The sequence below is a fragment of the Pteronotus mesoamericanus genome, unplaced genomic scaffold, assembly GCF_021234165.1.
Source record: "Pteronotus mesoamericanus isolate MK-2021 breed Mesoamerican mustached bat unplaced genomic scaffold, CSHL_Meso_final contig_90, whole genome shotgun sequence".
NCBI classification, from domain to species: domain Eukaryota; kingdom Metazoa; phylum Chordata; class Mammalia; order Chiroptera; family Mormoopidae; genus Pteronotus; species Pteronotus mesoamericanus.
The window spans coordinates 3,224,252-3,512,609 of record NW_026555277.1 but is presented as its reverse complement, the minus strand read 5'-3'; positions in this window follow the sequence as shown (position 1 = coordinate 3,512,609).

Below are 288,358 nucleotides of genomic sequence, written 5' to 3'. Positions count from 1 at the left end.
AAGAGATTAGAGTGAAGGTGAGGGGAAGCCCTGTGCGCTCCAGACCTTGTGTTAGATGCGTTAGTATTATCTTATCTCCACCTTAGAAAGCAGAGGGGAGGATGAAGCTCGGAGAGTCTAGCACCAGGGATCAACACAGCCTTTCTGGCCAAAAAGCTTGTGCTCTTTATATTTCAACATCAGTTTGAAATAGGTGTTAATATCATCACTTATCAATTAAGGAAGCCAGCAGTCCGGGCATATAGATAACATTAGTGAGTGTCTGATTTTTAACCTGGGGCTTTTTTTTTATATTACAAATAGTCCAAAATGTGTGGTCTTCATATTCATTTTTACCTTTGACTATGGTGTGTGTGTGTGTGTGTGTGTGTGTGTGTGTGTGTGTGAGAGAGAGAGAGAGAGAGAGAGAGAAAAGTAGGAGGAGAAGAAGGGGGATGAAGAGGAAAAGAAGAAAAGAGAATATTGGCATCTTTTTGGTTTGAAATTTTTAAATAACATTTAGTATTCTTATCGCTTTCTTTAGTTGGAAGAGTCATTAGGATATTATTCTAGCTTCCCTATCAATTAAGTTTTTACTGGAGTTAAAAGGAATAGAAAATGTACATGATGTACATGTAGTCAATGTTAAAGAACTGTGCAAACCAAGGTAAGGTTGCATACCCACTGCCAGCCGCTCTTAACAAATCAAATGCAAAACAGCTAAAGGAATCCGGGAAAGTGCACCATAGCTAATTATTTGGGCATCTTAACTGGAAGTTTAAATGATCAGCTATGTGTTTTCATTTTACTGTTTTCATTTACCTACAGCTCATCAGAAAATTAAATGGTCACATTTGTTCTACACAAGTTTTTTTTGTTTGTTTTGTTTTTTGTTTTTAAATAATCAGTGGCTGTGGTTTAGGGTGATTTCTTTGCTCTAACTGTGTCCTTTAGATTGCAGTGGAGTGAACCAGCGCCCACACACACACTTCCCTGACTACAGAGTGGGTAAACAACATCACTGTTAACAGTAGAGCCTCCAAAACCATAGAGCGGACGTTTGGCTGGTTCTCTTAGGTTATCTTTATCCTTAAAGAGACAATGCATTTAGAATAACATTTATTTCTCCAGGTTTGGGATGTAGCTGGAAATCACATTTCCATAATTTTATATTTTGACTGGCTGGCTTCATGATGAAGTCAAGTTAAAAAAAAAAACGCAGTGGAAAACCATGGGTGGTTTCTCTCTAACACATTCTCAGAGTGGGCGGAAGCATTCACTTCCTCTCAGTACAGTGACAAGTTCTTTTTCATGTGGTCATTTTTTTCTTGCTATAAATCCAGGGTTTGATTTGAACTTTGCACATTGTTTTTCTATTGCTCAAGATTTTTGTGCTTTCAAATGTTATGTGTATTTAGGAGAGGGAAAAAGTAAATTGAGTAAGCTGAGTAGGGATTTTTTTTAAATTGCAAATTTCCTAAATGATTTCAGGGTTATTATTTCTTGTCCACATTACATAATGAGAATGTTACTGGCCATCTCTTAATGCTGGCTGCTGTATGGGTTAGTCTTGAACATTCAAAGGTCCTATTTATCTGTTGTCCATGTGATTGGTTTTCAATGAACTTTATGGCAATGAATATACATAACAAACATAAATATCTGAAGCTTTGGATTACTTTCACCAACACTTATTTCCCTTTACTTCATGTTTTATTTATGACACACCTGTATGAATTAGCATGGGTGACTGTTTTCTACTTTATTATTATATAAAATATTTCTTACAGAAGACTTTGTTGTACAAATTAGAATTATCAGTAACAGAAGAACCAAAAAATATGTTAAAATGTATAGATTTAGAATAAAAAGGCTCAGCCTTTAAATGAACTGACATTAAATATTTGCAATAATCAAAGCACCAATTTGCCTTTTTTGTAAATGCAACCAGAAAAGTGTTATAACTTTTTAAGTGGACGGATGCCTGAAGGGTTGGTCCCTCGTGGTGAAGACTCCTCAATGCTTTCTAGCTTTTAATTTTAGATGAAAAGTCACTGCCTGTAACCAAAGTCCCCATATCTCAGCTTCCTATACATACTAGATGTGGCCTCTGGCCAATTTATGGCCATAAGATATAGAGGTTATATATATATACACACTTTCCAAAGGGAGAAACAGTCCCCTTCTTTGTTCTTCCTTTCATCCTATGGCTTGGAATGCAAATATGATGGCTAGAGCTCTGACAGACACCTTGGATGACGAGACAAGCTGGTCATCTACCCTGTTGGAAGATGCGCAGGCTATGCTGACATTGGATTACTTGCTTCTTTTACAAGAAAGTGAAATAAAGTTCATCTTATTTAGTGTAGTCATTTTCTTTTCTTTTAAATGGTATGAACACAAACCTAATCCTAACTTTAAAAACACCGCATATACCTATAATTAGAAGTAATGATAATTATAATAACTAACGTTTATTTTCACTGTGTCAATGTGTTAATTTACATTAATTAAATTGATCTTCACAGCAACCTAATAAGCTAGATAATTCTTTTTAATTCTTTTTTAATAGATGAGAAAACGGAAGCTCAGGAGATTCAACCAGCAGGCAGAGGACTGAGATCCCCGACAGAGGTGACCTGACGCTAGAGCATCGGTTCCTCCCTCTAGGCCACGTGCCAGCCTTGGCACCTCAGTGCCGGTCAGTTAGTCACCAGAGGCCAAACGTCACACACACAGCATGTCATCCCATAGCCGGCCGCCTGCCCTGCTCATGACCCCTGCAGCCCTGAGATGCATATGCAGATCGAGGAAAATAAACACTTACTGATACAGTCCTGTGATAGACATATCATATATTTTCATTTAATTTTAATCATTATTCTGTGGAGGAACATAATAAAACATAAAAGAAGTACCCAGGACCTCCACTTACTAGTGACCTTCTCCAGATTATATGATTTTTTGGCCTCAGTTTTCTCATTTGTATAATGTGGGAAATAATAATATTTGTATCATAAGAGTTTTAGGAACTAAAATAGTTATTCCTTGAAAAGTGCTTAGGACAGAGCTCAGCACATAGTAACCACTCAATGCAACTGAGTCATAATATCCCTTTTACACTACAGACGAGGCTCTGAGGCTGGATAAGTCAAGGAAGGAGCTGCTGTGGTCTCGTTCTAGTTCTCTTGGAAACGGACTGAGGCAGACATTTGGGTGCAGAGAGTATATTGGTATATTGGTTACAACACCTGTGGCAGAGCGAGTAGTGAGGAGGGCAGCTTGAATGGAGGGAGTTTATCTGTAATGCACATGCATTTCTACCAAAGTCTCCGCTGATGTTACAGGGAGCTCCGAGCTGGGATGGCCCTTTCAGGCTGTCTCCATGCCTTTGTACCTGTGTTTCGACCAGTCATGGGATGAGAGAAGCTGCAGTAACAGGCATAATACAGGGCGAGGCAGCCCTCTCTGGTGGAGGGTGGTTTCCAGAGAGCCCTCCTCTGAGAGCCCACAGCAGCCCTCTCTTTCAGCCGGTTGGAGAACCAGTAGTTGGGGTTGTATCTGGCATCACAAAACTGCACCCAACGCACCAGCACAGGTTCCCAAAGTCATAAGCGAGAGAGCTGAGTGTAAGTCAGATCCTTACGGCTTGGCTTGTCTACTTCCTCTTTGTGCTGTAGTAGGAAATCTCTCCTACAACCTGTGGAAGAAGGCTGTTGAAAAGTAACCCCAGAATGGCACTGGAGGGAACCCTCATGAAACAACCCTCCTAGAATGTAACGAAAGGCAAAGGAAATTGGCAGAACTTATGTCGTCATTTGGCATTATTTATCTTTTCTCCTTTGTTTTGGATGGAGATTTGCCCTTAGACTGTGTTCCCTAGAGATGCAGAGATAGAATGGAAGAACCATAAGAAAAGCTGCTGTGATGAATGGGAGAATTAAATAATTGTGTAAGTCTCGGCTTATGTTTTCCTATTTTATTTTTCCCAAAACAAAGTCTTAGTTATCTGTGCCATACTCTGAGTCTAAGGCAAATGAACTATCGGTGTTTACGTATGCATGGCTAAAGATCCCATCGGCTAAGTTGTGGAGGCAGCATTCTGAGACGGACAGCCTTGAGCCCGGGCACTAGGGCCTGCTGCACACGTGACACTGCTCTGCCCTTTGCATAGCTCCATCCTGCCTGAGGAGGCACTTCTACATAGACTCTTGGGGGGAAATAGTTTGAATATCTCCCTGCGTGAGACAGTCATTCTGGAGAGAGATAATGTGCACACTAGTGTTTGCTAAAGAATCTCGCTACCTTTGTTTAACACAACTCTGGGACTTGCCATATTATTTCATTCTTTCACATAGAAATGTCCTAAAGAATGCATGTAGCAAAAGGCGGCCCTGTGCTCCACGTCTGTCCATGGCCTTCTCCACTCCTGTTTCATTTTGTCACTCAATGTCTGGGCATCTGGACAGGCTGCTTCTCTGGGTCTAGGCCCATCCCAGTTCCTACGTCAATTATTACTGTTTCTGAAGGCCCCAGAAGCTCCAACTGTAAGAGAACCCAGACTCACACAACATTGTAAACCCTCCTTGAGATCTGATGTAGGAGGAGTGAGTCTGTTCCTTGATGTCCCTCTCTCCCCTCTGCCACAGTGTTGTCTCAGGGGTCTGGGGTTCTGCATTGATCCCAGTGCAGAGCACCTGTTCCACTGTTCACCCTGAAACCTCACTTTGCTCTATTGCTTCCCTGACCCACAGCCTAGTTCATCTCTGTCTCCTTCCTGGGAAGCCAGAACCAGAAACTTGCAAGGAGTACCTTCTACCTTCTTCAGTATATGCAAGGCCTACCTCTTCATCCCTTCATCCCTCATGGTGTCTCACCTTGTTCACCAACTAGGACCACTTTGTACTGCACTTGCCTGAGCCATGCTTCATCTTGCCCTGGATCCCCTCTCCAGGATCAGACTAGACAGATGTATGGCTTTCTCTCAGCCCTGTGCTGAAGCAAGCTCAGGAGATACAAAGGAAGAACTGCACTTCTAGCCAGAACTGCTTCTAGCTTCCTCTGTCCCTACTGTCTGCATATCCCAGCACAGCTCAGGCCAGAGCTTCTCCTTCACGGTAGGAGCTAGAAGGATGATTCAAGATGAATTTGTTTCTTTGATACCTGGGCAATTTGTACTTAATCTGGCCTTGCTAGGTACTGTTAAACACTGTGTCCTGTAATGAATGGAGAAGACACTGTGATGCTGTCCATTGTCTAGTACTGGATGTTTTACTAACAATGCTCTAAGTGCCATGCCAAACACTGGAGATGTAAAAAGAAGCAAGGTGATGCCTACCTCCCAGAGCCTTGCAATCTTGCTGGGAGATAGTATATTATGTATACAATCTGTATCGAGAAGAGGGAACATTGTGATGAGGCCGAGGATTGTGGTCAGCAACACCGGCAGTCAATCAGAGGAGAGGTGTTCACTCCCTCTGCTTTGACTTAGGAAGAACTCATGGTAGAGGAAAGACCTGAGCCTGCTTTTGAAAATAATAGTGAACAAGGTGAGAATTCCAAGTTATTAGACTATTTTTTTGAACAACTAATTCCAGGGGCCTGTTTTGGTCTTTGAGAGAAAACTCCTGAGAAATATTAGTGAATGATAAATCTAACATATGACACGGATTACAAGTGCTGTGAAGTGTAGGAACGGGGAAATCTAAGAGGGCTAAAGAGGTCATGCAAGTATTACTGCAACAGAATAAAACAATGTCTTAAAATATGGGAGGGTGCTGGGTAATGGAAGGGTATCCAGAGGGTGAATGATGGGCTAACAAAAGAGACTCACACCAGGGCAGCCACAGGTCTTTGTTGTTCTGGAAATAGAACGTAATTATTAATAGCACCAAATTTCACCTGCCAAAGCATTTCAGTTTGGATGATAAACAAGGTGGTCACTGACTTTTGGAGGACTTTTCTATAATCCCTTTCAATGAACATCTCATTAATGCTACTACTGGAGAGCTCTATCTTTGAAGATGCCTGCATTTCCTTGGTTTCTGTTTTAGGCATTTAAAATGTTTGCTCATTTTGTGGCATTTCTAATACAACTTTTTGAGTGAGAATGGAACGTTCAGCACAAGCCATTTGTCTCTGGCCTACAAGACTTCATTGCATACATTATATATAATGTTTCCTACAGAAGATGATAGAGCTCAGGAAGCTAGTTTTTGTGGATCTGATTTCACTGTTTCCCCCAATGGATTCGTGGCACCACATAACCCCAGACAGATCTAGTTCTATCATTTCGAGTTCCAAACTCCAAAAATAAGCTTGATGAAAGAGCTGTTCATTAGAAAAAGTTGAAAGTTGATTCAAAAGATGTTTCTTTCTTGCAATACATGCTTCTTTGTTTCATAATAAACCTGTTAAGCATAGTTCACAGCTGTGTGTCTGCTAAAACACGAAAGAGATTAATAGGTACAAAAGGTCCAAAGGGGTAGAGATTTCATACTCCTTTGGTGAGTTGAAGCTTATTAGAAATACACATGTTTTATAATGATGAAAAATCACAAATTTAATTTGTTTCTGTTTCAGGGGTAAAATAAATGGGTAATGATACTAAAGAAAATAAGCAATTTGAAATTCATGGAGTTCAATTTGGAATATAATGTGTTATAGTCCAAGTCTTATGATTTACGGGAAACTAAAATAACAGTTATGTCTGCTGGAATTAAAAAAAAATCTTTTTCCAGATCTGAAAATCTTTGACCTTCTCATCCTATTTTTTTTTTGCCTGCATATAAATTTCTCTACTCTCAAACTCCAAAAATGTCAGCTGTACAGTGAGATTACTGGCCAGTTTAAACCTCAGATCAGTTCTTTTTAAAAAAAAAAGCAAATTTTCAGAGATTGTTACACAAGATTTTTATTAGTATTATTCTGTCTGGGTCTCTTCCTCTGTCTTTGTCTCCCTTGTCATCTGGTGAATTTGGCAGTGGCTCTCAAGAGTGCTGGCTACTTCGTGAGCTATCTGGCGCTCACTGGATCATTTGCACTCCCGGCTGGGAATACTGAGGAATCAACCTCTGGACTTTAAATTCAGCCAAAACTTAGAGTGAAAAGTAAAGAGAAAAGAAACGACTGGGTAACCTTAGGTGGGAAATATCATTTGGTTTGTTATTTTAGACACATCAGTCTTTATACCAGGTGGACTCCAGAAAAGCTGAGAACTGCCACTTTATTTGGCTCTTTTGAAACTCACCCTTTGTGGATTTGGGAAAGGAAAACAGGTAACAAGGTATTTCAAATGTATAATCTATTGCTTTACTGTCCTATATGGTAGCCACTAGCCATAGGTATCTATTTAAATTTATGTTTAAAAAATTGAAAGATAATTTTGTCATTTGCACTAGCCACACTTCAAGTGATCAACAGCCACATGTGGCTGTTGGCTACCATATTGGACAAAGAAGAATTTAAAGAAATAAAGCATTTTTATTGGAGATAATAAAAATAAAGCATTCTATTTCAGAATGTTCCTTAGATAGCATTGATCTTTAGTAGCTGCAATTAGAATGTGTAATAAAATGTACGTTATGTTCAGTGTGACTCTAACATGTTTACTGGAAAAAGAGAATAACATGACGTGTGGCTAATGGCATGGTAATTTCAGAAAAGTAAACTCTTTGGTAGGTGAAAAAATTGGACTCGTATAGCAAGAAAAGAAGATTTTGCTATAATCACTACCATGATTCATACTAAGAAGTCTTTCTCTCCCTTCTTCCTATAGATTCTATAAATATCTAGTCCCAAGATTTATAAATTTGTACATTGTTTAAATTTAAGAAAAATATAAGGTTACAAAATGCTAAAACTTGATGATTTAGAGAAATCATCTTTTCACTTATATAAAATCATTGTATTAAAAAATCATATTATATGAGGCTAACAGTCTATTTTGATATATCAAAATACACAAAATTTTCAAAAAGGAGAAAATTCAAAAAAGGTGATTCCTATCTCCTTTTCTGATTTTGTGTGTAACTTCTGACGATTTATCTTTTCTTATTTCATTTTCACCACACCAAAACTTATAATGACTCCTACTTAGAGGAATTTTGTGGTCAATAAGTATTAAGGCAAAATGTGATTGACAGTTTATCCCAGATATTTCTATCCTAATGTGAATTCCTATGGTAATATTTTAGCTGACAATACAAATATAATGCAAGTAATAACGAAGCAAAGTTTTATTAATTGAAACAAATCTAGATTCAAAATTAAATAGATCAGTTGAGATGAAATTACAATGTTTCTTTTATGTCCTGTAGTAATCCCTATGCCTTAAATGTCATGATTGATATCACGTGCCTGTAACTAAAAATTATTTGTAAAAAGTTGTCCTAAAGCTAAAAAATAAATTCTAAATTATATTGAGTTTTAACATGCTCATTTTTTTCTAATATTTAGCAATTTACGTTAAACAAATATTTAGTAGGCTTCCATATAGCCTTGGCACTATGGTAGGTATTGGGAGTAGAGCCTTGAATGAGGGAAGCCAGGTCCCTGCCTCCTGGACCTCGCGACTTGTGTTCTAAAAGAGGAAAAATGACTGTAACCATGTATATTCAACAGTAATAAGTGTGATACAGACAAGAAAATAATTAACACAGTTGAGAACAAGTTGGCTGAATGCGAACAGAGGAGTCAGAGAAATCTTCTTATTGATGGACAAGATTTCAGGATGGAGGGAGCTAGTATAAGAAATCCTTGGAGTGAATTTTACATGTGTTGATTTTACAGTATGTCTGTTCACAGCTTTACTCAGATGTCATTAGTCTAGCGGTAGAAGCGTTAACAAACACATAAAATAGGTCACACTTGAAGATTAAAGCTTAATGATGTTTATTTTATTTATTCAACAACTATTTAGTAAGTGCTTATAATACTTTATGCTGTGGGCTAGAGGCTGGATACCCAATTCTAAGCAAAACATCCTTCTCAGTTACCTCTGAGAGCAGCCTTTGAGGATCGTTGGCCCTTAGGAATGGAGAGTGTGGTTCAGTGATGAGTACCATCTTATAAAAAGGCAGAAGTTAAAAAGAAAAAACACAAAAATAACAAAAGTGAGAGAGGAGAGGCCTTAAAATTATATGACACTCAAAGGCCTTCCTTTTTGGTTAGACATTTCAGTTTCATCACCTGCCCGAACAACCTCTATGATTGATAGTGTCATATTTATAGATCCAGGATAAAAAATAAAAAGTCTTCTCTTTAATTAGATGTTTGCAAAAATTATGAATGGTCAGTGTAAAAGGAGATAGAGCCAGAGACTGATTTTGTTTTTGTTTGTCATTCCTCCACCTGCTCTTTAAAGGCTGTAGTTTGTTACCCACTAATTGTCCCTGGCATGGAGTTGGCAAGCTTATCTGCGAGCCTTTCTCTATTGTGGTCTAGGTCAGCTTCACCCCATGGGAGAAAAGCAGGATCCGGTTCGTTGAATCAAAGACCTAAAAAAGTCACTGAGGAAGTTTTCCTATAATCTTGAAGTTTATTTTGTAAACAAGTCTTCTTTAATCATAGCTTTCAAGCTATTCTGTCTCACTTCAAAGTACTTCCACACTAGCCCCAAGTCACATTTTTGGAGCACAGGCAACGGCCGGGCCTGTCAAAGGCGGCCATCATTACCATTCTCTGCTCGACATTTTCAAAAGCCCAGGGAGCGGCTGCCAGATCTCTAAGTGATTACTACAAATAGCGTTCAAGAAGAATTAACCTAATCGATGCATTCATTTCAAGGTCTGCCCTTAAAAAGCAATTGGGGACAGGGTCCTATACGTGAAAAGGGGGTGCAAAATGACAAAAAGGTGATCTTTTTCCTCAAAGAATCTTCAGTTGCTCAAAGTAGCATGAGGGCCAAGGAGGGCACTGTGGTAAGTGATGACTCAGTACTGAGGCGTCCGTTCTTGGGGGGTGCGACCCCACATGATCCCGTGTCTATGATACTGATTCAGTAGAGGTTGTCTTTTTAAAATCTCAGATTTTATGGAAATAAAATGTCCACAATAACAGCTGCTGATTCTGACATATAGCATCCTGTGGGCCAAATCCTTTTCTAAACTCTTCATGTTGATTAACGCATGTAACCCTGATAGTGCTGCTGGGCTTATTATAGATATTCTTTCTTTTTTTTAAAAAAAGATTTTATTTATTTTATTTTTAGACAGAGGGGAAGAGGAGAAAGAGGGAGAGAAATATCAGTGTGTGGTTGCCTGTCGCGTGCCCCCTACTTGGGACCTGGTCCGCAACCCAGGCACATGCTCCAACTGGAAATCGAACTTGGTTCGCAGGCTGGCACTCAATCCACTGAGCCACACCAGCCAAGGCTGCAGATATTCTTATTGGGACCCTCATTTTCTTGAAGGGGAAACTGGAGTAAGGGGAGTTTAAGCGACATGCAAGATTGCAGAGAGGGTTGGTGGTAAAGCAGATATTTAATCTTGCTGCTTGGAAACCATCCTCAGCACCTAAGCACATTTGCCTTTTGGTAAGTTCTCCATGGAGTAGGCACTACTCATATAAATATTCACTCATTTTATTATATGATTCTGTCAATAATGGACTGAATATCTTATATGACTATAGAGGCTTCCAGAATGCATGTCCTTTCACTAAAAGACACAAATGAAAACTGCCTAACATTTATTCAAGTGAAAGTGTATAATGGTGTCTTGCAACTGCATGCCTTGTTGGATATGAGTGTCAACAAGGAATTATGAGAGTAGCCTTCAAATCAGCAAAAAGCAAGGACTTGGTGTCCCAGAGTAGCTATCTGCTGGGCAGTATGCAAGGTTCTTGTAAGATAAGCATGCACTCCCCAAAGAGAGAAACCATGACAACTCGGAGCGCTCTAAGAATGAAAGATCTTGGTGAATGCAGTTCGCATATATGTGTGTTGGAACATGGGACCTCTTACAGACTGTATGCTTGTGTCTCCCACCCCCAATTTCATATGCTGAAACCCTGACCTCCAGTAAGATGGTATTCGGAGGTGGGGTCTTCAGTAGGTAACTAGGTATAAGCAAGGTCATGAAGGTGGAGCTTCTATGATGGGGTTAGTGTCCTTATAAGAACAGGAAGAGACACTAGAGCGTCCACTATCGTGATGTGAGGATATAGTGAACAGGCAGCCGTCTCCAAGCCAACGAGAAGGCTCCCACTGTGACCCTAATTGGCCAGCACCTATATTTGGGACTTCCCAGACCCTAGAACTGTGAGAAAGAAATGTCTGTTGTTTAAGTGACTCAGTCTATGGTATTTTTTAATGGCAGCCCTAGCAAACTAAGACTCAGTGCCTGGACTCTGAGAAAACTGTTGCTCTGAAAGGATAGAAATGCATTGGCATTGCCAGGAGGTGAAACCAGAGAACAAAACCAAGTGTATTAATTTCTTGTGGCTGTTCTAACAAGTGACCACAAATTGGGTGGCTTCAAACAAGAGACATTTATTCTCACAGTTCTGGAGGCCAGAAGCCCGGCTTCGGTGTTGGCGGGGCTGCCCTCCCTCTGGAGTCTCTCGGGGAGAATCCACGCTTTGCCTCGTCCAGTTTCTGGGAGTTGTTGGCCCTCCTTGACTTGTGGCCGTGTCACTCTGATCTCCCCCTCTGTGGTCACAGTGCCTCCTCCCCTTCTGTCTGTGTCTTCTCCCTTTGTGTCTGACTCAAAGCTCCCTCTGCCTTTTTCTCTTAAGGTCACTTGTAATTTGACTTAGGACCACACAGATAACCCAGAACAAGCTCTCATCTCAAGATCCTTAAACTGATTATACTCGCAGAAGCCTTTCTTCCAACTCAAATTACATTCACAGGCTCCAAGAATTAATAGGTGGACCTAATCTTTTTTGGGGTCACCATTCAATCTACTATACCAAAAAGTGACAAGATCACCCAGAGGAAAACTCCTCTGGGGAAGTTTGCCTTGTGAGGCTACTGCCATTACAAATGTCTCCTTCACAAGCTTGGGATTTGTGCTAAAAAACTGGAAGGAGAGTTTGTTTTAACTGAATGTATGTACACAGCGTACGTAGCATTGGGGTGACTCCTGGTTTGCTGGAGTCAAGTCCTCAAATTGCAATACTATGTGAGTAATAATTAGATCAACTTTCCTGTTTAGTTTTACAACAATTCCATGCTAGGTTTGGTGAGTGAAAATAAATAAAATATGACTGCTATCCTTGATGGATTTAGATGTGAAATGGGAATGTGGTAATAGATTAATTCCGGATGAAGGTACTGAAGGTTTGCATTCTACAGTATGTGATATTGCTGTCTGTGAAAGTATTCCTTGTCCTCCAAGACCACGAATTCCTTGTCTTCTGTCATTTCTGTAGCATCAGTATCTGTCACAGACCTGAAAGTATTTAGTGTTATAAGCTGGAACAGCAAATTTGTTGTGTGAACGAGTGGATGTTTGCCATAGTGATGGTGCTTCTACCTGGAAATCAGCAAGTCCATCTATTCAGAGCACAAAGTCAGAATAAGGGATGTAGTTTAAAAACAGTGACCCAGCATCTAAGTTACATGTTACACTTGAGAGTTCTTATTGCCTAAATCCCCATAACTAGGCAAGCTTCCGAACTTTCATTAGTTCCTGGTTATTCTTCATGACTTTTCACTTTGGACAATTTATTTCCCTTCTTCTAGGGAACACACTCCTTCCCTTTGGATCAAGGAAGCTGGTGTGTTTACAGAGCAACATGTTCCTGTGTATCACGGAGCAAAGATATTGAAGTGATAAAGTGATTTAGGGACAGGGCATTGGAGTCCCCAAGGGACCATGGCTTCAGTAACAGTGTTGTGTTATTACCTCATATTTTGGACAAACATATTTGGGGAGTTGAAGAAAACATAAAATTTGAAGTGAGGAAGCCCACATTTCAGGTCTGACTCTCTCAACAGCTGTCTCTGTGGTCGTGGACATGTCCCTTCAGCTCTCTGAGCCTCAGATCCTAATTTATAGGATGGCAATAATGACACATGCAGCTTTTTAGATAGTATAAGTGAAAAACAATTAAAACAAAGAAATGTCAGCCATTTCTCTTCATATCCCAAAGATCACTCTGATTAATAAAATCCTGTCTCTGAGTATAACTTTGTCTTACAGCAGAGTGTGGTCTTGAATGGGGCCGGATAAGCCATTGGGGAAAGCAGATCCTAGCAACAACATACTCTCTGTCTCTCGGTAATGCAGACTGCCATCAGCCAGGGTACAAGGAGCAAAACCAGGCTCACATACTAGGGGCTGATACCATCCTCCATATCACACTGTATCTCTTACCTCTACCTCTAATTGCTTACTTTCCACATACCCACAGATGCCCTTAAAAGAAAGATGCTACAAAGGCTCCACTTGGTTTAATTCTTAGATTCCAGAAGAGACTTTCATTCCCTTTGCTCTTTCAAGAGAGTTGACTTACTTATATCCCTACAAATCACCCCCTGGTTTATGCTGTTTATAAGTTTATGCTGTTGATTTTGTTTATTGGTTCACGTCTCTGCTGCCTACTTTTTGAAATAGATTTGAGGCAGCTGACACACGCTTTTTGGGAAACAGAAGCAAAACAATTTCTAATGCAAAGCACCTCTGAGTAGTACGTTGCTGTAGCCCTGGCTTATTCATCTTTAGGACATAAAACAAACTTGCCTTATTAATTGCCCTGCCAAAAGGAAGAGGCACTATGAAATATACTGTATTGAGTTGCTCTCCGTCCAACTAAATATTTTAACGAATGACTCTATTGTGTTTATACCCTGAAGCTTTTTAAAGCTAAGGGCATATTGAAAAAAATAAGAAGGAAAAGGAATCTTGTGAATGTAATTAGCTGCCTATGAGTGGTGGGAGTGGGCTACCACAAAGGTCACCCTTGCTAAGAGAAGTGGGATCACCCCTGGCTTGGGCACAGCCAGCCCCTGTCCTGGGGCTAAGTAATCTGCAATTCTAGGACCACCCAGCGGCTTATTCTCCCAGAGAAATTTGTTATATACAGTCATATCAAAGGGCTTCTTCCTTCTGAGTATCACCGAGTGCTTCCTGAGGATTAACATTCTCTGTCATGTGATCCTTCTTGCTGCCCTTTGCTCTTCCCTCCCTCCCTTCCTTCCTCAAGGGACAATGAATAAGTGATGCCTACTCTGCTCACCTTCTAGCATTCCTACTCTATTTAGGATAACCAGGCCTTATGCTCTTAATTTTCTGTAATGACAAAAAATAAATTCATATGCAAAGAAGCATTTTTATTTACACGACAGCAAAAGAATTTTTCCTAGAGGATTATGCACAATAAAGAACAACATGGTAAATACGTAAGTGATCTTAGTCCATGCAGGTGTTTAAAAAAGGACAGATTCAGAAGCAAAAATGGGCTGAAGATATGTTTTATTGAGCTTTATGTACTTAAGTTTGAACTCAATAATGTAAAGATTAAGTGTACAAATCAGATATTCAGAAGCTTGTGGAAATGTTAGAAGAGGCAACAGTAGGCCACACTCTGACACAGCTAAAAATAGCCTTCCCTTCCCAAATATGACTAGAGTCTATGACACTCATAACACCGAGGCATAAGATTTTAGTCATGATCACGTCATTAATCAATGATATATGCATCCACATTTGGGATCGCCACATAACTTGCTCTATGGACACCAAATGACATCTGTATATGAGGTGTTTTCATCGCTGGTGCTTTTCTCTACGGCTCCCATGATATGCATCTATAAGTAACATAATGCTTACAGGAAGGAAGTTCTATTACCATTATAAAGCCATCTCTTGTCTTTAACCACAAGAAAGCATAGGGCAAAAATTGTCTTTCCTAGTACTTGGTACAGTTGACTAACTTACCATTCTTATGAATTAAGCAAGGGTGTTGGTTTTATTTAAACCAAAGCTGATATCATAATCAGTGGTGTCATTCGGTTTTCTTAAGTAGCATTTAGAGCCTAGTTTTTAACAAACTATGTTATCCATTGTCTGGTGGCATATCCCTTATATTTAGCTGAAGTGTTACTTCATGAGCTCACTGACTAATATTAAGGATAAATATATCACAAAGTACTTCATTACTAGATTATATACATTGGTCACTAAATCAAATCCCAAAGAATTGAAATGTCTTTAGATAATTGGAGTGGTAGGATGAATTCCTGGTCATGCAGAACACACACACACACACACACACACACACACACACACACATGCATACACACATATGTATAATACAAGTATAGTAATGAAGAGATACATGCATTTTAATGAGAGGGCTTTTAAAGACATAACAAAGCCATGTTGCCCAGGGCAGTATTAGAACAGTATACTTATAATGATTATGATACACAGGTATTATACTCAGGTTAGTTTCACTATGAAATGCATTATCCTATCCAAAGATCAAAGTGTGCCTTTGTGAATCTCCCACCACACACACATTATGTCTCCTCAGAAACACAAAGATCTGTAAGTACTTTGCTTAGGTGGAATGTGAAAGTCCACAGTTAACGAACAAGGAACTATTTCTAACATAACAGGAAGGGAGGATGCCAGTGATTTCTTGGATTCAGAGGAGTAAAAAGATACCAACTGAAATGAAAAAGAAAGTCTGCTAGGAAAACAAGCAGGGGAAGATCCAGTTTTATTTTTCACATTAAAGTTTAGAATTCATTCATCATTATCTAAAAAGAACACTTCTAATTTTTGGATCTGATTTTGCTCAATTTTTACCATAGAAACTGAATTGCCTCAGAGTAGTGTCAAATCCCAGAACTTAAGTAAGATCTGCAGTTGCTGTAACCGTTTTTAAGTATGTTTATTAAAATTATTATTGGACTTTCTCTTACCATTGTTGATCTTCAGAAAGGATTTTATTTTCATTAAAATGGAGTAAGGAAAGTATTCTTTGAATTTTTCACAATATGTTGTTTTAACCTCTGGAACTAGTTGAGTACCTCCTAATTTGCCAAAAATATAAAATGATTTTTTTCTGCTTTTCCTGGCAGTGGAAAAAAGTATTTTAAATGCCCCCAGTGTGAACAGTTTACAATGGTTCACTTTAAGTAGCTATTCTGAGGCACATACTTTCTTACTAGCATAAAACCAGCTAGTGCTTTGAGACAAAAGACACTGCATATATTCTATGATATGCAAATATTCAGCTTTGTGTATGAATTTTTTCTTTCTCTTTGAAATGGAATGATGAAGCCAAACCAGACAGATGCACATTGTGTATGGTCTGAAACTTTGGACTTAGCTGTAAACCTCCAAGGCCCATAACAGTGAAAGTGAATTCTATTTTATAGCTTAAAGAGTCTCATATTAATATCTATCTTGTTAGTAATTACAGCAATTGGATGTGTTTCAGGAAATAGGATTACATTTTTAAAATCCAAATTCCTTTCATATGTATCTAAGGACCATTAATTAAAAGACCCTGTTGTACTTTTATAAAATAAAGATCTGGATTTAATCATTGCTTTATAAATCAATTTATATTTTTTTTCCTTAAAATCTTTAAGCTTTAAATAAGTGAAATTTCTAATGAAATAGGCAGAGGCTTCATATGGATTACAGAGTTTGTGAGCATAGGCTTTTATGGTTTGATTATTGAATATTTTATTTAGACAGACTATTAAGAGTTTGATTGCCCCTCTCTCCATCAAAGCAGTTCCTAAACCACTCCATTTTCCCCATCTGTTGTTGTCCTTGAACTTAGCACTTTTCCTAAAATAGAGGTTAGTAGATGTTAAACCATCAAAGTCAAAATATCATATATTTATGTCATAGAGGAAAGAGCTGCCAAAGAAGCATAAACATTCATCAACAGCAGTTTGAACAGAAAATGCACTTCCTATGATTTGTCTGCTTAAGCAGCTGCAGACCATCTACCTGGGTCCAGTCTTCCTTGTAGGGGTAGAGGGCCTTTAATACTACTTCTATAGCTAGTGAAGTAAATGCAATCATTTCCTCTAAAATTTCATTCTCAATTTAAAAAAAAACAGTTTTAACTTCAGAACGGTTTTAGATGTATAGGAAAGCAGAGAGGATAGCATAGGGAGTTCCCATATACCTGACATTCAGTTCCCCCATTATTAACATCTTAGATTATTATGAGACATTCATCAAAACTAATGAACCAGTATTAATATATCATTATTAACTAAAGTTCATCATTTATTCAAATTTTCTTAGTTTTCATCTATTTTTCTGTTCTAGGATTCCAGCGAGGATATATTACTGCCCTTGGCTGTGACAACTTCTAGATTTTTCTTGTTCTGATGACCAAAATCAAGATCACATATATTTTCTCATTTGAATTCTTCTGGAAGTTTAGTAGTTTAGATCTATGATCCATTTTAAGTTCAGTTTTATATAAGAGCTCTGTCTAGGTTCTTCTTTTTTATTTTTTATTTGTATTTTTTATTTTTTTGATATATAGACATTCCAGATAGCACAGTTTGTTGAAGATTATCCTTTCTCAATTAAATTGCCTTCACACCTTTGTCAAATCAGTGGTTTATATAAGTGAGTTTATTTCTGGGTTCTCTATTCTATGTGTCATTGATCTATGTTTCTATTTTGTTACCAATACCATGCCTCTTGAAGTAGGTTTAGTAAATCTTAGGAGAGAGAATTTATGGAATTGTGCCACGTAATTATGGAGACTGGCAAGTCCCAAGATCTACGCAGGGTGAGTCGCAAGCTGGAGACTCAGGCAAGTCAATGTTCTAGTTCCAGTTTGACTCTGACCTGAGGATTGGAAGAGCCAATGGTGTACTTCCTATCTGAGAGGCAGAAGATTCAAGACCCAGGAATAGCCTATGTTTCATTTAGAATCTGAAGGCGGGAGATGTCAATGTCCCAGTTGAAGTCCTCAGACAGGAAGAATTCTCTTGTCCTCAGGGGAGGGTCAACATTTTAGTTCTAGTCAGGTTTTCAACTGCTTGGATTACACCCACTGCTGTTAGGAAGCATAATCTGTTGAATTTAGGCTATCAATTTAAATGTTAATTTTGTCCAAACACACCCTCGGAGAAACAAGCAGAATAACACTTGATCAAATATCGGGCATTCCATGGCCCCGTCATGATGACACACAAAAAAGTGTGATTAGCCACCTCACTTTTCTTGTCTCCTCCACTGCCGAGGCCTTCCAGTGCAATGGTAACTTGGTCTGGTGTAACTGGATGTTTTTGCTCTGTCATGCCATTTTAGGAAGAAAGTGGTCAATCTCTAACTATTTAAGTATAATGGCAGCTGTAGGCTTTTTGTAAATGTTCTTTATCACTTGAGAAAGTTCTCCTCTATTCCTAAGTTTGCTAAGAGGGTTTTTGTTGGTATCCTTTATTTGTCATAAATGGGTATTAGTTTTTGTCAAACCCTTTTTCTGCACTTATAGATATGGCAGTATGATTTTTATTCTTTAGCATGTTGATGTGATGGATTATATTGGTAAGTGATTGAGTGTTGAACTCGACATGCATACCTAGAAGAAATTTCACTTATTCATGAGATATAATTCTTTTTACTATGTTTGCTAATATTTTGTTAAAGATTTTTTCATGTATATTCATGAGAGCTATCAGTCTATTGTTTTCATTGCTTATAATGTCTTTAGTTTTGATATTAAAGGTTTGGCCAGTGTCTACCTCATATATACTGATCCTCTTTTGTTTGATACATATCCATTTAGGATTATATGTCTTATTGGGAAATTAAATCTTTTATCATTATGTAATATCTCTCTTTATCCCTGATAATCTTCTTTATATAGGAATTTTTCTTTTCTAAATTTAACATCCTATTTCAGCTCTCTTTTTATTGGGTTTACCATGATGTATTTTTCTTTATCCTTTTATTTTCAACCTATATGTATCTTGATAATTGGATTGGATTTCTTATAGATAACATAGTGTTTTTTTATTTAGTTTTTAGAGAAATTTTTAGATTTTAAAACAACTTAGCAATATTTAAACTAATAGCATTTTTAACTTTCTAAAATACATCTAACACCTAGGTAAAAGCGATTGTGGCCAAAAATCAGGTAAGAATTATTTTGCTTATTATAATACATTTATAAATGCAGAAAGACCCCTTTGATCTTTTAAAATTCAAATTTACTCTGTTTTATGTTCATTTTAATTTCTCTCATGGTATTTGGGCTTCTTATAATTAGTTCTTAATATGTTTCCATGGATATTTGGGGTAAAATCAGAATTATAATTGTTTCTAGCTGACATAAAATTAAAAGAATTTATTGAAATAATTTCCTTTGAGGTTATATGGGAAATGTAGCCAGAGCTATAATGCATAATTTTATTAATTGTCTTCTATTATAGATAAATGAACAGATGTCTTTATAGCTCATGAGAGGTTAGTATACATTTAATGGGTACTAGCAACAGAATTTTTAATCAAGTAGGCAAAATTTCACATTCTTGCTCTGCCAAATACTAGATGACAATGAGCACTCTACCTAAACGTTCTGAGTGGCAAATATCAACTGACACAGGACTCGAAAACCTAACCTATGGACTCAGAGGAATGTAGCTTTTTACTGTGATCTGCCATTTATGAGGTATACCAGTTAGGTCCAGTTGCTTAATTTCCCTGAGTCTATTTTTTCATTTGTTAAAAGGGATATTACAATTTAGTGTTACAGTGATTTTTAATTAAATTAATTTGGTACTACCTTTATTAATAAAATATAAATTAGAAGATGCCTAAAAGTGCTTAACGTTTTATAGTCCCTAAATAAAAGATAAAAATTGTTTTTAATTCTGGAATTAGGAATTATTAAAACTAATACATCTTTTCAGTTTTTCTCAGCCTTTATAGTTTTCTGTTTCTTTCTTTATACTTAGGGTTTTTTTCCACAAATACCTCCATGAAAATCCCATTCTTTAAATTGTCATGAGCTTGGAAAACCAAAAACTAAACATGAGTGGGGAACTAAAATATCTCATTAAGGGCCAAATGCACGGACAATCACATGTGAATAGTGTGACTTCCGCTACAAGTATTCTGCTCTTCAAAGACTTGTAGGAATATAAGAATATTTTTACTTCTTGACCATGTTCTATACAAAAGTGCTTGTCACCGATCTGGCATTCCGGTAGGTGGGCTATTGTAGTAAATGACGAGAAGGAACTAAAGCCTTCGCCGCAGTAGTAGACAAGGGCATACAGATGTGACTTACAACCTTGCTCTGCTAGTTTTTCTGTCTCTGTGTCTCTGTCAAATACTCAGTTTGTGTTACAGTTTCCACTGATTGTACTCTCCAGGATTACTCTACCCTGAAAAAACTGTCATTTAGAATGAAAGGACAGATAAGAAGCTTCCCAGACAATATAAAGCAAAAGGAGTTCATTACCACCAAACCAGTACTACCAGAAGTGTTAAAGGGAGGGAGCAAGGGAAAGAGGTGGGGGGGAGGCAGAGACAAATGTATTTAAAAAGTAAATAAATTAAAAAAAAAGTGTCTTCTAGAAGGAGGAGGAGGAGGAGAAAAAAAAGAAGAAATTTAAATAAAAACATGGCAATAAATACATATCTATAACAATTACTTTCGATGCAAACAGATTAAATGCTCAAATCAAAAGATATAGGGTGACACAATGGATAAGAAAACATGACCCTTGTATATGCTGTGTACAAAACATTCACTTCAGATTGAAAGACACACACAGACTAAAAGTAAAGATATGGAAAAAATATTTTATAAAAAGGGAAACAAACACACAAAAAGCTGGGGAAGCAATACTTGTATCAGACAAAATAGACTTTAAATCAAAAGCTATAACAAGAGACAAAGAAGGACCCAGCAATTCTACTTCTGAGAATTTATCTGAAGAAACCCAAAACACTGAATTGAAAAAAAGATAGGTTTATTGCAGCATTATTTACAATAGCCAAGATATGGGAGCAACTTAAGTTTCCATCAATAAATGAATGGATAAAGAAGTGGTGCACATATATAATGGAATATAACTTATCTGTACGAAAGAATGAAGTCTTGCCATTTGCCACAGCACAGATGATCCTAAAGGGTATTGTGTTGAGTGAAATAAGTTAGAGAAAGAAAAATGCCCTATGATTTCACTTATATGTGGAATCTAAAAAAACAAACAAAATAAATGAGCAAGCAGAATAAAAAGACTCATAGATACAGAGAACATTTTGATGGTTGCCAGATGTGAGGGAGGCTGGGGAGATGGGTGAAAAAGGTGAATGTGTACAAACTGGTAGTTACAGAATAGTCATGGGGATATAAAGTACCCCATAGTGAATATAGTCGATAATATTGTAATAACCACATGTGGTGTCAAAAGAGTACTAGTTTATCAGGGTGATCATGTAAGTAAATGTCTAGTCACTGGGTTGTATACTTGAAACTAATATAATATTCTGTGTCAACTGTAATTAAAAATTAAAACTATTTAAAAATATTAAAAATATTTTAATTAAAATTAAAAAATATTTTAAAAAGAATAGCGATACTGGTAAATATGTGGATAAATAGAACAGATTTTGCTTTTCATCTCTTGCAAAGATAGTTGACTGTTTAAAGCAAGTATAATAATGTGTTATGGGTTTTATAAAATATGTTAAAGGGAGGGAGAAAATGGGGGTATACTCTAGTGCGGTGTTATACTATACATTAAGAGGGCTTATATTATTTAAGCATAGACTGGAATAAGTTAAAGATGTATATTGTAAACCTAGAGCAACTATAGAAAAACAAAATAAAGAGGTAGTGCTAATAAAGCTAAAGTCACAAATAATTGGGATAAAAGGCAGAGGCAGAGGGAAAATAATAAGGAATAAATGGAACAAATAGAAAACAGATATTACATTAGTAAGAACAATAAATGTAAATAGTCTAAATACTACAATAAAAGGGCAGAGGTTGTTCACATTGAGTAAAGTAGTAAGATCAAATTTTATGCTAACTGAAAGATGCTAGACACAAAATATTATATAATCTATGATTTAATTTTACTGATTTTTAGGGGGGGCGGGGAGAGAGAGAGATTGCTTTGTTGTTCCACTTATTTATGTATTCATTGGTTGTTTCTTGTATGTGCACTGACTGGGAATCAAGCCCATAACTTTGTCATATGGAGACGATGCTCTAACCAACTGATCTAGCTGGTGAGGGGTATGATTTAATTTGTATGAAGTTACATAAATGACAACATTTTAGTGACAGAAAACAGCAGTGTTCCCCAGGGGCTGAGGATGATGGAAGAAAATTGATTTCAATTGAGTTTTAAGGAACTTTTCTGTGTGAGGTAAATCTTTCATATCTTGATTGTGGGAGTGATTCCAAAATTATTCACCTGTTAAAACTCATCAAATGGAGCACTTAACATGGGAAATTTTATCAGATCTATTTATAATTTTAAAAGATGAATTAAAAAGAGTTTATAAGCATTTGTTTTTGGAAATGAGGAATGGTTTTCAAGGGGCCTTTATTTCTCTAAGTTTTCTTTTTTTGGTTTTCAGATTTTTATATTTAGTCATGAATTTTGCAGAGGAGGAAAGAATTATCAAAGTATTCAGGTTATATAGGTATTCAGTAAATTATTCTGAATAATCTGAATACCCAAAGAAGGCATATTTGTGGTGGAAGAGGGTCCAGTCACTATAGCACAGGTGTTTTCTTCACCTGTTCAGCTGACAGAAGAAAACCAATGGCAGCTCTATTCCAGAAAGTGGTCCCAGTGAGATTCAAAAATATTGCCTACTTGAAGAAGCTATTTCAAAGAGGCTTCTCCATATTATACAAGGCAATGACTTTCTCCTTCTATAGTCATTTTGTGGTTGTCTGAGAGGAAAGTAATTTCAGAAAGATCTCTCATAATCACCAGATTCTATTCTAATATTAGTAACCATAAATTTGTGGTTAGTTAATATGGTGTGTTAGCATCACTATTATACAAGTAATATCAATTTAAAAAAAATTGTTGATTGATTTGAGATGAAGAAAGAGAGAAAGAGAAACATTGATTTTTTGTTCCACTTATTCATTTGGTTGCTATTTATTTGTATGTGCTCTGACAGGGGATTGAATTTCACCCTTGGGGTATTGGGGTGATGCCCTAACTGACTGAGCTATTTGGCCAGGGCCATAAGTAATATCAATGTTTTTAAAAAAGAAATGAAACATATACAAACATAACAGATGGTTTTTTGAGCTAGTATTTGAGCAAAACATGAGAGAGTATTTTAATAACTTGGACCAAGGATCATCAATGTGTATAGAAGATAAAAATCAGATGCTTCCAGAAAATGAGTTTTACTGATGGGTGGAGCTATTCAATGACATGTCTTTTAGCTGTTTGCTGCTTATCGTGAAATTAGTAATGATGAGAAATTTCAATTAAATCCATTAAACAATCAGAAACAGAAAATGCAAGCAAATCTAGCAAGTGACTAGGTTCTCTGGTAATTTAAGGTCCTGGAATTCACTTAAACTAAAATAAATTGTCAGAAGTGTCCCCCTGGGTGTCTATTAGAGCTTTATGGCAGATTTAAGGACTTGGAATAGCCTCACTTCAGACCCAGGAGGCCCGAATGTCTCTTTGATCAATTATTGTACTTCCATTAAAATATTTTACTTCACTGTAGGGGCATCTTGATTACCCTGCATCTTGCTACAGCTGTCAGATCATCTATGTCTTTTACTTTCAAAGGTTATCACTCCTCTCTGCTAATTTGTCCAATGTTTAAGGAATTCAACACGTATCTGATGGAAATTTTTCCTGCCAGACTAAGAATCAAATTTGCCTTGCCGTGAGAGATGTTCACAATAAAATGCGCTAGTGAAATTCATGGGCTATCGTCTCAACAACCAGCTGATAGAGTAACAGAAATAGCAGGCTTGATGGCTCAGCTATGTTGACAACTTCCTGTGGTAATAGGAGTGCTTTCCATATGCTGTATCACTACATTGTGATTTTCTAGTGTCTCTTTGCATTTCCATGTTGAAGTGGAGAATCTGCTTGGAAAATGACTCTGCACCACAAAAACGAAGTAACTGTAAGTAGCAAATCTCTGTTCCGCACATATTCACTGAACCAGTTATTAAAAAGTCACCACTGTGCAATGAAGTGACTGCCTCCTTCTTCTCTACACTAAAGGGAAGTTATGAAAATTAATTAGAAAATACTTTGATCTCCTGAAATCTGCAATATATATGGTGTATTACTTTAATAATAGTATATTTGGTAATTGTTAAATGTAAGTTTAACAATTCTTAATTTCTTAACTAAGTTCTTAATTTAAAATATTTATACCTAGGCACATTTATGTAAGATGACTTGGTTTTTATTTTTTACAATTTTCTTTATCTTCATTGTTGACATACTTTTCCTTTTCCCCCACAACAATAAAGAAACATAGCCTTTCCTTGCACCTCTGCTGGAATAGGTATTGAGACTTTATAAATCTTCTAATATTAGGTTTTTAAAGCAATATTTTACTTCTTTAGTTTACATTTCCTCGTTGGTGGGTTTGATCATATTTTCATCCCTTTTGGGCATTTGGAATTATTTTCTGTTGTGATATATACCTTTTCCCTATCAATTCACATGAACCTTTGGGATTGTAAGTATCTCTCATCTTTATTAGCTTCTGCATTTTAAGATTTTTCTCAAAGTCTATCTTTTGCTAATTCACTTGTTACACAAAATTTTATAATTGTAAATAATCAAGTATAAGTGATCTTTTTATAGGTTCTGTGTTGATGATTTTGGTTGAGAAAACCTTCCCTGGGAGCAGTTAATTCCTCTGTTTCTTAGAGCCAATGTGTGGACACTGCTACTTGTCTTTAAAATTCTCTCTGTGCTTCTTTTTCATGGTAATAAACCTTCTAGATTTCTGTTGTGCCAACGACTTTCCAGATGAGGGTTCACTTGACAAGTTTCTATGTAGCCATATTATTCAACCCTGTTACACAGAATGTAAGCAGGATGCAGTCATGGTTTTAGAAGAGGTATGTATGTGGCCTCCTCCTCACTTTCTCCCTCCATACCTGCTGGGAGGCTTGTGAGTTTACTTCGGACCATGAGCATGGAGGCAATACCCAATGCCTGAAAAGTAACTGCATGGAAGGAGGGTTTGTTCTAGACCTCATAAAGCCACTGTACAAGCCCCAGATTCCTGTGGGAGAGAAGTAATCTATCTTGCTTAAGTCATTGTAAGTTGGGAACTCACTTATAGCAGCCACAACTCTATTCGAAATAACATAGCAAGCTAAGAATTCTCATGTGTTATATATTTAGAAAACAGTGTCAATTATCTGACAAAGGATGTTTGAAGAGAGTAGCATTATTTGGGAGTCCATTGACACGAAAAGATTGATTTGCCTGCATAATTGACTATTTAAAAAATAAGATTTGTCCCATTATTTTCCAGCATACTATTTAATGGTTCATTAATATCTCTGTATTTATTCAGGCACCTAGTAATTATTTTTCTGAAGCACTACTAACAGAGGGCCAAAGAAATCCAAATAATAACTTTGTGAATATGAGTTATAGGCTCAAAATTGAGTTTGACATTTTCAGTGGTGGGTATGAGATTTCCTGAGGCAGCAGGAACAACTGGGTGTTTAGCACCTGTTTGCTTTATTTAGTAACAACATGTACTATACTTAGCAAGAACAGCAGCTTTCAGCCCAAACTCTCTCAGCAAACATATCTCTGCACATTCTAAAAACAGAATTTGATCTAAAAATATAATTTTATTCTCTTAAGTAGTAATTTTTACCAATGCCATTCATATCCATATCTATCTTCTTTTATACTGATTTATTTAATTTGAAAAAAAGTTTAATTGGAACAATACAGTTCAGTATGGTCATGGTCAATATTTTTCTTTTTTCCCCTTTCACTAACATATTGACTCATCCTAACCTTTCAATGTTGGCTTTTTCCAGGGTAATTTCAGTTACCTTCTCACTTGCCCCTACATTTCCATTTAAGATAACTATCTTTTTCCACTCTTTCTAAGATCCGGAGCTGAATTTGTTTCTCCCCTGTACAAGAGGAGACTCTTTCCCCATTCTCTTCATATTTCAGGATCAGCCCATAAAAGAGAACTATTCTCTCACGATGCCAACTTTCTCACAAACTCTGGAGAAAAACCCTTCACCTTTACCCTCCCAGAGGGGATAGTTTGGCTTATTCATGGCTACCTCCCAGGCAAGACTGAGTCAACCTCTTTTTCTTTCTCTGGAGTGGCCTGTCTCATGGGCAGGTTGGATGGGTGACTGTTGGCCCCTCCTCCCTTTTGACTCACATGAGTGAAAGCTCAGAACATGTTTTTCTAAGGCAGGTGGGAGCCGTTCTGACTGTGTTCTTGGCCAAATCATGTACTCAGGTCCTCTGCTCAATATTTAATTGGATTGTATTTTTGATCATGAGTTGTATGAATTCTTTATATATTTTGGATATTAACCCCTTATCAAATATGTAACATGCAAATATTTTCTCCCATCGAGTAGGCTGTCTTTTCATTCTCTTGGTGGTTTCCTTTGCTGTGCAGAAGCTTTTCAGTTTGATGTGGTCTCACTAGTTTATTTTTGCTTTTGTTGCCTTTACTTTTGGTGTCAAATCCAAAATATTGTTGTTAATGTCAAGAAGCTTTCCCTCTGTTTTCTTTTAGTTTTATGGTTTCAGGTTTTACATTTAAGTCTGTAATCCATTTGAGCTGACTTTTCTCTATGGTGTAAGTAAAGGATCCAGTTTCATTCTTTTTCATGCGGATGTCCAGTTCTCTTAACACTGTTTATTGAAAAGACTATCCTGTCCCCACTGTGCATTCTTCATGTCATTGTCAAAAATTTGTTGACTTCATAAGCACAAGTTTATTTATGGGCTCTTGAGTCTGTTCTATTGGTCCATATGTCTGTTTTTATGCAAGTACAACACTGTTTTGATTACTATAGTTTTGTAATAGGATTCAAAATCTGGAAATGGGATGCCTCTATCTCTGTCCTTTTTACTCAAAACTGTTTTAGATACCTGGGGTATTTGTGGTTCCATAGTTATATTAAAAGATGTGCAACATTACTGATCGCCAGGGAAATGCAAATCCAAAGCACAAAAATATCATTTCACACCTGTTAGAATGGCTATCATACAAAAGATCAGAGAGAATAAGGTTGGGCAAGGATGTGAAGAAGAGAACATTATTACACTCTTGGAGGGAATGTAAATTGGTATAGCCATTATGGACAGTATAAACAGTCCTCAAGAAATTAAAAATGTTAACTGTCATGTGATCCAGAAATCCTACTTCTTGGTATAGCCAAGGGAAAAAAAAACACTACCTTGAGATGATATCTGATCCTGTGTTCTTACTGCAGCATTGTGGCATTTTTCACAGTAGCCAAGCTATGGGAAAATACTAAGTTGAGAAATATACATATAAGGAGCCGAAAGTACAGACACATACACTGGAATACAATTTGCCTTAAGAAAATGAAATCCCGATTTTTGCAACAACATGAATGAATTTGAAGAACATTATGGGAAATAAAGTACAGAAAGACATATCGCAAGATCTTGCTTACACATGAAATCTTAAAAAAGGGTCAAACTCACAGTAACAGTATGCAATGGTGGCTACTAGATGCTGGGAGTGGGGAAAAAAAGAGGAACTATTGATTAAAGGATACAAATTTTCAGTTATAAGATGCATAATTCCTGGAGATCTACTGTACTGTATTGTGACTATAATTAATAAAAATATATTCTGTAGGTGTACTTGGAACTTACTAAGAGAGTAGATCTCAAGTATTCTCATCACATGCATACACAACAATGATAACTAACGAGGTAATGGATATGTTATTTAACTTGATTATGATAATCATTTCAAATTCATGTTTGTTAGTAAAGTTAAGAGAGTGAGTAAGTTTTTGCAAGAGATGCTAAGGTTAACCCATATCCATTATTCCTGGCACCATAATTTAATATGACAGAGGCACAATTAATATGATTGGAAGGATAGTGAAGGCTGCTTGGGTTCAAACTGTGGCTCTATCACTTACAAGGTGTGTGAATGTGGACAATTTATTCCACTTTCCCAAATCTGAATTTCATCATCTGGAAAAAGGTGATAAATATTAAGTATAATATTCCATAGGGGTCCACTTCTTAATTGGCAACCAGTTTTCTCTATTTTCAAAACTATGTTTGTGGCATCTGTCGCATCAGTGCCACCATTAGCCATAGAATTAACTGTACCTCAAACATCAAACAAGACCAGTCACCTCTAGAACAGCCATTTGATTATCACTGAATATTTAAAGCTTTACCTGATCTGAAAAATATCTACTTAAATATTACCTAATATTTCCTGGCTCTGGAATAAGGTGGCCTGGATTCAAATCTGGTTTCTATGATTCACTATCTCATAACTCTGAGAGCATTACTCAAATGGTAGGTGATTCCAGAGAGATTTCTGATGATGGATGTTCACAGTAGTTTTCAAAAAACATCGTGACACCGATTCAATGTATATTAAAATTTGATATTGTTTTCCAGAGTAGAAGTTAGGTATGTTAAAAAGAGAGGGGCAGTGATGATAAACAGGATTATTAATCTAGCCAGGAATCTGAATAGAAAGCTGAGTCTTATCTAAATAAACATGAGTGGTTGCAGGCTGGAGCAGTTTCTAATCACAACCATCACCTTCAGAATAATACTAATTTCAAAGTACTTAAAAAATACAATCTGTTTTTCCAGAAGTTTTCATGAGAGTAAGTATGGATGAAAGTGGTAATAACACTTAAAAATTTTTTAAGATGCTTCCAGAAAACCTACTCATCTCTCCAGCTCTGAGTGAACACATGACCATAATACCACCATTTCCAAACATAGCAATAACCCTGCAAAAGTGCTGTTAGAAGCTACACAGAACATAAAAGTGAGTTTCTAGGAACCTCATTCAGGTTGGGTTGTTTATCTACAGCTACTAGCTACACCTGCTTTGGCCCTACTCTGTACAGACTGTGACAGAGGTTCTTGTGAAGAGGACCGATGGGGTACAAATTAAACAAGAAGGGACGCAAGGTAAAGATCCTTTTGTTTCCCCAAAAGTAAGAACTAAAGCAAATATTGAAATCCAGGTAGTTATTTGGAAGGAGATTCCAAAACTCACTAGGGAGGAAGTGGGGAAAGTGAGATGGAAAAAGCACAAGCCCAGTAGTGAATGCATCAAAGGCTTCTGAGTAACTGTGACTTGACACTTTAGTTGACCCTTTTGGGTAACAATGTAGAAACTTCAGAAGTGTCCCACAAAAAATGGAGAGATTCCAAGACATTTTGCCACAAGCTCCCATAACTGTACAGGTTGAAATTGCTCCCAGGAGTTTTAATTCTCCCATGTCGACCTCCATGTATGTGTTGTTCTTGGCTGAGTGGCCTTTCTAGGCATCAGAGAGCAAAACAGAGAACCCCTTAGCAGACAGCTGTAAACTGCAGAGAACCAGTGAGCACTGCTGTACTGAAATGATGGGGCAGAAGGGATAGAGTTTGGGGCATCACAGCATCAGTCTTATTATTCATTAAGCAGTAAACAGCCAGGCCTTGGTTAGAATGATACACTGGACGAATGAACGCTGCGGGGCTCTCCTCTCTCTCCACCGATAAATTCTCTTCTTCCTCCCCTCCCCCATTTCCATAGAGGCCTTTTTGAATCTTGCTGTCATCAGACACTCTATATACATTAGCAAAAATAATAAAGGGATGTTACTTGATAAGCTACATTTCACAGGCACAATTAAATGTATGAAAGCCTTCAGAGATGGAAAGGATTTATGGAACCGAGGAAATGAAGTTTTACACAGTACATCAATGATGAGGCTACTATTTTGAGGCAGGTTTTTATTCTGCCTAATTTCAACGGTGTCCCTAGCATTAACAAATAAAAATGAATATATCTAAGGAAAAAGTATTCATTAATTTATTCATTTATGTTTTTATTTACTCAATACTGATTTATAGAGGGCTTTGTATGTGACAGGCATGGTTTAAGATTACACAGATGTTGCAAAATGCACCTTAGAATAAGGCGAGAGAGGTCACAAAACTCAAGAAACTTTGGCCTAAAGAAGACATATGATTAACAATGTAACAACAAAATTTATAGGACCATCACCGATTCCCATAAGTGTTATGAAAGAAACCAATAGAGTTATGTTCCTGGATAAGGTAGGACCTGTAGAAGAGTTTTAGAAATGGTTGTGAGAAAAGATCTCTTTAAAGAGATAATACATACACTGAGTTCCTTGTAGTGGGGAATTAGGCCACCGTGTTGTATGTCTACCTGAGTGTCACCCTTGGAGGTGTGCTGCACGTGCGCATAGCTGTATATGATAGCCTTGATGAGAAAGAGAAAGATTTGGGAAGAAGCATTCTAGGCAAAAAAATAGTAAAAATAAAGGTTCTGAGTTGGAAAATCCTAAGTTTAGAGCTGGAGGCTAATATGTGTGAGAAAAATGGGTGGGGGGGAGTTAAAAAGGAAAGACAAGAGCCAATCATGCAGAATCTTATAGACCATGAGAAAGCATTAAGGTGAATGTGAGAAAAGGAGAGAAAGGAAGGAGGGAAAATAGGGAGAAAGGAGCTGGGGAAGAAGAAAAAATAGAAGAGGAGGAACAATTTACACAAAAGCAATACGAAGAAGTGAAGAGTAGTACGGCTGCTTAAAAGATAAAATTGAAGACTGGAATGATTTAGAAGAAACCATTAAGACCAAAAACAAAAATGGTAGAACTTGTTGGCATGTTACAGAATACCCTAAAAACCTTAGAGATATAATGAGTATCTTTCAGATACATAAAAACTGTATATAATCTGGAAGAGAAAACTGATGAAGAAATAGGAAATGTTTATTCTGCTCCACTGAGGTTTTATAGCCAAGTTCATCCAGAAATCCTTATGGAGACAGGTACGGGCAGTTGGTCTTATAGGATAAATAAAAAAGATTACAATCTCCTGTATTTTTTTTATTTATACCTTAGTAACCCCTGGAAACAGATTTTCCTAGCATGTTCTTATGTTGACTTAATTTCAAATGTGTTTCAAATAAAAAAAAGGAAGCAGTTATACAGCTTGACAGGCATAAACAGGTTTTGCTCTGCTACCCACATTATCTGTAAGATTTTCATTTTTTCATCTTTACACTTGGCATTCACAATGTATAACGCCAATTATGCATTTGTGGAGAAATTCTTGTGTTGTTTTGAACTGAGTTATAATCAGTTATAAAATTTGACATGCATGTAATTTAATGTCCAAAGACATTACAGCTCTTGGATATGTTTTCTACTTGTACTGGTGATAGGGGCAAGATGGGGATTTAATTTAGTTCTCACCCACCTGAAAGGTGTCAACCTTTGTTCTTCTTTCTTAAATTTCTTTGTGGATAAATATTAAGAAGAAATAACTTTGCCCGAAGTCTCGCCTGTTATCTCATTGTGTCTTTCATGTTTGATTTAGTGGACAGAGTATTAGATTAAGAACACCCAACATGGAGTGCCCAAGAACACATATGAAAACAGATCTCGTTGAGAGTCACTAGGCTTGACAATGGCTGTGTTGGTTATAAAGAGTTTAATACCTAAGAGCAAGTGTCTAGTATGTGAAGAATTAGGGCTTGTAAAAAGAGGATGGCCCAGCCCCATATATGCTATTTGTGTGAACAGAAGGGCGAGTGTGTCTGTGCTTAACACACACTTGATGCTCTATCCAGGTCAGTGCTAGCAATCTGAACCTGCTTCCTGGAGGAGCACTGTACATGGAATTAAAATTGGGAAGTGCCTTGGTGCTAAATTCTATTATTGCTTGGTCACATCAGAAAGTAAAGATCCAAATTCTAGAGAATTCCATATCCATAGTAGTACTGGGTTTTTTTTCCATTTATTCCATCCAGTCATTTACTCAACAAATATCTTCTACACACATGCTTTGTATTAGGCACCATGAGAATGACTGCAAAAGGAATGAGATTTCTAAGATCCCCTGGAGCAATGTTGCACTCCATCAAAGCAATCTGTTCCATAAGCTGCCCTATAGATATCTTGATCCATGGTTTCACATTATACAACAAAGCTACAATAATCTAAACAGTATGGTACTAGAAAAACAGACAAATAATTCAATAGAACAAAATGTAGAGCCCAGAAAATCTATATGGCTAGACCCTCACTTATATGGCTAATTAGTCTCTGACAAACGAGGTAAAAATATACACTGAAGTATTGTAACAGCAGTCTCTTTAATGAGTGGTGTTGGGAAAACTGGACAGATACATAAAAAAAATTGAAACTGGGCCACTCTCTTACACCATATTAAAAAATAAACTTAAAATGGTTAACAATGTCAATGTAAAGCCTGAAACCATAAAACTCCTGAAAAGCTTTTGAAGTAAACTATCTGACATCAGTCTGAGTAATACCTTTTTAGACATGCCCCCCTCAAGCAAAGGAAACAAAAGGAAAAAATAAACAAATGGTACTACATCAAACTAAAGAGCTTCTACAAAGCAAAGGAAATCAACAAAATAAAAAGGCAATCTACTGACTTGGAGAATATATTTGCAAATGATGTATCTGATAAGGGGTTGGTATCCAAAATGTGCAAGAAACTTACACAACTCAATAAGAAAAATAAACAAACAATTTGATTGTAAAAATGTGCAGAAGGCATGAAAAGACATTTCTCCAAAGAAGACACATAGATGGGCAACAGACACATGAAAAGGTGCTCAATATCACTAATCATCAGGGAAACATAAATCAAAACCAGAAGAGATACCACCTCACACATTCAGAATGGCTGTTATCAAAAAGTCAATAAGTAACATGTATTGGCGAGGATGTGGAGAAAAAAGGAACCAAACTGGTGCAACCCCTATAGAAAAGAGTAAGGAGATACTACAAAAACTAAAAGTAGATATAACATACAACCAGCAAGTTCACTTCTGGGTATTTACCCAAAGAAAATGAGGATATTAATTCAAAAAAATATATGCACTCCTATATTCACTGCAGCACTATTTACAATAGCCAGGATAAGTCCATTGATAAATAACTGAATAAAGGAGATGTGATTATATACATAAGTGTGTGTGTGAGTGTGTAGTGTAGAAAAATAGGTAGAAAAGCTTACATACATTGGTGGGCATTTGTGTTGTTTCCATATCTTCGCTATTGTAAATAATGCTGCAATTAACATACGTGTGCATATGTCTTATCAAAAGCCTGTTTTCATTCCCTTTGGGTATAGACCCTAAGGTGAAATTGCTGTATCATATAGTTGAGCTGTTTTTAATTTTTCAGGGAAACTCCGTATCATTTTTCATAGCGGTTGTACTAATGTACATTGTCACCAACAGTGTAGAAGCGTTCCTTTTCACCACATGCTCACCAGTGTGGCCTCTGGATGACAGCCATTCTAACAGATGAGAGGGGATATCTCGCTGTGGTTTGGATTTTCATTTCTCCAATTATTAGTGATATTGAGCATCTTCTCATGTGCCTGCTGGCCATTTCTGAATGTTCTCTTTGGAAACATTGTCTGTTTAGTTCTTCTGATCATTTTTATTCAGATTGTGTTTTTTGTTACTAAGTTGTGGTAATTATTTATATATTTTTGATATTAACCCTTTACATACTATGTAGTTTGCAAAATTTTTCTCCAGTTCTGTGGACTCCTGTTTCCTTCCTTCCTTTATTTTTTCCTTCCTTCTTTCTTTTCTTTTTTTTCCTTTTCTTTCTTTCTGCTATGCAGAAACTTTTGAATTTGATGTAATCCTGTTTGTTGATTTTTATTTTTGTCGTTTGTGCTTCTGGTGTCATGTCCAAAAAAATCATTGTTAAGAACAATATCAGTGAGTTTCTTACTTATGTGTTTTATGTGTCCTCTAGGGGTTTAATGGTACCAGGTCTCATGTTTGAGTCTTTGATCTGCTTTGAATTGATTTTTGTGAATGGTGTGAGATAGGAGTTCAATTTCATTATTCTGCATGAATTTCTCCAGTTTTCTCAGGACCACTTGTTGAAAAGACTGTAAGACTATCCTTCCCCCATTGGGTATTCTTGGCTCCCTTGTAAATATTAACTGTGAATATCAGGGTTTAATCCAGGGCTCTCTATTCTGTTACACTGGTCCATGTGTAACCTCTATTAAATGGATCTCTCCACTTGTAAAGGATGTATAAAAAAGGAATACAACCACAACTAGGTGACCAATTAGTGGGTATTGCAAGAAGCTGGAGGAGTGGACAGGTTCACGATATATCTTGGAGGTAGAATTAATAGGACTTGGTAAAATGTTAAAATGCTTTATTAAATTTGATATTCAATGTAGATTTATGAACCTCTTAAAAAATGGTAAGTTCTGACAATATTGGCCAATAATGAGCTGTGTGCTTTTTTCACCTTAATTTGAACAGGTAGCCTCTTTTGCTCCCCATTGCTGTCTATTATTTTATATGGTTCTTATTTTATCCCTTGACAATATGTACCAGGATTCTGTATGTCATGTATGTATGCATATAGGGTTTAATACAAAATAGCTTTTTTCCCTGTAATGTTATTACTGTTAAGAATAATTTTTATGGAGGAATGGAAAGAATAACGGGTTTTGAGCCAGAATCTCTGAGCACAATTAATGTGTCTCTAATTACCCTGTCATGCTGGCCCATTCTGGATCTCCTAATCTGTAACCACGAAGATAAACATATCTTTTCTATCTCCCACACAGGGCTGTTGTGAATATCTACTAGGGGCAATGACTCTCCCTGGGCCTAATGCTGTGTTGGTCCTGCACCTCACTTCATTCTGCCTTCTATTTTAATTTCTCACGTAGTCTACACGTTCTTCTTCTCTACAAGGTCATTAAGTTCTTGAGGACTAGTAATGTGCCTGATTCATCTTTGCCTCTTTCCCAGTTGAGTACAGAGTTTTGCACATAGTAAACCTAAATAAAATTTAGGTTCGCTAAGCAGTGTATATATTTTGTAACTTATAAGTGGATCCCAACATATACAAATTAACACATGACTGGGTCACTGTGTCCTGATTCTCTCACTGCTGGCTTATAATAGGATGATCTGAGCAATACAGGTAGGTCCACCTTCAACTTGAATCTACAGACAGGTCCTGATTGTAGTCGTTAATTGATTTTGTTGGCCAATTTTTTAAATTGGACTCAAAGTGACTTATAATCTAAAAGACTGAGATGCTCACAGGCAGGAAATGGTATTGATCAGGTACTGCTGATTCTCCTCTGGTTCTCGTGGCTGGGCTCTACTGTCTGTGACCTCTTTTATCTTGAACTGGGTTCCATGGCCATGAGATGATGTTCACAAAATGCTGCAGCAGTTTTAGGCCTCACCTGTGTTCACCTCACCATGTAAGAGAGAGAAAGTTTGTGTCCCAAAATTCGCAGAAAATGTCCTTATGTCAGTGCTGAGTGGACACTTAGGGTTTGGCTAAGGTCAAAGTTACCCGGAAATGTGGTAAGATGGGCTACATTACCCTGGTGATACTCATAATGGGTGTTGTTGACTTTTGGGGTGTGAAGAGTTTTTTTTATTGTGTGGAAACATGTATATTTTTTCTTGCTACCACTCAGTGTCAGTGGCACTCTCTATTCATTGTGATAATTGAAAATGCCCCCCTCTTATTGACTCTAGAGGGGGGCCTCAGTAGTAAAACTAATGAGGGCCCTTTCTAAAGCTGATGTGGAATCCAATGCCATTAGCCAAGGAAGAAATAGTGGGAATGTTGAGATTCAGTCACTACATCTGTTAATAAACTGAAAGTTCACCTCCCACCCCTGCCGAATTCATGCCTTGAAATCTCAATCCCCCGTGTGATGGTGTTCGGAGCTGGGACCTTTGTAGGTAATTAGGTTTAGATGAGGTCCTGAGGGTGGGGCCCTGTGCCTAGGTAAGTGCCTTTATAAGAAGAAAAAGAAACAAAATAGTCCTGGGGATGTAAAGTACAGCAGAGGGGATGTTGTCAATAATATTGTAATGCCTATACTGTGTCAGGTGGGTACTCAAAATATTAGGGGGACCACTTTGTAAAGTATATGACTCTCTAACCACTATGCTATACACTGGAAACTAATACAAAATAATATTGACTGTAAACTGTCATTGAAAAATAAAGGTTTGTTTTTTTCTTCACTAAGGACTTTTTCTTCATTGCTTTTTTTTTAAAAGGAGAGGAAGGAAGAGAAAGCGAGGGAGAGAGAGAGAGGGAGGGGGAGAGAGAGAGAGAGAATGATGCGAGTGAGAAACATTGATTGGGTGCCTCTGATAGGTGCCCTAACTGGGGACCTACCCTGCAACCTAGGTATGTGCACCAGCAGGGGATAGAACCCGTAACCTTTTGGTGTACAGGATGATGCTCCAACCAACTGAGCCACACCTTGAGCCAGGGTGAAAAATAAAGTTTAAAAAAATTGAATTAAGTTAAATTAAATTAAACATGGGGGGGGGCCAAAAAAAGAAACACTGGAACTGTCTTTCTCTGCCTACCTAGTGACGATATAATGGGAAGGTGAACATCTGCTAGCCAGGAAGAGAGCTTTCACGAGGACCTGACCCCCGAGGCACCTGGGACTGCCCAGCCTCCAGAACTGTGAGAGACACACTTCTGTTGTGAAAGCCACACTGTGGTATTTTGTTACTGCAGCCCGAGATGACTAAGACAACATCCAGTGCATTCTCAAGCAGCCCGAAACCCCAGGGAGACGAGTGGCCACTCACATAGTTTAGAATCACAACACAGTCACCAGGAAATACTTTTCTCCCTCCCATTCCATTAGGAAGAGAAATGACAATTGTTTACTGCCATTATGCTAGGTTCTTTATGACATCGTATCCAATGTAACATTCGCAACATCTCTGCAGTCAATATTAATATCCCCCAACAGATTTGGAGCTGAGCCTCGAGGGTCTTAGTAAACTACCTGGTACCACCCTCAGTAAGGGGCTATACCAGGTAAGCGTATTCTGTAAAGGGCCAGACAGTGAATATTTTTGGCTCTGTGGATGGCACAGTCCTTGTCACAAATACTGTCACAAAAGCAGCCATATGTGACATGTAAACAAATAGACACATGGCTGAGTTCCAATAAGACTTCATAGACAGCCACCACAATTTGAATTTCATGTAATTTTCATGTGTTATTAAATATTTCTTTTTTGGTCATTTTTTACCCACATCACACAAGCATAAGCCATTCTTAGCTCATAAGCTTATTAAAACAGGAGTTAGGCTGGGTTTGGCCCGTGGGTCACAGTGCGCTGGTTCCTGGGATACGCTGTATCGCCACCCCGGAAAGTCTCACCGGGCGGTAGAATGGAACTGGGAGAATTTCCACGTCCATCTGGGCATGGCGGTGCCCCTGTGATCCTCCCGCTCTGATGGGAAGTGCACTCTGTGCCCTCAGTGTAAGCGGCCCACGGTCTGGGGTCTGGAGGCTGACACAGTGGCGTCTTGCATTTCTTCATGATGCTGGGCCATGGGGTCAACCCTGCAACCTGGATTCCAGGCAGTATGGCTCCATGGGGGGTGTCCTGTGGACTGCTGGACTTTGTATCATGCCCAGATCCCACTGGCAACGTCACCTCTTTGTTGTGCCACCATTGTCTATCTAGAATACTAAATTCCTTATGAAAATGAGTGTGTAGGCCTGATATTGGCCTGTTAATTTTCCTCAGGGATGCTTTCATTTTGAGCACCAACAGTAAAAAGCTAGATTTGAGGAGCCAGTGTTTGACATCTCCTTTCTTTCTGTCTTCGTGAATTATCCCCCAATGAAGGCAATCAGGAACCAACACCTGTCGTTTAGCACCAGCTGAACTTGCTCATCAGCCATCCATCCTGGACCGAGGTCAGGACCAGCCTGAGGCAGAGGCAAGGGAGCAGCTGCCTGGGGGACTCAGCACCAACTTGAACAGGTGCCTAGAGGCTTAAATACTTCAAATACTTAAGGCGAGAGCTTTGACCGCAAGTAATTTTAAATGACATATTTATTTTTTGCTTTTACCTTCAAGATCGTTTTGTAAAAGCATTTCCATTTTATTATGTAGGTTTACTGCTCATTATAGAACATCTTCATGTATTTTCTTTTTCAAGGGTCAGTCAGTATATGGTCAATCACTCAGCTTAGTGATCTGTTTTATATACCCAGCTTGTTAGGGTATGGCTGCGTAGGAATGCAAGTCTTCAAACTAAGAAAATAAAAGCCTTCCTCTTATAAAATAGGTTCCCATAAAACTATAAGGTACATATCTATTTTGCCTTTAAGATTTAATTTAATTGAGTCCTGAATTCAAATTGTGAAAGTTGGAGTCACAGGCAAGAAGCAAGTGGCTTCCAGACATGGCCGCATGGGGCCCGTTTGTGAGAAGTCGTTGCACCGGGACCCCTTTGACTCCTAAATGCTATTCACAGTGAGACTTGGGTGTTTAAGATGCTTGGCAATTACTTGAGGAGATCTCTTTCACTTTCAGCTTCACAGTGGGGTCAGCCCCCACAGCATGTGGTTCTGGGAGTTGGTTCTCATGGCCGCCTGACAGAATCAAAGCTGCTGGAAGGGTGTCATTTAAACACCTTGCTCTGTGATTTTACTTGCCCTTTGTTGTTGTCGTTGCTCTTATTTTTTAGTTTATTTTTATTCGTTAACTTTTATTGACGGCTGGTTTCATTTTAAACACATTCTTAGGTGTGCAATTCCTGTAATTCACATTTTCATCTCCAAGGAAAAAGAAACAAGTTTAGTACATTGATAACTTCAGGATTTGTCAAATGCCTTTGAGCTTTCATTTTGTTTTCCCATTTGCACAAATTTGATTCTATTTGCACATTTCTTCTGGCTCACTTATGTTGCTATTATTCCGAGAGGATGCTATCATTATTATATAGTGTGCCTATTAATGAAGGCGCATTTACTATCACATGTTGTTGATAGAAATTTTATAGATATAGGGAAACTATTTACTCACTCTTTCATAAAAGTAAACTTTCCGAATTCCTCCCATGTGGCAGGCCCTCTGTGGGCCCTGATGCAACTACCAGTCTAATGAAAGAAATATAAAATAAATAAGAAATATCGGGATATGTTTCAGAACACAATCTCTTATTGAATGCAAATATCACCAAATACTAGCTCTGATAATGACAAATGTGCTAATCTACCCAGATACATAAGTGATTTGAAATTGAAAATATGGTCACTGGGTCTAGCTGAACACTGGGTGTGACAGGAGCTGAAGAATAAGTTGCTAAGTACATGTGTGCTGGAAATGTATTAATAAGGTATAGGACCACCAGAAATTGTTATATGCATCCTAGCAACAGTCATTGACTGTAGGTCAGTATCTGCAGTTCCAGGTTTTCAACTGAAGACGCTGAAGCTCAGAGAGTAGTAGCCCAGGAGATCTGCCCACTAAGTGGTTTGCTTAACAGGGACATCCAGCCTGCAGCCCGCAGGCCCCGTGCAGCCCAGGATGATGATGAATGTGGCCCAATGCAATATCGTAAATTTACTTAAAACCTTATGAGGCTTTTTTTTGTGATTACATGTTACAATATATTTAATGTGTGGCCCAAGACAACTCTTCTCCCAATGTGGCGCAGAGATGCCAAAAGGGTAGACACCCTCAGGGCCCTAAGATCTGGAGAGAAGGCCTCATGTTCATGGTGGTGAAGAGTACTTACTCCAACCGTAGTGCTTAGGTCCAGCCTCTGCCACTTACGGACTTTGTGAATTTAGGCATGTTGCTTAAGCTCTGTGTGCCTTGTTTCTTTATCTGTAAAATCGTTACATGAAGAGTACCTCCCTCATTTGAGAGACTGTAACAATTAGATTAGTTAATGTTAGCCAAGAGTTTGGAACTGTGCCTAGCACATAACTAGACCTACATGTATTTGCTAAATAAAATAACTTAAAATTATGAGTACCCATTCTGTCTGACTCCATAACCTGCCGACTTTACACTGTCCCCGGTGGACCCTGGGGTGTAGCTACATGTGCTATGTTCGTTCATCTTTCCTTCTCCATCCCATCAGCTGCAGCACTCTGAGTTCAGAAGAAGAGAGTCAGGGCTAGAGGAGAAGTAAGAAAACATAAATTCTCCATTCTGTCATTATGGCCTCCCTGCGGTTTCCAAAAATGGACCAAATTGAGATTGTTTTCAAGGCAGCTCAAACTTATTGTTACTCCCGAGCTTTCACGAAAGGAAAAAACAAACAGTAAAATCCTCTCCACTGGTTTTTTTTAATGCATGGCATTTCATAGAGGGAGAAGATTTCTTTCATCCTCAAAATGAGGTTTTAGATAAAACACTTGAGCTTGTATAAATAATCCTGACTTTCCTTCCCAGAGGATGTATTAATCAAGGTATTACTGCTGGGTAGAAGTTGAATTATTTAGCATCTTTTCAACAACACTTGAATAAACTCGTGGTTATTTATTTTATTATAAGTGTATTTAAATAAATACAAAATTTCTACCCATCAAGAACAAAATAAATGTCACTGTGATGATTTGGGATATATCTAGACTTATTTTACAATATAGGGCACAATTATATGTTTGCTTACAGAAATTCTGATGGAAAATAGTCTTATTTTTTCAACTACACATGGGAACTGTCAAATAAAATAATCAGTTGTATCTGCTTAGTTATTTATAACCTGTAATAAAATAGATAAATCAACTTAGACAGTATCTCCTTGAAGTCTAAAAATGCTATTTTCTAGATTTAGAAAAAGTATTTGCTTATCAACATACCAGAGAACAAATAAATCTTATGATTAATTCTTTGTATATAGTCTGATTCATACTATTCTTTGAGTGCAATTTAAATCAAGCTGTAAAAATGTTCCATCGACAATAAACAGGTTGATGTTTTATCAAATAATACTAAATATTCAAGAATTAGAAAGGTAACTCAGGCTGTATATATTTTATTTTACTCTTTTAAAGTTATAAAACCTCAATAGAGTAAAGTAACCACTCTAAATAAAATTATTTGAAGTTTTATATTAAATTGTTTTATAAAACCTATTTATGTGCTGGCCTCAATAAAACCATAACAAGTTTAATGGCAGCATTTAAAAGATGTGTGAACATATGTTTTTCAGGGGAAAATTCAAGTCTCCAGATTCATCTTTATAAGTGAATTAAATTGATTTTAAAATTTACTATTTCTCTGTTATTTGTCATCTTCTGGAAAAATTTAATTTCTTTAGCCTTTATGTTGACTACTTGTTTGTGGACACCAGGCCCTCAAATTACCGATTTTTTTGATACCTTAGTTTAATCCTCTCTGAAATGGAAAATAGTTGTACCTGTCTCATGGCACTGTGAGAATTAAATAGCATTCTATGTGTAAAACTATTCGGAAAAGTGCTTAGCACATATTAAACAGATATAAATTTTGGCATTATTGTTAATGCCAAAATAAAGAATGTATATTAAGGCTCCTTCCCTGGTATCAAGTAAGCCATTGAGAAATGTTTGTTTATTCTTTTCTTGAATTTTTTTGATAAAGTTTTTTTGTTGTTTTGTTTGTTTTTAAACTCTACTTCCAAGAGAAAGTTATGCTTTTAATTATTTTTTAAATTTCAGTACATAAAAATAAGACTCTTAAGTGAGAAGATGCTGGTTAATTTGTGCATACATTCAACAAATAGTGAACTTTTCTGTGGCAGAGACAATATTCATGTTAAGGGTATTCCTGGAAGGAGACTGCATGGACCATGTCTCCGTGCCCGGGAACCTCACGTCTTGGAGGAAGACAGGGGCCAACATGGTGTTACAACTTTTCCACTCATGACTAAAGTGTTATAATGGAACTAGTACCTGACAGCCCAGAACCTGAAACAAACTCAGTGAGTTTCAAAGCTAATGTTAAATGTATCTTAAGCATATTACGGATGTCATTTCCTGACAGTTCTGCATCGGTTGCTTACTTACACTCACTTACATAAGGACTGGGCTTTTGTTCCCTTTCTTCATAGTCCTAATAGTCTGACTGTTGAAATAAAGGCTTACAAACAGTAAAAATACAGCACTGAGAGTGAAATAGTAATACCAACCAATAACATAATTAATGTCAAGTGCAGTAACATAGGATTTCCTAGGAAGAAGAAGTCAATTATGGCAGAGGTTTCTGGAAAGACTTTTTGGTAGAAGAATGGGCTTTAATTGTCCCTTGACATAGAGAGAGGGCCTAAATACCTAGTGGTCACAGAAAGAAACATTTCTAGGCCTTTGTAAAGATTTTAGGCTCACAAAGGCACACACATAAAATGCAAATAGAGTGTACTCAGTTGTGGAGTTCAAGTGCTGCTCCTTGGCCAAGGTTTTATGGGAGATTCAAGGAACATGGGCATGGTTTGGGGGTTCCTTGATTACAGCGTCAGGGCATTTTCTTCTGTGAGCATAGAAGAGTTATAGTACCAGGTACATATTAGATACAAAATAAATAATTCAACATGAAAGATTATGTGTGTACTTGTATCTGTGTTTTCACAAAGTGTATTTTGAAAGTGTATATACTAAAGTAAGGACCCAGTTAGAAGTTTAGTTAATAATCCAATAGGAAACAAGAAACCCCTAAAAGTGCTGAATGTATAGGAAGTTGAAAAGGCCATAGTCAATGGTCTTATCCTAATAAATCACAGTATTCAAAATGCCTAAATTATAGAGGGTAACTTTACAATTAGCAGGACAATGAGCACTGGACTGTTGTCTCAGATCTCTGACAAATACTGTGCAAACAGGATGAACACATGAGGCTTTAATACCACAAATTGTTCTTTTCCGATTTTTAGTTATAGCAAACTGTTTGCTAAAAGCATTAAGACAGTACATCAATAAGGAACTGATTCCACTTGAATACTACTTGTTTTCACTTTCCTCTATTTTCCTTAAAGTCTTTATCTGTCTGTAAATCTCTTTTTTAAAAAAGTCTAATCATTAAGTGTCTGCATTTTGTAGTCTTCATTTTCACTAACTGCACTTCATATATTTTTCAAGTTGCTTCAGTGTTCGTAATTACAATTGTAATCGATATCTGATTTTTTTTATTTAATGTCCCATAATTTACTACCCTTCTATTGTGGGATATTTAGGTTGCTTCCATTTTTTTTCCACTGATAGAGTTAATGTGTTCATTAATAATTTTATGCATACAGTTGTGTTCCACCTTTGAATTATTTCCTTAGGATAAATTCTCAGGAGAGATATTACTGGGTCAAAAGGTATAAAGGTTTTTATAGCTTTTCAGACAGGTTGCCAAATTGCTTTCCGAAAGGATTTTACTACATCAATTTATAATACCCCAGGTGCCTCTCCTGATAATAATACATGTATTTCCACTTACTTTCTATCCCATACTATCCATTGCAGAATCTTCTATGAGTATCCAAGCTGTGGATCATGTGCATTATTATTATTTCATCTCTATTCTCTCAAAGATAATCATGTCTTCTTTTGTTGCTTTAATACAACGAAAGAACCCCTGTTTCCACTTATAGCACCCTGCAGAATCATTGACATCTAGACTTTTTCTTACTGCAAGCAGTGGATAATTGGACCTTTTGTCTCATTGAGGAAAAATTTTTTAAAAGACTTCACTATTGTTCATTATTCTTTAGGGAAGAATAATGGATTAAGGCAGAATCAGTGACACCAAGTATTTGTTAAAGTAACCGAGTGTTTCTGGTCTCCCGAGGATGTTAGTAGCCAATCTAGTCTTTATTTCAATACATTATTTTAATATCCATGATTACTCATGATTTTCCAGCCCCTCCAGTTCACGAAGGCATTACTGTGGTAGCATCACCCCCACAAACACATCAGGCACCAGGATCATAAGAGCTTTCGCTTGGCTCAAGACTGAGCCTCAGATTCTGATGCCATGACATAAAAACCACATGGTCATAAAAAGTGGTGTGAGTTCCCTGAGCTTCGAATACCTCATTTATTAAATGAAGATGGTCTTAACTTCCACATCATCTTGCTTGAAGACTGCATGAGACAACCCATGCAGAGTGTTTAGTAGAGTGCCTAAAACATGGCATACCCCAATAAACATTAAGTCTTACATGATCATAGCACAGATTGTGTTCTCTATTAAAGTTAATTAAAATAAACCAAGAATCCCAATGTAAGACGATCTAACAAACTGTTTCAAATATACTGAGAGCATTTCTGAAATATCTTTCTGTCCATAAGTGTATTTGAAAACTTGTTGAAAGCTATCAATCCTCTGTTCCTAAAAAAATACAAACTTGGCAACCTAGTCTTCCAAATTCTCTAAGCTGAGTCCACTAATCTCAGTTTAAAGCCCTGTATATATGTGTGTGTGTGTGAGTGTGTGTGCATGTGTGTGTGTAAATTTAAACTTTGAGGAAACTAAAATTCCAAGAACTGATACAGATTGTTTAATATTGCATAATTATCTCAAAGCATAAATCAGGTTGCCAAATGGGAGGCAGATGGGAGGGCTTGGCGTGTAAGGTGAAGGGATTAAGAAGTATCAATTAGCATTTGCAGAATAGTCAAGGGAATGTAAGGCATGGTATATGGAAAATAGTCATTAATAATATTGTAATAACCATGTGTGGTGCAGGCGGGCACTTGTCTTATCAAGAAGACCACTCCATAAGCTATGTCAATGTCTAACCACTATGCTGTAATCTGAAAGTAATGTAATATTGAATGTCAATTGTAACTGAAAAAAATTTAATTTTAAATTTTAATAAAACATAAAACAGGTCAACATAATTCTACCTTTTACTTTTTCTACAAATTTGTATTCAGAAATGTCCATTGGGAGCTGGGGTTCGTAACTACTACCTCCTCTAAAATGACATTCTTTTGTAAAAACAAAACAAAATGAAAACTATAAAACAAAAAGTTACATTGATTGAAAAATGGTCATTTGGTTTGCTTATTTTCTGCCAGGGCTAAGGATGACTCTGGCTAGACAATATAGAAAATGTACTTCTGTGTGTTTTTAAATTCACTTTTCTAGTGTATCGTTCCCACCGGGCCTGCGTTCCCTACCAGAAAGCATCAGCACAAGTCTCTGTGTGCTACTGATCTCTAAGATTACCGACTCAGAGGCAAGTCACAAAAGAGTGTTATTTTCACTAGAGTTTAGTTCTCTGTAGTGTCTAATTATGTATAAAGTTCTGTATATCTTAATGTTTTCAAAATTCAAAGAAAGACAAAAACAATAAAACTAGTTTTCCTCAAAATCAGGGGGGAGAGATCAACAGTCAAAAGAAGATGCCTGATCCACAAGTATTCAAGAGAGGCTTCCTTGCAAAATCTCATCAGACCAGCAAAGCAACACACAGCACTCATATGAGGCTGGAAACCTGTCTGGTGTAGGGAAGGTGGTATGTAAAAGTTAATAAAAAAAAATTAAAGCAAAAAAAACAAACTGGGATAATGTAATCTTCAAGCATATCATGAAAACCTACAAAAATGGAAATAATTACTTCCCTTTACAGGGGTGGGGGTCCACTTACATACAGAAAATTGCAAGAGACATCCACTCCCATCTGAAAAGCCATAACAATGTGGAGAAGGCTTCAAAGACAAATTTTTACAAACCTGTGACAGAGCAAAGAATGCAATGAAACCTTAGTAAATTAGCCCCGGCTGGTATGGCTGAGTGGATTGAGTGCCAGCCTGTGAACCAAAGGGTCACCAGTTCGATTCCAGGTCAGGGCACATGCCTGGGTTGCAGGCCATGCCCCCAGTAGGGGGTGCCCAAGAGGCAACCACACATTGATATTTCTCTCCCTCTCTTTCCCTCTCTCTAAAAATAAATAAATAAAATCCTTTTAAAAAACCTTAGTAAATGAAACTTCTAAAAATATGATAAGCTCCTCATAGGAGAGAAGAGATTCATTGCCATCCTCAGGGGAAGAACTCATCCTAGACAATTAGGAAGCATAAAATAGCCAAATTAATAGTTAACAAATTTGTAACAGCTGCTCATGGACTGGTGTGACAGATTAGAATTTGAAGAGCCCACCACTCACTGATGGTCCAATTCCTTTCCAAGAATCTTGTGCAAGGGTTACAGGACCGTACTCCAGACATTGGGGGTGAGGCAGGACGAACGAAACAAATACTCCTTCAGTACATGAGGCCTCCCCCAAGTGCAGGGCAACTGCTCCCTCAAAGGGGATAAAGGAGAGAGCAAGAGAGCCGAAAAGAAGCCATCTGAAGCACCCAACTACTGAGGGCTTAGAAGCATGGTAAGTTTATTGAGAGAAACCAATCTGAGGCGTTCCAGCTTTCATCTGACAAGGCTAGAAAAATGAAACAGCAGACCTGAGAAGACCACCTCTGAGGAACTGTGAACATTCAAGAACTGTGAGGCCACCTTCTCATTAAGGCCTGGGGCAAAATATTTAGGATGCTAAGCTGAAGAGGAAAGAGAACTCTTCAAAAACAACAAAAAAGCAGATTTCTTAGCTGTAAAGCACACAGAACTCTCTGGGATCTTGTCAGTGCTCATACACCAAGTTTTGCTAAAAGGAGATCCTGATCCTTCCCACAAATATTTGATGAATCTGGTGATGAAATGAGTCTAACTAAAGCTACAACAAATTCCTCACCCAACTCAAATAATTACCCTCTTGGTCCAGTAGCCTGATTTAAGATAAAGTATAACCTTTTATGGAACTAAATGATTTGACATACGGTCAAATGTTAAAAGAAGCAAGAAAATGTGAAACATGGTCATGAAAGAAAGCAGTCAACAGAAGCAGGCCCCAAGATTACTAACATGTTGGAATTTTCAGACAGGAACTATAACATAAATATCATGAAATTATTAAATGATATAGTGGAAAAGATAGATAGCCTTGGTGAAAAGATAAGAAAATCAAATGGAAAATATAAGATACAGAATAAATATATATATATATTAGATAGGCATGACAACACATTGGGCATGACACAGGAAAGCGTAAGCAAACTTGGAGATTGATTAATAGAAAACATCCAACTATAATTTCAGAACACGTCTACAAATTGTGTGATACTCCACCATCAAGAGGAGCCCTTGTGATTTCCTTGACAAACATAATGTGGTGAAGGTGACCCTTTTGTGACCTGTGGAAGTAGAGTACAAAAGGCATGGCCCTTCTGCTACTCTCTCCAAGAACACTCCCCCAAGGGATCCAGCCACTGAGTCGTGAGGAGGCTCCGGCCACCTGGAGAGGACACTCATGGCTATTCTGGTGCCAGCACACGCTGAAGTCCTGGCTGACAATCAGCTCCTCCAGAAGGTACATTAGAAAGCCTTTGAGATAAGTCTAGCTGATTTAAATTCAGTGAGAAACTGAGAACCAACTAGCTGTCCATGCCAAGTCCACGAGAGATAATAACACTAAAGGTTTATTTTTCACTCCACTAAGTTTGGAATTTTTTGATACACACCTGGCACCTGGAACAGAAGTAGAGTGACTGAAGCCTATGAAATAACACTAAATAACTTAATATGTTTTTATAATGGGGACCCAGAAAAAGGGAGCGATACATTGAAAAAAATGACTAAAAATTTCCAAAACCGATGAAAGACATCAACTCAGAAATACAAAGAAAAAAATAGCAAATTTAAAGCAACATAAATACAAAGAAAACACACCTGAGTGTGTGTGCATAAGGGACTTGTAAATGTAATTTTTATACTGAGCCCAGTATAAAATGAGTAAAAACTATATTGCTGGTAAAAATTTGAACCATTAGAGGTTCCCTCAAAATATTCTGCAATATATTTAGAATTAAAAGTACATACTCTTTTGGACAAGTAATTCTATCTTGGGATTTTGTTTGATAGATAAAACACACCAGACAATAGGAACATAGGAAAGCTGAGTAGAAATATAGCTGTGGTAAAAAAGGTCTTCGACAGGAAAATAGCTTTGTATGAGACATACATAGCCTGGAATGTTAGGCAGCTATTGAAGATAATTAATTAGAGCTATAGACACACTGCAGTGTACTAAGTAGATGCAGGGAGAGAAGGGCGACTCACCTGGATGAAAACAGTAAGGGGTTCATCGTCTGTAATGAATACACCCAATGAGCAGACACTGTGCTTTTTAGAATCTTTATATGCCCGTAATTGTAACAGTATCATTGATAATACACTGTTCCCCACCAGTCAAGATCCCTGTCACCACTGTGTCCTGATCTTGGTATTACACTGCGCAGTAAAGTTGGAGATCATTCCTTAGTAAAATAGGAAATAAGTTGGAGATCATTCCAACTTAATTAGTGGAGTGGCAAAAGGAAAATGCAAAATGGGTATATCATATAATTCCTTTTTTTAAAAGATCAGACCCCTATATCTATATGCATATTAATGTGAGCCTATATGTCACATATAGATATATTACATACAATGCATAAAATACATACATAGTCATGCGTATTATTAAAACAATTACCTGAGCATGAAAAACAAAGATGGTAGTTGACTTAATAGGTTGACATGGGCTCTGAGGAACTGGGAGAGGGTTGAGAAGAGGGAGGAGAAGAAGATATAAAGAAGATGGACAAAATAATTTTAAGTACCGTATTTAAAATGATTGTATGATTTGATAACCATACATATATTCATATATATGTATGGAAATATAAACTTAATTTTTAACATTTAAAAGACAAACACAAATTTTAAAATGTGTTGCTCTCAAGCTAAAAATGTGGGATCTAGTGTTCAGAACTCTGTATTGTGTGATGATGGATGTATCTGAAATCCTGTTTGAAAGGATGGGCTAAAATTCAGGCTTGAAAGAAAGTCAATAAATCCTACAATCCAAATTCCTACACGCAATCCCTACAATCCCTACAATCCAAAATTTACTCTACTGGAGAATCTTGTCATTTGCTTAAATTGTTAGTTCAGAGAACTGACTAATTTAGTACAATATGAATGTACATATAACCACCCATTATTTCAAGACAAATTAGTATTCAGAATAAAGGTTAACTTTTAAAGTATCATTTTTTTTTAGAATGAGCATAATTAAATGATTAATAGAAAGTCCAGTAACTTTGACTTAATTATTTCCCAGGTTGGTTTGCTCATTTGTTTAGTTATCCAGAAAAGTGTGACATCAATGACTTCAATTTTTACTCTAAACTTTATAAACTTGAAAGTGAAGCCTCTGCAAGTTCTAAGAAAGCACAGCAGGGTGAAGGCTGAGGGTGATGGTTTATACCTGACACAAAGTGAACATTTTAATTGTATCTAATCAGAAACAGATTTTATTTTGAATTCCAATGTCAAATCCAGCATTTTTCATTGAGGAATCTGCACAAGGGCAACAGATTTCTCCATTAGTCATTCAGGCTGCTTTGTTCATGTCACTGTGACCATGCAGAGAACACAGTGTCCTTAGAGACTTTAAAAATCATGCTCTAGATGAACCCCATAAAGTACATTAAGGTTATAATTCAACCCCATGCAAAAGACTGAGAATTTACTAAAAAGATAGTTTCAGTAATTTAGTGTTTTTTGGTAATCTGGATTAAAGTACACTTTAGAATACGGGAACTCTAGTACTTGTATCAAAGTCACTAGATTTATAGCATCTGCAACTTAGAAATAAAGAGGAACTGTTCAGTTATTTTTAAATAATTATTTTAATTTAGGCACAATGTAAAGAAGATATTGTGCCAAGATACTCATGAAAATATTGAAGTTTCTGATTTGAGATCTATTTTTTTTTTGTTTTCAATTACATTTCTCCCCATTTCCCCCCGTCACTCTCCCCCTGCCTTACCCACCCCTACATCCCACATTCAAGCCTCCCCTTCATTGTCTTCGTCCTTGGGTCTTCTCTACACGTTCCTTTATGACCCTTCCCCTTTTCTCCCCCAGTTATCCCTGTCCCTCCCCTCTGGTCACTGTCAGTTTGTTCTTATTTCCATGTCTCTGGTTCTGTTTTCCTCACTTGTTTGTTTTGTTGATTAGGTTCCGCTTACAGGTGAGATTATATGGTACTTGTCTTTCACTGCCTGGCTTATTTCACTTAGCGTAATGCTCTTCAGTTCCATCCATGCTGTTGTCAAGGGTAAGACTTCCTTCTTTCTTTCTGCTGCTCAGTGTTCCATTGTGTAAATGTACCATAGTTTTTGATCCACTCATTTACTGATGGGCACTTAAGTTTCTTCCAGCACTAGGCTATTGTAAATTGTGCTGCTATGAACGTCAGGGTGCATAGGTTCTTTTGAAATGGTGCTTCAGGATTCTTAGGGTACACTCCCAGCAGTGGAATTACTGGGTCAAAAGGCAGTTCCATTTTTAGTTTTCTGAGGAAATTCCATACTGTTTTCCATAGTGGCTGCACCAGTCTTCATTCCCACCAACAGTGGACTAGGGTTCCCTTTTCTCCAGAACCTCACCAGCACTTGTTGCTTGTTGATTTGTTTAATGATAGTCATTCTAATGGTGTGAGGTGGTATCTCATTGTGGTATTAATTCGTATCTCTTTGATGGCTAGTAATGCTGAACATCCTTCCATATGTCTCTGGGCCCTGTGTATGTCCTCCTTGGAGAAGTGTCTGTTCAGGTCCTTTGCCCATTTTTAAATTGGACTGTATGTCTGCCTGGTGTGGAGTCATGTGAGTTCTTTGTACAGTTTGGAGATCAAACCCTTGTCTGAGGTATCATTGGCAAATATATTCTCCCATATGGTTGGTTCTCTTTTCATTTTACTCATGTTTTCTTTAGCTCTGAAGAAGCTTTTTAATTTGATAAAGTTCCATTTGTTTATTCTCTCATTTATGTCCATTACTTCTATTCAACATAGTATTGGAAGTTCTAGCCAATACTATGATCAGACAAGAAAAAGAAATAAAAGACATTCGAATTGGAAAGGAGGAAGTAAAACTGTCATGGTTTGATTTGATACTGATTGACCAATTGATAGACTGATTGATATTTTTGTTCAATTATAGTTGTCCCCATTTTCTCCCAATTATCTACCTGCCCTACCCTCCTCTACCTCCCATACTCAATTCTCCCCCAATTGTCTTTGACCATACCACTCAATAACATTTTCCCCTCTTTTAGTTGACTTGAGATCTATTTAATTATTTTCGTTTCATCTTTTTGAAAATTCAGTACCCATGGTATAAATTTAAATAACAAAAACCAACATGGTTTATTTTTAATTTTTACACTCATTTACCTGAATAGTTGCCTTACCAATCTCTATCGGGATCTTTTAGTTAGATACAGAATTAGAAATAAGAATAAGAGAGGACTGAAAGCAGTTCTGAAACCACTAATTCTTAAGGATAAAATGTAATACTTTATATACAAATATAATATTTGGGAAAAAAGGATACTTTGTTCAGTTTGATATTTCAACTTTTTCACTTGTGGAGCTTACCTGTTAACATAAGTACTGACCTTAAATGCATAATTTAAAAATATAGAAAAAATTATGTGGACAAATACATTTAATAATCATTTGGGAAATAAATGGATCTGATTTAATTCCTTCTTGTTCAGCTAAACATAGATCACCTAGTTATAATAATGAGCATTTACTTCAAGTTTCAGTGTGTTAGAAATCCTACTGAGTTCTTTGTATGCACTAATTTAAGCCTCAGAAAACCTCTGTGTAGTGTATAACTGTATTAATTAAAAGAAAGCGGACTACTTTAACAGAAAAACCTCACAATTTCAGCCTCTTTATTAAAAAAAAACTGAGATTTGGTTTATTGTCACTCATTAAGTTCAATTAGTTTTAGTGCAGAGCCAGGGAAGGTGTCTTCTCCACAGTCATTCAGGGACCCAGGCTAAGGGAGGCTCTGCCATACACAAAACATGTGACTTCCAATGACCACATGGGCAACACAGTCCACCAATAAAATGGAATGCAAGAATGGTGGAGGATCTCTGGGAATGATTTTATTGGCCAGGCTTGAAAATGACATACATTGCAAAACTGTCACATACTCACATGCTACTGCAAAGGAGGTTGGGAAATGTCACCCAACTCCATGCTCGAAAGGAATGCAAAACTAGTAGACTAGGTAAATAGCTAGTCAGTCTCTATCATAGAACAAGTATGTATTCTACTTTAGTGCTAAAGTAAGTAAGGTTTAGTAAGCTTCAACTTGAGCCTATGATGGACTAGCATCTATTTATTACTATCAGTTTGTGAGTAGCTTAATTTATTTCCTGAATAAGTCATTTATATTCTGTATTTATATGCTGAATTAAAATCTATGCTTCCAAATGTAATATCTAGTTTGCATGTGATGAATGCCTAATAAGTAGTTTGATTGAAAAGTTTTCAAATTAAACTTTAATTTTATTTGGCAATTCGCTCAATTCTTGTAGGTTTCCAGTATCCAGATATGGCAAAAACTAACTGTGTGATAAGGCTAAGTAGTCAAAACAATCTTGGTTAGATAATGGACTCTATTTGGCAAGTCTAAACTGACTGACAAGAAGGCAATGAAATGGCAAGTTGATTTAATTATAAGATGTCTGTCATGTATCCAGAGCTGCATACAATCCTTTTTCCATTGCACGCACACCTGAAGGGCTACCAGTAAAGGTGGCCATGAACCCAACTAGCCAATGGGCTGTGAAGACCTCAGCTGGACATAGTATCTTCTCTGACGGTTTGAATCTTGATCTAAGCAATTCAAGGATGAAGATAAATGGATAAAATTGATTCTTCTCAAAATTGAAGATCTTAGCAGATTATCCATTAATTTCTGCTACTTGATCTTGGGTGAGATTTCAGCTCTTGTCCTCTCTGAGGCCCAATTGATTTTTTGCTATTCCTTTGATTCTGTGAGCCTTCCTCATATCTTTTTAATAAGTTTCTTGTTTTTGAAAAATTTAGCTAGAGTTTCTGTGTGTTCAAGTTTAAAAAAATAATAAATATCACATATATTACCAGGGTATTTTTAATTGTATCTTTAGCCTCAGTAGCAGGTGGAGATTAAATTGTTACAGTGTATAAGTCAATTTGGTCATTCAGGAAATAAAGTGAAAGAGAGTTGATTTTCTTTTTCAAAATGCAAACATCTTTGGCTATTTTCATGCCTAGCATAGCCAAGGCTTGTGGTCCCAAGATGCATCTGATACCTGTAGTACCTCCAAAGCCTTAGATGCTGGCTAAACTGACCAGTGTATTTATTCCTCATCCATCTGCTAGTCCCCACGATCTGCGAGAATGTCTCCCCTCATCGCTGTCCCAAGGAACAGACTTAAGTATGCCCTGCCAAGAGAGGAAATTAAGATCTGTATTCAGTGGTTCATTAAGATTGAGCAGATTGCTCTGGAGACTGACAAGATTGCTGAAGTCATCAAGTTTGGTCCTGGCAACCTGTGTATGGTGACTGGTGGTGCTAACCTGGGAAAAATTGGTGTGATCACCAACAGAGAGACATTTTGGTTCTTTTGATGTGGTTCTTGTGAAAGAGGGAAAGAGACACAGTGTTGCACCCAGCTCTTCAACTTTTTTTTTTTTTTAGTGGCAAAGGCAACAAATCATGGCATTTTATTCCCCTAGAAAAAGGCTTCCACCTCACAATTGATGAATAAAGAGGGCCTGGTAGCCAAATAGCAGTGGGTGAAGTGATCTCTAGGTGACATGATTAGAAGGGCTTTGTTCTTAATTGAAGATACTACCGCATGATTTAAATTTTTAAAAAAGGTGTCCAAGTGGTATAACAGTATAACATCTGGCTGTTGTTCAAAGTGACTCTTTTCTTAGACTCTGTGACCAAATTGCCAGTGAGAGAGAGACAGAGGAAATGTATGACCTATTTCCTATTTGTCATACTTGCTATCTATCTATCATCTATCTAATACATTCATTTTTTTCTGGTGTAGAATTGATTCTAAATTTCTGTGTGCTTTCAAAGGCTTAAACTTCACATGGCAATCTGTTCAAATATAAAAATTCTGAGCTACCAAAAAACAAACAAACAAACAAAAAAAAAAGAAAAATATATTCTTAAGAGGTCTGGGGGACAAAATCTAAGCAAATCTTTCTAAGTGCGAAAGTAACCTGGTCTAGTACTTTATTTTAAAACTTAATAGATATTTTTATACTCAGCTCTATAAAATGTCCATGTTTGGTTTTTTTGTTATTGCTTTTGCATTCCTACATGACTTCGGGCAATGTTCATGCTCTAGAACACATATAAGTTTATCATGTGATGTTGTGTAGAATTAGTACATGACCATATTCAAGGGGTGGGGGGAGGTCACCAACAGTATGCTTGTGAAGCAAGTCTCAGTGTTGCCACTGATGATAACTTCTAAGTTTTTGCCTTTGGGGATAGATTATTCCCATTATCATTTGTTATCACCAGTTGTACTACACTGTCATGTTTGAGTCATTTTTAGCACATATACAATCTCCATTCTAATATATGTGTGTCCATTCTAATATATGTGTGTGTGCTTATTTCTACTAGACATCATCAACATGTTGTAAAGAAATTAAATGGTGAGTTTATTCATTTATTAATGAATTTAAAGAGTATCTGTGAAGGGGGACTGTAATTGGGATTTAAGAGCCTATTCTAGAATTGATATTGGCTCCAGAAAGTCACAGTAGAGCTGCTCTGTAACTTAACAATGCTACAAGATCTATCCATATCATCTCAACAGAGCTCTTGGTAACAATATGGGCTTCTTTTGCTTTGTATATGCCATCTTCCCAACGCTGGCAGAGAAGATCATTCTAATCTATGATACTTATCTGCTGGCTTTATTGACAATAGACATGGAGTTGAGACCCCAGCCCCTGCCTGTCAAGATTTGGTCAATATCTGGAGATATAGCAAATGATAATTAAAGGACAAAAATCCTTTCACTGGGGTGTGGGCTGATATTGGTATGGCACCAAAAATATATTGCAATGGAGAAGAGACTTGATTTCTTCATATGTAAGCTGCTTCTCCTTCTCCCTCTTCTCCTCCTTCTTCTCCTTTTCCTTCTCCTTCTTCATCCTCTTCCTCTTTCTCTTCTTTTTATTCTCCCTTTCCTTCTCCTCCTTCACCTTCTTCTTCTTCTTCTTCTTCCTCCCCCTCTTCTTCTTCCTCCTTCTCACATCCTCCTCCTCTTTCTCTCTTCCCCTCCTTCTCCTCCTCCTCCTCTCTCTCCTTCTCCTAAGCAATTTCTAGAAGGTTATTTCCATGATCTGCTTCCCATGAAGCCCAGCTATGCAAAATAAAAACAGTAAAAACTAACTTTGTCACTGTCACACTGAACTCTTGCAATTTAACTTATCCCAGGACCCCAAAGGTCAACAGTTACTGAAAAAACTCGTGTTGGCATCTACCAGTGTTGATCTTGTATAACACACTGAAACATAAAATTGATCTTTTTATTTCTATATTTCTAGTTCAAAACTCATGTTTGAGTACGTCAAACTTGATGTGTTCAAACTGAGTTTGCATTGGGCTTTTCCCATGATCACTACCTGCTCTTCAAGTTTTACTATTTTTTCCTTAGTCAATGACCTATCGTTATCATGGGATAATCTTTTATCCACTTGTAGCTGCCTAGAAGTTCATTCTCTCATCCTCCTACTAAATACAAACATTCTTAATCTCCTTATTCTCTCCCCACAATTCCCTCTTCAATTGCACTCCATCCAAACTGCATCCACTCCTTTTCTTCTCTAATAATTCTTTATTTCCAGCAATTACCATTTCTAGATGGGGCTATTGAAATGGCTTTCAAGGTGTTTATCTTGGTGTTAGGCTTCATAATTCTCCAAAATGTCTTCCATTCTGCTCCAAGAACAGAAATCCTGAGGTAAATATATATATGTTTAAAACATCATTTAGCAAGTTGGGACATTCCAGGACGGAACTCAAGACTGTGACAAAAGTATGGAAATATATTACAAATGTATTAAATGCTCTGAAGAAGTTAGGGGAAAGGTGCTAAGAAGTTTTGGAAATAAATATAAACTGTAAAACAGTAACAAAAGGAACTGTATGTAAGTATTCATCTCTGTTTGGTAAATTGTTTCCCATGATGGTATCAGTTAATAATTTTGAAGCCACCTTATGTGTACATCAGAATTGAACAATTAACTAAATGGACATGGAGAGTAGGAATCAAGTTTCTCACATTGGATTGTTAGGTTATAGATTAACAAAGGGAGAAAGAAACTAGAATGAGCCATGCGGTTATGGATTAGAGCTGGAGGTATTAGCATAAATACATGTTTAGCTTAGTATAAAGACAGATATATACATATTAGAGATATTTATATATGTTTAAATACATATATTAGTATATACACATATATTTCCTTATTCTTTCAGCTAAAAGGGTCTAGAAGAAACTATATACCTGTAGCTATGGGCACACTTAGTGGCCATATCTTTGTTTCTAATATTATTCTCCAAAAAAAGGAACCAGAGACCCTTTGAGAAAGGGCTGATTCAAGGGCCAAGTCAAGAACCTACGAATGACTTTGCAGCATGTTGCAGCACCAAAGGTGTGAAGTGCTAAAAAAAAAAAAAAAGAAAAGAAAAGAAAAAAAAAACATTCAGCTAGGCTATGTCAAAGAGATAGAGAAGCTAATGGGAAGGGTTTCCAGTGACCAAAGCTGGAACAATTTTAGCAACAAAATGAATAATGCACTGTTGGATTATAATCAATGTAAAAATAAATAGCCATGAGTGTAGTCTGATTATTTAATTATAGGGTGAGGATAATTAATGGAAAAAATAAATAAGTCTCCTATGCAGAATTTTTCTAAACAATTTATGTAGATACTCTGCCTTAAAGGAGGCCCCCCTTACTTAATGCCTATTCCTTAAGTGTGGGCTTCACGTAGTACCCTCCTTCCAAAGACTATATTTTGGAAAGGAAATAAAAGCGTAATTTTACAGTGGAGAAATTCTGACAAACTCTACTCAGTCATGAGGTCACAGTTAACTCAACAGTGATAAATCAAGTTGATAGTGTGTACCCTTGGTGTGATATGTTGAGAATGACACCTTGTAGTTGTGATCTTATCCCCCAAAACATTGCAGCATAATTATGAGAACAACAGCAGGCAAATCCCAGTTGAGGGACATTCTAAAAAGTATCTGATCAGTATTCCCCAAACTGTCAGGTCATCAAAAACAACTGCTGCAATGAAAAAAATAACATAAGGAGACTTGATCATGATGACAAAATGTAATGTGGTATCTTGGGTGGGATTCTGTAATAAAAACAAAAACAAAGGTCAACACGAGGGAAATCTGAGTAAGTGAATAATCATGTAGTGACCAATGTGTAACACTAATGTGATGTGTTAACAACAGGGACAACTGGGTGGGGGTATGTGGGAACTCAGTACTCTATTTGCATTTTTTTTTTTTTTGGAAATCTGAAACTAGTCCTTAAATATTTTATTTAAAAAAAATTAATATCCTTTTCCCAAAACCTTAGCTGTATGAGGCTAAAAGGGGTTGCTATGTCTTCTGAACAGCTGGGATATTATTAACTGCACATGTGGTTACACAACAATTAAGAATCTCATCTATCTTTGCATTGTATATTCATATTTTTTCCATCAACATGTGACTTAGAACTCGCTGTTCTTTTTAGCAACTCACTGGCTTATGCAAACCTTGCTGTCACCTTCAACTTCTAGTTATTACTAATGTAAAGGTAAAGAGAAGTGCCTGGGCCAAGGATTTCTAGGAGGAAAGGAAAGAGAAATAGGAAAAAAGGGAAATGTGTAAATGTTAAGATACCGAAGTATAATCAACTCCTTAGAGGATAAATTAATTTCTGAGGCAATAATATCTCCCAGGTGGTAAGTTTGGAAATAAAATCTTCAGTGGTTCAAATTTACTATTTAATGTTATAAATATTCTTAGAAAAGGGATTTAAGAATCAATCATGTTAGTTTAGCACACTAAAAGCTGTCTTTACCTCTGTGCTCAGTATCCAGGCTGTGAGACCACCATATCTGTGAAATGGTTCTTAATCTTAACAGCCCTGACTTCGTAGTTTAGAAAAAGACTATTTTACTGCAACAAAGTATGTTTTGCATCATGGTTAGATTCAATTTATAACTTTAAGGATGTATTCATAGATCAGAAGCAATATGATAAAAGTCTCTGAAGATGATAACTGTACTTTAGTCAGCCTGGTTGTTTGAGTCTTCTTAAGGCAATGAAGGCCAAGGTCAAGACAGCATCATTCTCAGAAAACAGTAAAAAATCAATAGTAAGTGGTTACAATTCACTGTCCACAGTAAGATTTTATCTATATCTGTATCTATCTATCTCTCTACACTTTTTTTTTTGGATGCCAAGACATGGGGAACAACCAAGTTTAGTTTTCATGATGAGAGCACATCATTAAAGGAACACGAAACCAAAGTAAGATGCAACCTAATTAACTGAATTGTCACAGCACAGTTTAGAGTTAGAAAGTATGGATTGGTTTGGATTATATGGCATTGATGATATTTAAGAATTTTTGACAAAAAAACCCCAGAAACTTTGTATGGTTCAATCTAATGTATTCATACTTCCAAAGTGGTAGGAGGCAGAAGAGCAAGAAAGTTAACTATTAATTTTCTTAAGAAGGCAGATACTCTGGTTTTTGCTGATTACAGCAGCTACTTCTCTAACAATATGCATAAATGTAAAAAGACTATACATTAGGACATGTTACAAACTATCAGAACTGTTCTTCCAGAAAATTCCATCTCCTTTGCAACTTGGTCCTTGGTGGTAACACTTGAATCTATAGTTTGGCATCTTAAGGGAACTTGCCCATCCACAATAGCTTGAGAAGCTACCACCACTTCTGATTTTTAAGTCAGAATTGAATAATATTGTGTTAAAATGTAATTTAGAATCCTGGATTAATAACAAGTTTCTTGAGAAACTGGTTAAATGGGTCAATGCCTTTGAAGCTGATCAATTATACATTGTGCAGCCCTGTTTTCAAGGAACTGTGTTGGGCATTACGGTTAAAAATGTGGATTTGTAAAACCCAAAGGATTTATAAACCAGAGGAGATTAATATTGTATAGACACAACTAAGTTTACTTACAAGTTCAAAGGATTATATGAGTCTAGAAGAGAAAGTGACCCATTCTGAATATTGGAAATGAAGATAATATCCCAGAAGAAATGAAAGTGGAACTGGGCTTTAAACAGAGATTTAACACAAAGAGGACTGGTGACAGAATTGGTAAATTTGAGAATGTACACAACAATATCACATAATAAGGAAATATAGGATGTGTTTGTGGGGAGGGCATATTTTTGGTATGAAGATGTCTTAAGACTTATGACTAGAAAAGAGAAACATGGATTTTTGAATAGAATAAAAACATATTAAATACATTCTTACTATTTCTGTAGATCTACTGATCTATCACTTCTGCCTCCAAAAACAAACAAACAAACAAACAACCCTGGAGTAACCTTCTCCCATTGGTATTATCTCTCACTGTCAACAATAGCTTTCACTTTGGGAATGGGAAGTATATTGGAATGGAGGAAGGGCATTAACTATAACTGGTAATTGAAAACTTATTATGTCCTGTCAAGGTTCAGTGAAGTCCACCAGGAGCACTCCTAGAACCAAACAAAGTTAGGTTTGTGAATTGTACTACAGCAATAGAGAACACATCCCATTGGCAAGTTGCCACTAGTCTCTACATAGTCATTGTGTAGAGAGGTTAAGGAGACTTGGCATCATGTGTGGTGAGTTTAAGTAGGAATTGGGGAAGCCAGAGTAGGATCTGATTGGGACACTGTCAAGTGTCAGGGGCTAGTTTGTGACCAGGTATCTTATTAAGGTGTCCTTGAACTGTGAAGATTAAAGTAGGGCTAGAGAGGTCCTGGAAAAGAAGCAGTAATCCTCAGTGTTGGCCAGGAGAAGGGAAATGGTTAGTCGCGTCTGTGGTGCAGGCATGGTTTTGTCTGTGTTGGGGACTGAACACTGTGTTTCGATGGCAGTATTGCAATCTGGTCATCAGCAAGTCCTGTCCTTTTTCTTGACAGTTGTCAACAGGGCTGATTTTCACTTTTCAGTTAATTTGGTCCCTGGTCACCAACATTCTTCATTCTTGGTTGAGTATCTGCTGAGGGCTCATCAAAGCCATTTGTTGTTACTATTGTGGTTGTTGTTGGGGCAAGAAAGTAATATATTTATATAATTAAAAAATAATAACTATGCTTACATTATAAACAATGTTAAAAGAGGATTCTTGGAAGTCATGGAAACTAGTTAGAAGGGTCCCAAAAATGTAGGTAAATATCATGAGGGTCTTGACTTAGAAAGTGAGATTAGAAAAATTTTTTAAAAGTAAGCTTCTGTACTTGTAATAGCACACTTACAAGACTGTTATTGAAAATATGCAGACTGCTTATAATATGTGAGATTGGGTCATGTAAATAAAATGTTTTTATGCTCACAAAAAGAAGAGGCGTTCCACGGTAGAATCCATGACTCACCAGTGAATTCATGTGGGCCATCCAGGTATAGGTCTGAAAGTTTGCAGTAAGCATATTGGTTGGATGTGCATTTCTAATTAAGCACCTATTTCAAAACACTCATGATATTATATGCTTTTGTACATGTAATATGCTTATTGGCAATAATTAGAATATGAGTAAAATATAGTCTTTGACTTTGTACAGTTCACTGCCCAAGAGGTATGCAAATAGTTAAAATACAAAATGAATGAAAATAGGTGATACAGAGGAGGATTATATAAACCTATTTGTGGTGAATTAGGGACCTTCTCCAAGGAGATAGCCTGATATTTGAGACTTGAAGTATAAATAGAGAAGAAGAAAGAAGATGAGAAAATATCACAGACTAAAACCTGCAAATGATACCAAGATACAAATATAAAATACAGACATGAAGAGCTAGTCATAAGTAAGCAGGGATGCTAGGATAGAGTGGATAGATGCAGCTGGGGTCTTTTAGAAGCTTAGAAAAGTGAATTAGGATGTGAGGAAATGCTGAGGAAACATCATCATAAATTGTAGGCAACTGGGAACCATAAACAAGGTCAATGCAATGATCAAAAGTGGCTTATAATATACATTAATTTGTTTTTTACATTATTTATAATTAAATCTAAATATGCCATGGAAAAACTTATAATAGTCAACTAATTTATGGTCTACCTCATGCAGAGCCATACCTCTGCTCTCTTGGACATACGAAAATCTTTTCTGTTTCTAAAAACTTCCATTGGAACAAATTATGCCATGTCATTAGGAATGCAGTTCCAGTGTTAACCCACTTCATCGCCAGAGTCTTTTTTTTTTTTTCCCTTGCAGAAAGGTAGTTGCTTCCTTTAAAGGCTTGCCAGTTCCTGCCTCGTGCTTGCTGTGGGGCTGTGACTGCTGTTCTCTGAAGCCACCGTTTCTACCAGTCTCAGGCGTACTAGAGGCAGACAGTTTGATTTTCTTTAAACAAACTAGGGAAGTGCACATTGTGGACGCCTGTCCGAGCATCCCCTGCCATCGCGCTTCCGTGGTCCTTCCATTTCGATTTTCTGAAAAGCTCCTTGTCAGATTCTTCATGGGTAGAGAGATGATAAATAAACTGCCTCCATCACAGTGTGCTACATGTAGAGCTGCAGGGGAATTCTTCCACGGTGTTTGGAAATCCCGTCTAAAAAGCTAACAAGTCGCCAAGGCCTAGTAGGACTCACTGTCCCAGAATGGTGACAGATAAGAACATGGTAATTATCAAATCCGGATATAGCGCTCAGCTGGAAGAAATGCCACCGGCACCTGACACTCATGGAGAAAGGTCATTGTGTTCAGACAATTCCAACAAACACAGATCAGGCAGACTTCCAAAGTGAAGCCATTCTGGAGGCTCAGTGTCATCATTTTCAGTGATTTCTTCTGTGGAATTTTAAACATCTCTGTGTTTCTTCCCGTTTTCTTCCCACAGCTCTCCCTTCATACCTGCCTTGGGCACCTCTGCTACCCCACTGATTCCTGAGACCGCGTTTGTTTGCTAGAGTTAACGTAATTAGAATGTCCTCCATCTTCACCCCCGTGATGTCCTTCATTCATGTCTTTGGATGAACTTCCTTTACTTCAGGCCACTGATTTTGTAAAAAGAATGTCCTCTTCTAGTTTTTTTTCTAGTTAATCTATTTTATTTCTAGTTAACCACTTTACTAACTCAGGGTAATATGGTAGATTTACTTGACTTGGTCAAGCTATTCAAATATAAAACCTTATACTTTTTCCTTTACTTGTAGCTATTGTCACTGTCGCAATTTATCTTTTTGTGTGTGATTATTTGATTAATATCTAACTCCCCAACTAGTTGATAAGCTCCACTCTTGAATCTGTACACATTTATCCATCTCCTCCCCTGAAACATAGTAAGTTCTTGAAAAATATTCTTAAGTAAATAAGTGAATTAAGAAGGCAAGAAACCAAGCAATTTGAATAAAATGCAAAGGCCCATAACCTTGTAAATAGACAAACCATCATTGACCATAAGTAAGTAGTCTCAGGCATTTTGCAGAAGGTATATTGATGGAAGCAATACATCTCGACAATAAAATTGATACAGACTTTGTGACAGTGATTATGAATAGGTAAAGAATGAGATTACAGTTAACAAAACAGGGTAAATGTGCTGCTTGTAACATACAGGCTAAAATAAAAAACAGCTGGACAATGAAAGAGAGAGAGACTGACTTTGCTTTTCTGGATAATAGCTTACAGATCATTCTCTTAGCCACACCAGTTCGTAAAGGAGAGTTATTTAAAATTATGACACACACTCTTGTTTAATCTCATCCCCTTGAGTGTTGGCAAGACCTGTAACTTTTTTCTAACCAATAAAACATGACTAAAGTGAAGACATTTTGCAGATTTAATTAAGGTTCCTGCTCAGTAGACTTAGTTGATCAAAAGGAAGATTATCCTGGGTGAGCCTGACTTAATCAGACACGTCCTTTGAAAGATTTCCAGGTTGAATCTGGACAGAGTCAGAAATTCTCCTGCTGGTGTTTCAGAAGCAAACAATCATATAAACCCCTGTGGAGAGAGTCACGGGGCAGGCAACTGCAGGTGTCCCTGAATGCTGAGACTCTCAGCCCTTTAACCACAAAGAGTTAACTGAGTTGCATGAGGATTCTTTCAACTATGAGATTGCCATTATTTTATGTGTCAACCATCTGAAACTTCACATGGCACAACCTATACATTCAGTGCATTCTCAATAATATGAGTGGCGATCTGTATTAGTTATTGGTCTTTGCATAATAAATTAAAACACTTAGTGGCTTAATCTAGCACCCATTTATTATCTCATTTTTTCCTGTAGATTAGAAGCCAATGCACAGCCTACGGGATTCTCTGCTCAAGGTCTCAGAGGCTGAACTCAAGATATTGAGGGATCTGAATTCCTCTTCTGGAATTCAGCTTTCCCTTCCATTTTCCATGAACCTTTATATGATTACTATCCTAGTAACTTTTTATATTTTATTTATTTAAGTAGGTATTAACTTAAAGAAGTCCTTTAGTTAAGAGCATAGATAGAAAGAATTTTATATGATTACAACAGAAGCTCTCTTAGTCAGCCAACTAGTCCAGGTAAATAGCATCCATTAATGAACAATGCCATAAGATATATTCCAATAAAAATGAATTACGTTACTTAATTTCATTGGGCATTTAATAAAGATACTGAAAAAATAATGGGATCATTTTATAAAGTATATGAAATTTTCTTGGTATTGACTAAAAGGGTTAGCTATGTTAATATCTTTAGTGTTATCTGGAAGTAATTCTGATACATAAATATTAACAATTTAACCTCTCTATGCAAATATTCAAGTTTATTATATTTACAGATAGCTAAAAAAACTGAATTGAGGGCTATGTACCAAATGACATACGCTTCACAGATTATTTACACAGAGGCGATGTGTTTTTATGTAAACTTCTATGCCATGAGCACAGCTAATTGAAGTGTATGAGAATAAGAGTGTCTATAAGAAAGGATGTCTTAGTGGTTGCTTAACATCTGGCAGAAAAATACCAATAATTATGGTGTTTCAAGATAATTTACTTTTTTGAAATGTTCTTTGGCATGATGTAGAAAGAAACTGATTGCTTAGTAAGGGTAGCTGTATCTCAGCTATTGCTTAGTAATGATAGCTAACTCTCAACCAGAGAAGTAATTTTAATTTTGATTTCCTTTTAGGTGAGTATTCAGAAAGATATTCACATGTAAAAAAAATTAATTATAAAATAAAGGTATGGTAAATTGTTACAAAAAATAAAGATCATTAGTTTTCTGTGGAAACAAAATTTTCTCTTGTTCCAGAAATACATTCTAAAAACAAGATTCATCATTCCCTTTTATTTTTAGTTCATCTTTCTTCCTTCCTTCTTTCTTTCCTTTCTTCCTTCCCCCTTCCTTCCTTTCTTCCTCAAATATTTTTTGATCCTCTACTGTGTGCCAGGGTGCTGGGGAAAAGGTGAACAAAGCAGAAACAATCCCTCCTCTCTCGTGTAGTATATTGTCTATCGAGGAAGACAGACAACTGAAAACTGTCAGTATATACTATAATGTTGAAAACACAAACAGCTAAGGGGGCTTGGATGGTAGGGGCTGTTGCTTTAGATTCTGAAAAAGTTATCAGTTGGGACCTTCTGCGGATGAAGTGCAGGGCACTTTGATTTTTGTTTTGGTTTCGTAATACTGAGCACAGGAAAGGTCGTATCCTTCCTGGGGTCCCTCCGTCAGAGCTTTCCAGGCTTTCTTGGGCACTTGCTGACTAAGATACAGAGTCTTGGATTTGCAGAGGACCAAAATCAGGGCGGTAGCGCCAGTTAGCGTAGCTCTGAGTCCCTCCATGACTCGATGTGCCCCAGTAGAGAAGAAAGGCAGAAAGTTTCTTCACGGAATAAGGAAAGGCAAAGACAAGGCAAAGACAATGCGAAAAAGTGCGCTTTGCCAGAGGCACAGGAGTGTCTGGCAACAAGGACTGAGGAGGGGAGGGCATTTGGAGAGGGTGTTGGAGGAGAACTAGTGGGGAGAAAAGCGAAAAGATCTCAAAAGCTTGATTTTCCTACTTCGCACGAGAGCGCACTAGGGACAGCAGTCATTTCAATCTCTGAAAATTACCACAGGTTGCCGGATCTGCTATATATGAAGCCTTAAAGGGGTGCATACATGGATTTGTAAATGGCATTTAATTTTCAGGGGCGCAGTCCTCGTCCTATTTTGAAAATTTGAGCAGCATGGAAAGAACACTGGATGTTAGCTATAGGAAATGTGGTTTTCTTTCTTATTCTATAATTTATACAATCTGGGATCCAGGTAAAGTCATAGAAACCTCTAATTTTGATTTTATATCATTCAGCATTTAATGTGCAAAGCTGTTATATCTTCATTGTGGATTGTGTCTTTGACTACTATAGGCAAACACGTTTTGTGATTGGAGGTTTTTGCTCTCTAATTTTTTTATCAGGCTTTTTAAAAACATTTTTTCCTGTTTTTCTTTGACTGTGGGTCTTATTTATTTCATCATTATATTGGGATCATTTTGGATTGGCTCTACTTCTTATAAATAATTAACTGGGAGTTTTGCTTTGTGATTGAATTGGACTCTTTTAAACTTTTACTATGAATTTTAAATCAAAATAGTAAGGCTATTTAAAAGCAATGATATATAAACCTATAGTTTCATCTCATTCAGTTTTTGTTTTCTTGTTATTTACTTATTGTTCTTTCCTCTTTTTCTATTTTTACATCACTCAAATTCTAACTTTTGCTTTATTACCGTGTTAATCAAATTTAATTTATATTTCTGTCCTTAGTGTAGTGAGGATAGTATGATATTTTTGCAGGAAATAGGTTATTTTTCTGTTGGAGCCTTGTAGCAGTTGTATTTCCTACTTAAAAGGAACAGAATATGCTTAGATATTTAATTACCAAATACTCAATGTAAAATAATAGAAGTTTTGAACTTTAATCTTAAAGAATTCATATTATTAATTTGGTTACTTTAAAAATTTCAGACGTGGCAACCTTTGACTTACATATGAAGATGAATGCAGTCATGCCACAGGGATGTTGCGGGTTCAGTTCCAGACACCTCTGGTTGGAATTATGACAGAATAGAGTGAGTCATAATTTGTTGGTTGGCTTTTATTTGTAAAAAACCTGCAACATCTGTGAAGCATAATAAAGTGAAGCACAATAAAACGTGTGCCTGTAAAATATAAATTCCCATTAACATGTTTCCGCTGTCGTTTATAGCTTCTTCCACATTGTCTCTTGTATAATGCACAAAAAGAGTGTTTTTCCAATCTATTACAATTTTTTGTTGTCCTAAAAATTAGTAGATGAGACATTCATCTTTTTTCCCCGAACACTTGCCTTGTTTTTCATGTGGTTCCTTAAGAATGTGCTTTATTGCTTCCCAGACCTGTATTTTTAATTTACATGACCTTTCGGTGGTTGCCAAAAGGCGATATGGGGCAGGCATTAAAGAGATGATAAATTAGGTGCAGGTCATTGTGGATGTGTTCTTTTCCTCCTGACAGCTCAAAGGCATGAAAACAATTTTCTGAGGTTATAGAAATGGGTCCATTTAAAACTGGGACCGCCTTTTTCATTGGTGTCAGGGCTGGCCATGGAGTGTGACAGGCGGCTGCTCACTCTGGCAACTTGTCATGTACCAACTGTTTTGTCACAACTCAAAGGGCCCACAGGCAAATTTTGACCTGAAACAATGAAATGATAAAGAAACAGAAGCACATAAAAATAACATGAAACACCAGCAGACCTTCAAGTTTCAACAATCAATAAATAAGGTGAGTCCCCAAGGGCAAGTGTCCACCAAAAGAGAAATGGAGATCCCTTTACCTTCAGCATCTTCATCGAACAAAATCAAAGACTGTGCTTTTTCCATGGCACCCTCCAGATTTTATTTTGACAAAAGGCTAAGGCTAATCAATCCATTGTTCTTTTAAAATTCCAACCTGAGGACTACAGTACAGCACAATTCTTTCAAAGATATTTTTTTAAATAAAATTTCTCAGATTATCTAAATTATTATAGTCACAGTTTGTAACCTCTGCTGTTTAAGGATATTATGGTAAGCCCGTCAAAATTCTGCGCAGAACTGCAAGACAGCATATTTTCAGTGGAATTCATGTTCTAATGTATCACTTCAGAGAATATGGTGACTTTTGTCTAGTTCTTCCCCTTACTTAGGTTTTTGACACTAATGGACTCATCATTATTAGATGGGATATTCACCCCTAGTTGACACCCAATATACCTGGCTTGGGTTAAAAGATATGCTTAGCAGCTATAGGCAAGAGGGTCTGTCACAGATGGAGGAAATCTCCCACCTAAAATGGACTTCAAAGAGCCCTGGGACCCTTCCGGCTCTGTGACAGGATCAGACAGTGGTACCACCTTATTCCTCGTTGGGTGACCTCTGCTTCATAAACACTGTCATCGTTAATGTAACTCTTATGATTGTTGCAGTGATAGTCCTAGAACAGAGCCAGCAAGGCTGGGTTCCATCCTTTAGCGACCCCAGAACCCTGAACAGGGTGAGTGTGGGAAATACAAAGGGGAAGAAGTATGAGATCAAGACAAGGAGACGAGATGCATGGCATGACCCAGCTCAAGCCCTGGAGCTGTGTAAACCTGCATTCAAATCCTGATTCTTCTACCCCTGGCTGTGTGGCTATAGGCAAATGACTTAAGTACTCCAGGCTGCCGCTGCATTTGCCCTAAAATGAAGAAACTATACTTTTTCTTAATACCACTGTATTAAATTACTTGATCTTCCTAAGATGATTATTGTAACTTGTGAGTAATACCTTAGTACACATTCCTTGTTTTCACTGTTTCAGTTTCTGTTCTATGCATCATTGTCCTCATCATTGTTGTTTTTAATTTTGTGGCTTCAAACTTTACAAAACATGCTTCATTTTTTATTTCTTGCAGGATGTATTTTCTGATTTCCTTCCCTTACCATGTGGGACCTATTCCATCCTAAAGCCCATCCATATGTACTCTGCTTGCCTTATCTTCTGAGACAGTGCCCACTCACTGGGTGTAAATATTGAATTTCAATGGTCTACATGCCCCTATCATAAATAGCATGAGGCATCATATATACTAAGATTTGAGTACTGGTTGTGGAGTTGAAATGCTACCAGGTTTGGGTGTAATGTGTTATGACTTATGTAGTTACCAAACCAGTCAGTACTTGTAATTTGAAGTCTTTACAGATTCAAAACTTTGTTTATGGACCCTTAAAGGGGTCATTATGACTTAGACATTTTTTTTAAAAAAGGGATGAGAGAGCTTTCCCCTACATAATCTAAAAATCCCCAATTCTATTTTTCCCATAGAGAGCTACAAAAACTTTTTTCTTTCAATTACAAATCATTTTATTATAAAGTGTAATGATATTGCTAAAAATATACATTGAGAGACATCACCAAGTAACTTTTAAAGCATCCTATGAGCAAAATAAAAAATAATGTCTTTGATTGGCCCAGTATCTGATACCTCAGGTACCCGTTGGGTTGTTAGCATGACGAAGGAGGCCCTGGGAGCCTTGTTTGTTTCTTTGTTCATGATCCTACATTCTCAAGGTCTCAGGGCACCTTGACATGACTTCATGAAGATACAGCAGCTCTAAAGATTTGAGCATGATCTGGGGGACCCATCTGGACTAAACCTGATTCCCAATTTGGAGTGAAAATTGGTAAGAAATCCCTTATACCTCTCCCATGTGCTCAGGCTTTCCAGAATTAGGCCAAGTAGGAAAAATACATTTCAAGGAAAACTAGAACTCAAGTAGATCACTCCTTAGATGACCGGCCATGGTGAAGATACTGAAAAGCGTCTAAACAATTGCTGATTGAAACTGCAAAATGGAAAACTAAAGAATGACCCAAGCTGCAGCAGAAACGCTGTTGACAGGTGACAGTCTGTGAACGGCATAGGGACCTCCAGGGGGAGGCAGCAGCCTTTGAAGGCCTAGGCTCCAAGAACTTTTAAAATAGTAGTTCAAAGACATTGAAACGATATCAATGGACTTAACTTGTGAGCCCCAAAGCGGTTATTGTAGAGTGTTTTTGTCATCGAAAAAAGTTGCAATGCCATAGAAAGGAGCAGTTCTGAGCTGGGTACTAACACTGAGACACACATTTAAAATATAATCCCCAATAGATATAAACAATAATGCTCTTAACTAGAGCCTTAACCTATCAGATTATGTAGTCCTAGAACGCTGTATCTGGGTACCATCGAATTCAATCACGCCTCCTATTTTTTTTCTTTTTCTTTTTTAAACAGAGAAATAAGCATTGATTCAGAGTAAGTTGCTCACAATATCACATATTTCAAGTTGCAAATGTTGAAAGACCCAAAAAATCTTAATTACAACAACAAAATTATCTCAATAACTGAAAAGCCCAGGGGGAGGCTTGTCTTCATGAACACTTGCACTCAGGAGCTCAAACGTTTTCTCAAAGGACTTGATTCCCAACTTAGATGAGCACTCTCCCCCTCCCCATGATGGGTTTCATTCTCAAGCTCTAGGTAGGAACGGGGTGACCTACGGCAGCTCCTGCTTCATATCCTTTGAGGTCCAAGTCTAACAGGAAATATTAAATTATTCTTCCTTATTACCAACCACCTGTGGTTCCCACAGAAGCATGAAGTATTGCTTTAATTAGATCAACTCTGGGTTAAGTCCCTGCGTGTCATCCAATCATTGTGGCCAGAAGAGTAGGAAATAATCACTAACTTAGATCAGATGTATAATGGGTATTTCATTGCTAAAGATGGAGGTGGGAACCCAGATGCTACAGGCTGAGAATGGGGATTTAGAGCTCCCCACACAAAGAGGACTATTCAATACCAGCTGAGGAAGTAAACAACTGGTAAAACAATAATTAATCCAGATATGCTTCCAGGATCTTTCACTAAAATATTGCATCTCTTTTAGTCTTCATATGAAAGACATATAATCCATGTATGTGATAGGTTATATTTATTATTCACCCTTAACTTCTACCAACAAGAAGACTATACTCAAATAAAATCTTGGACTCACCTTGGGAGCAGATACAATGTGGCTACACTTCTAAGCAGAAGCAACAAGAGCCAACACATGGTCAACAAATTTGCTCTTCCTTCTGTCCTCACCTTCAGAGGTGCTTTAGGCCAAAGTCTTCCTTGTTAGCTGGTGCCCACAAGTGCAGATAAATCGGCTCAGAGCCATAGACAAAGCACAGAAGACACAGGGCATGAGGAAAATAGATCTTGTTGCAATGTTCTACAATTTTAGAATTGTTTGTTACCACAATATAAGTTAACTGAGACTGACAGACATAATCTCCTCAAAAGACTGACCCACTTCACTTTTCATGTGGCATTTGTAAGTCAAGAAATCTTCCCTCCTGCTTTTTCTAACCTCATTGCTCTGTAGCAAAGCTATGCAAGTCACTTTTAATCTGCTGTAATATTACTTTCTTTTGGAAAAATTAACTGATTTACATTTTCTCTATATCTATTCTGAAATTGGCCACATGCTAGTTTGGTGACCTTGGACAAGTCTCTTTATCTAATTAAATCAGCCTTATATTCTGTAACTCTGAAATATTGTGTTTGATCACTAGGTGACTTCCAAAGTTGCCTCTGTCAATATCTATCATTTTATGAGTTCATACACTTCTTCCCTCCATTGTACTTACTATAATTTGTAATTGCACATCTTTTTATTGTTGCTTTTTAAAGTCTTTATCTCTACACTGGACTATAAGCTGCATGAGGGCCGGCAGTATCTCTGCTGTTTTCCCCACTGTACACCCACGGTCTGCTAGAGGACTTCATATTATACATTCTAGGATACATGCTGTTGTTACTTGTTTTTTACAAATGTCATGTGTGCCTTTTGGTTTGAATAAAACATTACCTAGATTAACAGCTTTAAGCAGACGTTATTTTGTATTTGTCTGAGACAAGTGTTTACATGTATGTCCAGACGTAATGCATAACATCTCTTCTATAAGTACATATTTTCATTGAATCAGCAATATGCATCTTCTTTGGTGTTGACAGTATAAAAGCTTTATAAATCATTCTAGCAAATCATTGAAAATCCAAGAAAACTGTTAAACTCACAGGGCTGGCATGCTCAAAATCAATGCCTGTGAGGATTTATGAGTTGATATTTAGTGATGGGTACACAGACTGTTAGGGTTTTTTTTTTTTAACTCAACATTGATTTGAAGCAAAATACTAATGATGGTTTGATGCATAAGCAGTTCCCCCTTTTGCCTCTAGATGTCTCACCTGGAATTCCCATTGCAGAAGATATTCTGATGCAATACCACACTATAGGCTTGGCTGACAAGTCATCTTGGGAACTGAAAGAGCAAACCATGTGAACTGAACTGCAGTTGGGTCAAAACATTCCATCAGTATTTTTTTAACTTTCTGGAAAAATGCACATACCAGATGGTGGGAGAATACGCAGATTTATGAGAAAAATAGCTTTGTATTAGTCATTCTGATGAGCTACATCTCAAGGAGGCCCTGCCTTTTTGGCTGTGATGAACAGTTTCCAGGTGTAACCCTCGATGTGAGGAAAATGATATTTAAGACAATGGTCATCAGCCCGTCTTAACAGCTTTTTTTTCCACTTCAAAATAATTCATACCATGTAAATCCCAGTAGGTGAGGTATGGAATTAAGATACAATTTACAGAAAAATAATGATGATCTTAGCCTAGGAAAACTGATGATACGAGTTAAAACAGAAGCAAAATAACAGTTTCACTTCCAAAGAGAATGAGGTACATTTTGGCAATGGTCAAAAAAAGAGCTTATTAAGATTTTTGAACAAAAATAAGAAATAATTCTCTTACAAATATTTCTGTGAGTAAAAATGTTTCCAAGTACTATATTTTTTATTGATTAATATGTACTATATATACAAATACTATTATAATATTTAGTAGATAAAGGGAATGAAAAAGACAGATAATCTGAAACGGTTTAGAAATAATACTCCATTTCAGATGCTACTCAAACTACTCAAAAGTACAATAGAACATAGTGACTAGAGTGGGTTTAGATATACAGAGCTTCTACCACAAAATCTAGATTACTCTAAAGAGAGATAGAAAGGGGGATATTCTTCCCGTACCTAAAATAGGCTGACGAAAGCAAAAAAAAAAAAAAATCAATAATTTTTTGTTAAAAAAATCAGTGAAAGTTGAGTACGATTCAATTATTTTCTTGCTTATTTACTAAAGAAATGTTTTCTTTCCTTTGCAGATTTTCATTGTACTATACTTTATTTCCTGTGTCTTAAGTTTCTCCTGTTTGTTTTATGTTATTTTTGGCTCTGCAAATCTAAAAAAAGTTTAGAACTTCTGCCAACCCTGTGGATTTTTGTTCAAATTGGACACCAATAATGCTAGCAAAATGTATGGGTCTCAAAATACTTGGCATAACTATTTGCTTTGGTCGGATCCCCCCAGAAGAAAAAAATTCCAGTGTGCCCTATGTTCCATTCGCTTCTGTATCATTTTCATAAACTAACTTTTTTTTTTTCAGTTGATTTAGGTCAGTTTGGGTTATTTAAGTTACATCTTAAAATATGTCACTTCCACACTGAAAAGTATTTTCAAAGGCTTGTCACAAACTATCTAATTGTCTATGGAGTTTTGGGCATGGCCTGCGAGGCTCTCTCCCCAGCCTCGCTCCATCTGCTTATCCAACCTTCTCTTCTTCCAGCAGTTGTAAAGCAACAAGGTCTCCTCCCATATTTACCTATTGTTGTAAATTGTTCAGTTCAAACATCACTTAATTCATGATGCCTATTCTGGTTCACTAAGATAGATGTGGTCAAATGGGACCCTATTTACAGAAATTATTTATTTGCCTCAAGCTGTTGGTTTGCAACCTCAGGGCTTCCCCTGGTGAAATTTGAAGCTGCCCCCCACCCCCCTGCCCCTCATACAGGTGCAAGGAGAGAAGGAAAACAGAGGCAGGCCTAACAAGAAAGGACTCTTACATACGTGGCTAGTCTTGGGTATCCACAATCAAGTAGCTCTCCACCCCCTGAAAGAATCTTAAACCTTTATATAGAGGTTTTAACTGAGTTCAGCCACATATTAAGTTGATACAATCTCAACAGCACCCTGCTCTCTCAAGGCCGCTTCCTTGAAGCGGCTGCTATCCCAGGCATAGTAGTTGGGATGTACCTTCCAAGGAGCCTCCAGTTGTGTGGGACCAGTCGTGACAGAGTCTCAGTGCCTTTCTTCAACAGAAGCCTCTGTTCAGATTTCTCAACAAATTGTAATTTATTCTTAAGAACATTGCTTGAGCTTCAACAAAAGTTGGTTGAAATAAGTTGAATTCTACTGGTCAATTTACCAGTTAAATAAATTGATATGCTCAAAATTACCCCTGGACGAAAGGATGTTATGGCTCTGATAAGTTACTATTGGGGATTAAGACTTTTGTCTTTGAGAAAAGACAAAGAATGTACAGAGATAGAAAAGGAGAAATGGGAAAATGAGAAATAGAATGAGCAGCAAGAAAAATGAGCCTCTCTTTTACCCCAGAATGGTATCATTTGGAGGGATCTTCTCTCTTAGCTCCACCTCATCTTGAACCCCCCGTCTTACTTGATAGAAGTTGCCAGGGAATCAATCAGCTCTTAGTCTCTAGAAATCCAGCAGGGAGCCAGTGCTCTAGGCTCTGAGAAGGGAGGCAGATAAGGCAACTCGCTGGTCCCTGGTCTCTTCCCTTGTCCTAGTGACATTCTAGTTAGCTTCAAAGTTACTTTTTACCTGAGTGGCACCAAATTTTCAGTGGGAATTCCTGAAGAAGTCTTGCTTCAAAATCCAGAAGCTTGTGCTATAAAACCAGGAGGCTATAAAACCGGGAGGTGTTTAATTTTCAGATCAATTGTGTATTACTGGTAGATGACTCTCTTAGACTACTTTAGTCTCAATTTTCAAATTCTAAAGGGCAACTATTCTTGTAGAACTGTTCCAAGTATAAGATTCTATTATTTTATTCTGGAAATTAGAGTAGGGGTATTTAAATCTAATCCCCTAATCATAACAGCTCAATTAAATTTTTGTCTGTTACTAATGTAATAATAATTATAGATATACATATTTATATATCACATATATGATTTAATTTTAAAAGAAATATTACAGCATTTAAAGTAGTTATTGGGCTTGAAACTTCTTTATAAATTCAACACACAGATATTTATTTAAAAAATCTACCATCAGCCAACCTCTGACCTCTGCTTGGAGTTTGGATTACAGCAATGAAGAAGATATTTGTCTTCACACTTGAACAGACTGACAGGCTAGTTGGTCTAATTAAATTATGTATTTTGGAGATAGTTGGGTGTCACTGTTTTTACAATAATTATATGAATACAGCCATTTGTCTTTTTTTAACCAAAGCAATAAAATCTGCTTTCTAAAACCATTATAATGATGTTAACAATAGCAAATATATTTTCATTAGATTAATGTATTTCATTTGTAAATGCAGATAAGTTTTGATAAATTTAGGCAGGTTGTTCAGAATGTAGAAAAATCCATTGAAGCTGATGCAAAGTTTATTATTTGTTTTTAGAACTCCATAAGAAAATAGCTTAAACTTAATTCTAATAGTCATACATGTGCCATGTTAGAAGTGTGCTGTGACAGAAGTAGATGGTCTTTCAAATGATGTAGCTGAAGAGCTTTTAATAAAGATACTCTTGTCTTTACAAGTGGTGCAGGCAGGGCTTAGAGACACCAACAAGGGACAGGTCAGCATAATGGGACTTGCAGGCCTGGGGATCTGTTGTTACGACCCCTTCACCTAAAGTAGAGAAATGGGTTCCCAAGATGTTGGGGAAGGTAGGTGTACAGATAGGACTGCTTGAGAAACGTGATGGCCTTTGATTGAGCGACACAACCAAGTTGTGGCCACCAGCAAGGAGAGTTGCTGTGAAATAGACACTTGGGCCATGCTTGCTCCCTCCAATCTAATCTAGTCCCAGGGCTTTCCATTGGCCCGAAGCCCTGGGAACCAGAGGTCACAGCAACTCAATGATGTCACCCACAGGGGTCAACCCTGGACCAGAGCACGGACTGCATCTGGCAGTGTGGTCATTAGGACTTACTACAATTTTGTCTGGATCATTATTTTTCAGTTTAACATAAAAAAAACAACCATCATAATGGAAAAGATCATTAATATTGATTTTAGTTTGAAAGCAATTTTCAAAATTCACATTATTGTAATCACTTATTCCTGTAGAACATGAAAATATCTAAGCCCATCTTTCCAGACATTTTTAATACATCACAGGAATGATAGTGTTTTCTCAAATTTGAGTGAAAAACTTCACCTTGAGAATTATTTAATAGAAAGGAGGTGTTTCTCAAGCTTTGCATTGCCGAATGGCATAGACTAAGCACTTTAAAACTGAATAAAAGCATGAAGGAAGAAAAAGTATATTCCTGTACAATCATCATCATGAGTATTTTGATCTGGCTCATTTTTAGTCAGAGAAATAAGGACACTTTGATTTTTATAATACTAAAAGTGCACTCCCCCCAAAACTAAAATAAAACAAAACTATACATAGTGTTACTATATGGTCTTCATAATACTAACATCTAATGAATATTAGCAGAATCTGTGGCATGGATTTCTTTTCAGGAACATATGATTATTAGAATGTTATTTCTAAAATTTTGTTTCTGTTTGTACCTTTGTCATCTCCAAATTAAAATGGAGAAAAATTCTAAGTGTTCTGCAATTTTTAAAAAGTAACACCCTTGCTGGTAATACAGGGTAACAACTCATTTATAGTGAATCAATCACTATGTCTTTCTTTGCTTCTATTTAAATCCGAAGCTTAAACTAAAAGGACTTGAAAGAGCTTTCTAGTTTATTCATGTTTCTTAATATCAACACATGCACATACACTGTTATACATAATCTGGTTTAGATCAAGCTGCCTCCCGTAGAAAGGGCAATATATTTGACAAAAGGGATTTCTTGCAGTTCAACCTAATATATATTAAATATATATCCAATATTTTGCTTCAACTTGATGAATCCAGCACAACCGGCAAACATTTCAGGAGAAGGGCCACAATATCATATTGGCATGAAAATAGAACGCAGGCTGAGAAGTGGAAGAAAAATAAAAGTTCTCTTAAGGTCAAGGGCAACAGCTGAGCAGCAGCGGGGCTACCTGCTTCGAAGGATACACTGTCTTGTGTTTATAGATAAAATGTTGGTTTCTATGGGGGGAGGGCGGTCACAGAGACAAATATCCCTGACACCAAAACAAAATAATCCCAAATATAATGGATGATGTAGCTCATAGTAAAAAGGAGATAACTATTCATGGGAAAAAACGCATGAGCTCACTCTTTCAGAATACACAGTGACTCATCAGCGTTTCCCAGCTTTCTCCGCGGCTTGCTTTCAATCTCGCAGCTCTGCCCTTTCCACTTTTGCCCCCAAGGTTAGGTCGCCTAATTGAAGGTGCTGGGGCTTTGGGAAGGACAGTGAAATTTAAGGAAAGTCCATGGTTTGTGGAAGTATTTCTTGTCAAGAAGTTAGAAGCACTGCCTTTGCTGAAGACATACTTTTCTTAAGAGAACTAAATGTTATACTTGTTTTTCCTTTTTCTTTCCTTTTTTTTTTTTTTTTTTGTCTCAGAAAAGCTGTGTGTTAACTTAGTAGAAAAAGGAGTCTCTGTGACCATGAGGGCAACATTATGGGAATAATACATGGAAATATATTTATAAGCAGGAGGAGTCAGCTAAAAATATCATTACCAACAGGCTAAGTTATAATTTTAAATTTTGGCACATGCAAAAACGTTGAAATGCTATCAGTCCATCTACTTATGAAAAGGCACCCTAGTTTAATCAAGTAACTGTGAAACCACTGCCTCGAAATTGCAACCAAATTGTTTGTGCAGTGTTATGTATCTAGGGAAACCAATGTGGACTTCTAGAATTACATTATTAGTTTCTTTTGAGCCCTGTGCACTTCAAAGATTTTTCAGAAACTAGTAATGCCATGTTCCACAGAGACCGATTACTCGGTGGGTGTCCACACCAGGCCCCATGCTGGGCCCCTTCTCTCTTGCTTATTTCATGGTTTTTGGCTCCTGCCACGGGATGGGGGGAGAATAAATCTCTGTCTGGTTTGTTCTACCAGGCATCTACAATTGTATTAAACAGGAAATAAAATACGCTTGGTGAAAAGAAGGTTTTTGATCTATCTGCTGCTTTCAACTATACCCTACCAGTGATCCCAGCAACCTGGTGCCTGTTAAATGTAGCGTCCCAGACCCCACCTCCTGACACCCAGCAGAGTGGGACCTGAGTCTGGTAGTTTCTACTGGGAATCCCTGCAGTCTGAGGGCTATCTCGTTCAGGGTTACAGTTTTGAGAAACACACTACTTACTACATGTTCTGTGTTGGAGCCTGATCTTTAGATATTGGATCTGGAGAGTATTGTGCTAAGTGAAATAAGCCAGTCAGAGAGACATAATGTACAATTTCATTTATATGTGGAATCTAATAAACAAAGTAAAGTAACAAATAAAATAGAAACATCATAGATACAGAGAACAGACTGACAGCTGTCAGAGGGGAAGGGGCTGAGTAAAAAAGGTAACTGGATGGAGCAAAAATCACCAAAAACCAAAAACCCAAAAAACAACTCATAGGAAAGCAGGGGGGAAAGGGGAGAGTTGAAGAGGCTAAAGAGGGGACAAATGGTGATGGAAAGATAGTGGACATGGTGTGGCAAACGCACAACACAAAATATAAATGACATATTATAGACTTGTACACCTGAAACTTACATAATGTTATTAATCATTATCACCCCAATAAATTCAATTAAAAAAATAAAAAAATGAAGTCAGATCAAGCCAACGCATTTTCGTCTATGCTAGCTGAACAGTTTCTAGAAGAACCGTTTCGCTCTCTTCAGAAGCCAGGGATTCACTCTCATCAGAGAAGCAGGGACAACCCAGGCCCTCAGTAGTTTTAGGTAATCTCTCTAAATGCCCATTCACAAGTAGTGTTCTAAAGAGGGTTGTTAGGGCTACCTTAAAAATCAAATGTTAACATTGTCTCTTCATTTGGCTGCCTAATGGCTGCAATGCAGATGAAACCTCGCTTATGAGGATTCTCCACCCCCCACCCTGGGGCTGCGGCAAGTTGACAGACCTGGGTCAATCTTTCTCGTGCCGTGCCTTCACATCTCTCAACAACCCTAGGTGATGGGGTGGGGGTGCAGGAGTTCCCACAGCGCCACTTGCATTTCTGAGATGTCTGTGCATGTGAACACGGTCTGGGGGCCCCCATAACCTGTGCCCACCCACATGTCCGCTTGCCTCCAGGCGTCGGTGTTGCTGGTTGGGCAGAGAACTTTGTTTTCACACTGAGAGCTCTCCTTTCTGCTCCTTTGCACTTCTATCCTTCTGTAACCTGATGGCAAGCGCCGTCTGTCTCAGGCCTCCCCTCTCTGTCCTCAGCACTGTATTCATTCATACAAGTGGCATGAGTGTAAATATTCTTAGGTCTTTTTCCAAGATAGTTTGACCAACCAAATTGCATGTTATTCATTCTCAGGAGTCTGTTACTTTCTTAAGAAACTCAAACCTAGGATCACTCCAATAAGCCACTCAGGGTCACCAACCAATTCATTATTTAGGATTTAGTGACAATGATGCTTGTGTTTTATAATCAACTTTATTCTGTATATAATTTACATGCAATAAAATTTCCATGTCAAATGTACAGGTTGGCAAACTTTTTAAACTCTTCTTAAAATAGGTATAGACACACAGAATGTTGCAAAGACAGTACAGAGCATCCCATATACCATTCATCCTGGTTCCCTCAAGAGTTACATCTTACGGAATTAAAGTGTAATACCAAGACCAGAAAATTGATGTTAGTATGAAGTGCATGTATAGCTCTATGCCATTTTATCACATAATTATGAGATTATGAGGTTACAGAGATTTATGTAAGAACCGTCATGATCAATATATAGAACTCTTCTATTCCTGCATAGGTTTCACCCATGCTACCCCTTAATGGTCATAGCCAGTCCCTTACTTCGACCACCTTAGCCCCAGAAAATCACAGATCTCTTATTTATCTCTAGAGTTTTGTGATTTCCTGAATGTTCTATAAATGGAACCTTAAGCAATGTCACCTTTTGAGACTGCCTTTTATCATTCAACGTAATGCCCTGAAGATTCATCCAAGTTGTTGTGTGTTTGTTCTCTTTTATTGCTGACTAGCATTTCAATCTCAGCTTCTTTGTGTATTAAACTCATTTATATGCGATTCCTTCCTAGAAGGCTGTGAGGTGGCTTATATCAAGTTATGTAATAATGAAGCTAAGAAAACACAAATACAAAAGTGGGAGTAATGAAATTAGAAAGGCATGGTAAACTAAGCTTGGTGAACGACAGCATAGTCACTATGGTGACATTCCAGAACTGGCTTGGAAATTTCTGGCATCCAGGTTAAAAAACAGAATGTGATAAATGGCATAACTGTCATTATTGGAGAGGAGGGAGCCTGCCAGTTCTTAAATGCGGAGAGCTGTTCTAAAATAAATAACTCAGGAGAAGTTTTGCATATACCATGTTGATGCAATGAACAACATTCTTGGCAATATTTCTGTAGCAAATGCAAACATTGATTTACTTAACTGGCTACTTTGCATTGTGACTATCAGTTAGTTACAAGGCCAAAAGCAAATTAATGAAGTTTAGCTCCATAAAGCCAACCAAAAAGATTCATTAGGTGGCTACCACTTCAATACAGATTAAAGAAGGCTGCAGGGTGGGGAGGTTCCTATGCTCAGTATTAGTGTGACTCACCAGCTATTGCTGGGTTTTCTCCTTTTTTGTCTCTCTGTGAATGAATGTGGCCATGTGATCAGTTGTAGCCAATGAGTTGTGAGTATGGTAGATTGTATTTTTAAAAGAAGGCTCTTTCTAAAATATGTTATCAGTGTTTCTTTATCAAGAGGTTGGGTCTAGTCTTCCTCCTCTTAAACAGCTTAGGTGGACTCTACAGAAGTAATGCTGTTAGCTTCTGTGTGGCCCTCAATCTTTTCTCTTCCCTGGAATCTTATTGAGTTGTTATTATATAAAATATTTTCTGTGAAGCTAATTGCATCAGACATATAGTAGTAATTTACAACACAGAAATGAACCATTGTTCTTGAGATTTGTTTTTAAGTTGTAAATAATGAATATTCTGCAAAGAAACCACGAGGAATGGTCAATATAACTGATTTTTTTAGAACTTTTTCAATTTGAGCTACTTTAAAATTTACAAAGACCTCTATCAATACTGATATTTCTTTTATTCATCCAAAAAATGAAGTCTTGATTGTACTGTGCCTCTATAAATATGTTTCAAAAACAGATTGTGTACAATCAAAGACAAGGTAGGTTGGAGTAGATCTATGTTTAAAAAGGAAAGAACATGGCTGACATTGAACAGATGTCTGCATCCAACTTTGAAAGAGAAGTAATGATCAGAATCTTCATAGAACTGATACTAATTTTATCAGTGTTTTATTGGGGGCAGGGAAGAATGAAGTACACCTAGACCTAGTAGGACTACAGAAAATGAGGAAAAGAAAAAAAGATTATGATATGTATAAAATATCATCCTACACTTTATTCATTTATTCATTCATTCATTCATTATTGGCTAGCTAATTCATAATCTTTTACTGAGGATTTTATAACTATGTTAGAGATTATATTGGCTGCTGAGGTTATGAAAACTATTAACGGTTGACCCCTACCTCAAAGACTTTACGGTCTGAGTAAGCATATTATTTAATAATATAATGTGATAAATACTATCCTAACTGCATGATTACAGAGAGGAAGGATATCATATTGAAGGGATATGTTCAATGCCAGTAGATATCTAGTTAGCCAAAAAATGCAGTATGCACACTAGTAAGGACGGAGATGTGCAACTCCAAGCAGAGTGGCATGTGCACCCTTATGTAGGGTCGTGTGTGGTTGTCCAAGCCTGACGCTATTGAACATTGGAAACATCACATCGACTTTTTTTTTCCCCATAATTCCATGCTTATCAGTGCACCTTCCTTGTGTAGATCTGTTTACGGGAAAACAATGGTGCTGGCCTTACCAATGGAAATTTCCCAGTGCCCTTGACATTATATTTCTCATGGTAAATTTGCATTCTTGTGTAAGTTTATTCCCAGGGAATTGGATTACTGTGCATGCCCCTCCCCTGCTCCTTCCCAGAGATGCATCCCTTCTTTGTCTGCTGAATATATCAGGCTTCTTAGGTGAAAGCAGTGTGTCAGACCCTGGACCTTGGAAAATTAATCAAAGCAAATGCCACCTTGTTTCCCTGATGACATCTCTGATCGCACAGCATGTCCTTCTTTCTCAGACATCTACAGTTACATGTGATTGTCATGAATATTTTACTCACAGCTCTTTTACACTCACTATGAGGTTGTGATTGAAGTTAGCAGACGCTGAGAGCATACTTGACCAAGAACAGGTCTTCCCAGTGTGACTGGCTCCTTGCGTCTCTCTGAACTGGCCCCATCTCAAGTGTGAATCCAAAGTCAGTCCTTTCCACTAGTACCATGAAGGAGCCGCTTACAGCAAAGTCACCTTCAAGCAATATAGAGTTTAGCAAAATCTCCTGCATGGAGGCGGGAAAGTCTGCATGCAAACCACCCAGAAAAACCACATACTTTTGACTTGTTCCTTATTTTTGTACCTCTCCAGCCTCTACTTTTGCTGTGTCCAAAGATGCCTTGACGTCTTTATACCTTCTGATGGGATGCAGTCCTCACAATGCTCTGCCTTCTGAAAGACATCATTCCTGACCCTTCAGCGGCTCCCACTTCCCTGAGAAGGTGCGTCCAGTCCTCTCCCTACACTGATCCTCCTTCCAGACCCTTGAGTATTGTCTAGACCAAGCGTCATTGCGGTGAATGAAACCCTCTCTCACCCATTTTCCTTTTCAATCTCTCCCTCACACCTGGTTTTGCTTGTATGACTCTGGATATCTCAAACTTAGAATAAACTGCACACCTACCTCCTACAAGGAGAGGTATTTTTAGTTTTTATTGCTGCAGGACAAATTGCCACAAACATGGCAGCTTAAACTAACACAAATTTACTATCCTGCCATTTCAGTAGGTCTGAAATTTGGGCATGGCACGGCTGGATGCTCTGCTCAGGATCCCACTCAGATAAACTGAAGGGGTCAGTTAAGACCGCAGCTCACCCAGGCTCAGGGTCCCATTCCCAGATTATTGATGTTCACAGAATTTATTTCTCTGAAGCTCCAGATTGGAGGTTCCATGTTCTTTCATTCTGGTAGCAAGTGACAGTCCCCAGCAACAGGAGGCTACCTGCAGTTCCCTGCCACATGGCCCCCATAGATGGTTTATAACCTGTGTTTGCTTTCTGCCAGGTCAGACAATACATATCTCCGTGACTTTCTCTTCTGTGACCTCCCAGAGAAAAGTTGAGGCTTTTAAAAGGCCTACGTAATGATGTCAGGTGGACCCAGATAACCCACCTATCTCAAGGCCTACTGGTTGAAGGCCTTATTTATATCGGCAAAAACCCTCTCACTCTGGTACCTGGGCTAGGAACTAATTAAATGAGAGAGGGTGTGTACATTCCTGGAGAGGAATCTTGGAAGGGCCATCTTAGATTCCTGCCCCCCACAAACAAGATTACAGTGAAATGAATAAGCTTCAAGGTCCCTTGTTTGCATAGATTTTTCCAGAGCTTTAGGAGAAGCTTCACTGTGTGTTCGCATGGTTTGCACTTACACAATGGCATGTTAATTATGTTTAATAATACTTTGTAAAAGCAATATTATTTTTGTCCACTTTAAATTAAAGCAACTTTCACTTTCCACTTTAAAGTCTCTGTTCTTGTTTCATCATGACGTTTTGAAGATCCAGCTAAAGAGAAGATGAATTAAAGCTACTTTTAATTTCAGCAAGTCGGGCATATTTGTGTGGTGCCCAGTCACTGCTGCGTACTAGCTTGGAATAGCTTCTGGGAGAGCTCTACTCCTCACCTCCCCACACACCTGTTGACGTAACACAAGGGTATGTAGTCAGGGCTGTGTTACATTATGAATGGAATCCATTACTGGAAATATATGAGAAGACAAGGGAGAAAAGTATTTTCAAAAGGTATGGAGCTGGAAGCTAAAGTGTGGAAAACATGCCACAAAATTAGAATTGTAGAATTACAAGAGGAGAATTTGTCACCAAAGCCTAGTTGAGAGAACAGGTTTCTACTTTTAAGAATATTCTTGGTAAGGCAATACATTCACTTAAAAAGCCACAATATAATTTTAATAGAAATGAAATAGTTAATAAAGCTTCAACACCATTTAATTTCCAATTGGGAAAGATGTTTAATAAAACTTAATGGAGAAATTACAGACATTTGGCTCAAATATGTCTCTTTTTGGTCGAATTTAAATTTAAAGTTTAAAAAGTTGAAATAAACTTTGGATAAAAATTAATAAAGTAGGGAAAATGAGATAAAGATAAACAAATCAACAGAAATGATTCTTATATTGGAACCAAATTATAGCTAAAACATATACATATTATACCAAAAGAGCAATTCATTAAAAGGAAGAGATAAATGTTCATAGAATTAGTTAATAGTTTCTTCTGATTTTTGATAACCTAATTAATGAAAAGAAGTGATTCATGTATAAATAATGGGCGAAGAATTTAAAGTTCTTGCTGATTTTAAAAAATTTTCTGCCATGAATAAAGGATACTATAACAAGCACAAAAACAATTAACATTGGACCCTGCACAGGGGAACTTGCAAATCTCTGAACACCCACAGAAATGACAGAAACTCGACAGAGGTTCGTCAAAATATAACAACAATTTTAGAATTGCATGACATTAATAACTCAAAATAAAAGCAAAATTTGACCATCCATGAACATTTCTGGATTTTCTTTCTATTTTCTTTTTAGAAAATGATATTTCAAATCTGTCTTATGAAGAGGTGATCAAAGTGCAGGCAGCCAAATCAGCAAAACACTGAACAAAGTCTCCATTAGACATTTCAGTTTATTCCAACATCCCTCTGATGACTGGAGATGCTTCCTCTCTTTTGAACTCCTGCGCTGGCCTCCTAGGTTTGTCCTCAGGATCACCTGCCTTCCCAGAGCTCTAATGGAGGTAGATATACCTCAATGTTTTATATCATCCCCTGGAAAGAGTGGTCATGTGGATTCTCTTTAATGTTCCCTTTTCTCTCCTATGAAGAGGAGTATCAGTGGATTTTTCCCCAGCTTTCCCAGAATTCCAGCAAATTGCATATTTTCCTTACTGTCAAACATGTATCCAGTGTGATTAATTTCATCTTACCTCCCCACCCCCCTCACCACACACACAAATCCAAAATTAGTATACCTTCAGCAATTCTTTCTAGGATCCACAAATTGTTCTCTCCTGTGTTGCCCTAGATGAAATTAAACTTCTATATATTTTAAAAGCTTTACTATGTCATTGAATTTTAAAAGGGTTATTTTTGATCCCATAAAACCACAGGCTCAAATATTATATTCAGCTTTCTAGGGGGACTTCCTTATATAAATTTCAGCAATTTTCATCAGTTGGGGAATGTTTTCTGGAGTATCTACATATTTATATCTGAATCTCTAGATATTTAATTTTTCTAGAGGAGTGGGTTATTTTAAGAATTATTTTTTCATATCAACAGACATGTAATCAAAAGGTCTTACATATGCTTAGGGTAAGAAGGTAAGAGTACGGGAGAACAAGAATGATGAGAAAAAATAACCAACTTAATTATACCCAGCACTTAAGAATATTTATTTATTTATTACTAAAATTCACCTTCCCCCCTTTTTTGGTTTCTAAAAAGTATTACTCCCTGTGATAGTTTGCCACGATCAAGAATCAGAACCTTGCTTGACTGAGCTGCCACTACCTACCTTGGTATGCCACCATCCAGAATCAAAACACAGTTCAAGTGTGCAGACTTCCCACTGTTGCTGAAACAACTTTCTTGTTAACCATGGCAAAATGTCCAGCTTTGAAAATACTCTTCTGAGAACCCCCATGAACTCACTGTGACTCCAGCATGATGCACGTTTAGAAGGATTGCTGTGAGTCTTTTAGAATGTGTGGTTTATCACAAATTGCCAAAAAAAGTTGCCTGCAGTGCTGTTTATCAACACTAACTTACTTCAAGCATTCTTCCTGTTACAGCTTTTAATGCTCTGTGTGACTCCTTATGCTAATGTTATATTTATCGCTGGTATTTCTGCTCCCACAAAACAAAACACATTCATAAAATCTGGATTTTGCACAAAGGTTGCTTTTCCTTCAACATTGCATTTAAATTGATTCATTCTAAGTATTTCCTCTATGTTCCTATAAATCTGATATGGAGACTGTTTGGATGGATCAGTCACTGCAATGAATCAGATAATGCGTTACACATTAAGGCAAAGTAAATTTAACCTACCACTAGTAAAAAATGGATTTAGATGTGTGTGGTTTTTGTACAACATGCAATCTGTTGTGTTTGATCTCCTCTTTGGAGGTGGGGGTAGATGCCGTCTATGCACAAACACACTAAATGAGTATGTGTTTATTCAGGCAAATCAATGATCCTTTTCTCTTTTAGCTGGCTCCTAAATCGCCCCTCCCAATTTCAAGCAATGCCATGAGCTGTAGGTGGAGTTCACTTACACTACAAGGTATAGCCCTTCTACATAAAATTCTAGAAGAGGTATTTACTCTATAATTTGATTTGAGAGAAACATGCACCATTGATTTCTAGTCATACTAAGGTCCATCATGTGGGGAGATTGTGAATTCAAATAAATGATATAGGATACTTTTGAAGACTAAATGCATAGTTCTTTCAAATTTTAAGTATATCCTCCATAGAAGCTATATTACTAATTATGCAAGTCTTGTTAAATATTTAATTGGGGAATTGTATCTAGGTTAAAATGAATAGATGGCTGAATAAGTTGGATTGACTAAAGAGATTTGTCCACTTAAATAGTTGAACTAGTCCAAAGAAAGTCCCAAACAAAGGAGTTGTTGACCGTTAAGCTGGTCAAAGTTGTTGAACTGTTTATTATGTATGTGAACATGTACTATTCATGGAGCCAAAAGCAGAATGACCATGAGAATTAAATCCTGGCATCTTGATTGTACTGTTTTGGGCCCACTGCTTTACATACCCCATAAAATTCATTCATAAAGTTTTTCTATACATGCATATTTAAAGACAGGGATGAGCTCTGAGAAATATGTCATCAGAAATGTGACGATTTCATCATTGTGCAGTCTTCAAAGAGTGTACTTACATAAACCCAAATGAGAGAGCCTATTATATACCTAGGTGATATGGTAGCTCATCACTCATAGGCTACAAACCTCTACAACATGTTCCCGTACTGAATATCTTAAACAATTCTAACACAATGGTATTTGCTTATCTAAAAATACATAAACATATATAAACAATAAAAACAGTTATCTGCACTTTTTAAGAACAAAACATGCCTAAGGCAAACTTCATTTTATATTCCTCTGAAGCTAGCTATATCTCTTTGGGTAAAGGATGTCCCCGCTTCTTGCTCATGCTTTTATGGCTGTTTTTATCAAACTACCTCTCATGAAATGCATAGAAACCTATACAAATCTATGAAACAAATGCAAACCTATGAAACACAGACCATAATAACTGTATAAAACTGGCAAATCGAATGATATTTATAATGATCAGTTGTGAAACTGGATCCACTCTTTTAATCATATTAACCTGATATCACTGTGTTTATTTTCCTACAATGAGCTAAACTCCAGTAAATGGTCTATAGAAAAGAAAAGAAAATAGATCAGGGAGCACATGGATAGCATCTTAAAAATTGTTGTTAATGTTCAATTTTTCTCTAATCTCTACCCCAACTTGATTTTACATACTGAAACTTGTTGATAACAGTTTCCAAAGGACGCACTTTTATCATGTCAACAGCTAGCTATTCAACGCCTCTCAGACATTCAGTGTGCTTACTCAGTGCAAGCCACTTCAAAGGCACAGGGAATGAGCCAACACAAGGCCTTCCGTCATGCAGCTTGGAGTCCAAAGAAAGGCCGCACAAACCCGATTCATGGAAAAGAAAAGGTGAGAGGACAGTAGTTGGTACAATCTTGTAGTTTTGTGAATGCTACAAAATTGTTTTCATAGCTTAATACAAATCAGGCAAAATACTTAGAAGTTTAATATTACTTCTCAGTTAATCCCTAAATACTCAATGTGACCTGATATAGACCATGTTTCTGTGTAGGCAGGTGAGAGTAAAGTAACTTAATACAACTTGGTTGAGATTTTTTTTTTGAAGAGATATTATTAAAGTTTAAGTTCAGTTATGTAGATAGTGACAATAGGCTATAAAAAGAGGGAAAATATTAAGAAATATTCTTAGTATTGCACAGGAAACCATTACTCAGAGTAAAAATATGACTCAGATCTACTTATCACATTTTTTATTTTATTTTATGTACGGCAATGAGTCTAAAAGTAGTACTGGTAATTTTTTAAAAAATTAACTTAATGGAATATACACATCAAAATGAACTATAATAACTACAAAACAGTCATGTTTGTCTGTATACCTAAGTTTGATGCTAATGTGAAAAACCTCCTGGAAACTTATTTTTGGGAGGGTGTTCAGAATCTGCAGCATGCTCTTTTAAGGACTCCTGATGATGGCAAGAGAAACCAGCTGACTGTTGGTGAAACCCACAAAACACGGATTTGATAACCAAAGGTAAGCTTGGTCTGCTCTCACATGGACAAGGGAGGGTTGAGTACTGATTGTGAGTCTGTCACAACAGGCTTTTGGCTCACAAAGTGAAGGTCCCAAGGTTTATACGTTTCAGTGGTCCTGGAGCATTTCTTGGTATAGAGTAGAATTACCATGAATGATTGTTGAATTCCATGCTCTTAATTAAAGTCATAGTTGATGGTCTTAATGATTTGAAATGACCCAAAAGTGGTTCTTTGGCTATTTGCAAATATGTATATATTTTTTCTAATGAATGCATGCCATCTCCATATATAATATGTATGCAGAATGTACTATAACTTTTGGCAGAAGACTATTTTCTGACTCCATCCTCTCCTTGCAGTGCATTAGCCTTATGGGGATTATTCATGATTGATAGTTGGATTCATTTTCCAACTAAGCACCTGGATCCAAATGAATGCTTTAATATTTTACCCCCTTAAAAATGTAATGAAAAACTTATCATGGGTAATAAGTTGCAATGAAGTGCTTGAACACCTTAAATGACAGGCTCTCTGTGATTTCAAATTCCAGTTCTTCTGGATTTGAGGTATACAGTTAACTAAGCTAAAGGTGGTGCATGTTAAAAAAAAGTAATAATCTTAATAAATATCATAATCAACATGAACAACTAAACCATCACTTTGTTTTATGTTAAAATACTAAAGTATTTTATCAAGAATTGTACACTAGAATTGAGGAGGTACAATCTACAGCTTCCTTCTATTAGCTGATTTCTTACCTCTGCTTATTAGCTTATTTGCATTGTTTTTTGTTGATTCAACTTTTTACTTATTCTCTTATGTATTAACCAAAAATAATATATTTTGAACAAACCTAGATTGTTAGAGCAAAATAACTCAATAATCTTTATAATCAATTAATTAGTTTTGGTGATCCTAAAAATGTAAAATTAGCAACCATAAAAGTTGCTTGCTTTTTCTTTAGCATATTTGAGATTTAAAGAATTAGAATACTTTCCTAGATGTAACCCAGAATCAAAAGTTCTATTACACTGATAAATGTGATTTTCCACTTCAGAAAAGTTCCCTTTTCTAGTCTGTGTTTTATGTGGCTGTTTGTTACTAAGACAAACAGAATGGTTAAATCAATACAAATGGCCCTCGAGGCCTAGAGAGACCACAAGAAAGTGTAGCATCATTAAACTAAATTACAGACAAGCACTTAAGGAGACAAATAAGTGTTTTGTTACCATAACTTCTGATTTTTTTATGGTGAGAATGATTGAAAATGTTTACAAAACATGCATGGTACCAGGAACAAGGCTTCTGTGGTAGTATAATAATAGTTAGGTATAACTTACTTTCTATGGTGATTTTAATCAGATAGAGAAGTATAATCAAGGAGCACAACTCTGACAGTGTTTCTCTGAACCCCAATCTTTGCCTGGTATTAGTAAAAATGTAATAAATATAACTCAGGAGAGGTGATAATCAGCAAGATGAGAATTAGATGTCAATGGAGAATAGTTAGAGGGCATGGATATAACCTTCTTCCTCTGTACACATGAGCTGAGCTGGAGAAGACAGACACCAAATGGGGTGAAAAGAAAATCATACTAGAATACAGTCTCAATAGGGGTTTCTCCTGCTCTCTAGAAGATACTCTCTGATGCACAGATTTATTTCACAAACTTTCCTAGAGCAGGTGAAAACAAAGACAGGGGAACTAAGCTCAATATTATACAAATTGCATACAGTCTCAAGAGACAGAACCAAGGAAATAATTTTTTTAACATTTATTTTAGAGAAAGAGGAATGGGGGTGGGGGGAGAAAGAGAGAAACATCTCCCCTATGCACCCCAGCTGGGGATTAAACCCTCAACTTTTTGGTGTAAGGATGACACTCCAACCAACTGAGACACTTGGCCGGTGCAGGAAATGATCTTGAAAAAAAATAAAGTTGTGGGAAAATATATGTCAAGAGGGAGAAGAACATACCGTCTAGGATATTTTCAACTCAGAAGAGCTCAGGGCATAAATGACCTGTGGTCCTGAGCAATACTGCATGTAGGACATACACAGCCAGGCCTCAACACTGTTTTGCTCAATGCTGTTTCATTACAGCATGGATGAAATGTTGTAGGAAGTTAACGCTGTTTATGCCAATTAGCCTATGGTAAAACTGAGTTAATTACATAATGTTTTGCTGGAGTTCAAGAACCTATTGATGATGTAAAGTGAAGACTTGCTAAAAATGTATACTCCATACTCAGCAGTTAGGATCAGTGGATACAGAGTAGACTGAAATTGTTCCTGAACCAAAATGAAATAACTTAGCTTAATTAACCTTCTTCTATGAGATATTTGTCTAATATTAGAAAAAAACTCACTGGCATTATAAAAGAATGATGGTGTTTGAGGTCCTCTACGCAGAGCCTAATGTAAGAGATGTTTTATACAAAATGTTTTAATATAAATAACTTCCAAGGCACAGATACACAGATTTGAATTTTAACATAAACCCTCTCTGAAAAATTCAAATTCTTTATAGCCCTTGTGAAAGAAAGGATTCAGCAAAAGATTATTCTTGCTTGTCCATAATTTTGAGTCATAATTTTGTAAGAATTATTGTATATATAATATATATTATTTGTCACTACCAATTGTTATTTTGATAAATGGAAATTGAATATACAAGATTTTACCTCATTAAATCAAAACCTTTTTTTTATCAGTTATAAATGACATTGAGCTACACATCTGCAAAGCATGTAAGAGTAGTTTGCAATTTTTTGAGAAAAAAATATTCCACAGGCTTACTGAAAATTTGTCTTCAACATAACAATACTTTTACATGTAAACAAAGATAAATTTTAAAGAACCTAAACATAGATAAATAATTTTCATTTATCCTTTGACAACTGTAGTATTCTAGTGCTTACACATATACATTTCTACATTCTTTGCAAGTTTCTGGAAGGATTAGTCTTTGTTATGTTGCCACTAGGCATCATTATGCAACTGGTTCTGGTCAAAAAGTTGTGACCGGAAGTCTCATGGGTCACTTATTGCTCATATGAATTGCTCCAGCATTCTTTCCCTCTTCTATAATGTCATGGAAAAGAAGACTCATATTCTAATGGTGAAAACACAATTTGAAGAATCATGGATCAACAAATCACTAATTGGCAGACAGTTGTCTGAGAGAGTTACCTGGATGCATGGGGGAATTTAGCATGAGCACAAAATAAATCTCTGTAGTTTTAAGTCACTGAGATTTTTCAGTCGCTATTTCAGCACAATCTAGAATGTTGTTAACAAAAATCCAATTTTACACGGCCCTTTTCGCTTCATGGTATTTCCATGTAGAGTCTAATATAAAAGTATTTGTGTTTTGAAGCGCTATTAAGTTGAATTTCCCAAAGCTCATTAGAAGCTGAGGTAAAACTAAAGAGTAAGAGTGAACAACGTGACCAAAATTAGTCAAAAGAGAAGTCTTGTCTTGATGCCACAGCTTGGACTATAAAAGGACAGTGCCAGCCAGTGCTTCAAATATCATGTTGGCAGTTATCTTTCTCTTAGAAAAGAATCTCCTACTCACCAAAGCAGGACTTTTGTGAGGAGTGTGTTTTATTATGTCAATAACCCATAGCAGCCAGCATCTCTGATTTACAGGGTATTATAGTTGGCAGAGAGATAGGAAGAGAAACCCTGAGGGTTATGGCGGGTGTCATTTCTGGAGTGCAGGAAGTGACAGGTACAGCCAAGGGAAACTCACCCCATGCCAGCCATCCCTGGGGACTGTAGTGAAACTCATTTTTTTTAAATAATAATAATAATAATGGTATTATTACTTTTTAGTGCATTTAAAATAGTTATTTCTGAAAAATCAGTTTTCCTTTCCTAAGAATGAAATATTTTTCAGAATGGAGTTTTTGTGGAATTTGTCTTCATTTGGAAGCATTTACATTTGTGAGAATGACAGGGAAATTTGGGAAGTTTCAAAAGCTATGAGAGATCTGAATTTTGAAAACCAAACTTGCTTGGTATTCGAAACATATTTGGTTGACTTTCTTAATATCTTTGAAAACTGGTTTTTCAGAACGTCCCGAGGCGAGGACACAACCGGCCCTTCTCACTAGGATCACATCAGTGTCCTCACTGCCTATGTCCGTGGTCTGGGGGTCCTCCCTTTCATCAGCTGTGGCGGGTGGGAACACGGACATTCTGAAATTGACTAACTAAAAACATGGGGAATATTTTTTACCTGGTTTTACATTTTTTTAAGGTTACTTTTTTCATGTTCATATGTAGGTGTAGCTGTGGTACTACATGCTTAGAGAAGAGAAACATTTTTAAAATTATCTGTTGAGGTAGGCACAATAACACTCTTAAAGGTGTCTATGTCCTAAACCTTAGAAGCTGTGACTATATTCTCTTACATGGCCAAGTGGAATTAAGGTCTCTTACTGACCTTAAAATAGGGGAGATTCTACTGGATTCTCTGGATGGCCCTAAGGAATTCACAAAGGTTCTTAATTGTAGACAGGGAGGACAGAAAAGAGTTACTGTCAGACTGCTATGATGTGAGAAAAACTCCACCTGCAACTGATGGCTTTCAAGATGAAAGAAAGGGGCCATACGCCAAGCAATGCAAATGGGTTTCAGAAGCTGAAAAAAAATGCAATGAAATAGAGTTACTGTGAGAGGCTCCAGAAAAGAATGCAGCCCTGCTAACACATGATTTTAGTATAGTGAGACCCCTGATAATTTCTCACATAACTGTAGGATAATAAATTTGTGTTTTAAGTTGGTACCTTTGCTGTAATCTCCCACAAATGCAATAGAAAAGTAATTAATAGCCCTAAAAACTGCTGTTCCTTACATTGTTAAGAAAGCACTGAGTACAGTAATCAACTGTTCATTATTTCAACCAACAAATATCAGTAAAACAAAAAACTATAAACAACTTGAATGAAAGCACATGCAAATTTTATTGGAAATGAGTCTGATTCTCCAAAATGGTTTGGGAAGTGGAATCTAATTCTTGAAAGAAGTCGAAGAAGCTAGCTGTCCTCTATGCTCAGGTTTGCTCAGGTGCAATTTCACTGGTAAAGAAAAATGAACTAGATTCTCTTATGAAGTCCTTCTTAGCTCACAAGTCTATGGTTGAAGGATAAATCATAACAAGCCAGGATCTTAAAAGGTCAAGCTGAAGTTGGACTGGGTTACAAGCTGAGAATGTTATTTAATACTGAGGCAGATTGTAAATTTGCCAATCCAATCAGATTCCACTTTGATGTTATGCTGCTTGATTTGTAGGTTCTGGTTTATGGCTGTTTATATTTATTTTCAGATATATTTTCCTTTCTTCCTTTTTATATAATTCTTGGAATCGCTACTTCTGCATCCTGCTTAAGCAAGTTATTCAAGTGATCCAATCTGCAAGCTTCCGCCATCACTTGGTTCCAATTTCAACTCCATTATTGTATAAAATTTCATGTTTACAACATTCTAACCCTGTGTTAAGAATAACAGCCTCAGTCATCAAGGCTTATGGGTCCTTCAACATTTCCAAGTATGACGAACACTTGTAAAAAAGACATGCACATTTTAAAAATTTATTTTGTGGCACAGTAACATTTGTCTAACTGAAGATGGGAACTTTTTACAGAGGCCATTGCAGTGAACCCCACATGCTTAGGAAGGACCATGAAGATAGACTCTTTCCAAGACACTTAAAAACCTGGTGGAAAAGAAAATTAAACAAGGCAAAAATATTTGCTTCAGTTTCAAAACCTTATTAGAATATCAAGACTGTTGAAAAAGTTTAGGAAAAGTATCAAAACTGTGGCAAGGAAGTATGCAATGATGAATAGGATTTAGTATAAAATTTTAGTTAACTAGTCTTTTGAGACTATGTTCATTGCTAAAATAACTAACTGAAATAGATCAGAAGAGATGATTAAACAGTAATCCTGATTCCCTTCAATGTTTATCTATTCAATTAGCATTTAAAAATATCCAGATATTTGGTATACCATGGATGAAAGATAAAAATAGTCTCAGAGTATTTCATAATTAAAATAAGCATTTTGATATTAAAGAAGTGGGAACTCAGATACTTGCAGATTTTTTTTTTTCGTATTAAGCCAGGTGAGAACAGATAGCTATGAAAGGGGAATTAGACTGAGAATCAAAAAATTTGAAATCTCATCATTACATTGTCACTGAAGAGTGTTACATTCAACTAAGTACTCTACTTCCTGGGCCTCCGTTTCCATGAGCATGGGCTGGATTTAGCCAGCTATTAAAGGAAAAAATTCAAGAATCTTCTATAGTCTTTTGTATAGGCCATGAGAATGCATGAATAAATAGAGAAAATGAACAGACTTTATCATCTTATGGCCCTTCCTAAATCATCTATATGCTATGAATCATTACAACATAATATTAGGGCAGTTTCAAATTGGCAAGTATATACACTGTACCTAAAAATATTGGCTCTCTAGGATTTCAAAATTAAAGTTTTTATGATAAAGCTTTTCAAAACTTATTTTAAAAGAATATTTTACTATTTATTTTTATTACTGTTATTCTATTACAGTTGTCCCAATTTTCCCCCTTTGCCCTGCTCTGCCCAGCCCACCCCCTGCTCCCACAGTCATTCCCCACCCTGTTGTCCATGTCCATGGGTCATTCATGCATGTTCTTTGACTAGTTGCTTTCCTTTCTTTCTACCATTTCCCCTTCCCTCTCCCCTCTGGCCACTGTCAGTCTTTAAAAGAACAGCCAATAAAGATTTCATAATGAAATTTAACATAAAAAATCAAAATACTTTCAGTAGGTCAAGGTTCAGAGTTGCAAAAATAATGATCTAAAATAGATTTTTTAAAATTAATGTCTTATGAGTAGGACTATCAAACCACCTTTTAGAGAGAACTCTAGAGATTTTGCATGGAATTTCTAGTTTATGAGATAAATTCTAAAACAAAGAGAAAATTTGTTTTGAAAAATTCTGATATAAAATTTCTTCTTGTTGTTTTCATTTTAACTGCTCGTAGAGCAAGCCACAATTACACCTATATGACACATAAGAAGAGAGAATATCTTTGAGTTATCCAAATATTCAGAGTTCAAGAATTGTTAAAAAATGTAAAATTGGTTTTATCAGAATTACTTTTTGTTTTATTCCCCTTCTCTTCTCTCTTTTTTCCTCCTCATCCCACCATTCCTCTTATTTTAGCTGTTCTATTGCTCTTTGTTTTATACATATTGTTTTGTATTTTTCTTCTGTCACATATTCTTTTTAAACCCTCTTATTTCAAATGTCCCCTTCTCTCATTTTCTTTTCCATCACTCTCCCTCTCATTTTAATCTTTGTTTTTATTTACTCATATTTCTAGTCTGAGCCCCCACAGAAAACCTACTAGTGACAGAGAATGAGCTATTTTTTTCCTTCTTGTTAAAGTCCTGAAAAACCTTGATGAGAGTCTGATGGGTTATCCTGTTCATTCTTGACTGTTCAGTTCTCAATCGCCTTCCTTTCACCTTCAGATGTCACCATTGTTTATTGTTTCCAAGCCATCATCAGGCCTTGATAATTGGTACTGAAATGGGATAATCTATTAGTCCCATTCCACTTCTGCAAGGAGTCTTGTTCCAACCCCTCAGAGCCTGTTGAGTCCTGATTCTTAAAGTCTCCAGAGTTGACCTGGGTATAATTTTGGCTATTTCTCAATAATTAATAAACATGGACACTGGTTGAGAAATATATACTTTCACTCTTTAGCCACTTCTCTTTGTAACAAATACTATATTCTGCTCCAACTTTGTCAACTACCTCCAATAAATTCTTTAATTTGTTTTCTATTGTCCTGTATTCATCAAAACTTGCTGTGGAAAGTGAGAAATCAGAACTCAAACATCTCAGGTCATAAGAAAGAAGTGTGCCTCAAATAACTAGTAGTTCACAGGAAGATTATTTTCATGTTCAGTCAGATACAGAGCATCCAGGACATCATTATGTTTCCTGCTTTCTAGTTTTTCCCCTCTTAATTTCTTAATCCTGCATCCTTTATATATTGGCCTCATACATGCTCCCTATGACACAGACTGGGTTTCTGCATTATAATAATTCCAAGACAATGTTCTATAGACATAAAACCTCCCTTGGGCTTATGCGTAGCCCTTACAAATTCCAGGAAGATAATGGCACTGTGTGTGACACAGTCTAAATGATACAAACCCTCCTGACTGTTACATGTGGAAGAGATGGGAGGTGACGCTACAGAACCTTGACTGTGATCTCTAAAACACCTCTATTAAAAGGAGGAAGCAGTCCCAAAGGGTGGTAGAAAAGAATTCTAAGCAGACTAAAATTATACTTGTTACAGTCTCATTTACATAGACCCTTCAAACACAATTCTGGGGAGAAGCCCTTATAAAGTCCAGAGCTACGGAGCTGTGGCCCATTATCAGAAGATTCTAGAAAAACAGTTCAATTTTAACAAATAGGAAATGTAAGTATAGCCTGCATAACGAATTTAACTAATCTATTTGTGAGGTGTCATTTTTAAGTGGATTTATTAAATGAGGTTGGAATTCCCATTTTTGTGTGTGTGTCACATGTCATTAAGAATAAATTTACATGTATTAGTGGATCAGAAGTTGTGTTTTATGGTTTTCTCTCTCTTCCTCACATTTACTCCTCTATGTCTAGTACTTAAATTCTTATTTGGGATGCTACTTTTGTTCTAATTTCAGTCTAAAACATTAAGCTGCAATAGTCCCTGTCCTAAAATATGCCATTTTACTATGAATAAAATTTAAAACTCTTAAATAACCTACATGATGTTCAAAATCTTGCCTGAGTAACTCTCTGCCCTCCTGTCTCCTCCCTCTGACCACCTCCCTCTGTGCCAGCCACACCGGCCTCCCTTGAAGTTCCTCAAACACACCAAGCGCACTCCCGCCTTAGACCCTTTGTACTTCCTGTTCTTTCTTTCTGGGACGCTCTCCTCCCTATAGGCACATGGCTTATTTTCTCACATAACAGACATCTTTGTTCAAATGCCTCCTTTTCAGGGAATACTGTATCAAACAGTCTATCTAAAACAAACAAAAAAAAATAGGAAAAGCCCTCTCTACCCCATTAATCTTTTTGTTCTTTCCATAGTACTTTTTACCACCCAACACATTTTATTTATGTTTGTTTATTTCATCTTGAACCACTGACATGTGCGTTACTTGACAAGAAACATTGATTTGTGTATTGTTATAGTTCGGCACCCAGGATAGCACCTGACACATTGTTGGTTTACAATAAATATTTGCTAAATAAATTTTTGAAGGGACAAAGAGTAAATAAATTGTTTTATCACAAATACACAAATGTAAGCTTATGACACAGCCTACATATTATATCTCCTGCCCAGAGTAATGTTTGAGAATGGCCATGAGACCTATATCAAATAAGTGGTATATACTAATAGTAAATAAGTGACACTATGGAAAGAAAATACAAATCAAAAACAGTAAGGCCTATGAAGAGACCATCCTGTGCAATAATCCAACACAGATATGATGAGGAGCATGATGACTCCAGCAATCTTTCCCTTTTTTTATGCCAGTTGAAACTTGCTTTTTCTTTTCCTTAAATTTAAAATATTCTGAAGTCCTCAGTATTTCTTTACAAAAGTACCTATGCCAGAATCAGTAGTGGATGAGCATGTCAATTTTTAATACTATAATTTGTAGTAAGTTTCATAAATTTTGTAAATTTGGAAAATGATACTATAGTACTGTTTTTAGCACATATGGATTCTAGTCATATTTGCATGACATATTTATTCAGCTAATTTAATGACAGATAATTAGTAATGACTTAAAAATTAAGGGGACATCACAACATGGCTACATAAGATGCACTTGCTCATATTCCATCTTCAATAACAATTTGGCATCCACCTTGGAATGAATGTACCTATTTGGAAGTTGAGATCCAGCACGTATGCTAATGCACTCAGGAGTCTCTCCCACCCATGCACTGGGCAATAGGCATACATCAGTCCTAACTCTGGACCACTCAGTGACCTGTGAACCAGCTGTAAGCCTCCTTGGCCACAGTGTGGGATCCCCTGGAAAACACTGCTTAGACAACCACTCACAGCTGAGAGAGCCATTGTGGAAGCCCAAGATTCCAGTGGCAAGGTTTTGGCCCAATGTTGGAGGATAAAGATGAGTTTAGATATAGAAGAAGTGTAAGAGAAACAGCTTGACTTTACCTGCGTCACTCCTCCCACAAGGTGCACAGCTAAGTGCCAAGAGACTGTCTCAGCGTGTGATTTCTCCTGAGGGGGAATGTGAGAGCATGTGAGTAAGTGGCTGGTTTTCCCAGATGTGCAGGATGCTGTCAAAGAGGCCCACTTTTCTCTTACTCTATTCAGTGTACTGAGTAAGGAGCTGCATGGTGGGGAGTAGGGGAGACAGGAAGATACTGGGAGAGTGGCTGATAGGACTCTTGGAGGGAATTAAAGGGACAAGGATCCTATTAACTTCATTACAGAATTAATCAAGAAGACTAGCCATAAACCACCAGGGACAAATGGTGATGCAAATACACCAACTGGCCCGTGGGCACTCCCAGTCCTCTATGCATCTCACCTACACATCTCCGCCCTGACCTGTGGCTGGATCACTGTGTGTGCTCCCAGTAGCAGTGAGAGTGAGCTTTGCAGACACCTAATGAGTATGCACAGAAAGCCACCCTGGGAGAGACCGTATTTGAGCATTACTTCACCTCAGACAAGCAAAAAGGAGGCTTTCAACACCTGTGTTGTTATGATATGGGATCAAAGGAAGGCATACAAGCTTAAGTGTTTACCACAGGAGGGAGAAAGAAGCATGGGGCAGGCATATACATACAAAGAATGAAAAAGCCCCAAAATTCTTAGCAAAACTGGTGGAAGGTGTTTGTTTCCTGAAGTCATTTAGTAAATTCTAGGAGAGGTAACTGGTACTTGAAATGTGAAAATGGCAGTGCAAGACTTGAGAAAACATGGAAAATGTAGACAAAATGATACCACTATGGGATTAAAGTTATCACCCAGTAACCATCTTCAAAGACATTAAGATGTGTGATTAACCTGATAAAGAATTCAAAATAGCTGTTTTAAAAAATCTCAGTAAGTACAAGAAAACATAGAAAGACAACTTGGTGAAATAGAAAAACAATACATGAATAAAAGGAGAACTTTACAAGACAGGTAGAACCATTAAAAGAAACAAACAGAAATCCTGGAGCTGAAGAATACAATAAATGTAATGGGGGTGAGGGGGAAATGCAATAGAAAGCATCAATAACAGAATGGATCTGGCAGAAGAAAATAAATCTGTGAATTAGAAGACAGGGCCTTTGAAATGATCCATTCAGAAGAGAACAAAGAAACAAGAATTAGAAGAGTGCAGAAATCCTATGTGATCTATAGAATACCATAAAAAACAAACAAAACAAAAGAAAACAAAAATCTAAAAAAATATTGGTGTTCCAGAAGAAAATATGAAGAAGAGGCAGGAAAATTATTTAAAAAAGGAATGAGTGAAATCTTCCTAAATATGAGGAGATATTTTGATGCCGAAGTTCATGAAGTTCTTAAGTCACCAACAAACTCAAAGGGATATTCTCCAAGATACACTATAGTAACACTGTCAAAAATCAAAGATCAAGACAATAAAATCAACAAGAGAAAATAAGCTTGTAACTTCTGAAGAAACCCCCAAAAGTCTCTAAGCGTATTTCTCAGAAGAAATGTTACAGGTCAGGAAAGAGCGAGCTGATATATTTCAAGGGCTTAAAGAAAAAAGTGCCAATCAAGAATACCCTATTCAGCACAGTTGTTCTTCAGAAATGAAAGGCAGATAAACACATTCCTAGAAAAACAAAAACTGAGGGAGTTCATCACTATTAGAAGTGACTTGAAAGAAATGGTAAAAAGAGTTCTTCAAGATGAAATTAAGAGGATGCTAATTCATAATATGAAAATGTATGAAAATATACAATACACTGGTGAAGGTATATGTATAGTAAAAACCAGAATATTTAACACTGCAATAGCTTAGAGTATGAAAAGGCTGAAAATCAAAGGTATTAAATATAATTATAACAACAACGATTTCTTAATGGACACACAAGATAAAATAGGCAAATTGTGGCATCAAGCACTTAGAGGAGGGAAATAAAAATTAGAGATTTTGTATATAATAAAAATTATGTTGTTATCAATGTAAAAACAATTGTTTTATCTATAAGATGTTTCTATAGGTCTCATGGTAACGACAAACCAAAACCTACAATAGAAACAAAAAAATAAAGATAAGGGAATCACAGCATACCCTTGTGGAAAATCATCAGTTCACAAAGCAAAGCAACAAGAGAGAGAAAATGGAACCAGGGAACTACAAAGCAGTCAGCAAACAACTAATAAGATGGCATTGGTAAATTCTTATTTATCACTAACTAGTCTAAATATAAATGGATTAAATGTTCTAATCAAAGGACATATTGGCTGGATTTAAAAAACAGATTCACCTATATGCTGTCTACAGGAGACTTGCTTTAAAGTTACCACAGGCTCAAAGTACAGGGGTGACAAATAGTATCCATGTGTAAACCAAAAGAGAGCAGGAGTAGTTATGCTTAGATCAGACATACCAGACTAACAAGAGACAAAGATAGTTATTATACAATGATAAAGTGGTCAATTTATCAACATGATATAACAATATTAAATATATGTATAAACCTCACATTACAGCATCTAAATGTGTCAAGAAAACACTGATGTATCTGAAGGAAGAAAAAGATATAATAACAGTAGAGGACTTCAATACCACAATTTCAACAATAGAAAGGTCATGCAACGCAAAATCAATAAAAAGGATTGGATTAAACTATGCTTTAGACCAATGGACTTAATAGACACAGATAATTCTATCCAACAGCAGCAGAATACACATTCTTCTCAAGCACACAAGAAATATCCTTTTAGATACATCATGTGAACAATCACAGAACACATGCTAGCAAGTTTAAGAAGAATGAGTTCATACCAATGATCATTTTCTGACCATAATGGTATGAATCTAGAAATTAGAAATGAGAGGAAAACAGGAAAATCAACAAATATGTGGAAATTAAACAACACATTCCTGAAAAACCAATGGGTCAAAGAAGAAATAAAAGGAGAAATAAAAAATATTATGAAATAAATTCAAATGGAAACACAACATTTCAAAAGTTATGGGGTGCAGTAAAAGCAATTCTAAGAGGGATGTTCATAGCTTACAGTAAAAAATGAAAGAAAGAAAGAAAAAGAAAGAAAGAAAGATCTCAAACAAGCTAACTTTATACCTCTAGAAACTAGGAAAAAACTTAGCCTAAAGTTAGCAGGAAAAAATTAAAAAATAAAAATCAGAGCAGAACTGAATAAAACAAAGATCAGAAAAACCATAGGAAAGAGCAACAAAACTAAGAGCTTGTTTTTGACAAAAGAGCAATAAAATGGACAAACCTTTAGCTAGGTGGAAAAAAAAGAAAGAGAGAAGATTCAATAAACAAAATCAGAAATGAAAAGGGAGACATTACAACTGATACCACAGAAATACACAGGCTTATCAGAGACAACTACAAACAATTTAAACAGCAACAAATTTGTTGCTAGAAGAAGGGATACATTTCTAAAAAGTTCTACCAAGACTAAGTCGAAAACAAATAGAAGATGTGAGCAGACCAATAATGGGCATGGAAATTGGATCAGTAATCAAAAACCTTCCACCAAAGAAAATGCTAGCATCAGATGGTTTTACTGATGAAAAAATTGAAGAGGAGGAAACACTTCCAAACCCATATTTTCAAGGCTAGCATTATCCTGATACCAAATCCAGATAAGGACACTAGAGAAAACTATAGATCAATGTACATGATAAATATAGATGAAAAAGATTCTGAACCAAATATTAGCAGTCTGAGTTCAGTATTATATTAAAAGGATCATACACTGAGATCAAGTGATATTCATTCCTGGAAGTATGATTCAACATACACAAATTAATATATACTATACACCACATTTATAGAAAGACATAAAAGTCAAAGGATTATTTCAATAGATGCAGAAAAAGCACTTGACGAAATAAAACATCCATTCAGGATAAAAACTCTCAACAAATTGTGTATAGAAAAAAACTTATCTCAATGTAATAAAGACAAAATATGCCACACCCAGAGTGAACATCTTGCACAACAGAGAAAGGCAGGAAACCTTTCCTCTAAGGTCAGGAACAAGTGAAGGACACCCATTCTGACCACTCCTAGTCAATGTAATACCAGGAATCCCCAGCCAGAGCAATTGGGCAAAAGACAAAAAAATTTAAAAGGAAGAAAAATGCATCCAAATCAAAAAGAAGTAAAATAATCTATGTTTGCAGGTTAGATGGTCTTATATATAGAAATTCTGACGATTTCACCAAAAGACTGCTAAAATCAATGAATTCAGTAAAATTGCACTAACAGGCAAATGAAATCGGTTCCCTATCGTACACCATCATATTAACTCAAAGTGAATTATAGAGTTAAACATAAGACCTGAAACTATAAAAATCCTAAAAGGAAACAAAGGAAAAATCTCGACATTGGTTTTTGCAAAGGATTTTGGATATGACCCCAAAAGCACAAGCAATGAAAGTTAATATCAATAAAGACAACATCAAGCTAAAAATCTTTTGCACAGGAAAAGAAACAACCAAGTGGAAAGGTGACATTAAAAATTGGAGAAAACATTTGTAAATCATATATCTCAAAAAGGATTAATATCCAAAATATATGAAGAACACATGCACCTCAACATCATAAGAACAAACACTATTATTAAAGATAAGCAGAGGAACAGGAAAATACAAATCAAAACTACAATCAGATCTCACCTCACACCTGTTAGAATATCGCTCATCAAAAAGATGAGAAATGTGTTGGCAAGGAAATGAAGAAAGGAAACTCGTGTACTGTTGGTGGGGTAGTAAATTGGCACAGCTACTATGAGTAACAGTATAAAGCTGTTTCAGAAATTTAAAATCGAACTACCATGTGACCGACCCAGCAATCCCACTGTAGGTATATATCCAAAGGAAATGCAGTCAGTATTTCAGAGAGATATCTGCATTTCCATATTTATTGCACAATTGCCAAGATATTGAAACAACCTATGGGTGTTGTGTGTTTGTGCTATGTTTAGCAACATAGTATGGAATGGACATTTGCAACAACAGATAAACTTAAGAACATTATGTTAAGTGGAACCAGTCAGATAGAGAAAAACAAATATATGTGGAATCTAAAAAAGCCAAACTCAGAGAAACAGAGTAGAATGATGGTAGCCAAGCAGTTGGGGTTAGGGGAAATGGGCAGATGTTGGTCAAAGGTACAAATTTTCAGTTATGAGATGAATACTTTTGGGTGTCTAATGCACAACACAGTGACTACAGTTAGCTATACTTTATTACATACTCGAAAATTGCTAACAGATTAAATTTGGAATGTTCTCACCACAAAAAGAAATGGTAATAATGTGAAGTGAGGGAAGTGTTAACTAATCCTACTGTGGTAATAATTTATATATATATACATATATATATATATCAGAGTTTTTAAAAATGTGAGCGCACTCTTTTAAGTAACATTACTGTCAGAAATCTGCCAATGGTGCTCGTACCCAAAGTTTCCCCACATCTCTTAATAGATCCAGAGAATCTCAGATGGAAGGATCTAAGGTTCAAGTGTTACTCATTTTATTATATAGAGTAGGACACAGAGATCAGGGAAGTGTAATAATCTAGGTACTAAGTCAAAAGTCATATGTGGTTTATCTTATATAAGTCTTGTCAAAAGCCTAGTTGAGTTTTAGTATTTACACATTTATGAATAGAAATGTAGCTGTGAAACTGAAACCAAATTAGCAGTCAGTGGTGACTAAATATCTCATAGCAGGTGCAGCCCATAAATTTATCTTGTCTCACATTCCAAGTGAGGCAACAAGTGCAAAAGCCCCAACTACATGTAACCTAGACATCCTAATACAAGTGAGTGCAAATACTATGAAAGGTCAAGATTAATACCGGAAAATTGGTAGCATGACTACTGTTAAGACATTTCAACCCAAGTGACAATAAAAGCATCCAATCTTAACAGAGATAAAACTTGGCTTATTTCCCTTGGTTCATTTGGTACAGTGTTTATAATGTGGCCTAAAAATAATAAAATAAAATGTAGCCTTTCCCGTTAGTGTCTATTTACGTGACCTTTCAGCTGCAGGATTACATCACAGGCCCAAAAACAGTACTTAGAAACAGTAACTGAAAATTGCCAACTCAGTATATATAATTTCAGAGCACAAATTAGCATCTCAGTTAGCTAATTTACAAATAATAATTTAGAAAAGATACCCCGAAAATGGGAGAGAGATCTCCATGTACTGTATGAGTTCAGGCATGATTGTAGCATCTTTTTAGGTTTTAAGATCTTCCTTAGGGAGGTCACATAACATCTTATTATGTGCACAGGTTTAAGAGTTAGACATATATCAAGTTATTTAATATAACAGCTCTGTGAGGCAAGTACAATAATTACCCGTTTTACAGATAGAAACTGAGATGCAAAACAGTGGTTGAAGATCATTATTCACTGAACCTCACAGAGTTATTATAGTTTGATTAAATGATTTTAATATGGTTAGAATTTACTATAATGCATTTAAATTACTGTTTATTTATATACCAAACGTATGTTAAGACTCTACTGTGCGTAGGTATGGTTCTGGAGCCAGTACACAGCCATTAAACACCCCACCCAGCTAAGATCCATATCCTCACAGTCTTACTACCAAAAACCAGGAGACAATAGAGAAGATAATTTTCCTTTAATCTTGAAGAGGTAAATGGAATAACATAATAGAACAAAGAGTGATGGGTGGTGAGTGAGATAATGTACTTCAAGTAAGGTGATCCAGAAAGCCCTCTTTGGTGAAGCAACATTTTTGGTTGATAGTTCAATGATGATAAATAGCCAGACACATGAGAATGCAGAGGTAGACTGTATAGCAAAGGAAATTTTTCCTGTATGTACATGAGCTTTGCACGATCAAAAGACAAAAAGAGGCTATAGGGACTGGAATGGACAAAAAAAATGGGATAAGGATGAAAAAGTAGATGGCGTCCACATTCTGGGGGACCTCATAGACCAAGGTCTGAGTTTTTAACTTAGTAAAAAGTAGAAAAGTATGGGAGAATGTTAAATGTTTGCATGACATTTACATGATTTGATTTACATTTTAAAAGATAACTCTAGGAAAAATAGGCAAAAATAAAAGCCAAAGGGAGAGTTGAGAAGGAATTGTAGTAGTTCAGATACAGGATAGTGGGCCTTGAGATTTGCAAGTGATGGAGGCCTTCAAAATGATTAGTAATTGTTGGTTATCCTTCTTGACCACAAGGCTGGATCCAGCCTCCTGTTTCTATTAGACAGTGTTTGGAATTCTAGTTTCAACTTGAAAATCCATCAGGACCCACCATCATGCTGGAGGTTAACATGTTGAAATTGTTGTAACTCTACTACCTTTTTTCCGACCACCAACATCAACTGGAAATATGCCATATGTATTCATGTCTATTTAGCAACATAGTATGAATTTATGTCCATGACCTTGTTCTGGCAAATCTACAGCTGAGTCAGTTCACCAATATGAAAACTAGAATCCCAGATTCCCCTGGGTTCTTACTGCCCCAATGGCAGAGCCCCTGGCATGCCACATCCGTTCATTTGACTGCCCTCCATCTGTAAGGAGAAAAGTAGATTACCTCAACTCTGTGAGCAAATAATTCTGCTATATTTCTTATTTGTTTAACTTTTCAGGGAATAGTCCATTCCTGATACCATAGACACAGTTTTCACTGAGATACAGGTATAGGAGAGAACATCCAAAATAAAGCGGGTAGAATGATATGGAAGCTGGAGTCTGGAACTTGAGAAGCCATTGAAGGAAACATGACACTTTAGCCAAGAAAATAGTAGGTAGTAATAAGAATTAAATAATCTTTAAATATCGATGGGATCTCAGCAACTATGTATGTGTTTAAAAGTAGGTCAGAGTACCTTGAACACATCTTTCATTTCAATATGAGGAATTGCTTTTTTGGCCAAAGATTGAATATACTTTCTATGAACATTTATTTTCTGTATGCCCAGAAAATCTCCCCAGTTTTTAGTAATGAAACCTTATTTGAGAGGGAAAAAACCCATTCTAAAAACATTTGGTTCAAGAGCATTTCATCTCGATCTCATGGTTCGCTTCAGAGTCAAACACGGTACCTATGGATATCTGACCAATAAGGGAATCTGGCCAGTCATATGGCAGTGATTCATTCTTTCATTGATGGGCACAGTAGCCCCAGCACACAAAAAATGACTCAGTTCCAGGACAGTCACTATATCTGTGATCTCTTTCCTCTACGGTTGCTGAACTAGGGAGATGGAAACTTAGAATCTTCAAAGGCCATAGTGTAGAGAGAGATATTTTTGAGAATGAATCAAAAACTAAAAAAGAAGAGTGATTCAGGGTGTGGAGGAAAGTATGTTATATGAGTCATTAAATTTCTTTTTAACTTGTCATTTTGAATAGAATTTTTGTTACTGGAGACTGAAGGAGACCTGATTAATACAAGACAGGTTTGTGTGCGGTAGATAGAAAATATATGTAATTTGTTCTTTCTGAAATATTGTAGTACATTCAGAAAATATATTGTTAGCTTTCATAAAATAACAAATGATATGATAATGTAGTATGTAAATAATTATTGAATTGGTAGTTTATAATTGGTTTTGTGGTTATTCATACATGCAATAGTCCATTAGAAACAGGATCTTAAGTACTCATATAAGTAAAACTTTTGACAGTTCCATAAATTTCCATTATTCAGTTTTTTAATTAATAAAATGGAAAATATGATAACATCTATCTTGTAAAATAGCTCAAAGGTTAAATGAACAATAGTTATAAAACAAATGGCACAAAGCTAACAAATAAATTGCTCAGTGAATACAGACTAGCATTACAATTGTTGTTGCTGCTGCTACTGTCATTATTATCATCATCATTGTAATAAGCACCTTGTGACATGGCTCCCAATGATTCCCACATGTCTGTTTTCATGCCTTTGTATAATTCTGTTCTGTTGAGTGTTGGATGTACCTAGGGCTTGCTTCTAATAAACAGAATACAGGAAAAGTAATGTAATATGATGGGATACAGAAGACCAAGACTCCATTCTTGCTAGCACTTTCTATCTTTGTGTTACTTTATTTGGCCCTCTTGGTTGTTCTGAGGAAAACAGTCCCCAGCCTTTAAGATGCTCTGTGGAGAGGTCCAGGTGGCAAGGAACTGATGGAATGCCTGACTAACAGCCAATGAGGAAGAAGTATGTGAGTAAGCTTGGAAGAAGATCCTTCCCAATCAAGCCCTCAGATGAGGATGCAACCTTGGCTGATCCTTTGATTTCAAACTGATTGCATTCCTGGTCCACAGGAACAGTGATGTAACAAATATTTGTTGTTTTGAGTCATTAGGTTTTCATGTAATTTGTTAGCCAGCTATATATAATTAATACAGTCACCATTACTACCATGGAGAAGAGATGCTCGTGAGTGACATCATATTCCAGGAATGGCTTCCAATGAGCTGGGACTTTGAAAGACGGGTAAGACTTGGATTGGAGTAAGAGGTGGGTGGTGGGTAGGAAGTCATTTAAGGTGACAGAACAACATGGGCTTCAAGAACAGAATACTGAGTATTTGAGAAGCACTGAGATAAGCCCCAAAAAGATTGAGATGGGCGGTTTGGAGTAATTTTTATTAGGTATATGAAAAAAAATATCGATGTCACTAAAGTTCAGGTTTTTCCACTTTATTTCTTAGATATTTAATAGTAGGATAACATTCTGCTTTCATGACATCTTTCAAAAGTTTCTAAAATCATGCCTGTCAGAAAAATTTTTAAGAAAAAACATTTGAATCAGAAACAAATGAAAATAGGATGACTTGCTAGATACCAGGGATATTTAGCAGATTTTAAACTCAGAAGTGGCATGATGAAAACATTTATGGAAAGTTATTTGAGTGGACACCTGTCCCATGAAATCCAGAGAAAAGGAACTGCTGTCACAAAGGCCAGCTCTAACCCACATGTGAGGACATGTGTGCACAAACTACAGGAGAACAGCAGGGACAGAGACAAAGAACACGGCTCCTGGAGAGCCTCTGATAAACACACCATACCCAGAGTGACAGATCTTTAGGAATGCCAATACAAATAATTGATTGATCGATCTGTAATTTATTCTCCTTCTCTTGGGAGTCAGTGAACTAGGAATTCTCTCTCCACTGTCTCTTCAGTTACTGTCTGTCTGTTCACCTGTGCAGCTATTGTACATTGGTAGCTATTAGAGATATATAGGCTCACATATTAAGAGCAGTTTTTACAGAAAGAAAAAAAATCATGAAAATGGATTCCAGATACTCATGTTTCCTATTTTGCAAACTACTGAATCCTATTTCATTCTTGAAATACATAAAATTAGGCCTATAAATCTAGTTGAAGGTGAAATAAATCAACACTACTGCACCTAAGACTCATTCCACTATTTGTTGTTGTTGTTGTTGAATAACACAGTGCTAAGTTCTGAGCAATCTAAAGAGAAGTTAAAAACACAATATCTGCCCTAATGAACTTTATAATGTAACTGGGTTTGAAAGGCAAAAATTCATGTTTAACCATATAAAAGAGTAAGTGAAGAACCATTATATGACAGAGACACTCTTAATGTGTAGCATAAAATAATTAATGATTTAGCTGTGTCGATATTTAATGGACTGTTGATTTATATGTAGAAACCCTATCTATTAACACATTAAAATGGAATTTAAATATTTGAGAAACTTTTTCTAAGGAAGCCATTCTCTTTCCTCATCTGTTTCTTGTTTAGAAATTTTATTGTTTTCCATCTGTCTTTTCACTTTGTTTTGTTACTAGAAACTATCTTGACAGTCTATTAAAAAATGAGTGAATTATTATTTAAGTATAATGAAAAACACATGGAAAAATAATTGATAACAATGTGACAATGAAAGAGAAATTACTTATTCTACAAGAACATAAACTGTCTATATTATATTCTTAAGCAAACCTGAATCAAATAACAACTGGAATTTATGCCCATGTGAGAGGTCACTTAGGTGAGAGAACAATCCAGCCATTTCAGTTTGTATTCTATTTTTTTCAAATAAAGTTTGCATTTAAATATAGCATACTTACAAAATACTACATAAATCGTAAGTATAGAGTTCAATGAATTGTTATAAATTAAATCCAACCATGTAGCCAAAACCCAGATGAAAAAACAGAATATTGGCAGCACCCATAAAGGTCTCTTATAGCCCACAAGTCACTTCTGCCTTTGGAAAGGTAAACATTCTATTCATTTCTGGAACCATAAACAACATATGCCTATTTTACAAACTGTAATTAAATGATGATTTAAATGTTTTCAATTTTTATCCCTGTTGTGTGATATTGCAATCTTTCATTCTCATTTATGTAATGATATTACAATGAATTAATATATGAATATACCAATACATGTTTATTCGTTCTCCTCTAGTTGGACATCTGGGTTGATTTTTAGTTCCAAGCTATTATGAACAATGCTGCTATAAACCAATTTTTCATCGAATTTTATATACATATTTAATTGAACCAGGTAGTATGCCCTGCACAAAATTATTTAGATGAATAATTTCATGTCATTTTCAATAAAACAGAATGTAATTGTTACTATCAATATCCTCATTCTTGAACAGCAGGAACCGAGGTTTGTGAAGGTTCAGTAACTTTCCCAAGATGACAGAGCTAGTAAGTAGGGTAGGCAGGACTCATAATTCAACAAATAAAATCTCTAGTATGTGCCATGACTTCTTGTAGAAGCGATAGAAATAGTCATAAACAAAAGAGATCATAATCCCTGTCAACCATTGAGTTGGTCTTGGGAGGAACAGATAACAAAATATGTCATTTGTTAGCTGGTGAGGTGATAAGTACAAAGCAAAAGACAAAGTAGGAAGAGAAATAAGGAACTGGAGGGGTGTTGGTTGTGATGTAAGGTATGGTGACTAGTGAAGATTTTGATGAGCCGAGTGCTGTTTGAGTCATAAACCAGGAGAACCTGTCTTATCGCAGAGACCATGCTCTTTACTACCATACTGAACCAATAAATACACAACTATAATCTCTTAGTAGAGATTTTCTGAAAATATTTTGTATTCTTTGTTTTTTGTGGGTTTGTTTTGGTAAATGATCTACTGGTCATACATTAATGTATAGATCATAAAACAGAACAAAACAAAGAAAACAAAAAATATATATTACAAAATTTTTTTTTGTTAATGTACACAAATATTTTGTGACTATTTGAAGGCTTCCTGAAGTATCTGGCAAAATTAACAAAGAAATATGCACATAGGTGGAAAAATTCTGGAGACACTTTTTAAAAAAGTTGAGAACCAAAAAAATGTTATAGATATTAACCTAAAAGAAAAAAATATTAGAAGAAGATATTTACCAGGAGCACTAAACATCCGGTGGTCATGGTGGGAGAGGGGACAGGGAGAGTGCTCCCATGAATTCTCAAAGCATCCCCGGTGCTCTGAAGTCAATCTTGCCAAAACATACAGGGAAGGCACTGAGGCTCAAAGAGGTGAAGAGTGGAGCTGGAAGGTGACCCCAGGTATATGTGTGGCACCAGATTCAAAGCTTAGTTCTACACTAAGAATTAATGACTGTGGTAAATAAAATGATGTCTTGAAAAATCTCTCTTCTTTTGGCATCTATAACATTATCCTCCTGTGGGATTTCTTTTACATTATTGGCCTGTCCTCTACCTAACTTCTAAATGTCAGAGTGCCCTAAGTCTTGCAAATGAAACTTCTTCTATTCTTACTTTAAATTCTCCCCATCTCCATAGTTTTTAATAACATCCATATTCTAATGACTCCCAAAGGTACTCCTCTCTTCTGATTTCCAGACGTCTAAATCTGAATGCTTCCTATTTCCTTTCCATCCCATATTTAATATTTTCTAAAATGAATGGTTATCTGTTTCTCTCTTTTTGCTCCTTGCCTGTCCGTCCTCATCTCAGTATGTGGCGTAGTTCTCCCCCAGCTGTTGAAGCCCAAGATCCAGGAATCACTTTTTAATATATCTACTCCCTTTACTGTCACATCTGATCATTGTAGACAAATACTGCTTATTCTAATAGGGAAGCATGTTTCATATCCTTCCACTTCGTTCAAGTCCATTGCCCCTCCTAGTTCAAATGCTCACCCATCCAACACTGGGGCTTCAGCCTGACTCTCCTAACTGCTCTCCTTATTTGTGAGGTATGTAACCCTTTCTAATACCTTCTGATTTTACATTCTGAATGATCTATTCAAAGTGAAAATTGGATGATTGCATTCTCTTGCTTGAAACAATCTATTGTAATTTGTTGCATGTTGAATAAAGCATTTGGAATCAAACTCCTTATCATGGCTCCAGAGTTGTACATAATTAAGTTGCTGGAACTATACAACCTCTCACTCTTTTTGTGCGCAAACCAAGTGACACTCACATTGGCCTCCTTGCTATTCCATGTATCTCATTTGTCTCCTTTCAATCTATGACATAGTCTGTTTCCTCAGCCTGGGACTTCTTCCCCAGGACCTACTCCCTTACTTCAGTATTATCTGCCTAGTTTCATCCAATTCTTCAGAAGTCAGTTACATGTTCTTTCTCTACTACACAGTTGTGCATAAATGCCTGTAGTACTTTCTCTTAACAAGTTATTTCTTATGTATCATTTATGAAAATTCACTCAAAGTTAGGAACAACAGATTTAAGATTCCATTCCTGCACTCTAGGAATTTAACATTTAACTGAGAAGATAGACATGCATGTCACTGCAATGCAATGTAAAACATGCTGTAATAGAGGTATTTAAGTGATCCTGGGACAAAACAGTGAGAGAAAGTATTAATTTGGCCATTAGTGGGATGGGAAGGAAAAACCCCACAGCATCACCGACAGTTTAGTTGCAGAGTGACTCTGAATTTATGTCAGAGATATATTTTGATTTTTGAAAGAATTATTTTAAAATTGCAATTCTCTGCTTTTCTCTCAAACAATGCTGTTATTTTCCTTTATTATAAGATAAAGGATATATTGATTTTTCCAGTGGATGTTTAGGTAGAGAAGAAATGTATATGATGCTTTGGCCAAAGACCATGAAGCCTTAAGGAATCCTAGGACAATGGAGTTGAAAGACAGAATATATGTTTTAGCTTCTGCTGTCAGCGTTATCAATTTCCATTTGTGTCTAATATCCAAGCATAACTCTCCTTGAGCAGCTCAACTGTTATTATATCCACTTAAAGCAGGCAATTTGTTTAGTGACTAGCTATTCAGGATTCTCTGCTCTGGAGAAAAATCAAGAGCTGTTGGAAATTCGATCTATTATAAAATTACTAAATTAAAAGAGTAGGCAGAGATAAGTAAAATAGTCGTATGTAATTTTAGGTTTATGTTCTCTTCCTCATCATTCCATAGTTATTGCTGAACTTAGCTGTCCCTAAATAATGTATCAGCAGTAGTTTCTATTTTACTGTGAAGTTTTGTTGACAGTGTAAGTTGGTTTGAAAGGGGGAAAAAGGGCTTAATTGTGGTTAAAATCTTGGAGATTTTCAATAACTGTCATAATATTAGCTTTGGAGTCCAAATTACTTGGTCCTCAGAGTTTTCCTATAGTAATGCTCTTCTGATATTTACAAAATATTTCCAAGTAGGTGCCCTAATTTATGTCACAGTTTATAAACTAGTGAGCAGTGTTAGACAATTATCAGTATTTGTGCCAAAAATTACAGTTACCAATGAACACTGAACTTCAGCAATCAGAAACTGGAGTGCACCTAACTTCTAAACAAATACAATAATTTGGGCCAGATAACTTTATACATTTAATTTGAATACCAATTTTTACATTAATGACTCAAATTATTAAAGTGATGATTACAGTCAATTCAATATAATAAGAAATATGTTCCATAACACATAGAATGTCATCAGATGTTAGTGGAAATGTAGGAAAAATATCAGAAAGCTCACCTCTCCATAAAATCAACAAGAACAACAAAAACTAGGAAAAATTGACAGAATCAATTTCTTCAGAACTCTAGGAATTAACCAAAGGCTTGCAACAACAGGGGAGCATTTTGCTAAGAAAAACTGCTGAGTCCCTGTAGCAATGGCAAGCTCTGTGACAGTTTAACTTACTTTAGCCTCACGCATTATAAACAGTTCAGGGGTAGCCTTGAAAAAAATAACAGCCCATATTCCTGGTACTTGATAGAGAAGGGACCTCATTTCCAAACAATTGTCATTATTTGGCCCTGCTAGGGGTTTTCCTGGTAAACTTCAGGGAAAAACCTTGACTTCATTTGAATTTAACTCACCCTAAATGCCTTAGGGGGAGGGGAGGCACCTGTCTCATGCTTAAACATCACAGCTGTCTGAGCATGGCAGAGAAGTTGAGGCAAATAATAGGTTGTCAAAAAGTTAAAAATGAAAATATGCAGAATGATATGCTCATATGGCATTTGAAAAGCTCCAACACTTGCCTGGAAATCCACAGGGCAAAGCACACGCAGGGGCTGTATGCTGCTGTGTACATGCTCACAAAAGGCATGAGAGGCCACAAGGCCTCACCCTGACTGACCCTGAGGATCAAATAAAAGGAAACTGGGCAGTAACACAAATTCATGCAAAGGAATAATAAAAAGTACTAGTTAATGCAACTATACAGGTAAAAGTTAAAGGCAGTATAAGCATATTTTTATTTGTATCTCCTTTTATTCCTCTATGTGATTTAAATGATCCTAATATAATAACACAATAATTATAAATCTAAGTTCATGGGCACAAAGATATAAAAAGGTAATTTGTGATAATTTGTAGCATAAATGAGGGAGATAGAGCTCTACAGGACCAAAGCTTTTGTATACTATTGAAAGTTGATTGATATATGTCTAGATGTTAATGGTAATACTTAGGGCAACCATTAATGACTCAAAAATATATAGTAAAAATATGCAAGAGAATTAAAAGTTATCTATTTAACACAAAATAAGGCAGTAATGAAGGGAATGAGAAACAAAAAACCTTAAAATATAAAAAAAACAATAATAAAATGTCAGATGTAAATTATACCTTGTCAATAATTATATTAAAAGTAAGTGAATAAACTCTCGAATTAAAAGGCAGGGGTTGGCAGACTGGATACAAAAGCAGGATCCAGCTATATGCTGTATACAAGAGACACACATTAGACACAAATACACAAAGGGGTTGAAAGTAAAAGGACTTGAGAGATATATTCAATAACATGTAAATGGTAACCAAAAGAGAGATGGAGTGGATATAATGATACCATACAAAATAGATTTTAAGACACAAATTGTTACTGGGACAAAGGAAGGCATTTTATAGTGCTAGAACACCAATGCACCAAGAAGATTTAACTACTTCTAACATATATTCACATAGCAGTGAAGCCCTAAAAAATACATGAAGAAAAAGCTGACTTAACTAAAGAGAGAAATAGGCAATTCAACAATAACAGTTGACTTTAATGCTCTAATTTCAATAATGAATAGAACAACTACATAAAGATCAATTTCAAAAAATAGAAAACTTAAATAACACTACATAACAATTCATCTTAACAGGTATTTATAGAACATGCAGCAATCGCCAAATTTTCACCTATTGTTTTCATGTGCACCAGGAACATTCTCCAGGATAGACCTTATGTTAGGCCATCAAATATTAATAAGTTAGATACATTTAAAAGTATTGATATCATACAAAGCATGTTCTACAACCATAATAAAATGAAATTAGAAATCACAAACAGTAGGAACAGAATAACATCCTGCTAAATAATTAATAAGCCCAAGAAGAAATCAAAAAAGAAATTAAAAAATGCTTTGAAATAAATGAAAATAAAAATAAAACTTAAAATTTTGGGATGCAGCAAATGCTGCTCAGAGGAAAATTTGTTATTTCTAAAGATATACATTGGAAAGAGATAAAAATCTCAAATCAATAACTTGAACTTTCACCTTACAACACTAGAAAAAGAATAAAATAATCCCAAAGCAAGCAGAAAGAAGACAATTAAGATTACAGTGTAAATAAAGATATTGGGAATAAAAAACAATTGAGAGAATCAATGAAACCAAATGCTGTTTCTGTGAGATCAAGAAAATTGACAAACCTTTACCTAGATTGATGAAGAAAAAAAGAGTGAAGACTCCAGTTACTAACATAAAAAAATGTTATTGAAGGCATTATTACTGATATTATACAAACAAAAATAATTTAAAGGAACACTACAAATAGTAACACAACTAATGAACTAGAACCCTAGCTGGATTGGACAAATTCTTAGAAACACAAGCAATTAAAACTGTTTTGTGAAAAAAGTAGAAAACTTGAGTAAACTTATAACAAGAAATTGAGTTAGTAGTAGTAAAGAAAGATGATAATAACTTTTCTCAAAAAAAATAATTCAAGAAAATACTGGCTTTGGCTTCACCAGTAAATTATATTAAATGTTAAAAAAAAGTAATGTGAGTTCTTCACAAACACTTCTTGCACCCAAAAATAATAGAAGAAAAGGAAAACTTTCTTTACTTTTCCTATGAGGCCAGTATCATCCTGATGCCAAAACCTAACATAGCAAACACATCACAAGAAAGGGAAACTGCAGACCAATATCTCCTTTGAATGTAAATGCAAAGACTGCAACAAAATTCTAGCAAACTAAATCCAGCAAGGTAGGAAAAGGATTATACACCATACCCCAATGGCATCTATTCCAGGTATGCATGAAAAATCTATATGTATCATATACCATTTTAATAAGATAAAAGGAAAATCCACATGATCATTTCAATAGATACATAAAAAGTATTTCACAGAAATATAATACCCTTTCATGGTAAAAACACTCCATAAACTTGGGATAGAAGGAAATAGTCTTAATCTGATAAAGAGCATCTATGAAAAATGCTCTTTAAATGCTAACAAACACCTTACCTAATGATTAATTATTAAAAGCTCTTCCCCAGAGTTCTGAAACAAGACAAGATGTCCACTCTCACCACTTCTAGTCAATGTTATACTGGAGGTTTAGCCAGGGCTAGACTTCTTAGGTAAAAAGAGAAGTGAAAAGTACACGTATTGGATAGGAAGAAGTAAAACTATTTTTATTTAAAGATGGCATAATATTATAAATAAAAATCCCTTAAAAATCCACACAAAAAGTTATTGGAATTGGTAAATGAGGTCAACAAATTTCAAGATATATAAGATCAACATGTAAAAGTCAGTTTCATTGGTATTAGATCTTTCTATACCAATGAAAGATCTAAAAATCAAAGTGATTCTGTTTGCAACTGTGTCAATAAAAGTAAAATATTCAGGAATAAATTTAACCAAGATGTACAAGACTTGTACATCAAAAACTATAGGACATCGTTCAAAGTAATCAAAGGACATCAAAATAAAAATGAAATAACAGAAAAGACATTGGTTTTCATGGATTAGAAGGCACAATTATTAAAGTGGCAATGCTCCTCCAACTGACCTACAGATACAGAGAGGAAAAAAAACACCTCTAAATGGCAACTGCCTTTTCAAAAGAAATAGATTGGCTTATCATAAAATAAGAACCACATGATTTCACTTATATGGGTGATATAAAACTAAAATTCATAGACGCAGACAGCAGTATGGTGGTCACCGCAGGGAAGGGGGTGAGTAGGAGATAAAGGGGCCAAATATTTGATTATGAGAGATGATTCGACTGTGGCTGGTGACATGCAATGCAATGTGTAGATGATATATCATAGAATTATACACTTGAAACCTATATGATCCTTTTAATCAATGTCACCCCAATAAATTTAATTAAAAAATGTAATGGAACAGCAAAGGATAAAAATAGCTAAAATAGTCTTTAAAAGATATACAAACTCAGAGGAATCATACCTCCTGATTTTAAAACCTACTACAAATCCATAGTAATCAGTACAGTGTAATACTAACACAAGGACAGGCTTGTGAATCAATGTCATAGAACTGAAACTTCAGAAATAAACCCCTATACCTATGATCAGTTGGTTTTTGCAAGTGTGCTACACCAGTTTCATGGAGCTTCCACAACAAACTACCAAAAATTGGGTGGCTAAAAATAGTAGAAAGTTAATGTTTCACAATTCTAGGGGCTAGAAGTCTGAAAACAAAGTATTATCAGGGCCATGATCCTTCTGAAATCTCCAGTGATGCCATTTCTCACCTCTTCCTAGCTTCTGGTGGTTTTTCTGGACATTTTTGGTGTTTTCTGGCTTGCAGCTTCATAACTTCAAACTCTGATTTCATCATCACATGGCATTTTCCCCATGTGACTCTTTCTTCACATGGCCTTTTTTTTTTTAAAATAAGGACACCTATCATATTGAATTAGGGGCCCAGTATAATTTATTATAGCCTCATCTTAATTAATTACATCTGCAACAATCTTATGTCAAAGTAAGATCACATTCTGAGGTACTGGGAGTTGGGATTTCAACACATACATGTTTTGGAAGAGACACGATTCAACCTTTAACATGTACCAAGACAATTCAACAGAGAAAGAGTAGTCTTTTCAACAAATGATGCCAGGACTGAAACAGAGTGCAAAGCAGGGGTCCCCCAAAATATTCCCCACATTTCATGGTTGTGGATGGGGGAAGAAGATGATACAGCAGTTAAGATATTTTCCATAACAATGACAAGTTGATAGCTATTCCTTTTGCCCCAGGCAAAGGCATGTGTGACTTTGGAAGCATTCAGGGACTTGTGACATAGCTGGGGGAGGTTATACAGCATCAAAGGCCCATGTGTCACAGGGCACTCTTGCCATGACTAACGATAGCAGCTGAAAGAAGGTAAAAGATAAGGGGGGACTGGAAAAAGTAACACATTGTAGGACGGGCCAGATATGAGGCCACATAGGAAGCTCTGGGTCAGCATTTAAAATCAGGGCGGGCTGAGAGAGAGGAAGGTAGCAGCCATGCAGTTTGAAAGGGTGTAGAAGGGCCACCCCGTCAGCCACTAGGTCAGTAGGGAGTGGCAGCCATGAGGAAGGCAGCCATGAAGGGAGGGATTTGGCCATGAGGTTTCATGGGTAAGGAGATGCCATGCAGTTTTGGATTAAGAGCTGGAGTGAGAAAGAGGAGACCCGCTGGGAAACCTGCATGGAGAACGCAGCGCATGTTTTCCTGGAGTACTACATGGAGCCTGAGGACAAGGCGCTCCAGACCCTGAAGGAGACAGCTGCTGCGAGAGGATGGAGACTCGGAAACCCACGAGTGTGCCTTCCAGAAGGGACGGAGAACTGTTTGTGCAGCCAGCCTAAGCACAGATAAGGACATGGGGACATTTTAGGCATGTTTTTGACTTATAGCCTGGTGGGGAGCAAGGAAAGTACTGGATCTCATGAGAGAACAGGAACTCTGAGCAGAAATGCTCCCAGACCCCCAAGGTTAGAATCCTGTAGATAAAAACCTGTTTCCATCAACACTAATTATTGGGTTATGCAGCAAGGCAGCATGTGCACAGGCCCTGGTTTGCTCAGCTGCAGGACAACTAGATATCTAGATGCTAAAAAAATAAATGTAGATGAATATCTCACTCCATATTCCGTTAACTCAAAATTGATCAAATACTTAAATGTATGATCTAAAACTTACAAGAAAACATAGGTATAAATTTCCATGACCTGGATAAGACAACGCTCCTAAATATGTTACCAAAAGCTGAAGCAAGGAAGGGAAGATAAATGAATCGGACTTCACCAAAAGTAAAATGATTTGTGCATCAGAGGGCTTTATCACAAAATTATAGACATAAATCACAACGGGGGAGAAAATATTTCCAAACCATGTATCTTAAAATGGTCTACTATCCAGAACAGATAAAGAACTCTAAGTACAGAGGTAGTAAAAAAAAACAAGTATGACAAAATATCCTAAGGAAAAGAGAAGGCTGTGAGATTATTCCCTTCGAAGATGAAGCAGCGGGTTTTGGCTACAAGAATAAATCTCTGGCAAGAGACAGTTGTCTGATAAGAGAGAAAGAAAATGTGGTCAGAACAAGTGCGGAGAGAAGTGAGGATTTACCTTGTACTGGCATTAGCTGATACCCTAGGAGAAACAGAGGAATAGAGCACACCACCATGGCCACAGATAGCAACATGGGGACCGGCTTGTGGTGGGCAGAGGGAGGGGCTGGGTGGAGGTGGGGAAAGGGAGAGGAAGCAAAAGTGGGCACAGCTGTAACAGCATAAACAATAAACAATAAAAACTAAAACAATAAAAGAAAAGGAAAAGAACATGCCAGGCTTGATACTTGATTTTAATTTGAATTAAGTCTCTTGATTAGTTATTTAAATGATGGGTCTGGCCTTTACTGATTCCTTTATGTATGTCAGACAATTTTAGTAAACCTGGGAAAAAGTAACAACACATGCTTATGTTTACTTCATGGAAACAAAAGGTAATGTTTAAAGCCCATGTTTTAAAAAAATAGAAAAAGAGTAAGCAGAGAAAAGTGAATTTATGAATATTTAGGGCTATTATCTAAAACAAGATCTTTTTTCTATGAAAGCTATATGGTATTCATTCATTCAGAAAACATTTACTAAAAGACTCCTACCACGTGTCAAGCACTGTCCTTGTTTTCTGCGGACACAGCTGGGAACAGTCAAACCCCTGTTGTCCTGGAACTTCCATTCTAGTTGGGGAGAGGCAAAAATAAGCAAACAGACACTTTAAGTAAACAGGAAACATGAGAACGATGAATGCTATACAGAGAAATCAAATATGATGGTGTGGCAGAGACTGGCTGGGTGGCTACATTACATGGAGAGTTGTATCAGGTAGGATAGTTCTAAAGACTGATACGGACATTCACAAATGCGCAAATTGTAGCGGCTTCACATTCACATCGTGAACCAATGGGGCTGCAATACAGAGAAATGTCCCCCATGATGTCATTCAGAGACATAGGCTGAGGCTAACTTGGCCACATTCCACACTTGCCTTCCAAGCTGGCTCTGGGTGGCATGAAGGAAAAGGACATGGAGGACAGACGGTCCCTTGGAGGTGCTTGCATTCATGGCCTGAGAGCCACATGCAGCACTTTTGCTGAGATTCTGTGGCTCAATCACATGGCTGCCCTCAACTCCCCGCCTTGAAAACACAAGAGAGACTAGAATGAGAGATGAGAAGACTTAATGGTGATTGGGACTAGAGTATACTTTGTAATTCCAGTGGCGATGGAGAGAGAGAGAAACACATCCAGGATGATACTGAAGCTCTTCCAAAGACAGGCGCAAACTGGAAGAAGGATGGGGCCCAATTCATGAACACTGTACAGATCTTCTCCACACTCCTTCCAACCTGCCCCTTCTCCTTCGCTCACCCAAGTTGTGTGCCTTCACTGTAAAAATGTTTTATTAATTCTGCACCAAACTAACCTCAGGGGTCAGCTTTAATTTTTATTAAACAACATCAGGAGAGTGTGGCTTCTTCCCCAGCTGTTGTTACCGGATGATTGGGTAATGTCCCCTTTTGGAAACAAAAAGAACAGGGATTTCAAAGAATAGCTCATATAAGATAAATCCTCTCTCCAGTTCGGCAGTACGGTTGGAGCTAAATCTAATGGTGAGACGCTCCAGCGACCGGGAGAGGGCAGGGGGAAATGAAACCTATTTCAAGCACATGTGACAGTCATGACTCATAATGGGAATCTGGGTCAGAATTTGCAGCTGGGGAAGCACCAGGAAAAGATTACTTTTATTATAAAAGCGTGTACTTAATTACAGCTCAAAGCTGGAGTAGGGGGGGAATCGCACAGCTGGAAGGGAAAAGCAAATTAATTTGTTGACTTTTAAAGCCCTCTTACAGTGAAATATGCCCCCTCCTGTTTTAACATCAAGTAATAACTAAAGAATTTTCAGAGTCGCCTCAAAGCAAGAGTGGGCGTGATGCAATGTAACAACAAATAACTTACATTAGGTACTTCCTCAGGCTTGTGAAATGTGAAAGCTTTGAGCTGATGTTTCTTTTTATAAAGTAAACGAAGCCTGGCCAGCAGTCAGGATCATTTTCCTTAAGAGGCAGTATCACCTCCAGAGAGAATGATGCTCTTGTAAACACATCCATGATTTTATGCTAAGCTCAATATTGATGATGTGCCCCCCTGGAGAGAGACCCGAGTGACAGAGCTGGTAACTGCGTGTGCAGGAAATAAAGACATTTAAACAGACATTAATGTTTTAAGACATAGCATGTTACTTATAACCCAAGGGGACGTAAAAATCTTTGCAAATTTCACAATAACTACGTTGTTCTTTTTTGACCACGGATTGCACAAGGTAATGAAGTGCAAAATAAGCCTTCTCTCTTCAAAAGGCCAGCAATCTAGGCAAACCTAAAATATATAGATACTTTAATAAGTAATTAGTAATCAAAATTACCTCCAAGAAAAAGTCAGAGAGAATACTATTTGATAAGCATCTTAAAGGGAGTAGAATCTGATAGGTAAAGGCCAAGAGTTTAGAATTATAAAATAAGACATTAGTTAAAAGCAAAATATAAAAGTGGTACACATGAGCCTTGTTAATAATTATATATTAAATAACAAGATTCAAAGGATCTGAGCAATAATTGGAACTCTATCGCTGAGTATATGTGAAGATTCACATAGTTCAAGAAAAATAAAATATTTAGTACATTTGAAACGACTGTAATATAACATGTTATGTTCCCTGTAATATACTTTAAGTAGCTCTTTCAAATTACAATAAAGTGTATCAATAGGACAAAAACCTATCTTTAATTTTGTTGATTAGTTCTAAATTTATCTTATATTATTTGATGTTATGGCACTGGATAATGTACAAGCTTCAATTATTTTTTATGAGCATTTATTGAGAACTCATAATGCAAAAGATACTGTGCTAAATATTGCCACTAAATCCATATTTGCTAGTGCTTTTATATAAGGGTGATACATACACACACACACACACACACACACAAACACACACACACATCTCTCTCCAATCTGAAGGCATACTATCTTAACATGTTAAGTCCTAAGTAATGTCTAACCATTAATATTTGGTTTACCAGATGATTAGTTCTGATATCATAGGTTTCTTGAATTGCTAATATATTTTATTGAATGCAAATTATTTACAAATATTTATAGCATTGAGACTCTCTTTGGTGCTGATGCAAAGTATGGGATAATAGAAATGACAGTGACCGAGCCGGCAGCCAGTTCCATTCCAGACCTGGTTCTGCCATACACTGGCTACATAAACATTCACAAACTACTTAGCTTCCGGGCCTTCTTGGACTAGAAGGTGAGTCAGTGAACTAGCTCATATTTCAGTTCCTTATATCTATAAAGTCTATGGTTTTTATGTGTTTCAAAATAGTAGCAATGTATTATGTATATTTCTGGTCTCATCACATGTACAAGCTTTGAAGCCTGGGCAATAATTCTTCTTGCAAATACAATGTCATATTTTCACTTCCAGATGTGACAGTGACAGACATGGAGCTGTCACACTGTCTCTGAGATAGTCCTGTATTTCTCTTGCAACAGAAAACTAGGGTCAGACTTCTACCAAAGAATAAGGAAAGCAACAAATGCACCAGTAATTCTAACTCCCCTGCATATGACATAGGGACGACATATGTCGTCCCTAAACCTAGGCACAGAGCTTGGAAGAGGCTGTGGACATGAAGACCTTCCATACACTAGATAAGATTAATATCCAACTTTGGTATCTTCAACTTGGCTAGAATAAGCAAAAAACAGCCAAAAAAGTTTTCAAAGTATCTACGATTCAAATCTAATTTTGAACACTAATACATAAGTTGCATCAAGAAGATGTGTTTCTAGAACATCAGAATGCAATGGTCTAAAAGCACCATAGATCTCACAGACAAGAATAAATAAGTGACAATACTATTTAGAACTAACATCGCTTAGCATTTAATGTGTCCATCCTGTTCTAAGCACTTTAAATCTATTAACTCATTTAATACATTTAATCCTCACAAGACATCTTTGAGGAAGGTACTGTTGTTATCCATACTTCACAGATTATAAAACTAAGGAACAGAGATGTTCAGCCACTTGCTCATGATCCTACACCTACTAAAAAAAGGCAGTAATGCTTTTCAGATTAAAATGCCCTGGCTCGGGAATCCAGACATTTAATCACCTACTATGCTATTCCTGCAGAGCTGTTGGTAAGAAAGAAAATATCAACAAAACAACAAACTTGGGCAGGTAGATTGCTGGGCGTGTCATTGATGTTGGTAAGGTTCTTGCTCCAAACCACTCCCACCACACAAACCCTTGTTAACGAATGTTCAAGGGATCATAAAGAACTCCAAAGAGGCCTAAGAGGCAAGACTTTCCATCAAAGAGATTGCAGTTGCATTTGGTGACAATATATATATGAAAGCAAACTGTTGCCCCAGACTACTGGGTATGAGTCTGAACTAAAAAAGAAAGAATGAATAAAAGGCAGAAAAAAGAGAAAAGAACACAGATGTATTCATCCTTGTCCCTGAGATGGTGCTGGAAAACATCGAACTGGCTGCTTCCTTGAGCTAAGGCACTCTGTAAAACTACAAATATTATGCAGGCATGCTTTTACATTAAATTATCACTGAAAACAACTCAGCTCATTTTGGTTGGTTACTTGCTTCACTAGTCCTATTAGCAGATGTGGTGTTTCCATGGAGGATGCTACCACCACAGGTGAGCCTTCATGGATAGGTTCACATAAGAGCTTTAATACCTGGCAGTAATGTGAAACAATAGTAGGAGAGAGTCAAAAATGGGATAAAAATAATTACAGGTTTTGTCATTCCACGTGGTACTCATCTTGACTAATAACCAGGGAAAGAATATTTGGGAATTAAGTGATTGATCAGGCTACATATAGGTTTGTTCATTGGGAAAAAAAACAACCACCACCACCACCAACAGGAAAGCCAAAGATTCTTTGTTTCTTTTTTCTCCTCTTTCAGTAAAGCATGTTTGGCTATCTAGGACCCCTTATGAAATATTCCAAAAAGCCTCACTGGCCTTCTCGGCTGCGCTTTCACCATAGTTTCTGGGACATAATGCTCCGTAGAGCCTCCCTGGATGCATAGGGACATACTTTAGAAATCTATTCTATTTAGCTGTCGATTTGTTTGTTTCCTCAGCCATGGCCAATGTTGCTCTAAGCAGTTTGACTTTCAGAAACCAGACGGGTGACATGTCAGAGAATAGGCTTCTTGGTGAAGTGAGTGACTTGGGAACCTGTTGTGTTTTGCATCAACACTTTGCTCACAAACTCATTTTGTGGGGTCATTTCTACATGTCCTGTATGTATTTCTAAATGTGTGCATTTTAAGAAGAGTACTGAAATGTCGTCTGTAGAAATAATCATTTGAAGAAAATACTCTTCTATGTTTTAAATCCAACTGTTCTGCTTAGAACTGAAGCTTTAAGAAATTGAAAAATGTGTTTATATGAGGTGGGGCTGTAGGCTCTGATTTCACAGAGCCTGTCCCGGGATTGTCACAGATTGGGACAAACAAAATGAGTCGTCCCAGAAGACTTCTCTGTTTGCCAGGAGAGGGGAAAGGGCTCTTTCCTCTAGTGGAGAAGCCAGCTCAAGCCCCTTTTTCCAAATGCTTTTATTGAAAAAGTTATCAATGGGGCTAGGTAATAGAAATGTACGGGTGATCTCATTACATCAGTATGTTAATATTCACAGAGAATAGATGATGTTTAGGAAAACAAATGGCAGGAACACACCAATTTATATGGGTCCAAGACAGGATGGATAAACATGAGGGCGTAAACATAAGCGTGCCAAAGAGTTTAGGGTCAGGGTCTGTGAATAATGTACACTTCCTTCCCAGCATGAGCTGGTTATCATAGCTTTTGAGAGAAAAAAAAAGCATGCTTTGAAGAATTTACTTCTAGGCCTGATTTTCCCTGGGAACCACCAGATCCAGTTTAGGGCTGTCTCCAGTATTGTTTCAAACTTGAGCCACGTTGGGGGAGGGCAAGCAGCCAGGGAGTAAAGAAACTTCTTTCAGATAGAATGAGGACCTTAGCCATATCAAAGCCAAGGGGTGAGGGTCTTTGCCCTTTCTCAGTGTACCCCAAGTTTTTCCTTGATGCCCATTATGGCTGTTCTTGTCTTAGGTTGCTCCTTCCATCAAGGGGTCTTTGACTAACCAGCCATCCTCCAGGGCAAAGCGGGGTGATGTGAGGTGGGGGGTGGAGGAGGGTGGGCAGTGGCTACGGCCCTGCCAGGGGACAGGTTTTGTCTCCTCAGTGGCCTGTTTTCCCAAGGCCTCCTAGCTTGGCTCCAGCCCTCTCACCTGTTGGCGGGGCTACAGTACCTGAAACCAGACAGGGCGTTTCCCAACATGTATACAGCCATGTATATGTAAAATATATATGTACACACATAGAAAGCATATATGTTTCTATATTGCATTTTATTTGTCCCTTAATTTTATTCAAGATAAATATTATAAATGTTATTGTTGTTTTCTTATTTTAATCATGGTAAATAGATATTTTGGTCAAAATTGGGGATTTAGTTTGAAAATCTTTCCCCTCATCTAAAGGCTGGACGAGAGAATGTTAAAATGCTTGAAAATTTTGGAAAACATACAAATTTCAGAAGAGATATTTCATGAAGTGTGGTATAATCTATGAGTCACCAGAGGGATTCCTATAAGGATATTTGTTTAAAAATGTGATATTGGTAAGCTTTTGTAAAAAAAAATTTTTCTTGACTATAGAATAAAATGATGTGAGTCTTTTTTGCCTTTTTAGTTCAAAGGTGAAATACTCCCTCACAGAAATTCTCAAATTAATTAGCATATTTCTTGTCATTTGATATAATATGTCATTATCCACCTGTGGAAGTAATTCAAGGAGTTGTCTGCAAATGTGTGACTGAAAAATCAGTTATGGGTAAGGTTATGTAATAAAATGGTTCTACTGAGATTTGTGATGCCAACCATATGCCTGTTCTCCACATCAGAGTACTAACTTATCGGACAGAGACACAGAGAGCGAGACACCAACTTACTGAGTAGATCAGGCAGTTGTCCATATAAGAAGTTATGTGTCTCATTTATTAAGTTTGGTGTGACAAAATGTCTTAGAGTAAACCTTTACTTCTGAAACTTTGGCAAAAGCTGCAAGGAGAGTCTCATCTGAAAAACAGATTCAATCACCCTCTAGCCAGTTCTTTGGAGAGTCACAAACCTGCCTCACACCTCTATCAGAAACTAACAAGTATGATGAAAATCAGTTAAAAACCTTTTGCTTTTTTATCCATTTTTTAGTGTATTCTGGTGTATGGTGTAAGTTGATGGTCTAGTTTAACTTTTTTGCATGTACCAATCCAGTTCTCCTAATATCATTTATTGAAGAAGCTATCTTTATTCCATTGTATGTGCATGACTCCTTTGTCAAATATTAATTGACCACTGAGACTTGGGTTTATCTGCATTCTCTGTTCTGTTCCATTGATCTATGTGTCTATTCTTATGCCAGTACCAGGCTACTTTGATTACAGTGGCCTTGTAGTATAGTTTGATATTGGATATTGTGATTCTCCTCCTTTGTTCTTTCTCAAGATTGCTGATGCTATTTGGGGCCATAGGGGGTCTTTGTTCCGTATAAATTTTTGAAATATTTTCTCTAGATCTGTGAAATATGCCATTGGTGTATTAATAGGAATTGTGCTGAATTTATAGATTGCTTTGAGTAGTACGAACATTTTAATGATGTTAATTCTTCCGATCCATGAACATGATATATGTTTCCATTTATTTGTATCTTCCTTAATTTCTTTCTTCAGTGTTCTATAAATTTCTGAGTATAGGTCTTTTACCTCTTTGGTTAAATTTATTCCTAGGTACTTTATTTTTCTTGTTGCTATACTAAATGTGATTTCCCCCCCTAGTTTCTCTTTCTAATATTTCATTGTTGGTGCACAAAAATGCTGTTGATTCCTGAATATTGACTTTGTATCTCACTATTTTGCCAAATTCACTTATTAGGTTGAGCATTTTTTTTTTTTTGGTGGAGATTATTGGGTTTTCTATGTACACTAACGTGTCATCTGTGGACAATATGGTTTTACTCCCTCCTTTCCAATTTGGATGCCTTTTATATCTTTTTCTTGTCTGATCCCTATGGCTAGAACTTCTGGCATTATATTGAATAAGAGTGGTGAAAGTGGGCACCCTTGTCTTTTTCCTGATCTTAAGGGGAAAGCTTTTAGTTTTTGCCCATTGAGTGCAATGTTGGCTGTACTTTATTGTGTAAGTCATGACACCATAAAAGTCCTAGAGGAAAAAGTAAACAATCAACAGTTTGTCCCCAAATGACAAACTCTTGCCTTTAACCCACCACACATTCACTGCTGCATTATACTTGAAGGAAAAATGAGAAATAGACTGTCAGGAAAGGGTACAGTATGTGGTTTCTGCCACAGTAATTTCAAGAAAATCCTTTTCTGCAGAGCATCTAAGAAAACTACGATGCGAAACACTCTCAGGGAGAAGACAACTTAGCATAGAGGAAAAAGAAAGCCCCACAGGCAACAGTGTGTCTGAACACTGTCCTTTTGGGAAGCTTATCATTTTGAGCCATTCAGTTATGTCCTATGATTCTGATTGTGCTTACGAAACAATCTTCTGATTATAGTTTGGCTTCCAGCACAGAAGGGAATGTGCTGGTTTGGACAACAATAATACCATAACCCCATACTTTGACTTCACTGGAATCCCTCTGTCTTTTCCTTCCTTTAGTTTGCTCTTCATCCAATTGAGTTTTCATGAATTATTCCAGAATGTTGGCTTTCCATTTGCCAACATTCTAAACTCCTTTGTTTTTCTCTCTTTTCTTCTTATTCATATGATAAAACCACAACTCCAAATGAACCATTACTACATTTCTATTTTTGCACTCAAACTGTTGAATTTTGGAGAGGGATGTCTCAAAATATTTGCTACATTTATGATTGCTAACTTCAGGTAGACCCTCGATACTATTTAGAAAACATTATGTTTTCCTATTGCACTCAGTCTTCAAAATTCTACTGTGACTTTTTCAAATCTTCCCAAATGAGGTCAGATCTCTAGTCCCCCATCTCCTCTTGCTTTCTCTCTACGGGGACATGGAATGCATCCAGAGGGAATGTCATCATTTCTCTAGCAGAATGCACACTAGTCTACCTGGATTTGCATGAATCCTGTCTTTCTTTCCTTTTATTATATTGAGAAAATGAAAGCACCCCCTACTTAAGACCAATCCAAAAGCCATGTTTTAGATCACTACCCTCATGTTTCAGAGATCTTATACTACTAGCTGTCACTGACCTCCCTTTCAGGTACCTTTGTCTTTCTACCATTCGCTTCTCATCAGCGCAGAACATGCTCTCATCTCTTTAATGAAACACACACACATACACATACACCTACACATACACTCACCCACACACACTATACCCACTCTAGAGACTTCCAGTTGCCCCATGGCTACCATTCCATTTGTCTCCTCTTCCAAACTTTTCTAAAAATGCCTCTATATTCAGTGTGTCCCATCATTAATATCTTTCATCATGTCCAGTGCCTCTTTGAGATGGATTGATTTAAGGCAGTGTGTTCATTTCTTCCTTTTAAGTATCTTCTTAAGCCAATTAGTATAATTTATATTTCCCTACAACTATCAACTTAACCTTAGATATCTCAATGGATCAAAATAATATAGAATTGATCTCTTGCAGTTTTTATGTCTTCTCAATAACTTTAGCTAAGAATTCTTTCTCATTCATAATGGTGTTTATCTTGTTTTCCCCTCTATTGTTTAATCAGACTTTTCAAAGATGCATCCAGTTCATTGAATTTTCAAAAAACTCTTTTTGGATTAATAAGTTCTTATATTCATACTTGTATTGATTAATTTCTGCTTCCACCTTTACTATTTCTTTTCTTCTACCAACCTGAAATTTACTTTATTGTTTACTCTTTGGTTTCATTTGTTTACTTTTTCTCTTTTATTTATTTTTAAAGCAAATGTATTTAAAGCTATAAGTGTTTAACTTTGTACCATTTTGTTCATATTCTATTGGTTTCATAGTATTACATTTTCATCATCATTTGTTTATAAATAATCTCTAATTTGGGTTTTGATTTGTGCTCTAAGTAAAAGTTACATGAATGTATTTTTTATTGTTTATTCTATTACAGTTGTCCTAATTTTTTTCCTTTTGCTCCACTCCACCCATCCCACCCCTCTCTCCCACAGTCAATCCTCTCTCTGTTGTCCATGTTCATGAGTCATACATACATGTTCTTTGATCAATCCCTTCCCCTTTCTTCCTCCATTCTCCAATTCCCTTCTCCCCTCCTACAGCTATCAGTCTGTTCCATGTTTCCATGTTTCCATGTCTCTGGTTCTATTTTTCTCATTACTTTATTTTGTTCATTAGATGCTAGTTATAAATGAGGTCATATGGTATTTACCTTTCATTGACTGACTTGATTTCACTTAGCTGCATAGTATTCCATTGTATAAATGTACAGTTCTTTAATCCATTCATCTACAGATGAGCACTTGGGCTGTTTCCAACACTTGGCTATTGTAAACAGCACTGCTATGAACATAGGGGTGCATAAGTCCTTCTGAACTGGTGTTTCGGGATTCATAAGATATATTCCCAGCAGTAGAATCACTGGGTCATAAAGGCAGTTCTACTTTTAATATTTTGAGGAAACTCCATACTGTTTCCCACAGTGGCTGCACCAGGTCTGCATTCCCACCGACAGTGTACTGGGGTTCCCTTTTTTCCATATTCTCACCAGCAGTTGTGCATTGACTTATTAATGACAGCCATTCTGACAGGTGCAGGGTAATATCACATACCAGAATACACTCAAAATGGATAAAGGAGTTAAATATAAGTCAGGATACCATAAAAGTTGTAGCAAAAGGCATCAGCAGTAAAATTTCAGACATCTCATGTAGCAATATGTTTGCCAATTTATTTCCTAGGGCAAGGGAAATAAAAGGAAAAAATAAACAAATGGGGCTACATCGAATCAAAACGTTTCTGTATAGCAAAAGAAGCCATCATCAAAATGAAAAGGGAACATATTGTATAGGAGAACATATTTTCCAATGACATATCAGACAACGGTTTAATTTTTAAAATATATAAAGAACTCATATGACTCAACACCAGGAAGACAAACAACCCAATTAAAAAATGGGCAAAGGACCAGAATAGGCACTTCTCTAAGGAGGACATACAGATAGAAAAAATGCTCAACATCACTAGCCATCCAAGAGATGCAAATTAAAACCACAATGAGATATCATCTCATACCTGACAGAGAGTGTATTTTTTAGCTTTCCATTTATAATTTTCCATGTGTAATTTAGAGAATTACTTGAATTTTTTTGTAGTCTAGAACTTTGGCCATTTTTTGTAATACTTGTGGATGTTTCAAAAATATATATCTCTTAAGAACAAATCTCTTTTTCAGACAAAGATCTATATTTTTACAAAATTATATTTTTCTACAATATATCACATTCTAAGAGAGGTGTGTGCATACCTATATTTTTTTGTTCGTCTTTAAAAGTACACAACTAAGCCCTGGCTGGTGTGGCTCAGTGGATTGAGTGCCAGCCTGTGAACTGAAAGGTCACCAGTTTGATTCCTGGGTACACGCGTTGGTTGTGGGCCAGGTCCCCAAATGGGGGCTTGTGAGAGCAACCCATTGATGTATCTCCTGCACATTGATGTTTCCCTCCCTCTCTTTCTTCTCCCCTTCCTCTCTCTAAAAATAAATAAAATCTTTTCAAAAATTAAAAAAAATAAAAGTATACAACTAAGAATGTTCACTAAAGCCAATTAAGTTAAAGTTTCCATAAATGTACATTGCTACCTATGAAGACCTCTGTGATACTTCTTCACATGAGTTTGCTCATATTTGTATCCACAACATTTTACATTGAGCTGTTTTATTTATTTCAAATTTACTGTATTTAATTGTTTTTAATTTACCAAAGCAATATGTGCCTTTTTAGCAAATAAAATAGTGCATAGATATAAAAAAGGAAAACCTAATTATATTATTTTCCTCCACTACTCTTATCTCCTAAGTTAACCAATATTAACTTTCTGGTATGTGCATTTTCACAGTTTTGTCATGAATACTCATGAGCAACTACTTACCTGCCTCAAGGTAAAGAGAAGGTGGCTATCTATTCTCAGAAGAGAGGACCTGGGATGGGATAAGAGGTATCGGTAAGGACAGGTCTCTGTTGATATATAGGATCTACGAGATGACTGGAGAATTTACCTCCTGAGTCATTTCTCTCTAATTAAAAAAAATAATAAATGTGGAAGAGGGGCAAAGTTTTCCAGACATTTTTCTTAGGTACTAGATATAAAAGGTACCTATGTCATGTCCTTGGGAATTGCATCTTTATTTAAGTGTATGGTATGGACTGAATGTTTTTGTTCCCCACAAATTCATATGTTGAAATGTTAATCCTTAATGAATTTGAAGGTAGGGCACTCAGGAGATAATCAGGTCATGAAAGTAGGGCCCTCATAATGGGATTAGTGCCCTTAAATGAACAGACAACATGGAGATGATCTCTCTCTCTCTCAGCCCAGTGTAAAGACACTGCCAAGGAGGTAGCTGTCTGCAAAGCAGGAAGAAGGTTCTCACCAGACATTGAATCCGAGGACTCCTTGATCTTAGATTTCTCACCCTTTAGAACTGTGGAAATAAGTGTTTGTTATTTAATCTACCAGTCAATGTAATTTTTGTTATATAGCCCAAACTACCAACACAGTGTCTGTTGTGTGTACATGTGTATGTGTGTGTATATTTGTAAGAAAAATACTGAGCTTATACTATACAGTTACAATAATCAAGACAATGTAGTATGGTCAAAAGAACAGACAAATAGATCAATGAAATAGAATAGAGCCCAGAAATAGACCCATAAAAAATAGTCAACTCATCTTCGAGACAAGGGCAAAGACAATACACTGAAACAAAGATAGTCTCAACAAATAGTGCTGGAACAACTAGACACTCGCTACAAAAGTTAAAAAAAAAGAAGTCTAGACACAGATCCTGCACCTTAAGAAAATTAACTCAAAATGAATTATAGAACTAAATGCAAAACACAAAATTATTAAATTGCTAAAAGATAACATAGGATAAAACCCAATGGCCTTGGGTTTGGGTGATGAGTTTTAGATACAACACCAAAGGCATGATCCATTAAAAAAAACGATGAGTTGGACTTCATTAAAATGAAAAACTTCTGCTCTGAGAAAGATAATATCAAGAGAATGAGAAGAAAAGCCACAGCCAGGAAAAACTTATTTGCAAAAGACATATCAGATAATTGATTACTAGGCAATGTATGTAAATATCTCTCAAAATTCAACAATAACAAAGCAACAACCCAATAAAAAAATGGACCAAAGAACTTAACAGACATCTCACCAAAGAAGACACACAGATGGCAAATAAGCACATGGATAGATATGCCATATTTTATGTCACCGGGACAATGCGAAGTAAAACAAGGAGGTACCACTACATACCCCTTATAATGGCCAAAATGTGGAAAACTGCCAATACCAAATGCTGATGAGGATGTGGAGCAACAGGAACTCTCATTCATTGCTGGTGGGAACCCAAAATGGCACAGGAACTTGAGAAGAGAGGGTGATGGTTTCTAAAAAAACTAGACATACTCTTACCATACAATCCAGCAATCCTCCTTGGCACTTACCTAAAACAGTTAGAAACTTATCACCGCACCAAAACCTGTACATGGAGGTTTATAGCAGGTTTTTCATAATGGTCAAAAATGGAAGTGACAAAGATGTCCTTCACTAGGTGAGTGGATAGATAAGCTCTGGTACATTGAGATAATGTCATATTATTTGACACTAAAAAGAAAGGTAAAAACTTTAAATGTATATTCCTAATTGAAAGAAGCCAGTCTGGAAATACAATACTGTATCATTCCAACTATATGACATCCCGGAAAAGGCAAAACAATGGAAACAGTAAAAAAGTCAGTTGATTGTGGGGCTGAGGTTGGAGGGAAGGAATAAATGAAATAAGTAAGCAGAGGTGAAAGTATTCCATATGATGTGATAATGATAAATACATGTCATTATACATTTGTTCAATGTACAAATAATGTAGGTTCATCAGTTGCAACAAATGTACCACTCTGGTAAGTGATGATTATGAAGGAAGCCATACATGTGTGGGGACAAGAGATATATGGGAAATCTTGATGCCTTCCTCTCAGTTTGCTCTGAACCTAAAACTGCTCTAAAATAATAGCCTTCGTTTAAAAATAGCACACTATACTTCCTCCTCCTCCCATTAAAAGTATGTGAGTTAAGTTCCGCTGAGAGAGATGATATCCATTTGTGAGATGAGCTCCTTGGATTGTCATGCCTGAAACCAAAGCCCTCGTTCCATACCTTTAAAATTGAGAGTATGAAAAGTAGGAATATGTGTCCATTTTGAACTGGTTTTTTTTTCTTGTTGAAAGAAAATCATTAAAAATTTAGAAGTAAAGACTACGAAGAAAAAAAGAGAAAGAAAAACAATTTTACCTGTGGGGCGATGACATCCAACACATTGTGATGTTCCACTTGCATTTGGCTGAGTGTCTCGGTTTTGTATATGTTCAGAATGTTCTGTGAACTTGAATAAGTCAATTATGCAGTTTCCTCCATTTGTCAGAAAAGGTAAAGCACACTTAAGAAGGTCAGGATCGTTTTAACTCTAAATTGAGGAATGTCTGCATCAAAGAAACCTTCAAGCGACCTTGGTCATGCTCTGATTACTAACTAGTCCTGACTTCTCATGATGACATATATCATTTTCATCAGGAAAATTCAAAGAAATCAGGGTTCAGGAGGCCTGTGATGAATGCTAAGTGATGAAATCCTGACTTTGTTGCTAATTATTTGTTTTGAAGTTAATGACACATGTTATACAATCAGTTTTTAAAGGTTTTCATGAAAAGGCAATACAGAAATAAGGTTTCAATTGGGGAAAAAAAACCACATTTCCAGACTTATTTCAAACTGTCTGACACTCAAGCACTGAGAAATTTAGACGTATTTTCATGTTCCATTGTTCTCAATTAAAATAAAAACTACTGAAAACAATGTAAAAGAACAATATGAAATTATATAAATTTTGTAGCTAACAGATCACTATGCAGCCATGAAACTCTATATATAAATTTATATTTATGTTTCATATCATGGGAGAATAGCCATGTCATATTAAGTACTAAGTCAGATCACAAAACATGTGTATGATGTTTTCACTTGGTTGTATGATGCATATTTATGCTTGTGTGTGCATATCAACATATATCCATATTTGACAACATACACACATGCACATATATAAACACATGCATCAGGCCAGCCCTGAGCCTCTATGCTTTTGGATTCTTTCTTCATTTTTCCTTACAGGTCAGAAATGTTTTCTTCCTATTTCATCTGTTTTATGGATGTGTTTGGCCAACGCGTTTTGTTCAGGTAAAGTTTCTGCTGGTTTTCCCCGGTGGCTTCCCATAGCTGTTGTGCCTCCCCTGTGGTCCCACTTCCCAACAGACACATCCAGCACAATCCCAGTTTCCTGTAGCATGATTCCAGCTTCTGATACAAAACGCACACCCTTGGGCCCTCCTAACACCTCGTCCTGACTTTATGCCTGACACTAGGGATGACTTCATCTGGTTGTCATCTTGTCTCCAGTTTGGTCTTTCAGTCCTTCTATCACCACTATAAACAATATTCAGCTCCTTTGGTTTTCTCACCTAAGAGTTCCTGTGTTGCTGGCTGAGTTGGAGACAAGCAGAGAAAGAGGCTGAAACTTCTATGTTCCCCTGAAATTTTATTCCAGAGCCCAGTCTCTTGAGCATTATGCTAGATTTCTGCCTTGATTCAATTTACTTTAGCCTAGAATGTTTAAATAAATTTGGCTTAAGTCCCTTTGTTTAAACTCTGGGAAGTTCAGTTTGCTTCCTGGATATTTCTGCTTATTTCTAGAATCTAATAGTCTTGGGGCTTGTTGTTTGAGTTTCTGCTCTCCATGGACTTAATTTTATGTACCTTCCTGCACTAATTCATGGAGAGCTGTTTAGTCTTTTTGTCTCCTTTCCTGAGATCATTTCTTCTGGGTCTCCCCTTTCTCATTCTAAGTGGCCCCTATTTGGGTGTTTTCTTAAATAAAGTCAGTTCCTTTCTGTTTGCATTTTCCTAAAGAAATACACTTCCTATGAGTTCAGATAAAGAAATACACTTCCTATGAGTGCAGAGATATATAAAGTCAATTTGCCACTGCCCCAGAGATAAGTTTTGCAAGCTAAGGAGTAAATAATTTAACACATGGACTTTAAGATTAAATGTTTTTAAAAAATGGGGAGGTGGAAAGGGCACTTAACTCATCTTTTACACACAGAAAGAGATGATTAAGAATAATTACTTAGGTTCTGCAGAGTTGTATTGTGTCACAGGCTCTGCCTTAAGATTATTTCTTAATTTTTAATAGTATAATGAAGTGATAAGAGTAAAGAACAGAAGAACTGTCATGAACCTATTATTCAGGATATAACTCATTACTCACTCCTATAGATCTCTAAGAAACTGAAAATTTATTTTTGGAATTACATAAAAAGTTACAGTAAACAGCCACTGAAAGTGGCTTACATATGTAGGGATTTCATTTTAATAGTATTCATTGTAATGAGATTTAGCCTATATAGATCCCTCTACAAAACAAACTCAGAGAGAAATAAAAACAGATTATAGAGAACAACTAATATGGTAATTGCACAGAAAATTTAATTCTTTAATGTAACCTTTTCTCATTTTTTTTCTTTTTGATTCAAACTGACCTCACTCAGCACCCTGATTTACCTGCCTCCTTCTCCCTTGTCCATGTACTTCCTTAATCATTAAGCCTTTAGGAGAATGAGGAATTGGTCACCATCAAACAATCTTAGGAAAAAAGACTCAGATCTAATGGTCATAGAGACAGAGTTTGGCTGACATCAGGACCAAGTGCCCTGATCAACTACCCCCGCCCCTAGCACCAACCAATCCATAGTGACCACAACCCTGATCAGATGTTAACTCCCTCAGTCACCATGATAAATGATTTTTCCCCTATATAACCCATCCCTGAAAGCCACCAAGGAGCCAGGTCTTTGAACAAAATTAGCTCATCTGTGACTCCAGGCATGGGCCACTCTTAAAAATACACTCTTACTTTCTTGGCTGCAAACTCTTTTTTTTGTCTTATTGGGCTTAATGCACAAAGGCAACAGACCCTTTTATTCTGATAACAACACTGAGTCTCATCAGTTTGATGAGACCTATGTCAACAAAAACCTATCCTTTATACCAAAATGTGAAAAAGAAACATCAGATCCAAAATGGAGACACTCATACTAAGCTCCACCAAGACTTTATGCTGAGTGTGGTTGCAGTTTCAGCCTCTCCTATGAATAGAAGTTTAAACCAATCAGACTGGAATTTCCTGGTCAGCACTAGTGAGGTGATCTGTCTGACAAACCCCCTGGCTTCCCCTAACGAAAGCCACCTTGCCTGAAATAATCAACTCAATTAACTTCCTTGTCCCACCCTCTTTCTGCCTATTTAAACCTCCTATTTTGTATAACTCCTCAGAGCTCACTTTTATTTGCTATTCATGAATTTTTCATTAAAGCCAATTAGAGCTTTCAATTTACTCAGCTGAATTTTTGTTCTTTAACAAAAGATACGTTAGTAAGAGCAAAGGGATTCCTGGAGGAAAGGGAGAAAGCAAAATAGAAGTGTAGACAGATGATAATTAAAATTTTCCTTTCAATCCACATAGAGTTCTTAGTTAATAAACATTATTAAACATCTAGGTTACAGGCAATGTCATCTGCCTAACAATGAGTCAAAAATTCTTTCTTTCAGAAAACTCTCATGCTAGAGGAAAGGCAGACAAATACTCATACTACGAAACAATATGTCAAGGGGAGTTACTTAGGGTGCAATAGGAGCCCAGGAAATTTCAGGAATGTCAGGAAAACTAACTCTGTCTGAGGCTTAAGGATGCGACAAAGACTCCTTCTCTGACCACACTTCAGTTTGCTTCCACTGAGCCCTCTTCTCAACTAGGATTCAGTTTGGTCCCTATACCATCCTATCATTGCCTGGCCTCACCTAGTCTTAGAAAATAATTCTAATGAGTCATTCCCTCACCCATGATATCTGATCACCCTTGATATCTGATCAAGTTATTCATCCCCAAATTTTGATGTATATAAGTCCTTGGCCTGCCTTTAGCAAGGTTCCTCTTAGGTCAGTTTAGCAAGAATATTCATAACCATGAGGTCTCATGTTAGCAACTCTCCATTCTCCCTCACTTTGCCCATTTGCTATAAATCCCCACTTGTCTTTATTGTATTCAGAGTAGAGCCTGATCTCCCTCCCCTATTGCAATACATTGAATAAAGTCTTCCTTGCCATTTTAATAAGTGCCAGAGTAATTTTTTTTCTTTAACTGAAGTCTTCCTCGCTGTGGTTATAATAAACCCAAGTCATGAAGGACAAGGGAAAACAGAGGGGAAATAAAACAGTGAGAAACATTCTTTATTCTTTTCTTCACAGGCAGAAGAAAGACATTTCCAAAGGCAGATAATCTTGAGATAACCTTGAAGTAGCATGGATTTTATGTGGCTGGAGAATAAGATGCATGTGACATAGCTATGTGAGATGAGGCTAGAGACTTTGGCCACAAAATGCTCACCAGGAAGAACCTTGCCCAGGAGTCTGTATTTATATTAAGTAATGTTTTTATTTTATCCACTGATCGATTTTTAAGCAGAAATATGACATTTGGATTTGCATTTTCGAAAGACCATTGTAGATGCTATGGGGAGCATGAATGGAGGGGTGCCCGTTTGGTGGGCTACACGCTTGGCTAGTAGACTCAGAGGCTTGTGAGTAGAGGGGCACTCGGTGAAGTTCAGGTGGCAGGGGAGATGGGCGAGACTGGCCTGATTCACCTAGACATCTATCAGAGACAGGATTCTATGGTCCTGAGTACTGAAGTAATGAGTAGAGGAAAGAGGCGAGACTGATTTCTGGGGTTCCCTGACTGGGGTGACTGGAAGGGTGATGACTCTGTTGAAACAGAATGTACAAGAGAAGGGAGGAGGTTGGAGGAAAGAGGACAGTTTTAACTTTTTCCTTAAATCCCATTATGAGAAATTTAGAGAATGAAAATTGCTAAATGGCTGTACAGTCTTTTACAATTAGCTGTGTAAGACCAAATTACAGTAATTCATAACTATAATCATTTTAAATGCATTTAATTTTAATATGTTTCAAATATTTTACTGTATAATTTACAAGAAAATTGTTCTATATTAAAATGGTCATTTTCTCTAATTGCATATTACCAAATCAGGATAGACCGTGAAACAGAAATATGTTCGATAAATTTTCAAGGATGAGCTAGAATTTCTAAAGTAGCTTATTGCTGCATCCCCCTGGGTAGAATAGCACAGAAGATACCAACGATGTCTCACTTCTGGTTGTTAATTTTAATTTATTTATACTAGTAAATGCAGTAAATTTAAATTATCACTAATACCAACGTACCCCTCTCTCTCTCGCTGAGATATTAAAGTTCTTCATAGACATGAAAAGATTCTAAGAATGTTCTCAAATTTTGATAAAGACAGTGTTAACTGGAAAACAGATAGTTACAGAGATTCCCATAGGAACATATGTTTAAATATAGATAGAAAATGCATGTAGAAATAGTAATGGGACTTACTAACCCATTAGAAAACATTCCAATAAGTATAGTCATGCACTGCATAACAGCATTTTGGTCCACAATGGACCACATATAAAAAGATGGGCCCACCTTGGCTGGTGTGGTTCAGTTTGTTGGAGCATCATTCCTTAGCCAAAGTATTGCAGGTTCGATTCCCAGTCAGCGTATATGTCTAGGTTGCAGGTTCAATCCCTGGTCTGGGCGCCTATGATCCCCAGTCCAGGCATGTTCAGGAGGCAACAAGTTGATGGTTTTCTGTCATAGCAATCTCTCTCTCTCTCTTTCTCTCTCTCTCCCCCTTCCTGTCTCCTTCTCTCTCTCTCTCTAAAAAGAATGAAAAAAGGGAAGGTCAAGTCGAGGAACATGTATAAGAGATCCATGGACAAAGAAAACGGGGGGAGAGTACTGAATGTGGGAGGTGAAGTGTGGGTAGGGCAGGGGAGAGTAATGGGGGGGGAAGGGGGGAACTGTAATTGAACAACAATTTTTTAAAAAGCAATGAAAAAAATGTCCTCAGGTGAGGATAAAAAAAATTAAAAAGAAGAAGAAGAAGGTGGTCCCATAGATTATATTAGAGCTCAAATATTTTGATTGCTTTGTCACAGTGTTGTAACGCATTACTCACGCATGTGCAGTGATGTTGATATAAATAAACCTACAGCACTGGCAGTAGTATAAAAGTATAACACATACAATTATGTATAGTATATAATACGTGAAAATGATAATAAACAACTAAGTTGCGGCTTCATGAATTTACTATACCTTTTATCATTATTTTACAGTGTGCTCTTTCTACTTATAAAAAAAGTTTGCTATAAAACATTATGTTACACTGGCAACAACCTCATAGATTTCATATGTACACATCTCTTGATCACACCATTTTCTCTTGTGCTTCATTATATCCCATGTTATTTTGTACAGTAACATGCTATACTGGTCTGTAACCTGGGAGCAATAAGCTATGCAATATAGCCTTAGGCGTATAGTACGCTATAAAATTAGGTTTGTGTAAATGCATTCTATTATATTTCCACATTGACAAAATTGCCTAACGAAGCATTTTTTAGACTGTATTCCTGCCAGTAAGCGGCACATGACTATATATAATTGTCAACATTTCCTGCAAATATCATTGGCCAGGATATATGAAGTTCTGAGGTGATTATATTTCTAATGTCTTTCAAATGCTTCTCACAAAAAGCTGGTTCAAACAACAACACTGAATGAAATATGCACACAATCCCCTAAGCCAACTAAACAAGCTAAAAACACAATATCCTCTTATCCCTTAAACATACTCGGCAACACAAGGCAAGTACCTATTTTATGATGAAACCTAAGACTACAAATATGTCAGGGGGCATATTTGTTTTCTAAACACATGTATTGCTAATGAAACCAGTCTTCAGAGAAAAGGTCTATATAGATGTGCAAATAAAAATATCATTAATGGGAATAGGCTAAATGTGCAAAGGTAAATTACCCCACACACAGCGCAAAACCTTCTAATGTTCATCAGTCCTTGGAAGGAAATGTTATATTGGTCTTAAGTTTACGCAGGGAAATCGGTAAATGGGGGAAAACATCATTGGGCCAATATGTAATGCCACTTTGGAGAAAATAAAATATTTATTACTAAATCAGTGGAACAGAATACTTATCACTGTTTGATTTTCACATTCTAATTTTAGAATGATACAAAAAAAAAGCAATGAGAGTCTTTCTTACATAGAAGATAATAAAAATTTAACCATCTTCTAAAAAGTAATTTTAGGAAGCCTTTGTATTGGTTAGGTGGAAGTAGTTTAGTTCCTTATGTCTGATAAAATTGGTCATTTTCAGGGAATCTCTGTAACTATCTTCACTACCAAAAGAGTGAGAAAAAACTTTATCATACATAAATAGCGATGTCTAGGAAATCCAGAAAATGTACTAACATCCAACTAATAGTGAATTTGATAGTATTTAAATTTTCTTTTAGTCCTTAACAAGGTGGCATATGATTCATAAAAATGGAATTAAGCTTAGCCTAATTTTCTGACTTTTTTTCTCTGAAAGACTAGTTGATTGGATTAGGTATAATAGTTGTTTTGAAAGACTAAAGGATGGCACAGATCATTTCTAGTTTTTTCAATTAATGTGATAATGATAAAAGACATGTGATACGGTACAGGATTGAGAACAGTCAGGAGGTACAGAAAGTAACCTCAGCATTTACTAACATGCTCATCCAAGAACATAATTGCTAAAATAACCTTGAAAAGGGGTGAAAGTACTGAATACTGCAGCGCTGATTACCCTGATTTCAATTACTCTGGTTTAAATGGAATGAAATAGGGCTCTAACTCCATTAATTAACAAGCCTATCCACAGGTGATCTCTAAATGCTCCATGCAGAACGACTATTAATGCAGAAAACGTACATGCCTCGAAATGGCAAGTCTCCATATTAAACTCAATTATGCAGTTTACAAGTGAATTGGAGCTCCTTTATTTTTCCACAAGAAAATTACAGAGAAAGGTAAAGAACGAAAGAAGAAGGAATGGGGCAGAGGGAATGTTGCCTACATTAATGAATAATGATCTAGAGGCACTGCCTTCTCTGAATTAGTTCACTTTTAAGGAGAACAAAGGGGTTGCCCTGCTGTGGACATTTTCAACAAGGATGCCCGACTAGCTTATTTTCTGATCTGACCACAATGTGGTTTCAATTAGCAGCAGCACTTACAAAACTAGTAGCAGTCATTGTACCAGAAAATATGAGTCGGAAGGGGCTGAAAGACACTTTCGACGTATGCAGGAGACGTGTAAGTACTGGATCTTTAATTTCTTCATGGCTGCCCATCCACATCCTTCCAAGTCTCATCAGGTCTTGGAAATTCGAGGACGGTGTCTTATTACATCTATACCATATCCTTAATAACTTATTCTTTATTCTTTTTTTCTTGTCTAACTCTGCTTTGGTTAAAGTCAAGAGAGGGTTTCTATGTTATATCAATAATACAATTTTGGATGTTTTCAGCATTAGAGAAGCTACAACACACACTAATTAATTCTAATCCACTGGTGATTTTTTTTTTCAATAACATATTTCCAAGTATCAAGGAAGGCGACTTTGAAAGAAGAGATCTATGGGGCAACTGATCTCCTAGGAAACGGGAAGAAATACAACCACACAAACAAAAGTCCAAAGAATGGTAGGCACTGTTTTCAGGGTTAGTATGCCCTTCCTGAGATGTTCCAAATCACTGACGAGGAAAACTCTAACACAAGAGGAGCTCTCGCTGAAACAGCAGCTCGGGTCGTGGGTACCTCTTAAGATGCCTGATGGTTTTTGCTCTGTGGACTTGCAAGGGTCAATACCCCAGGGATGAGTGATTTCGCCTGAGTGTCCCGTCTCTGTTAGGGTATCACCTGCCACCATGGGTGCAATTGTAACTTGCTTATGACTTCCAGATCCAAAAGGTTCTCCACCTGTAATATGAGACTAACTGAACCAAACAGAAAATAATTTCCTCTGTAGCTATACACAGGGAAGTTCTTTGTTAAAACACTGGCATGGATTATAAAATCATATCTCACAATCTAAAACATAATTAAAATAAATTCAAATACTTGTGCCAAAATTATTTACTTGCTAACCTAACTGTAACTCCTGCGTCAGCAAATTATAGCTTATGGGCCAAATCTGGTCCCTCCTGTGGGAACACAGTGTCACCATTCATCTACGTAGGGTCTGTCTGCGTCCCTGCTAGGGCAGCACAGTTTAGTAGTTTCTATCTTCATTTGGAGAAAAGGGAAGGATCTTATTGTTTTCTGAAACATTAGGCTGCTAGTCAAAATAGAAAAAGAAATCTTTCAGGATGTACTGCAGGTATGAAACAAAGTCCTGAAGAATAGCCCAGCAGAACCATAAGCAAATAGCTTTTAACGGTGAGGCAGCTGAAGAGGAAACTAGATATTAGAAATCAAGACAAGCTATAAACCAGAGGCTTCAGAGAAACAGGAAACTAGAGTTTCAGGTAATTCTCGATGTATTTCTTCAGCTAAAATATGACATGCCTTAAAACCGCTCTTATCTGTGAATTAAGAGGAAAGCCAAAATATATTCCCAGATACTCACAGATAGGCAGTCACAAGCCAAGTGCCTTCGAATGAATAAATTTATTCCTTACTATATTGTAAAAATAATAAATATCGTTTAAAATGCCAAGCCATGGTCAAAACAAAACATAAACACAATTAATGAGGCCTTAGAGTTTGAATAGAAAAATATCTCTATTCATTTGAATGACATTTAAGTAACTGTAGAGATAACAGATATTCTTTGCACCATTCAGTACAATCTGCGACCTGCACCCAGATATACAAAAACAGCAGAAGAAGCAGTAGCAGGGAAATCAATTCAGAATGAAGAACAGAAAACTGTCCTGATAGCTATTAGCTAGAGACTATTATCATTAATACTGATTTACAAGTATAAATTATACTTGTATATCAGTTGTTAGAAAAAATTATTTATGTACAGATATATAAATATATATAGTTAAGAATTCTATCTATATGGTTTATATCATAATGTTGATTCTCCTTTATTTTTATTGCTAAGTACTCAAGTGAAAGAATCTGTGAAGTTATTTTAATGATAAGATAAGGTTATAAATAAGGTAAGCTGGCTTTCATTTATAGACTAAGAGCTGAATGATTTTTCTGACTATAGGAATTAATAAAAATAATTCATATCACTCATACCTATCATTGATTCAGTTTCTTATATTTAAGGTATTTATTGAACATCTGCAACTTTTTTCATCTCATAGCACACATAAACTAATTTCTAAAACTCTGTGGCACACCAAAAAATACATTTTTGGCCAATCTGGCAAAAAAAATGTATAATTTTGGTTGATTTACAAAAAAATATAATAGCAATTACCTACCCTTTCTGCTCCAAAGTGACTTTTTAAAAAAACAGGTGCCTATACTTGCATGCAAGGATTTCTTGTACAAAGACTAACCAATCAGATAAAACCTTATTGTTTTTATGACATGGCCAATGAGATGCAACTCTATTATATAGTCTCTATATTTATGGTTCAAGATAGGGCATTCACAGCAGACAGCTATTGTTGTGTTGGCTGTTGTCATTTTTTTATTTGACAGTCTAAGGGAAAAGATACCAATGCCCCTGACTAAATAGTCAGGCATTGCATGTTTTAAGTTATTGTAGCACATTGGTGGTTGTAAATTGCTGATCTACTACTATATGCCAGGCACCAGTCTAGGTGCCCTGAATTGAGCAGTGAGCAAAACAGACATCTGTGCCCTCATGGACTGAACAATCTAATCCTGGAGAAAGACAACTACTGGCCAGTCTTTGTGGTTCTGCCCTCAGCTGTGTATCTTGATCCGGCCGCTTCCCATCCCTTGCGCCCCTACCACTCCAGCCCCATCCCCGACGTTTCTCACCAGGGTAGTTCTTTAACTTCCTGATTGCTCTCCCTGTTTCTGCGTTATCCCTAAGTTATATTTTCTCATTGAATCAGCTGGGAGACTATTACAGAAGAGAGAAACAAAGATCCTACATGCTCTGGATGTGAGGGAGAAGCTGACTGCCAGTGCTACTCAGAATCCCTAAAATATAAATTCCAGAGTCCCACTTCTGGGGCTTGTGAGTCAGGGTGCGCGGCATGATGCCAGAAATCTTCATTTTCAGGAACTTTACCACCTAGTATTTTCCAGGGGATCTCTTGCAAAGCCTGGTAAGGGGCAAGCCACGTTATTAACACTGACTTATCTATTCAATCAGATGACACCTTTGTCTCCCGTTTATGCCCAGTATGTGTATCTACTATGTGAGGAGAGAGGAAGATGGTGTCACTATTGTAAGGGATGCAAATGGCTGATTCATAGAATTCTATACAAAAAAAGTTTGCATTTATTAACGTTTCCAAGAAACCAATGAGGCCTGATGGCTTTATTTAATCAGCCATTATTCTGCTACTTTTTCTTGCCCTCAATTCAAGACACAGAACTTTGTGGGTCCATATAGGCAAGATGCTAGTTTAAGTACAATGGAAACTGTTCTTAAAGTAATAGAAACAATTTCAGAGAATTAATCTGCCATCTGGAGTACAAGCTACAGCTATATGATTTATATTCACTTTTAATCAGGACACAGCCTGGAGTTCATAAGAGAAATTGCTTACAGATTTGGCTATATAAAAATTTCAAATGTCTTTATGATGATGTCTCCATAATCAAAGTTAAAAAATAAACAACAGTCTGAGAGAAACATTTATACTACAGAAAAGAAACAAAGGCTCTCATTATAAAGAATGTCTAGGAATCAAAAAGGAAAAGATCCTAAGAGAAATGGGGCAAAGACTCTGAACAGGCAATTTAAGGAAAAAAATACAAGTGGCTAACATATGTAAGATTTGTTCTATCTCAGTAGTATTCAAAAAGTGCAAATGAGAAATCAGTGTGACATTTTTGTTTAGGATCTTGACAAAACTTTTTTGATGGTAAGAAATAGTAATTGAGAGTGTTTAAAAATGGTAGTCTAGTTGTATACAACTTGTGGGAATAAAAATTGTTTTTGTGCTTTTTGAGAATAATTTGGAAGTATCTATAAATTAAAAACTCACATATTCTTTGGTCTGGCAATTCCAATGCAGTATAGCCTACAAAAACACTAGCACTTATGGGCAAAGATTTCTAAGAATGTCAGTTTCAACATTATTTATAACAATAAAATTTGGGAATAATTATTTATTAATGGAGTAATAATAAAATAAACATGAAATGTTATCCAATATTTCAAAATCCAGGCAGTTTCAGCATTACTGATAATAATAAAAATTGGATATAATTATTTATCAATAAAGTTATAAAAAATAAACATAAAATGTAATCCAGTTTAAAGAGTGAGGTAGTTTCAACATTACTTATAATAATGAAAAGTTGGAAATAATTATTTATTAATAAAGTAAGGGAAAAAAACATGAAATGTTATCCAGTAGTTCAAAGAATGAGGCACAATAGTAAGTTCTGATAAAGAAAGATCTCTTGGGCTTATTAAGTGAAAAAAAGATCAATTCACAGAATAATACATGTAGGATAATTACATTTAGTATTATTTTAAATTTATATAGTTAGATGTATAAATATATGCATGCGAAAATATTTTTCAAGGTCTTGATGGATATAGCATAACATTGGCTACTTCTGGAGAAGGAAATAACTTGAGAAAGGGGAGTTTATGGGAATTTTTCATTGTTTAATATGTATACACAGCATTATGTAAAAGTTTTTTACAAGGAAAGCATATTCTTGTGTGATTGAAAAAATAAATGACATATACATTATATTTTTCCTAATACTGTAGAAAAACTGCAAAGTTAAAAATCTCTTAAAGCAAGGCACACCTTAAATATCACTGTTCTAATAGTAAGAAAAGGAAAACAAAAACAAAAAACAAAACCCTGAACTGCTCTGCTATGCTTAGACTTGACAGAACGGAATACATTAAACGTTACCACTGTATGATAAAATAAAAGAGGGCGTGGTGGATATTTCAAAGTCGGAGTCTGGGTAAAAATTAGTTTGCTTGTTTGTTTTTATTTCCCTCCTAAAGCTTGAGCTGATAAAAATTGGCAGTTGTGTGTGTGTGTGTGTGTGTGTGTGTGTGTGTGTGTGTGTAACTTCTCAGGCAAAATAAAATCATGACCACATGAGAATGTATTTCCCATTCCATTCAATTCCCTTAACAGCTTCGTTGCATCTCTAGGTACAAAGATCATATTCCTTTAACTGAAGGAGGTGCCCTTTATACACTGGGCGGACACCTACCACACTCAGGTCTTTGTTGTGAGATCAATAGAGCATTGATGCTAATAAGGGCCGTGTGATCTTTCCACAGGTAGACACGCTCAACTGTCCTTCCCTTAACTGCCGGGAATCCTCGTTTTACCACAGATCACGTGCTGCAGTGAAGTGCATTTTCAGGACTTGCCCTGTTATTCATGGAAAGGGAACTTCTACCCAAATCCCAGGAGTGCTTTAAACTTTATTCCCGATATTAATGAGATTCAAAGTTAGCTACCTTCCCCAAAGTGGGATGTCTCTGCATAAAAATGTCCTCCAGTGGACAATCCATCCTGAGGCATCACGAGACAGAGGTGGCAACAGTTGGAAAGAAAAGGTGGAATTTCCTTTCTTCACGGGTGTGCATGTGTGCGTGCGGTCTATTTTGTCTACGGGAAGGAGTGGGTCTTCCAGTGAGTAGCATTCTTCAAAAATATTTAAGTACAGATGTATATAAATATGCACATTTTTTCCTCATTTAAAAAAAAAAGAGGAGGCCGATCTCTGTATATTTGATCCTAATCCCTTCTCCCGCCTGAGTGGCCCGGGAGCGCCCCTCTTTCTAATAAATGGCTGGCAGCCAGCCTTTCACACGCTAGCCTTTGATCACCTCTGAGCTGTCAGCCGCGCCGCTGTTTTCCTCCCAGCTCTTGTTCTTGCCTAAAAGTGGAAGTAATACCCCCTGAAAGAAATACCCTAGGTGTCCTGCAAAGCATCAATCTATTTCTTCTTTTTTCCCTCGACGCCCACCCTCCCAGCTTGAACAAATCCCTTTCTTCCTCCCCCTCCCCTCTCCGCAGAATCCCAGTTCCTTCGGAGACACCCTCCGCTGTGCCGTGTGACCCCCTAGTCCCTCGCCGTCTGAGACTCTACCACCCGGCCAGACGGGGGGGGAGGCTCCGCCCCACCCCTCCCCCACTCTCCCCTCCTCCTCGCTGGAGCAGGATCCTGCCGGCCTCTGCGTTTGCGTGCACTGCGGTGTGCTTTCCAGAATGCACGCCGTGTTTTCCTCCGGGTGTAGCCTTTCTCTGACCGCCCCCCCCCGCAATTCTTCCCTTTCCCTTCCCCCGCCGGGGACTTGGAATGGCCCCGCGGATTCCTCCAGCTCGCGTTTAGGTCTCGAGCTTGGCGCTGGTGGAGACTGCCCCCCAGCTCCTGCTCGGCTGTGCGCAATTGCAAAGGCGGCTGCTTCCAGACAGGGCTTTGAACACGTTTTCCAGTGCGTGTTCGCGTTTCTTGTTTACAGCCGAGATTCTGAGCAATCTGTGTCCCTTCTTATCATCATGTCAGGCAGTGATGTATAGTTTGTAAATATTATTCAAAGGAAATAATTTGCAAAGGCAAACAATTACAAGTAGAGTATAGGGACCGTGAGGTTTGTCTTTAATGTGTTTACCAGGAAGATAGGGAAGGGGGCTGGGAGACGGGGAAATGATGGGGGGGGGGAGGGATGGCCAAGACTCCAAAGGATCCTGATTCTGTGACAGTGACAGAACTAATTAAACATAATGCTGCTTAAAAGCCTTTGCTCTCTCCCTGAAATTGCTCGAAAGTATGCATTATTGAAAAAAAAAAAGGATGATGTAGAAGGGGGAGGGCTTAAAATGACTGAATACAACTCATTGTGCTGGCTCAAAAATGTCAAACTGCAGTGGAAAGAAATACAGCATTGCAGGCTGGTGTGCTGAGGCCCCAGCTAGGGAAGCTGGATCGGCTAAGTGGAAAATTCCTGCCGAGGACGTGTTTCCATTTCCAATGGGAAGAAAGAGGGTGTTGTTGGAAGCTGGCAATTCTTTGGAAAATACAGAAAACACAGGGAAGATGACAAAATGACCTCACTGAACTCTGATAAATTAAGAAAACAAATAGTTTTAGCCAACATACCACATTCTTTACAGTGCCTGTGCTTGAATAACAACGCGGAGCACACGTTCCGTGAGAGGCTGAAATCTCAGCTCTCCCCCTCTGGTCCCCACGTCTCCAGAACAGAGAGAAATGATATTTTAGGCGCTGGCTGTGGTCGAGAAACATGTAGAAGTGTGTATGTGATGCAGACCTGTGTGTGTGCTTCGGGATTATTTGCTTTGCATCCTGAATGCTGAAGTGATGGTGGCACCTTTGTTTATTAGATAGCAGAGGATTCTCAGGTTAGGCTGCATCTCTCTTGAAAGATCCCCAACCGTTAAGGGGAGTCCGTCAGGTTTTACTAGGTTGGGGTGGCCTCCATAAGAAGTTAGCAGGATTTCTTCAAGAACAGCTTCAATGGCATCACCAGGAGGGAGCAAAAGGTGCAGGGGTAAGAGGGAACACAGTTCAGAGGAAGTGTGAAGGTTTTCTCCCTAGCTACCACTAGAATCACCATTTTATGTCATCTACCAAGTCCTGGGGGAGAAAAACAGAGCCTAAGCAGAAGCCATGATTTCTATTTTACAAAGCTTCTATCAGAAAGAAAGGGGGCAAAAACATGCCAGGCATGGAATGTTCTACACAAACACAATGTAGTTCAAATGATTTTCATTTGCTATGCTGATCTTGTCTCTACCGGACCTACAACATAATGGCAAGGCAAAGAAAACTCACTTGGCTTTTATCGCTGTGTGTGTGTGTTGGATGGCACGTCTAAAAGTCAGTTCCTGTCCTTAACAGTATGAGAATTAAACGACTGTTGTGAAACATTGAAAATTCGTTATGAAAACTCTTTGCCATGTTTAAGATATTTTAATTAAAACTTATAGATGACCTAATTTATGTGGTCAAACTCCCACCTACTGACAAACCCAAAGCATAAATCAGCATACCTTGTCTCACCCAAGTATTTCCTTGCATTTCTAGTTTACTTGATTATTTTAATCAAGTAAAAGGCAATGCTGTGCTATAATCAATGCAAATGCAATGCTATGATGGATCTCAGGACTTGAACATTTTACTTAGGAAGCAATATTCATTCAGAACAATTATTAAGCTATGTCTGAATGGCAAGCTAATGCTGATAGTTGATTGAGGAAATGATACATTGTGAGTTAGTCATTAAACATTTGAAATATAAACATTCTTGTCTGTTCTTACAAACAACCCACTTACATAGTTGTTTAAAAGGAGTTTAAGAGTTCTATTGATATATAATGTACATATCATAAAATTCTTTTAGTGTTCAATTCAATAGTACTTAGTATATTTACAGAGTTGTACACCATTACTACAGTTCTGTTTTAAAAACATCTGTATCACTCTAAAAAGTAACATTGCAATCATTTACAGTGACTATTAATTCCTACCTTAGACCTTAGCTAACACTAACCTAGTAACCTAGTTTCTCCCGGGGTTTTGTCACCCTGTGTGGGGGGTGGGAGGTGGGGGGCTGTTTGCACCGAACATGATATTTTTGAGGTCCATCAATGCTGTTCCTTCTAATCGATGAATAGTATTCCATTGTACTGATATATCACATTTTGTTTATCCGTTCGTTGATGGAGTGGGCTTTTCAGTTGTTTCCAATCTTGGGCTACTGTGAGTAATGCCACTATAAATACTCCTATGCATGTCCTTATGTGGACCTAAATTTTTAAATTTATTTTTTGGTAGATACCTAAGAATGGAATTGCTGGGTCATGTAGAATGTCTATGTTTAATTTTTTAAAGAAATTGCCAAACTGTTTTCCAAAGTGGCAGTACCATTTTACATTCCTACTAACAATTTATGAGGGTTTCAGTTGCTCTTCACCACCTCTTGTTATTGTATAATTTTTTTTATTATAGCCATTCTGGTGGGTGAGAAATGATATCTCATCATGGTTTCCTAATTACCAGAGATGTGCATTTTTACTTCTACTTACCCGCCATTTGTAGACATTTTTTAACAGAAATGTCTATTCAGATCCTTTGTCTACTTTCCAGTTGGGTTTTTTGCTTTTTATTATTGACTTATAATAGTTATTTTTATATTGGATACAAGTTCCTTATTGGAAATATGATTTGAGAATATTCCTCCCAGTCTGTGTGTGTCTCATCACTTTCTTGATAGTGTCTTTTGAATCAGTTTTTTAAAAAAATTTAATTAAATATCAATTGTTTTTTATTCATTACATGTGCTATTGTTTTCATGCCCAGCCTCCTTACAGGTTTAAACTACAGCTGCCCCTGAAACAGTGTGGGGGGCTAGGGGTGTCAACAACCCCATGCAGTTGAAAATCTTCACATAACTTTTGCCTCCCAGAACTGAACTAGTCATCCCTTGGTACCCTTAGGGAGTCGGGGCAGGGATCGGCTCTGGGGCCCCTGTGAATACCAAAATCTGAGGACGATCAGTCCCTTATGTAAAATGGCATGGAGCAATGCATACAGTTGGCCCTCCACATCCACAGATTCCCCATAGTGGATCCAAAATACTGTTGAAGACTGGTTCAGTTGGTTAAATCTGCTGTTGTGAATCCCAAGGATATGGAGGGATGACTGTATATTTATAGAAAAAAAAAATTGCACATAAGTGAAACCCTGCAGTTCAAATCCATGTTTTTAAAGGGTGAATTGTATTTTATTAATTCCCTTCCAGGAAAGAAGTATCCGAGATTTAGAACATTTATAGATTCTTCAGATCAAGCAAGAACTTAGTACAGAAAAATGAATTTGAAGTTTCAAGCTCCAAATACTACCTTGATGAGGACAACACACATTTCTTTAGTCAGCGGTAAGTATGTTGATAGATGAATTGTTCAGGTACAGGACAAAAATGCGCTAGATCTTTTAGACCTTTCATCAGGTTGAGGGAGAATGAGCTTTTCTTCAACTTTAGGAAATGTGCTCATTTTTACTCCTCTTCACTCCTCTTTACTCCTCCGTATTTGCAAATGGTTTTCTTGGATTTAATGGAAACAGTAAGATTTTAAGGCAATCTTTAATACTTTTTTAAAAATAAAAATTGATATTTGTTATAATCTATTAGACTAACTGGATAACGTAGTTTATTTTAACACTATTCTAATTTTCAATTCAGGTTTGCATGATTAGAAAGAAAAAGTGCCTTACTATGTATTTAAAATTCACTCTGTTATTTCAGTTGAACCCTCACCAGAGGAAAATGGACCTAATATTTTATTCACCCAGTATGCATTTTTTAATAATCTGCTAGGTGCTTATCACTCTATCAGAATAGAAAGGTAACTTAACTGTAATAGTCCTGATGATTTATAGTTTAAAACATTTTACAAAGTCAAGTTTTAGAGGCCTGGGTTTAAAGACAAAGTGACTGATCCACCCTTATGGTCTGAGGGTTCCTGAAGACAGGGCCTCTCAGGGATCCAGAAAGACCAGGGTCCCTCCCATTTTTGAGGTTCCAAGTGACAAAAGAGTTGTGGAACTGTAGTACATCTAAAATATACTTTAACACTTTCAGCACATATAATACAATATGTATATCCAGTCTGAATAAATTTCAGGACTACAAAAATATCAACTTAGAGCACGTTGCATTTGTCGTACGTATTTGATTCACAGGACCAAAGTTTAAAGGTGCTGATCAATGTGTTTCAATCCAGTCCCTATATGTTTGGGATTCTATGTACAACTTTACTTAAAGACTACATCAAAAGCCTAGTTGGAAGCCATTTATCACCTCCTCGCCTCATGAAAAATACATCATGTCTGAAGATTTTCCTCATCTTTCTTCCCTCAGATGCTGTCACTTGTGTGGGTGCCCATGTTCTGACATGACTGTTGGGGAGGCTGAGCTTTCCTCCACCAGGAAGAGGGGCTAAAGCACTGGCCGCAGACAGCAGCATCGATGAGAACTGCAGTGTGCAATGGGGTGGTGTTGCCGTAGTCCTACACAGACGGGTTTTTATTTCTTCTTTGAATCACTGATCTTCTATCACTTACATTCTTCTGCTTCCCAGAGGAGCCCTGATGGACTATCACCCAACAGTCTAACAGACTTAGCAAGAAAATAGGCTCACAGGCAGGTTTTTGAATGAGATAAAATATCAATTATGCTAACTAAACTAGGGAATGTACTTAAATGAGTTCCAGACAGGAAGAACAAGAACATTCCTTCCGGCCCCTAGGGACTGGGAGAAAGAAGGAAAATTATGTGCCAGAAGGTTCTCTTTTCTGCCTTGCCTCCCCAGTTGCTTGATAAGACCAATCCCAAAGAACAGAGTGGCTTCAGAAAAAAAAACAGGCGGGGATCAGGTGGGAAAGGGAGAAGTTGGGATTCCAAGTCCACTAGGAATCTCTCCCTTTTCATGGTTTGGCTCTGGGAGAAAATTATCTCGGGGGATAGCTCCATACCCCTTTGGGGCATTGCTATATCCGAGGAACCCTGTCAGGACAGCAGGGTTGGAAGAAGGCAGCCTTGGTGTGTAGCAAGCCTCAGTTGCCCCCAGTTCCTCTTTGGCAGGGACAGGGTCCCCAAATAGCTCAGAGTCTGGCTAGGTTGCCTATGGCAACTTCCACCATATTACGGAGTAAATGGATAGCAACTGTGTAGTGGATACATAGACCTGGATAGAGAAAGCCTAATTAATGCTTCCAGAACTCTAAAACACACTGCAGATTGAAAAACACCAAACAAACAAACAAACAAACAAACAGAAAACTTTTTCTGCTTGAGGTTCAGGAGATGGGACAAGAAGCCTCCAGACTGATTCTGAGTAACCCCAATGGAAGCTTACTATCCTAAAAAGCCAGCTTAAGTTACTGGATTGTACTGTGAATTCCAGATGGGGGATATATAAGTTAGGGTTTAATCAGAGAAGCAGAACCAGTCGGTGTACATACAGCAAGATATGTATCACAAGGAATTGGCTTACACAGTCGTAGGGCTGGCTAGGCAAGTCTGAGGTCAATTATTTGGGATAATCATTCTCACTTAAGTCAACTGATTATGTACTTTAATCACCTCTACAAAATGCCTTCACAGCAATACCTCGATTAGAATTGGATTGAATAACTGGTACTGTAGCTAAACTGACACACAGAACTGATCGCCCCAGGGAATTACATTTATTCCCCCCCCGCCACCCTCCTATCTATCAGAGGGCTTCCAAGAGGAAGGCTAGATGCATTTCATATAAAACCAAGGAGCCCACTCCTTTTCACAGCTGAGTCCCCCATGAGCATATACATAAATGCAAGAGTGCATGAGAAAGTTAGAGAGATGCTTAAATGTAGTTTGTAGGATCAAGTGCATGACCTTCCTTTTTTCTCCCCTTGGAGCAGAGCCAAAGTACAAAGGCAGGATCTGTTTGGCAAAAAGTTATATTTCATTCTTCTGGCCTCCAGAACCATGAGAAAATAAATTTCTGTTGTTTTAAGCCACCAGGTTTGCGGTAATTTATTACAGCAGCCCTAAGAAACTAATACAAGCATACTGTAAATTTTGCTTTATTTAAACAACTTGAAGAGTATATCAGAACCATTGCTACCTCAAGGCATTCTTTGGGCATTTTTTTTTCAGAGCACTCTTTTTCCTTCTTTTCCTTAAATAAGAAAACAAACCTGACCAAAGAAATGCTTATAGAGAGTGTTTGTAAAATATCACCTCCTGGCTTACTTCACATACACCACATGATCTCACCTATAAGTGGAACCTCATCAACAAAACAAACAAGCGAGCAAAACAGAACCAGAGACATAGAAATAAAAAACAATCTGACAGTGACCAGAGGAGAGCGGGGAGGGGATAACAGAGGAAAGAAGGGCAAAGGAAAGGGTCAGGTCAAGGAACATGTATAAAGGACCCAAGGAGAGGCACAACAGGACAATGGGGGAGGGGAGGACTGGATTTGGAAGGGGCAGTGGGCAGGGCAGGGGAGAGCAATGGGGGAGAAATGGAGACAACTGTAATTTAACAACAATAAAAAAATTTAAAACTCATATTTTATGTCCTCATGAGGATTTTACCTTTGCTATAGTCAGATGACTCTTGAAATTTTTTCAATCACCGAGTACGTTCCTCACGCCAGTGACTAGTACCACCACGCGTGAGCCAAGAAGGCGACATGAAGCCTTCTTTTTCTCCTCCCCCTCTAAGACCATGTTTCAGCAAATCACGACACACCTCCAACATCCCTGTCTCTTTCTCCCTTTACACTATTCTTTCCTCTGTGATCTCTCTCGTCTCCCTGCTTCAGTGATTTCTCCCCTAAGTTGTTATCTAGTCTCACACTACAATCTCAGTTAGATCTTGGTACCCCTACCTCTCTGCCCCCAACTAAGAAATCCCCAAGGGTTTTCCATTGCAACTAGAATAAGATAAAAATCCCTGATGAGGACATGCAAGTCCAGCTTATCTGGATCCCGAGAGCAGAGCCAACCTCATCTCATACCCTCGCACTGCGTTCTCTCTGTCCCAATGATTGTGGCCTAAGGCCTTTTTACGAACAATGGTGAGGATGCACTTACCTCGCAGCCTTTGCAGTCAAGTCTCCCCTCAAATATCCCATTTTCTGGAAGATTTCCATCATACCTCTTATAATTACCCTATTATTGTTATCACTGCCCTTATCAAAAACTATAAAGACCTGGTTGTTTGCGCGCTTAGTCCTTACCTATCTGAATTCGCCAGAAGGTAAGCTCTTGAGAAGCAGACCTTTGCCATTTATATCCATTTTGTATCCTTAGCGAACAGCACCTGGCACATAGTAGATAGTTAATAAATCTATAGTAAATATTTGCTAAAAGGGTGAATGCATAATAAATATTAAAATAGAAAATGATGTGTTGTGCTGAAGCTTGGTAAGCTATGAACTACCTAACTTCATATATAAGCTACTTATTAAAATCTATTAATTTTCGTCATTCTGACTTTTTAAATACCTGTTATTTCTATTGACCACTTTATTAACAATCTGCAAAACGTAATAAATTTAGTAATGTTTAGTGACAACCCCAAATCTGACTGTAAGACCCTTTTACAGCCAAGGATACAAAAGCTGTGAGAATGGTACCAACCTCTCCTGTGCCTCACAGTTCGATTCGCCTGCCATTCGCCTTTCCTGTCTGAAGAGCCTGCCAGCAGCCGAAGGAAGCAAAACTCCGGTTTGGGCCTGGCTGACACGGAGGCCACAGTGTGGGTCCTTTAAGATAACATTTGCTGGCTTGGGATGCGCAGGGTGACAATGATTGAATTTAAGTTTTCCGTTTGGGTTGCAAAGAAAACAGTTAGCCATGAGGACAAAACACAGTGAGTAAAGGTGGGCTCTGTGGAAAGCCTCCAGCGTGACAATGTTTCTAAGGATGTTTACTTTGGATACCTAATCCCACAGAGTTCCTTGTTAGATAAGTTCACTGAGCTTCTAGTTGGCAGCATCATGACTTCTGGTATAAAAGAACCTGATTACTTTAAGAAACAGTTATGTTTAAAGGCACTGCATGCAACTAACTCAAAATGTAGATCACCATCACTCCCTAAACTTACACCCACGGTGGAACCAACATGCTTTATGTTGTGGCTGACCAGCCCAGTTCTGGGTCCATGTCCAGAAGGGCTTGGCTCTCTGCGATTAGATGTTAAAAACTTCACAATTCCCTAGGTAGGAGGCTAACTGCTTTTATATGCGGGTAACATTTAAAAGCAGAATTCAATTATAGAAATCCATATTAAACTTCTTAAAAGTCTTATTAAATATATATGTACTCATGCTGTATATGTCACATATATAATATATAAATATGATAGGTAGCTATAGATATAGATACAGATAGCTAGACATGATAAGCATAGGGGTTTTGTGTTAAATGCTTCTTAAATTTCAAAATGTAATTAAAAATCTACAATATAAATATTATTGTTTATTTAAAAGTATACGAGTTTCTCTTAAATGGGTTTAATAAAGTTACACTTACTAGACATTAAATGGTAAGAGGCAACAATCATATATAACCCAACTTTAATTTATTGTACTTACAGGAAATATCAGAGAAGTGAAACCATGTTAGAGAATTTTGAAACTGAGCTTTGCCATAAACTCAAGGTAGCAAAACACCGTCATACACATATACACATCCATGCTTTCCAAGAGAGGGAGAGAGACAGAGAGAGAGAGGAAGGGATTTTTCTGTCCCTAAACACTTTGAGTAAAATGCACTAGAGTTTGCTATGGCTTAATGTCATTTGGGTAAGCATTTTTAAAGAATGTGCTAATTATCTTGCAGAATCTAATTATGAAAATATTTTAAGTCAAGTTTAATCAAATTACTACTCTTTGATACTATTTTCAGATTCTTCATTATTTCATTTTTATTTGGATAGATGAAATTAAAAATTATGAAATGACCTTAAAATTGTTTATTGCCACATAAAGCAGAGGAAATCGCAGGACTCCCAGTTCCTCCCATGTCCCAAATCCCTTAAAATATCTCGTAAAACAGCATGATCTGATCTATCACATATATTCAGTTTTCTAATGATCCCTACAACTCAAGTTCATTCATTATTTATTGAGTATGAAATACTCAGATGGTCTGCTAATGTGTATGTAGGAGAAAAATAATCTATACTGGACATTTAGAAAAATGATATAAAAACGTAAAAAAAAAATAAAGTTAACCTCTCTTTGACTCTGATTCACCCTTGTACCCTTCCAGGAAGGAGATGCAAAGCCGCACTCAGCCAGCGGGCACGTGGACCAGGAGCCAGAGCTTCGGGCAGTCACGGGACTCGCGCTTGGCTGGAACCCCCGCCACACGGCAGCCATGGCAAGAATTAAGAGAACATCAAAACCTCAAACAAGCTACACTCCTGTGGGTTTGGGGAGAAACAAGACACTTAAACATTCCTGGTATGGTTTCCATGGAAACATCCATAACAACAGCTCTGTAACACTATGGGTTTCTGTTTTCTTAACCCTTCAGGGCATCAACTGAATGAAAACTTCCTTAAGGAAATATTTCAACTAACTAGGTGGACTGGAGCAAATTAAACTCAGTGATGCGTGGCCTTCTGACCCCTTCTAGCAGCCCAGGATGCGGGGGTTTGGGGGAGGGCCAGCCGTGCACTAACTCCACCTTGATTTTCTTGAGGGTTTACTTCATAAAAGAGTTACATTGGCACTATTTAGAGGTGACTTGTTGGAAAAATAACAAACACACAAAACAAATAAAAAGTTAAGTAACCTTTGGAAGTCCCCATCAAATATACTTAGTGAAGGGGAAAGTCCAAAATCCAAGGAGTTGTATAAAACTACATTGTCTAAAATGACAGAAAACAGCTAACAGCCCTTAAATCATGTGTGTCCAAAATAAAATAACGGTTTAAGAAAATGTTATTGGGCCAATTTTATCTAATGTAAGTCAAAGTAAATAATTCAGAGCAATCATCTCATTTGATTAGCTGAGAAAATTATGCAGTTAGAAAGGTTGGGATGGGAAAGTATAGGGATATTGCAGTCATTAAAACTTTTGAAGTGTATAAGAAGAAACACAGCTACTAAGAAGTTTAGTTATTTGGCGAGTACTAAATAAAATAAAAATTACAATAACTAATAATGATAGTAATAACTGTAAGAACAGTAATTGTAAGAGGACAAAGATGTAAAAGAAACAGAATAATGTCTTCTAATTTAAAATCTTCAAAAGTATCAGTGACATAGCATCTGTGAAAATTCCTCTCAATGGGAATTATTCCTTAAAATGTAATCCTAGGAATATGCAATCTATGCATATTACATATAGATTATGTCAATATAGATTATGCTGTTCTTTTTTCTAAAGATTTTATCTATTTATTTTTAGAGAGAGGAGAAGGGTGGGAGAAAGAGAGGGAGAGAAACGTCGATCGATCGATTGGTTGTGCCTTGCATTCCCCCAACTGGGGATCTGGCCCTTAATCCAGGCACGTAATGGAGGTCCTGACCTGGAATCAAACTGATGACCTTTTGGTTTATAGAATGATGGCCAACCCCCTGACCACACCAGACAGGCTAGATTACGCTTTTTTTAAAATTATTAGCATTCAGAAATACTGTGGAGCTGGAGTAAACTAATAAGCATACCATTCAAACATACAACTTTTAATTCCTTCATCCAAGACCAATACTCTTTGGCAATCACTGGATAATCAATTTATTTAAAAGTGTTTAATTAATTAAATTGAAAAAGACTTCTCAATCTGTACTGAATAGCTGATATTTGACAATCAACAATATTAAAGAATTCTCTTAAATCTTGATGTAAGGGAGTTTGGAAGTAATTTGGCTCAAATTACTTGAGTTTAAAATATTTATATGTGATTATTTAAGGGTACTTACAAGCTCACAACACTTGTGCATTCTATAAATTTGATTACTACTAATATTATCAATCATAATAATTCTTAATAACAGTAAATTTCTCTACATCTTTAAACTATTCAAAGGGGAATGTGAATGTTCAGTTAAACTTTTTTCATATTATTAATAAAATATTTATATGCTAAATTATCTATGTTATCAGAATACATAAATAGCATAATATTGTAACTATAGACTCACAGAAAATGGAATATGTGGACACTCTATATAAACTGTAATCCTCAACTTCCTGTTTTATATCTTTAGGCCCAGTCGACCTGTGATCACAAAGAATGTGGCTTCTGTTCAGACACGAAAGATGGCAGAGAGTGTCCCCTCCACATTATCTATGTAGCTTTTGGATATGTAGACTTTGGTATCTCATCTATTATTTTTATTAATGTCATGCGCAGGCTGCTGAGCTAGTAAGAATGCTGTCTCCAGGAAGGCAGGCAAACAGGGTACATGTTTGGAGACAGAATTGTCTGGATTTTACTGGAAAGCTATTGGTTAATGAAGTGCAAACACTTTAACCCTTCATTGATGCATGTAACAACTTTATGGATTCCTTGCAAGGAAAATGTCTGAGTCACCCAATTTCTGAAGACTTCTTATCATTTCACTCTGAGAAAAGATCATGGTTTTCATTTAACACATTTCCTACCATATAGACCTCCAGTTCTTCCTGGTATATCTGCCTTTTCCCACCTGATGTGGGAATGAATATATGGGGACAGAGTAAACAAGTAAGGCATGAAACATAGAATTCTGTGTCCACTTATTATATTGTGCAATTTCAGGGCAGTTTACTGCTTAAAACCCTTTAATGAATTCTCACTGCATGAAGGAGAGGCATTTCCAGACTATTGTTCAAAAGGCCAAAAAATAATTAGAATGGGGAAGGCTAAGTAAGAAGGAATAATGAACGAAAATGATGTAATAATGTTTTCCAAGAAAATGATGTTTGATCAGGAAGGTAACAAACATATCGTTCTAGAAATCATGGCAATAACTATGTTGCAATTGGCTAAGAAAAATCTAGATTAGAGAAGTCACGATGTTTTCTTCTGGATCTTCCAAGGAGATGTATTCCCTATGAAGCTTTAGAATACATGACAAGATCTTCAAATATTGCAAGTGTGATGTTTTATCTAAATGATGAGCAGCACGCCCAAGTCCAAGAGAAGAATAAGATGGCAAAATAGAGCAAAATGAGTAAGTCTGGTAACTTTAAGCAACTATGACCCATCAACAAACAAGAAAACCTCTATAAATCATAGCTCTCTTGGGAAATCATTCTATTTATGTGTCTTTGTTTTTGTTGTGTGTGTGTATATATATATATATATATATTTTTTAAATTATATTTCTTTTTTATCAGTACCCAGGCATACACATACTCACTAAGTTCCTGTTCCCTCTCTGTCTCAAATCTGTCTGATCCCTGCCAGAATCAGAGCGCCTGCTTTTGCACCTGCCTTTGCACCCCGCAATTCTTTCCATTCCTGGCTGGGACAGGGACTGCCTTTATCCCAGCACAGTTGTCAGTAGGGCCAAACTCCTGCACCTACATGCACAGTCTTTGTCTCAAGAGTCTAGTCCTCTAACAGGAAGGTTCACACAGAGGACACCGTGCTGTGCACCAGGTCATAAGGAAATCTGAAACACTTACAGGAGAAATGAAATACGAGGGATGTCTCTCCAGAAGGTATCTGGTCTTGTAATATGAAAAATAGAGACATTTCGGGAAGAAGGTACAGATACAAGAAACATTGTACTCAGGACAATAACACCTCAGTTCTCTTTAAAGTTGACACCTTGGGACCTCACATAGTCCTCCCAGTCGCCATCGTATTTTCCTGAATCTCATCAATGATCTGAAATGTCTTCCCTTTCAAAGGTGATTTTAGTTTGGGAAAAAGCCAGAAGTCGCAGGGCGCCAAATCTGGGCCCTAGGGGGCATGAGTCACCTGGGTGATTTAATATTTTGCCAGAACACTCTGCACCAGATGTGATGCATGAGCAGGCAGCTTGTTGTGATGAGACTGCCAATCACCAATTGCCCATCGCTGTGGCCTTCTAAATCGTCTGAGTAGTTTCTGCAGAGGAATGCTCAAACTTACTGCAAAATTTGATGCAGACGGGTGCTCTACTCACTCAGGCGTTTTGAATGTGACAGCCACACAGTACACATGCTCACTCAATGGCATCTACCACTCCCACTGACTAGTACAGTGAAGCCATCGTTGTTCATGCATGTACATTCCAGTCACTCTCCTTGGCTGCCAGGTTACACCAGTGTCATGCAAACTGTTCTCACTATACTAAAAATGGTTGGACTTGTTCCCGACAGACCTCATATGGTGGTGAAAAATTATGTTAGAGGTTGGACTGATCTCAGACAGTACTCACGATATAACAATGATAATAATCAATGGATACACATAATACTGTTTCCAAGATAAGTTAAAGCATATATTAACAATCCTAACCCTAGGGCTATGAGAATCAGAGGAAAGCAGTGAGTAAAGTGAAGGGAAGAGAGACAGCATCAGACATGCACCAGTAGAAGAGGACCCTACTTTTAAAAAAGCCCTAGAATGCAATTCCTGCAAGAGAGAACACAAAACAAAGGAGAAAGAAAAAAAAACTGAACAGAGATAAATGTGTAAACTACCATTAGACAAAAGAGGAGAACTCTCTGAGCAGCTGGGGCCATTTCAGGTTTCAATTATCCTTAGTATTACTTATGTAATTCTCTACCAGGCCCTTCCCAGAAAGAAGGTAATTACTTATGTCTTAATTTTATAAATACAGCCAAGAGAATGAGCACATATCTCCAGTCTCTACAAATTGCAAGTCTTTCTGTTCCAAATCAGCCAGAGTCATCTTCTAAAATCATAGTTCTGATTTCGTTCCTTTTCTGTTGAAAATCTTCCATCATTCACCATTGCTAACCCGAGCTCCTATCCTTATTCCTGGGATTCACAGTTTGCTGGTATCTGACCTACAACTCTTTCCAGCATTTATACTCCCTCTTAATTCTACTTTCCTCACTTTCTACTGTAGCCAAGTTAAACTGCCAATCATTGCCTTTGCATACATTTCTGCAAGTTCCTCAGGCTTCACAGCTCTTTCATACTATTTCTTATTTAGTCTCAGGTATCATTCACAGCATGTTTCAAATGGCACTTCTTCCATGAAGAAAAGTTCAAGTATTTCCTGGCTTCCCCTAATTCACACCAAATGTCATATGCATCTAATGAATTTTCTGTCTTCCTCATCTGTGTTAATTTTTTGTGTATTATAGGTGGATGGGTGATTGGGTAAACTTATGCATTCAAAGATACTTCTACAGCTACGCTAAGTGAAAGGTAGATATTATCTGAGATGTGAGAAGACGTTAGAAGTGCCTCTAAAGACAGAGAAATCTGTATAAAGTCAGGTCCTCTATGTATCCTAGCTGTAATCTTGAGTAAGATCTACTTAACCTCTTTCAACTTATTTTATTTTATCTGTTGAGAAAGAAGGAGGAAGAGGAGGAGGAGAAAGAAAGTTAAGAAACAGAAAAAAAGGACGAAGGATGGTAATAACATATTTAGCATAGACCTTGGGAAATAAAATATATTCAGTTAATAATAGTCATTAACAATACCAATCTTTATCAATTAACATTAATATAACGACTAGAAGTAAACTCTTTCAGGTACAATTTTATCTTCCCCATGGTGCCTAAAATATACAAGGCACTCAATTCATATGGGCTGGATGAGAGTGTATCTATTTTGTGTTTTATTTACAAGAAGTCAGTGAGACAAGAGAATACCCAGAACTAAAAGGGCTTTTGGGTGATACAACAGAAATGGAACTTGAAAATGACAGGGTCATTCTTAAAAGACGGGTATGGTAAAGAAGGCGGCAGAGCAGAGAGTATGAACGTTGGTAACAAGAAGTGGATAATTCCAGAAAAACTATACATGATGCAATAGCCATAAAATAAAATTGATAAACTAGAGCAGGTGTTTGTAATCTTTGGTTCATGAATGGGACTCAGGGGCCTGGGAACCTCCTGAAATTGCATGTAGTGTTTGTAAATGATATAGAAGCCATGGCTTTCATCAGATTCTCAGGGGGATTTGTGACTCAGAAAAGAAATACGTTGTAGAGAATGAGCATATCAGAAAGGTCAATGAGAGATCACAGGGAATAAGGTAAGACTTGCTTAATGTGTGGGTGTTGTTGGGATATTGAACATAAACTGTGATAAATAATATGAAGCTCCTAAGTGGAAAACAAAGGGAATTATGGTCTGAAGGATGAAAAACATCTGCCTTTTACCTCCCTTCTGGGAGAACACAAATTATTAACTTTTATGTATGGAAAGTTGTCAGGAGATGAATTAGCCAAAAACGTGAAGCTCATTGGAAGCAGATTAGAAAGTGGGAGGGAGGGGGCAAGAGCAAAAATGAAAATTTGTCTTTGGATGTGAGAAACTAACTGCAGTTGATAGAGCACAGGAAACAGAAAGAGCTGAAAAGGCGGTGTTAACAATGTCTTCCATAAAAAGCAACCAAACAAAAAGCGCATGAACCCCTTGCGCTTGGAATAAAATAAAAACACTGGCTCTTACAAGTATGATATATTATATACTTATAAAGCATTACTGCTCTTACATATTAGCTTAGAATGTGTTTCACTAAAAGAGATTTATAAGTAAATGTAGTCATTTTAAATATCTGACATTACCTTAACTGCTTTTTCATATTAATCACTACTTACTAAAACTTTAAAAATATTATAACTCCTAGAAAATAATCAGTACCTTAGTATTCGTTAGAATATCAAAGACTCAAAGTCACTGTGGACCTATTTGTGATATTGATCCACACTATATTTTCCAAGAAACGAATCTACCTCACTCTGGAACCAGCTGGGAGAACATAAAAGCTTGCAATTGATCTCAATATTTAACAATCACCTATTTGCTCTCTGGATATTGAAAAAAACTCATGTACAGCATTTCAGCCATTCCTATCTTTCAAATATTATGTCCCAATAAAGTAACTCATGAATACATAAACTTATAAGATTTAAATCCATTCTCAGTTTACACAATGAATTTAGAGTCTGAATCAAAGAGATTTAATGAAATCATATAAAAACTTCCCATCATTATCTTTTTTGAAACACTGATTAATTTGCTATATGTTGACTTTTGAGTTGCAAATAATCATGGCTCTTAAATGTGTAGAAAAGGGAAGAGAAGTGTCATTTATATAGATTAAGAAAGTGTATGAATTAAATAACATCTTTGCACATACATAGTAGTTTAAAGTAATATGACAATGCACACACTTTATTTTCACTGTAAAAGGCAATTATAAACCTTTGGTATAAATCCAACCTCCTAGAAACTTCTTTGCTAATGTAATATTGGATTCCTGAAATCAAGAGAGAATTCCATTGGGAACCACTGCTGCCAAAAGACTTAGCCTCTGGAAAATCAACTTATACCAGGAATTACAGTTTCAGCTGAATGGAAGTAGTCAAAGACTGAGCCCAGACCAGCCACATAATTTGCAGGGCCTCCTGCAAAATGAAAATGCTGAGCCCCTTGTTCAAAAATGATTAAGAATTTCAAAACAATGACAGCAGCACATGAACCAAACTTAATACAGGGAGACAGACCACATGATCCTTTATATGGTACCTCCAGTGCCAACGAAAAATTCAAATTTCCATTATAATAGAACTTAAGTGTTACCTTAAAAAAGGTTTAATAACTGAGTTATAATCTTTTAATTTTCTGTGTGTTAGGGAAGACTCAAACATCCACATACATACCTATTTGTAGGCCTGAAAGTGAAAAACGTCATATGGGAACTTTTCAAGTTCTTGGTGGTGATGTGTGACCTTTTTCACTCTTAAACTTTTCCGACTATAGAAAACAGTCACCTAGTTAAGATGCCAGGCCAATGCCACAGACAGAATTTAGGAAGGGAGTTCTGCTGAACTGTATCTCTAAAATGCTTTTAACTCCAAGATGATATAAAATGTAAAATCTTATACCAGGAAGGAAGGAAGAAAGAAAAGGAAGGAAGGAAGGAAGGAAGGAAGGAAGGGAGGGAGGAAGGAAGGAAGGAAGGAAGGAAGGAAGGAAGGAAGGAAGGAAGGAAGGAAGGGCCGGCCAATGGTTGAGTAGGCTCCTCTTTCAAGAAGCTTTCCCAGGAACTCAGTCAAGAGACACCACTTAGATTCCATCGACCACCCCATATTCAAGTTAAGTCTAACAAAAGCAGAGTTTATTTTATTTTTCATAACCAGGCTATTGCTGCCTCCATCAAAAGCAGGTTTATTAGTTGGAAAGGGGGAAAATATCTCTTAGGTAGGAAACCATTAGTCTGCCAAGCTGCTTGATATCATTTTCTCTTTGCTTTTTTTTTTTTAATTGTAGGAGGGATTTCAGCCCAGATACACTGATAAGGAAGCTCCATCCTCTTTCTTCTCCTCTACCCTCTTCCATATGAGATAAGAAAAAGGGAATTGTATTTGTTTGCATTGCCTGTGGGTGCTTCTAAAGAATGAAACATCCCTCCTTTCTTTCTCTTTTATTTTTCTGCCCTCAGTTGGAACAAGCTCATGAAACTGGATGTTAATTTGAATGTTTTCATCAAGGCACCAAAGGGAGGGATAAGACAAGCATCCTTACAAGTAGTTCAAAGTAAATGTTTGAGAAACAGTGAGAATATCAAATGTATATCATTTACATCAAATATATAAGATAGCCAAGGTTGTGATAATCAGAAGAAATTTTTTTTTCCTTTTCAAATTCTTTGCAAGCTGGTTGAATGATGTGAACCCATCGTCCATCCAAACTCTTTGTCTCTCATCACAAAACATAGCATTCAATGGAGCCACTCACAGGCTTGAGATGGATTCTGGGAGCTGGGAGGAGTATAATGGACAAGTATCCAACAAATGCTTAGGGACTCTAAGGACAAGAATATATAGCCATCAGTTAGAAACAATAGGACAGGAAAAGAGAGCCTGGGATGTGTTGGCTATATAATTATACAATAATGCTTGACTCTTTCTCGCAGTATACAAGTGGACCATGCAGACAAAGAATCACCTGACGCTCCCTAAAAAGGACATCTAAAAGGATGATAAGACTAACAAGAGTTGGTATAAAAGGACTATCAGAAATCAGAGGCTGATGGGGGTTCAGACGACTACAGAATAATGTGTTGCCCATATGCTGGAAAGTACAGTTAAATATTCCAGTGAGGATGCTTAGACTCTGGAGGGCACCCAGGATAGGCAGAGATGGGTTTGAACACCAACCAAGGCCACACAGGAGGAAGCTATGTTCACATGACTACATAGATACGAACCTTCCTTGTGTCTTGTCTTTGTCCTCTACCGTCTTTCTTTGTGCTAACTATGGAGTGGGGACAAAAGAACAGCCAGGGAGTCGGGGGGAGGTGAGCAATGAGAGAGACAGTGCTTCGCTTTCTGAAAAGGCAGGGGCTGCATGCTGCCAGCCCAGCTGGATGAAGAGAAAACCTTTACTTTACATAAATATTGGTGTGTAAATGAATGCATCACATTAAACAATTTTAACTAATAGAGACTTGCTTGCAACTTACTGTGACTGTAGGAACTTTTAATACCTAAGAGTGAGAACAAAGGCCATGAACCTGCCTGAGATGCCATCCCTTGGTGTCAGTGGGAACAGAGGAATATCTTGTTCCTACCAGACAGACTTAAAGGCCGAGAGAGAGGTTGGAATTTGCATTGTGAACCTTGCTTGTTCTTGACGCTGGTTGCACTCACCTTTTGCTCTCTGTCTCTGAGGAACAAACATGATATGGCATCCTCCATCCTGCCCTACACTTGGGGTCCCTGAGTCCATCAAAGACACAAAACTCACCTGGAAAACAATCACCTAACTACCATTGGGGTGCAATAGAGAGCTCTGTTGAGCCAAGCTGAATCACCCAGGACTCCTACCTGAACTAGAAAACAGGGGCCCAATGAACTTCCTTGCACCTTACCTCTCAACACATACACGCTAGTTGATTTTTCTACTCCAATGCCAGGAAGGTCTGGTCCAGAAGAATGAGCATGATCAAGGACATGAGAACCATGGCAAAGTGTACTACATTTTAGTACCCTCTCTTTTGCTCCCAAGTTTGGAAACAGTTGAGAAGTGGAAATGGGTTTTAAGCACATGAAAATCACAATGTTGTAAGCATGCTGGTTGGAGAATATGGCTTCAGATGAGTGTATTTTTTTTAATCCCCCATCAGTCAGCAGCAAGAACACTGGACAGCTAGGGCTTCCTGCATAGTGGCCACGCTGACCCTGGGAGGGGCGGAGAAGGAATATACCACATAGAGAGGCTAGTTCAGAAAAGGATTGGGCCTGGAGGGGCTGAGCTCCATGCAGAGGTGCTGTTGCCTGACTCCCCAATAAGCAAGGCATTCCTCCCATCCCGGCCAGGGGTGAGCAAAGGTACAGACAGGCTGGAGGTGCTTCCCTCAAACTTTCATATTCCCTCCCCTTTATGGTAACACAGAGTGTGGAGAGCAGGTCCTTCCGTGCTCATCAATGTTTGAAGATTTTAGAAGAGAAAATTGGAGCTCCAATAGTTAGGATCATGGACTTTGGGCTCTGGGGCTTGAGTTTCACTCCCGACTTCCCACTGTCTAGCAGAGCACCTTGTCTGCTCTTTAGCATTGGGGTTCATCACGTCTCTCACATAGGCTTGGTATATATAAAGACTAACTTACTCAAGAAAGATAAAGCACTTTGAATGGTGCCTAGAAGGTATTAAGTGCTCAGTATGGGTTTATTATGATGCAGTTATCTTATTCAAATGCTAAGCTATATTTCTCTGTATGTGTTCATTCCAGCACTGAATTGTTAAAATATTTTATAAATGCTAGCCAACCATCACAGTTTTATTATTTTAGAGTACCTCACACATCCCCACCTGGCTTCTTTTACTTTATTTTCATGTAAGCATGTGGAAGGAAATCAGTCTGATAGAGACAGTGCACTATGCTAGTGGGTACAGATTTTTCTTTCTGCGATTGTGCTTATCATGATTCAAATTTGCAGACCTCTGACTAGGTGATGAATTGTGAGTAAAACTGAAAATTAAAACCATATAAAACAATGCAAATTTTAAAGTTGGATAATGGTATCCAAATTCTCTATTTACACACTGTTATTGAACTGCTCATAGAACCATAAATAATTTTCCCATTGGGACAGAGCTTTCCCTAAATTTATGTTTAATCCTCAACTGCAGACAGTTCAGGTGGCCAGTGCATGTGCCAGGGAGAAATCAGCAGCTTTTCTTGTTTTGAGAGGGAAATATCAAGACAATATTTAAGGGCTTGTGCCTGAATATGGACTGTGACAGATTAGATAAACTTTGGCAATACTCTTAAACTGCCGTTTATTAGATGGTTTATTAGAGTTCTTGGTGTTTTTTAAGAGGCAGTTTTCCAAAAGCCTGTACCCCTTTCAACTTGACTCATGCACACATTCATGTACATATACCTACCACACACACAAACACACAATTACACATGTTAATACCCACCGATATTGATTGTAGCAATGAAGAAAAAACAGACTGGTAATTTTTAAAAGGATGGTTTTTAATGGACATCCAATAGGAAAAGAACACAAAGACCCAAATCAAGTCCATTGGAAAAGCTAACGTTTATACCCCTGGAGATGATGAACAGTAATGGGCAAAGGACCTGAATAGATACCTCTCCAAGGAGGACATACAGATGGCCCATAGACATATGAAAAGATGCTCAACATCACTAATAATTAGAGAGATACAAATTGAAAACCACAATGAGATATCATCTCATATCTGTCAAAATGGCTACTCTCAATAAATCAACAAACAACAAGCTTGGTGAGCATGTGGAGAAAACGGAACCCTTATGCACTGTTGGTGGGAATGTAGACTGATACAGCCATTATGGAAAGCAGCATGGAGTTTCCTTGAAAAATTAAACATGGAACTCCCTTTTGACCCAGTGCTTCCACTTTTGGGACTATATCCTAAGGATCCAGAAACACCAATACAAAGAATATATATGCACACCTCTATGTTCAAAGCAGTGCTATTTATAATAGCCAAGATCTGGAAACAGACTAAGTGCCCCTCAATATATGAGTGGATAAAAAGGTTGTGGTACATGTACACAATGGAATCCTATGCAGCAGTAAAAAAGAAAAATGCTTACCTTTTGGACAACATGGATTGACCTGGAGAAATTACGCTAAGTGAAATAAGCCAGCCAGTGAAAGGTAAATGCCACATGATCTCACTTGTATGGACTCCAAAGAACATAATAAACAAATGAACAAAATAGAAACTGAAGCATAGATATATGGAACAGACTGACAGCTGCCAGAGAGGAGAGGGTGACTGGCTGAAAGGTGGCGAAGAGATTAACCAAAGAACATTAATCATGACCCATGGACAGGGACCAGTATGGGGGATTGACTGAGGGAGGGGAGAGGGTGGAGCTGGGTAGAGGTATGAAGAGGGAGAAAAAGTGGGAAGGACTGTAATAGCATAAAGAATAAAAAAAAGAAAATAATAGTACCCACATCTGTATAATGGGATAATAACAGAACCTTGGCTAACTGCTCAACTTTTTTAAAAGAGTAAAAATAATAGTGTCTTCCTCACAGGGCTGCTGTGAAGAGTGAAAGAGTTAGACACATATAAAGCACTTAGGAGACTGGCATATTGTGAGTGCTGAGTCAATGTTCCCTTGGATTGTTATTATTATCCAAGAATCAGACATGAGGTTGGCCCAGGAGCAGTTCAGACATGAGTGTGGCCTGGCCAAGGGAACCAGGTCACTGATATGGGAACAGAGGAACAGAGGGGACTTTGTATTCGCAATTAAGGACCCTTGGGTGCCTGGCATGTGCCTGTGTTAAGCTGGCAAAAAGTGCCATCAGCAAGGTGGAGAGAGTAATTTTGTTTTGTTTTCTCAAAACTCCAAAGCAGGATTCCTGTGGTGTATGGGACTACAATTTATTCAGTGCTGAACCAAATGACTTAAGGTTAGCAGGGCTGAATGTCTTAATAGAAAGACCGATTTGTTTGCTCCAAGGATAAAGTTTTCATTTAAAGTGAGCTCCCACTGACCAAAGTGACCTGTGTGCTAGGGTTATATTCAGCAATCAATAGTTCAGTCATGCCACTGCCTTCCATGGTGAAACTTTGTAGTACAAACTATAAATCTCCAACATCACTAAGTTTCTTTACTGGCTATCTGCCCCATAAGTGTTGATATTACTCTCTCTCTCCCCCCCCCCCACACCCTCCCCACACAAGGGTAGCCTCACTTTTGCCAATAATAAACTCATAAATATTAGCCACTCTTTATTAAGTTGTAAAAAATGTATACCCATATGAATTCTAAGACATTAACTGATGTTGTACTGATTGTTCTCAATGACTTTTGAATGGGAAGGCAGAATCATATCTATATTTTTGTAATTGTAATTACTCCATATATTCAGCTTTTGGTTAATTTATTCCACATGACAGCTAAGACAAGTTCAAAGATGGTGTCATCAACTATTAAAATCTGTATTTTAAATAATTTTCTACCAACTTGGAAATCCATTTGAGGTACCTCTGTAATGTCTTATGCTCTGGCCTTACACATAGTGACTTTTAAAAATGGTAGTGACTACACATGTATACATGGCATTTTGCAAGCACTCTAAAAAAGCCTTCCTAAAGAAGTCATTTGGGCAAGAGGTATTTTTCTCATCAAATATTTAAAAGTAAATTAATGGCATAAGTAGGGGGCAAAGAACAGAGAAAAACTGCAACATTTTTGCCTTCTTCATTGTCAACTAATTAGTAGGCTTTTTAAACTTTGTAAATTTTAGGTAAAATTATCATTTCTTTTTTATTACAAATGGAAAGTCAAACCAGGCGAGCAAATAACCTTCAGCTCTATACCATGTTTATTATCCTCACTGGTGAAGTCAGTGAGTGAGTATAGGGGTGTGAAATTCCAGCTGAGAAAAACATGCTGTTTGAAGAGGAAGTGCTGACATAGAGACTACAATTGGACAAAAAAATATGCTTGCTGAAGTTTAAAACTTATTTATAAGAAAACTAGATGTGTAATTATGTCATCGTCTACGTAGTTCACAGTTCTTGCTATTCCAGAGAATGAGTATATATTTTAAAATATAATTCGTTAGTGATCACAACATAGTGATCAATTATACAAATATAATTGAATACATGAAGTGAATGCATTTTTGCAGTCTCATTTTTTACTACACCACGATAATGATCTGAATGTAAACTTACAAGTTCATTAATTTAGGCTAGTTAATAGTTTCAGACTTAGTTTTACGTGTTATCTGAGAGTTTCTATGTCTTTGATAGATTTATAGCACAGATATATTTCAGAAAAACCAGGAAATCTTAAAACTCACTCATAGAAAATATGCATTGTCTTGACATACCCTGAGATTTTGATATTAATAAAACGTTTGAATGATGTTGGTTGACAAAAATGCATGCCAATCACAATAGGATTTTCGTTACAAAATTCTTACTTTATAGTAATTAGAGAACAAAATAATTACTGCTGACAAGGAAAAACCATAATTTAAAAATATCCGTGAAGGAATGAAAACAGCACGTATGAATGGGAGACGATTAACAAGGCCAATGCAAGACCAGGTTCAGTTTTGAAGACTGACTAATATAAACAAATTTTGGGGTGATATTTGGGTTCTGGCCCAGCACGTAAGAAGACACTTGGAGGTTGCCCTTTCAATCCTCCCAAGAAAAAACCCCTGAAAATCCACAATTTTTCTTACTCTGTCAGATAATTAGGGTCACACAGGAAGTCGCTCTTCCCAAATTAGAAAGATAAGAAGATACAGAGAATTTCAATGTACCTGAAATCAAAACCCAGAGGCAGGAAACCCGTGTTGGCAGAGGACGACTGAAACTCTCTACCTGGTACATCGCTGGCGGCTCTGTGTGGACAAGTCAGAGTTCAAAACTCTACAAAGAGCCAGCTTTACAGGGGCCCTACCAGGCTCTAAGAGTGCAGACCAGACAGAAATCCCCTTGTGCTTCCCGGCAGGGGTAGGGAAAAGTCAGCGGTTTGAAATATGCCCAGAACATTCTGTTTTTAACGAAGTCCGTCCTCCAGAAGAACTATTTTCCCGGAGCTTGACCTCCTGGGGATTTAGCAGAGCCTAACGTACCTGGGGCGGGCAGGCTGGCGGGCGCAGGCGAGGGGCGGGGGGCGGGGGGGACCGGGGTGGGCACACTCAACTCCCGCCCGCTCTAACCAGCCTGCTCCACCCAGGAACCTGTAAAGGAGGGGGATGAGGAGCATGGGTGGAGGTAACAGCGCTGGGCACAGGCTGGCCCACTGAAGACTGACCTAATCGCAGGATGGGAGCATGTCCCTGCCCAACACACACCATATCAGCACATCACTGAAGGCCTGTATATACAGGCGCAACGTGAAGACAACCAGCCATTCAAAAATGGCCGAAAGACCTGAATAGACACTTCACCAAAGAAGATGCACAGATAGCAAAAATCGTAAGAGGATATTAAACATCGTGTGTCACCAGGAAATTACAAACTAAAACAACAATGAGATAATCACTGTGAACCTTTTAGAATGGTTAAAATCCCAAACGCCAACAGTATCAAAATGAGCGAGTAGGTATTTGAGAAATCTTTTATCTCCCATTCAATTTTTCTGTAAAGCTAAAACTGCTTATAAAAAGAACTCTATTCATTTACATAGATTAATTAATAAATAAGATCAAATGCTGGTGAGGGTGCACAAAAAAAGCAATGGTAATCCTGAAATTAAAAAAAAAACACATAAATGTAGATAGATATAAAGAGGGTAGGTAGATAGAAGCTTGGTTATCCTATTTTTCTCTTTTAAATATTTTAGCATAATACTGAAACCCTTGCTTTTCTTTGTTATAATATTTTTCATGTACACCTGTTTTAAAAATAAATCCGTTTATTAGGGTCTTCTGGTTTTTTACTAATAAAAATGTAACTGATTCATTTTTCTCTTCTTTTTAAATAGTTTGCACTAGGTTTAATATTTAAGCATTTTTACATAGTTTGTCTCTAAAACAAATCCTACTATTACAATTTTTAAAGCCAGGATAATGTGTCTGCTGTATTCCTTTTAATACTTTAAATAATGAAATTATTTATGGCTTCGACTTTTCCCATTAGTTATAACTGACAATGAGCAATGTAATAAAACATCATGTGGTTTAAAAGGTGTTAATTAATCTGTAAATGACAACGACGTGAGGACTCTGAAGTATGAGTCATTGGGAATTCAGCCGGCGCACTCTTCCGGCAGCCCTCCGCTAAGGAGCCGTCCGAAAGGAAGTATCATCTCAGAAGTCTGGAATTACCTGCTGTGGCTCTGCCCAGAAGCAGAGGGATCACAAGATCGGCCTCGGGCTGGTCCTTCCTGCCCTTGAGTCTCAAATGCCTAACACTTGCAACTGAACTAAACTTACCCCAACCCCTCTGCCCCAGAGCCTTTCTCTTCCGTCCCTTGTGAACTGAGACCCTGATTCCTTTGCACCATTGCAACCTCCTTCAAGGTGACGCCTGTCAGGATTCCGGACCCTCCCTTAGTCTCCCTTTAAAAATAATTCAAGCTGTGATTCAGTGGGTTGAAAAAGAGGAGAGAGAGGGTACACCACTTGAACATACCGAAGAATTTTAAATTCCAGCCAGTGAATCATTTTCTAAGCATAATTCAAAAGAATTAAGATGTGGAAAGCTCTCTACTTAGAGCGTATGTTATAGAATATATATAATGAATATATAATACAAAATATATATACAGCAGTAATACATTAATATATTATAAATTAATATATAATAATACAAATATATAAAAGGAATATATGACTATATGATTATATGTTATTATATATACACATATGTATTAATACATAAAACATATTTTGTATATGTAAAAAATATATATCTTAAGTATATATATTTGTACAGACCTGCCATAACCTGGAATCTTAACATCCCTTACAAAATCTGGCAAATGAGAATAATGACCTGGCATTCATAGTTGAAGGAGACCATACCACAAGGAGAAAGGCAATGACTCAAGAAGTCAGCCAAAGGGAAGAGGCGGTGGTTTTCCAAATGGAAAATGCTATTATGTGTATATTCTGTATACAAAATTCCACCCACCTCAGCTTCTACCCACCCACCTCTTTTCGAAGTTGAATGATTGATCTTTATGTTCATATTCATACATGAAATCAGTTTTCATGCCATTCTTCATAGTAATAATGATAGTTATTATCTGTTATTGCTTAAAGTAGTAGTTCTGTTAAAGGACTGAAATTCAAAGAAAATTTTCAACTTCTAAATATAGGGATTAGTAATTTTCTGGAGGATCAATATAAGTTGTTTTATAATAAAATGAGTTTCAGCTAAGCAGAATTTTGTTCATTGAAAAATAAAAGTCAAATTCTATTTTGGAAAGAAACAGTCTTTTCACAAAACTCAACACACTATGTCTGACACTTAAAATAGTTGAATTACTAGAATAAGGAATCACACATCAATTTATTACTAGGGTAGGCTTCTGCATTAGGATATCTTTAGAAATAATGTTGTTTATAATTTGGGAAATAAATAATTGTTTGAAATGTTTCAAACTGGGCCCTTTCAGAATTTTACTCTATTCTTTTAATTCAAATTTTTACTGTTATATGTCAAAATATGATTAGATGCTAGCTGGCTTTTGATTGCAATATATTTACTTCCATATTTATATTAAATCGTGTATGTAAGTCATTTGGGAAAAAACAACAACAACTGTTGTGTCCAGGTTAGCCTGACAGTTAGCAGCAGCCTTGGGCAAAGCCGTAGACCTAGTTCAGTGAGATAGGCAACATGGTTCTCAATACAACGTTGGTCCCAGTGAGTGCTCAGTACCTGGAATAATGCTCCAATTGACCTTGGAAAAACAGGGGAAGAAAACAGGTACATCCTAATGTGATTTGGCATATAATTTTGAAAGAAAAATTTTAAATTTGGCTCAGATAAAATTCGAAGAGATAAAAGTGAAAATTATGCAAGCCAGTAGACAGGAATTTTACACTATGTTTCCAAGTCTATACATTTGAATTCTTACAAATTTCTTATACACTTTACACATTTTTTCATGTTCTCAGCACAAATCTATTCCCATGTCTGTTTTAAATATGGGAGAAGGGTATGAGAGAGAACAACTTTTTATAAAACTATTTAGAAAATGCATAGGAAGAATAGAAAAGTCTCTTCCTACTTAGGACAGAAAAAAAAGGGGCTTTTAAAATTTGGGACTTCCAAGGCTAATTAATAAATGCATGCTTCCTGGATATGGGGCATTCTGTGGTAATTACTTACACTGCCATTATTAACTTGATCAAATTTAAGTTCTCCTTCCATAAATAACAAGCCCAGCACTGTGGGACCACATGAGCCCTCCAACAACATATACTCAGGATCCTACTGCCCCGTGTCTTCCTGGCTTCCTTGTTTCTCATCTAACCTTTATCCACTCTTCAGCCTTTTGCACTCTCCTTTTCCCTATGACATAAACACAAATATACCTGAGTTCTGCTCTAAATTCTTCCATTCTTTCTCTACACATGTTCCATTGGTGATGTTATATAATGTGATAACTACATTTACAATGGCTAATAATTCCAAAATCTACAGATTCCACTGAGATTTATCTTGAGACTTCCACCTAAAAGTTTTCTTGGCACCTGCCTCATTTTATGCTCTAAGTTATATTTGTTTTTCCTTAAACTTGATCTTTTTCTATAATTCTGATTCTTAAGGAATAGCTCCACCATTCAGGGACTCAGTGTGGAAATCTGCACTTTATTTTTCAATGTTCTTCTCCCACAATCTCCATAGCCAACCAATTACCCAGTGATTGCACTATTTTCTTTATATTTTAATATTTTAATTTTTTTATCATTTAAAAAATTTTTGATTCTATTACAACTGTCTTAATTTTTTCCCCCTTTGCCCTCCTCTGCCTATCCCCTCTTCCCTGCTCACATAGTCAATTCCCACACTGTTGTCCATGTCCGTGGGTCATTCATGTTCTTTGTCTAGTCCCTTCCTCTTCTTTCCACCATTGTCCCCCTCCCTCCTCCCCTCTGGTCACTGTCAGCCTGTTACACGTTTCTACGCCTCTGGTTCTGTTTTGTCCATTAGTTTATTTTGTTGACTAGATTCTACTTATAGGTGAGATCACATCGTGTTTGTCTTTCACTGACTGGCTTATTTCACTTAGTGTAATATTCAAAATATTTCCAGAGTTAGTACATTTGTCCCCTCTCTGTACTGCTTATTTTAGGCAAATAGGATTCCTTTTCTGGATTACTGAAACATCCTTCTAAAGATAATCCCTCTTTAAAATCCTTTTGGGAGACAGAATAACAGCTCTCCAAAGATGTCCCTGTCCTAATCCTTGGTACCTGTAAATGCATTACCTCAGTGGCAAAAGGGACTTTTTAGATATGGTTAAGTTTAAGGACTCCAAATTGGGGGAGAATACCTTTGATTATCCAGGTGGGCCCAAACAAATTGTATAAATCTTTAAAAGCTGAGAACATTTTCCAGAAATGTTCTGTCAGTAATGAAAGGACACGTGTCACTCACTGTTCAGAGTAGGGAAGGGGATCAGGGAGAAAATGGGGATCCTGCCTTTTAAGTAGGATTTGACCCCATTATTTCTTAAATTATTATATTAAATCTCTTAGGGTGACATTGGCTAATAAAATTAGATAGGTTTCAAATGTACAATTCTATCATATGTCATCTGTATATTGCATTGTGCATTTACCATCCAAAGTCAATTCTCCATCCATCACCATATATTTGACCCCTTTCTACTCTTTTCTACCCGCACATCCCTGTTCCTGGTGACCACCATGCTGTTTTGTGTGTGTGTGTGTCTATTTTTTATCTTAACCACATTTTCCTTCCTACTTCCAGAGTTACCTGATCTTTTGAGGGGACATTTCAGAGTTTTTCCTCCCTGCTGACTCTGGATTCCTCTTCCCTGGCCTTTTAACCACTTGTCCATCTGTTTTTAAGCATCCAAATAATCTGATACATTATCTCCTTTTCTCCTTTTATGTTTGCAAGCATGTGCCTATTGCTGTAAATACACCTTTAGTAACATTTTAGGAGGTTTGAGGAGGCAGTTTAAATAAATGTATATGCCTAACCTGACATATTCAGACAAAGACCTTCCCTCTTCAATTTTCTTTCTTTTTCAAGCTCTTGGAAAAAAAAAAATGAGTGCCTGCCTATTTGCTCCCTTCAGCATCGGCAGATTTGAATAATGTTCTCGTTGTGTAAAGCTTAGCAGAATCAAGAAATATTTTATAGAATATAATTTTGAGATCAAATGACTGTGTCACAAATTGAAGATTTATGTAAAATACAATATTAAAAATAGTATATATTTAAAACATAAAGAATCCCAAACCTGTATTCCCCCAGAGAGGTTGTAACCCCAAGAGACATTTAACAGAACACAAGTTTTTAATTTAAATAAAGGAAATCCCCCTTATTCTGTAAAGAGCACATAGGTTTTCAGTTTTAAGCAGGAAATTTAAAGTCACATATCAAAACCCAATATTTGATTATAGTTGAGTGTCACCCTTTCCTTAGCTCCCCATTTTGCATCCAGCATGTATATAACTTTAATCTTCCCTTACTTTTTGGAGAAGGGCCAGACTTAAAATGCATGTTTTCAAAGGACTTGAATAGAATTGAGTATAAAATGCAATGCATGGTTTCTTTTTTAACATCTTGTGGTGTACTTTAATATTTTTCTCTGTGTCCTCATGGTTTTGTTGGCTTCTTGGGGTAGGGTGGAGAAAACCAAGTGCAAAAACAGAGAGAGAGAGGGAGAGAGGAGGTACCAGTTATGATCTTTTTTCTTAAATGTAAACTAAGTCTTCTGAAATCCTTTCCAGATCGGGTCTTGGTTCTTTCTATAATTTTTAAAGATCAATTCAAATTTTATTCATGTAAGACATTTATCTTTATTTTGGTCCCAGTCATGAGTGTTATGAAGTCACCGTTAATCCATTTCCAGAATTCTTTTAAGAAAGCACACTTTAAAAAAAAAAGTGTGTTTCATAGGAGCCTTCCATCATAAACTGTAAATTTCACAGAAAACAGAATTTGCAGTGAGGCCAGTCCTAAGTTACTCTTAAGGTCATTCTGCCATTTAAGCCAACAGTCCTTGGAGTAATTGATGATAGGTCATTGTTACAAGAAATGTGACACTTTCCAAGGAAAAATTTTCATGACGAACCTAACTATTTGCATGCAAGGGAGAGTCAATAACTTGACCATAAAAAATAAAGCAGATAGGAAAAATGAAGAGAAAAAAGTTACAGAAGAGCTGTGGAAAGGTTTTGATTATATTTTTAAAGGATAAAATTAAAGTATTATAAAGTTCCTTCCTTCAACAGTGACCAAAAATGCTGTACAATAACTTCTGAAGTTGGCATTTCACCAGACCTCCATGAAAAATAGTCTCTGAGCACAGTCTGAAAATAAGAGAAGAAAATAAACAAGCACTACAACCAACTGAAAAATTATTTGTGAGCATCCACAGATGGCCTTCATTAGATTATAAGAGGCCTAATAAAGCCCTGCCTTGTATATGTTACTGTACTGTACTTCAATCTGCCATTTTTGCATAATTAAGAAAGTAAGAGTATGACATGATTAGTTTGACAAGGTGATAAAGAGAAAATAGTTCTGACCCATTCGTAGCTCATCCAAAACACACTGAACAGAGGAGGAACACATCTGGACATACAGTAATTTAATGGTATAAATATTGCATCACCATTCATTTTAGCCTGAGTTCAATTTAAGGCTACTGTCTAATGGATTTAAAATTAAACTTGGTCTCTGCTATCTAGGTAACATGTTGCTAGCAGTATCGTGAGTCTCGAAAGTTGTTTGGAGGGTTCTTTATCTGATTTTGCTAATTGTGAATCATGAGTCACAGCACTTTAAAACTGGACATGTGATAGGGCAAGCAAACTTTGGTGGTGACAACTTGACATATTGCTTCTGCTTAGAAATCAGTAGAGATTGAGTCAGAACTGGAATTCCATGACAAAGAACTTGGATTATGAGATTAGAAGAGAATCTGGCTCCGTCCAAAGACATCCCTTATGTGGGAGAAATTCTTGGAAGTTATATAAAATATGGGAGTGCCATAAAGAGTTGGGCAGAGACATGAGCAAATGGAGCATGTCTAGCTATAGGAGCGCGGCCAGATGAGAAGAAGATTAGAGGCAATTAGGGAACATGAGGAAATACTGATGGATCTGGGGACAGATTAAAGACACCGTGACAGCATCCACAAATATTTGAAAGCCTTACATAAGCAAAGGGAAATAAGACAAAACACAAAACTAATGTTCTCTTTTTGGAGACTCATTCTGGTCAGATGTAAAAAGGACAGTGCCAGGATTGATGTCGGGTAATTAGAGAGAGATAGGATTTAGTCCAAACAAGGAAGAACCACTTGGTTCCCCTGAAATGGCCTACCTCAGGAGAAACAACATCAGTAGTTACTAGTCTCAGTGAGAATAATGAAGCAAAGCTAGATAGTCTAGGGAGGGAGTAATCAAGCGTTGAATTTCATGACTTTTTAAGTCTTTCCAACCCTTTGAGTCAGTAAATGACCTGGCTTGGTCTGAGCATCTGGGCACACCCTGAACCCAATCATGAGGCCATGCCTGCTTGATGTGTCACAGTTCCACAAACCATTATTTTCTCCAGATACTTTGGCAAAGGAAATGAAATACAGCTTTCACTTGATTAGTATATTTACTAAAAAACAAGTAATGCTATCGCTACTCACAAGTTGACCTTTTCTTTTAGATATAAGTCTTTATAGGAATCTCAACAAGCAATAGGTAGGTACAACTTCATTCATCAGCTATTTTTATCAAATGTTATGTCAGCTTAATAAAATGTAGAATTTGGATTTTATGAATGGCAGGGGACTTTAATTTCATGATTATGTTTCTATTTAAATCACTAAAGAATCATCAGAATAGCTGGTTACATGGTTTTGATTTGAGCCATTGGCCTAATTCAGGGGTGTCCAACCCGCTGCCCGCAGGCTGCATGCAGCTTAGCATTAGGATGGCTATGGATGTGGCCCAACACAAAATCATAAATTTACTTAAAACATTATGAGATTTCTTTTGTGATTACATGTCGCAATGTATTTAATGTGTGGCCCAAGACAACTCTTCTTCTTCCAGTGTGGTCCGGAGACGCCAAAAGGTTGGCCACCCCTGTAGATGTTGAGTTGCACTCCAGTCCACAATCTCCCCTCCCTGTACCCCCTGCTCCATGCAGCATAGGAGGCTCTTTGGAGGCTGGGAGAGGAAGAAGTATTTGGTTTACTTTGGAAGGAGGCTAATGTAAGCATATGATATATATGGATTACCTGCCTAGATTTTAAATGAAGGCAACCTATCCAGAGCCACATGCTGCCCTCAGTAAGGGAACATTTCTCTTTTGCTACCCTATATTATTCATAGAAAAAGATCTTAAATCTTCTTCCTTCATTTCAACTTGCATTCTCACTTTCTCACATTCTATCCTGCTCTCAGAGGATTACTTACTCTTAGTGTCACGCAGGGATTCAAGATTGTCCCTTGCTCTTTGGTTTGGACTACAGATATTTTTCAGGGTTGGAGTCTGTAACTGGCCTCTGGTGCTCTTGCTCTGGCCCTCTGGGTTACTCATCTACTTGATCATTACCTAGTTTGAGTCACCGTTCCATTTGACCCATCCCTGGTACTGGCATTCAGGTGGATCGATTTCTAGGCCTACCTTAAATATTCATGGAGATGAACAGGTAAGAGGTCTTTTTCCAAATTACTATTCGTGACGCTCAGAGATGGTGTTTCTAAATGCCAAATAATAATAGGTCACATGTGCATAATAGGGATTCTTACAATAGGCTGACCTTTCTGGGTGCCTTTTATTTGAGTTCAATTTCCGGGGTTCTATTCGAGACCTTCACCACGCTTTGACTATTGGATCTCTAGAGAATATAAGTAACAATGATATATAATGAAGTGTGGCATCAATGTGGCCATTTATTTAAGTCAAACAGCCAAAGAAGGGTCATTTTTCTGACCGAACTCATGGTTTATGAGAAAAATCTAAGTGGGTACCATTGTATTTGAAAGTCTATTAGGCAATCGCTTGAGCACAATATCCTCCTAGCAGAAATTACTTAAGAAAATTGAGATAAGAAAACAATTCAATGAAAATGAAAGTAAATTAGAAAAACAATTTAAATGTGTAGACCAGTTATGGAGAAATTTACAGACACACACACACGCACATACACATGCATGCGGCACTTAAAAAGATAAAGATAAATAAGATAGAACATACTTCAGTATCATGCCATATAGTAGATGAATTTGTTTTTGGACAGGTTTAGAGAGTTCTCTAACCTTCTGTCTTCTGAATTTCCAATTAAAATATGAGCATGGGGAGTAGGGGAATGTGTTTGTTTACACTTGGCAAAAACCTATTTCCTGTTTCTAAGAAAAAAAAGCTTTCAAAGCTTTTTTGGACTTCAAATAGCTCTTGCAAAACAATATTTTGATGAGCTAAGTGTAAATGAATCAGAAACATATGGATTGGATTTTCATTGAGATACACATGGGTTTAAACATAAGCTGAAGAGAATGCCTTGGTAAGTTATACTTGGAATTGATGAAAACCAAAATTTAGTAAATTTTTCAAAACTTATTTTAAGATACCTTATGTCCCATCTACCAGCCCAAACACAGGAGGTGGTTTATGCTCTCTTTTTAGAAAATCTTTTTTGAAAGGTGAAGTTACTTGTTCTTTAATGGGAAAGAGTTAAGTTTTAATAAGCAGTTTTCAAAGTGATATATTCACACACATTTACCTATCAGAAAAAGGGAAGAAGCACTCAGGGCCACTGACATGAATACATTTTTGTTTTCAATAATTTTATCTGCCTTGTTTCTTTTTGTGTCATTTCCCTGACCTCAGAAAAAGAAGTACCTAAGAACAAGAATATAGGTAATGAAATCTTGTGTTGAAAGTTTTGCTAAAACGTGCATGCCTGGCTATATCTAGCTTTGTATCCCATAAAGCTGACTCCACAATAGCTCTAAAACTGTTTTGTTTAAAGTGAATAATTGCAGAAACACGTTGTCCTCTATCCTCGGTGATATTTAAAACTGTACTGGGAACCATAATGATAGATGTTATGATACTAAAAAATTAGGAGTATAAATTCTTATCCATAGAAGAGATGATTACATGATTAATGCTACTTGCTGAGCCTAATCCTTTCAGGGTCTCTGGGGTTTGTGGAACAATGGTACGGAGTGTCCCTCTTAGCCACTCACCAACAAACTTGTATTTGATATTGTTATGAGCTGAATTGTGTTCGTCTCAGATTCATATTATAGTTCTAAACTGCAGAGCCACAGAATGTGACTGTATTCAGAGGTAGGATAGGGCCTTTAAAGAGGTAGTTAACTTATAATGAGGTCACTAGGGTGAACCCTAACCCAAGATGACTGGTGTCTTCATAGGAAGAGGAGATCATGATACACTCACAGAAAAAGAACCGTGTGAGACACAGGGAGAAGATGGCCATCTATAAGCCAAGGGAAGAGGCTTTAGAAGAAACCAACCATGCCAACACCTTGATCTCGGACGTTAAGCATCTGGAATTGTCAGAAAATAACTATTTTTTTAAGCCAACCTGTATGTGGTACCATGTTTTGGCAGCTCTAGCCCACTAATCTACTTATAAACATGTTTGCTCTTCACCGTTTATAAATCATTACAACTGTTAACTACAGGTTAGAGCCTAGTGTTTTCTTCTGTTGAACTGGGAAGGTGTCCTTCTAGAACCTAAGCTTTTGACCATTGTAGCAATAATCAGAATTAAATACCGAGGCCTCTGGGATCATTGACACACATGAAGATGTGTACTTAAGCCAAAGCATAAGCCCAGTCTTCCAGGTCCTGAAATAATCTGCACTTGGCTTCCCTCTGGCAGTAGTTGAATCCTGTTCCTTTCCCTGCCCAGATTCAATTATTTGCCCATTCCCTTTGGTCTCAGTTTATATCAGACTAGTGATCTTCATTCCTTTCTGCCAAAGTAAGGTCTCCACTTCTAGCCTCTTCCCTCAGGTACGTTCTGACACCCCTATTCTGATCTCTCAGTGAAGTCCTGAATTCATAAGTTGTGTGTGCGTCTGGTCATGCTGATCAAGAACATGGTAGCATTCTTGCCACGTGGTCGCTTAACTGCCACACTTTTTAGGCACAGCTTGTTCTGCTTCCTTTATTAGCTTGCTTGTGTCTGCCTATTCAGACCTGCTGCCTTCTCTAAACTGATCTGGATTTCCCTGCCAGCTGATTGCCACCTACTGCATTTTCCAGGAAGACCTAGACCATTGGCTCTGGTACCAGACTGCCTGGGTTCTTCTTATTCTGACTCCTTTCATAATAATTGTGGCCAAGTCCCTTCATCTGAAAATTAGGATAATAATAGTGTCTATTTCTTAGGGATATTAGGGGATTTGAATAAGATGGTATATGTAAAGAGATTTGAACAGGGCCTAGCATATTGTTAAGAATGATAATGGCTGCTCTAAGATGTGAAATCATATTTTTGATCGTTACAATTCAATAAAAGAGAGAATTATTTCTATTCTGTGCAGATGAAAAGACTGAGCAGAATCTGAGTGTATTTAAAACCCAAGGTTTTCAGGCTCTTTCCAGCAAAGTTCTACTACAGAAGGGACAGCCAAGGAAAATGGGCCAAATATAATGACTCACTGTTACCCAAATACAACATGTCTTCATCAGGAGCCATTGAGGAGAAAGACTCACTTTGGAAAGGGGATTAACATAATTATAAACAAGAAGATGGAGAGGTTTTTATGCCTTTCTCAAAAAGGGAGTTGGACCAAGACCCCTGTAGTTAAAAGTAAATTCATTATATGCTCTGGAGGTCCAAACCCTAATCTGACTAATGGGTCTGAAAAAGAAAAAAAGCCATCCATATCCATATTATGCCCTGAGTTAACTGGCCAGGAAACTGAGGACATGTTGGAGACTGCGTCTTCTCGAGCCGGGTGATCTCATGATGGCAGTATCCAGAGAGGTGTATTAGTGTACTTTCATTTATAGGAGGGAGCCTTAAAACTGGGCAGCATGGCAGTGCATTTAGTAGGTTCCCAAGAAAAGCATGTGTAGACATCCGTCTTCTTCTTCATTCATGCTTGCTGCTCTCACCTCATTGTATTTCACTGACCACAGTATAATCTCTGTTAGGAGTGGGGGAGGGGCAATCACCCACAAACACTGTAGGCAGGTGTTGATGCTTCCATGGCATTTATGTGATTGGAAGTGTGCCTTCATGAAATTTCTTGCACTGTTATCTGTCATTTGTTTTACAAAGTACTAATAATATACAAAACCATCTGGAAACTCAGTCAAAGACATATAGTGTTACATCACATGAGGCTATAAGGTATGAAGGACTGTTTTCTCAAGAGCCAAGTGCAGGAAAATATATAAAGTTGACTTTAAACACCTTCCTCCTCTCTTTTCATCTTCCAACTGGCTTTAACTGTTCTCTGTAATTATAAATAGCATGGCTGATAGCAACTCCCATGCATTTCTCTAAGAAGGATGCTGCCACAGCACAAAGAAGGGATACTCCTTGTGTTGGGCTAGAGGCATTGTATTACTAAATAAGATTAAAATAGGAGTATGCTCCGGAAGGCGTGTGTGGGTCTGTCTAGGGGTGCTGTGTGCTGGATGGAAGGGGAAAGGGGCCATAACAGGCACTGAGAGAAGAAACAGAAATACAGCTGAGTGTATGTGTATTCAAAGGAATTGACTACAACGACTTAAGTATTGCTTATGGGAAGGTTGCAGGAACTTGTACTGACTATTGAAGTTCCAGCTCCAAATTACATTCAAAGAAGCTGTCCCTGAGTCCTCAGCTAAAGTAGCCTGTGTTTCCAACCAAATGACACTCCTTCCTAGTATACATTCAATTTTTTGTGTCATATTTAACATCACCTGCAAATGCCTCGTATGTCTGAATATTTATTATCTGACCCTCCGCACTAGAACGTCGGCTGCCCGATCCAGGGACTCAGTTCATCATGTTCTTTACCGTGTCCCCCACTCTTAGAATACTGCCTGCCTCAGAGGAGACATCCAGTCTTAATGGTTACAAAACAAAATAATAAATAATTGATACTAACAGTTTTTTTATTCAATTAATAAGATTGACCCACTGAAATTAAAGCCTGCTCTGTAAACTAAAGTGTAGATTATCAGATAAAACCTGTGGCTTCTTACCCTTATCCATGTATTTATTTCTTCCTTGTGTTCCTTCAACAAACATTAACACGGCTCTTACTGTGTGCCAAAAGTGGTACTTTTGGAAGGGAAGTAATGGCATGTGAGAGACAGCTGTCAACTCAGAAGCAGGGGCTGTATTCACTACATAACTAACAAGGAAAAAAGTTAACAGAAAATGTATGCACCTGAAGAAAACACTGTTGAAGCAGACTGTCATCCTAGCCACCAAACACGAGAGAGGGCAATTTTTAACATACACAATAAAGTCACTGCTGAACACATACAAAAGCTTAAGTATATTTTGAAATTCTAGGCTAGGAACAGTTTTCACTGACTGAGAGTTGAGTATCAGATAAGAGAGAATCCATTCATGCTCTTCAATGCCACTGCCTACCAAGGGGACACAAGTTCACGTGGCAAGAAATTTGGGTAGAAAAGTTGGACGAAGTTCACGGTACTTGACTCAGAAAAGTTTTGCAGAACCCAAGATACCCCCTGTTATTTGAAAAATTACTCATATTAGTGGTTTATAGTTTTAAAATAACATTTCATGTAATACAAAATGCTATTTTTCTAAAACGGGAAATAAATGTAATGGGTTGAACTGTTTTCCTCCAAAAAAGAAAAAAAAGTTTGTTTCTGGCAGCTCAGAATATGACCTTATTTGCGGATCAGATCTTACAGAAATAATTGAGTTAAAATGAGGTCATTAGGGTGGACCCCATAAAAAGGGAAAATTTGGACACAAAGACATGTACATGGAGACAACACCATGTGAAAATTGGAGTTATGTTGCTGTAAGCCACTGAGCAAAGGGAAATTAAGAGAGAGGCTAGAAAAGATTCTTCCTGAGAGCCTCCTTAGGAGGAGGGCCCTACCTACACCTGGATCTTAAACTTCTAACCTCCAGAGCTGTGAAACAATAAATTTCTGTTTAAACTTCCCCTTTCATACACACAAATTCAATTCATTAAAAAGCAAAAAGATGGTGCTTTCCCAATGCTTTGTATCCTCATATATATAACACAAGTATACAGTAGGCTGATTGGATATAGATAAAGGCAAAGTAAGACAAACAGTATTTAAAATTTCACCTGAAGTCCTACAGGCTGCCAACAATCTATCTTAACATACCATTGTGTAACTTTCCAAATAGTTCTCTAAAATTTATATACATAAACCTCTTATTTGCAAATAAGATTATGCCATATTCACTTGAAATCTACTTTTATAATCAATATGCCAAAGATATACATGTGTACCATTACGTTTATATTTTCATGGTATTTTACTATATAAATCTGTCATTGTTTATTTCCTCATTTTGTCTATTCAGATTTTCTTAGTTATAAACAAGGATCAAAAAAGCAACCATATTCCCAAAGACAGATTTCTGAAAGTGAAGTGAATAGATCAATAGAACAAAATAGAAATTCCAGAACTCTCCTAACACACTGACCCACACAAAAGACTCATCTATATGCATACTCAGTAAAGTATTTTTATAATCGCCAAAAATTGCTAAGATATAAAATATTCAATAATTTATTGCTTTACTAAATAATGCTGCATTATTTAATGCTGCATTAAGTTCCTGTTGCAGAAAATCATTTGAGATGTTCGTGATGTTCCAAGAGTAAAATCAGGTTACAAAGGAAGCATTTATACCAACTGCAACTCATTTTTCTTGGGGAGTAATGTTTTATTTTATTTATATAATATTTTATTTATATTGTGCTTTTTTGTTTGCAATAGTTGCATGGATAGTTATGTGGTTCTTCCATGTTTCCTGACAGGTTCAGGGTCCTTGAACTTCCTCTTTTTACTCTCTTTTCATGCAGTAGACTTTTCCTTTGATGCCTAACAGTTTGATGAAGCCCTTTCCAAGTACCGCAGCCCCAGGTGAGCAACCTCTTTCCAGTGTTTCTACATCTTGGACTCCATGCTGCCCTCTATAGATAGGTTGATTTTTACTTCCTAGTCAGCCCTGCAATTCTTCCGTACATCAGCACTTGCGCACTGCCGAAGGCAGAAGCCCATCAGATAATATGGGCAGGAAAACACCTAAGTGAATCAGAAATCTCAATGTTTCATTTATATTAATATTCACATGAATTTTATGAAGATAACTAGCTACATTGTGGGTTGGCAACTCCTGCCTTATTTAGTGAACCATTAAAATAAAGAGAAAAAAGGAGAGAAAGAAATTATATTTTATTACCCAAGTCATATATATATATATATGTATATATATATATATATTTTGCCTTGGGTATCACATATAAAGGCTACAAGCAACATAGAATTGTCATCAAGATGTAGACTACTTAGGGGAAAAGATGACATGTGAATGGCAGGTCCGATTGGTAGCCTCTTCTAATCTCTCTAAAATGCCAAAAGAATCATAAAAAGAGAAAGTGCCATTAAGACTATCTACAACTATAATTTGAAAAGAATTGATGCCAATTATAAGGTAGATAGAACTTGCCTCAGAGAGTCTTTAGAACAATATGACAATGGGTTATATTTAATCTAAAAATACCACGAAAAAGGAAAAAGGGACTTATTTTTTAACTTTTTTCTCTCTGTCCCCTACTCAGAGTCCAAGTGTTTAATGGCAAACAGAAACCTGAGCAGATATTCTCTATTCCCTCTTGATTATTTTTGACTCTACAGTCACAGCTCAATTTTCTTATGTTCCATCGCCCCACTTAAAGATTTAGCTAGAATGAAATTTGAGCCTTTGAAAACAGTGGGTCAGTGAATTGAGAAGTATGGATAATGATGCAATATTATCACAGATTTTCCTTCCTACCAGAAAGCACATTAGAGGCTGGATGTCATATAAAGAACTCAAGAATAAAAAGAACAGGTATAATCATTTAATATACAAAAGATACGTTATATCCATTTTGCATGTATTTCCTCTGTCCAGAGTTCCAGAGAGATGAGCAAAAGGAATAGACGTGAAAAAAGGAAGCCACCCCAGAAGCACAAAGTTACATTCCATGAAACTAGACTGGAAACAAGCAACCGGGCTGTGTCCTGCATGAAGCCCTGAGGTAGTCAAAGACTTGGGAGGAAATGTGTTCATCTTCCAAGTAGAAGAGAGTAGAGACAAGGGTGACTGATATATCCTGTCTGTTCATAAAAATCTTGGTCTGAATCAGACCTCACCTTCTGTTCATCATTAAAGAGAATATATGTTCCATATCACACTGAAAAAAATTGGGAGCTGAAAAGTTTAATGTGTACCCATTAGAAGGGAACAATACTTGCTAAGTAAAACTGATTAAAAGATTAATAATAAAAAAAATGTAATGGAAGCCAACCAATGAATAAAACTAAGAAAATATATAAATATGTAAAAAATACTTTATAGAAGAAGCCTCATTAAAAAAATAGCCAACCTCAGCATAACACAAATTTAAAAATTAGATACCATTTGTGATGTACTAAATTGACAAAAGTTAAAAATGCTAACTTAATGTTAGCAAAAATACAGGGAGACAAAATTTTTTTAAGAATTATTTATACCTAGGGCAATAATAGTTATATATTCAATCTTAATTGTATTTTATATGCATATATCACAATTGTTTTTATCTACTGATATTTATCTACTGATAAATTGAGATGATCTTTTCTTCTTCTTAACCATGTCATAAAATATTTACTTATGCCAGAATGGTAAGTGTGTGAGAGAATGTTTTCTTTTTAAACATTCCCTATGAATTGTAAAACAGTCAATAAAACAAAATGGAGCACATCACTATGTGGTCAAGAAAAGTAGAGACGACAGAGGTGGTAGATAAAACCAAACATAGAGTGATGCGGGTGGTTTCATTTATTATGAAATTAAATAAGCAAGTTCATATGTGATTACAAATGTGGTAATAACAATAAATGAAAATAAAAAGGTACTATGAGAGTTAATATTGGCTGGCACTACTTTAGGCTGGGCATTGAGACAAGATATCTTGAAGAAGTGGCATTTCAGTTGAGGTAGGAAGACAGGAACAATAGGAGCGAGTCCCCGAGGGAAGGGTGGTGAGGGAAGAATCCCATGTATGAGGAGAAGCATGCATGAAGGTCCTGCAGCAGGAAGAGCGTGGCTCTTCTGACAAACTGAATGCAGGTCAGCATGAGTGGGAGGAGACAGGTCTGAAGACTTAGGAAGGGCCCTGACCATGGCCTGTTGGACCATAGTTAATAAAATCTGATCGTCTTGAAAACCAGGCACCCTCTGATTTCAATGTGTGCTGTGTTTCCTCTCCACCACGGTCACAGGCTCTGTCCCTTCTCACGTCTCTCAGATGACTCTGCCTTTATTGCTGCATGGTGGAGTCCCTACGTCAGTTCCTTCCTGCGCCCATTAGTGCACCTGAACTAGTAACTAAATGCTGATTATGCCGAAAGGAGCGTTGCTACGTAAACAATGCCGTTTTCATCGATCCGCTGCCAGTTATGATTTGGAAAGTGGAGAGAGGATGTCAAAGGGGACATGAGTGGGTGAGAATGAACTGCTGCCGGGCGACGCCACCAATTCCTGAATTTCATAACCAAGGAGAAAAGCGGGCATGATGTTTATTTCAATAGAACATGAGCCAGACTTACACGGCTTCCCAGTTCCATATGAGGAAAGGTCATCTGTCTTTCAGTATTTACAGTGGAATGACAGATTTAGGGGGAGGCTCACCAGTGCGAGAATGCAGAATTCGTAGTGCTGAAACCTCCTATCAGTGCGATGTCCTCAAGGGAAAATCCCCTACGAGAACAACACACTTATAATGAAACACCTAAAAAAGAGTCCAGAAGTGTTCAAATGTGTGTGCGAACATCTCATAATTTAATCATAGGTAAATGATGCCAGAACTACAATGATAATAAATTTGTGTTTGACATGAAATGTTCTAATGTATCTCACAAATGGTAGTGCATGAGGTCTCCAGTTTACGCATATCCTAAATAAGAATTTACACTGGAATTTTGACTCTACAGTCACATTCTTCTGTCTTAAAGCATTGAAGAAAAGTGATACATTTTTAGTTTTATCTCTTAACAATAATTCTGTATAAATGGTACTTTTTATTTCTTTAATTTGGCTTAATTAACTTTTTAAAGAATATTTTATATATTTATTTTTAGTGATGGGAAGGGAGGGAGAAAGAGAGGGAAAGAAATATCGATGTGTGGTTGCCTCTCCTGCTCCCCATACTGGGGACCTGGCCTACAACCCAGGCATGTGCCCTGACTGGGAATCGAAGCTGTGACCCTTTGGTTTGCAGACTGGCCCTCAATCCACTGAGCCACACCAGCCAGATCTGGCTTAACTTTTAAAAGGATCACAAGGGATCCAGGAACATTTTGCAGACCACACGATAGCTGAAGAAACATGAAAGTAATAGAGTTATTCTAGAAATTTTATGGAATATATTAAAGAGTAATGATTTATTTCAATTTAACAACAAAAAAATCAAGGAGAGTTAATTTTTGTTTTACTCTGAAGTTAAACTCTATGAACACAACCCAGTAGATAAGAGATTCATTTAACAGTAAGCAAAGTAGCATCAAAATTTGGCATGAAGAGTTATTTCCTGATTTTGACTTAAACTGGAAAATTCTTGGTTTTATTCCAAAGTAGATTTTTATATTTCTCTTTTTCTATTTCTCTCTATTGCACACATACACACACACACAGAGTAATTTTAAAAAGAAATTAAAGCTCTTGTGGGTAGCATGTTTGTAATGACGGAGGTATGTTGTGAGCATTCCAAAGTTGAAAGTGTTGGAATACAGCTATACTCTGCTAGGTGTTCCTGCTCTTCTGACGAAAACAGTGTACCATGATTCACAAAGTATCTAAAAAGAGGGTAATTAAAGTGGTCAATAAATAGTTGCGGACTGATTTACACAAATTGTATTGAACTCTAAGAATACTTAAAATTTGACTACTTATCGTTTCTAATGAGCTATTACTGTCTTTGCAAATTCATTCTTCTTCTAATTGAGGCTAGAAAGGAAAGGAAAGGAAAAAAAGGAAGAAAAAAAGACCTCCTTGACTTCATAATCTATTTCTGTGCTGTCCAGTAAAGTAGCCACTAGGCACATGTGGCTATTGGGCAACCAGAAGTGTGGCTCATCCAAACTGAGATGTCCTATAGATATAAACTGTATGCCCATATTTGAAAACTTAATATGAAAAGAAAGAATGTAAAGTAAACCATTAATAAGTTTTTCATATTAATTGAAATAGATATTTTAGATATATTTGGACATATATGTAAAAGATATTTCGATACATCAGATTAAATAAAATTTATCATTACATTGATTTCTTCTGTTACTTTTCATTTTTTTAAATTTGGTTACCAAAAATTTAAAATTACATGTCTGGCTCCATTGTATTTTTATTATACAGGACTGATCTAGAAAATTACTTATATTTAGTTCATTTTATTCATTTGAATAATCTAGTTTTAAATTATGTTTAAAGATATCTTAAAGAAAACCAGTTGAGTTACCTGATAAATATGTTTGAGAGAGTAACTGGACAAGTAGAGACAAGACATCTTGTTGTTTTGGGCACAAGAGACCTGCAGGAGACCTTCATTTCCCTTCCTCTTCGTCTGGGCAGCCCTGTACCCTTACCTGTCTGGGTTCAGTGACAGGGTAGATACATAAGCTTAATTCTCGGGTTGAGGAGAAAGTCACTTCGATTCTCTTCAATTTAAACATTTTACTCCATTTTTTTTTGTTTGTCAAATGCTGAAAATAAAAAAAAAATCCATATAAAGAAATGCAAATGCTTTTAATATTTATAGGAATGAGTGATGATTATTTATTTCTGAATTTTGGACATATTTGCATATAATGTGTTTTTGATACATAGAAAAATTTTATCCATTCTGCAGGAATTGATTTGGAATCTTAGCCATTTTTCTTTTTATTTTCAGAGACTTGCTAACCAAACAGCCTTAATATTGATGTGCTGCATTAACTTTTTAAACTTCTTTATTCCCAAGAATTAATGAGATCTTCTGTTGGTGTTTCAAAGAGTGGAGTGCCTGTGATGATGTATGACGAGATGTGCTGAAAGCAAATGACTCAGTTGTTGAAAATAAGATTAGTGCAAGCCTATTCCACTTTCAGTAATTACGTCACCCCTCTTGGCATAACTCTGCCTCTTTCTCATACACAACTTGACAATACAGAGAGCATACTATTCATGGAGGCTCGCTATCTGTTATCTCCAATTATACAACATTGAGTGGTGTGTTTGTGACCATCTCGCAAAGCATTTTCTTGATTTTTATATTCTTATAATTCTAGCTCACATTATAGGCATATTTTCCAAAAATGAATAGTTGGGTGTTTAAATACATGCTGATCATTCTTAAAAATATCCATGGTCACAATCAAACAATAGGCTTTCTAAGTATATTAAATAGATATCTCTTTTCTTAGCCTAATGATGATTTCTTTTCCTATCGTCACTTTTAGTAATGTCTGATACTTGGAGAGTACACTATGGTATTATTGTTTATATCTACATAGTTAAAATAGAGTCAGAGTTTCTATTAAAGAAATCTCATTTGATGGGGGAGGACAAATCATGGTCTTCTACTACATCTGTGATATCTGTTGGCTTAAAAACGGTGACTAAATATTGAAAAATGCTAAGATTTGACAAACTGGTTTAATATAACCCTCTATGCTTTTCTGTATGCTTAAAATATTTTATTTAGCAATCTTATTTAGAAAAATTTGTAATTTACCCATAAAATTTGCTCTGGATTAGATCTTAGACACCATCTACTATATTCAAATATCAAATATATGTTTCCTTCATTCTGGGAGGTTTTCTTGAATGTCTTGTAATATTAATTCAGTTCTTTCAGTGATTGCAATGCCCTCCCAAACACTAGAATTATACAAATAAATATTTCTGTAAGGATGTTTTATATGTTACATTTTAGATAACTAATGGAGACTAGAACAAAGCCGACATGGCCTGACAAGATGTATTTAGGTAACAGTACAGTGAGAAATCTCAAAGCTCATGTTATTATATATCAGTCTTCTTGTGCCCAAATGTCTCCCCTCTTATACAAATGCTGAGAATAACTAAACATTCAGGGCTTTACAGACGTAGATCTGGCTGTGGTTGTCCACCCTACAACGCTTAAGTTAAATTAGACAAATACACATTATGCACTGTCTTGACTAAATACTAGGCACTGTATTAGGAATGAACAGAATGCCAACATGGGAAAATCACAGAGCCTGACAACAGAAAGCACACAACCCAATATATGAGGGAGGACAAGTATGGAACGATGGCGATGAGAGAAATGCAGAAATAAATAATGAAAACCAAGACTAATTGTAATGGCAAAATGAGCAGCACAGGATGCTATAGGTTTTCACTGTATGTGGGGAGGTAGGTAGTTGATGTATGTTTGAAAGTGTCGAGCATACATTCAGTGTGATAGCTGTCTTTTCAGCTTTATTGAAATGTGCTTTCTGGCCTAGCATATGATCAATATCCATTAATATATTGTGTGTGATTAAAAAACATGTGTAAATTCTGCAAATGTTGGAAAAGCATTCTATATATATACATATATATGTATTAGATAAAGATTGTTAATTGTATTCAAATATTACATATTGCATACCCGTCTTGAACCCTTAGTCTTTTTTTTCCTCCTGTTGATTAGATACTGAAGGTGGTATCTTTCAGTATCAATCATTGGATGGCTCCAATGATTGTACATTCATCATTAGAGTTCTGTGAATTTTACTTTAAGTATTTTGATTTTTAAAAAAAAATTTCACTTAAGTTAAAAATTGTCATACAGTTTTCATCTAGCAAATACCATCTTTGTAAGGTGATTCCTTTTTAGTATGTTATCAAGTTTCTTTTGTTTAGGATTTTACTTCTATATATTTTTCTCATTCTGTTACTTTGTACTTTTTGAACAACTTTATATTTAAGATAAATGCCTTATAAACAGCTCTGACCCGATTTTTTGGGGAAGGATTATCATTATTCAAATAGTCTAAAAATGTTAAGTGGAATCATTCAGCCCATTTAACTTTTTAAAAACATATATTTATAATAAATACATTTATTTACCATATATTCATGAGGGGGAACCCCCAAAATAGAATTTATAAAAAATTGTGTATTTATTCTTACATGAAACTTCAAGTCCCCTTCAAAGGACTCTCCATTTGATGCAATACACCTATGAGACTTTTTTCCACTGCTCAAAACAGTGTTTGAACTTGAACTCTTCCATTTTGATACCTTTTAGTGCTTCTGCTATTTTTTGTTTCACCTCTTCCACATCAGCAAAGCTTTTCCCTTTGAGGACTTTTTTCGTTCAGGGAAACCAAAAAATTCGTTCAGGGCAAGACCAGGTGACTAGGGAGGATGGGATATGGGGGTCACGCTGTTTTTGGTCAAAAACTACTGAACATTCAGTGCATTGTGGCCAGGTGCACTCGCAAATCACCCATCATGAAATGGGCAAATGCATTGAAAGAGCCTTCAAAAATATTCACTGAAGATGAATGCAGCCTCTCACAGCAATGCCAGTTCATACACTGATACAAATGAGTTCCTAGAACACTCACCCAGTGGGAGAAGCCTGTACTACAAGGGGCCTGCCCTCCAGAAGATAATTTTGTTTTTTGGAGGTCCCCCCTCATATATGCATAGATACATGTGTCTATTTTCAACATGTTATTTTTTGCTACTTTTCTCACTTACTGTATAAATTATACTTTGCTTTTTTACTTCTTTTGGATGTGAGTACTTTTATTATTTCACATTTTTGTCCACTATCTTGTAAAATATGTGCTCTGACCTTAACAACTACCTGACAAAATTCGACACTTAAATTTATCAATGTTTGTGGTAAATCAATAGCCTTACCCTTCCTCAAAACAATGGTAAGAACTTAGAACAATTTCATACATTCAAGCAATTCACAATATATGCTATGGCTGTAACATATTTTAATATCATCTTTAAAAAATTTGCATATGTATGCTAATTATTATGTATATTATCATTACTTTATAATATCAAAGTTTATTTACATTTACCCATATATCTTATTCTTTATTTCTCTTCATTGATTCTCCCATTAATCTATGATTAATTTCCCCTGGTCTAAGTGTGATGCCTCAGAATTTCCTTTGGTGTCATTCTGCTAGTTACAAACTCTTTTTTTTTTCTGAAAACATCTTATTTTGTTTTTGCTTTTGAAAGTTATGGGGGAGGATAATATTCAAACTAGAAGTTTCTTTTCAATTATGAAAACTTTCTTCCAACTTTACATATTACCTATGGGAAGTTGAATATCAGCGTAATTACCATTTTTTGTAAGTGCCTGGATGCTTTTAAAGATTTCTGTGCCTTTGATGTTATGAAGTTTTTCAAGTTTCTAGGGTAAAGTCTTTTTCTTTATCCTGCTTCTTGCTTGTTAGGCATCGTTGATATATGAATCTGTGTCTACTATCAACTAAAGACAATTCTAAGCCATTAACACTTCAAATATTTTGTGTGTCCCTTTCTCTCCTTGTCCTCTGAAATTCTAATTAGATGTTTACAATATATGCCTTCTGTTTGTCAAATAACCTATTATTTATTCTAGGTGCTATATCTATGAATCTATGTCTAAAGCTGGAATTGCTCTATTTTTAGATAGTTTATGTATTTATTTCTGTTTACTAATTTTCTCTTCAACTTTGTCACATGTATTGAGTTTTTAATTTTAAATATTATAATCGTCCCTTGTAGAAGTTCTTTTTGTTAACTAGATATATAATTTTTGAACTTTTATATTTTAACTCTTATTTTTTCTCTTTAAGACATCAAATACTGTTAGTTTGCAATCTGTGTATGAATATTTTAAAACAAAAAATGTTACAGATATATGTTAGCTGAGTGTTAGTTTTTTCTGGCTCTTTTTATGATGCCATGTTTTCTTGCTTGTTTAATGCTTCTTGAATGTGACCTGCTCCTTTTCTTTTGAACATTATCTGTGAGAATTCTTTGAAGCTTGAGATGAAGAGGATTCTTTTAGAGAGATGTAAATATATTTGACTCTTCCAGTAACCTGGGCTGCACTCACAGTTTAAAACCTCTTTAAGCTAGTTTTTACATGGCCCAACTTCTAAGAATGTGGCTGGAGACTTACATGAGTCTTATCTAGTAATTGCAAATTATCGGAACAAATTGTCCCTGTGTTTCAGCACCAAAATAAAATGTATGAGAAGAACATGTAAGACATAGCAGAACTCCCAATTACATTGTGTTTCCTCTCCTGGTTTACTTCTGATTTTATTTATTTTTCATAATGTATATAAGATACTACCTGTGTGCCCATGCTTGTATGTATGTGCTTTTGAGTAGGGTCTGCTCTAAACATTTTTTGTTTGTTTGCTTTTTTAATGAAAAAGGTTGTTCCTCCAAGTTTGGAGATGACTTCTATAGCAAAGGGGACTACAGAAAGGCAAAAGGTTATATACATATGGTCACCTTTGCCTTTTAGAAAGATGATTGTTAGTGGTGTGAAAAGTGGTAGGAATGTATAAGACTGAAGATGGGGAAATGAATTAGGAAAACATGACAACAGCTCGTGCAAGATGTGATGCAGGCCTAAAGGAAAGAGAAAGTCAGTGATGCGAATGGAGAGGAGGAGCTAATGGAAGAAGTATGTTTGGAGCAGCCTAGCTTCTCTAAAGGAATTCAACCAATGAAAATTCTCAGTCAGTTGTGTAATCTTATTATTCTTGCCTTGTCCTGTGCCATGGAGGAATTCTGTGAAAACACATCAGTAATTTAGAGAGAACTTTGATCATACGCAGGAATTCACAAGTTAAAAAAAAAACCCTCTATAGCTAATAGCTGCCATATATATGTCTTATAAGATCTGAAAGCTTCTGTAGATTGACATTTCTAAAAAAATCAAAGTTTATTACATGTAAGAATTAAATAGTAAACTGCAGAAAGGAAATTTATGTATTATGATGCATATTGCTATATGTTAAGATTTCCAGGGATACTGCTGTTATGTCATTAATGAATTATAATTTATAATTTGAGAGATGTATGTGTGTGTGAATTCATACATATACATGTACCTATATACATATTATATTCATATGTACACATATTATACACACACATGCAATAAAGATAAGTAAACCTTTCATTCACAGTAAATTCCAGGCAGCTGAGGCATACAATCACATCCTTATCCTGGAAAATAGTGAATTAGAGGAGGCAGCCTATTACTAGATTAATATTTAATGATTCCTTAATACAGTTTGGAATAAAACACAGAGTTCACAGACACAGTCCTTGCTCTCAAGAAATTTGCAGGTTACAGAAATTAAGTCTCATCTTAGCTTTCCAGGTAGACATTCACACGTAATCATTTGGTAGGATTTTTATTCTTAAAGCTAACCTGTTTGTCCCTTAAAATATTTGGCCATATTTTCTCTTGTTCTCCTTAAGAGGTATTCACTATTTGGTATACATAGGAGACAGGAAGATTCCTGTCTATATTTGCTTCAGGGAAGGACCGTTGCCTGTAGCTGGTGGTGTCGACCATAATCAGCAGTCAGTACCTTCGGGGTCCCCCTTGGCAGCAGGAGAGCCTCTGCCTGAGGTTGTGCTGCTCTTGGGGTAGCCCCTGTCCCATATCTGGGAACTGACCTCTGGGGGGTGCCAAAGGCCAGTCATTTTGACTCACTGAGGGACAATTCTAACCGACCACCTGTACTCTAGAGCTGTCCCTGCATTTGGCCAAAGCTTTGCTGGGCTCGCCTCACAGTTTGATTTCTCTCTTGGCCCAATCCTCCTCTTAGCCCCTCCCTTTCTTGGGTGTCAATGCCTGATCAATATCCTTTACCCCAAACTCTGCTCAGTGTCAGCTTCTCAACATTACAGCCTGTAACAGTAAAAAATCAGGAGTGGAAAATGGTTCTAAAATGGAAAACAAAGTCATTTCTCTTGATGTTCGGTTTTCTTTGTCTAATGTTACTGGGATATAGATTATTTTATTTCAAGTCTACATCATGGTTTCAGAGGCTTATTTCTTGAAAGCTATACAACAGAGTGTAACTTCTATCAGCTTCTGTAACCCCAGGTGTGAAAGAGATGTTTCAAACCCCGTTGCTATTGTTGCAACCTCTTCTCCAGGGAATCAGAACAATGAGAGTTGGGTATGTCCTCTGAGGCAGTCAAGTTGGCTCTCCCGGCACAGAGGGTTTTATCTTCTTTGAAATTCTTCCAAGAAGGTCAAAGGTAACTCAGATCTTAAACCACCGAGTATGAATCAACTAGGGTTGACCTAAAACACACATCTCATGTGTGTTTAGTTATATGATGAGTCAGTGTTCTAGTCGGAGGCAGAGTCAGTAAATTGGGGTTCTTCACTCACCATGTCCAAACCTTCAAGTTCTCTTTCCAGAAGGGAATACACTAGCATTTGGGGGTATTTTTGGTTTTGCTCGTATATTGCTAGGTTTTTCTTCTATCACCAGATAAGATATTAATTGTCTCAAAAATGAACTTAAAAGCTTCCGGCAAGTTAAAGTTGAAAACAAGGCCATCAAAGCAATGTCTGCCTCCTCCACTTTTAGAGGTAAAATTGATATTTTACAGCTTGGGAAAGAGAGAAACAGGGAGATGAATTGCTCTTCATCCCAGATCACAAACCAAGCACGTGGCAGAGCTTGGACTACAATTCAAATAGAGTATCTAATGTTTAACCACATCATGCTGCATTCCATTCAGACTTTTTTGGTTTTGATGCAACCAAAAAGACATCTCTTCAAAATTCAACATTTCACTGTTATTTATTGAGCATTTACTATACACCTGGCACAGTCTGAGGGAACCATATAAAGTAGTGAACCACACACACAAGTTTTTGTTGTAAAGGAGAGTTTATTTTCTGGCAAAGATCAACTTTCCTTTCTGCTAAAAATCACTTATATAGATCATAAAATAATTGCTTAAACACCTACAGCAATGAAAAAGACAGCCCTGGCTACCTGTTTTGTGCTTTAATCTAGAATGACATTCCTCTCTTGGCATTGGCTCTGTCAGAGTGGCATAAGGACTTGCTACCACATATGTCAGTGACTGTCACAGCATCCCTGATTACCTTTTTTGGTAACTATGCTTAAATATGGGGGCCATTCAGTTACAAAGAGAATGTTTTTATTCAAAGAGATTTTGAGTTGGAAGAATGGCAATAGAATGGGCCATTTTTCCCTAAATTAATGTAATATTTACACTGTAAAATTAGTTAAGCCACTTACTCTTTGTTTGCACATCTAGCAGGTAAGTTGCCAGAACAGCAGCTGCTCAATTTCTAGTTCCTAATGAATTGTCAAGGGTGAGTAGGGCTCAATTAAGGAGATTCAAAGAATCATGGACCCCATAGAGCACAGAGTATAATAGATCTTCAAACCATTTTTTTGACAGGTTTTGCTATTCACATTTTATTGGTACCTGTGTATTTCCTCCATATCACTAGCAAAATTAGAATTAATCACATTCAGTTACTTCAAAACATATTTTCCTTAATTGACCATGGTTAAGTAGTTGACAACAGGGACTCAGAAACTAGTCTATTAAAGCTTACATCCTGCTTCCACTACTAACTAGCAGTGTAGCCTCGGACGCATTACCCGACTCCTCTGGTCAATTTCTGGTGTGTAGTATTGGAAGATGAACACCTTACCATAGAGTTTTGAGACCTAGATGAGTTAGTATTTATAAAGTGCTTAGAACAGTGCTTGGCATATAACAAGGATTAAGTCACTACTTACAAAGTGAATAAAAATGAAGTATTCCTCTTCTACTAGTAACAGGAAGAGGAAACACAACTTCTTTACTGACTGCTCATATTCTCTCCCATAGCCATGGTTGCACGGTGAGTCGTACAATAAATTATTATTTAATGAATAAACAGACGAAAGTTTTGAGGCCAAAAAATATAATAAAGGTCTATTTAATATCATACATTTTAGTGCTATAGAGTCTTCAGCAGTATCATAGGGCTAGTGCTACTGCTGATTTAATGGACCTCCCTTGGTGCTGTGCAAACATCACTTCATTTGACATTGCAGAATCCTTAACATGTAAGAATCAAATCTGCAGCACACAGATTAGGCAACTGAGGTTTCAACAGGTTAAGAAACTTACCCCAAATCACAGAAATAGTTAGAGCTGAGCCTATGACCAAATTCAGGTCATTTTGATGCTAAAGTCTATATTTTTTCCACACTATACAGTTTTATATCAATGGATTGCTTGGTGACGTCAGGTAGGGAAAACTGAAATTCACAAAGGAAACTTACATTGGCATAAGAAAATCAAAATTCTAGCATTCAATATAAGAATTTATTTTTCAAGTCATATCTCATGTCCTATGTTGCCTCCTAAGCAAACATCAGGCCCGATAATTTTAGCAATATTTCACATTACTTGCTGACATCTTTTCCTGATGTCAATTAATTGCAAAACTAGAGTCTCAGTCTGAAATCATCTGTAAATTAAGTAATATATACTTAAGCAAATAATTATTATTATTTATAAAGTTCAGAATTAACAAAAAGTGCATACAAGATAGTTTCCCAATGAGAAATTGAAGAGAAAACCACTTTAATTTAATGAAACACAAATGGAATAAAACCAAATAAAAAATCATTGCATCCTTAGTCAGAAACCATGATGTATAAATCACAATTTATAAGCCATATATGCTCAGATTTATAAATTTGGAAAGGGAGAATGAGCAGAAGAGCCTGGACAATTGTTGGAAATGATGCAGAACTACCAAAGGAACCCTCTGAGTTCACTGTACAAAATTTCAGGAAGGATGGCATTGACTTGCATGAGCACGTCTTGTCTGTTCTCATGAACTGAGCCTGTGTACTGTTACATTTCATGTACTGTAATGTCTTGCAATGAGATTGTAGTAGGACATAAAGAACTGTGGGCAGTAATAAATACGATGCAACATAATCAAAGTATTTCTTCTAAAAAGCATAAGAAAGCTGCTCTTATTTCTAACTGAGGCCCAGGACATAGACACAGAAGGATTTTGAGAAAGAACATTGTACTAAGCTATGACTACCACCTGAGCCATAGTATCACCTCATTAAATAGCACTCATTTAACCTTTATTAATTTTTTTTCTTTTATTAATCCTAGATTGAGGGGGAGGGAGAAGCAAAGAGAGGGGGAGAATCATCGATGTGAGAGAGAAACATCATCCATTGCCTCTTACACATGCCCTGACTGGGGACCAAACCCGCAACCCAGGCCTGTACCCTGACCAGGAATTGAATCTGGGACCTTTCAATTTGCAGAAAGACACCCAACCAAGTGAGCCACACCGGCCAGGGAAGCTCTGATCTAATCCCTATCATTCCATAAAATATCTCCAAGCAAATAATTTATATTCAGCTGATCGCATCTGGAGGCTGAATGCATTCCCCTCTGCATAAAAACATCACCCGAAATTCTTTTCAGGGGACAATCACTCTTTAAAACCTAAAACAAGCCAGAGACAGTACCAGGAACAAAACAAAAATCTTCGTCTTATTTTTAACTGGATCTACATTTTGTCTGGTGACTTTCTGTGTCTGCTTAGCTTCCATTTAAAAGCTGTGCATTTACAGCTCACTGACTATGGTATAAAAATACATTTTGTGTTATTGCTACACAAAATCAACTCTTCACATAACTGAATGGCAAGAAGGCAAATTTCAAATTCAGTGAGAGCAATTGGCCAAGGGTTTCTACGGTTCCATCAAGCTCACCCTCATTTACTCATAAGTGCTCTGTTAGGTCTCCGAAATAGAAACATGGTTACATAGAGAGGTGATGGGTGAGACAGCGGAAGGCCTGAGACGGGGTCTGGCTTAGGGAATGGCATTTTAGTCTCACCTGTTTCACTCGTTGTTCCTGAAAATTAATTGGAAGCCTGTAAAATGTAACTAAAATTTCTGGTCTTTCAGCTATAAAAATGGGGAGGTTCAACGAGATGACCCTAAAGGACATTTTCCAGGTTTTGCCTCCCATAAAAATAAAGCAAGCACGTGAAGTCTGTGGTTAGGGCTGATAAATGGAAGATTGACTCCATTTGCAAATGACCCAGAACCTGTAATAAAAGGCTGAGAGAAGATAAACAGACTCAGGGAAGCAAAGGCAAGTGAAAATGGCAGCTGTAATTGAGACATTCTAATAAGGAAACCATCAAGGACTGACCCTTCTGGAACTTCTATCCGGATGCATTTTGCCCAAGTGTTCAAAACTCTTTTCTCACAACACACCTAGGAGGTAAGTGCTGGCGGATTTCACACAGGAGGAGAGCATTCCTTAACATACAGGTCCCCAACCTCTGGGCCATGGATCAGTTCCAGTGAGGGCCTGTTAGGAACCAGACCGCACAGCAAGAGGTGAGCTTGAATGGAATGCCCTTGAACCATCCGGAAACCATCCCCCCTCCACCGTCTGAGGAAAAACTGTCTTCCACGAAACTGGTCCCTAGTGCCAAAAGGTTGGGGACCGCTGCCTTAATATGTCGAAGGCATCTTTGGAAAAACAAATTTAAATCAGGGTCTGTCAAGTCTAAAAACAAAAGAAGGTACCTAGAAATCAGACGTGCATTCTGAAACAAACAAGCCAAATCAAACAAAAAAGACGGACCCTAACTCACAATTTTGCCAAAAAACAGCAAGACCCTCTTTCACAGGAAAAAAAAAAAAAAAAGAATGCATACTTAAGTCTTTTGGAAAGTCTTCTGAGCAAACAAAAGTACGTGTGAGCTCTCTGGGGTTGAGTGGTGCGGCCACGGTGGAATGTTGTGGCAATATAAATTACAGAGAAGATACAGAGCTTTTCATCGGGTGCCCTCACCCGCAGATGTCTGGGGGATGAAAAGTCCGAGTCCCTGCCAGCCACCCGTGTCCTGCAGTTCTGACACCCTGTAATCGTCTGTTACATTCATAACCTCCCTCGTCGTCCTCTTAGGGCGGCTGAATTGGACACACTTCATTTGGGGGGGGAAAAAAAAAGAAGTCATATCGCAATTAATTTTGCCTTGAGAATTTCACAATATCCTTTGAGATCACAATAACCCCGAGGATATTGTGCAATTGGGGCTGGGAATCGCTTGCCTAAGTTAGAACTTTGTGAAGGAAAAAGAAAAAAAAAAGCGGGTGAAAGTGGGGGGAACTGATCTTGCTTAAAACAATTGAGTTGGCTTGCAGAGGACAGGAATGAGTTTAGCAGTGGCTAGTAATCTTGGTAAGAATTGATCTCCTCCAAGTTACCCTTTTTAATATTTATATCTTCTTACAGTATTTTTCCATGAAGTTTGCTGTTGCTTGTCCTGAAAAAAAAAAAATCATGCTAGCTTGGGTTTTTCCCCCTCTGGGACATGCCTTCTGTACGCTATCCTGACTCATCTTTGTTAATTTAAAATAATATAAATAAGCAAATATATGACTTAATAAATGGGTTGAGCAGGGAGAAGAGGGTGTTTGGCCAGCCAATCTAGTCCTATATTTTAATTAAAAAGCTTGCCTCACACACTATCAGTAAGTTTTCAAGTGACCTATCATGACCAGTTCTAATTGCAAGCATGTCATTCACTCTTTCATAATAAATTGGCAGATTATGCTAATATAAGAAAAGGAAGCTATAAATTTTATGTGTGTCAGACAAGCTATGCCATTGATTTCATAATTCATGATAAGTGCTTGGAAGAGGAAGGTAGCTAAGGACAAGGTTTCACAAACAGAATAAAATGTTACGGGAGGATAATGCATTAGATATAGTTGACAAATAGGTGGAGAAAACCATTGCAAAACATCGTGCTTTGCTAATACTCAAACACTCATAGATTCAATGTTATGTTACGTCCATACTAATCCTTTGATAGGGGACCTGTGATAATAGCAGATGCATGCCAATTATTAAGGCAACTAATTGACATTTTCTTACAAGTGTTTGACTGAAAAAGTCCTAAAGATTCCCTTGATTGGGAGTCAACTTTTCTTCCTTCAAGTGATAAAGAAACAATATAAAATAGGGCAATGTTAGTTACACCAAAAAAAAGTTTTAAAGATCATTGCGTGGCTTCTTCTGTTTTGTTCCCATCTGATCTTCTCTGGAAAAATCACTAGGTTATTTCACATTCTTATGAAAAAATGATGGTATGTGATGGCAGTGGGAATTTGGAGGCTCATAGGAAAGTCTGGGGTAGCTCTGTGCTCAGATAGGAAAACAAGATTACAGCTCAATATGCACAGTTAAGTGCACATCATACCTTATGCTGATGGCCAAATACAGTTGTTTTGCCTTTAGTTAAAAGATTAGATGTTTGTCCTGAAAGCTACTTTTAAAACGCGTGAAAAATCTTTTCATAAAACTTGAAAAATAAATTATATTTATGCCACATTATTATGAGCAAAAATCATCAGTTTGTCTAGTTTTCTCTCATCAATCTTAAAAACGTAGAGCCAACAAAGCAAAGCTAATTAAACATTCAAAGCTTATACTTGCATGTAACCATTTTTATCTTATGTGGAGTTAATGCACACACACATGCACACACAAGCATATCTGTACCACCCAAATACAAATCAACATGTACTCAAAGTATAATGGATCATCTATGTTTTTGGAAATGTTTGGAAACCTTTTTTATACTGATCTTTACCATATTTGATAAATGCTTGTCTTATAACATTAATAGTTTTTTGTGTGAAATTGTCATATGGTTTATTATCATTCCGACATTGTGAAATATAAATTGATTTATTACAAAAGGTCTTACTTGGGTGATTTCAAAATCATTAAATGTGATTTGTTCCCAACTGTTAGATCTCATTTAGAAGTGAGCTGATATAATTTTATATGCTATAAAATTAGTCCATAATTGCTTTTCTTGTAATTATAATCTGTAGATAATTTTTAAATAAGCAAATAATTAGTTGTTTTTCAAGTCAAAATGATATATATTTTAAACTTATTCGAAAATAACAGTATTTGGAAAATATTCCAATTTTTGGAAGAAATCTTTTCCTGAACATTTGTGAATTTGGGAATTAAAACAATTTTAGAAAGCAGCCATGGCCAGTGTGGCTCAGTTGGTTGGGAGCATCGTCCCATACACCAAAAGGTTGGGGGTTTGATTCTCAGTCAGGACACATACCTAGGTCGCCGTTTTGATCCCCAGATAGGGTGCGTATGGAAGGCAATTAATCAATATTTCTCTCTCACACTGATGTTTCTCTCTTTGTCTTTCCCTTCCTCTATCTCTAAAGTCAATAAACATATTTTAAAAAGTTAGAAAGTACAGTATCTATTCACCTTCCAGAATATTCTTTCTCCCTGTGGTTTTAATCTCCCTAAAATCCTTCAACAAATTAGTTTTAGGTTGAAAGTGATTTTCATTTTGCATACACAAACCTATAGGATCTATTGATAGGTAAGGATGAGTAGCATTGCTCTATCATTGTCAAATTGATTTTCTCTACTTCCCTTTTTCATAAGCAAAACAACAGTTAAAAGTAAAGCATAAGTCAACACATGTTACCTGTAACAATTATCAAGTAGATCCCGCTATTAGCTTCACCAGCTTCCTAGTGGGCACATTTGTGATTCTGGATCAAAGGACATTTCATAGAGGAACCCTTCTTAAGTGTTTTACAAATTCATTTTTCCTGTTTAGAGGAATTTCATCAAAACGCATCCTGCCAGCACTATGCCCTTTAATGCTCCTTGCGTTTTGAGGGTTTAAGTGACCTCTCCCAGATGCATCAAGAGTCTAATAGTATTTGTTTTTCCTCCCTTCTTTTTTTAAACCTCTAAATGAATAAGTAATATTAATAATGGGCCTGAGATATAATCCTTTCAAAATACATGCATTCACATAATTCCACGGTGCAAAAGTAGAAAGCAGACTAAAAGAATAAGGGCATAGCTGAGCAGTCGCATTTGCTCAGGTTTTGCATTATGTTGAACTTTGGTGGAATGAATCCAAGATGGAATTAAATCCAAATGTTTCCTGCTTTCTTCCGTCTTAATAGCTTCATATTTCCTTCATTTTTATGTCTTCCACAGTTTTCACGTTTAAAATTGTCATCTTGGAGAACATTGAACATATTTATGGTATGTCTGTTTCCTGATACATAGTCCAGTCTATCATATTGTAGTAGTTAGTAGACAACAAGAGAGATTTGGGATTTATATATAACAGAAAATTTTAAATCAGGGAGGAAATGGGACTAGATCATGCCAACTTCAAAATATATCTTCCCTAATACTTTAAAAGTTATGACAATATTTGTAAAGTTAATTTCCCTTCATAATACATTTACCCATTTGTGAAATGACAGAAACCAATCAAATAGTCCAAGTTGATGTTATGAAGACAAAGAAAACAAGGGACAATAAAAACAAGAGAACAGAAGCAAATGTTAAAACTATGAGGATAGTTAATGTGGAATCCACGTTTCTATGGCTAAGAGCACATTAAGAGTTTTACTTGTGCTTTATCATTTAAACCTTCCATAATATGAGGAGATAAGTTTTCTCTGTCCCTGCAGGTTACAGATTTTAAGTAACTGGCCCAAGATCACACAATTGTAAGTAATTGCATCAGAATTAAATCAAAACAATTGGATTCCTAAAATCACATTTTTCCCTTCTTCTTTGAGGAATCTCTGCAAATATTATACCTCAATGCTGCTGCAAAAGAAAAAATAAGAAGGGGAAAAGGTAGAAGAAAATGAGAAGGAAGAGGAGGGGGAAGAGGAGGAGGAGAGAAAGTTTGCATCATATGATGTTTATTACCATCTGTGTGCAGCTTCTCAGTATTGGTAAGTCAGACGGATATTTCCTGACTCAAACACTATTATTTGGAATACCTATCTTCCCAGCTAGTTTCTGCACAAAGAAAAGAAATAAGAGTTAGAGGAATGAAGAAGAGGAAAATAAAGAGGAGAAGAAGGAGGAGCGGGAGGAAAGAGAGGATGCGCCGGCAGAGAGAAATGACCCCTTTATCTAAATAAACACATCCACCTCAATCATGCATTAGATGGACGACACTTATAGCTTCAGCTGCTCTAGAGAGGCACTTGTTTGGCTCTTCCCTCTCACAATCAAATATCAGTGTAATGGTAACTCATGTGAACAGTCTTTGTTTCTCAGGGATGAGCCAGCCAAGCAATAAAATTAAAATGAAAAAAGCTTCATGATGCTTGTTTATGGCATTTTAAATAGTGCCAGCTGCTACATAGATGAATTATACAGAGTTATGAGAGCAAGAAATCAATTGATTGGGCACATTATTCTCATCCTATTCTGTAAATATTCTTTTGCCTTGGTATGAGCTTCCTTTTGCACCTTGACTCGTTCTGTTGACACAACCATTTCTTCTCAAACCTTTCAAGAAGGGAAAAGGGACTCTCTGTGGCTTGGAATTAAGTTTTTCCCAATGAGAACAGCAATTTCTTTCTTGACTGCCTCCCTCATGAAATTCTTTAGTGCTTTTGGACAATTTTGACATATGAAGAGGGGGATCTTCCTGCCAAAAGTTAAATCCTAGTCCAAGACAGGTAAAATGAAGAGAGACCAGGTTGTACAGAATGAGCCCAGATTTTCAGATGGTAAAATATCCCTCCCCATGTGTCAGCCATTGTTCAGCAGCATATGTTCAGACTTCAGAAGTGGGATTTTTTCCAGCCTAATATTGTTTTAATGGTATAAGCATTCAAATATTTTATAAAACTACACTCCAGTAAATATGTAGAAAAAAAATAGAGGTTTTTTTTTTTTACCGGAAAATTATCACATTTTATCTTATTCTGAAGATTACTCACAGAAGATAATATATTTAGTCATTTGCTAAATTGTTATAAAGGAAAATTATACAACTGTAAATTGAAGTACAGGTTTCTCTGAGGAATGAAACATGCATTTTAGTCATCTCTCTGCAAGTTGGAAAAACATTTTCATATCTATGATGCCAATTCCTTTGTTGACATAATGTTTTCTCAGCTACTAAGTTTAATGTAGATCACCCCTCTCTTAATACTACCACTTTGCCATTATCAGGAAAATACTGACTTATATTTGAATCTTAAGCTGTACTTTGGAACAAAATTACATTTATAATAGACCTTGCGAGAACTATATTTTTTGAAGATAAGTAAGATGAGGAGTTTGCATCCCTAATTGGCTTCATGGGATACTTCCAACTATAGTCAAGCCTTTGCTAATGCTAGAAAAATGCAGTCCACGTTACCTCTTTGTGACTGAGCGGTGTCCCTCTGCCGTGACTACAGCTCCCTTTCCATTTCATAAATTGTGACAAAGCTTTCCCTCAAGTCTGAAACTGCTTGACTTCAAAGGTCTGTTGGAAATCTCACTACTTCCTGAAATATCCAGGAAACTCCTCTGAGTCTGAGTAACCCTTACCCTGTGGAAAGGCAGGGAGTGAACGATGCTCAGATTAAATCTAGAGAGACCTGCTATGTGCCATAAGCCTCGCTGGAGGGAGAGGGTGTTACAGACGCCGGACGGCCCTGCATTGAATCAATCAGCCCTCACATTTTCCATTCTCTTCTTAAGAAGGATGCTCCAGATGGTATGTATTAATGTGTATTTGCAATACTTTTGGCACAGGGTAGCTGTAAGATAAGAAAATGTGAAGTAAACAGAGAGGATAAAAAGAAAGTTACTAGTGAAATAAAACTGGAAGCATTTAGGTTTCTAAGTAGGAGACTTCAGAGAATTAGATACAAAAAAATATTGATTTTTATTTCAGGTAATTTATTTTATTGTCCCACAGCTAAAAAACAAAATGAAATATTAGAAGACCCAGACTCTGCTTTTTATAGTAGAGTTGTTTAAAGGTTATTACTTTCTAATAGTTAATAAATTTCATTTGGTAACCATGGCAATGCGATGTTTCTATTATTGTTGGCCTTATTCATTTTCTGATTCTGTTACACCATGTATTGTTTTATTTCTCAGATTTGTATGACATGATTTATCTTCAGGCATGTTGCGTATGGGGTACTGAACGGTCAGGCAATTGAAGACCTGCACGTTTTTCAAGCCTGAGGGCAGAGATCCTCATTTTCAGTCATGGGCTTTCAAGGCAGTTAGGCTTGGCCTTACTTCTCCGGTAGCTTTAGCTTTGTTGGAAGCCATAGCAGTAGGAACCAAATTCAACTGTCAATAATACAATTATGAATTATTCAATTTACTGAATGTAAACATGATTCATATCTGGTCCAGCTTCCTGCAAAACTCAAATACTTAATGCTATTGTTTTTATAATTCCCACTCTCTGAACTTGCATTCAAGTTCTTCATCTTGCTTGATATGTCAGAGACAGTTATTTATGGGTGTCTTGTGTTTCTACACATCTGAAGAGAATAGGCACTGACTGCTTTGGTTCCAGGCTATCTTCAAGGATGTGTGTACAGCAAACAGCCTAGGAAGACGGAGATCATGTGTCCTAGAGCCAGCTCAGGGTTCTTCTGTCGCCTAACCCACTAGCTGTTCAGGTATCTCGTAGCTCTCTTTGTATCGCTTTGTGCAAATGGGAGCTTAAAGAAGTGGCAAAAGAAAATTCAGAAACTTTTGCTGTTCTACTTTTGTGAGTAATAAACGGCCCTTTGTCTCTGATCCAGAAGTCTTGTGTTTTCTTCCCAGACCCATGAATCCGGGGGAGGTTAACTTGTCAGCTTGCAAGAAGGATAAAATCTGAGACCCTTTATAGTTCTGGACCTGTTTCCATTCCTTTTCCCTATAAGAAACTTTCTTTAACTGATTCTGGTATGCATATTATATAGGATAATTCAGTGTTTCCCAAACCTTCCCTGAAAATAAAAATCCCCTAGAGAACATGTTAAATGACAGACTATTGGGTTTCTCCTAGAAAATCTGATTCACAGGTCTGAATTGGTGCATGGGAATCTTATCATTTTTTAAGCAGTGCTATAGATAATTATTATTGTGGAAAAATAATGCACCTAAAACATGCATCAACACACCAGGTAAATAGTAAACGCTCAATAAATGACAGCTCCTGTTAAGGTCTTCAAAAAGTCTTTGATAATACTAATACTACCTACATCAAAACGTTTGAAAAAAAATTTAAAAGGAACTAAAATATAACATTCATTATTAATAAAGATCAAATTAGAAAACACAGCTTTGGTCTTTTACCCATGTGAGCCTGCCAGTTAAATCCCCAAATTATCAGATTTAGCCATTTGGTTTCAGGCAGAGCTGAAGGACAGAGCTTCCTATGTGTAAGAGTCTCACTTAGGTGAGACTTAAGATATGGAGGTTGTTAGAAGTTTTATCATGAGTTTTAACAAAGGAAATGGAGAATGGTAGGGGAAAAGGTAACAATGAGAATGATAAAATATAAAAAGAAATGGAATAATATGATCATATAGCTAATATTGTCTTTCACTTTGATAAGTATTTAGGTTTTAAAATTCTCTCTAAAGTCATAGTCTTATGACTGAGAGCTTAAATAAATTCACTTAAGATTATGTGGTCAATAAATGTTACAGCTAAAATTCAAACTTCCATCTCTAAAGTCCAATTATACCGTACAGTAATTCTACGAAGTGATGAACAGTGGTTATGCTGAAGGAAGGATAGTTAGGAATGTAGAAACTTGCTGCAATAATGGACATGAGAAAGAACAGAGCATTTAGTGAGGTTTAGCAAATAACATAAATATAAAACAATTTGATTCTATATGGAATTTGATTTTCCTCTTTTATGATTTTGATTTATTGAGACATCAGCATGTCTTGGACCAATGAAGTACACTAGAGGAAAAATACAATAAAACATACATCTTGTATTAAAAATTTTGTTTTTGTAATTAAGGGATACAAGCCAATATAAGGCTATAAACTTGGTTATTGTCATCCAGAATTGCACACTACATATATGGCACATACAATGGAGATTCCTGAGAGTGACTGATTACTCAGACATGGGAGAGAAGTAGGAATCAGAAGTTTTTTCAGAAGTAGTTATCAGGTATTAGGTATCAAGGTCCTTCTCTAGCACAGAATTGAAAAAGTCCAGGCATTATTATTATAACGAGAATGGTTTGTGTGACATTGATGTAACCTGGCAGCCAAGGAGAGTAGACTGGAATGCATGTGTAAACAATGGTGACTTCACTATACTAGTCAGTGGGGGTAGGAGAAGTTGTTGCGTGAGCATGTGTAGAGTGTGGCCATTGCATTCAAAATGACTGAGTGAGTAGAGCAATGATTCTGCATTAAATTTTCTGTTAAGCTTGAACATTCCTCTGTAGAAACTATTCAGATGATTCAGAAGGCTTTCAGGGATGATGCAGTGAGTGCAGTGCAACTAAAAATGTGGCACAAATGCTTCAAAGATGGTTAAGAGTCTGTTCAAAGTGATCAATGTTCTGGAAGGCCTGCAACAAGCAGACCACCTGAGGATGTTAAATGTGTATGATCTGCAATCAACAAAGATTGAGGACTGACAATGTGAGAACTAGAAGTTGATCTGAGCATTCCAAAAATTACTATCCAAGATTTTGACTCAGGGTCTTGGCATGAAACAAGTGGTAAAATTCATCCTGTGCTTCTGCTACCAGAGCAGAAGAAACATCGTGCTGCAGTTGCTAATGACTTGATTCCAACTGCTACGAATGAACCATATTTCCTCAAGATGGTCATAATTGGAGATGAATGGTGGGTCTATGTCAATGATCTAGAAACAAAGGCTCAGTCATCCCAATGGAAGTTGCCCGGTTCTCCATGCTTGTAGAAGGCAAAGCAAAGTTGCAACAAGATCAAGACCATGCTGACTGCGTTTTTTGATTGGGAAGATGTTGTCCATCCCAAGTACAGACCAAACAATTAACAAGGATCTGTGTCAAGGATCAATGTTCTTTGTCAGTTCAGAGATGCAAGACAATGTAAATGGTCATAGCTATGGGCAACTAACTGGTGATTGGCAGCATCATCACCCACAATGTGCCTGTTCATGGGTCATGTCTCGTGCAGAGATTTTTTGGTAAAACATCAAATCACCCAGGTGACTCAGCCTCCTTACAGCCCATATCTGGCAATTTGTGACTTCTGGCTTTTCCCAAAACTAAAGTCATCTTTGAAATGGAAGAGATTTCAGACCATCGATAAGATTCAGGAAAATATGACCGGGTAGCTGATGGTGATTGGAACTGTGTGAGGTCCCAAGGTGCCTACTTTGAAGGGGACTGAGGCATCATTGTTCTATGTTCAATGGTTCTCGTACCTTGTATCTTCTTCAATAAATGTCTCTATTTTTCATAGTACACAGCTGGATACTTTCTGGACAGACCTCGTATACAGTACATTATAATTACATAAAATCAGAAATGGAGATAAAATTAAATTAATACAAATCACCTAAAAACATCTCCTTACCCAGTGATATCTATCAATTAACATCTTGTATGGGAAAACAAAAAGCTAAAGTGTTTTCAGGCAATGATGTCCCTTCAGTAGTAACCATTGAGGGGAAATAACATAGCCATACCTTTGGGTTCTTTCCTGTGGTTAAATGACACCCTTACCAGCTGTGAACTATAGTGACATAAATGAACTTTTTTTTAGGGACTTTGAGTTTTCCATTAGCATATGGATACAACTCATAGAGTTTTTATTCCTTAATTAATTTACTCTACCAATAATGAGCTCTTTCAAGGTGCTCAGCTGGCTACTCACAGATCAGAACTCAGTCCTAATAAGGGATGATCTAGTAAAGTTAAGGATACTCAGTCTAGTGAGGGATAACCCAGTAAACGCTAGTATCTGGAAGTGGACATTCATTAGAGCTCTTACCAAGGAATCAAGAAAAAAGGTTTACCATGGTTTCAAACTTCCCAGAATTGAATGTTTAAAAATAGAAAAAGTATGTGAGTCCACTCTCCTCCAAACACAATCTATAATTTGCATTGTCCCTCTTCTGGAATGACCTTTCCCTCACTCTTCCATGACTGACTTCTCTTTTAAGTTCCAATGCTTCTTCCTCTTCAAAAAGGTTATCATTCTGTTCAAAGAAGCATGTAACCAAATAAATCACTCTACCATGTCATTCTGTTTATTCTCTTCGGAGGATTAATCATAATCTAAATGCACTTTTTTGTTTCATTATTTATTACTTGTCTACCTCACTGGTATATAAACTATCAAGGGCACAGGCCTGATTTATCTTCTTCATAGCTATATGCTCAGCACTTAGAACCTCGTACATAATAGTCACTTGTTACATAATTTATTGAATAAGCTAGTCATAGTCTCCATGTTTGCACCAATATGTCAAATCACTCAGGATTCACTCAGCTGCTAAAAATTAAAATCTGAAAGCCCATGGCTTAATCACTAAACGATATTATCTTATATCATGAAGTTTAGAGGATAGGAAGCACCGGAGGTTACTTGGCAGCTTAACATCATCATTAATAGGCCAGGTTTATGTTATCTTTCAGCTTTGTTATAGTCAGGAGGTTGGCACGTCCATGGGCCAGGTCGCCTCATGTTTGCAAGATGCTGCAGAAGTTCTGGGTTATCATGTCCAGGAAAAAATGGGATTGTCTCCTGCTTTATGATTGCTATGATTCAAGAACAAACCTTTCTGGACAACACTTAGGAAACTTCCCCTCAAAGCTCCTTGCTCAAAATTCCATTAAAAGATCCATGAATAAAGCAACCACAAAGAAAATAGGACCCTGATGACGGGCATACAACAATGGTTTTACAAACCTTTACAAACAGTCATGGCCCACAATAAAAATACATTTGTACATCAAGGTACAGTATACGAGTATACATAATTGTTGCTTTTAAAAAAAATAATTTTATTAACTCTCAGTCTTTTAAAAAAGTTGTATTATTTATTTTTAGAGAGAGGAGAAGGGAAGGAGAAAGAGAGAGAGAGAGAGATCAATGTGTGGTTGCCTCTCATGTTTCCCCTGCTAGGGACCTGGCCCACAACGCAGGCATGTGCCCTGACTGGGAATCGAACAGGCAACCCTTTGCTTCACAGTCCAGCGCTCAATCCACTGAGCCATACAAGCCAGGGTCATAATTGTTAATAAAGTTTTTTCTTATCCTTGATCTATAAAAAAATACCCTGAAATTTTCTGTTCTGTATTATTTGAAAAGGATATGTAACCCAGCACTTTGGTTTTAAGATCTATGAATGGATGTGATCCACAGCTGGAATTGCACTGTCTTAGACCAGTCACGATCTCCTTTTCAGCTTGGCTCTGAATAAAATGAAGAAAGAGTGGCTGCCCAAATTGAACTGTGATTGGGGAAAGGAGAAAAATGATGTTGGCATAGGCAAGTTGCATCTGCTGAATGTTTAGTAAATTATTTTTAATAGCTACAGTTTATCGGAATTTCCATATTACATTTACAAGTATTACATGGTAAGTGAATATTAACTTCAAGAAAAACTCTAACTACATATAGCCATCAAAGACAGTAATCAAGTTAGTTCCTAGAGCCTTATCAAAATGAAAAGTATACAGGGATTCATTTTTGTCCATTTTTGTTTATTTGTTTAGAAAGGTCACCTGTAAATGAAATTATAGCTTATATCTCAGGCTAGCCTAAAATATCAACTAAGTGGGACCTTCTCCATTTCTTTGAAGGTTATCACGAACTATCCCAAGTTTCCCAGGATTTTGCTGCAATCCCTCCAGCTGGCTGCCTTGCTGATAATGAAGGACTGATGTTCGCTGCCCAAGGTGTTCTCGCCAAAGAGCTACAGAGAATGCCCACCTGCCATACCTCCGAAATTTACAAACTAAGGTCTGGTTGTCTGTTTCTCTGAAGTAAGATGTGGCTTCCTTCAATATACCCTCTTAATCTTCCCCAGACTTTTACTTGAATACATATCTCTATTTTCTTCTAATGCTAGTATTTTCAAAAATTCCATTATTTCTAAATCAACAGTAGACATTTTAATTCTAATACAGCACTGTCTCATCTATCTGTCATGGCATAGAATTAAAGTGTGCTACCAAATTAGAATTTCAAGATAACTGAATGTGACTACTCCAAGTCCCAACACTCTATTTAATTGTATTCACTTCTATTAAACATGTCCTGAATTTTATTTTAAAACTACCTGTCCTAATAGTATGTGCTGAGGATCTAAACTCTTACTGATGACTGAAATGATTTTGAGGGAGATAATTCCTTTCTCAGTACTTAACAGGGAATAGATCTCAGATATCTTATACCTAAAACACAAACAAATGAAACTAAACTAAACTAAGAAAATGAAAATGAACGCAGCACTCAGGACAAAACCATTGTGGCTCAGGGAGGAAGGAAACGGAGTGAAGGACAAAAAGTGACGGAAGGAAATTTAGAGGACTGGCAATGACACCACAGGGAGCTAGGGTTTCTCGTTTCTGCTACTCGAATTATTCCCCGTCTCCAGCAGGCCACACATGTATGTCCCTACATAGACATGTGTGCTGTAATATGTGGAATGTTCTAGGATAGCTACTGCCATAGAAGAATATAAACTATACTGTAAAGTGGGCAAGTTGAGACCTGGCATATCTTAATGATAATATCCTAGAGCCGGTGATAGATTTAAAATTCCAGTGAGCATCCTGCATCCAAACCTACTTTCTGTGACCTCACATGTTCCCTTTGAATCAGGCCTAAGAATAGTCTGGATGCCGCGGAGAACACCCTCTCTGCCCATGTGGAAACGGAGCCAGGGAAAAGCCAGGCTCACCTTGGGAGGAATGTGGCTCCACACCAGGCAGTCAGGGTCACTCAGCAGAATTATTTTTGCTGTTGCACCATCCTTTCCTCCCTGACGCTGGCCCAGAGCACGCTGGGCTCTGTCACCACGCCGAGCTCTCTCACCGCGCCGAGCTCTGTCACCGCGCCGAGCTCTGTCACCGCGCCGCACTGCACAGAGCAGCTCGCTCGCGGAGCAGCCCACTGACCGCGATACCTGGAGCCACGGCTGCCGCGTAGGATCATCCATGGTCAACCTGCGGTTTGAAAGCCATCGTCCCCCGCCCCCCCACCGCCCCCGCGTCTCTTCCACATAAGGCTACTACGACAGAAGGCATCACTGTGCCACCTTCTGCTTTGGAGAGAAATAAGGCTTGATGAGCTATGTAACAATTTCTATGAGAGTTCGGGAAAGCAATGGGCCAGACAGTCAGAGATGGGTGGCTGAATTTTCCAAAAAGGAGAAACAGGAATTTATTTCAGGAAAGCTGGCCCTAAGGGGACAAGGGGACAAAGCAGGCTCTCTTCTGACAAGAGGAAAATGCAAAGTTCAAATTGCTGGTGCTGCACAATGGGGGTGATAGACATAAGTAAATGTAGATGGATATTAAAATAGTTTACATTCAAGATAATATTAAATAATATAGTAACATAAGCAAGAATAAACTTCATTAGTCCATGCTGCCAAAGCTCCAGCATACCGCAGGAAGGAGAGGGCGGCATCCTTGACACGTGTTCACGGCAAGAGTTGTAAATCTTTAAGTTACAAGCTTTTTCTGCAGTCATAATGTGTTTTGGTTAATAATGTATCTTGTATAATTGAAACAAATGGGCACCTGGCAGCTGTTTGACCTTTGGCAAATCATTTACCACTCCTGGTCCTTTGGTATCATTGCTATGAAATGGGGTAGGAGACATTCTCCCAAGGTGATCCAGGAAGTCCTTCCAGCTCTGAAACACTTTGATCTATACATGACCAATCACCACTCTGCCATTACGAATGAGGTCTATTCAGACCAGCTGAGCAATCATGTACATAGGCTATCTGTAGGCCCTGTAGATTTATATTATCTCCTCCAAAGTCAGCCCTAGATATTTCTGAGGAAGACGGTATAACAAATGCTGGTGGGGCTCCTCACCAAATCCTGGGATCCCCTCAAATCTCTTTTACCATTGCTGCGTGCCCTCCCCCACCTGCTGAGGGCCTAGAGCTCTCACGCCTTCAGAGGACTGCCCTTGGCCTGGCTGAGCTGCTCTGCCCACGTACCAAATACCAGGAGGCCCCTGACCATGACTGACTTCACAGATCAGGGAGGCCATCTCAGCTCAGTTTCCGAGCCTCAAGGCAGCACATGTTCCAAGGCATCAGGAGCGCTCTGTGAGGGTCTTTGTCGGAGACACTGCCCTGGCTTCTCCTGCTCTGTGGGGTGTTTTGCATATGCTTTGGAGATGCCCTCTCCTGCTCTTATGAGCTGGCCATTTTCTGAGACGTCTACTGTGTACGAGTCACCTGAGGAATGTGATGTGGCTGGAGGTGACTTCACTGAGCACGCTATCCCCAGGTAGGGATCCTGTCTCCTATCCCCAAACTGCAAAAATGCAAGATGCCAAGAGGCCCTGCCTCCTGTTCAGTCCTCTCTGCACCACCTGAGTCATGGTGAATTCATGTTAGAAGTGAGGAAACGCATTTCTCTCTGGCCGTCTTGCACGTGGTACCCACACTGCAGAGCGGAGCTGCTGGTGCCCTGTGCTCTGTGAAGCCTCTTGGCAATCATGATCACTCTCTGTACTGTGATTCTTTTCTTTGTCAAACATAGTCACTGACATGAGGCAGATTAAAAAAAAATCATCTTGGTTTCTCTATTTCTCCATCTCTGCCTCCTGCATGTCAAGCGTTACAAGTAAATTCCTAGAGAGCCACTGGCGACATGTTCAACCTAGATTCTTGTCACTGACGTCTGGAATCACACACTGGGTATAGAGAGATCAGAGCTCAAATCCAGCTCTTCGCGACCTCTCTAAGGTTGTCTCATCTCCAAGCCAATCAAGTTGATAAAATGCATTCTCCCAAAACAGTAAGTAGCTGAATCGTTTCATTTATAAAACAACTGCCTTTTAAGTAATCCGCTAATAAAAAGGGATTAGTAACAAATTTGTTTTCATAGATTTTAGTAAAAATTCCCATCCCAGGTTGTACTTCCATTTTTATTATCTTCCCTTTAAGAATCCTTGAACTACTTGCAAAGGGGGAAAAACTGGGACAACTGTAATAGAATAAATAATAAAAAAATAATGAACTTGTCAAAAAGGGATCCCCAAAGTAATAATATTGGTTAATTTTTATATTGTTCATCTGATAATCATCTACCGATCTGTCATTTAGTCACTAGAGGAGAAAGGAGACTTGAATTAATCTGGTAGTAAAGTCATAGCCATGGACCTGTTTATTCTGGGCTTCCTTGGGCCAATTTGGGCCAAGAGGAAGATGTTCAGGGCAGTGGAGCAAATCTAGGATAAGAACAGCATCATTTATCCACAACATGGGAAGAACACTTAAATTATAATATTTGACCCTCCCTTTAAATAGGCCACCGGACATGGGGATGAAAGAGTCATCATATTCACCTCCCCCTTTTACATGCAATCCATCCATCACATCCTTATTTAAGTCAATACATAACACTGTATCAGTTCTTTTTCTCATGTGCCATTTTGTCTCCTGTATCTAAAATAATTATATCTGTCCGTCAAAATTTATTAACTAGGTAGGAGAATAGTAAATGCAATTTTATTTTTAGTATTTCTATTGACTCATGGGTGAACTTGATTAGACATTTCATCAGCAGGAAACAATCACATTTTTTATGCTCCCTCCTGCCTAGGACCTGGTTTTGAGTATTCCGATAAAAAGAAGGTTCCCAAGAAAGACATGGTTTCTGTTTAAATCAAGTTTATAATCTAAGAAAGCAACACGGAGACAGACAGAATGAGCCCTGTTCAAACACATTGTTCAAACACTCTTTTAAAAACAGATTCTTCATCTGGCTTTTATAAAATTTCCCTTTGGTAACAACTGTTAAGGAAGACTTTTAAGGAGGCAAATTGGCAAGGACAAAATTAAATCAAAATGCCCCAGTAATATGACCAAAGTAACTTCAGAGAATTAGTTCTTCAACTTTTAAGGGGTCATCAACTCCAGGAAAGCATGTATGGGTGTAAACATTGAAATTTTGTGGGAAAGATTAAACAATTAAATATCTCTGAAGCTACTTTTTGAATGCTAAGTTAAAAATCTCAGTTTTAAGGCTCTCCAGCAACAGTTTAAGAAATGGCGAATCTTGTTAAAATAGAGCAACGTTTACCCAAACTGTCCACCCACATTCTATACTTCACAAGGTTTTTGTAGCAAGAAAATAGAGACAAAAACAGGAACTTCACACTTCCTTTCCCCTCTCCCTCCTAACCATGTGGTGATGCTGGACTTGGTGAGATTCTCCAACTCTAATCCATGTCTCATTGTTCTCTCTCTTTGCCTTGCCCTTGAGGCCACACCTCCTCAGGAGAACCAGGGTATTGCTCTGAAATATGAATGTCTTTGATTTTGGCCTTTAGACATTGCTCTATGTGGGCCACTGTCCATGCGGGCTGTGCCTCATTTCAGTTTTTCAAGCGAGGCTCCTGTATCCCTGTACTATTTAGAGTAATGCTAGCTGCTAAAACGCAAAACTGCAAACCCTAATATGTTAGTGGCTTAACTCATTAAAAGTTTATTTCATGTCCAGAACAGATGTTCTCTCATAATAATCGAGAACAAATGTTTCTGTTCTCTGGGAGCAAGTCAGCCCCGTTCTTCATACTCATCCAGGGATCCAGCCTGGCAGAGAGGGCAGAGACGGCACGTCTGTGTCCACAAGCTCCCACACATGTTCCCGTGGTGAGCACTAGTCACGTGGCCCCGCATACATGTGAGGGGCAGAGGTGGGGCCGTAGCTGCAGTGTCTGGAGTCATAACTGCTTCTAGCAACAGTCCTCTCCCAAGGTCATAGATTTGAGCGCCCCCAGCCGCCTTTGCCTCAGTGCCTTTTTGATAAGCTTCTCCTTGGTCCCTACTTGAGAATCACTAATATGCACCATCCAGGTTATTACTGCTGGGAAGACAAATTTCCCAAGTCTTAGTGGCAGATTTTTGGGTAGACATAAGATTTGAGTTCATCTGGGTCAATACCAAGGAGAACAATTGCTGGATCATATGGGAAAAGTATGTTTAGTTTCCTAAATCTACTTTGATAAACTGAGTTCTGAAGTAGCCTTACCATTTTGCATTCCCCACAGCAATCAATGGGAGTTCCTGTCCTCTACATCCTGACCAGCATGTCGTGTTGTCAGTGTTTTAGATTTGGGGTGTTCCACTAGGTGTTTAGTGGTGTCCCACTGATGTTTTAATTTGCATTTCCCGGATGATATATGATGCGGAGCATCTTTCCATATGCTTATTTTCCGTCCATATGTCTTGTCTGGTGAGGTGTCTGTGAAGGCCTTAGGCCCATATTTTAATCAGGTTTTTAACTTTTTTTTTATTTAGTTTTAAGACTACTTTGTATATTTTTGAAAATAGTCCTTTACCAGACATATTTTCCCTGAATCTGTGGCTTGTCTTCTTGTTATCTTGGGGCTGCTTTGTGCACAGCAGAGATTTTAATTTTAAGGAAGCCCAGTTTAACAACTATCTCTTTTTATGGATCATGCCTTGGGTATTGTATCTAAAAAGTTATCTGCAGACCCAAGGTCATCAATATTTTCTCCTATGTTATCTTCTAGAAGTTTTACAGTTTTATATTTCAAATCTGGGTCTGTTACCCATTCTGAGTTACTTTTTGTGAAGGGTATAAAGCTGTTTCTAGATTCACTTCTTATGAATGTGAATGTCTAGTTGTTGCAGCACCATGTGTTACTTAGAAATCTTTTTTAACTTTGATTCTTTTCCTAATTTATACTCCTATCTTTAAAAGCAACCATTCATTCTTCAAAATCACCTAAAAGGTATAGTTTTATTCAAGAAGTTAAGAAGCCTTATTTTCTTGGGCCTTTACAACTCCTCCAATCTGCAGCTGGGCTTATTTTCATGACACCTGCAGGTTTAACTCACCTTACACTGTGGGTCTTTATCAAGCCCCAAGGAATAATAACTAACAACAACCTCTGTGTTTAGCTGGGCCACACTGTATTAACATTCTTTATAGTTGATCTAGGTCTCTCTTTTTATCCTGATTGCAGTAAATGGACTCTTGTTTTATTGTTTGTGGTCATACTTCAGGGTTCTAACAGCCATGGTTTATTTTCCTGAGTAAAGTTTCTGCCTGTTGTTCAGACTCTCAGCTCTAGCCTCCTGCCTGACCTTACCAGAGTTTGCAGGAGCCTCAGAGATGTGCACCTCAGCCCTCAACTCCATGCCTACTTCTTGCTGTCAGACCCCGCTCTTATCCTTTCTATTACCTTGTGCCTGGGTCTTTCATGATCATCTGTCTTGTTCAAATGTGCAGATCTATTGCTGGGTAAAGAGCACCTTCTTTTGTCTCTCCTGCTGAAACCCAAACCTATGTTTTGGGTTTCAGATTCTTCTTCTGGCTTTCACATTCTTCTTGGGTAACAAGACTATTTTGAGTTTACAGTACTCAAGATTATTGAATGCCTACAGAAGAAAGGAAGACAAAGAATCTATTCATCTGGTCCCCAAAACAGTTGGTTTTGCCCAATTTTGATGCATGTGTCTACATCCTAATTCCACATGTCCAACAGAGACTGTTATATGTCTACTAAATCTGCTCTGCTTCTTTGAGAGTAATGGGGTGTATCTGGATGGACAGTGGGCTCAGGTACACTATGTCTTCCAGAATTGCTTCTCACTTTTCTCTCTGCTAGCTGAAAATGAGAATGAGAAGACAGACACCCGTGGAAGTTACAAATTGAAGATGTCAGAGCTGCCCTACTCTCCAGGGCATGACATCCATAAACAGAAAATCCTTCCTGCTTTATGCCATTAGGAGACACAAAATAAATTTTTGTTTTATTGTCCCATTGTCTTTTGGGTCTCTTTATCATAACAACCTAGGCTTCACTCTAACGAATACAACATAGTAAATAAAGATCATATATTGATCATTGAAAAAAAGATCACTTTTTTCATTCTTCTACAAGTTTAAAGGGCTGATTAAAAACCAAGTGAATTTAAATAGAAAAATAATTAAAATACCACGTATGCTAGAAACCACTTAAACTTTCATTTTGCTACTTGCTTCACTTTGCCACTTTTTTTTTTCCAAAGTTAATTTTTGTATTTTTTCTATTACCATTTAGTCCCCTTCTACACCCCCTCTCCTGCAGTCACCACACTGTTGCCCATGTCCATGAGCCCTTTTTCCTTTTTGCCCAATCTCTCCACCCCCATCCTCCCCCGCCTTAGCTGTCACCCTGCTCTCCATGAGTCTGTCTCTGTTTTGCTTGTTAGTTTAGTTTGTTCATTAGATTCCACATATGAGTGAAATCACATGGTATTTATCTTTCTCTGACAGGCTTATTTCACTTAGCATAATGGAACTGTCTTTTGACTAAGCCACTCCTTTCTTATGAAGTGGGGTGAAGAAGAGGGGAAACCTCAGGTAACATCTACTTCCTACGTCAGGCAAATAATGGGTCTCTTTATCATAACAACCTAGGTTATAGTCAATTTGATTTTTTTTTAGCTATGGTAATGATGAAGATTATTTCTCAATTGGCAAGAATGATTACATGCTGACATGGAAACAAATAATGTGTTAATGGAATCTAACCATATTTTAGTCTCATGGGCAGATATTGCATCTGTCATGTTCATGGAAGTTGCTTATATTCTTTAGGCAGCAGGTACTACACAAAACTGAAGAAGCAAGAAAAAAGAAGGCAAAAGTCTAAAGTACAAGTAATCTGGGGCAATTATCAGGTTAAAAATGTAATGATTTTTAGAAATGTAAGGAACTTCCATATTAATGGTTCATAGACAAAATGAAAGGAAATTCTATATTAACGGTTCTCAAATTATTTAGAGCAACAGGTTGCCCTGGGAAGTTGCTAGAACTTTGGACCATTTTCTGGAAAAGTCAACAAACATAATAATTTCTTAGACATCCACCATTTCAGGCACATCACAATTTAGGAGCACATTTTTATAAGGAAATATTCAAAGAATAAATCCCTTGCTTCTATTCAATAATAACTATATCAAGTCAGCATTTATTTTGTACTTCTTTCCCAGTAAAACCTGGGCCCAATGCTATGAGACCTAAAAGAGTACACAGGCCCTTGTTATTGAGTAGCTGACTGTTCAGTGGAGATGATATACCTGACAACTGATATTCACGATAAAATGCGATGCAGTGGATGCATGAGTAGCTGGTAGAGAAGCAAAGGATTTACATCTCCATCTGAAGGAGCTAGAGCAAAGTTTCCTTTTACCTTGGTAATATTTGAGAGGGACCAAAATAAACAGAGTGTCCAATTCTATGGAAGCAGTATTTCAAGTATGCATCCATATATGTTGATACCAGCTATCATTATGGAACTCTTATTATGCGTTAGGCCCTCCCAACAGCCCACAGCCATGAGGAAAATATTGCACTCAACCCAATGGCAGGCTCAGTTCAAGTGCCTTGTTCTCATCATCCAGTGAGGGGACCAGAATCAACAAGACGCCTGCCTCACTCTTGGCCACTGTGCTCTGCAGCCACGAAACCGCACATTGCCTTAGCTCTCCACTTAAAACAATGTCTTAGAGGTCAGCAGCGGGTGTGTTGATTGTAAGCCAACTGATTATACAGATTCAAATAAGAAAGTTTATAAATCAGACACTTCCATTCATAGTAACCCAATTAAATACATATTATATTCCAAATCTTACAGGAGAGAAAGAGTTCAAATCAGTGGTTCAGAGCCACACACTCACAGAGGAGAAGGCCGAGTGGGAACGCCAGCCATGACCCTCACTACAGCCCACGGCTCCCCTGTGCCTGGTGACCAGACACCCTCTGGGGTTCAGAACCTTTATGACTAGCATGAGAACTGAAAACGGTGGAACCAATTGCAGATCCAGAATCTGAATCCAGGTCTGTATTATACAATTCAGACCAAGACACAGTCATGTGATCAATCTAAGGAAACAGCAAACTTCCCAGCCTTATCCTCCTCCAGAAAATAGAAATGGAAAGAAGAGGTATGCCATGAGGTTGTGCTCATCTTAGCTGATTAAATAAATGTGGGTATTGACTGTCAGATGAACTAAAGCAAGTTACAAGTTCTTTTTTAAAATATATTTTATTGATTATGCTATTACAGTTGTCCCAGTTTTCCCTCTTTGCTCCCCTCCACCTGGTACCCTCAAATTATCCCTCTTGATTTTCATCTACCACTCATGAACGTGGGACTGCCCGTTCCACTGCTGTTGCCTCTCCACACCACACTGCCTCTCCGTGCCTCCTCACTCCTCCTACCTGTCTGGCTGAATGCGGTTTCCATTCAGCTCGATTTTCTAATGGTTTTGGGTGTTATTTATTTTGAGGTCTAGTTGTAATTCTTTCTGTGGTTGCACAGGAGGTGAAGTGTATTTTACCTATGCCTCCATCTTGACCAGAAGTCATGCAAGTTAAAAATTCTAAGTTAAAAAAAAAATCAGTTTCTAAAAATCAGCAATAAAATGAGATATTGTTTTAAAATCATCACAAATCTTTTCTGAATAAACTGGAAATCACTCTGCAGAAAGCCTCTATACTATATACAGGTAACATTTGGGAATAATGTCAAGTTCAAGACCTACTGAGATGTTCCTTCTAATGCTGATGTGCATTTCAGAAGTTATCATGGAAATTATACAGATTTCTGTTTATCAAACCAACCACCTCATGACAAACACTTTTAGATTTCTACTCATTTAACTCACAGTTTGGGTTTTAGGCCAAACACACTATCCCCGCACTGTTAAATGTACATTACCACTTGCAATGAAGAAGCCAACAGCTGACCCTGCCATCTCCCATTGACAGACAGCCATTATTCTAGTACACACAGAAGCGTACATTTCAGAAGCTCATAGCACATGGTACAGTTTGCCCTCCACTCAGGTTCCCTGTTTTTGTCCACATGAACATTTCTCTGGTATATTTTTAGTCTAACGTGTTATTATAGACTGATCGTATGTTCACAGATTGTGAGGAGCCTGTGAAAGGCTTTCCACAGTACCTACTATTGGGCAAAACCATGCCTGCTATCTGGTACTCATGCAGAGTAAGCTGTCATTTGGAGACTGATGGTATGATCAAGTGGGAGAGAGACTCTACAAAATCAGGAAGCTTTGCTCTAGCCGGGGATGAAAGAGAATGAACAAGTCCACCTCAGCATGAAAACAAGATGAAAACATAAAAGAATATCAGGTTGAAGATCACTCCTTTTGATTTTGCCAAGATCTCAGCACCAAGTGAACATGTGAACATTCCAAGAAAGGCAATATCTCCACATTCTCCACATGGTTAGTGCAGCCTGACTATGCAGATCACTGGGATTTAATACTGGGTATAATGCCTGAAAATTTGCATGTGATAATTTGATAAACACAGTCACTCAAGGACATGTTGCCCAATGTATTCCATTCTGCATTAGAGAATAAAAAGAAGTAATGTTTTTATCGGAGGTGTGTGTCAAAGTATGAATGAGACTTGACTAGTTTTATATACTAGATGTTGTTTGTGATGTTCTCATTTTCGTCCAATCTAAAGGTAAGATCAAATTGGTTTTCTTCTTTTTGAATTAGAAGAATCAAATCAGGTTTGTCCTGATAGTCTCGTCTTATAGTGGTTTAGTACCTTCCATGGGGTGACAGGAGGTCAGGCAAACTAGATCTTGTTTACCTTTCCCATGAAAGCTGCTACTCCTGGGCACTACTCCCAGGATATTCACTCATTTTTATAGCTATAATGAACATGTTTATGCTTATAAAAGAGGCATACCAATTGGATTTTTAAAACACAAAAACATCCATCTGGTAGAAAACAGCCACTTCCAAAAAAGACTGATATATTTATTTATGTATTTTCTATTCTTCCCCCCATACATGCAGGTCATTAACAACAAAATATGAGTCATCGACCAAGGCGCTCTGTCAATGGATTCAAAACAAATCAGGGATGAGAAAAAAAGAAATGTTTGCTTTGATTATAGGGCATTATAAGTGAATGCTTACCGCTGAAACAATTTACACTTAATTAAATGTTTCTTAAACTCTCCAATGGCATGTATTATATTACTCTTGTCAGCACAAGGGTCAACCAGTGGCCTGATCCTCCTAAGGCAGGCAGGGCACAATGGATAGACCTCCAGGGGCTGCTGGAGCACCTCACCTTGGTCATTTCTAGAAGCAGCTGTAATGGGTGCTGGTTCTACACATGCTGACTTCATCTATGAACCTCCAAGGATCTCACATAATGGCTTATACACAAGAGTCAATAAAAACATACACATTCAGCCCTGACCCATGTGGCTCACTTGATTGGGCATCATCCCACAGAGCGAAAGATCGCTGGTTCGATTCCCAGTCAGGGCACATGCCTGGGTTGTCAGTTTGGTCCCTGGCAGGGGTGGATATGAGAGGCAATTGTTCAATGTTTCTCTCTTACATCAATGTTTCTCTTCCTCTCTTTCTCCCTCCCTCCTCCTCTCTTTAAAAATAAATAAATAAAATTTTGAAAAACATACACATTCAGACTATACTGCAACAAGGTCCTAAGCAGAATAAAATTATTACATTAGGATGAAACAAATTTGTAGGTACAAAGTATCATTAGATTCTGCTCTTCTTTTCAAAAGAAGAGGTGAGAATTTGAACGGCTGTTGGTTGAATGGTTGGTCATTTGAAAATGATCCAAAGATGCAGTATGAATAACAGAGGAGCCTGAAAAGGCAAGACCTTATGTGCTGGAATTTCTATTTGTTATGCACCCCAATTCCTTCATCAGTAAGTAATGACTTGTTCTGTTTTTCAGAGATGCTCAGAGGATGTGAGGATGCATGTTCTCATAGTACCCTGTTACTTCCTAAAGCAATAAAACTTTTAAAGAAGGTTTATCTGGATTAATTGTAATAATAAGAATCCATTGTAAAAGATAGAACAGCATAAAGTAGATAATAAAATCATCCTGGAAATTATTATCTAGAAGTGGTCCATATTTACAACTCATATATCTACTCTAGGATTAGTAACTACAATATATTTAAAAACAAAAATGAAAACACAGTATCACAAATCAAGAAAACTGCAATTTAAATTACAATGAGATATCATTATATATCCACTAAAATAAAAAAAAAAGATACTTTTAAATATTTGTAAAAATGTGAGCGACTGGAACTTCTACTATACTATGAGTAGCAGTAAACTGCTATGATTTTTAAAAAGTCTCTCCTACTTTCTTAAGAAAAAGTAGACCAACACCTTACCTATGACCCAGTGATTCTAAACAAATGCATGCTCAAAAAAATTACATGAAATCATTCACTGCTGCTTTATTTATAATAACTTAGAAAAGGAAAATAGTTTGACACATCAGGCAAGGGGAAAATGGATAAGCTATGCTATAGTTCTACAGTAGACTTTGACTTGGCAATAAAAAAGAATGAATTACTGAAACACACGCATACACATTAACATGTGTGAATCTCAAAAACTGTTGTGCTGAGTGAAAGAAGTCTTACACAAAAAAGTACATACTCTAGTGTTCCATCTATATAACGTTCCGTATCAAGCAAGAATAATTTTTGGTGGGCATGGGGTTGAGGATTGGCTGGGGAGGAACATAAACCCTCTGGACAGTCATGTTCTGTTTATTACTAGGAGGCTGGTTTGCTCAAGTCATCAGATGACCACTTGAAACTTGTGTATTTCTTTGTAGATATTATTGGAAAAGAAGAAAAATATCATAAATAAACACTGATCTCTAGTTCTTGATATGTATAATAATGATATATAAAATAATATGTACTAAACTCTGCAACTTACTTTGAAATGTATTTTTAAATATAAGAAGCACAAATAAATATACGTGATTAAAAACAAGTACAGCATAGTAAAATGTTAATTACAGAATTTTGTTGGTGGGCATACAGATATTCATCCTGAAATTCTTTCAACTTTCCTATGTGTTTATAAATTTCCATCATAACATATTACAGGGGGAGGGGGAGTCCTAGATGAATAGGGCAGAGTGAACTCTCTTACCTTTTTTGGTGGACCCTGTAACAGGTTGGAATCAAAGACATGAACCAAACGTGAAGGTCTATGTGAAAACCTTTGTGATTTTTAAAAGATATGGAGCAGTTTCCTTTTCTAAATGAATGAACTATATTTTCTCAGGGCATTTAAGGTTCACAACAAAACGGAGCCAAAAGTGCAGAGACCCCATATGTCCTTCTGTTGTCACCCAAGCACAGCCTCCCCATTATCGGCTTCCCCCCCAGAGCTGACAAACCTGCGCTGACACATGCTTAACACTGAGACACCAGCAGACAGCTTGTCTGGACCGCTGGGGGCGGGCTGCGGACAGGGGACAGGGGGCTGCTGAGCGTTCCATGTCTGGTTTTATAGGTTATTATATTGTGCTTATCATTTCTTTAAATTAAGATGTAAGGTATTTGTCTAAAATTTTATAAACAAACAACTCTAACTTATTCAATTCAGTATTTCCTTTTTAAAATCCTTATTTTCACTTTCATCTTTCATGTTAGTTTTTCCTATCATCTTTGAGAATTTGGGAGAATTTGTAGATTACAGGCTTAGTATACATATTTTCTATTATTCTGTATGGGTAGTACAAGTTATACTGAATTCGACATAATGAATTTTCCTCTAAATAACTCTTTGGACATATTTCCTAGCTTTTAATATGTTCCAACTCCTTTATCATAAATAACTTATTATTATTGCTGATTTCCTTCACTCTTCCAAAAAATTTTAAAAAATATATCTTGCTAATTAAAAAAAAAAATTGAAGTACTGATGGCTGGGGTTCCAATTCTCACATAAAAACTCAGAAACTACCATTCTTTTAAGAAGAAATAGGAAAAGAAAATCACCACAGAGTTGAAATTCTAAAAATGCGGTTTTCTAAACACTTGATTTTTATCAGAATGACTTCTCCCATTGTAATACAATAAGCTGTTTTTTCACCAGGGATCTGTAGCATTGTATTCAACCAAGACTGCTTTTATGTAAAACTTCCTCTGTGGTGGCAACCTGTCAATCATTTCCCATAATTAATTTCCTAATGATCCTGAAACATTTGCTTTATACCTGAATGATCTTATTCTAGCACCAGGCAATTTTCTGGAACATTTTAAATGTGAAATTTATCAGTAAACCCAAGCAAATACATTGTTGACAGTGAGGGAGAAAAAGTCAGGATCAAACCTTTTGCCAATGAAGTGTATAATATTTTCTTTGACAGAAGCAAAGTGATATATTGCATGTCACAGCTAAGCTGTAAAAATACCATGACCTTTCATCAGTCTCAATTATTAGAAGTAATAGCCTCAGGCTGAAACTACTTGGGAATCCCTGACCATATTTAACACAGCAAAACTATAGAATCAAATGCAAAGAGTGTAGCCAAACTATGCCGTGATAGGGTTGCCCAGGGTTGCATTTATCTTTTTTCTTTTCTTTTCTTTTTTTTTTTTGCTTACGCCATGGCTGACATCTACTGATTAAGTCTTTCCCTGGGTCATTTCACACTGCTGAAGAGGCAAAGTAGTGATCCCATCAGGAGGCTGTGTGTGCAGAGGAAGGGAGGCGTTTTATTTGTGATGCCAAATCATCTTATTAAGCAAAAGGAAAACAGTCGGTCCTGATAGTCCCCTTCATGCCGTTTCAAAAGTCATATCCAGTGTGGATGAATGCCCCAATGCAGAAATAATTCTAAGAAAAAAAAATAAACTGCTGTTCTGAGAATGGTAATATTTTCAGGAGCAGGGGACCAAGCCATTTGACGGGGGAGCCAGGCCCCACTGAGTACTGTAAACAGCCTGTTACAATCCCCGGGGGGGAAAGCGTGGATGGGAGAAATCAATAGAAGGAGTGACTCAAGGAAAAGGTAAATCATTGAATTCTACAGGCAAAGCCTCCTCAGCAGAGCCACTGGCAATATGTCACTGAAGGAGGCAGTGACAATATGCAAATAGATTGCTTTTGATTAGGGATGAAATTCAGAAATCTTTATTTTCCCTGTTCTTTAACTGAAATTTAGCACTACACTTAACTAGGAATTTATGAAACCAACCACAGCACTATGTGCAATACCTCTGACTGTGGATACAACAGAAATCACAAATATCACATATCACGTTTCAGTTGTAGAGGTATTACGAAGTACTGCCTACACCCACCACTATTTCACAAATATTCTTGGACCTACCACTAGTTTTTGTTATATAATGAAAAATCCACACATCGTTATATCACTTTTTAATAATTGGATAACTGTGTTTCAATAAGATTGATTTTCTTTGGAATCCTTCGTGTTTTATTGTGTGCATTTAAAAACAGTCTTCTGAGATGAGGTCTATAGACTTCACCATATTGCAGTCATTGACAAGGAAAGACTTAAGGACTTTTTTCTTATGCAGCTTTGAATCAATTAGGCAAAGTCACTCACAGTGTTCATCGAGTGTGTGTGTGTGTGTGTGTGTGTGTGTGTGTGTGAGAGAGAGAGAGAGAGAGAGAGATGTGAATACACAGCCATAGACCAACTCAGGTCACTGCAATGAACCAAGTCAATTTCCAAGAATCGTTTTCCACTTTCAAAGGTCTAGATATGACGATGCCATGTATAAACAATGACACAAGGTCTATCAGATATATTTTTAAATATGTCAAATATTATAACATATGCCAAATGTATAATCTACTCAAGGATGGAGCCTTAACTTAAACCTAAGAGTCTCCCTCAGGCCCCCGTGGGCTGTAGAATCGCTGGCTTGTGGGAGAAAGGTTAGGAACAGGATTTTATTTCCTTCACAATAACCCCTGAGTTACTGGTGACTCTCTACAAACCAGGATCCTGAGCCACGAACGACGGGAGGAGTGATGAGACCAACCAGAGAGAGTCTGTGAGGGGTGGACAGTCACCAGATAGACACCTATGAGCTAAGATGTACCTCACAACACCAGGCAGGTTGAGCTGAGCACAAAGCCATCTTGCCACATTGTGAGCCAGGTGAGACCTGCCTGCCTTCTTACCATTATTCCCCTCCCTGGTGGCCACCCCACCCCTGATGCTTGAGGAGCTTTGGAATCAGAAGCCACTCTTAGGCGGGGAAGGAGGGCTGAGGGTAATGAAGACCACATCACCTTTCTTGGCTTCCTGTCTGCCACCCAGCTGGGGGTGGTGACAAAATTCAACTTTAAATCAAGTTTGGAGTTTTGCATATTAAATGCACTTGGACACTCTAGTTTCTGAACCAAGATTCTATTTGGTGACTTAAGGAACCATAGGACTTCTTAGTTTAGTCATCTCACAGTCCAAGAAATAGCTCGGGAAGAGAAAGAAATTCTCTATCGAATTTTGAAGGGAAAACAGAATGTAAAATTAAATGGTGTTATGGTTATATCCCATGAGTCTGTATGTTCAGTATAAAGTTTATGCTGATCATTGTCTCTATCCTTAAAATCATAAAATATCTACCCCAACCAATTTTGCTTTAGTAACAGACCCCAAAGTCAAGCCCTGCCTTTTAGATTGTTCTTGCCTGGAAAGCCTTTTCATTCCATTCCAGTGTACCTTAACCCTCACCTGCCCAGGTGGTCTGGCTCAAATCCAGTGCTTCGGTAACACTTTGTTTAACTGCACAGCCCGCATTGTTTCCTCCAAACTCCTATCATCCTCTACAGTACATTTATTTAACTTATCATTACCATATTCTATTTTTACATAATTTCACACCTTTATATCTGTGTTTATCAATGAACTGAGGGCTACCATGAAGACATATGTCCCTGAGCTATATATATATTAGCTACATAATTTAATCTTAATGTGTTCCACAGATAACCTTATATATGAGTGCCATTCTATAAAGCAATTATTATTTGCTTAAAAAATTTTAATACACAAAGCTTTTTTCTTCTTTATATATTTGTCTTTCAATACTTACAGAATTGTTTTCAATCTTTTCCTAAAGTAAATACTAAATAGTGTTACTCTTGAATTCTTTTTTTGAAATTGTCAAGCAAGTCTGGTCTTAGGACATCTGGAAGACCATTTCTTATCATTTCAAGTATGAATGCAAATGAAAACTTATTCCATGGTGGGGGGTAGGCAGAGACAAATGTATTTGAAAAAATAAATAAATAAATAAATAAATAAAAATAAATAAAATAAAAAAAAACTTATTCCCAATCATATCTGTATACATAGAATATAAATATGAGAATATTATCTGTCTATATGTAAATATTCTAGGAGTGTGCTTTAAGAGATCTCTGGGTTTTATTTAAAATACATGAAAGGTTGGAGGCAGCATAAAGATGCCTCAAGGGTCTTGTGTATTTTAGAGGAGAATGTCAAGAATGTGGGCTTCCCAGCTTGTAAAACAATAACTTCTTTGATTGGATGTTCACTTGTGCTTTGACTGGTATTTTCTGTTTTTAAATCCAAAGGTAAATTTAACTTGGGGAAGAGATAGTTCTGTTTGTCAGTTTCAAAAGTGTTTTGTTTTGTTCTTTTATTTTTAACCAGTGAATCTTTTGAAATTTGAACTCTCTCCTTGTTTACCACTGTAGTTTTTGCTTTAGAGGTTAGAGGTTTGTAACATAGCCCACTCTCTATCCCTGAAAAACAGGAAACAGAAAAGACCCTATGAAAATACTGTTGGTAAAATTAGTCCTAATGATGCTGTTTGAGGAAGATTGTGCTTTTCAAAACATGCCACTAATGTGTATGTTCTTGATGTCGTAATAAAAGTAGTTGCCACCAGGAAAATATTCCTTTGCCTTTTGTTCAAACATCTACCAAAACAATGTTTCATTGTTGCACTCTCACAAAAAATTTCCATGGTTTTGTACCTTTCTCAAATGCTTCCCAATGAACACTAATAATCACTATCCTCCTGACATTCCCCCCATTTTTGTACATTTTCAACATATCTTTCAATATTTAGGTTAATTCTCTTCTGAGTCATAGCTCTAAAGCATTGAAAAACATCGGAGGATTCCTGGCATTTGCCATGTAGGTTGATTCTAATATTATATCTCTAACTATACCTGATGTCCCTTCCAATTTATTAAATTTATCAATTTATAAATCTTTCTTGTTCTGTTGTGGCGAAATTAAACATGAAAAAAGCAACAGCCACCTATATTTGAGTCAGCAAAACTAATAGAATTGAAAGCTAAACCTGATATTTAATTCTATTAATAAACTATTTTCAAATGATTCACTGACTATCAAAGGAATAAAAATCAGACATGTGAAAATAACCATGACTTTTTGGTTTACTAGGAGACTAAGAATTATCCAAAGACTGGACATGGCTTTAAGGTCATGGGCTGGGCAAACTACAGCCCACAGGCTAAATACGCCCACCACCTGTTTTTGTAGTGGAGTTAAGGATACTGTCTACATTTTTATATGGTTGAAAAACATCAAAAGAAAAATTCCATTTCGTGAAATACAAGAAATGTATAAAATTAAACTCGTAGTGTCCATACATAAAGTTTTTTGGACACGTCCCTGCTCAGTCATTTTCATATTTTTTATATTTCCATATTGTCTATGTTCATTTATTTACATACTGTCCATGGCGGTGTTCCTCTCACAGCAGCGGAGTTGAACAGTTGCAATAGAGACTTTGTGGCGAGTGAAGCCTAAGATATTTTCTATATGGTCTTTTACCAGAAAAGTTTAAGATTGGTTCTGCTTTCTGGAACATTTCCACTGATGCCACACAGCACACAGCCTATGGGTCATTAGGTTGTGATTAAGCATGATTGCCATAGATCAAAATTTTGAAATATTGCCTATTTATTCTTATAAAAATAATGACTTTAGCAGCTCTCACACACTAGATAGTGATTTCTCCTAATTCCTTTATTTAGTATCCCTTTGACCAACCACATTTATTTTTTAAAAGAGATAGGCAAAACTACGAAAATATCCTTCAGTATGGTAAAGCAAACTCACCATAGATAATCTGTATACTGAGATATCCACTGATACATATTTTGCTCAGAATATACACTAAAGCCTGACATGATACATATCAAAATTTAAAACATACCTAAACTTGCATTCCAGAGAAGTTTTAGTCTTTATTTCACTTAATTTCTCCCTTCAAAAAAGGCCTCATAAACAAGTTTCTGAAAAATTTCCCAAATGCGTGCTGTTGGAATTTCAAGAAGAGCTTCACTGTGGTGCCATATTATAATTTTTTTCAAAACAAGAGACCTAAACTATTAAACATTTAATCAACTGTAAGAAAATAAACTAAAACTTAAAAAAAAAAAAAGCTAACTTATTGGCTAGAAAAATCGAGGGGTTAAAATGATGTTAATTGGGACAATACTTCTCTCTTTTCTTGGCTTAGCTTCTCTCTGCTCGCCTGCAAGCCCTGCCTTCACCCTCAGACTACAGGTGGTGGGAAGCAGCCAGCAGTGACTCTCTGCATATGTGCCCCCCAGTTTAATTCCAACAGGATAAGAGAACACCTATTTCCAGTCTCCACAGCACAAGAGCACAGATTCACTATGACTGGACATAGGAAATGTTGAATGTGACCAAGGAGGATCTGGAGCTTGGCTCGGCCTAGCCTAGGTGCCATGCCTGACCCTAGTCAGCATTTGCACCTCAGCCAACCACTGGCTCTAAGAAATGGAAACAATGGGTCCCCCGAAAACAGTTGAGTGTTTTGTTTGTTTGTTTTTCATCAGAAGAGGGGAAAAGTAACATAAGCCCAGTAAAATGGACCATTAGAATAAACTGATTGTTAACCACATTTAGAATTTTCAGGTATATTGTATAGGACATTTTCATATTTTCCAACGAAAAAAAAGCTTTCCAGTGTTGAATGTTGCGTGGGACTGAGAAAAGAGAACAAAGTAAGAGGAGCCTAGTGGCGGTGCGTGGCTCCGTTCCACGCAGGCCTACCGCTTAGCCGCTCCAAACCCAGGGGCAGCCCACGGAGAACAAGCGACGTTCATCTTTTTACTGCGTTTTCCCATCTGCCGTCCAGGCGGAGGAAGTGGCTGCTGGGGACTCACCTGCGAGAGGCTGCATCCTGGGGAAGCGCTGACGGCACCTGGGACCAGCCCAGACCCAGATGGCACACTCACCCGTGAAGCTCACTGCCGGCTGCTCTCTGAGGCCTCTTCAGTCTCCGTGGTCCTTTTCGCCTAGAGTTCAACCTGTTAAACAACACAAAACAAAATCTTTTATTTTCTTTGGCCTTAAGTAACACCCGTGCTCTGGTCTCCTGCCCCAACTCAGTGCTGTGTCTGTACAAGTCCCCTAAGCCGAGGTGGGATCCCAGACAGGGGCATCCATTGAAGGAAAAGGAAAAAAAAACCTTTCAGAATGCAGTGTGTATATTTAAACTTGAAATATCATTTTAGTAGAACTATCATATTAATTATGTTAGTTTTAGGTGTACAATGTCACAATTTGATACTTTCATATTTTCTAGTGTGATCACCTCATAATTGTAATAATCTGTCACCATGCAAATTTACGGTATTATTGACGATATTCCCTTGCAACTGTCTCACCCATCCCCCACTATTTTATAAAAGATTACAAATACCTTGACTCATACACTTGGCCAATTACCTTTAAAAAGTAGTACTTTCTTATCATAAAAAGGATTTGATTATTTTTCTCAAGAGAAAAAGGAACACTTAATACTCTGTGATTTAAAATAATTGCTTAACCTTGTGTGTTGGGCACCCTGGTGTCCAGAATTCAATTGCTCTAAGGGAGTCAGGCTGAAAAATGCTTTCTTTCTGTGTGCCCAGAAAGAAAATGAAACAGTGTTTGAAAGCCATTTGACATCATGTCTGCTATAGGGATAGGGGAGGTTCTCTGGAAGAGATAGAAATCAATCAGGCCTGCAAAGGTTACCTAAGCACATCACCTCTGGCTTTGGAATTCTGGTAGCACTTTCGGGAACAAGAATGTCTGGTGTTCTCCTGATATCAGCTCTAAGATGTGAGAGGATGGTGTGGCTACATCATCAGAAGTGTGAGCAATCACAAACAGCCCCTTTCCCGGACCTGCCGTGGTTCCTTCCAGCTAGAGCTCACAGCAGCAGTGATTGCGGGAAACTGAGTGCCAAATCACATGATTCTGTCGTAGACCATCTGCAGCTAGTCGATTCTCCCACGCGGTGGAAGCTATACTGATTCTGCATCAGTTTCGTTTGTGGACAGATAGATGCAGGTGTAATCATGCTCAACTTCTGGTGTTTCTGCTTCTGCCTGTACCATGTATAGGACATATTTGGAAGCATTTGATAGATAAACGATAGGTTGGTAGATGATAGATTGATACATACATACATACATATATACATAGAAAAATAAAGCAAATGATGTAGTGAAATACCAACTGGGGAAACATCCTACATCTTCCAAGGATATTTTCAGTGCCTTCTTTTTTTTTCCCCTGTGAAGAATGTATCAGGATTAGAGATCAAATGAGCAATGAAATTTTATAAAATACTTGGATGTAGCTACATGAAATTATGAAATGTGTATCAATGATTACCCTACTTTTGTCTGTTTTACTGATTTCACTGCATCTCAGTGATAAATATTTACAAAAGGCTGGTTAAGAGTTTCTCAGTAAATACTGAGAGGCATGGTTTATTGATAAGCCCTTACTGGAGAGTGAGCATTCTGAAATATTGAGCACTGTCATTAGGGTACTATAAGAATGGGATTTTGGAATGTAAACTGAAGGTGCTAAAGACAATTTAATATTTCAAATAAGCTGTAGTTGTCTGCATAAATTGTTAGAATTCAATTCTGGAAAAATAACTGATCTGAACATGCAAAGACCAGTCCTAGCACATAAAATTATCTGCTTGAAAGATTCTGACATAGCAGTGTTCACAACAAAAGCACAAACAAATCTGCTGGCCCCAGTGCAAGAGATTTTCAAAAGCTTACCCAGTTTTGGCAAAATGAACTGCTTAGTTAAAATTTTGGTTGTCTTGTATGGGGTGTTGAAGTTTAAAGTGTAGAAACTGCATATTTTATGTCTCTTCCTAACTTACTTCATTAATTTATTTCCTTGAAAATTATTACTCTGAAACACTTTCTTTGGTACTAAATTTTAAAACTGCATCTTTTACAAAGTTCTGTGTGTGTGTGTGTGTGTGTATGTGTGTGATTTTAACCAAAGCCCATGGGGAATATGTTAAATTGCAGGAGAAGCTGAGGTTCAGAGGGTTAGACCACAGGTGCAATTGCCAGGCTCCTGGGAAAACCTATTTTATGATTTAGCAGTTAGGTCACGGTGGGCAGATCACTTTGCTTTTCTGTGCCTTCATTTTATCACTTATAAGGTTATAAGAACAATATCAGTACTCACTGGTTAAGTGATGTGAGAATTAAATGAGGTCATCTCTATAAAACATTGGCTACAATGCCTGGCAAGAAGTTAGTCTTCAATAAACAACAGCTTATTTAATATTTGTATCAAATAACTATTTGAAAAATAAATTGAAGAATAGCCCCAAAGGGATCTGGAAATGCTCAGTGTCTGATAAGACACACTTACATGAGTTCACCGCAGTAGACTTACATTGGAATCCTGTTCTACGTTACACTGATCTGTTTATGAAACATTTTTTTAGGGGAAAAAAAACATTGAAGTCATGTTTCATGAATTATATAAGCCATGAATATTTTGTAAAGAGCCTATAAAATTTTTCAGAAGTACAGTATAAGGTAATAGACAAAGCCCCGAAAAGACTGAGACATTTTGTCTAAAATTTTCCACACAATTCTGTCTCCAACCCACTGAAATTCTGGTTCCATCTGGATCATAGTTTTTAAAAATTGGCCAGTAAGATACCTGGTGATCCCCAATGTGCTAAACAGACATCTCTAAACTCCTATTTTACTTGATTAGCTTGGTCTTCTTGTCCTTTTTGGTCCCACTGAACGCCATCAAGTCAATTGAACTTAACAAATACTCATTGACCATTGACTCCCTCAGTTACACTGGGTCTCAAGAATAGAAATCTCTCCTTGTTTCCTTCCTATGTCTCTGATCATAGCAGTCCAGTATTCTTCCTAAAGCCCTCTTTATCTGATTGCTTTTCAAATAAATTTCCCATATTTGCAATCCAATATCTGCTTCTCTTTTCACTTCTGATGACTTATCTAAGACCATGCTTTATTACAAGACCATTTACCAAGCTATCTTCAATATACACAAGTGCTCCAGGTCTTTCTACTGAGCTCCTTCCCCATATTTCCTTGAACATCCACCTACAAATTTCTCTTGAACCACGATTTCAACATACCTCAACCTGACTTAATTTTCTTCCAGTTTAGCTCTTTTATTATTTCTTACTCTGACTAATGGTAACATATGCAACCTCATCACTCAGGTATAACCTGGAAGCTCTCCAAGTACCTTTCTCCTTATCAGTCTCTGTCCCCAAGCCCTCAAATGTTGGTATTGATTTTCATTCCCAAATATTTCTTTCATGTCAACCTCCAACCTTCTTCTGTCATACCACTGACCTAGTTTACAGCTTCTCACTTATATTACTACAAAAGTCTTCTAGCACATTTTCTGTCAGGCATTTCCCCTTAGCTAATCTAATCGCCGTGATGCTCCCTGGTGTTTTGTTTTAAATCTTAAAAATGTGATCCCTTGAACATCTGGTTTAAAACCCTCAGTTGTATGCCCAGACTTTTAGTTGAGACTTGGTGTGTATGGGGCTGTGATGCTGCAGCCAGACTCCGCTGTCTCGTCCCTCTCCCAGGGATCTTCAAACTCTCCTTCTCCGCTGTGCTTTATGCCTTTCAGTCTTGTCTGAAAAACAGTACTCGGTAAGTTTTCTTCATACCTGGATCTGCACTGCCTTGTCACTCACACATTTCACAGCCCGGCTTTTTAAAAGAGTTAAAACTATAATTCATTTTCTCCAGTTCCTCACATTCTACTCACTGATACGTTCACCTGGTTTTCTCACCAGGATCATAAAGAAGCCAGTTGTCATATTCAAAAGTGACCCCCTTGTGCCTGTGTTGCCTGATTTATCAGCATTTAGCTTTCTTGCTTCTTGAACATTTTAAGACCCACAGTTTTAGGGACATTTCTTTGGGGTTTTTTTGTTTGTTTGTTTTCCTTGTGTTTATTCTTCTACGTCTTGCAGTGATGTGACTCAGTCTTCTTTCCAAGTCCCTCTTTGTGGGTCAACTCTTAAAATTGTTTCCTTTTCCAGAGTTCTTTCCTTGGCCATCATGTATCATTCCAAGCACCTATGTTCTCAAGCATGTTTCAAGCTCATTACTCTGAGGACCCGGATATACAACACAACATTACATTATAAAACCAAACTGGAGAAGGGAAATCATGTCTAACTTTAAAGAGCACCTTGGGTGATTCTGACATGTTGTCCTTCTCTAATCAAGGCTGTTACTCTTTCTGGCTGACCTCATCCCAGTGCAATCCTTCACTATCACCTCTGTGTAGGTGGCTCAAAATTTTGACCTCCAGTCTTTACCAATTTTCTCAGTTCCTATTCCATGTATTTGATTGCCTTTTGCCACCTCAACTACATATTATACCAGCACTTTTAACTCAGACTCTTCAAGTGGAATTCACTATTCCGTTCTCTGAAAACTACTCGTCATCCAGCACTCCTGTATACATAATTATGCAAGCCAAAAACCTGGGTCATGTTATCGTCTTTCCTCCTTATTATTCACCAAATCCGGTAAGTCCTCTAGTCCTGTCATTTCTCCTTCTCAGTCACTCTCATCACTTTTCACTCCTTTGTCTTGTCACTGATACTATCGTTGTTTAGTCCTCTGTCTAGTCTATTATTATCCTCTCCTAACTAATTACCATGCCTCCAGCTCTGCGTTCTGCAATCTATCTTCCTTTCAGCTTCCAGAGTAAATTTTTAAAATGCAGTTTTTATCATGTCACTTCACAGATTACAACTCTTTTGAACTCCCGTCATCGACAGGATAAAGTCCAAATTCCTCAGTCTGATGTTGGATCTCCACTGTCAGCTTAGGAGAAACAAAGTTCAGTTTTGTTTATTTATTTGACAAATATTTATTAAGTATCACCAGGCAATATTCTAGGTAAGGGGGATAATAAAAGGAAGAGACAGGAAAGCTTCTAACACTAATGAAGTTTGCAGTCTAGGTGAGGGAGCAAACAAATAAAGGTGCACCACACAAAGTGGTAAATTCTATGTGAAATATTAAAGTGATATAATTGAGATTAAGTAAATGGATGCTCTAATATGGTTAGGAGTCAGGGAAGGCATCGAATAGAAGGCGACTTTTAATTTGATGCTCAAATAAATGGAGGGACCCGAAAGTCTTGAAAAGAGCATTGCTTTTTTCTTTTTGTGGTGGGAACAGCATTGCAAAGGTTCTCTGGCTGAAACAAATTTGTACGGTGGAGGAACAGAGAGAAAGGCAATGAGGCTAGAGTGTGCACACTGAGTCAAAGACTACTGGGTCAGAGAGGTAAGGAGGTAGCAGATCATGGGGCTTTATAAAGCTTGTTAAGGTACTTGGGTTTTATTTTTAAACCAAATAGGAAACTGAGAAGTTTCTAGTAGAACATGACATAATTTATACTCTGGAAAGATCTTTTTGGTGACTCTGGTAGAATATAGTAGCAGGAAAATGAGTTAGATGTGTATGGTAGTAGTCACTGAGATGGAGAGACTTGGTTGGATTTGAAGTATTTTTTAAGATAAAGTAGACAAATAGTGTTAATGGAGTATATACAGGAGCAGAGAAAATGAGGAAAATTTAGCAAAACATCCAGATTTGGAAGAGTTGGAGAGGTACTTATGGAATGTGGACTAATGAGTATTTAGATGTCATTCAAAACCAAAGGAATAAATCAAACCGTCTTAGAAAGGCCAAGAAATACAGAAAGGAACCTACTGATAAGTCCAATAATAGGTGAAAAGATCCCATCTGGGTTAATAAGGAACTGAGAGTATGAGGAAAGTGGTTGATAATGAGAAAAGGGAACACTGGAATTATGGTCTTAATGAAGTTGAAGAATTGTGGTATTGTATCAAAGCGTTTGAGGAGGTGGTAATCAGAGGGTGAATGGCTTCCAGTTGAGGGTCCAGAAATGTCATATTGCTTGTTATGACAAGTTTGAGAGATAACCATGGAAATGCTTAGTTAAGCTAAGGTGAAGCATAAGCTCATTGAAAGTAAGGATATAAATGGACCGAGAGACTAAAAGCTGCCTGCTGCTTTCTCATCATTGTTTTCACCTTAAACTCCAGCCAAACCAGTTTTCCATTTCTTGAAAAATGCCATCACATTCCATACTTCTGTCCCTTTGTCCATGCAGTTCTGTTTTTTAAAAATCCCGTTCCAGGGCCACATGAATATTCTTCCTTACCTTGTTCAAACATCCCCTATTCTCTGCAGCCTTCTCAGAACCCTGCCAGTGCCAGTTCCTCAGGGAACCTGCTTAGATTCTTTTTTAGTTTTTGCCTTGTATGTATCTCCATTGTGGCACATACTATTAGAGTTGTTTAATTAAACATCTGTATCTCACACTAGTTCTCAATGCCTTGAAGGCAGAGAACAAATCTTGTTGAGTTTTGCAGCCTTAGCACTTAGCAGGTTCAGCCACGTTAGTTGAATACACTCACACAGGAGCATTTGGAATGATAGTGTTGACTGGCTTTGGATTGGGTAAGATATTATGTGAGATACCGAGAACGGAGGGAGGGGAAATTTCACTTTCCCTCTGCAATTCCATTAAATATATAAAACTATATTAAATAGTTTCAATGTCAAAATGTATATCCTTAATTTTATAATTTAGAGAACAAAGTTAAAAAAAATGGGCACTAACATAGTACTTTTTTGTCCAGTAGAGGCTGTGTATCTACTGGACATGATCATGTGTTTTGTGATCTATTTAGATCTCTACTAGGTTTGACTACCTGGTTCTTACTTCATATGCTTTTTCATCAAAGTATGAAATGTTAGCGTCTGTGATATACCACTTCTTCAATCTCAATAGTTACATAAATTCCAGTTTTATCTCTTGCTCCTATCCAGTCCAATGTGACTGAGCTTTGGATAGTCATTCTAAGACTAGGATCCTTCAATTTTATGTCTACTTCCCTTTTAAAGGCTTTACAATTCTCCATGAGGTCCTATACAATCACAAAACCATGAGGAAAGATGGAATAATAGCCAAGACTTTGTAAATCAGACTTAGAAGTAATGTATAGCACCTCCATCCACATTCTATTAGCCAAAACTCAGTAATACAGTCGCAATTAACCTGGTGGATCCTGGGAAATAAAGCCCGATTATTTTTCCAGAAAGAAGAGGAAACATGTATCTATCAATGGACAATAGATGAAAGGCAAGGAGTAAATCATCCCAGAGTGATTCCTTGCAGATTAGCCACTCACAAAGTGCCATGGGTACCATCATGGCTGTGTACTTAAAACACTCAATCCTGAAAGGGTTCTGAGGTGGGAATTAGGGCATCCATTCATTACATTACATGAATTACATCGACAGGGCTGGTTTCCAGTCCACTGATTATACCATGATAGAACCCGGGGCTACTCCAACCATTCATGCTGAGCCAGTGGGATTAGCCTGAAAACAAAATTCTGCCTCCTGATACTGATGTTGGGTCCAACTTCTGATCATATCGGGAGAGAGGCTGGTGCATAACAACCCCATAAGCCCAGAGTGCAGTATCCCTCTTCTGGAGTCTGATGCTGGTTCTTCTGGGTGCAAGATTGTAGTAGAGGACCCATCCTCCTGCTGATCCATCCAAGCAAATGCTGTTCCAAGTGACCTGATAAGTGCTGCCTAGCATTTGCTTTTGTTTATTCAACATTGGTGTTCCCTGCCACAATATTTATATTTAATTCTTAAGGCAGCATATTTTCTGGCTAAAACTGCCTTTAGGTGTATATGTATGTGTCCAACTAGATCTGCTCAAAATACACTGTTCTCTTAGATTCAGCTTCCAACCAGCCTCATGGAGACCCTATATGGCTCATTGGAGTATCATAAACTTCCCCCATGACCCCTCATCCTCTTCCATCCAAAGAGACACCAAGGTCTCAAATACAAGGGAGTCAGGCTTTGAATAGACAAATCACCCAACTGATTAGAATGATCATTTTATGAATCTTTGGGTTAAAAATCATTTCATTTAAAACATATATATTACTGTATTGCTGGTACTAGAATGCATTAGATCCACCTCAGCATTATTGAAAATAAGTATGTTATATATTTGTTAATTTGACCATATTTTTCACTTATTTAACAGATATTCACTGAGCATTTATAATGCACCAGGCACTGAGAAAGCACTCAGAATACAGACATAAATTGAATAGAATAGTTACCGCCAGAGTGGATTCTCTAGTAGGAAGATTAGAATCTGAACAATTTTTTAAAATTTAATTTATAATTAGAAGTGAGATTTAAGGGAATATCAGACTATTTTGAAGATAATAATGTTACACAGATCAGCTGGTCAAAGAAAACCTCTCGCAAGAAGTTGCATGTAAGTTATAACATAAAAGATTGCTGTGAGTAAACCAAAGAGCAGAGAGCAGCGTGTGCTAGGTGGAGAGCAGAGAGCACATGCAAAGGCCTTTAGAAGAACTGAAAGAATCAAGAGGTGACCAGTGGGGCTGAGCCAAGTGTGAGGGAGTGGTGGGGAATACACGAGGGAGCAATGCAATATGAAGCTGGAGATGGAGCAGGTCTTGAAAACGTGTGTAAGTCATAGTTTTAAATCTGGATTTTATCCTAGGGAAAATTAAGGGTGTTTGAAGGGTTTCAAACAAGGGCTGCAGGTGATTAGAACAAGATGCTCCATGTGGGGAATGAATCCGCTGGGGAAAGCGTGGAGATGGGGTATGAAGGCTATTGCCTTGGCCCAGGCAAGCAATGGCGTGCTTTGTAGTGTGGCTGTGGCAATAGAGATGGTGAGCTGCACACTTATTTAAGACAGATTCTAGTTATGAGATAGGCCACACCTAAAGTAAGTAAGTCACTTAAATCCTCAATATAAAAGACACCATTAGAAATAAATGTAAAGCATTATCATAAAAGAATTACAGGAGATACATATAAAAGACATCATGGCTGTACCTACTTGCAACATGGTCTTTTGGTTATTGCTGTCCTTTTCTCTAACAAGGAATAGCCAATAATTTTCATAAAAGTGCTCTGTCAAGAAAACGAAGGAAAACATTGTCTCGAGAAATCATATCATTAGACAAAATAAAATGACATACAATGTCTGTCCAGAAAGTATCCAGCCACATACAATGAAAAATAGAGACATTTACTGAAGAAGATAGAAGATAGAAGAAACATTGTACATAGCACAATGACTTCTCAGTCACCTTCAAAGTAGGTACCTTGAGACCTCACACAATTTTCCCAATCACCATCAGCTCCCCAGTCATATTTTCCTGAATCTCATTGACGGTCTGAAATCTTTTCTATTTTAAAGGTGATTTTAGTTTTAGGAAAAGCCAGAAATTGCTGGGCATCAAATCTGGGCTGTAGAGGGTGATTTGATGTTTTGCCAAAATACACTGCATGTGAGTGGGGGTGTGTTGTTGTGATGAAGCTGTCAATCACTGGTTACCCATAGCTGCAACCTTCTGAATCATCTGAATTTCCAGAGGAATTTGATGTAGATTTGTTGCTCTATTCGCCCAGTCATTTTGAATGTGATGGCCACACAGTGCACATGCTCACTCAGTGGTGTCTACTTCCCCCACTGACTAGTACAGTGAAGTTGTCATTGTTCACACATATGCATTCCAGCCCACTCTCCTTGGTTGTGAGGTTATATCGATGTCCTGCAAACCATTCTTTTTATATCAACCATGGCTGGACTTTTTCCAAACCAACCTTGTATACTTCACGGGTCTCTCAGAACAGTATATTCCCATGAAAATGTCACGGCTGGGAGTTTGAAAGAAATACCAGTCATATGGGGGTGGGATTTGAATCTGGGTTTTCAGTGACATTCGAAGGTGAAACTCTCTCCTAGAACTACAGATGATTAGAAGGCTGCTTCTGTGGTTCTATCTAGTGGTTATTCCTAAAGATGTCCAAGGTAAGTCCCATGACAGTCTCATGGAAGCCTTGGAGGATAAGTCAGTCCATGGGGCCAGAGGAGAAATCTTTGCTCTTGGCACTTTTGAAATTTGGGGGACAAAAAAATTACACATTGTGAGCCAATCTTAAAAGGGTAAACACTGTATGATTCCACTTCTATGACATATCTAGAGTATTCAAATTCAAAGTAACGGAAATTACATGGTGATTGTCAGGGGCTGTTTAATGGATACAGCACTTCTTCATCTATGTAAGATGAAAAACTTCTATACTGGTTACACAGTAATGTAAATATACTTAACACTACTGCACTGTATACTTAGCAATGGCTAAGTTGATAAATTTTATGTGGTTTTTTACCATAACTTAAAAAAAATCAACTACATTCAAAACTTTAAAACATCAAATAGGAGACTATAAATGTATTTAAATGAGTATTGAAAAGAGAAATAGTTATAATAAAAGTTTAAATTACTCTATGGATAATAAATTTATAAAATATGAGTATAACAACATAAGTAGATTTTGTGGTACCATCTTCATTTTTTTATATTGTCATGCTACAAAACAGCCATGGCTGCTCAAAGATATTTCTTGGTACCATCAATGAAATCTAAATTTTTAGTGTTATGAATCTCAATTCTGAGAATCATTTCATAGTAAATATTCAGAGAGGGTTTTCTCAGCCAATTTAATGTTCTATTCATTATATAATTTTGCTGTCTTTTTTTCATATGCAAAGTAACTTTCTGCAAAGCTTAGAAAATCTGGCCTGTGTTCAGGATAAAGTATTTATCAGGCAACTTGACCTCAGAAACTAAGGAAAAAAAATTGGAAAGTCCAAAACAAGGGTCAGAGATAGGGAACCTGCCCTGACTCTTGATTCATCTCTGAAATTATGCTCTGCCACACAAAAAATTATGTTTAAAATACATATATAAATATTTTAAAATCTTCTAAATTGCCTTTCAAGTCTTTAAAGACAATCTTACCATTTGTTTTCAGTTACTTAGATCATTTTCTGATCACTGAATTTGGCTAAGGAGGATTCAAAGTTCTTATTCATTACAAGATGTATATTTCTAGTTGACAAGGACAAAGAAAGAATCATCCTCCATAGTCTTACCATGAGATTTCCATTAAAGGTCACCCTTTGGCTCTGTGGGCAGGTTTTGATGTTTTTTTAAACTCAGATCTAGTATGCTCAGATTGCAACAAACCCAAATCCAGAACTAAGATGAAGAAAGTGGTGTACTTTCTTCAGACACAAAACAAGGAGTCTTCAAAATATTCAGTAATCAAAATAAATAATACTCTATTGCAATATTTCTGAAAATTAGTGTTGACGGAAGTTCAGCATTTTAAATCAAGACAAGCCGTTTTTGTTTGTTTTATGACCCTGAGATATTAGGGAATGAAAACAGTTATTTCCAATCAGCCCCTGATTGCAGGGCCCTCGCTGCCACCGTGGGGCTGGTTAATGAATGTTGACAATGGTGAACACACAGATTGGGCAACGCAGAGATTTATTTACAGACACTCTCTGATTGTGGAACTTCTATTACCTTTTCCCATTTGGCTCAAATATGGAAGGCTATTGTGTTAAAGATATTGAAGGTAGAATATTTTCCTTTTGTCGTGGGCTCCAGTGTGATTCTGCATGGCACTAAATAACACAATCCTTACTCATCCCACATTTCAGCAGCTTGTGGCAGGTGAGCAGTGTGAGGAGGGGAGAGTTCTTCTTGGGGATTTCTCTAGGATGGGGCACATCATAAGTACTGGATGTGATGAAGTTTTATCAGGTCTTGGCCATTCTTGACCATTAGTTTAAACATTTTGTCTCCAAGTCAGCAACACATCACAGAATAATTTCTTAAAATGGAAAACAGACTCAAAGCTAGAAGATCATATCTTAAGCATGCAATGCCATATCTTTTCAAGAAAGAATGGTTAAATATTTAAATCCTCAGTAACTGATTTTTATTGACTGAAATATAATACTCTTTAAAGAGATGGAACAGTCAAAAACTGTCCTTCAGATAACCTTTGTTTTCATCTTTCCAAGGATACTTTCTCTTTTGTTCCCAAGTACCAACACTAGACTTAGGTGTGTTTCTTTAGTGGGGGTATTGGCTGGTACTCATAGGCACCCCACCAAAAAAAAATCTCCATAGCTGGCTTTCCATGGTTCCTCAAATGTTTATCTAACCAAGTCCTTTAGGTTTAAGGACATTTGAGTTTTTTTTAAAACAAAATGCAAATGTTATCCTGGAAGGTTAAGAAAAGCTAATGTCAACCATTAACCTTAAAAAAACAATTAACAGCTCAGTTCAAATGAGTTTATAATGTTTTCTTTAATAATGAATGAACCAGTGGTGGTTAAGTTTTCTGAGTTACTAATACTGGAATTTGGGGTGACATTGAAGGGATTAAAAGGTGAAAGCCAATTATTTTAACAGCAATGTTTAATACTTTCCAATATAACCCTATTTACTTGGTAGTCGTTCAGTACAATTTGGTGGTTTGAGTAAAAAAGCTTATTTTCCTGACTTTGTCTTAGGAGATAAAGTACCAGCACAAAAAAGTAAAAAATGTTCAGGGTTGTAGTAAAAAGGGATCCTTTCTGTGGCATCGACTTACCTCTGATCTAGAGGAGACCATTCTACCCAATCCCACCCCACATTCTCCACCTCAATCTTCAGACTCAGTTTTTCTGACAGACCTCACAATATATACTATGTTGCAAAAAAGAATTTTCATGGTGATGAATATGTATTGACAAAATTAGGTATTGTTTGAGATTCCAGTGAAAATAACTAAAATGAGCCTTGAACTCTTCTAGGTCAAGAAATTGTGTTTGCCACCTTCTTCAACTAGAACTCTACATAGTACTTGAGAGAGACTCAAGAAAAATCTCTTGGTTTTTACAATGCTGCGTCCTCAGTGTGTCTTATGATAGAGAATGTTAATGGAGATGAAAGATTTAAAGAGCCTATTGCTTGAGATGGTGGTGGTGGTAGTGGTTGTAGCATTGTCCTACATTAGGCACCATAGGCTTCATATTTCCTGATGAAAAGAACTTATAAAAATAAGATGGGTAGGTAGAAAGGGTGATGAGCATATGAAAAGGTCAAGGATGGAATAATACAGAAAATCTACATTTTTCTTCCCAATTTTAATCATGCACAATTTCTTGTACAAATTCAATAGGAGATCAAAATGGGGGTTCTTCCTGACTTAGCTTGGATGATGCCTCCCCAAGTTAACATCAGATAACAGTCTGTGTGAAACAGTGTGCCTTAAAAATACTTACAAAGAAAATAGATAAGAATCTGTTGCATGATTTTTGAATCTCTTTATTCACCTTAAGAGGGGTGGCAAGAGAACGTTGCAGAACAGTCTTGGGAGAGAGAATGGTGGTATCCCGTCTGTTCCAAGCTGAGTGAGGGATGACCACATAGTGACTCTTCTGAGGCAAGAGAGTAGAGTCAGTTGCCTGGGGTGGACCTGATTGGATTCCAGAGTTCTGGAGTAAGGATGTATGTGTGTCTCTCTTATGTATGCCATGTGAGAGACAGAGCCAAGTCTTTACAACAAGGTCAACTAGATGGCCAGGAACCCCATCTAGAAATGGATGCCATGTTCCCAGATGCTACGAAGCTTTGCAGTCTATCATCGTAAATCTGCCCAGGTCAAGGGGACTGCGGGAGTTGGGTCTTCTGCACATCCAAAGGAACTCTTGATGCAAAATGTCAGCCTTAATCATCCGTTAAACCCAGAAAACTTAAAGCCTGTTAAGGACAGGCTCAGCTCAAGTAAGACTTTTCTTCTGTCTCTCTGGCTGCTGTGACTTGAAAGTTAGGCACAGTCTGGTGAGTTGCTGGAGGAGGAGGAAGGGTATATGATAAAAAATAGAGAAGAAGGCCTGGCTGGTGTGGTTCAGTTGTTTGGGCATCATCCCACAGACCAAAAGGTTGCAGGTTCAATTCCAAATCAGGGCACCTGACTAGGTTGAGGGTTCCATCTCGGTCAGGGCACATACCCAAGGTAACTGACTGATATTTCTCTCTCGCATTGATGTTTTCCTCTCTCTCTATCTCTCCCTCCCTTCCCCTCTCTCTAAAATCAATAAGCATGTCATCAGGTGAGGATAAAAAAATAGAGAGGAATTCAGAGTACTTGAAATCTTGACTTACTGCCCCTCTTCCTTTGTAAATTTCCAGTAAGAAGTAGGTACAAGCTTGGAAGGGAGACTTGATATCTGATTTCATAACAAGCTACAGTTTTGATTACTATCTTGAACAGGACATTTTATTTTCTAAATTGAGACTGTGTGACATAAAGTGACTATAGGACCAAAAGTGAATAGTAAATTCATGGAACTCTTAAGAGTTTTTATTTAAAGCAAAATTAGATTACTATAGTGATTAAATTTTTAAAATACAAGTGAGCAACTAACTAGATAAGATAAATAAAGTAAAACTGCATTTTGATCATGTCATGAACTGTGCTCAAGTCCGTTTGTCACATAGAACTACTCTCTGGCCCATGGCAATAACATTTATTAATATTATTATAATTCCTTTCCCTCACCTTATTTTTATCACCTATGCCCCTCCAATTACTTCTCCAGGTGAGCTGACACAGCCTCTCTTTGGTATGCTAGAGAAGACAACCATGGTGGGGGATTCTGACCTCAGGTGTGAATATCAGGGATGAACAGTCAAGCTCTGCAACTACAAACAACCTCTCCTCCATCCCCTCTCCCTCATGGGCACCACAGCCTCCTCTTTAAAGGCAGGGCTACCTTAGCACATCAGGCCTGGCAGGGAATGTCATCTGGGAAACCAGCAATAATGGGCATGAGCTAAGACCCCAGCAGCAGTTGATGGAGACCCCCTGGCTTCTGAAGGATTTAATCCCCTTTAGGAAGGGTGCTGTATTTGCTTCATTCGTGTTGTATTTTCTGACTTGGATGATTGTCTCTCCTATAAAGCCATTGCCCAGTACCACCCTGGAATCCTAGAAACTGTTTCCTTAGAAACCCGTGGGGCTCACTCTTGGACCAAAGGCCAAGACTGGCTGTGCTGTGTTTACATTTCCACCTTTCATCCCGGCCCTCGGAGGCCTTTGTGAAAACACAGCAGAGTCCTCAGGGGAAAGCACTCAAGGTTAGTGCTGCCAACTCTGCTCCTTAATTCTTGCATGACTGATGTCAAGGACACTGTCTTTTTGCTCTTGCTCAGAACAAAATTCCCATCTGACTCCACACTCTATCATGTGTGGAGTACAAGGCTGATTCTTTAATGATCTCAGTCACGGCCTCTTGTACCTTCCGAGAGAAACCTGCCCTTAGAAGCGAGCATTACATGGATGAGTGGTGTGCCTGTGATATTTTCTTTAAACACAGTGCTCTGTGTTTCAAGGACTGTCAGTCAGACTATCTTGAGACTGACCAAATGCTAAGGCATATAAATAGGAGGTCCTCGGTTCAGGGCTTCAGGAACTCACCTTTGCACCTGTGAGCTATCACGCTTAACAAAACCAACGGGAAAGAAGTGTATGGTTTAGAACTAGTCCTTAAAGGACAGGCTCATGGATCGTTTCATTCTCAAAAATACCCTGTTCTACAAAGCCTAGAAAATAATTGTTCTGAGTGTGAATTAATATTTGACATTCACATCTTTGAAGATTTTAATGTACCCTCAAACTGTAGAGATTCCAGATGCATGCACATAGACCCACACAATGAAAGTGTGTGTTTAGAAAAGGAGGGGGAGCTGTAAGATAAATAAGGTCTGAGACTCTAGCATATAACATGGCGACTAGACAAGAACAATTATACATGGTGACTAGACAAATTTCAATTATACAATATACACTGTATATTCAATACACACTATAACACTGTATTGTATAATTGAAATTTGCTAAGAGAGTGAAACACTTTCACCATGAAAGGAAAAAGAAAGATAAATAATATGGGTGGTGATGGATGTGTTAAGTAACTGGGTGGAAGGCATTCTTTTACCATGGACATGTATCACCATAGTGTACACTTTAAATATTTTACAATTTTATCTGTCAATTATACCTCAATAATAAGAAAAATAAAATACATATTATTAAAATGTTTAAAATAAATTTTAAAAAAAAGAAAAGAGGGGAAAGAAGGAGATGCCAAGCACTTCACCTTCTTCACAGCCATTGTCTCAGGTGGACCCAGCAACGTTCTCCTACCTCTCCCTGGTTCTGTGCTTGGCCACCTTCAGTTCTAGAGATTCCTTTAGGTTTCCCTAAATAGAAATATCACCTTCATACATATGATGACTTATTTGTTGACTGTCTAATCCCTGTCTGTAAACTGTAAATCCCATGGAAACAGAGCCTCTGTTCTCCCCAGGCACAAAGCCTAAAACAGTGCCTGGGATACCTATTAGTAGAACCTCCATTAACATCTATTATCTCTACTTTTCCACTTCCACCTCTTGCCCAGCGTTTTATACTTGCTTCCTACCTGGTCTGTGCTTCTTCCCTTGCAGCCCTGAATCAACTCTTGATGTAAAAGCCAGAGTGATCTTGTTAAAGGTTATATCAGAGTCTATCATTTTTCTATTGAATAATCTCTAGTGGCTTTCCATAACTCAAAGTAGAAATCAAAGCCCTTCTAATAAACCATGACTTTGCATGATCTGGCTCCTTCCTACTTCTCTGACCTTACGTCTTAACATCGGCCCCATCATGCTCCACATTCCAGGGACAATGGCCTTCTTGATGTTCTTTGGACACACAAGGTCTATACCTCCTCAGGGCCTTTTCACTTGCTGTTCACTTTGGCTGGACAGTTTTCCTCTCAGAGAGTCACAGAGTCATAGCTCACTTCCTTCAAATGTGTGCTCGAAAGTTACTTTTAGTGAGGTCTTATCTGCCACCTCATGTAAAACTGTTACTCTTCCATCACTTTCAGTCTCTTTAGTGTTTTATTTTTTCTCTTTAGCTCTTATTGCTATTTAACCTAATTTTTTACTGATATATTTTGTTTGTATACCTTCTCTTACTAAATTTTAAATACATGAGGAGGAGATTTTATCTGTTTTATTCACTGTTGAATTCTTGGTTCCTAGAAAATGCCTAGCACATACAACATGTTCAGTAAGCAAAGGAATAATCAACAACAACAAAAAATACAACCTACAGAATGGGAGAAAATATTTACAAACCACATATCTGATATGGGGGTAATATTCAAAATATATAAGAAACTCATACAACTCAATACCAAAAACAAATAATACAACTTGAAAATGGGCAAAGGTTCTGATGATCTAATGAATGACAGAATGGCTTAAAGCTTTAAAAATAAAATTTTCTCCAAGCTACTGATACACTCATCCAAAGAAATAGAATATGAGGTGTCAAAGACACCTGGATTGCAGACATGTTACTAATTCTGAAAATCCTAATTCTTAAATATACTAAACACCACTTTTTGCTTTTCATATACAGGCAATGATGATTTTCTAAAGGGTGAAATCAGATCTAGACCCATGTACTGCATGTGTGAGGAGCAAAGCACAGCCACCTCTCAATGAAGTTTGTCACATGTAGAGCTTCTAACAAAATACGTCACAGGACAACAGTGCCTCTCCACTGTCACTGTGACTGCTGTGGTTCTTGAGCAAAGCAATTGGTTTTATCCACGTTATTAAAAATTTAGAAATTATTCAGTTCCAAGTTTCAATTTGGATATTTAAAATTTTCTCACGTTGGTGTAATAAAATTTCCAAAGAAAGAAATGGAAGTCTTTTGGATGGAAGGCAAGACAAGAGGGACAGAGGAAAAGAGAAGTGATTTCTGGTGATCATGCTGTTGCCAACCATAATTTGCATAAAGGTAATACACAAGCAACCCAGTTACTGTCCTTAGAAGATAAAGATACATTTTAGCACCAAAGGATTCTGGGCTCAGAATACATACTTCATAACTTTATCTAAATGTTAAATCATATGAGTCTTTCAAATAGCAAATGAGGCCCATCTAATTTGTACTCGTCTGTCATCCTCTCGACTTCATCAAAGTTTGAAATTTCATATAAAAAATTTTCCTATCATCCTGCTACTGGTGGGCAGCTGTGCAGAGCACCACGGGAATCTCTGCTCATTGGCCAAAATGATGGCAGAGGGAGGTTCTCATAATGAGTGCACGCAAGGCTACCAAGATAATTGGATAGAGGAAAAAGCCCTCCTCCCCCCTTTCCGGTACCAGATTGCGATGGGACCAGGAGAAGGCAGGTACATGTGCCACAGAAGTCTGAATGGCACAGAGGGAGGACCTAGACCAAAGAGGCCTGGGGAAGGTGGGGACTGGTTGGGAGGTGAACCAACCTGATGTGCACTGAAGTTAAGGAAGTAGACTGGTCATTCTGAGAAAGCCCCTGTTCCATTCCACACCCAAGCCAATATAATTCCAGGAGAACAAAGAAATTCTTGCTTTCTGGCTCATGGCCTGCTGGCTTGTAACCTGCACTGGCCTGTTCTTTCCATGGTCCACATTGCCTCAGCAGCCACGTGTCCCATGGCCTCCAGCAGGGAGTCTCTCTATCTTACCCACCTAGTGCTGTAGTCACCTGCGCATTCATGTGCTCTCCCCCAGAAGCATGTGACCTCGAGGCCCTAGCAGCTGCATGGCCCATGGCCATGTGGGCTCCACATGCAGTGTCCAGAAGGGAGCCTGAAATGGACAGCAGCCAGGAACAAGCGAAGCTACCTGGATGACCACTTAGCAGCCACCTGTGGCCTTCAAAAGACTGTACTTAAATGGAAGCAGGAACTCTGGATACTGTCTTTTGTCTTAGTCTTGCTGAGGAGGTGGGCTTTGAGGCATGATCCTCCCAGATCATGCAGCATCTGACTAAAACCTCTTTCCTTTTTCACCAGCATCTACCGCACGAGTTTGGCTTTTGCGGTGGCAGGCAGCCGAACTTTTAAAAGTTACAGAACTTTTATTGTTCTGTAACAATCCTTCTGATCAAATTAGCTACATGTGCCCCATAGAACTAGCGTTTCCATCCAGACACACGGATTTGACTTGGTGTTCTTTCCTACAACTGCTGCTTAACTTTTTTTTTAAAAAAAAACCAAATTTCCGAAATATAATAGTCCAAGGAGCTGAAAAAGTTGCTTTTAAAAATGCTTTAAACAGTGTGGTTGTTTTTTTTTTTTTTTCATTTAAAAATCTTCCTGTGGTGACTCCCCATGCCTTTTAGGGAGCTACAAGGGCAAAGAGTCTAAGGCTGATGTATTTTACCCACGAATGAACTGATACTGTAAGCAAACACGTTTGATCTGCACCCTGGAGCTTGGCAGGCTGAAGGGAAAGGATGCGTCCCTTGCTATCTTTTGAGTCCCCACCCAAACCCAACCATCAAAGCGGAAAATTTACATGCTCCAAAAGACAGGACTGAGATAATCAAAAATCTCTTCAGATATTTGTTTTTAAAATCCCTTGAGAGAACAATGAACTTGGATTATGAAAGCAAAGCTCAATTTGTACTTTTGATTTTTCCCAGTTTTACTTTTAAAAAAATGTTTTCACCACCTCCATGTGCAGAAGGCAGTGAGCTTGCTTTGTTTCCCAAATGACCTATTCATATCAAGTTAGTTACACCCACTTAAGTCTCCACCCCCCCACCCCCACTTTTGGCTAGACCAGGGAGCCCTCCTATGGAGATGGGAAATGATATAGGGACTTTGGCTTTTTATAGAGAATTCAACCCCTCAGTGCTACAAGGCATGCCTTTTTATTTTCTTTTTTATTTATTTTTTTATTATTAAAGAACAAAATGCATGGAAGTTGTTAAAAACAAATCATTTTCCATCAGAAAAAAGTTACATGATTGGAAAAGAGAAAAACACATTGCTGTAATTACCAGTACATTAAGCAGGGAATGAACAGCTGCGTGAACTTGGAGTTAGTAGAATAACAGCCACGGAGCCAGCTTCCCCATATGGTCAAGGGAGGAGGTGGGGCTTCTAGCTGCTTGGGGGTTGGAGAGGTGAGGAGGGGGCACACTCGAATCCCATTCAAGTGAGAAACTCAGGCCAAGAAATGTCTGGCTTCCCAATCTGAACTCAGCTTCCCCTGTGCTACAGTCGGAAAATCCCCCTGGCCTCCATAACAAAAGCCTCTAAAATCAATGTTGTTTTTTCCTAAAGAGAGCAAAATGGGAGCGTTTTCAGACTTCTTGGCTCTACAGATCCTAACAGAAAAGATGACCTCAGAAAGACTGAATCATTTCCTCAGCTTCCTTGGGGTGTGGCTATTACCCAGAATGATCGATATCACTTCATAAGCACTCTGTTTCACCCAGCATCTGCCTTCTCCCCCAGTTAGAAGGGGAGCTGGTCGGGACCCCAACACAAGGTATGGGTCTCAATCTCTTGCAGGGAAAAGCTCTACTGCCTTCTAATTGGCATTCCCTTCAGAATTTGGCGAATTTGGTAAAGGCAGACTGGCACTATGGTAACCTTTCATTATCAATGCAAATCCTAACAGAAAAGCATTCCATTCTTCTTACATTGTATGTCATAAATTAAACACAATAAATTTTATTGTGAAACCTCCTCGGAAGACATTCCTGAATAGATGAGGCAGAAAATGCTTGCATTATACTAAATAGAGCTAAAATTTGATAGTTGCTGGAAGGGCTGGCTATAAGAAATCTAGCTATTTACAGGGGGAAATACCAAATAGGCTACATCATTTGCAAGGAGATGTTTTTGTAAGTACCATGTCCAAAACCATTCAAGTTTCAACTATATGAAGGTTATTATCACGGAGGTGGCCAGCTGTTCTTTGTTGCCACTGAAACAGAGTAAGAAATAATGGCATTAAAATGTAATTGGAGGAATTCAAGCTTCCTGAAAATTTGAGTTAGTTAACAGGGGAGGGATCCATGCCAGGGAGTTATATAATAGATGCCTTTTAGCTGCTGTTGACTTTTTTTTTTAATGAAAAAAGGCACTTTTAAGACAGTTCAGGTATAATTATGTCCACCAGTAAAATAATGAATTTGATAGTTTTTACAAAACTACTCCTGAAAAACATCTGAGAAATCTTCAAAAAACATGACTAAGAGAAAGTAGGCTCTATGTGTGATGGTAATTGATTCATTCAAACAATGGTGCCATGGAATCTCATACAATGAGAGCTTATTACTAAAGGAATTCTGTCAGACATTGGTGCATTTCACACCATAGATTGAGAGAGGCATATTCCAAGAGGAGAATAATAATTTCCCTATAAATTAATACTTGATCAACTTTAGAAAGATCTAAATTTAAAAATAAAATTAAAACAGTATTCTACTCAAATTAGGCACACTATTATTACTTAGAAAATTATTAGAGACATGGATAGATGTTAAAACATCATTTGATGGGTATTGGGGGTCCATGTTTAATTTGTGGGCTCACTACTTAGGCATTTATAACTATATTCAAACAAGCAGTGAAATATAACTTGTGGGACTTTCGTAATAAACCAATTAATGAATCAACTGTGGAAAGGGCACTCATACCACTCTTTCACACATGGAGTAAATCCATCGTTGCCAGATTTCTGAGCTCCTCTCTTTTATGCCTTCCATTCAACTTAAATGGAAACTTCTACTAGATCTTATTCCAGAGCCTCTACAAAGCATACTTTATGATGTGTACTGTACCAAGGGCCACACTCAAGACCGGACATTTCAGTAGACATGGAATTAGAGATGTGGGATTACTAGATTTCATTCACCCTGGTAGACTTTCTTCTCAGAACCTATTTAAAAAAAAACTATCACCTTTATTTCTGGCTTTTCTTATTTATTTGTTTGTTTGTTTGTTTATTTCTTTATTTTATTTTTTTTGAAATACATTGGTCTCTGCCGCCCCCCACCACTTTCCCTTGCCCCCCTCCCTCCCTCCCTCAGCTCTTCCCCTTTGGTTTTGTCCAGGAGTCCTTGCTATATGTTCCTTGACTTTCCCCTTCCCTTCCTTTTCTCCCACTCCCCTCCCTCCTTCCCTCTTGTCTCTATTGGCTTCTTTTCCTTTCAGTGTTGCTGGTCTTATTTTCCTTGCTTCCTTGCATTTTTGGTTAGGTTCCGCTTATAGGTGAGATCATATGGTATTTGTCTTTTGCCCCCTGGCTTATTTCACTTAGCATGATGCTCTCCAGTTCCATCCATGCTGTCGCGAAGTTTACTAGTTCTTTTTTTCTTTCTGCTGCATAGTATTCCATTGTGTAAATGTACCATAGTTTTTTGATCCAATCACCTACTGATGGGCATTTAGGTTGCTTCCAACACTTGGCTATTGTAAATTGTGCTGCTATGAATATTGGGGTGCATAGGTTCTTTTAAATTGGCATTTTGGGATTCTTAGGGTATAGTCCCAGCAGGGGAATCACTGGATCAAAAGGCAGTTCCATTTTCAGCTTTTTGAGGAAATTCCACACTACTTTCCACAGTGGCTGCACCAGTCTGCATTCCTACCAACAGTGTACTAGGGTTCCCTTTTCTCCACAGCCTTGCCAGCACCTGTTGTTTGTGGATCTGTTTATGATGGCCATTCTGACCGGTGTGAGGTGGTCCCTCATGGTGGTTTTGATCTGCATTTCTCTGATGGCTAGTGATGCCGAGCATCCTTTCAAATGTCTCTGGGCCCTCTGTATCTCTTCCTTGGAAAAGCGTCTGCCCAGGACCTTTGCCCATTTTTTGGTTGGATCATTTGTCTTCTTGGAGTGGAGTCGAGTGAGTTCTTTATAGATCTTGGAGATCAAACCTCTATCTGATGTATCATGAGCAAATATATTTTCCCATACGGTTGGCTCCCTTTTCATTTTGCTGATGTTTTCTTTAGCTGTGCAGAAGCTTCTTATTTGGATGAGGTCTTACTTGTTTATTCTTTCCTTTATGTCCCTTGCTTTAGGAGACATATCAGTGAAAAAATTGCTGCGTGGGATATCTGAGAGTTTCCTGCCAATGTTCTCCTCTAGGACTTTGATGGTGTTGCGACTTATATTTAAGTCTTTTATCCATCTTGAGTTTATTTTTGTGTACGGTGTCAGCTGATGATCCAAGTTCAATTTTTTGCATGTAGCCGTCCAGCTCTCCCAACACCATTTGTTGAAGAGTCTATTATTGCTCCATTTTATGCTTCTGCCACCTTTGTCAAATATTAGATGCCCATATAGACCTGGGCTTCTTTCTGGGCTTTCTATTCTGTTCCACTGGTCTATGGGTCTGTTCTTGTGCCAGTACCAGATTGTTTTGAGTATAGCAGCTTTGTAGTATAGTTTGATGTCCGGTATTGTGATCCCTCCTACTTTGTTTTTCTTTGCCAAAATTGCTGCGGCTACTTGGGGTCATTTATGGTTCCATATAAATTTTTGAAATGTCTCTTCTATTTCTGTGAAATATGTCTTTGGTATCTTAATAGGGATTGCGTTGAATCTATAAATTGCTTTGGGTAGTATGGACATTTTGATGATATTAATTCTTCCAATCCATGAGCACGGTATATGCTTCCATTTATTTGTGTCTTCCTTAATTTCTTTCTTCAATGTTGTATAGTTTTCTGCGTACAAGTCTTTTACCTCTCTGGTTAAATTTATTCCTAGGTACTTTATTTTTCTTGTTGCTATATGGAATGGTATTTTCTTCTGATTTCTTCTCCTATTTCATTGCTGGTGTACAAAAATGCTTTTGATTTCTGAATATTGACTTTGGATCCCGCTGTTTTGCCAAGTTCACTTACTAGGATGAAGAATTTTTTGGTAGACTCTACAGGGTTTTCTATGTACACTATCATGTCATCTGCAAACAATCATAGCTTTACTTCCTCCTTTCCTATTTGGATGCCTTTTATTTCTTTTTCTTGTCTGACCACTGTGGCTAGGACTTCCAGTACGATGTTGAAAAGAAGTGGTGAAAGCGGACATCCTTGTCGTGTTCCCGATCTTAGTGGGAAAGCTTTTAGTTTTTGCCCATTGAGTATGATGTTGGCTGTAGGTTTTTCATATATGGCCTTTATTACATTTAGGAATGCCCCATTTATTCCCATTTTGCTGAGTGTTTTTTATCATAAATGGGTGCTGTACCTTATTGAATGCTTTCTGCATCTATCAAGATGATCATGTGGTTTTTGTCTTGTCTTTTATTTATGTGATGTATTACGTGTATTGACTTGCATATATTGAACCATCCCTGCATCCCTGGGATGAATCCCACTTGATCATGGTGGATAAATCTTTTTAATGTATTGCTGGCTGTGGTTTGCCAATATTTTGTTGAGAATTTTTCCTGGCTTTTCTGACAGCTAACGTCTGTTTGTCATCTCTGATTTCTAGGGAGAAAATATAATTCGTGGATAGCTTTGAACTTTAAATATTTTTCAAGCAGGATGAAAGGGTAAAACAACAACAAAAAAACCGAAATAGTTTTACTGTGTATTTCTTGACTTAAACTTCTCAGGCATTTACGCCATGCACCATGACCCTCTGCATGGGTTAAGTGGGTCAGAAATTATTACCAAGTTACAGAACTAGTTACTTACTTCAGGAAATATTTAAGTTATCTGGTTTGAACTACAAATTGCATGAGCATTCAAAAGTTTACTGGGGGCTGAAGCTAGAAGTGAAATTACTATTTTTTCTTCTCTTTTGTGAGGTATTACTAAGGGATTCTTTAAATTAGCTGCTCAGTGTTGTTCCCTATAAATAATTTTTCCTTCCTATGGTAGTATTGACTTCTGAAGAAGAGTTTTTCATGGCGGCAAAGAGCATAGATTTAGACTTGAATGGGCTCGAATCCCTGCTTTGCTGCAGACCCTTTGGGCAGGCCACCTGAGCTCTCTGAGCCTCTGCTTCTCCCCTGAGAAACTGGGATTTTATAACAATCCCCACCCCCAGATGGTTGTTTTTTTAAGATTTTTAAAAAATTTATTCTTAGAGAGAGGGGAAGTGAGGGAGAAAGAGAGGGAAAGAAATGTCGACGTGCAAGAGAAACATCGATTGTTGCCTCTCACATGCACTGACTGGGGATCAGCCTGCAACCCAGGCATGTGCCCTGATCTGGAATCAAACCAGAGCCCTTTTGCTTTGCAGGATGATGCCCAGCCAGTGGAGCCACACACATCAGGGCCAGATGGCTGTTTTTTAAAAGGGCTCAGAACCTTGCCTGAAACTGTTTGCCCATACTCTGTAAAATGAGCAGAGGGAGAAGAAGAAAGTAATAGGCCAGCACGAGAGGACTTGGGATTCTAAAATAACTACTTCCTACACAGTCAGAAAAATGCCAAAGATAATATCTAACTTTAAAAATAAAATAAAAATTGTAATAATCCTCATTGTATTCTGAAGCGAAGGTGACTCTTTTACTTGTAAATTTGAAACACTATATAAAACAGATCACGATCACCAGTTGTTGGGGCAGTACAATGCCACACTAGGAATTTGCCACAGTGCCTTCCTTATCATGTGACCTTCATGAACAGAGTACCAATAAATAGATGGAAAGGAAAAAGTTAGGCGAAAGGTATGACTAGTTAATTCTAGCTAGTTGGTGCTAAGTTCCAGAAAACAAGCAACTGAAGTTAGGAGTGTCCCTTCTCCACATCCCTCATGCACTGTCCCCCTCACAGATGTAGAGGCTGCCTTCGTCATCCCTGACCTTCTAAGACACACTATAAGTATGGCTTTATTCACTCACATCTTTACTCATTCATTAAGCCAGTATTAATTGAGCAACTATTGCATGTCTGCCAGGCAGCAGCATGGGAGACAGGTCAAAGGGCGTGAAGAAAGATGAATAACATACTGTCCTTATCCTCAAGGAACCAATAATCTAGTGAGACACTTAACAAATCATGCAGAGCAAACAAAGATCAGAACAAAAATTATGTGATGCATGCCCAACTGAAAGCAATCAAGAGAGGAGGAAATACCTAGTTCTGCTTAGGAAAGGTTGGGAATTGTTCTCAAAGGAAAAGAGGTCTGATTTTATGACTGCAAAAAAAGTAGGAATTACCAGGTGAAGAAAGAGAAAGAGGGCATGAAGACCCAACGCCTGCAGAGGAAATGTCATGTGTATGCCACCAAGGCTAGCAGAACTCAGTGTGCCCAGAGCGTAACCAGTAATGCATGTGGCTGGAATGCAGGGCACGTTGGGCCAGCCATAGGGTTTACGGACGTAATAAATATCCAGGTGTTTTCAGAAAGCCGTGAGTGACAGTATGGTGAGGCCACTCACAAAGTCTTGCTACCATTCTGGCTTCTCTGATTTCCTGTCTGAAGGAAAGGAGGAAGAGTCTAAAGATGCTGGCAGCCATAGGGCAGTGATTGAGGGCTGTGCCATTTTCGTTAAGGACCAGCTTCCAGGAATCCTGGAAGACTGGGAGATGGAAGGCAGGACACTCTCTTCCCTGTGGCCCATGTTCCATCCAAATATCTTCGAAGAGACAATTCTGAATGTTAATAAGCAATGCTATTAACTCACAGTTCCACCGATGTATGACATTTACTTGTCATATAGTATCACCTAAATCAAAAAAAGTAATATCTGATGCTAATGATTTATAATATTAATTTGTATTAACCAGCCTTTACTTTAATTCTGAAAAAATATTCTTATTCATCCCAGATCCTGCAAAGAAGAGGAAAAGCAGAGGGACCTGAGCCTGTATGCGAAGTCCCAGAGGGTTGCCCTGGGGGTGTGGCTTGTGAAAACAATTTGGACGGCTCAAAGAGGGATTTTTATACCTAAATTTTAGATCAGGAAGAGGGAATAACGGCTTATGGAGATGTATACTCAACAGACCACATCTCGACACCTCGCTCAGCCTATTCTTTGGTGAAAACCATCACACTCTCCAAAGGCATGTTTTAAGCCACAGCAGAGTCTGAAGTAAACACTACGATATTTGACCCTTTTCATCTATATAATAGAGCTGTGAAAAAATGGATCCGGATTAGCCCTACGAACATTAAATTTGATTGGCCTAACCCCGTTCAGGTTTTCAGGGCTGCTCTCTACAGAGGAAAAAAAGGACAATAATCACAGCATTTACGGGACTTCTCCAGTTTCTCAGAAAGCAGCATGCGTCAGCCTTCTGCAAAGAGCCCAGACAGAACCCGAGTCGGTAAACACGTTATGTGGTGGACCTGCGAGCGGCACCGTCGCCTCTGGCTCATTCACTAGGAACAAGCGAAAACGACGACACGATGGCGCGCTCCATCTGGAAACACTGTTCACAATGCTAAGCTACCGAGCAGGTGAGGCATTTTAACCCCAGACTCTATCGTGGATAAAACCTGCCCGATTCCTTCAGCATTAGTGAACAACCCTGGAAGAGGAATTCTTAGGACCAGTAAATGGGGGGTGGGTGCAAAGTGAAGGAGAAGAACACCTGTCTCTGCAGCTGGCCAACAGGCCTCGCTTTAATGTGCTGTCTGCTGGGAAGCGGAGGCGTCTCAAGTTACCCGGCGGCCTTCGCCTGCCGCGGAGCCTGCAGAAAGGAATTCTAGGGCGAGAAGATGTGAGGCTTGGTCCGGGGCCAAAAACAATGGTGAAAGGTACAAAATGAAAAGCCCTGTCAGGACAAAGGCACTCAATCACAGAACAACGCGCAACTTGGCCGTTTGAAGAAATGAACCCCAAACCAAAGTCACAACTGGATTAACAACTGGTTGATCCCTTTACCTTCTAATGCTCTCTGGCCGGCTACTACTTGTTGAAAGCTGAGTGAGGAGAATACGGATGCCAGCAGCGCACAGCGTCTTCATTTACGGCTAGTTCTGGCCAGTCCCGGAAAAGCAACTCGCAAGATTTATGCTCTTTTGCCTTCCATCCATGTTTTTTTCCATTAAAAGGGGAATTTAGAGCAAAGTTACCAACGTAACTCCAACCCAGTGCTGGAGAAGTCCTCGCTGACTTGCAAAATAACTGTGGCTTCAGCAGAATTGTGTGCCCAATAGTAACAGAGGTGAAACCCATAAAAATTGTGTGCACATTTTTTAAAAACAAGAGAAAAAAACCTTGGAATGAGGTTCATATTGGATCTAATGATTGGTTTTGCCACATAGAACAGAGCTAAGTTTCAATAATGGGACCACATAGAATCAAAGGAGAGGCTCTTTCTAAGAAAAGCTTACAAGAGTCCAAATATCTATATATCTCTATCTATCTATATATATGAAATTTTTCATGTAATGTTCAGATCACAAAGAGGCTATCAAGGTTATCCCAATAAATACAGAAGGGTGAAAAGTTAAAGGAAAAAGAGCTTCATGTGGTCCTAGGTCACATGGCCCTGAAAATCCATAGAGTGCCTGCGAGTCCGGACAGGCCTGCGCGGTCGGACTCCTGAGGCCGGGGAAGGAACCTTTGCTTTCTCCCTGCACACCGGCGGCCTGGAAAGCCTATGATGGGAGGCAGAGCCATTCATGCCCCGATCTGAACCTGGATAAAATGCAATGACCTTGGTAAAGTACCAGTAAAATAAAATTCATAATGAGCCCCAAATGTCTGAAAACTACTAGAGGCTTAGTGAAGTGGCGGACGGAGATCAGGAATAAAAGCCCCCACTCTGCGAAAGAGCGGAGCTTCAGAGGGGCACCGTGCGGCGGGTTCAGCGGAACAGGAAGTGAAGCTGTGGACATCAAGGCCAAGTTTTTCTCTTTGAATTTGGCCATATGTGGGTTCTGACAGTAACAGATGGAATTGATTGGGCCAACAGTATGGGAAATGAGAAGGAGGCCTGTGCCCAAGGAGGAAGCAAGTGCCCCAGGTGTCCAGTCCCAAATATTTTGGCAGTGAATTTAGACACGGGGGTGAGGGGGGGGGAGGATCATTTATTCATGGAAAACTCTCAATGGACTGTTTTTTAAAAAGCCTAAAATACCTACTGCCTTTTTCTATTGTGAACAAATATAAGCAAATCTTCACTGCTAGTTTGAAGAAATGATTTGACTTTATTAAACTTTTGCTTAATATTCTATTTAAAGCATTAATGATAAGAAACTCATTCATTAAAATACATTATCATAACCTTAACCCAAAGCTGTATTTATTTTTCCAATAACACTCTTCTCCTGGTGTAACACTTGAGAAAATTTTAACTATTTTTAACACCTAACAATACATTTTTCTATAGACTCACCTTTCTTTCTGTCTTTCTCCCTCCTCTCTCTCTTACACACACACACACACACACAAATGTGCATGTGCATGCTCAAGCACTCACATTCTATAGAAGAGGACACATATTTGATTTATGCCCTTTTCGCTTCTGTGAGCACACCCCCGTTCCATTACAATAAGAGATAATTAGATCCCAACTCTTCCTCTGCTTCACTGAATCTACTGAAGAAAACACTCCATTATATGGGTGGTGACTCTACTGAATAAGATGTTGACCTGCTTAGGCATTTACATTGAGTTCAAAAATGCACCATTCTAAGTCTTTCTAACTGTGGTGAATTATGAATCTGCATTTGACATCCATCATATCATGTGTTCTATGCTCCGACTGGTGGAAAAAGCAATGGGGCCAAATAGCAATTAAAGTCTGGGCACGTATCAGGGATTCTTAGTGCTTTCAAACATTACTTATTTTCAGTAAGTCTTCAGTCAAGTATTAATTTGCTCACGGAAAGGTAATGTTTTGGATAAAAAGAAAAAGACATAGAAACTCACAACTTCTTTAAGGCTATTTGTTACATTATAAAGTTATACATTTTTAGTGGACATCCAGGTTTCATGATACTCATGCACATTAAGAATTCATTTGATCCTTGAAAATTAATACCTATGTCCAATGTTGCCCTACTGCAGAGAAACCATGTCACAAACCCAACATTACATTGGCAATAATCAGCTTAAAGGGCTACACATAATTCTTCTAGGTCTGAGAACATGTAAATAAAATTATATCTTTTAAAGGCAAAAGATTGGCAGGAAACATAAATCTCATTTAGTCACTAGCTTAGAATTTCTTTACGTAGGAGCATAATTCAGTTCCAATAAGTTCTTGAAGATAAAGATTGTAAATTAGACCATCACTCTTTGTAGCAATTTTCTTATCTGTCATATGACGTAAGCTGCTTATCCAAAGTAAATCCAGTTTATAGGCAGATCCAAGATTACTGAGCACTTTTCAGAATGCTGTTCACAGACTATAGTCACAAAATATTATTTATTGAGTCCTATCTCTCTCCTCTGCATTCAAGGAAGTATTAGCTAAGCCTTTCTCAGACACAAAGAATAGCTGTCTACCTGACTCAGAGCTATAACAAAAGGCAACAGTCCTATAAGCAAAAGGAAGGAGCAAAGTGATTTCAACTGTCGTACATTACTCTCTATAAAAATGTAGTTCTCCCTCTTGAATAATAAGTCTGGCTTTTAATAATAATGTGTCATAATCAGACAAACAATGGTATATACACATTTCAAGGATTAAATACCTCAACTTACTAGGCAAAATCTAGGGTATGAAGATTAATAAGACAGTGTCCCAAGAGGGGAAGACAGACCTATGGAAATAACTAGTTTATGAGGCAGAACCTTTTAAACAGTTTTTGAATTGATATAAAAAAATCCTCTGAAAACACAGAAGAAGAGCAATACTTCTCTTGTGAAGCAAGGATATCTTTAGGAGGAAGTAATATTTGATCTACTTCTTGAAAATGAATGAAGTTTCAAGAAGGATGTGGCAGTTAGTTTTGTCCCTAGAAGAGTGTGGGGCTTGGGACATCCAGCTACGGGCAGGAAGTCCAAGATAATCACACCTGAGTGGAGACTTTGCTGCCACTGCCTTTCCTAGGCTACTTGGGATTCCAATACAGAGCCACCAAAATGAATTTGTGCTTATAGCCAATACACCTTTCTCTGGTCATTAACAAAGAATCTGGTAAGACCAAGGTAACTATTCCCAAGAATTTTGACAAAAACACTCCATGTACTCTGGCCTTTTCTTTCTATTTTAGCTTTCACAGTGCAGGCAGAATGGTTCTTCTTAATACAGATACAATTCTATCACCCTCTTGCTTAAAAGAGACTTCCAACTGCTTATTGTATAAGGTCCAAAGTACTTGTGTTGGTGCACAAGTACCTTCATTATCTTGGGTCTTCTTACCCTACCAGCTTCATGCTAGTCAGTATTCTTCCTTTTATATTCTGAGTAATCACTAGATTGAATATCTTTAATTTTTATATTATATGCGGCCTGGAATCATCTCACTCACCTACTTCCCACTTAAGTAGAAGGTGAGAGAATTCAAGTGGCTAAAAGTAGCCTCCTCTTCCAATACATGTGATGATAACAAAGAATAAAAAGGAAAAAAAAAGATGCAGGTAGGATCAAGGAAAGATATTTTAAGATATTTGATACATGATAAGAGATGGACACTAGACTTTTGATGGTGAGCATGCAATAAAGGAATTGAGGAAAATCTCAAGTTTCTATTTTGGATGATTGGACAGAAATTGATTCCACTCAGTAAAGAAATAGATGAGTAAAACAGATATTAGAAGGGAAAAATGAGTTCAGTTTTGAACATGTTGGATTGTGGATTTTTGTCTGATCTGGGATGGAGGAGTTTAATGGACTATTGGATGAGCCCAAGATTTATGGAATGAATAAGACCAAACAGGTAAGTAAGCAGGCAGGCTAAGAATGTAAAGAGAGTAGATAGAAGAAGATTAGGCCCAGAACTAGTCTGAGAGGAGGAGGAAAATCAGGACAGTGTGGGGATCCCACAACCCAACAGCATAGCAATAACTCCAAGACAAAGACATAATCCACAGTTTGTAACACAGCAATTGGTCCAGATAAGCTAAGCTCCAAAAAACATGGACTGGATTTAAAAATAAAAGTAACAGTCACTTTGGGTTTTAGTAAGAGCACTTTCAGAGGAATAGAGAAAGTAGAAGCCAGACTGCAATGGGCCGAGAAGGAAATAAGATATAAGAAAATGACATAGTGGGACAATAAGATTAGACCATCTTGGGTATTTTGTGGATGGGAGAGACAAACAAGACATGAAGCCTATTTGCCTCATAGGGAAGACTAGGCATCTGCCAGCTGAATTGCAGAGCGGACTTCACAGGAAAGAACACATGCAAAGCACAGGCATGAACCAACTTTGTTTGCTTAGAAAACATAAGATGTTTGGCATCATCAAAGCATTTAAGGGAATGGAATGTCTAGGTAGAGCCAAAGATGTGAGGTGGGACATAGGAGTGAGATCAGGGAGCCTTTCAGGCCTCAATAAACAAAAGGAACTTTATCTGGAGGTAACAGGGAGCCATTGACAGATTTTCATCATCCTAGTGGTAATTTATGCTAGCAGAATGAGGGGTGGGAAAAGGCTGGAGGAAGGGTGAGCAAATCAGGAAGGAGAGTTTTTAAGTAGTATAGGAGAGAGAGGACAGTATAAATTCATAGCAGAAATGGGATAGAGTAAGAATGATCAAGAATTGGTGATGAAGTGTATGTGGAGAATGAAGCTCAGAAGAAGTAGAAATGGAAGAAAAGACCATTGTTTCTGGTTTCATCAGTTCGGGGGGAGGGCAACACCACAAGTTAGGGAAATGAATGGAAAGGCAGGTTGTATCAGGAGGGAGAAAAAATAATGATTATAGTTTGGAACGTTTTTGCATTTGAGATTGCTCTTAATGTTCCCAAGAAAAAGAAAGCCAGGCAAGTTCCTGGACCTAACATGCCTGGAGTGTTAGACATAGCATGGAAATTCAGAGCCCAAGATCAAGCAGAACCGGGGATCATGGAGAGTCAGAGATGAAATTCACTGCACTGAGGAGATTCCCAGAGAAAAACGATGGCAGTTCTTAATTAACCTTCACACACTTTGTTAGTTCAAATTATCCCTCTTTAGGATAGAACTGGTGCTGGTAGTTAAGCCTCCAGCGGGGGTTGGGATTGAATTCAATCAACTGTGGTTTGGAGTAAATCGGAGGCTGAGAATTGATAGATCTGATGGACCCTTAAAAGCTCTCTTGCTCTGCTCTCTGTGGATGGCTACTCACAGTGAAGGTACAGAAACTGAATGGGTGGACCTGAACCCACAGCCTTTGGGAACGACATAAAAAAGAGGGTTAGGCAGTGGGTTGGGGAGGTGGCCAGTAAAAACCAACACAGCAGCCTAAAGCCTGAGATTAAAATCTACCTTCCATGATATGGCCCAGGCAAAGAAGGTCGTTCTGACCCTCGCAGTGCCACATGGCCAGCTTGTGCTACTTTGTGACCCTAATATTCATGTTAACTTGATGGCAACTGCACACTCATTTTGGGAATGGACGACTAGTGTCATAAATTGGCGTTTATGCCATCTCTCTCTTTCCTCCTGGCCTTGATCTCTGCAGATCGAATTGCTTCTAGGTCAATGTAAACCCTAAAGTGAATCTTCAGGCAGGGTATGATTTACTTGGAACATAGGTATTGTGCAAGAAAGCAATCTCTTCTCCATTTTAACCACAGTGTCATTTTGCCCCAGAATAACTCAAGGCAATTTCTCATGTATTTTTTTCCAGGCACCCCTCTCTCGACAACCCTGAATAGCATTTCCAGTGGGAATTTCAGAGGCTCTAAATTGCAGCCAAGGAGTAATTTTTCATTTAGAAGGATGGGAATCCCTGAAAGGTTTTGGGTTATGGAGGACTGGAGAGCAAGCAAGGACCGTGTGGCTAAAGAAAGAATTTCCCAGGAAAATAGTGCAGGCCAATAAATAGAATGGAATTCATTCCAGGTTTAAGCTCTTTGCCTTGTGCTCTTATTACATTTGTAATTTTAAAAAATAATAGGAAAATAAATCTTGACAAAAGATATTGTCAGAATTTGTTAGCAAGTTGATGAAGCCACGTTCATCTGGGCTTTACCTGCATTAATACAAAAGTTAACGTGTGTATCCACACAACATAGTTATATTTTATATTAAGCATGATGATAGGAAATTTTACAAACTTAAAGCACGGTCACTGTAATTCTGGCACGGGCTAAAATGTATCATTACCAAATACTTTCCACTCTCACCTCATTTCTTCTGGGTTGAAATTTGTACAAATGCTTTTTCTCTAAGGGGGAAGGGTTTCTCTGCTCAGAGGTGAGGTGACATTCTAGAAAGATAATAGGAAGGCTTCTGAGCCGCTTCTCAGTCATAAGCACAAAAAGCTATAACCCCTACTGAACTTTTAAAATGTCAGAATGTTTTAACTTTAAACACAAAGACCCATGGAATAAAGATCAATTTATTTTTCAGGTAAAAATTTAAACGTTTTAAGAATGGCTGAAACGTGGAATATTAGATACAGTCACGATAACTGAGTAATTTCGAACAGTTTATAAAGATGAAAATATTTAGCAAAATCTGTATGAAACAGATATTTTATTAGATCAAAATGTGATAAATTTAAGAATACAAATACTAAATCCGACTAGTATCTTTACTGAATTATTTTATATGCGTGCAGAGTTTTACAGGTCACACTGTTTTACAAACCTTACCCTGAACCAGATTTTCTATTTCATTTCTATTCTGCAGACCAGAGTAACTACTGACCGTTCTTTGAGCAGTTTATTCTGGTATCCACCTCCACAATTCTAAATAAAGTTTTGGATGACCTCTTGAGATATAATTCTTAGGCATCATTGATTAACTTTCTATTGAGAAACTGTATCCCCATGCGCTACATCTCTTTGTCTACATCCTCCATTGTAGTTACATCAGACTTTTATTACGCACAATTTAAGCATGATTTACTTTGTTTTTCCTGCAGCTAATAATTCTTTTTTTCTTTTTGCCTTCATGAGTTTCTGTCATTATCATTAATGTTTTCCAAGCTCTTCACATAAATTAAGAAGACTCTTGAATGCTCTTTGTCACATAATCAAGCACTTGAGAGAGCAGTTAAGGTTTTTGTTTTTGTTTTCCTTGCAGCTTCTTGCTTGACTCCGCTGCCCTTGTCCAATCTGGAAGTTGTGCTCTATACCTGCTCCTCTACTCCTCAGTTACTGTCCTGCAAGTTCATTTGTTTCTGGACCCTCATAGGTCAGATGTCTTTCTCTTTCATGCTTTACTTCTCTGTGTTGGTGGAGAACATCCTCTAACGCAATGGCACATGGAGTGGGGTCCACAAGCCACTCCTAATCCACAGGCTGCCCTCATCTGTGATGAGACAAGAACCGAGCTCAACAGTAAGCATTTAAAAGCATGTCTTGTAGTTCAGTATTGCCACTTTGTCCACATATGTGAACCAGCTATAGGCCAGTTCAGGCATCATTGAACAGGCAGGCGCACAGGGCCATGTCACATTGGGTGTTATTTTAAGGTCAGTAGTAATCCAAAAGTGTGTAAAAATATTAAAGAGTGAGCATTAATTTTAAGTTAATTTACAATAATTTAAATAAACTTTTCTAAATGTAGCCTATCCTTTCAATAAGGGTGGCATAATTTGTATTATGCATTGTCAATCCTAAATACTGATGGTGAAATAGCTCTACTGGACTTTTCTGTCGAGAAGAGCCATCAGTTTACTGAGTGCCACAGTTGAGAGGGAAGGGATTCCAAAGAAATGAAGACCTAAAGAGTTCATGCCAGTTCACTTACAAGTATATACTGAGGCTGATACTTTAAAATGATAGCTAATTGTGATCCATGATGGTGCATCCATCTTTAATTTTAATCATCTCTACATGCACTTTTCATGACAAACATGTACAGATTTTGCAATTCTTTTACCCTTAGGTTTGTTCAGATTATATTTATTAAGATGTAATTTAATGTCATTCATTTTTTAGTTGTAGTGCACAAAGGCACGTTGCATGGGAAGCACAGCTGTAATGACTTTGAAGGAAAGGAGAAGAGTGCAGAGCTACACTGGAAGGATAGAGTGAGAGTGTACAAAGGGTCATGTGGAACGGAGTCAAATTTTGGAGGCCTTGTATGTCTGACAATATTTCTATTCTACCCTTACGCCTTCTTGGCAGTGTGTCTAGGTATAGAATTCTAGGAGGAAATAACTACCCTGCAGGATTTTGAAATGATTTATTTATTTATTACTTTTTTTTTTATTTCCTGCCATTCTCATAAGAAATGAAAAAACAGTCTGATTCAGAGCTTATATATGCCCTTGCTTTTAAAAAAAATTTCTTTTCTTATAAATATTTAGACTCTGCCACTGGTATTCTGAAACTTCACAATGATATGCATTAGGGTGAATTTTTTTTTTTTTTATTCACTGTTCAAGTCAGTCAAGTCAGTGGATCTTTTCAATCTGGAAATGCATGTTCTTCAATTATGGTTTCTATTTGCCTCTTTCAATCTTTTACATTGCAAACTCACCCCATATCTGTCTCATGATCTTTGCTTACTCAGAAATATTTGAGAGAGATTTCTAAAAACCTCATTAAATGGTTTAAAAAGGAATTTCAGCATACTAGGAACATAATGGAACTTCTTAAATATGATATATGATAAACAATATATATTAAAAACTTATGCAAACATTACCTGTATTAATAAAATATTGCAAACATTTCTTTTGATATTTGATTTGATGGGTGAGATAAGGACATCCATTGTTACTACTTCTATTCAAAATGTACTGCAGGTCTTAGCCAGTATGAAAAAGCAGGGATTAGAAACAAAAATCATAGGATAGATATAAAGAAATAAAACTTTGATTGTTCATATATGATACAAATATGTACATTTACAACCCCAAGTAAATCTCCAAAAAGACTGCAGAATTAATAAGGTAATTTACCAAGGTGCTGGATTATGCAAGGTCAATTTAAAACAAACAAATAAACAAACAAAACTCAATGTATCTCTCTCTGTACACCAGCAGCAAAAAAGAAAATATATATAATTTTAAAATAAAAATCATATTTACCAAAGCACTTAAACAGAATAATACACAAGAATAAATCTAAGGGAAAATATGTAAGATCTTCCTGGAAACTACGAAATATTATTGTGAGTAATTACAGAAGACCTATATATATGGAGTTAAATCCCATGTTCTTGGATTGGTAAACTGAATACTACAAAGGGCAAAATACAGTTAAGGTAATCTAGAAAAAAAACAAATCCAGGAGGCTACCACTATTAGGTGTCAAATGTTCCTTTAAAGCAGTAGTAATCAAGGTGATGTGTCATGGGTGAAGGGGTAGACAAACTATATGGGACAGAAGGGATTCCAAGACAGGCTTGTAGACGTAAGTCACTTGACTTATTATAAAGTTGGCACCACGGAACTGTGGGGAGGAGGGTCATCAGTATTGATTGAGAAATGGCGATGGATTAATTAAATATCCCTGATGGAAAAAATAAATAATTCTTTGCCCTGTACCTTGTACATAAATAAAAATTAAAATAGATTTTTTGTGAAAGCATGACAGCATAAATCAGAAGTCCTAAAATTAATTTTATACAGAGTTGACAGTATTAAAACACTTTCACATATTATTACTTCATTTGATTTTTATGAAAACCCAGTGAGGTACACATGGTAGATATTATTATGTCTGCCCTATAAAGGATGAAACTAAATTGTAAGGAAGTTAAGGAATTTGCTGACAATTACATTAAATGAATGAAACAGGAGGCCACCCCATCCAATGCCAATAAGATTTGAGAAAGAAAATGAAACAATTGGCAGGTTTAAGTAATTTGTCTAAGTGCTGCAATTTCCTCCTTTGTAACAGATTAGCAGGGTTATTACAAAAAGTAATAGGATCAATGTGAACATGTCTGCTCTGATGCCTACTGTTCAGTGGGCACTCAAAATACGCATGTGAACCTCTCATCTCCGTACACCCCGAAGGCCCCTGGCCTGTCAGGAGCAAAGATGGGCTTGGAAGGAATGTCTCTAGTGCAAGACAACAATCCCGGGTGCCTCTGATAAATGACAGTGATAAGGCTCAAGAAACTATTTTTAGTGGAATTGGCCACCTGCAATGTGAAACTTGTCACTTATCAAACAGCAAAATGGAAAATTGTTAGAAGGTGACAGGATATTTTACAGAACCAAATGTTCCAATTTTCAACACATTTCACCAAGTGTTTTCTGTGTGTCTTTATTTTTTCTGTTGAGAGTCTGAGCTTTCCTTTTTTTTCCCTGTGTCCTCTCTCAGTCTTGTTCTGGCTTAGATTTGAGAACCTCCCTTCCTCTCCTGACCTCCTAGTGACAGCGTCATCATTGTTCCTGAGACTGTGGTTAGGGCTCGTGACGGTTGCATGACAAGCCTTCCCAGGGGAGGGATGCTAACTTGTTCCAGAGCATTTGTTTTACTTCAGTGAACATGACCAAGAATGACTTCAGAACTGAGCTGACCATTACCTGAAACTACAGGGTTTTTTAACAGGAAAAAAAATTTTTTCCCCTTAAATAATCATTAAGTTTCTAGTTTAAACCTAATGCATGAAAATCTCATGTTTATAGATATGTCAAGGTCGTTTTCTAGAGATGTATAGATCATAAAAATCATAACATTTAAAGACTTGGAATGACTTTAAAAATCACTAGTTCAAGGTTGCAAACTCAAATGACTACAGGAGCCAAACAAGTGACATGAGGGAAGCCAACTGCGTGACAATCACAGCCTCCTAGGGCTAGTGGGGATGCATGTTAGTAGCACTCCTAATACCCAGGGTAGCCTTGTTACTTATTAACAGAAATCCTATTTTATTCAGAATGGAATGCCCCGTGAATACACCCCTTTGTGTAAGACCCTTTGCAACTTGTGGTCACATGGTACAATTGTAGCAATAAGATGGAAACAGAAGGGTGGGACCACTTAGAAAACTGTGGTTTTTCCAAAGAGGAAAGACAATCCCAAGAGGCATGTAACTTTTATTGTTTGCTTCTCTTTCTTTCTAGAATATGGTCATGACCTGAAATAGAGCAGCGATTCTGTGGCCAAGGACACAAAAGCCATGCGTTATGATGGGGACGCAGGAAAAACTCAGTCATCAGGTATAGTTGAATATCTCCTGTGTGGCAGGCACTGAGGAGAAGCAGGGCTCTGTTCTGCAGGGAATTCTAAGAGGAAGCAAGAAGTAGGCAGTAAGGATGTCAGGTACTAAGAGTTCTGTGAAGAACGAAGTGATGACAAGATAGGGAGGTAGACATTGATGCGAGCTTAACACGAATTTAGATAGGACAGTTGGCAAAAGTCTCTGTGATAGGGTGACACTGATGCCGATATTCTTAGAAGATGTCATGGCACTGCTGTCAAATATGAGGAAGAAAAGGGGCCCATGGCCCCCTATGTTTACTAGACCCCAAACGAAATCCTCTCTTTTTGGTGAGTCATATTGTATGCTAGTATATTAAAGATTCTAAGTAACCCTGAGGTAAAGCAGCGTATTTTACTTTGTTTAATCCAGAACTTCCCAAATTCGTTTGACTTGGAAAGTTTTGTTGGAGTTAGGTCCCTCAGCCACCCCTGGAGGAATTCCAAGTCACAGTCGTGGGAAACACTGGTTATGATTGCCTTAGGACAGAAACACTGAACTATTGCTGAGGCCTCTCAGGGATCAACTGAAACTAACCCATTTGGTTTTTCGGTTCTCATAAATAAACATTTTTATTCAAATAAAGTTAGAGCCCCAGATCATAGTGTTCTATTATTTAGCAAGCAAAAGTAAACAAAGAAAAAATTACAAGGACTAGGGATAGTACAGTAAAAGGAAGAATTACATGGAGTTTGCCAGGTTAAAATTTTAAAAAAAGACACCTTAAAAAAATCTAACATTTCAAGGAGAATAATACTCTTTCCTATTTGTCCCCAAATATCCTATTTCTTTTTCCTACACTGCATTTTTCTGTTGTCACAGGTTTTAGTTCCAAGGTATCTATCCTGTCTTTGCCTCTCCCTGTATCACTGGGTTATGTATTCCATAAGGCAGAGAACGAGCCTTGTTGAACTTTTAACCCTAAATGCCTTGTGTAGAATATAGTACATTTTAAGTGCTGTGTTAATAAACAAGTATATTCAGAATGAATATTATGGTCTTGTGCTTGCTAACCTCACATTTGGGCTAAACTCATTGAAAGCTTTGCATCCTCTTAGCTGAATTGTCAATATTTCCTTTCCCTGCCATCAAAGCAGCTTCAGTGTTTCCACGCAACTGAGTATACCACATCCACTCAGTCAGAAAAGTTTTCACAAGTTAACAGTTGTTTGAGCAGTCAACAAGACAGATAAACAAGTCGATTTTTAAAAGGCCTTTGCCAGCTAATGCATCTCATGTTTATCTCTGATTATATTTTAGAACTCAGGAAGAGTCTTTAACCTATTAATTCACTTTTTTTTGAGAACTCAGCCATGGGATATGGAGATATAGATATAGGAATAGATATAGATGGTATTTATATAGATATAGATAGAGACAGAGATAGAGATAGATGATATAGATATAGATATCTCCCCAAATGATTCTAATATGTCACAAGGATTGGGAACCATTTTATATTGATCAAAACAATTAAAAACTTTAGATACTCTGAGTGTGTGCAATAAAATAAAGAATAGAACATTCAACACAATTCACTATACACCAGGTAGGAGGATGTATTCACCTGACTTTGATATGTTTACATCAAACAATAGCACCATCTTTATTTGAGAAATTTCAGTATCAGTCCATTGTCATGGATTCTAGAAATGTCTTCATCCTTTTGAAAAAAAAGTTGCGCCCAGATCCTTAGGAATCTAAAATACCAATGGTTCTACTCACTCACTACATTAAAGACAAGATTTAGAGGTGGGCATGATAGTAATTTATAATGCTGCTCTGAAAGTCACCTAAAACACTGGTCGCACAGACAGGAAACTTTTTATTATGACTGTGCACACAGATACACATACATACCTATTCATTCAAATAGCAGCGCATCCGTGGAAAAGAGGGTATCACTAACAAATACCTGGTGATACCAAGGAGGCCAGATCTAGCAGTGTAATGTGACAGATACACATACATACCTATTCATTCAAATAGCAGCGCATCCGTGGAAAAGAGGGTATCACTAACAAATACCTGGTGATACCAAGGAGGCCAGATCTAGCAGTGTAATGTAAAAAAGGAAGAAAATACCTTTAATGTGGTTATCCCTGAAAGTCTTCAGAAAATGGGGGGTACTCAGTCACTTTTACTCTTTAAAAAATGATGTAAATATATATTTAAAAAACTTGTGTCCCCCTTATATGTTCATTTATTAAGTTTATATGTGCTTTCCTTACTTAATTGTTAACATAACAAGTCCTCTTTTATCAAACAGTCTCCATGTTAGAAAGAATAATGGGGATCTTCAGTGTGTCTTATTAGTATTTGGAAGTGGAGTGTTGGATTTTGCTGACTCTAAATCAATAAGCTCCAAATGAGAACCCTGCGGCTGCAGTTAGTAGCTCAGCTGGTCATCTGCCAAGCATCCATTCTTGCCAACCCAACATCAGTGCTGAGTTTTGTCCCTTGCTTAACAACAGTTCACTGATATAAGCAAGAGAGGCTTCCTCTTATTTCTTAAAGAATGTTTTATGCAAAATATTTCTCAAAGCCACTCTCTTATCTTCTGAGATGTCTGTTGAACACAGAGAGGTGCAAATGTGTTTATGTTCACATAAAGCTCTTCAGTGTAGGTAGTACCTTAACTGAAGAAAAATCAATGAGATTTTTACATATATTAAAATAGTAATGAAGGACACCACTTCATGTATATCCATTCATCATTGATACCTGAGGTTTCTTCATGGAATAATAGGAATAGCTTGCTGCCAATGATGGTGATGAAGGTAGTTGTAGGATTAAAGGGGGCTTAAAGAAATTGGAAGATATTAGGGAACCGAAGTTCTCTAGGTCTACTCTCAATGTTTCTACAAGTTCAATTTGAAATGGAGGCTTTAGGAAATTTATGGTCTATCAGTCGTGTGCTTTGGTCATAATAGGTGTCAGATGTCGCTGATGGTGGCTTCCTCCAGGGCTTTACACTTACACATTAATCTGAATGCCTTCCTCTAGGTAATGTCTCTTTGCACTTATTTTTAGACTATAACACTAAGTGAACCCTCCTATGAAGGTAAATTACAGTTTGTTTGTTCATTTGCACCAAATATTGTTACTCAGCTCTACATATTCTTTATTTAGAAAGTCTTTTTATGCTCCAATATGCCCTTCAAAATGCTGGTCACTTGTTTTTGAAATGCAACACGTCTATATTCCCCAAGCTGAGTCTCTAGGTCCCCTGGGAACCTGCTTTCTCTCACCCGACATCAGCAGCAGCATTCTGTCTACTGTGGTCATTAAGAGGGAAGAAATAAAGACATTGCAGAGTTTAGCTCATGTGTGTAGAGCAATATGTATCAAATTATTATAGATTAATATATCAAATTACATGTAATATAGAAAGTATATAAGATATCAGATATTAAATTATATTGATTTATATCACATAATGATATTTCATAATAGAAGGGAAGCCAATAACTAATAAAGTTATATTCCCTTCTCATATTTTACATCATAATTAATCCAAATTAATTAAAGATTTACACATGAACATAAAATCACCAGTTTACAAAAAAAAGTATAAGTCCATGTAGGAAAGTGGAAGGCCCTGCTGAGCATGGCAGGCACAGGGGAAAGACCAGTAAATCTGGAGGTACCACATATTTCTGCTATTCTTGGATATCTTGCTTCTACCATATTTTAATTGACAACTTTCAAAATCAAACAAACTGTTTTATAAATTAATTTTTAAACAGCTCCCGTGCTGAACTCTGGGTAGTTCTAACACCCTGACTTTCACCCAGTTGGTTATCTTGGGATCTATAGATATATAATAAAAAAAACACACACACAATTATTGTCCATTTAGCCTCTATTTTTCTCATCATTTCTGTTGTCCTCTTCTAATTGATGAGTACATTCTTGAAGAATAATGTTAAAATAGTGATGGTGATAGTTTCATTCATTTCATTTCTTTAATGGGACTTCTACTGTGATGCAAGTCATTGGTTGAATTTGACTACACAAGTCCTATTAAAAAATATACGTTACCACTTCACAAACATTTTTCAATGAGAATCATATGAAGTTGCATCAAACGCCTTTAATATCTATTGAGTTACATGGTTTTTCTTCTTTAACCTATTAATACGATGAGTTATAGAAGTAGATAAGCAGCTATCCTAATATTAAACATTTTTACGTTCTTGAATGAACTTTACAGTCATGATTTATCTTTTTAATGTAATATTGTATTATAATTGCTATCGATATTCATCATACAATATGGTGTTTTTTTGCATTGTTTTCTTACTACACCACCAAGACAATACACAGAATACTTAAATGATTTTTTGATGACACTGGTAATAAAACTATTGAGGCATTGAAAAGTGCACTCTGGCAAGACCCTAAATTGGCAGTAGTGTGTGGTTCTATCAGCAGGTTCCCGTGAGTCCTGGTCCATTCCTTGATCCTCTGACCATACATTTCAGATGGAGTGTCCATGACACAAATTAATGATCTCTTCAGGATAATGAGAAATCTCCTGGATTGAGATGTACTAGTCAATTGATAATGATATGTTTCTTCGAAATTATCTTTGTAGCTGCCAGCAATACATTCAAAAGAGAACACACTGGTGCCAGTACTCAATATTGGCACAGAAAAACATTTTTATAAACTATTCTGAATGATGAAGGAAACTGGCAAACAACCAAGGCATTGTGTTCCAGAGCCAGGAATGTGATTCTGGAATATTTCCATTGTGGTTTTCACTACAGAGTAATTTGTATAATTCGAAAAGCAAGCCATAAAACTCTGTGTGGGGATAGGTTATCCAAGGTAACTTCTCTGTCAAACAAGAATCATTATTAACAACCTTAGCCTCACAAGAAATCAAGTGTTACCAGTTATTAAAGCTAATAAGGAAAACAGAAGGTTGTTTCCCATTATATATGTGTGCCTGTGTGGTTTATATGTATGTATAATATAATACAATATATTAATCATTGGGTACAAAGACACTTTATTTACTTGTGTTTAAAATGCCCAGCTTTTGATATGCTAATGGTGTGGGTGAGGAATAAATAACAACTCAGCCTCATCTAAAAAGCTCGTTTAATAGGATCATTAACTATTGACACCATGATACTACTGTGGCAGCCTCACCTGCAAAGTCAGAATGAACAGACTTTAAATGAGAGATGCAGTTTCGAATAGAAACTATCACAATTATATCAATCAGGGACTGTCATTTGTCACCCTAGCTCCTTGGGACCCAACAGTATGCTATTGGGTGTTAGGTGTTCTTATTTATATAATTATGTGTCTTAGCTGCAATCTGAAGGCTAAGGTGAGGTTAAACTGCAGGTAGAAAACTGTAAACAAATTATGTGAAAATAAGTGAGGGCTTCTGCCAAAGCTGCTTTAAGCAAAATTATAAAGCACAGTGCTTGTCTGTTCTGTGTTTATCCCCCTCTTTACCCTCTTACCTCTTCATTGGCATCGCCGCTTGCACTGCAGGTGGTTAAATCCACCCCCCCCCCCGCCCAACCTCTTACTGCCTTATCAGACCTTCTCCCCGACATTGCGGAAAGCAAAGGTGAGATTCCATCTTAATGAGGCTACATCCCATGGAAGCAAAGCTGGGCCAGGTACCATGTTAAGGAGACAGTAACCTCGTTCATATTCTGCAGCAACCTCAGTGCTGCCTCTGCGAAGTAAAGACATTGTTTTCTTGCAAAATAACAAAAAGATGCTCTTGCATTTTAATAGGACCTAAAACCATAAATTAGAAAGACGTAACTCAAGTCAAGGAAACAGAGGGTTAACCCAGCTTGTAGACATGGTTCTGAGTAGGGAGACGTGGAAAGAGTTTAGGGAAGGGGCCAGTAATCAGATCCTTTTAGAATCCTTCAAAGCCCATCACAGGTTGATGACTTTACCAACCTATATTCAAGAGTTTGGGTCTGTAGTTTTGTTTATTTTCTTTTCGTCTTTATGAGTACCATAAAGATATAAGTTTTTCAAGAACAAAATAACAATCATATTTCAAGGTAAAACATCAAAAGTGATAGGAATTTTTTTCATGTGTAGGTAGAAGCATCATGGCTAGTGACTGACACTCCCAAAGGCCCTAGGCACCCATGGCTGAGGCGGGACTGGAAGGCAAAATCTAACTCACTTTCACTGCTTTACTTCACAAGGAAAGAGGAGCAAGTAGTTCTTACCCTTTCTCCTTTGTATTTTCATGAAGGACAATTATACTTTTCAACCATCTTGACAATTTTACCATCCTTGAAAAATTGGAAGACATAACAAAAAGTGATGTCTTGAAATTATATAATCAAGGTATTCCAGCTTTAAAAGGAAAACATAGTCAATCTGTTTTCCTCCCCAACAAATGTGGAAGCAAAAGTTCCTACAACTAGAGAGTATCAGAAACTGTTAACCAGCACGGATGATGCAACCACACACTGATGTTCCTCTCCCTCTTCTTCTTCCTCCTTTCCCCCCCTCTCTAAAAATAAATAAAATCCTTTTTAAAAAAGAAACTATTAACCCACACAAAATGTGGAATGAGGAAGGCAATGCTGGCAAAGAGATAGTAAACTCAAACTCCCACAAGGGCAGGGAATTTTAAGAGGTTTGCACCACTTAAATAGGGCTGTGAGGAGTTTGCAAAGGCTCCTGAATATCAGTTTTTGGAAAAAGTTGATTAGCAATCCAGCTAAATGATTACAAGAAAGAATCAGGATGAAGCTGAGAATGAAATTATCATAAAGTATAAAAAATAAAATTAAGAAATCTAAATATTTCCAATTATAATTATTACCCAAATAGTATGCTACTCATAAATTAATATTTGGCTTTGTACTACAAATAAATTTGATGTTTCATTTAAAACCACAGCACATTCCTATAGCATTCATTTTAATTCCCAACCTGTTTTCCAACTCCATTTTCTATTTTCCTCTTTATTTGATCAACCAGATATTTGTCTGCCTTGTAATTGCAAATGTATATACATACATACATATGTACATACATACATACATGTCAATCCAGTTTGCGATCTCCAAATAAATGTCATTTTTGGCAGCAGTCTTCATTAAAGAACTTTTGGGGAGAATCTCAACCCTCCACACAATGCTAACTGGTCGATCTCTGTTCAGTGAATTCTTTAAGAATGAGATTTGCAAATTCAGTAACTGCCATGCTACCTAATTTTCCTGGGAGATTTCAAAGAAAAAGCAATGTAATTTGGGTGTTTAAGAGGAACCAGGAATAAATATCCATATATTCCTATTATTACTAAGTGTTAATTATTACATTTTGAAGATTGCTACCACAATAATGAACTTGGAAGAAGAGAGTATGAGAAGAAAGAGGAGCTCTTCTAAGAAAGCAGGCAGAGAATGTTTACAAAGGACATTCTAGCCTAGGACAAATAGCAGTTTCTCAAAATGTTAAATATGTGCTCAAACCATGAGAAGGTTGAGAAAGTGTCTCTAAATGGCTATGAGAGAATAGGGTGCTGGGCAATATGGGAAAACTGAGCAAAAACTTTTTTTCATTTTTTTCCACCTCATTTCAGTTTGGGATCCAGTTGGGATTTTAGCCGTCTAAAGCACACTTGAGGAATTTTCCCAGTTGGCTGTATGTTTTGGATGTGATGTTTTTAGAACAAATTCGATTCTTAGTGCCATGTGGCAAGCTGTGTTTCAGAATGCACGGAAACTTAACAAAGGGTGAATCCCTTTGAGACAGAAGTTATGATTCATCAAGAGACAAGATCCACTCTCCTTTCCATTCTCTCCATGTTCTGGAGTCAAACAAAGATTGCAGGATGACTTTGTTTTTGATTTGTTGAATGCAAATGTCAGCTGAGGGTGTTGAAGAAAGTAATTTCTATATCATGGCATCTAGCATAGTTAAATCAGTGGACTCAGGAACCAGACAGAACTAGAGAATCCAAATGCCACTTTTTATCAGCTGTGTGACTTTGGAAAACTCACTCAACATCTCTGTGCCACAACATCTCACCTGTAAAGTGGAAATTATGATTCTTGTCTCATATCGATGGGTTAGAATTAAGTGAATGACATACTTGGCACTAAACTTGACACACCATACATTTATGCATATGATGCGCAAGCTATAAATGCAAGCTATCATTATTATTATAATTATTGAGTTTATGTGTGATTTTTAGAGTAAGATTGATTATTATAGTCAGAAAATGAGAAATCCATTCTCTATTATCTTAGAGCTTATCTTTTTCAAGGAACTCAGAATATTTCATTAGGTATTTCTTAATAATAAGTGGTTTTTATTTAATTGTGAAATATGAACTTGTTTCTTTTTGCAAAAGAATGTAATTAAAATACACTTTATAAACATTTTTTTTTGTTCAGGACTTAATAAAAATCTTCCTGGTATTATAAATCTCACCTTGAAATTTCAAGTTCCACTTTGCAAAAACCAATCAAAAAGCAATTATCGTAAATAGATGATCACAGATATGAACTAAACTGGGTGATAGATGATTTAATCTAAAGAAAGTTTTACATGTATTTTTATTATTCTTTTATAGGATAGAGTATTATACTAAATTTGTAGCATTAATTCTGTAAAACCATTATCTTAAAAAAGAATTGTGAGAGACCTAAAGCCTATAAAAGACACCAATAAACTTATACAGACATTTATAAGTATTTATTAAATAAATAATGAAAAAACATTGATATTCCTCACATGCTTCATTTATAATAATGGCTACTTCTTAGTTATTTCTAACTTACTATCCCTGGATTCCTAGACTGTTTGTAAATTTTTTATCTCCAGAATTTTCATTAAGAGCTTTGCTATAACTGAGATGTGTATCTCAATTTTTTTCTTGTCTGAAACATAGAAGAAACATACTATATATTCATTAAAGGAATAAATAAGTGTATAACTGAATAAATGACCCAACTTGAGTAAAAGAACAGCCTGAATAAATGAATACTCTCTTCAATGGTCAAGGCCTGTTTAAGTCTCTAAATTGTTGACTTCTTTTTTCGAGCTCAGAGTGACCCACAAATTCCCATGCTTGAGAAAAAAAACAAAGTAAATTTTTTAATTTCAATTTTATTTTACCAATAATCACCTCCATTCAGCACTGCCAGTCCAGCAGAGCCATTCTCAGTGACCACACATGCCCTGTCTGTCACATCCCCACTCTCGCCCTCCTCCAGCTGGGTTGTCGCCTCTGCCCTTTTCTTCATCTCCCTCAAGGGATGCTCTTCAGCTCAGACATCCGCTTGTTCATCTTACAGCCTCAGAGTCCTCATTCTCTGTCCCATCTTGAGTCTCTCAGAGTCTCTCTGTGCAACCCCAAGCGCACACAACCATGGAAGGATGCGCCTTCATGACTCAGAATGAAATAGATGTCCGTAGCATTTAGCATAAGGGCAATGGAAGTATGGATGGGGGTGGGGATGAGCTGCAACACAGCAGCATTTCTCAGTACATCTTTTCAGCATTTAAGTATAATTTGTTTAGTTTGCATCACGGCTATATAGATTCCATCCCTCTTCTAGTTGTTACTATCAACATTTTATTTTCTCACTTAGATAAGGGATAGAATGCTATGGCTTATATTTCTTTAAATAATAATTGAAAGGGCTGGGCCTTGGTCCTTCCTCCTTGGAGCTTTCTAGAGCTCCCTCACACAAAGGAAAAATAGCCACATGGCAAATGAAGTCCATGTTATTGATAGTTGCTGAGCCCTCAAATCTCTACTCAGCTAGGACCTCCCTGGAAAGCCTGGCTGTGTCAAGAGACTTGGGATGAATTTCAAAGGGCTGTTTCTTTCATCTTTTCTATGAATCCAGAACAACTAGCCTGTGGGTGAGGCTTTCAGTCCATTAACTCAGCTAGTCACTCTGCAAAGATGGCAGCCTGGCCTGGGGCTCAAGCCTTGCCCCTGGGCACGTATGGCAGGAGGAAGGGAAGCAAGGGCACCTACTGTTCGGATGCTGGAAGCCCCAACAGGATTGCCTGGCATACTCCTGAATTTACATCATGGTAATCCTTCGAAAAATCTGGGGTTTGTCCAAAAAAAGTTTATCCTGGGCACAATGGCCAGATGGGACATGAGAGAAGATTCCTTCCCACCCAGCTCCTAATTATTAAATGCATACTAAGTGCCAAACATTGTTTTAATCAACTTACCTGCATTATTTCATCTGTCGCAAGAGCCCTAAGAGATAAATGCTACTGTTATGACCATTTTAGATGCAGCAGATGAGGCTTAGGGAAGTTAAGCAACTTCACTAAGGTCACAGCTAAAAATGATCCAAGCTAGAATTCTCGTCCAAGTCTGGCTGACTGTATCTGCTGTTCGTAAACATTACGATACATACCCTATTTGGCAAATGGTTGTCAAAGTTACTGTGTCGCATGTGGATTCATTTTAACAATGTCCACTGCGTCCACCATGGCAAAGTCATTACCTTATTTCATTGTTCAACAAATACATATATGAAGAGCTTCCTATTTGCCAATGACAACATGAGGCGCTGCGGCACCAACATTGAGCAAGAGAGACAAGAGCCCTGTGGTCATCAGAGCATTCCAAGGAGAGGACAGGCAAATCAATCATATAAAACAGTCGTGTCTAACAATAGATTGCCCCATGTTGAAAAAGCATGGGTGTTGCCAGGGTAGTTAGCAGTAGCCTCTGTATCGGTCCACAATGCTTGGAATTTATGATTCTTAAGGTGTGCAGAACACTGTTTAGTAAACACTTGAATAACTATTCTAAGCATTCAGATGATACATAGTCTCTTCTCTAAAAATAAAAAAAAAAAAGCAGTGGAAGAGAAACACAGGGTGACAGCAGTATAATGGAAATTTTAAAGAAGAAAAAACAGTTACATGAGAAGAGAAAAGGAGAGCCCTCAGGTCTACAGATGGGGATTATGGGCTCCCCCTGACAGCTCACCTAAATGCCATGCATCCTCCAGGGAAGCTGTGCTCAGTAGACATGGGACTCAGGAGGTCCACCATCTACTCCCACGTTGAAGCTCCCTGCACCCTGCCTGGTAGAATGAGAGGATTGGATAAGATGACCCCATTTAAGGGGCTGCTGACTCTGACATGCCATTATACTAATCTTTCAAGAAAGCTGATAAAAGTCACCATTGTCAGTATTTCTTGATATGACAGTTTGAGCTCTAACTACATTTTTATATGAAAACTTCCATTCTGCTTGGATTAGATACATCTCTGTGGAATTATTTCTGGAATTTCTCAATCAGTCAGTATCTTAGCATTCTAGGTTGTTTAGCCTGCAATATTTCATACCCCAAAGAAAAATTTCCTTTGCTATCTTACCTGCCACTAAGTGCTCCATCAAGAAGCAATTAAATAACAGATAAATAATAATTCTAATCCACATAGAAATAGCCATTTTTCAAAAAATATAGGAATTCTATTAATAAATTTATAAAAAACTTTCATCCTACTTAGATCACAGCTATATCTACATATATATAACATATGCATTATTTATGTGTATATATGTGTATATTATACATAATATACATGTATTACATATTATATATGTATATATACATATATAGCATATACATTATGCATGTATATATAATATATATGCCATGTGTGTATATGTGTATATATATAGTTCTCACTCAGGGGCAATGCTGTCTCCAGAGACATTAGACAATGTCTGGAGTTTGGGTTGTCACACTGGAGGTGCTACTGGCATCTAGTGAATAGAGGCCAAGAATACTGGTCGACCTTCTACAAGACACAGGGCGGCCTTCTGCCACAAAAAAAAACATCTATTCCAAAATGTCAGCAGGGTTGATGTTAAAAAATGCTGGTTTAGATGGTACATGCACTTCTCATGAAGGGCCATTATCCTAGGCTATGGAAAATGTATAAGATTTTTCACTTTTCCCTCTCTATTTATTATTTGAAAAATCTTGACTATGTTACCTTCTTTTCCTTATGCTTAACTTTTGAACAAAACTCAGTGTTGACTCCCCTTGTGCTCCCTTTTCACAAATTTCATAAAACTAACCCGATTGCCACCACCTGTGACCAAGACAGGACCCAAAGGATGAGAGGTCTGACCCATGCTGAAGAACAGACTCTGGAGCTGGAGGTCCTAGGTGCAGATCCTCCCTCTTCAGCTCTCCCTTTGTCTAGCTGTGGACACATACTCATACCCAATCTCTGCATCTCAATTTTATTATCTTCAAAGGGGCAATAACATAAGAAACCTTCCCCAAGAGAATTACTGTGAGAATTCTTTGAGCTCACATCCATGATGTATGGCACACAGGAAGCCCTTAGTACAAGTTAGCAAATCCTCCCCTACTGCAGCAATTTTGTCTGGATATTGTTGACTCCCAACTATTCACACCAGATTTTCAAGAGTCAAGGGCACTGAAAATAATGTTATATTTTCCTTTGAATTTCAGGCTGTAGATTGTACCTCCACGTTTAAGAAAATTTTAATTTCAACACAGTCTTATTAGCCATACATAACCTTAACATTATTCTTCTACTCTGAGCAAATGAATCAACACAATTAACTAATAAAAGCAATTTCTTAAAACTAGTTCTTCCATAGAGTCAAAGAAATTATTGAGACTTTTAGCATGTAATTCTTCATACTATCATCAGGGCTAGGAAGTCCTCCATTTAAATCTCTAGTTAATCTGAGCTGAGAGGTCCTACATAATTATTTAACATACATCTTTCTGTTCATAAATATGTTAGGCTGGTGTGTGGTAGGAGTTGAAGGGTCCTTATTGGCTTCCCTGCAAAATAATGGGGTTAGCAAAGCAGATACCAGAAACTTTATGCTTCTTACTAACAAATCTGTGATTAAAGCTTGTAATTTTCTCAAAAACCTAGGTGTTAACAA